Source organism: Parus major, chromosome 1A, assembly GCF_001522545.3.
Source record: "Parus major isolate Abel chromosome 1A, Parus_major1.1, whole genome shotgun sequence".
NCBI lineage: Eukaryota > Metazoa > Chordata > Aves > Passeriformes > Paridae > Parus > Parus major.
Window position 1 is genome coordinate 45,351,309 of NC_031773.1, and position 282,235 is coordinate 45,633,543.

The window sequence follows — 282,235 nt, forward strand, 5'->3', positions numbered from 1 at the left end:
ATGCAATATATTTATAAGCATCTTAGTTCATGTCAACCCTTTAATGCTATGTCATACTTTCTTGACAGGTGAGCTCCTGTCACACCTGGCTTATGCAGAACATGAGTTCCAACACAAGAAAAAGTCAGTGGAAATTCTTGTAATGGACAGTTCCTGTTTATACAGCAGCCATGGAATCAATATGCAGGATAAAGTATTGAATTTTCTCAAGTCGTGCACTTTTTATTTCATCTCAGCAAATCCCATACGGCTGTGGCATTTTTGTAAGAATGTGAGCAATTTTGAGCTCTGTGGAAAATGCTGAGTGCTGTTGGATGAAGGCAGAGAGGGGCAGAAGAGGAAAAATACATTCCTTTGAATGCACTAATATAGAAAGCAATTAAGAAATATGACAATAATGAGCAATCATTCTGTCTCGTAATGTGTGTTTTGCTTTAAAGAGCAGGTGATGACTTCCTGAAAACAATAATAAGTAACATAATGAAGTCCTGTCTACACAGGCATGTTACTTCAAATATTTCAGATGAGTTGGCTTGAGCATATTTGGAATGATTGTTTTAAAGTGGCTGGACTTTCTTTTTTGCATGAATGAAGCCCAGGCTCACCAGCCCTCAGCTATGAGCTGCATCCAGTTTATGAGAGGATTCTGCCCATTTTTGAATAATTTTCTGTCATTGTATAACGTGAAAAGATTTATTTGCTGTCTGGCCCCTGAGTGCCCTCTTCTGTTACAAGATCATCTGGATCAAGTATTTTAATCTCTCCTGCTGAATGCTGATGGCTTCCATTGCAATTCCAGTATGTGTGTGTTCCTCCAGATGCAAACTTTTTTTCTGAGCACTACCTCTTTCCCTCCCTGATGTTGTCTCATGGGTTATATGTATCAGCACATCCAGCCTCAACTTTCTGGCACTGCCTCAGATATTGCTATTTATGACTATTGGTCAAACTAAATGCAAGAGAGGGACATTCCTGAGAAATGGACCAGTGTTGCCAATAAAGCAAAATAACGCTGGTTTTTCTACAAGAACTGAAGGATTGTGAACATGACTTCTAGGACTCCTAACGAGCCAGAATAGGATAAGCTGTGAATAATGTATCCATGGCAAGTCAACTGCTGAACCCCTCTACTGTAATGGACCCAGGTGACTTACCACACCTGTCAAATGATTCCACTTCAAATATGGAGTTGTAGAGCTAATATTTTTTTCAAACCACTGAACTGAAATGCAAAGAGGTTACAAAAAAGCTGTTTGAAATTCAGAAAGGTGGTTAGCCTGAAAATGCTGCTGAGGAAAGTATTCCTACCACGTCCTATACTATGTCATAGCTGTGCAACTCTAAGCCAGGTGGTATCCGGATGCCATCACTGGCAGGGGAAAATGAGCTGTATGAACCATGAGCCTCTTTCCATCTGTTCAGTTCCACCTTTTCTACTGTGGTCATCGTGGTGCTCCACAAGCAAGAACCCAATCTTGTGTTCCCACCTTGCGCTGCTTGCTATGCATCTGGGTTTGCTGCTGCTGTCACTCAAATAACGTGGCAGCATCCCATGAGTTAAAAGGAATACAGATTGCAGAACAGGCATATTTATTGCAACAGCAAATGCAGAAAAAAAAAAAAAAAAAAAAGCAATAGCAAATATACTTTGGCTTATAATTTGATCAGCATTCTTTAGCTTCCTTTCACATTTTATGAGATGAATTACCAAAATTAAACATTTCAAAATGCTGAGATTATAAAACACTTGTAATCAAACCTTTAGCAATATAAAATACTTGAATTCAGGCCAATCACTCTACAGTCTGTTCCCTTCTAGTGCACATGATGCTGACCTGCATATGTTACAGAGATCTTAGGGCAAAGACTGTGCTCCATTTTTATGCACAGAGCAAAGCAGTGCAGCCCTCTTGGTTTCTTATCTGTATGGTCTCTCTCACTTCTGCAATTGAATATACTTCAGTACCCTTCTGTGCAATGCTAGACATCCTTCTGATTTACCCATTGCCTTTTGCTGTAAGACTTTTTCTCTCTTGGAAACATACTTCAAGGTAACATTGCTACAGAGGTGCACATAAAACTGTAAACTCAAGTCCTGTTACTATTCAGTAGAAGGATACTCTCTCACTAGCCCATCATCTTCTCCTCTCCTTCCCATTCCAAGACAGCACAGGATTTCTACAGAAAAGAGATGTAGAGAGAGAGGCTTCTTATTTTTTACACACTATGGGGTTCCCTGAGAACAACCACTTTCTAGGGAAGCCCAAACTGAAAAAAGAGATTGGAATGACAGTCCAAAGTTTATTTTAAAAAAAATTAAACCTATGATAATTGGTTATTTTTTCAATGAATTCACAAAATTAATTGCAAAAATAACAAATAATTGCAATTTATCTCTGACAACAAAGGCCCCATTATTATGAGGAACTTTAGCATAGCAGATTACTCCAGGAATAAAAAATAATTCAGAAAGGAAAAGGAAGATAAGAAAGAGAAGTTTAAGGATTCTGTGAATGGATTTCAGCAGAGGAGCCAGAAGGCAAAAAAAGAGCTGGAAGGATGCTTATGATAACTTGTGGTAACTTTGACACGAGTGTCTAGATTCAGAGGGATTTGGGATAAGGAAAAAAAAAAAACCACACAGGAAGATTTGCTGTAAATTGTGAAAAAAAAGCCCAGTCCTCTGAACAATATTAGGATGCTATGCCACTAGTTCAAGTGCACTCTGAGGTTAACAAATAGTAGGAGCTTCCTGGAGGTCCCCACTATACCCTTTCCAAAAATAGGAGTGATCTTTGCTTTCATTTGCAAGGATAGGTGTACTTAACAGCTAAGGTGTGCTGTGCCAGAGTTATGCTGAATAAATAAGGTTGTAATGAAAAAATTGTCTGAAGCATCCCATTGAGGCTCTCATTTCCCCCTAATAATTCAAAAATGTATCAAATATACATCTATCTCTCTCATATCTTTGACTATAATACATTCATTTTGTCACCACTCTAGTCTCTCATTTAAGAAAGAGCAGGACAGTTCCATCATCCTGTGTCCCTGAGCAGCATGGAGATCCTTCTCTCATGGATTTCCAACAAGACATAGTGAACATCTGCCGCTTGCAGCAAATATTGATCAGAGTGTTTGTAAGGCTCCTCCACCTGCCCTTAATTTCCCAACAAAGCCCTTCATTATTATTCTACAGTTAGTCAGAACAGTCATGCAGTTCCTTTCTCCAGTGCATTTGCCAAGAAAAAAGCATCATTAGTCAGAGAAGCAGAAAGATGTCCAACAGTGAGAAAAGGAGTGGACACATCAATAACATGCATTGCAGAGCAATTCTTATTTCTCTTTCAGTAAATAAGGCTGAATTTCTAAAAAACCTGTTATTAACCATTGTATGTCTTTCTGTAATAATATCTGTGAACTTCCTGTACCAATTCATGAGGCTTTGCAGAAGCTTGAGAGAAAGATTTTTTTTCTATTTATGAAACCCAACTTTCATATCTGAAATATAGGCACATACATTCAGCCACTGTTACCATCTTGGGGTGATGGACTTTATATAAACTGGAAGTATTTTTTCAGTACCAGCACAGTGAAATATACATGTGATAAATATTTCTAGTACATACTGGTAGACCATTATCAATCCCAGTGAGCAGAAAGTCCACATGTAGAGGTGCTGCTGTATTATTTCTTTGTTGCTGAATATTCAGACTGTCGTCTGAACAGATGCTTTGCAACCTCTACCATCCTAAAGTCCTAGGATAAATACTCTCAATCACACCCCGGCATGGAATTACTCCATCTCCACCTCCTCCTTTCCTTCCAGTATCAGTTCACCACCATCATGTCTTTCTCTAGTCCATTCTCTGGACCCTCCATTGTTTCCTCCAAACAGGTTGGCAGCCATTTGAAATGGTGGTGGCTGGAGGAATCCTGAAAATAGCTTGGCTTCACGCCAAACTGCAGAATCCTAGTAAGTTCCTATATTTGTTCCACAAGACAGTGACTGTCGATCATTGCCCAGGAGAGCCATTTCCCACAACATGGTGTGAATCAACGCACCACAATGCGTATGCAACAAATGTCAGGAATTGGGGGTTGAACCACAATATATAAATCATATGAATAGACATTTTAACTCTAGCTAGTACATATTGGTTATTTCCAATAAAATGTATTCCAAAAGCTTTTCTTTATAAACACGGAAATTATTTCTTACAAACAGTCCTGCTGAGTTGCAATGTAAGATGTAACCAAAAGCATGTATTCTATTACCATCTGTTAAAACCAGGTGAGGCAGTGTTCTTTATCTCTTCCACAACCCATCCCTCGTAACTCCAGGGGGTATATCTTCTGTTAATGGGCCATTGAGTCCCACTGCATGACTGATAAAAGCACATCATCCCATTGTGAGATGCTCACCCAGGGAAGGAGCCAAGCATTCCTACCTGAATCTGAAACTTAGAACACTGCAGTCAGCCTTTCTCCACTGGATTCCCAGAAGAAGACTGGACCCATCTACACCATCACTGGACCTTCAGAGGAAAACTACACCCTTCTGCAGGATCACTGCTTCAACAGATCCACATCTGTCACTCCAGGAGGACTGCAGTCACCATTGAATCAGACTGATATCAACACTCTGACCAACAGGGTGTCAGGTTGTATTCTGACTCTGTCAGAGGATTTTTGTACTTTTACATTTTTATTTTAATTTTCCTAGAAAAGAACTGTTATTCCTATTCCCAGATTTTTGCCTGAGAGCTCCTTAATTTCAAAATTATAATAATTTGGTGGGGGGGTTACATTTTTTCCATTTCAAGGGAGGCTCCTGCCTTCCTTAGCAAACACCTATTCTTTCAAACCAAGTCACTGAATTATCAGACCCATTCAAAACAAGTTAAAAACAAACATTTTCAAAACTAAATAAGGTGTCAACATGTGGTTAGGTAACCTTATGAAAACAATTACAATTAAGTAAAAGTAATAAAATAAATAATTTAAGGCTATCCTAAAACTTTAAAATGGCCACATGATGGTTTTAATCTTACCAGGCTAAAGAAGAGGTGGAAGCAGGGCTATGGATATCTTTTGGTAACATCAGCCAGAGTGGTCTTCAGCCATGTAGATTTTTTCCTACATTATTACTGCATGCTGCTGCTATCTGTTCATGCAGGTATCAGCAAAGTGATTTGAACAGATTTTTACTTTGGGAAAGACTCCTCAATTCTGAATTAAAAGAAATCATAGAATTAACTTAATATTAACAGCCTCAATTCTGACTCAAAATCGCAGCTTTTAGTTATATTATTTTTCACCTTTCTTTCCAAGTTTTTTTTCTTTCTTTCTTTTCAAGTGTTGTTTTATTCAACAGGAAATGTTGCTGGGCATTAGGTGTGTCAAGAATTACATTACTTATATAAGTTACTTACATAATGGGTACTTCTGGAATCCTAGTAGTTTGTATATCAGTTGATAGAAAAATGTGAAAATAATGAAGATTTTGAGAAATACACTGTTATATACATACATTCACCTGAATTTGAGTAACATATACTAAGTCGTTCATTTTACATTAATATATTTAGCATGTGTTAAAGTCTAAGATATATGCAGAGAAATACAGAATTTCTCACATATATTGGTGTTTACATTCTATTTTATGTGTTTTTTTCTGAATAACATTGCGTTTTAGTTCACATGTCAAGACTACTGCTGAGAACAGCATATCTTTTTTTGCAGACCTGGGTCTTGCCTACAGCAAGAAGCAGTAAAGTTAATTTATAGACCTTTCCTGTGGGGGAGACACATATATCAGTCTAAAATTTAATATGTACAAGGTAAAATTAACTTGTTTTAGGAAGGAAATAAGCTATGTCAACACAAGCTCCACTGTTAGAACAGGCATATTGTACAAAGCTGTACTAGTATAATAGCTCAAACTAAGAAAAAAAAGAAAAAAAAAAAATCCATGCCACTAAATGTAATAGTTGTGCCAGTGCATTCGGTGATGAACACCTCTTTGCCCTATCAATTGCTGAAATAAGTAAAATTCTCGGGTGAATATTGTCACGGCAAAAGTTGTAATAGTTCGTGCACTGGAGGAGATAACATATAATAAAACACCTAGGATGAGGCTGGCTGTCTGGAGAGCTAAGGATGCCAGGGCAGGAAAGCCACAAGAGAGCTATAAAGGCGATGAGTAAAAGCACTGTTAGCGGAGGTGATAAGGTCTTGTGCAGCACCGGGGATCACAGGAAAAAGAGAGGGATATGGGTGTAATGTGAACAAGTCCATGGCCCAGGGTGTCTGTGGTAGAAAAGAGGGGACAGAAGCAATATAATTTCTCTGAGTTTCTACGAAATAAAAAGTGAGATTAAAGCGAAGGAAGAGCAGGGTGAGGCGGCTGGCTGGCAGGCCGGGGCGGCGGCAGGGCGCAGTCCCGCTCTGCCGGCGGGCCAGGGCCGGGCGCGCCTGAGGCGGAGCTGCCCGCGGCGGCTTCCGCGGGAGCGGCGTCCGGCGCCGACCGAGCCGCTGACAGCCCCGTCAGCTGCTCTGGGAGAACAGCACAGCACATGCCCTGGCGTTGTAGCCAGCAACAAGTCCCACGGGGTACTTCCGTATCGCTTCGACCCGGCAGGGGAAAAAAAAAACCCCAAAGCAACACCAATGACAGGAAAAAAAATATTTTTAAATAAATCAACCCAGTGCTTGAAAACCGCGCGGTTTAATGCCCAGCAACAGGTGCCTGAAGCTGCAGGGAGTTTACAGACGGGGACTCCCCGAAGCAGGGCAGAAGGACGGCCCTGCCAGACAGAGAGCTTCGGATCCCCGGCCTGGCCGAAGAGGACCAGCACCGTGCTACGGCCGCCGCCGCCGGCGCCTCCTCCTTCTCCCGCGCTGCCCAGGCCACCGCCGCCGCCTACAAGTCCCGTCACGCCCCGCGCCGTCGCGGCCGCTGCCGTCGCGCCCCGTCCCCCCTCCCGCGCCGCTCCCCGCCCACTGCCGGCAGCGCACGCGCAGCGGGGGCGGCGTCCGGGGCAAGTCTCCCCAATGTAAGATGGTGGCCGGGCTGGCAGCGGAGCGCCCCGAGCTCGGAGATCGTCCGTCCCTCGCGTAAAGGTCGTCGGAGCAGCCGCCCGAGCGCCCGACCGGCCGCCGCCGCACGTCCCGCCCCAGGAGCGCCGCTGTGGGTTTCTCCCCTCCGCTTCTCTCTTTCCTCGCCGCCTCTCTCCTTCCCTCCCCACCCTTCTCCTTTTCCCCTCGCCTCCTTTCCCGCACGCTCACTCACTCACCCACCCGCCCGGCCGCCCCCGCCGCGCCGGGCAGCCTGAGAGGGAGAGCCGCGCACACGCACCGCGGGCCGGGCAGGCAGGAGGAAGGCGGGTGAGTGTGAGCTGAAGGCCGGGCCGGGGAGGGAAGGAGGGACGGAAGGAGAGACGAGGAGGAGGCGGGGGGGAGCCGGGCCGCTCTGACTACGAGAGCGCCGAGGCTTCGCTGGGACGGCGCAGGCCGCAGCCCACCCGCCGGTGCAGCCCCGGCGACGGGAGGACGCGCCGGGCCGCTGCCGGGCGCCGAGGGCACCGGGCCGTGAGGAGAGGGCGCGGGGGCGAGCGGGCGGTTCCTCCTCCCCAGGGGCGCCGGGGAAGGGGCTCCCTCCATGTAGCTGCCCGGAGGAGGCTGTATTTATTTCCTCCTCGCCCCCTGCCTCCGGTGCGGAGAAGCCCTTGGGCCAGGCCGGGCCACCGGCCGGGGTGGTGGAGGGACGGTGGCCCCGGAACCGCTCGCATTTGCCGGGGCAGGCCGGCGCGGCCAGGCGCGGGCATCGCGGCGTGATTCACTTAGAATTTGCGTGGAAATTTCCTCTCTCCCCTTCTTCCTCTTCCCTGGAGCCAGGCTCCATTTCTTCTTGTGATATGCACTTTTTTCCTGAGGGAGAGGCAAACAGATGGTGAATGGCAGCCTCTTAATTTTGGTGTTATTTTGGACAGTCCGTGCAACCCCTCCTGAGATTTGTCTGTCAGTAAAATAACCGGTATGTAACTTTCTGTCTCATGCTTGCAAAATCCTAGAAGCCCTTTCCATTTTGTGCATTAGCAGAAGCAAATGACAAGGTTGTGTGTATGAGTGCTTGTCCTGCTTCTATCGACAGTCCTACAGCTCTACCTGCCAGTTTAAAAGTGAGAAGCCAGTGCTTTTGTATGTACAGGAAAGGGGAGGGAAAATACACTAGATAATTATCTTAAAATGCTTTGCTACCATACCAGAAAGGATTTAATTGTCCATGGCTTGTATGCTTCTGTCAGTGTGGTAATACCAAGTATGCCGTTCACAGGAGAAAGCAATTCTCTCCAGAGCCTGTGTTAATGTAAGCAAAACCTATCAGCTGGTTAAAGCTGTGGAAATGCTAGACGTGCAGATGTTGGCTTACTCCTGTCCAAAAGTTTTAGAAGTTAATGTTGGCCAGTCACATGTTTACTGAGCCTGTACAGGTTTCTAACTCTCTGTGTTTTAACTGTCTGTATTTGGCTTTAGTTTTGAAATGTCTTGACTTGAACATCCCTGTACTTTGACTTCATATTCATGTAAACATGGTGTCTGGCACTAACAGAAGAGCACACATACTGAAAGATGAGTATGTAGAAGAATGAAATTTTTTCTAGCCCCTTTCACTGCTTAAAAAGGAAAGAGAAAAAATAAAATACAGGCTTATGAAGAGCAGGGAATAAAACAGCTGTTTGACTCAAGAGAGTGAATTAGTTTCAGATGGCCTACAAATAGTCAAATATACTGCTAGTTTCTTAGCACCTCTGTAATAACGTAGTGATCTAACTTGTGGTCTAGGATTCAGCTGTGCTGCACCTTAGGCTTTTGGAATTCTGAGATAGAGTTTCCATTTCATAAACAAGATGAACACATGCAAGTGTTTAGAAATGCTTGGCAGTTAAACTTGGCTGAATTGTAAACCGAGTTCATTTTAGGGGAAAATATTGTTTTGGAAAGGGGAATACAGTGAAAAAATTTTGTCTTCTTTTGATTTGCATGTTTCTTCAGGTGCCTTTTTGTTAGCTTTTAAAATTAGGAGTGTTGGAGGATCCTAACAGTTTTTTTCTTTACAGAGAAAAGGTGGTGAGTGTCTGTCAGGAATAGTGCTCTACAAGTTTCTTGGTAACTCAGAAAGTTTAACAACATCCTTAGAGTGGCCACTAAATAAAAATCTTGGATTAAAAAGGCTGGTGAGAGAGTGTACATAAGTATGTAGCTTTTTTATTTAATTAAAAGTAGTCTTTATGTAGAAATACATGTTTTCCTTCATGGCTATTGTTTATAGAAGTTAGGATATTATTTGTGATTTAAATGTTTTTAAAATAGCTCTGACTGAGATCCTAAGTATGGGCCCTGAAGGCTGAACTCTGGCAGCTATTTCTCAAAATCTCACCTGCCTCTTTGAAATAAATAAGATTTAGACTGCTCTGTAAGCACAGGTAACTGTTAAGTGGCTGATCACAGATTGCATCTTGGGCCTTGGTTGCTCTGGTAAGATGAGGCTGATCTATAGGCCTTAATACATGCTGAACAGAAATTACTTGCTCAGCAAGACTGCTAGGGTCAAGGGTTCCTAAACTTTCACACGGAGAATAGTGCCTTAGGTTGTACAAAGCACCTCTTGTCCCTCTTGCAGTTACGCTGTATTGCTGTGATAACTTGAGTAAGTGCATATGTGGAAGACTGCATAACTTACCTTACTTCAATGTCCTGTCCTGCTGAATGCTTTCTCTCTTCAAAGATGTTCATGCTTGCTTTTTTTTTTTTTTTTCCCCTGTGTTTATCTTTCTACCTGCTTAGTCCCCTTTTTATCAGATAGTAACTGTGTAAGGAGCTAGAGCTTTATGAATAAATAGTCCCCATCCCTCTGGGCTGCCCTCTTTGTTTCTTGGAGAATAGTCTATACATTTATTCCTTTCAGAATGTTGGTTAAGATTTTTTAAGATTTTAACAACTGTAAACACTTTCCAGACTTGGAAAATTAAGTATAGCAGCAAATGGTTTGGTATGGCTTGAGCTGCTGCTCAGACCTTCTGGTTCTTCGTGTAATTAAACTGGGAAGGCAGTGCAAGTGTCTAGTAGGAAATATGAATATAACATCTCTAAGTAAAAGCATGTGTGCATTTTTGCATTATACTATTTGGAGAAGTTAGGTGCATTATTTTACCAAACTGAGGTTTTTTTCTGTCACACCAGAAACTTTTCTGTGCTTGGTTATGTCAGATGGTGTTTTTCTTGCATGAGTTTGTAAAAGGAATCTTCATTGTTTCCTTATTTCAAAATTGTGTTCAAGATTATACAGATTTAGTGAGTATTCAGAATACATGGTTTTGGCTTCTGCTTAGCTGTTATTAGAATGGCTGCATCAGCTCAAAGGGAAGAATTGGTGTTTAAACTAGTGATTTCCACATAGTACTAAGATCAAGTAAGTTTTGTAGTGATATGTTTTTTATTCTTTCCTTCCACTTGGCTGTTCTGAGAACTTGACAACTCCCAGGTATTTCTAGTAGGAGTCTACCATCATTTAAATGCAGCTTGCAAGTGTTTTCTAAACGTGTAGGCACAAAATAAGGTTTTCGTAAATCCCATGCATGTGCTTTAATAACTTGAGGAAGCCTGCATCCAAAGCTATCGAGACAAATACAGGCCAGGGGAATGAGACTTTTCATCCTTCCCTGTGTATCCTGAAAGCTATGTACTGTGTTTTTATTCTGGAGCAGAATATGTTAGTGTTGATTTCATATTGATTAATCAGTCATTAGTATATTTTTATTAAAGTATTTCATCTGTTGCTGGTTTTCAAATTGGGGAAAAATAGGTTGGGATCAGTATAAGGGGAATTTTTTTATCCTTTAGTCACTGAGTTAAAAATAAAGGTGAATGTAGAGATCAAGCAGACATGTTACTGAACTTGGTGGAAAGGGAGCTTGGATCTTTGCTAAGGCTTGTTGTCTGATCAGTGCTGTCTGATTTTGAGCTGGTTCTGTTCTCTTGAAAGGGAAGAAGGGAGAATCTCATCTGTCTGTGAGTAGCTTTCTAACATGCTGTGATTCCAGCATCTGTTTCTTCTAGCTCACTGTTGTCTTGAGAGCAATAGATGCCTAATACAAGGTGGGTTTCAACTGACTACAAAATCTGATGTAAAATAATTGTACTTCTGCATATCTTGTTTGTGAGATGGAGGGTCCCTTGTTGTAGTGCAGGTTCTTGTCCTGTCCCTTTCTGGGCTTTGAGTGTTTTACTTTTCTCAGCTTAGCAGCCTTTCATTGCTGGAAGGTGATACTGCAATATTTTACATTTGATTGCAAGTATCAATTATTAGTACTAGAAATTTGGGGTGGTGTTTTTGTGTTGTTAGGGTTTGGTTTCCTTGTTTTCTTTTTTCAAAACAAATTGCAAAAGTGGCAGCACACTGTCTTCACTTCTAATGAGTTCTTCAAATTTGGAACAGGATCACATGAGCTTTGTAGGGATGGCCAGAAAATGTCATAGGCGTGTGTACTGTGATTTGCAAGTAGTGCTTCATCCCAGGTTTTACTTTGGCCCATTTTTAGGCCTTTTTTGCAGTTAAGTGCTTATGTTTCAGACTGCTGAGGCCTAATCTTTTCCTTGCTTAACAGAAGGGTCATTTATTTTTTTCCAGTGTGAATGTTCTTAAACATTTTCTTCCATATAAGATTTGATACACAAAAGTAGTAACTAAAAGGGTAGCAATCTTACTCCTTGTAGGATAAAATACACTGCATAGGAGGACTTGCTAACAGTTTTTCAGGTTAATTTGTTTCAGGAACACTGAATTCGACAGATGAGATTTATTTGCAAGCAGGCTTCATGTTGTATTTTGGTTTGAAGTTTCTTTCGCCAATATAGATTTAATGTGGATCCTGCTTGAATAGTGTATACTAATTTTAAATTGCAAGATATATGAGCTAAAACACCTTGAGTATGAAATACTGTACTTACAGAAGGAGTAGTTTTTTTATTTCTAAACCTGTCTCTTATTACATCTTACAGTAAGTTGCTGTCTTAAAAAAAACCCCAGAATTTGAGTGCAGGACTGGGAGGAAGTAATTATATTTGTATGTACTTTGGAACTGCCTACCTGAGGGAGTTTGTGATAGAAGTTTTGATGAAGGTTATGTCCCAGATAGGTAAGCATGTGGTGGCTGTTGTTCAGAGTTTGTTTTCTGCTGCAGCCTAGAATTATAGAAAAGCAGGATAGGGAAGAAGTATGCAGCAATAATCACTAGTTGTGGGGAGAAAGTATTCAGCTACTTTTTTGTCTTTCTTTGTCTTCTTTCCAGATATAATGAATGAAGATAGGTATGTGTAGCTATAGCTGTGCTTGTCAATTAAAGACTTAAAGCTTCTCTATGATCTGTAGATATTACCTTGGGCTGTTGGACATTGCAAAAATAGAAACTATTCCCTGTCTTTGAAGAGCTCCTGCTTTCATGACATGTGACTTTTTTTCATTGAATGAAATCTAGAATTAGTCTTCGGTATCTCATTCATAAAATGAGTCTGTCCCCTGAGAGCTCTTAAACTAGCATAAAATAAGAGGCCAAAACTTGCTAGGCCAAAATTATTGTTTATAGATCAGCATGCCCAATAGTTAATTTGAATGCGTTTCCTTCAATCAGTGTGAACTAAACTCCTGAAGTTATGTTAAACACACCAGTCTGAATGAGAGAGGCCCAGTAGCATTAATCCAATTTGTGTAGTGACTTAATCTTACTGCCATTTATCATGTAACTGTTGCTCCTCTCAACGGGCCTTCTTGCATGTGTTTCTGTTGATCATTTAGCATGTTGAGTCCCTTTTCCTAAGCAGGTAATCTTCCCTTTTATGAAACTTCATCCTAGGTTAAGGGTCAAGTAATTTGTAACTCAGGAACCATGTTAGAGAAGTTAGAGCTTCTTCCCATCTTTGAAAGCTCCTTTGCTAATCCTTTCATTTAGTAAAACATATATTTAACATATTAATGTGGTTTCACAGTTAGTTGAAAACTGGTTAGAACTGGCTAGAACATAGGTGGAAAATCTGAAACTAGAAGACTATCACTGGTTTTCCTTTACATAACTGTTAGTGTACATTGAAAATATGGAAGAACAGCTGGGAAGTTTAAGGAAATAGCAGCTCTTATATCAGGCTGTCTTCTGCACACAGGTAGTGTTATCATCTGACTGGATTACAGTCTCATTTGAGTCTTGAATAGTGGTTATAATGGTAAGCATGCTTCAAGGTATGTCAATTCTCATGTTTTCACCAGTGTAATGGCTTCCTCTTCTCATTGAGCCCTTTTAGAGATACTAATTTCTTAAATTTTTTTTCTCATGGTCTCATTCTGATTTAACTTGAGGCTTGTGATTCTCTGGGGGTGGGGCAGGGGCTTACCTTGTATGAGAACTATTCTTCTGGTTACTACAGTATAAATACACATCACGTGTATTTGTGAGCACAGCTCACAGTTGGTGAGAGCCAACTATGTTGTGTGACCACATGACTCTAACAGTCCGAAGAAAACACCATACCTTAGGCAGAAAATGCTTATAATTGGTTCTGTAGTATCTCTTCATGGGAAACCAGCTATTTGTTTTTGACTTCAGTGTCCAAAAAGAGAACACTACGCAGCTGTCTTTATAAGGCAACCTGCAGTGGCACATGGTTTTTATTCCTTGAGCATAGTATAGAGTATAAGTAAAGTGAAGAGGCAGAAAACAGGCAGTTTTGGAGTAAAATGGTTATTTTGCCTCTCCTCATAATTAATACCAGTTACTGTGAGGGTCGTTGATAAAAATTCTTTGCACATATCTATTGAACTATTGACCAGAGGTGAAGCGAACTTTGTTTTCAAACATATGTAATTTGGTGTAATGAGGTGAGAGGGAGGGTCGGGTTCCTTTTGGCATTTGCAATGCTGTAGTCATCCACTCTTAACAAATGAGCCACTTAGTACCAGCTGTTGTTTCTGCTGTATTCAGTGTGTGCCACTTCTGAAAGCATGGTGAAGGTAACTTCTGCAGAGGTGCAGTGCAGCATCTTTTGATTGTACTGTTTTTTCCTGAGACTTGTGATGGACTTAAAAAATACCATAGTATATGAAAGTATAAGGAAGGAGATGGACTCAGTGTCACTCTGTGCTTTTTTTTTGGTTTTTGTTTTACTTTTTTATTTAATAAATATGAAGTCAGATATCAAAGAGCATCTTCTCAAAGCTGACATCAGCATAAGTTTTTCTGAGGCATCCTTAATGTCTTCATTTTATATTTTGTTTCTTCTGGTTTTAAAAGAAAATCTATCAGCCAGTTCTGTTCTTTCAAGGCGGTTGTTTGATTTTCTTACGGGTTTTGGTTTGCATCTTATATGGGCTTAGGCTTCTCCAAAGGAACTGCATTCAGCTGGTCTTGGTTGGTAAAACCTCAGAGCTGTCTCTTAGTATTAAAAAATTCACTGCATTTAAAGGGTATGTTGGGCAAGTATATTTGCAGTCAACTTGAACTTTTGTGATTTTTATAACGTATATTTGTCACAATCTGACAAATTGGTTGGGATTTCATTCAGCAAATGTCTCCTTAACTTCACCTCCTTGAGTGAATGCAGCTCCAGGTAGTGAAGGTAGCAGTAGAAAGAATTTATATAAATCCAATACTATGCATCCTGCTTAAATTTGTGGAAGCTGATACTGTTACTTTTCATTGTCCTCCCTTTCTTCTTCTGAGAAATTGCTTTATATGTGTGTCTCTAAAACTTGTTTACTACAGTGTATGGATTATCTTCATGCAGTTCTCTATGTATCCTCACTGGGATAAAGGTGCTTCCCTCAATGCAGGTCTTGATCTTTCTCAACTTTGTTTTGTAGTAACAAATATGTATTTTCCTGAAAAGCAGAAGTAGGCAATTGTTGCTTGTGCATCAGATATGTGGGAATGGGTATTTATGATGTGGGTGAATATTGTACAAAGCAGCTACCTTTCTTTCTAGCAGGTATGTGGAGTATGAGTGATAGGAGGGTTCTTCCACTCTGAAGCTTTTCTGTGCTTCTTATTAAATTAACTGTTTGCTTTTTGAAATAAATCTCATTTTTTAAATTACAGAATGGAAAGTAAAGTAAAAATCTAAGTATTCTCTGTAGAAGCCAAACCACCTCCAAACCAGGATTGAGTGTGATTGTAACATGGTAGATGTTGTTACCATTTTCTGTTGACTCAGATGTCAGTACATGTTATTGAAACAGCATACTGCTCTTGTTGGAAGCAGATGATGTCTTAAGCATAGTATTCTTATTTTTCATACTGAACTACAAGACAATCTCTTTCTTCAGCTAATAGAATTGATAGTTCATTGGATTTATTTGCTCTTGTATTTTAATTAGCTGTACCTTTTATGTTATCCAGCTGTTTTATAAATTACTAGAAGAGATACCTTATTGCCTTGAATTATGTGCTAGAGAATTTCAGATTTTAGAGAAGCTTCACCTTTTGTCATTTTCAGCATGAAACAAGAAAAAAGCCACAGGCCTCATTTCCACCTACTTTCAGATAGTGCCATTAATTTGAGCAAAGAATGTGTGCTCTACTTGGAGTTGACTTTACGTGCCAGATACACATCAAGAAAAAACTGAAATGGTTCACTCATTTATTTTTTTCCATCAGTCTTTGCAGTTACTAGCTACAGGGGCTAATGCTTTACTTCATTCTTGAAAAATTCTAAGTGTAGGTACATTGGTATAACTGCAGTCTCTATAAAGTGGAAGGGGGTTTGTATGTGTTAAACTTCCATTGTATCTTTACAGTTCCACTGTGCCTTGTGTATTTACATATTTAGACTTACATTGTGTAACAGCAGTGCTCATGGTAGGGAATTGTCATAATAAAACTTTTATTTTTGAAGCTAATATTGCAAATGTGGGCAGTGTTTCTCTGTTTCAAACATGTTCTCTTACTTCATTAATCTATTCCATTTGGTAAAATTTACTGCTTAAGTGTTTGTAGGATCACAGCCTTAATTTGTAGTATTTTGGTTTCCTGCCTTGAGCACTGCCTAAATACAATTAAGTTCTAAGGCATTTCTGTGTTGACTTAGGTTTAAAGGGGAAAGTATAGAGAAGTTCATAGAATCACAGAATGGTTTGGTTTGGAAAGGACCTTAAAAGATCATCTTACTCCAACACCCTTGCTATGGGCATGGACACCTTTCACTCGTTTGGGTTGCTCAAAGCCCTATCCAGCCTGGCCTTGAACATTTCCAGGGATGGGACATCCACAGCATCTCTGGACAGCCTGTTCCAGTGCCTCCCCACCCGTGTAGCGAAGAATTTCTTCCTAACTTAGAATTTAAATCGACCCTCTTTCAGTTCAAAACTTTTACCCTTTGTTTGTCCTTTCGCTTCACTTCCTGAAAGTCTCTCCAAACTTCTTGTAGGCCCCCTGTTAGATATTGGAAGGCTGCTATCCAAATCTCCCTGGAGCCTTCTATTCTGCAGGCTGAACAACCTCAACTTCATAGGAGAGATACAGCGGTCCTCTGCTCATCTCTGGCCCTTTCTTGCACCTGCTGAAGCAGGTTCCTCTATTGTGCTGGGGGCCCAGTTTGTTATTCAACAAATAATTTTCTGATTCCCAGTTGTCCACTGTTCATTTAGCTGTGGCTTAAACTGACTTGCCTCTCCTGACTCTGTAGTGAGGAGCAAACATTGTCACATTTTGCAAAAGTCAAGTTTGCTTTTTTCCACTTGTGACTAAAGATACTGAGTGTAAATAAATGGCTGAGAGTGAACCTGGGGGTGGTGGTTGCTGTCTCACAAGTTTTAGGATGAGGTTGAAGAAGCTGACCAAATCCTCCTTGTTCCCTGTATTTCTAGATAGTTTCTCAAGGATTCTGAAGAATGATTTTAAGCCTGTGCAAGGGTTTTGGTTTTGGTTTGTTTTTTTTTATTTGTATGGATTTTTTTTAATAGGCTGGATGAGGAATACAGACCTTTTTCTGGTATATTTGCTCCCCTTGAGCTGTGAATGAAATAGAGCATGTGGGTTTTCCAGAGAAATATGGAGGCCTGTGGAGAAGATTGCTTTTTTTTCCGTTAAGGAAGCATCACTGTTTCTTCCAGTATATGTAGCCCCCCTCCAGCCTTTTCTTCTGAGAAGTGCTAGAGCACAACATACTGATAGGAGGTATGAGATAAAGCTTTGGATACATTTCTTCTTCTCTCCCTCCCCTATCTCTGGGATTTCTTGACTGACTAGTCATACTGTGAATTTTCCAGTGGTTAATAGCTCCTGATGTTATTTGCTTTGTCAGAGTGTGGGACTTTTTCTGAAGAGCTGTTACTGTCCTAAAATATCTTACTGTTGTCTGATAAGTAGCTTTGGAGGATTGGGAAGACTGATACAGGAACATCTGCGTGTAATTATTGATAGGGTACTATACCTTACCAGGAATTTGTTCCAGGTGCTGGAATACTTGTGGTGTCTTTGTTAATGTCTTCATTTTTTGTTGTTGGTTTTTGTCTAAACCAACAATGCCCTAATAATAAGTACTCTTATTCTCCTCCTTGATATATTTCTGGTCTTTGAGGCTTGGTTGTTGGTTGGTCTTTCCTTTCCCCTTCAGTTCAGGGCATCTTTTTTTCCATGTAAGTATCTCTGTGTGTGTATAAATATGAGCTTGTAAAACTACAACTCTTCATTCAACTGTATGATTTTTTTTTTAGAAATTCAGCCATAACTTTTAATTCTAGTTTAGAAAAAGATGTTGAACAGGATATGTTCTCTTTAGAGTTGCTGTACATTGTAGAGAAGGGTTATAGTGAGCAAGGAAGGCAATGTATAACTCATTTTAGCTTGTACTAGAGCATATTTTAGTATGAGGTCTTAGTTCCTACAGTTGTATCTGGGGAAGTGCAGGAATAAAGATAACAGCTGCTTTGAATCAAAACTTTGTATTGTGTTGGAAGACTTTAAATCTAGCAGATGTGTGTAAGAAGTAACAGTTTGCTAAAATTCTGTCTGCTGTTAGGGAAGTGCATCCTCTGGCTGCAGAAAAGACTTTGGGAAAGGAGGAACTAATGGTTGGAGTACCTATGGGCGTGCTGTTGAGAATACTGAGCCAAGCTTGCAGTGTGTCAAGTCAGGCAAGAGACAGCAGGCAAGAATGAAAATAACTTCATCTAAGATGAACATGTTTCCATATGGAGTGGGACAATTATTGGGACAGGTGAAAGAGGTTCTGCAGTGTCCAGCTTTGAATGTTTTGATGCCCAACTTGATACAGCACACTGTAATACAGACTTAAGTTGCCGATTTTGATTTGAGAAGGAGGTTGAATAGGGAGCCCTAGAGATCCTTTCCAACTGGAATTATTCTGTCAATCTGTACCAAAAACTGAAATCATCCTCAACTTCATGAATATAAAATTGTCCATGTTAGAGCTTGAAACTAAAAATCAATGATGAGCCTATAAACTTACACGAGGTTTAACAAGACCAGTGCAAGGTGCTGCACCTGGGTCAGGGCAATCCCTGATATCAACACAGACTGAGGATGCACAGATGGAGAGCAGCCCCACTGAGAAGGACTTGGGGGTTCTGGTGGATGAGGAGCTGGACATGACCCAGCAATGTGCACTCAGCCCAGAAAGCCAATTGTATCCTGGGCTGTATCCAAAGGAGTATGGGCAGCAGGGTGAGGGAGGGGATTCTACCCCTCTGCTCTGGTGGGACCCCACCTGCAGTGCTGCATCCAGCTCTGGGGTCCCCAGCACAGGAAGGACACAGACCTGTAAGAGCATGTCCAGAGGAGGCCACCAAGAGGTTAAGAGGGATGAAGCACCTCTTCTTTGAGTGAGTACAGGCTGAAAGAATTGGGATTATTCAGCCCAGTAAAGAGAAGGCTTTGGGGTGACCTGGTTGCAGCCTTACGGTACCTGAAGGGAGCCTAGAAAACAGATGGAGAGGGGCGTTTTACAGCATCATGTAGCGACAGACTAAGAGTGGGTTTAGCTTAGATACTAGAAAAAATTCTTTACTGTGAGGGTGGTAAGGCATTGGCACAGGTTGCCCAGGGAAGCTGTGGATGCCCCATCGCTAGAAGTACTTAAGGACAGGAGGGATGGAACTCTGAGCAACCTGGTCTGTTGTGAAAGGTGTCGCTGCTCTTGGCAGGGATGTTGGAATGAGATGATCTTTAAGGTCCCTTCCAATCCAGGCCATTCTCTGATTCTGTGTTAATAGGCTTAAAGCGAATATTGTGGCTTCAGTGGAAATGCTTATTTAGGTTTATTTAAAGTTAAAGTTACTCTTTGATGTAAATACTGAATCTCATGGATGTAATGCAGAATCTTTTAATCTCTTGCACTGACACAGGATGTCTATCTTCCTAAAGTTCCATGTGGTTGGTTAAAATCTCAATTGATAAAATGATCAAAAGGGAATGGGAAAATACCAGGATTGCCAGTGATGAGCAATGGGATGATGTGCTTAAAACTTGAGAAAATGAGTGCTAATGGGATCCCTCTAATTGCTTCAGGAGTTGTTTGGCTACAAAGTACCACACCTGAAATGTTTCTACACCAATGCAGGTATCATGAGGAACAAGCAAGACTAGCTCCACACTTTGGCCCAGTCCCAGAAATTTGATATTGGTGTAAGTGAAACCAGGTGGGAGGAGTCTTGTGATTGAAGTACCCTGTCGGATGGTTGCAGGCTCTTTAGGAGGGGTAGGCAGGGCAGAAGAGGTGTGGGGGGATGAGAAGGGGTTGGGTGAGTGAGGGTGGCATTTTTTTAAATGGAAGGGATAGAATTTTTGGAGTGTACAGTTGTAGGTGACACATTCAAGAAGCATTTGGACAATGTTCTCAGGAACATAGTGTGACTCTTGAGGTGTCCTGCAGTGGGTCAGGAGTTGGACTCCGTGATCCTGGTGGGTCCCTTCCAACTCGGCTTATTCTATGATTCTATCAACTTTTCTGTACACTGTCCATGGTACTGCAGTTTTGCAGACATTTCCCTTCCTCAGCTGTAGTCAGGCTAAGAGTCTGTTGGTATAAAAGTGATTTAATATTGAAGTTGGGCTGGATTGTGTGTGTGGGGTGGTTGTGGGTGTTTTTATTCCAGTCTCCCTTGTAAGGTTTTTCTTGTTTGTCCTTCAGGTTAGGTACTTCGTCCAAAGCCCCAGGAGTAGCAACAGTGCTGTATTTGGTTAAATGTTTGTTTCTGGAGTTGTGTCTGTGTAGAAAGCAGGAGAAACACACGTTACTTCTGTTGGCTAAAAAGCACAATTTTGATAATCCAGAGTAATTTCTCCAATTTGTAACTGCAAGTACACTATGATTTATCTTATGGCAGAATTCAGTCTAAGACCTTTAGGTAGCTTCAGTGTGATGATCTGGACTATGAATAGGGCCCCTAATGAAAGATAAAATTAGGTGTTGAACATCGTAATGGTGTTTCATATCTTCTGCAGAGTCTCTTGGGAGAATGAAGGAAAATCTGTTCTTAGCAATTATCATCTTTGCATTATACCAATAGGTAATGTCCTTTACACTAGTTATGCCAGATTTTTCAGGTATTCTTTTTCAGGTTTGGGAATTTTGTTTGAGTAATTAGAAAAGTGTTTTTAAACTAACCCATTATTATGTCAGTATTGCCCTTAGATGAAATCTGAAGGATATGTAATTTTTCAGTGCATTAGGACTTGTATTTTCTTTAAAAACAAAGCACTGGACCGTAATTATCACTCTTTGACTCTTAAGACTTGTAGGTGTTTAATGGCACTTGCAAAGTAAAACTAATTAGGGATCGATAATAAATACATGAGTTTGTATAGAATGCTGTAAAGGAAGTGTTTGAGTGAGCTTTTTGTGTTTCTAGTACTATTCTTCGTTTCTTTTTTTCTTGAAACTGTTGAACATAAAAAGGTGTTTTCTGTTGCAGGTTGTTTATTTCCCTACTATATAATTCATCTGTGGATTACATCTGTAATAATTGTCTTTGTCTAAAAATGGAAATGTAACATTTGTAACAAGTGTAAGCTTTTTTGAAAGGTAGTGAGGAAGGGTACTTATATATGTTCAATTCTGCATCATAGTCCTGTTATAGATAATTAGTATAAGAAAATGATTCTGAAGGAAGAAATGGCTTTTAAAGGTTGATGAAAGTTGAGAAGCAGATCTTGTGTTTTGTGGAGAGCAGTAAAGTGAACTTTTCAGTTTAAGCTGTTCCAAGTTAAGGTTTTTTTCTGTGCATGGTAATAAGGAATTCTAAGAGTATGCCACTGCAGTTCTGTGTAAAATACTTGGCATTATTTACATATGTATGTATGTAATGAATTTTGTCACCTATACCCCAAATTTGTGTTGATCTGTGAGAAAAGAGCAAATGCGAGATGTGTAAACACATTTGAATAGAAAGCAGATGTACTTGAGATGTTCACAATGATAATTCTGCCTATTAGAGACACTGTCTAATGACTGTCTAATGTATAATAGATATTACAGGGATTTTTTGGTCCCATTTAAACTGATGCAAGATGCTTATTTTACTGCTCAGTTAAAATATGCTGAAGGCTCTAGTTTTGTCCTTTTACCTCATCTGTAAAGATGTTGCTATAGTGGATAACTTACAATGTGTATTTTCCAAGAGCATCCTAAGGATTCCTTTTACCCCTCCCACCCCCTACGTGTGGCTATTTGTTTTCTCTGTCATGATGTCATGATGTAGTTGATTTTAATCCATTTACTTTCCAAATAACAGTGTTTCTCCTTTTGCTGTTCACTGACAGTAACAAGGTAAATTGCTATTAATTTTAATTCTTATGCAGACTCTTAAGATAAATTTATCTTTAATGGTGATAAAAATTTGGGACAGTAGCTTTGTATCAAGTGCTGAATATAAGTTATAAATAGGACCTTTAATATATCAGTCAGTAATTACTGAATTTTTAAAGCGTCCAACTTTGTCATCCTGTTCCCCTGTCCAAGATGAGGGCTGCAGAAGTAGTGTCTTGTTGGATGCAGAGATAGTACATTGTGTTAGATCAACATGCTAGTTCATTGTATGTGTTGGTTTAATAAAAGATGCAATCTCAACCTACAAACCCTGTGGCTTTTTTAGAGTGGGATGAATGTAGGAGTGTATGCAAGGCACAACGATGTGGCTTCTTCATCTTTGGCAGTCTCAGGACTCTGCAGAGGTGTGCTGTGCTAGGAGACAAGTTGTCTTTCCCTTCATGTTCACATTCATCTCTTGTGGCTGTGCTTGATCCCTGTCCTGCTGAAGGAAAAAGACATGTGCTGTGGGCACATGCTTTGTCTTTGGTACCTCTGTGTTCAGGTGTAGTAAAGTGACTTGTGACTTAATGTCGAAAACCTTTATTCTGCATAGTGATGTGCTATTTTATATGCCATCTGTGAATTTAATCTAGAGGGAATATTCTGTGTGTTCTAACATTCTTAGTCTTATGCATAGCCATGTTTTTCAAGGACTTAAAAACCCCTGTGACTATTAATGCCCTTTTAAAAGTGTTCATAACAATTTTTAGTCTTTCATAGAAATTATTTTCATATGAAAGTTCAAAAACTAAATTGGAGTTTTTATTGGAAGATAGTTACTGGGAACGTAGTTCTTTACCTTGAGATTCCTTGTGGAGGAGAAATAGTGTAAATAGTGTGTGGTTGGTTTGGAGCTCTTGCCTTACAGAGAAAGCAGCTAACCTGGCAGCTGTTGTAATCTGTTACCCTAAGGAATGGGGCAGTGGGAAGCATGTCCTTGCCATTGACTGATGTCAGCATGCTTTCCTCCGCCTGGGAGAGGATGTTATTTTTCTATTACTCTATAACTGGATTTCTTCTCTGCACTACCTACTCCACCCAACGAGCGTTTCCTTCCACAAGGTCAGGGAATTGAGTTGCTGACGTTCCAGCAGTAGCAAGAATACTTTATCCTTCTCCAAAGGTTTGCTGTTTATATAAGAGGTGGGAATTTATCTGACATTCTAGTATAAATTTGGGAATAGTGATGTAGTTGAAACCTGCATACATAACCAGATATTAATAAACAGAATGGAAATAAAATGGCAGGAGAACACCACAAAACCGAAGGTGCCTTTATTCAGCCTGACTTATTTATTGTCAGCTGTCTACAGCCACAGTAATGCTTTATAGACAGTCTGAGATACCAGCATCTTTCCACGTGCATTATCAATGTGAACTCTCAATATCATCTCATTTACCGATCTGTATGCACAATACTGGTCATGAGCCTTTTCTATTACAGTAGGTAAGGATAAAGCACTAACCTCTTCCAAAGACAAGTGGCCAGAAACTTAAAAATCAGATAAAAAATCAGATAAAAATCTGTAACTTTATGAAGTCAGAGGAGCAAAAGATACTGTATGTGGTCTTACGGTCTGTACAGATTACTTTATCCTCTCTTCATTATTGTATGGATCTGGCCCTTATGCAGATGGGTATTAAAAGAACCTGGAATGCGTAAACTATTCCTTGTCAGGAAGCAGATAACCTGGGTGCCATATCCCTGAATAATATGATACTCTGCTGCTGTCTCTCTCAAGTCCTCAGAAAAAAATGTTGAGAAATATATTTGTGTAACTCGGGGAGTAAATCTAGTGCTTTCATTTTGAAAGTGGACATTGCTGTTAGGGACAGCAGCAAACGCTCCACTCAGATGTATGAACAGTAATATAGGTTTTGGGTTGCTCTTTAAAGCACTTAGTTATTATTCAGCACCTTGCAGATGAAGACTAAGCCACACTGTGAAGTTTCTATTATATATTTGGAATCACAGACACTAACCCACACAAAAGTAGCAGTACAATATGACGCTTTGTTTTATTTTCTTACTTCTGCACATACTTTTCAGATAGAGTATCTGTGTCTTTAAGACTAATTTTGAAAGACTTTTAATTATCAAATTACACTCTGTGCTTAACTTTTCCTAAAGTATATTGCATGTCAGATACAGACGGTGGCGTCTGTCCTGTAGTAAGTACCCTTAGTAAGCATAAATGTAAAAAAGCACACATTTGTACTTCATTCTGGTTCATTATTATTTGGCCTCCTGATGCCAAGACCCTAGAAATTCTGAACAGTAAAACAGAGTGAGTGGGTTATTTTTATTACAGAATACAACTGGGCTGATTTAGGTTTATTGAATATTAATTTTTCAAATACCTTGATTAGCAGGGGTTTATGGCTGTTTATAACAGCTGTATAGGTTAGCCATTATCCCTTTTAAAAAGATTTGGAAATTATTTTCCTCCAAACTCAGAGCATCAGTTTTTTTTTTATAGAGAATCAATTTTTAGGCTATGTGTAATGCTGTAGTGATGTCCAAGACTCAAATATCACAAATCTTTGTAAATGGAATGTCTTAATGAAAAGAGACTGACATTGTCAGAAGAGTAGTCAGAAATTGTTGAGCACTGAAAACCAAAGCACAAGAGTCATTAACAGCACATCTCAAACATGTGGTCATAGCAGGGGAAGAGATCGCTGTTTTGCTGCTCACTGGATTCTGTTCCCAGGGGTCTTGTATGCTAGTCTGGACACACTGAACAAATCTGTCCTGAGTAGCTGGTGTACTTGGCCCAGTTTGCTGGAAGAGTAAGGAGACGTAAGGGTGCAGACACCTCTTGATTCTGATTCACTTCTGATTCGGAATTACCGATCCTAAATTGATGTGTGTGATAGATTGATTACATGGCTACTTGTAGTGTTAGGCTGGTTTGGAATCTGTTGCTCTTTTCAAATTGCTGTTTGGTACTAATTATGTTCTGAATAAAATACTAGGTGCTCTTTGTTTTTTGAAGAAGTCCTTGCAGCTTATAACTATTTCTTGGTGGCCTGCTTTGATACACTTTTGCATGGGTTTAACTTCTCTAAAGGAAACACTAAGAAAGCATTCCTGAGCCTGTAGAGGCCTCTTTCATGACCACTGTCTTGAAAGAAAAAGGATTGTTCTGCTGAAAGACTTATGATGGATTGCAGTACTGATCAAGAATCAAAAATATTCTCTCTGCATTTAATATTCTAGACCTACTGCCTTGAGACTTCCCTAGAATCTCTGTTCCTGACATTTTATCTAGAGAGACCTGTGTAGCCTTTGGCAGTGTTCAGCCGTGAGAACTTACGGTGATTATCACAGTGCTGGCCATGCAGAGTCTGGCATTGTAATAGACCACAATAAACAGAGCTTTTTAGTTGTCCCTGAGAATAATGTGTAGCCAATATAGGCATAGAGTCCAAAAAACTGTCTTCCTGACACTCACATCTCTGCCCCCAAACAAAAAATGTTTGCATGGTTACTGATGCAAGACAACTTTCTACTAGTATTTCTGGGGCATTAGTAATCAAGCTAAGGATTTTCAGGGAAGCTACAACTTTCTGGGAAGTCATGATGGCATACTAACTTTTTTTCCCCACTTGCTCTTTTTGATGCTTCCACAGTCTTTTAACCATACTAGGTTGGGGGGTGTGAAGCCGTAGTGTGGTAAACTACCTTTCATAAAGGCAGGGATCTCAGCTGCTGTGGAAGGCTACAAAGCAAACTCATTCAACTTGTTCTTGTAAAATGTAAGAAACATTTTACAAGTGCTTTCAGATTTTACTGAGGTCTAAACATTCAGCTGCCTAAGTCTATTTTCATTAGTCTCTAATACAATTAAGGAAGAAGTTCTAGATTTTCCAAGAGTGCAGCATACTTGCCGATATATTCTGAAAGCTGGTCCTGAATATAAGGGATGTGACACTTAACAATGGTATGAGTTTTCTGTTAGAGTTTCAAACATTGATTGTTTCAATAGCAACCTAATCCATAGATAATACTATGTTCTTATGAGTTCTCCTTAGCTCTTGAAATCTTGTGTAGTCCTATGTTGAGAAGAATCTGGGTGTTTTCTTGTGAAGGTGGTGTTACTACAATCATCTCAGCTTTGTTAGCACCAGCCCCCTGAATTCCCCTTCTGCAAGAGAGGTTCTGTACATGTAATGTATGATGTCTCCTTTATGTCTAGTGCAATGGTTGAGCACTTATATGGACCTTGTTTAGAAATGAGTGATTCTTCTGTAAAACAAATGGTGCTAAGAAGCTTGCAGCTTGGGTTAACATGCTAGACTTTCAAGGTTTAATGTTACTATTTCACAGTATAGGTGCTTTGTGGAGGGGCAAGGAAAAGACCTCACCTTGATTAACTACTCTTAAAAGGCTAACAATAGCCTCTTAAAACAAAATGCTCATATATTGACCTCCTTTGTTGCAATTCTTTGATACTTGTTGGTGTGATTATCATGTAAATCAAAAGTTTTCGAACACACTGAATTAATTCTTAGAACCATGACTCTGGGCTGTGATTGGTTTGGAGTTGTTTTTTTCCCCAAGAAGTGATTTAGGCTTTTCTCAAGTTCCTTTGATAGTGCCAGTTTTGTAAAGATGAGTAGATGCTTGCGTGCTGGTTGTATGAATGTCTACCTAGGGACTTTGTCTCTCATTCCTGTTTGTTGACATTGTATGTTTGATCACCAGAAAAAGTGAAGAGCAGCTTGGTTGTGGTACTGACCTCTCTGGGGTGCTTGCCCTTGTTGAGGGGACTTGGGGTTTCTCTGAACCTGCCCAGGCTACATGTGATAATTTGTTAATGCTCACTGACACTGGTTGCAGGATGTTCCCTGTACTCCTGCCATCCTCCTCATTACGGAAGAACTCTGGCTTTTTGATCCATTGTAGATCCTCATGCCTTCGATCCTAATGATAGGTTATTTTGATCCATGCTAGCCTTCTTTTCCTCTGTTTTATACCTATGAAGGCAGAATAAAATGACAACAAGCTTACTTTAGCAGCTAACTGGAAGGAACACTGGGATACAGGCTCATGTGACTTGACTCTGACTTACCTTATCATAAATACAGCATTAATGTAAAGTTTGGCCGCAAATGGTTGGCAGAAGTGGGCTCAAACTCTTAATCTGAACAAATAAATGATTAACTAATTTTCTTCCCAGAAATTTTATCCAAGGCAAAGTAAAAATGCATGGATTTGAACTCTTGATTATATTGTCCAGCTAAGAGCATTCAAGCAGAAAATGCTTGAAGATCGTCAAGATTCCCTCTAGGTGGAGAAAGATCATCAGAAGGTGTTGATCATAGGCTGCTGCCAGGTGATAAATATGGACCCTCATGGACACTGCTCAAACTGTGCATATAGCCTCTCTATTTTTTTTTTTTTGTCCCTGCACATTTTACATGTAGCTGTACCTGTAGTTCTTCATGACTGTGAGCTCTGTGTGTTTTGATGCTGCTCCTATCCAGAATTTACTTCTGTTGCTCTTTAGGTTAAAACTGCCTTCTTGGCTGTTGAAAGCCAAATGCTAAGAAGAATTAACAGTACCAGCATGAAAAACATGAGAGGAGAGTTCTTCTTAATTAGGCAGTATGAGGACATGTAATTTACTGACTGTACACAGGTTGGTCCTTTTTTCTTCAAATGTTTAAGATTTCAAATCTGTACAGATTATGTATGAAGTTGCAATATATTAGGAGGTGCTTGAATCTGGTTATTTGAGATCATGCTGTGCCAAGAAAAAAGTTTTATTTATAATAACAGGTAAAGAATACTATGGTCACAAGCAGCTTGTTCCAAGTGATGCTAGCAGTAGATCAGTTAGTCTCTTCTGTGAATGCCAAAGTTTTGGGGCTGGGTTATAAGTGTGTTGTTTTTTTTGTGTAATGATGTTCAAGTAATACTACAGAAACATCTGTCCTTCCACTTTACAAATAGATCAAAGGAATCTTGATTTAACTAATATCTTCCTCAAATTTTTCTTAGTTCCTAGTGACGAGAAAAGCATACTTATGGAGAGTATCTCAGTGCTATGGGTAAATGTTTATCCAGAATAGTATCTGGTATTGCTGGACACAGAAATGCTTTTTGCTGTAGATTTGGCTATGGTGTCTTTTAAAGTCTTGTAAATGAAAGCACTATGATACAACAGTGAATTCTGGTAATGTCAGGTAGTAGTAGTACCTGTAGTGTGAAAATAAGAGCAATGCAGCCGCAATTCTGCGCACGTAGTGCGAGTGTGGTTACGTCGCTGATTCAGCAGTTTGTAATATTAAATTAGCTTCTTGTAGGTTTTGTTGATCAGAAATGTAATTCATAAAATCCAACATAATCTCCTTATGTACTTCTACAAAGAGCTGTGAAATTTCATGGAGTATGTATCTGTCACCTGACTAACTCCTGGTAACCATCTTCAGGACTTTTAATGAAATTATGGTGGGAGAGCTTTTTCTATGTAAGTTAAATATGAAAATCTTTATGCTTTCCCTATGTTTTCTCTGTGAAGTACAGGCTCAGCAGTTAAGAACTAGGCTCCTCCCCAGTTGCCTGATCAACATATGTCACTGACAGGACTTCGTAAAAGTAAACCTGGAAATAAGTGACAAACTTGTAGAGACAAACACAGTGAAACTCTTAAGTAAAATGGCTCTTAAAATAAATATTAACTAGAATTTATAGCTCTTTTGCATAAAAAGTTTGTGAAGAGATGTATTCTTTACCTCATTGAAATTTGTTTCAAAATAGATCAAGCATTAATTGTTTGATTTTATAAATTTTTGCTCCTTATTTGTAGGAAGTAGAAACTGTATTGGAAAGTACTGGATAAAGAATGAATGTGCACGTATGGAGGGAGAAACTTCTGCCAACTTTTCAGGCCATGTGTACTAACACATTGGAGCTTCTATAATTATCAATGGAGGCATGAAATCACAGTTCTAGACTATGGGTTAGTAGATTCAAGATCTCTGTAATATTTAGTGATTGGGAATGTCAATTCACATGTCAGCATTCTGTAACTGATTGCTGATTGTCATTCTCTTTTTCCCAAACAGTGTATTTTTCTTGAAAATTCAAAGTGCAACTTCATTAACTTTGGTTTGATGCTCCTAAAGAGAAAATTCTGGCATTGTTCTTTGTGTGCTGAATCAGGAACACAGTCAGGAGATCTGTTTGATTTTTTTTTCTTTTCTTTTCTTTCTCCTTCTCTTTCTTTCTTTTCTAAGTGAGCTTATTCAAAACATATTCACAAACTATTCCACAGCATATTCAAAAACTGTGAGTTAAATGAAGAGAAATTACTGCTGAGTTACCTGTTTTAAAAAAAAACCCAAACTCTTCATCTTGGTCTGACCATATATAATCAGAGTCACTAAAAGGCAAAATACTTGGTTTGGACTTGGAAATACTTTAAATGGTATAGTGCAAAAAATCTGGTAGTCTGTCAGAAGCTGTTACTGCTCCAACAATTGTCCTCGCGTTCTGTCCTATGTAGAGGAGTGACAGCAACTGTCTATTGCTCCTACACCGTGTCTGCTAGGTCCAGAAGTATCAAGTGTTTAATAGTCTTTAAGTAAATAATTTTACTGTCTCTACTTCATCTTGACCTTTTCCAGCATGGCTTGTATGGTTATTACTGGGTGGGGGGGTTGATCATTCTCACTACTTAATCTCTTGTGGTCGTCTTCAGTTAAAGCTGATACTGTATCTGTGTTACTCAAACTATTCTGATTATCACAGTTCATACTTGAAAAGACTTGTGAAGGCTCCATTGCTTCATGGCATTCAGTAGGACACAGGATTTATTGTGAGGAATAAAGCTATAGTCTGGAGAATCAGTGTTGATTTGGATGGTTTGTAAGCATCCACATAATTTCAGAGTGAAATGATTCTTTTTTTCCCCGAGTTAATATCAGACATAAAATACAAACTGCTAGGGGAGGCATTGACATAGGTGCTTCACAGTTTGTGACCAGGGAAGTGATGCAGTAGTAGTTTGTGCTTCATACTAGTATAAGACAGCATCTCCAGTGTAGTACTCTGTGTGGCTGTTGACTTGTCAATCAATGTGTCACATAGCATACTTTATGCCAGTCTTCTAAATTCTGGCATTAGCTGCCAGTGAGTTTCCAGATGGAGTTTGTGCACTGAGAAGTGCATGGACTTTGACAAAGAGTTTTTATTCTTCTGAGCTCAATGCTTTGCATTATTACTTGATTAGCAGAAGCACTCAAGCTGGAATCACTGCTCATCCAGAACCTATACATGAGCTGTATAAGGCTTTCCTTCCCTGTCTTAAACTTGTTTTGGTGCTTTTCTCCCCTTCCAACCCAACTAAAAAGTCTTTTTGCTTTCATGGATTATGGAAAAGCACAAGAGATCTAATACTGTTGTTGCTCAGAAATCAGTAATTAGGCTGATGCTATGTTCATGTTTGCTGTGTAAAATGACTTGAAAGTTGCATAATAACTCTGTTGCTCTGTAAAGGTCAAGTTATTTGAAAATATTGGACAACGGCATGAGTTGAAGGCTAATAAAAACATTTTAATTGAGAAAGTGGAGAGGAAACAAATAAATATTAAGTCTTCTGTTACCTGTTTTTTGAAGGTTGTTCTAAATAAATTTTCAACACATACATAAAAAACTTTGGGAATTACTTAAAATTTCTTCTGTCTCGGATTTTGTGGTGTCTTATTTTGCTTTCCTAATTCCAAGGATGCTATGGAAGGGAATTGAGGAGTAGTTACTAACCCCAGCTGGATCTCCCATACCCTAGGTCTGATGTGTATTCAGCTGTGTTATTAAGCTTCAGAGTGAATAATTCTTAGTTTTATTCATGTCTCAGTAACAAGGAAAAAAGGTTATCTCATACATTGATTTAGACTCTATTCAAGAAAAGCATCTCAAACAGTCTGTGAAAACACAATGTTCAAGGGGGCTCTTGACTAGAGGCAAGGCATGTGGGGTGGTCAATCCTCCCATTTAGGCATAAACAGAAAATTTACTACTTGCCATGTGTCTTGTGTGAGGGATTTTTGATACTAGTATGTGGCTGCTATACTTCCCTGGTTTGTTATCACTTAATATTGCTGTGACAACTGGGCACTTCATAAGGCGAGTTGAAAGAATTTGGAAGGTTCCTGATACGCTTAGGTTGAGAGAAGAAGCCATAAGCTGTGATCATGCTGATTTGGGTTTTATCGCTAATATTCTATAAGCCATTTTGGTAATTCTTGGTGGCTAAAGGAATGTATGTGTGTCTTTATAATTCATGATGCTACAAATAAGAGTATGCATCTCTGCAGTGTGATAAGCTTCTATCCCCCTTTTTTGTGCTTCTTCCCCACCTGCCCCTAGCAGCTCTAACTTGCCAAGTATTATTCCCAAGATAATTTCAGAAGTGTGTGTGTTAGCTACTGGATACTACTCCCCCAAGAGTAAAAGTGCTGTCTGTTAACAAGTAAAGATCTTAGCATTTTTGTAAAAAATCCCGAGAAAAATTTCATGTATAGTGTGCTTTTGCTGTGGTGGCAAGTTAGTTTCTTTAGTTACATTTTGTGTGGTAATGTTTCTGTACCTGTGTCTTCAGGGGAAAATAAGAGATAATTCTTCTGGTATGGAGGAAGGCAGTTATCTAATAGGTACTTAAATTTCTGGAGATTTGTTTGCAGGAGGTTTTACTGCATATTCTTTTTCCTTCATTTGGATAACAAATACCCAGGAATTAATAAGAAAACTGCTTACAGGTTTTTTGTACTGGACAGTATAACTGCTGTAGTTTTAGAGAGTATAGCTGGATAGACAGGCTAGGACATCTGAAGATGTTACAGTGCTCTTCCTCATGCTGCACTGTGAAAATGCAAATCAGGAGTTTTTATAATATAAAAGCTGAGCTGTTCTTGAATACAAGTTAAAAAAAAAATCATATGCTTCATTCTGAGCATACTATATTGATGGTGTTCTGTGCCAGATTGTTCTTCAGTGATGGCATGACTTTCAGATCAGACCAGCTGGAATATTAAGTCTGTGTGAACTAATGCAGCTGGAGCAACAGGTCAAAAGTAAATCCTTCTGGAAAATTATCCAGAAGGTGATGGCTGCAGGCAGGGTTATGCAAATGGTTATATTCAAATAGTCTTACAGCCTCAAGTGGGCTGATTTTTCCTGTGTGTGTAAGAATTTCTGGGTCATTGCTCTGTAAAGGATGTGGAGTTCTTCAGACCTGAGCTGTTCTTTCTAATTGGATCTGAGAATATTTGCCATTATTATTAAGTATGCAATCTAATACAAACTAACACAAGAAACTTATTATAGAATGGCATGTTCTCACCTCTTCTGTGAAGAATGAGATGGACTGATAAAAACTCTGATACCTGGAAGCCTGGAACAAATGCTGGTTTTTTCATTTTTTTGGGTGAAGGCATCCTACAGAAATGTGAATAGCCTGAATGGTGCCAGGAGATCAGTTGAAAATGGGAGATGGTGAGAGGACTGCCTAGGAGACAAGCAGAGAGCTGAGCTGTGTCATGATATGGAAGAATATCCTGAATGGCAGTGCAGAGGGGAAGGGTATTGGTGGTGTGGTGACTTGGGGTGGCATGTTGAGTTTTTTGAATTTTGTGAATTTTGGAGTTTAAGTTGTAAATTGATCTGTAGATCATGTGTAAGAGAATGTAGCACCATAGTAGGGACCAGATAGAACACAGCATTGTGGAGAAATTGAACTGTGGTACACTGGTGTGTCAATACCCCGAGTGCAAGCGTTTCATGCTAGATGGAGTGCAGTGTGAGCACCATAAAGACACTCCATTCCCCAAGCAGCCTGTTTAATAGCCACCTGTGGTTGCTGCATGATTGGCAAGTCAGTCTATCTAGATCATGTTTCTGACAGTGACTGGTAGCAGATGCTCTGAAGAAAAGGTGCAAGGAATAGAGTAGTATCCTTTTTCCCAGTAATTAGCGGTTTAGGGAATTCAGAATAGCTTAGATGGAATATATTTCATATTTAACAGGAGCTGACAGATTATTTTTTAGTATTACATGTATGATCTCTGCAATATTGACAACAATTTGTGATATATGATTTGCTGTATACAAATGTGTACAGGTATAGCTATTTTGCTTCACATTTTGCTTGAGTATCTGCATTGTCAGGAGGAAATAATCATGCTGGAATATGTATGCCAATATTACATGGTCTCTGTGCATTATGGAGACTTAAAATATATAAACTAATAATTTTATGGCCCGTTTCTAATTCATTATCCGACTGCTTTAGACATATCGTATCTATATATAGTGGTGCTGTAAGTACAAAAAAGAAATGGGGGCATGCAGAAAGTGGAGAAAAGGGAATCCTAGAACTGAATGTGAATGAATGTGGGAAATTAATTTTTACAATTAGAGAGCAATATTATGCTTTTAATTTCACTGAGATGACCTACATGCTGAGATAGTGTTGTCCTGTATAATTATGTCCAGACCTTTATGAGCTTGTGGATGAATTTGTCACAGTATTATTTGGCCTTTTTCTTTCTCAATAAAATATGTCCTGATTCTGTTGATGACTTGTAAGAAAATCAGTTATCTGAGTAATACTGTCTTGGCATTCATGCGTCACTGATAGTATATAGCCCTTTATGCAGTTTTCTGGGTGCTGTAGCAACAAGACAGTAATGACTGATGCTTGGCTTAGTTTAAATGAGAGAAAAGTATCTTTTTGTGGTCTATTACTTCTTTTTCTTTGCCATATAACTGTCTTGAAATAATTCGTGTTCACATTGGGTTTATAAAGAATGATTAGTTCCCTTTTCATTTAGCAGGTGTCGTCTGACTATTTGTTATTAGCTGCCTTGAAGGCATTAAGTAGAAACTTCTCAGGTGATTTCTTTAGCTGAATATTGCACTTCTGCTGAATATGCTACTTGAGCAGTTGCTACCTCTAGATGCTTTTTTCTGTCTTTTCACAATACTCGAGCAAGCCTCTGTATGGCTGTGAGATGAAGGAGATTGAGGATTGATTTAGTTAAATATGACCATGCAAAGATAGCTATGTTTTGGTCTTTTTGTTTAGGTGATGGTACAACTGCTTATGCTGGCAGAATTTAAAGTCTGAGACCCTAAGAATGAGCTCCCTAGGCACCTGTAGGGAGACACAAAGCAGAGGAATGTCTAGAGGCTTCGGTTTTGACCTCTGAGCTAAATAACTTGGGGATAATCCTAACCAGCATAACAGTGTTTTTAGAAATACTGAGATGACTGCCTCGTTCCTGGTCATACTTTCCAAACATTAGGAGCTTGGTCAAGGTCTTAACTTTTCTTAGATGTTGTTTGTACTGTGATCAAAATGTAGCTTCAGATTACAAACAGAGTAATAAACATCCCAGAAAGACGACTGGGGGAGAATGGACTTTGTAATTACTGGGCATGATTTTACAATCAGTAGTACCTTTTGCTTTAAATATTCAGCACTGTCAAGGAATAGAAGTAGGAAGTGAACTTTTCATTGGTCTCAAATGAAAATTAACTTGGATAAATTCAGGAACCTGCTTGCTTGCTATTGAACTGTCTTTGTTCACAGTCAGTAACAGAGCCATAAAAGTCAGAAAAGCATAGCCCTTTTTCAGTACTTGTGAAAATTTTGTCTGTCTCATGTCATTGTTGCTAACCAGGTGCAATCACTGTATTTTGATGTGAATGAAAGGCTGGTGGGAGAAAGGACCCCCCTTCTTCAGTAGGGCTCAAAAAAATGACAGGCAAATACAGGGTAGCATGTCAAAGAGATAGAGAATTCTGTGGAAATTTCATAGATTTCTTCTGAATTGTGTGGACAATTTCATGAAAACATCTTTTGTTTTTGTGTCTGTTACAAGGATTTCGTATGTGCATACGTGAACTTTCTGCCATATAGGTTATCAGGTAACTCACTGAATCTCCCTCAGTTCTGTGTGCTTAAATCAGTAAAAATGGGCTTTTCTTTCTAGTGTGCCTATGAAAGGTTGTATTGTAAAGCTTCCAGTGGTCACTGCAATGCAATGAAGTGATAGCCTTTCTTACTTGCAGTCTGAAGAAGATGGGTGGTGTTTTCCTTCCAGCAATCACTAGCAGGAGCAGGTAGTCTTAAACGTGCTTCAGCCACTGTTGCCCCCATGCTGGCCAGAAAGAGAGTGCTGTGCTGACAGAGCTGCTGATTCTCCCCTGATTCACAAAGGAATAACCCATTATAGCTGCTGTATGTAGTCTGCTTCATTTTCTCCCTCCAGCTTGTGTGTGGATCACCACAGAGGTGAAGTGTAGAAAGGGAAATGATCCTTGAGCAGAGTGGGAGCAGGGGTCTTAGCAGGTGGAGCTGCCTTCCCAGTGGCATTATGTGGGCAAGTATCTGCATACACTGGGGTTTTGGGACTTCTCATGGCTGATGAATTTCAAGAGATACAAGGCCATGAAAAAAAGCATGGGTTTCTGTTTGCATAAGTTTAATGAGTCCTTACTAAAGGTTCAGTGCATAGACTCCGACCTGTTTCACTTCAAGTGTCAGGTATGTTTGAACTTTAAGTGAAACATTAGCTAATGCATGTCTGGATTTTTTCCTTCAAGAGGCCCTGAGTCTCCAAATACTTTCTGGGATGTGAGACTTTACTGAGGTTTTTCATGACTAGATTTTGAAAACTTTTGTCCGCGACACTCGTATTTTCTTAAAGCAAGTAGCAAGGCTGGATTCAGTCCATTATGTGAGAAGAAGAATGGGTCTGTATTCCCTGGAGCTACCTCCCCTTCTGGAGGAGAACTTTAAGGGATGTGTTTACTAAAGTGAACTGCTGGCAAATGGAGGTATTCTTGTGTCTGCTTTGGAGAGATGGGGAGTGTGTATCAAGTCTTAAGCTGCTGAGGAAAAAGAGGGCATAAAAAGCTGTTTTTTTTTCCCTGCCCCCCTCCTTTTTTATGACCCCTTTTAAAATTAAATAGGGAAGATAAACTGCTGGAAGTTATACTCGTTCTTCTCAGGTGCAAAAGGGAAAGGCAACAAGCATCTGCATCCTAAATGGACCGAAATCACTAGGTGTATTAGAAGTTAAGTTGTGTACAGGTGGGATCAATATAGTAAGATCACTTTTTCCTTGACTGCAAAATCCAGAGGATTTTATCAGGAGTAACAGTTATTTGGTGAAGCTGATTAGACATATCTGTCATCTGCTAAATAAGCACTTAAAGTTAATAAAAATTTCTTCTTTTTTTTCGATTCTGTACCTGTTTGAAAATGAACTTACTAGTTGGTACAGTAGAAGGGATAAAGCACACAACATCTTTAGTTTGGGTATTACCTTTAACAAAATCACTGCACCTAAAGCATGCTGCTGGACACTGTCCACTTCTGCTCCATCCCTGTGTGAATATTTTGGCAGTGTCCTGTAAACAGGATGTGGAACTGTCAGAGCCATGTTAGACTTCAGTTATTGGAGTTTTGGACGTGTTACGTACAAGATCTAGCTGGTCGTGAAGCGTGTGTACATGTGCACAATCTTCCTTCTTTTCTTCTCCTGAGACACAATTAGTTTAATCTCTTTGAACTTGATCCCAAAGACCAAATACTCTGGATTAAGCACAACATATAATACTGCCTTTTGTTTTTTGCTATTGCTGCATTACTTTTCCCATGCTGTTAATCTGGAATTGTTTGGAATAGCCTTAGAGCTAACTAGTTACTCTGTGCTGCTTGGTAGTGCATGTGTCTGCAAAACACATTTTTGATACATGTTATTTCAGTTTTGAAAAAAACAAGTACTGTTCCAATGCAGATTTCAGACTCAAATCCCAATATATAAACCCTTCTGTAATGGAGACACACTTCAGTGGAGAATCTCTAAATGGGATGCTTCAATGGTCTGTGGCCAAGTAAATAAATATTTCCTCAGTTTCAAGAAACATGGCACACAGCTGCTCCTCCCTCCTTGTTGCAAAGTAACGGGCCATTTGCTGACTGAAGCAAGCTATTGACATTATTGCTAGCAGCTGCTGAGCTCTTAGTGTTAACTTAAACAGCTCATAAATGTTAATTATGTTGCAGTTTTGTTAGAGCTCATCTGCATATCCCAGAGGCACTAGCTAATATGTCATGCTTTTTTCCCCCACGTGAACTGATGACATTTCTTAGTGGAGATTGCAAATAATAACTTCCTAAGTAAGTTCAGTAATTTTACTGTAGGGGTGAAAATTTCTTCAAATCTGCTCTTTTAACTACAGTTTCACTTGTACTGGTATAGCGTTACTTAAATGTGTGTCAGTAGGCTCAGAGCTGCTGTGCATGTGGTGGAATGAGAATGCAGTAGAAGGGAATATGCTGGGTGCTTACTGACCTGTTGTTGGGAGTTCTGTGACAAAGTTAAATCCAAAGCCAAACTGAAAAAAATCTGTTATCCCATGCATTGCCTTAAAGTCACTTTCATATTGTTATGGTTTCACTGCTATACAAGTGTGAAGAGTTTACAGGAAATGTTTACAGGCTACTGTAAAAATGTGTATTATCTGCATAGTAACCACTTAAATGATATTTTGGGACCTTTTAACAGTCCCTCCCACTCTTCAGCCAGTGGGGATATGTTCTTAATAACAAAGCTCCCAAGCAAAGTAATCCTTTTTTCCCTTCAGGTCAGATTCTGCTAGTGTTCTTTCTAGAAAACACTGGTAAACTTACAGAACCTGTTTTTGAGATGGTCAAAATGATTGTGACTATAGCATGAATGAAAATGTAGATAATGAAATGAAAGCTGCTTTATTATCATGGAAGTTTAACTTTAGTCATTGTGAGGGTTAGAAAGAGGATAGTGTTGTTGCTAGTGCGTAGTAAATAGAAAAGTTGTGCTTGAAGCATCTAAAAGTTGTTCTCTCATCCGTACTTTTTTGTGATCATCCAGTGGACCTTTTTCTCTCAAAAGCAGTGGTATATGTTTGCCAGAACTATACTTTATGCTTAGTGGATGTACTCCCTACCAAACAAGTTGGAATTGCAGGTAGTCTGGGCTTCTGGTATGAGCCTGTGATTACAGGTTAATCTGGGGACAATGCATCCATTTCCGTATAAAGCTATATGCTTTCTGCTGTGTATTTGGATGGTACTTTGTTGCATGCTTGTGTTTTTCCTCCTCAGGATTCTTTCCTGACTGCCTGTAGAGGAATTTGTGTCCTTAAAGTGGTGTGCAAACAGGGACAAGTATTGCAGACTGATGCTAAACAGATCTGGTCCTGTATGGTGGGGATGTGTCCCAACTTGAGCTGGAATCTCTTGGTCTTTTTAAGATAGACTTCATGCAAGGAAGTATGATATGGGGTGAGGAATATCAAAATACAACCAGTTGTTTGGCTTTTCTTTTGTGGGGGATAGTGAAAGTATCAGATCAATGCGATCATATCAGACCATACTGAAATCTATGAGCAAGGGTTTGATCTCACAACATACATTCATCTAATTTCCAGGGACACAATTAAATGTCACTCTTCTTCAAATAGATGGGTGTGAGAATTGGTTTCTGGATTTGCTTCTAAAAGCCTGGAGAAGTACTGGATAGTACACAATCTAGTAGCTTTTGGTTAGAAATGAAGCAGAAAACTTTTTGAGAAAGTAGAGGGAGACTCCAGATAATGTGTGTATGTGGTTCAAGTATAGTTCAATTACTGATGTTTTGGGAAAAACATGATAGAAAAAAGAATTCTGGATTTAAAAAAAAATTAGAGTTCACTTACTTCTGAAGAAGGTGGTGTAGTGCTAGTATGACCATCCAGCTGTCAATTCTGGTCACATCTTTTCAGTAGTTTTCAACGTGTTTTTAGGTTTTGTTAATTTTTTCCTTTTATTTTTTTTCCAAAGGTGCACCTAACAATTCTACGTTGCCCTTGACTTCTGCCCCGTCTACATACCTGTCTCATGCAGCAGATGGAGACAGCTTGTTGATATTAGATGCAATTTCCCATATTTAAAGTGATACTTAAAAGAAATAAGAAAGAAGAAAACACCCAATTTAATTATCTCAGTGGTGACTCCAAGTGTCTTGTTTTGAGTCTGAAAGTAAACTTCCTCTGCTGCATCCTTAAACTGAGAATAGAAGTATACTCAAATGACTGAATTCAGGAAATAAATTAAGAAAATGATGATTTGAACATTGGCCTTCTTCAAAATTCTGGTCAAGAAACAAATTGTCCTGAGCTTTCCTTGTTTTTGTTTGTTAATTCTGTAACATACTCTAAAGTCATGAATGGATGACTTAAATGTTACTGCAAATCTCATTGTTCCAAGTCTCTGAGCAAAGGAATAAATTGATCTTTACCATTAAGTCCTGGATTCAAGGATTTGACTTTGGATTTGTAAAGGACTTCAAGAAAGCAGTAATTATAACATGCATAGCATACAGCAATGTATGGTGTACACTGATTTCTTTGCAATCTTCATTCTGAAGCCCAAACTAGCTAGTGAATTGCCAAAGTGCTTGCCTGTCCAGATGGGGAGTGTGCATCACCAGCACCATCTTTTGTATTATTTGTGAGGCTCATAAGAAGGAAAAAACTATCAAGCTGATATGGCAGAAACTTGTGTTTTGGTATGTAACTTGTGTGGAGAGAGGAAAAGTGATGAAAAACTGAAATATTTAAAGGTACAAAAGAAAAGTTGTCAACAGTTTTAATAATGTTTTCTCCTTTTTTTCCTCTTGCAGACTTTCAAGTGCTGACCTGCTTGGTCTATTAAGTTATTATAAACTTTTGCTGCTCTGCGAACATATAAAGATGTCTCGCAGCCCTGACGCTAAGGAAGACCCTGTGGAATGCCCTCTTTGCATGGAGCCTCTGGAAATTGATGACATCAATTTCTTCCCTTGCACCTGTGGCTACCAAATCTGTCGTTTCTGTTGGCATCGTATTCGCACTGATGAGAATGGACTTTGTCCTGCTTGCAGAAAGGTAAATCCCTGGAACAGCGGCTTGTCTTGCATATTTCACAAGGCTCTTGCATTGTGTTGGTACCAAAGACATTCTTTTCCTTGAGGGAAACATCGTCTAGTCATGTCCTAGATCAGGGGCGAGGTGTTGGATCTTTGAGATTCTGTCTGCATATGTATTGAAGCTGTTATGAAGCAGCTGGTCTTGGTTTATTAAGTTCAGAACCAGATGGATAGGGGAAGCTGTGGATAAGGAACAAGGCATGCTGATGCTGAAAGAACGGCCAAATATAAATATCCTTTGAGCTAGGGTGCTCACGCATTAACGAAGTCTTTTCAGAAAGAACAGTGAGGATTTCAGCATCAGGGTTTGCTGAGAGCTAAGGTTCAGCTAAACTGATAGAGCTCACAAGAGAGGCAAGTTTATAAAGCACCTGCTTGTTTTGTTTGTGGCACTGGAGCTTTTAATCCATATTTTAGTGGATACTAAATGTGTAAAACCTCTGGGAAAATACCCAGTGGTGTTAATTTTTGAAGCAATTCAAAAACTAGAGTCTAGTATTCTGATCTAATTGTCAAATGCTTCAAGGTAGTACTTGATAACTCCCTGTGTCTTGATGTCTGGCGGATTTGATTGGCCACGACTGTAAGCCTCAGCTTCACTAAGTTGCCTGTTATTTTGTTTGTATTATTTTATTTCTCCTTCTAGTGTTTTTCTTACACTCATTATTTCCTTAACTGTTTAATAAAATTCTTTTTCAGTATCTTCTTGTCTTTAATGACTTCCCTTGACTGTAACTTTCTTGCGTGGTTCTTTTCTTCTTGTAGCTGCAGCTACTTTTGTCTTCTTGTTCTCCTACCATTTAATCATGATCCTGTCCCTAGTTTATGCCTCTCTTGTCTTCCTGTCTCATGTTACAGCTTCCTTTTCAGACCCCAAGTAATCTTACTTGGTCTCACTATCTTTATTCACTGCCACAGTATTTTATAAGCACTTCCAGTCATATTTTCTTGCTGCTCTTTTGGGCTTTGGCTACACTAGAGCTGTTACTGTTCACCTGTGTTAGAATGCCTCTGCAAGGCTCTCCCACAGCAACATGGTTGTTTAAAAATTCTGCAAATTTGCCGCGGTATTTGAGCTCCGTGTTCTAAAAGGAAGATCCACAAATCACTCTCCACATGGGATACCTGCTGTAGATGACACATGCTGTATAGTAATTTCCCATAGTACAAGAAAATTCTGCTCTTCTGATACAACATGAGATTTCTGGGATTTCCTTGTCGCTTCGTTTTCCTGGATTTGCTATACTACTTTTTACCTGTTTGTTATTGGATGTTTGTGAAACGTATTTGAAGAATCACAGAAGCAGTGTGCTATTCCTGTCTTTGGGTATCTGAATTCTTTGAAATATGCTGAACTCTTAAATGTGGAATACTCTGCCATATGATTGGATGTGCAAATGTTTTGCCTAATTGGATACAGTTTGCTTAGAAAAACTGTTTCATGAGGAAACCTTGAATAAGTACTACCATTGGAATGAAACATATGCCATTCCTGGAGAGAAAGGAGACAACATCATAATTTGTAATGGACCAGGATTATGTTGATACATTCTCCATCCATGGACTGCAAGATACTCTTGAGTGGATTTGGAGCTATATGGCTGGATTGTAAGAGGTTGGCATGAAGAAGGCTGGCTGAGGAGGACATTTCTTCTATGGCATAGACAAAGACATTTGTGTTCCAGAGACCATGCCAGAATCTTGGGAATAAATCATCTTGAGCTATAGAGCTGCAGCATTAAATAATTGAAGAAGCCATCTTTTGAAGGGTGGTGGACAGAAGGAACCAGGTATGTATATTTGTGTTCAGTGTGTCTCAGTAGTCCCTGTCTGTGCATAAGGCTTCTGGGAAAAGATCTGAGCATTTTTCTATTCATAACTACTATGGTCTACATTGATTGTGGCCACTTAAAGTGCTGAAGCACAGACAGAACATGGCAAAACAACAAAATTTTAGCAGGAACCTTCATAGTAGGTACAATGGTTTCAGAATCACAAGGTTGGAAGAGACCTTCAAGGTCATTGAATTCAACCCAGCCCTAACAACTCAATTAAACCATGGCACTGAGTGCCACATCCGGCCTTTTTAAACACAGGGATGTTGTGTCCAGGGTCCAGGGATGGTGACTCCACCAACTCCCCAGGCAGACTATTCCAGTACTTTATCACCCTCTCTGTAAAAAACTTTTTCCACAAAAAAGAAAACACCTGTTTCAATGTATAAAATATAAAGAGTATAAAAATATAAAGAGTATACCAGTGGAGGATACTTACTGTGAAATGGACTGCAGATAAACATATCTTAAAACAAGGACAAGTATGTTGTTTACAATTAGATAACAGAAATCTGCTATTTGTGCCAATATTATTGAATGCAGTGTGACTTAACCAGTAAATTGAGTACTAATCCATGGAGAGGAGCAGTGAACAAGTTCCCTCTCCAGAGGTTTTGGTTGAAGTGTTCGGGGGAGATATTGGAGAAGTCTGTAATAAAATAGGTTGGCTAAATGCTACAGTGCCTCCTATGCCATTAGATCTTAACTGTGCGTTGCATATCTTCCTAAGCTTCTTTAATTCACTTCTAACTGAAAAGATGTTAGCTTGTGGTTTCTTCTACCTTGGAGAGAGTACTTCTACATGTTTGAACTGTTGTATAGCTTGACATCTGCACATGCAGAATATGTTCATGTGTTTACAGTCAGTTGATTTAGTCTGCCTTGAGTTTCCTCCTATGAAGAATAGTACTACACAAATAGTTGCTTTAGTAAGGTGCTAGTGTGAATTAAAGGTTTGAAACTGGTGCTTCTTAGTATTAACATGTTAAAAACTTTAAAAACTTCATTCAAATCTTCTGAAATAGACTCAGAAAATCTATTTCTAGAGAAATAGAAATTGTTTCTATTTAATTCATTAACTGCAAAAATATCTAATCTTGAAAAAAATGGAACTGTCTTGCTTTGGGTTCCTGATGCCATTCAGAACCAGGTATAGCCAATTGGAAGATACTAATAAGCAAAGCTTCCTCCTTAACTGTGAGTGAAATAGCTGCCAACTAGTCAAATTAGAATGAATGTAAGCTGTCTTCAGAAGAGATCTCTGTAGCCAAAAGCTGGATTACAGGTCAGCAGACTTGCTGGCTGTGATTGTAACACCAGTGATTTTTATCTTTGCAATGATATTTCTATTTTCCTTTCTGTGAAATTCACCAGTCTAGGTCCTGTTTGCCATGTGAATAATACATACCATCTCAACTGCTTAATTAGAACATGCCACTCTCAGCCCTTAGTGTCAGTTCCTGCACTTTTTAATTCCAGCAACAAAAAAGTCTAACTTGTTCATGTTCATAATGACATTGCTCTTCCACCAAATAATATAACTTGATACACAGTTGTTCCTGTAGTGTGACTTTGGCTTTTTCTCCAGTTCCTTGACTTCGGTGACCTTTATTTCTCCTTGTGTTAGAGGTGGAGGGAAATGGTATACTGCTACGTGGATGATCAAGAAATTAGCATGCTTTAAGCATGTTTTTATCCATGTTTCTCCTATTACTTCTATGTAAAAGGAAGACTTAGACTTAATGCAGTCCAACAAATATCAGTGTTTCCTTCTATGCTTTTAATCCCACAACTGAGTAGTTTGGTGCAATAATTGATATTTTGAAATAGATAGGAAATCGCCTTTGTTAAAATATAGGTATAATGGTGTATACTGTGCATAAACCTTATTGACTTCCTTTGTATTTCTTGTTTCAGGACTATGGTGCTAGCAAGACAGCATGTGGGAAATGTTGGTGCATCCATTGTGTGGAAGGAATGTGACCCATCTGGGAATGACAAAAGCAAAGTGCTTGATAAATCAGCTCAGCTTTCAACTATTGGGAAATGGGGGGAAAAAGTCTGAAAGAAAACACACCTTAAATAACAAGACAAAATTAGGAAGACTGAGAATTCATCAAGGGCCATCTCTGATTAGAGAAACAAAGACTTCAAAAGAGACATTCAAACTTTTGCTGAAGTTCTTGTAGGGACTCCCTTGTGCTTAGTGTAAAGAAAATTTGGTCATATTCCATGATGGCACACTTGTTTGGGGAACCTCAATTTTTTTTCTGAAAAGTTTTGGTGTAACTTAAGTGAAAGATATCAGCTAAACTTAGTGAATCAATGTTGTTGACATCTCCTAATGTCTTGCATCTGAAAATACATCAATGCTGATAACACTTGTGGTAGCTACTTTGTTTGGATCTCAAATCCTTTGTCATCTGAGGCACTAGAGACAATGTGTTAAGCAGGTGTATTGTTTAAAAAACAATAAGATATGGGCATGTCAGTAGCATTTCCACCTTAGTTGTTGCAAGACCTGAGAGCTTCTGATGTGTATTGTCCTTTCTCCTGATTTGTGGAGTTAGACAGTGTAAACAATGTACCAGATAGTACTGAGGTACACCAGCTCTCGGTCCACCTTCCTTGGCTTTCAGAGACTTTTTCCAGCAGTCTTCAGTGGACACACCTGTTTGTAGTTGAAGCATCATCCAAGTTCATGAACTTCAGCACTGTGGGAAGCAATGACTCTGAAGATGAAATAATTTGTTTTCCTATCTGTAAACTAGTTTTGTCCTTTATTTGAAAGGAAAAGTATTTCTAATACTATTTTTTTAGAATTAGTTTCTAAAATGTTGATGCTGTGCTGATTTGCCTTCCACCCTCTTTAAATGTGCAATATCTCCTAATCTGTTATTATGCCACACAAGATAAATAGATAGGAAAATCATCTACCTGCCTAGTTGTGTTTGGATTATTCTTGGGATTCAAGAGATGTGTGCAGAGTCATGTACAGGTCCTGCAAATGAGGATATCAAACTAGTTCTATTCCTTGGGAGCATTATAAGCGTGTCATATGAGTGATATATATACAAAACATGTATTTATTAGAGATCTACAGTATCTAGTGAGAACTCTGGAAGATTTGATTGCTCAAAGAAGTGTGGCTGTCCACGGTGGCAAACCAATTACTGCTGCTACTTAATGGTTGAAATGCCTATTTGGCTAGCCTCAAGCTTTCTGCTGAGATGGAGAAATTTCTCTTCCGCTGATTCTAAAGCTGCTGCCTAGTTGTGTTCTTACTAGAAGTTTTTATGCTTTCCTGTAGAAATACAAACTACTGTTTGGACATATAAATGTTCTGTTCAGGGTTATACTTGAGATACCCAGGATGTTTCCTGATTCATGTACAGGACGTCCAGCAGCAAATAGCTGTACAGAGAGGAAATATCCCATCTGACTTGCTACTTAATTGAGAATATGCTCTGAATGTGGCTCTACTTGGCAAGAAAGAAGCTGATGAATTTTGGCAGTTTGCTGTAGTTTCCTTGGACCTTCAGGAGCCTTACTGAACCTACTGAAAACCATTAATGCATTTCTTGTACAGTACCAGAGAGCAGCACTCTTGCAAGTTTTTCCTTGTGTTGTATGGGATGTGGAGTAGGAATTAATGTTTGAAAGAATGGATTGTAGATATGATAGGACATCATTTGATGTAGGGCAAGCCATATATTTGGAACTATATCTGTTATACTGGTGCACTTTTCTTCCCATTCCTACCTCAACTCACTGAATTAACTCACTCTTTTCCCTTACTAGTCTTTCTTTCCTATAAAAACCAAACATTTTTATTGTTTAGTTTACATGATTGACTAATACAGATTTTGAGAAGCTCATTAAGTGTAAAATTATTCTGCATCTCAGAAGGCCTCGTATGTAGATGTGTTAAAATACGAGATAATAATTGGCTATAGCAAATCTCCAGTGACCTTAATAGTAGTTGGTCATTGGTGTTCTTCGAGTACATTGTAAAATCTGTATGTCATATTCAGTGTTAACTCTGAGTAATACATCTTTTTGAGAAATGTTATGGTTTTGACTGTTCTTCAAGGGTAACTTGAGTCCTTGTTGTGTTTTCATGCTAAGGACGTCTTTGGCTACTGCTAAAGTATCTTACACATTTAAATTCCCTTGTGATACTAAAACATGTTCCAGAGGACTTGATGTTTGACTGTGAGATGCCATCTGCTCAAGTAAACTGTAGCATATTTTCAGAAGATACCTCACTTGTAGCGTAACGATGCTGAACTTTAAACTGAAAAATGGATCTTGATTTGTTTGGGGATGTACTCAGGAGATTATCAAGTCTGAGCACGTGGTGGCTCTGATATGCTTTTAACCTAAGCATTTTCATCTGCTGTAGTTTTTTCTCAGGTTATTTAGTATGACAACTAGTTTTGTACTCTTGTAATTAACACAGGACAGACAGGAAAAAGTTAAATACTTTTTTGTTCGACTTTCACACTGAAACCTTTGGTTATGGTAGTACAAGCAAGGACCTTAGCTCAGCATACTGGTGAGCTTGAGCTTAGCTTCTGTCTTTGTCTTAATTCACATTTTCTGTGTTCTTCTCATTTTTTACTTCTTGATGTTTAGAAATTCTTCTTTTTGTTTGAGATATGTTTTGTTGGCTTATTTTTGTGCTTAGCATTGCTTTCTATGTGCAGTGTGAAATCTGACTTTTCAGTCTGAAAAAACTGGGACAGGTGAGGAATGTGGGACTGCTTTGCGGAGTAATCTAGGGCAGAGAACAGTGCACTGTAGTCTGCAAGACCCAGCTAAAAGAGTGCCTTTACAGCATGAATAGAGCAGTCCTTCTAGGTAACTCTGCAGATACTTCTGTTATATACTTTTGATATTAAATATACAGTGTTATATCTGTGTTACCTCAGAGACCAGAAGTTACCTGTAGGAGGGAGAGACCAAATTTCAAGCTGATACATAAGCATGGCAAGAATACTGTTAAGTCAGCTGCATTAATTGTGTTGAAATCTGTCTAGAAATTAACCATGTAAAGTTTGAGTAGTATCATGGCTTTACTGTCTTGAACATACTGGACCACTGAAACTACATTTGTATTTTGATTTCTTATCTCAGTCTTGAGTATATTTAAGTACCCAGATCTGTATCAGACAATACGTATGAAGTACATGCTTTCATCCTACTTACACAAAGCTCTTGTTAGTGAAATTTATAACACAATGTGTTGGCTGTCATGTTGCAGCTGCTGGTAATGTTACCAAATTGACTAAGCAGCTTGGTTAGAATGTGGTTGTTGCCCAAATCAATATTATGTCTATAAATAGAAGAATTCCATGAAAATAAGCAAGATGTTTACCTTTCCCAAAGGACTGAATCTGCCTCTATAATGTGGATTGCCATAATAATCAGATTAGTATAAAAAATAAATTTTTGCATTAAAACATAACGATTAATGGTTTTTCAAAGATGTTGTTTCTTACATGGGTTGGTTTTAATGCTGTTTTTTATGTTTAGCCATATCCAGAAGATCCAGCAGTGTACAAACCACTCTCCCAGGAAGAGCTGCAGAGGATAAAAAATGAAAAGAAACAGAAACAAAATGAGAGGAAACAGAAGATATCAGAGAATCGCAAACATTTGGCCAGTGTACGGGTTGTACAGAAGAACCTTGTCTTTGTGGTAGGGCTATCTCAACGCCTAGCAGATCCAGAGGTGAGTAGTCCATACTTGCAGATCTTGCTTTTAACTTACTCATGTGAAACATGGAAATACCCTTGTGTCTCCCTGAAGGGTACAAAATGAAGCAGTGTTGAAAAGGTTTGCTGCCATGAGGCCCCCTCCTCTTAAGGGACCTTAGCTTCCTCCTCCATAATAACCTCAATAAGTGTTTGTCTCTGTTGTAGGGAGTACAGATGCTCCGTGGTTTTTTTGGGGTGGGGAAAGTCATTCTTTGTTTAATAACGGGAGTTTGGTTTTAAACTAAAAATAAGCATAAGGACTTCTCAGGTACTCATTTTCCTAGACTGGATCTGCTGGCACTACACAGCTATGTCATGAATCACCAATTCTAAAATGGGAGCTTGGTTGGATTACAAAGGACTGATATATAGTATCAACAAACCTGTAGGGACAGAAGAAAAAAGCCAACACTTGGAAGTATATACTAGGATAAGGATTGTCCTTAAGAAGTTGTGGGAAAAAAATTAGTAAGAGGAAGACCCCAGAAAAAGTTGCCTTTCAACTCTACATCATCAAAAATAAGGTTTTCATTTGAGAAAACTGATTATGTTTAAAATGCTTTATTTACTTCTATCATCAGTTGTAGCTGCAGGTGGCCAATGGAGTAAGTGCTAATGCACAGAAGTATCTTTAATTAGAATATGGAGGAAACATACTACAGGATAAGGTAGATGTCTTCAAAATTACAGTGCCAGATTAATTTCACTTTCAGACTACATTGTCTAAAGAAGTCTCAAACAGAAATGGCTGTTTCTGAGGTCTCAGAGTATGGTCAGTATTTTGGTAGACTGGTAAAGAACAAATGTAAAAAGCTGCTTTTAGTGAAGGAGAAAAAACAGAAGGATAAGAAGGGAAGAGAAAAAAATCAAGTTAAAACTGAACTGGTGTATAACACTACAGTATGTACTAAAATATAGCAGCAAGTATTTGCAAGCAGCTGTCAGCACTGGCTTGGGGCTATTTATCATTGAAAAATGCAGTATGAATTTATTATTGAAATTTTGTTTCTTTGACCAGATGGAGGATTTGTAATTAAAAGAAATAGTAGTAAATATGATTTATTTATTTATTTTAAAACCTCATATAATTTTACACTGAATACTTGAAGTAACTAGGAATGGGTTTATTTGGTGGGTGGGGATGTGATGTACTAGATGTATTGGTAGCAGTATTCTCAATGACATATCAGAAAATGTGTACTTACTGAATGTTACATATAGCACAAGGTGACTTGATTAAGAAACCTAGCCTGGGAAAGATGAGTTAAAAAAGTGTACAGTGCATTCAAGCTTTCTACTTAAGCAGGCAAAAAACTTCTTCATAAATTGAGATTATTTGGAATGAGAGTTTGGCTGCTATGTGCTGTTTCTGGAAATAGGTCTGTGGATCATAATGTAGTACAGGTGGATCCTCTTCTGTTGACATGCTCTTGGAGTTGTGAAGGTTATGCTGTCATATTGTACCAGGAGTATAATCTGCAGTATGCTTGGGTAAAAGGGAAGTTTCTCTAGGATTGTCACTCTCTTCTGGAATGATGCCTGGAGGGTGGGTGTAGTATGTTTCAAGAGGGCATGTAGACCAAGTGAAGAGCAGTCAGAAGAGATGAGTGAATCACTGGTTCCCTATACAACACACCCTGTAGTTCTTTGGGATGTTCCGGGTGTGATGCTGTTAGTTCTTGAAGGCATTGAGGTTCACTTGGGAAGGGAGAAGGGGTACTTCACTTCTTGGATCAGTACAGTTTAGCTGCACTATCCAATGCTACTATGAAGACGGAGCAGGGGAAACAAATCTTCCTTTATAACCTCTCAGGTTATTATCTAGATCCAGAAATGCCCTTATTTTGTCTAGCTTTAGTAGTCAGTATTTTTGCACCTTCTTCCATCACAGAAATTGGAAGGAAAAAAGAAGTCTTTTGGTATAAATGTGTCAAATATATTGCCAATTTAATTGGTACACAGGTAATAGTTATTCAGCAGAGTTGTTTAATATGCTGGTGATCTGATGGACCCTGATTTGCACAGGGTCCCTAAATGATGTGTTAGTACTAACTGATTCCAGCAAGGGCAAGATGAGTATTTTTCCTCCTTTCCAGATGTGATAGTCACTCATTCATTTCAACATGATGTCGATTCCAAAATGTTTTTTTTTTGTCCTTGGAAATTTTCCTTTATTGTTTTCCTTTACTTAGTCTGTTCTTTGGAAAACTTGAGATTATCTTGAACTGATTGGTTTACTCCCTTTTTCTTTGGAGTGTGGGGCATGGCAGACAGGATTCAGCATTTTGTACCTAGTAATTAATATAGCTGAATTCAAGTTTAAAGTGTATGGTTATTTGTGAACGAGAATGAATGTGATTTTTATTTTTTAAATCAAATTATAAAACAGATATATACAGGAACGTTTTCTGCTGAATGGGGTATTTTTTGCCAGGGTGGGATTTGGGTAATCAGAGTACTGAGAATTTTTTAAAATACAACATGAAATGTGGGGTATTTGTCATTAAAGTTCTGCAGTGACAACATACTTTGTATTGCAAGTAGCAATGTTTTTATATGGGAAAACAAATCTAAATCTTTGTGCTCTTCTTTTAGAAGAGACCTGGTTTTTATTAGTCAAGGGCTTTAGCTGCATACTTTTACAGAAGAATAAGTACACCTCTGTATGAATTATAAGTACACCACTTGAACTTTCTTTTCTTGTAGGTTTTGAAACGACCAGAATATTTTGGGAAGTTTGGTAAAATACATAAAGTTGTCATTAATAACAGCACATCATATGCAGGCTCACAGGTAAGTCAGAGGTCTTTGTAATTTTTTTATTTCAATTCCTTTAGAGAATACATGTGTGCAGAGTGACTCTAGGGCTCCCTATTTCTGATTAAGCAACAGGTAAGAGTGTAAAAAGGAAAAAAGGCCTTGCAGGAATCAAATTACTGCTAAGTTACTGAGGCATTTTCCAACCAGACTCTCAAAGCTGGATGCAAAATGCAATGTAGAAAGATGGAAAATTGCGAGACAGGATGAGAAACTTTAAAGAAGCAACAATATGGCATTTAGTCGCTAATCGGTATTTTGGGGAATAAGATGCCTTTGAAGTATTTTTAGAACATTCATGCAACATACTGATGCATTTCCTCTTTTCTTCGTTCTTTATGCATCACTCACATGAGTTTTTATGGCTTCTGCCTTTTTTGGCAGTTGCTTGTTAAAAATGTCAAACCCTTGAATATACCAGTTTATGAAGTGAGCAGCTAAAAAGGTGACTTAATGATCAGATCTGTCTGGGGAAAGAAAAATAAGTAAATAGTGTATGTTTTTTTCCTAGGGTCCAAGTGCCAGCGCATACGTAACCTACATCCGGTCAGAAGATGCCCTCAGAGCCATACAGTGTGTCAATAATGTGGTGGTAGACGGCAGAACACTTAAGGTGGGGTAATAGTTTTATGTTCTTGCAGATATGTTCTAGAACACTAATATCAGGGATTAATATACAGTTTTGTTTGTATGGGTATGCTTGTATTGCTGAACAAGAATGTCCAGTTCATTGGCTTTTGACTTCTTTTCCCGCTATTAATCTCAAAATGGAAGTTCACTGAGCATCCAGCAGGCAGTGTTTTGGTGGGTTAGCAGATGACTTCTTAAGACAAAGTTCGAGTCAAAGATATCTACCTCCTCACTGTGCTCACAGTGGCTTTTTTGTTGTATAGCATAATAGTACAGTGTGAAAACCCACTGTTTGCTTTTACAGAACATTTCTGTAGTCCATATGCCACACCTCTCAAAAGCTCTCTGGGAAATCAGAAAATTTTCCTTTTGGTGCCCATTCAGGCTGATTTGACCAAATTTGTGGCTATAGAAGATCTAGTTAGTATTAATTTCCTGACCCTGCCACTTATCCTCCTTATGATTATGCAGATATTTACTGAGGCTCTTACTTAGGCATTTATTTAGATTGGGTGAAAATAAGAATGCATCCTAATTGTCTAATCCCCAAGAATATATAGATCTCTCACAAATGGACTTTTTATTCCATCTGCATCAAAAATGCGTTATGATGAAATTTTAAATCTTGAGGTAATTTTTTTAAAATATAACTTTTTTTTATCTTATATGGTTAAAGGCACTCTTAACCTCCAGTACTTTATTTTTTTTTTCCTTCAGGCATCATTAGGTACAACAAAATATTGCAGTTATTTTCTAAAAAATATGCAGTGTCCAAAACCAGACTGCATGTATCTACATGAACTAGGTGATGAAGCAGCCAGTTTCACAAAAGAAGAAATGCAGGTAAGTGTAGTGAATGGGAAACACATGAAATGTGGCATGTATGTCTTACTGTCTATGATTTAGTTTGGTATGTGTAATGTGTTTGCTGAATGTTATGGCAGCGATGAAACTTGAAAGGTGATTAAGCAGTTGGATATTGCAAAGAACATTTAGTTCAATTTTTTTCATTGTATGCTGTTTTTAAAGTCTGAGATGGAGATGAGATGGAGATAAAAATGATGGATCCAAAAAGATGGAGATAAACTCTTAGCTGAGAATTCAAACAACCTGAGCTAACTACTTTCCCTTTTTTCATACTAGTTAAAAAAAGTAAGGTAGTGTCATTTTAGATTTCTGTGAACAAAGTCAGTGCAGATCTGAGTTTTACTGTAAAATTGGTGTGTGTGGACAGTTATCAAGGATTGACTCTTGTGCTTATGACTGACCATGCTGTCTGAACCCCGATAACTCTTCCAGCCTGTGAAGCGTTTAGAAACCATTTGCAAATAAAATGTTGAGGGTAACTATAATAGCACATGAGAAACGATGCTGGGATTTATTTTTTTTTTACTATCTCAACATCAAAATGCTTATTGTCTAGGGTAGGGAACCAAGTAAATGGATAGCTTTACTGTCTCAAATAGGATGCATTCTGAGGTCTTTTGGTCTGCCTCCCTCCTTCTACGTGAGGTATGGTAAAGCTTTTAAACTCAAGTATGCCAGCCTTGCATCCATGCTGCAATTTTTGTATGTGGTCTGTCCATGAAGCAGAGGGTCCCCACCCTCAGTGCCAGCACAAATGTTGTTCTAGTAGAATTATTTTTATGTGTTAGGTTGATGTAAGTCAGAGAATAAAGAACAACACCCATATCTATTACTTTCTATTACTAAATGCTTTCCACAAATTATTTCTGAGGATTTCAGTAGTTAACTAATACAAGGAGAAATTCAAAGACAAGTTGCAAACCAGGCCACTTGCCCTGTTTGTTTCCCTGTATTTCTCCCACCATCTAGATCTATTACATATACATGTTTGACGATATGTTCCTGTCTAGTCTTTTTAGTTTTCTATAAGCCTGTCAGCCATGAATTTATTTAATCCATTTTGAACCTGTCGATACTGCCAACCCCTTGGTCTTTTGTGGCAGAATTCACTAGCTGTTTTGTCAAGTGCTTTCTTTTGCATGTGTTAAACTGCTAACCAGTTAGTTTTGTCAAGTGTGCCTTAATCTTAGCTTTGTAGTGCTTGTTTAAAGCAAAACCCCTTACTTTATTCATTGTCATTGTAAGGTGGCAAAGCTTGATCTAGTCTCTCCTGGCTTTCTCTCCAAATCATAGTTTCTGGTCTTTTAAACTTCTTTTTAAAGCAGTTGCTCCATTTCTGCGGTAATATGTTGCCCTTCTCTATATTTTCTAGCTGTGTCCTCCTTGAGATGCAGAGCTCAGATGCATGATATGAGGGAAGCCAAGTTTAATTTATTGGTTCTCAATGTGTTATATGTTGTGTGATGTGTGCTTTTTTTTCATTTTGTTTTAGTTTATTTGAAGTGGCCTTCTTAGTGATGGCCAGCACATCATTTGTAGCTAGTGCATAATCAGCTAACAGTTTCAGAGGTCTGCTGGCAGTAACCTCAGCATCTTTTTTCTGAGCCATAACAGCCAGTTCACAGATAAGGAGTGGATTACTATTGTCTAGGCTGCTTTTTCCTTCTTATGTTGTCTGACATGTCCATGTTGAAGCTTATTTTCCACCATTTGCTTGTTCGCCTATTTCTCTGGGATTCTTTTGGAGCTCCTTATTAACAACATGGCAGTTTATTACCTAAAAAACTTATTATTGTCAGCAAAGACCTTGGTCCTCAGTCTTTCCTTGTGCATGCTGACGGTGTTGCATAGAACTGATGCTAGTCATCAGTTCTCATTGCTTGCTTCTGCACCCTTAAAGTTATACTTTGAACTATCTTCAATTCAAACTCTCTTCCATGGCAGATTAATAAATAGCTTCTTTTAAAATTTTGTGGAGTCTCTTTATTTATGCTTATTGACTCTATAAAGAATTGATGTTAGTGAAGCAGAGTTTCCCTTTACAAAAGATACTCAAGATTCAATCCCAGTGCTTTGTGTTTATCCGTGAATTTCTATTGTTAAAAATTGTTACTGTTATTACTGCTACCCTGTAATCTTTGGAAGGATGGAGGTTTACTTAGCAGCTGTAGTTCACAGAATCTTTTCTGCAGCCCTTTTCAGAGAAGTCAGTGGCAAACTGTCAGTCCTCTGGTTTGACTGCTAGTTAAAATTGATAGGCTACATACCTTGGTTGGGATTTAATTTTCGTGTATGAGTTTCTTCAGAAGTCTTGAGTAGATTTTACATCATCTTGGTGACTTACATGAATCTTCCTTCCCTGTTCCTTGTTATATTGCTTAAACTTTTTTTGAATTTCTCATTGCTTTCTTAAGCATAATTGAAAATTATGCACCTGTTAGGTACATTGTTCTTTCAGTGTGCCAGCTTTCCTGCAATAGGGTTAGTGTCAGTGAATTTCCAGGTCCATTTAATGAGATTGAATGTTCATGGTTGCAGACTTTGACTCTGTATTTTAAAAAAAATTGTCAGTGGATGAATTTGCATTCTAAGTTAAATGATTAATAGATCTAAATGTTGTGGCAAACTAAAAAGAATTAATAGAACTCCAGGAAGTTTCAGAAAGCGAAACTGGGAATTCAAGGTGGGTTGGAGATGCCGAGTTTGGCCTCTGGTTTGTCTGTTATAAATAAAGCACAATTACTGCAAGCTCCCTTATAGATTTTAATCTTGTTTCTTTCTTGCATTTGTGTGACAAGTAAATGAACTTAAGACTGACCCCGATGTACCTGGCCATGATGTTCAGTCTTTAGTCACTGAAGCAAGTTGAAAGATCCAGAGAGGTTTCTTCTTACTTAGCTGCTTAATGTTTGAAAATCATTACTTGTGCAAATCTGTGCATCAACCTAGTTGCTACAGTCATAGTTGGATGGTGAAAGAAGCATTTCCAGGGTGCAGAATATCTCAAGATTTGCATTTAGGTGAGCCATACTGTAGAACCACACTTTTTCCTACTACAGGTAGCAGCTTGGGTGTAGACACTGACAATGTGAGTAAGATGATGCATACACCGGATGTTTCAGTCCTTCATGAGAGGTGGTATAAGTTGACTACATAAGGACATGTTCAGAATCAAACAGCAATGGAGAACTGGAGAATTTAATAGGAAAATAATGGAGGCATTAATAGGGTTTGACCTGAAGTATTCCAGTGAGATATGCAGTTGGCATTCTACAGGTACGCATAAGGGATTGTAGTTTATCAGCAGTACTATTTTTTTGTATTTTGTCTATTCATGTGTAATATTTTCTTGAAGAAACAAGTTACATTTTTCTTTCAGGTTGTAAAATTTTTCTAGGGGTGTGTCCACATTGCCTGTGCACTAATTCCATTCTTGTTCCAACAAAACATTAAGGAATTAATGTAAGAAAAAAGTTAAATTTTGTGTGTACAAGTAGTGTGAGAGCTTCTAAATCAATAATGAAGATGCGATAGATAATAAATTTGGTGTTTCAGATTTAAGATTTAGAAGACCGGACCATAAATCTTGGCACTTGTTTCCTTTGCTAGACATCTTCTAGTATTTGGAAACTGTAGAGAAAAGCTATTGACAACTTTAAATTCACTGTTTTATTTTGTATCTTGATTCAACTCATAATACTTAACTTGCAAGTAGTAATTCTTAGGTTGGAGTGTCATAACAGCCTACAAAAGCTGTGAATCCTCATCTTGAATTTCAGATGTTACCTTAAATGTTGGGGGTAGGAGTAGGTCTTGCTGGGCTTTTTTTATAAATTAAGCCACAATGTTATCTGCAAGCTAGACTGAAAAATACTCTTTTCCTTCATTTGCCAAATTCTAGTACTCTGGAGATGGATTGGACCTCCACAATTTTTGAAAGCAAGAAGTTGTTCTCTATCAATTTAATTAGCTGAAAGAATATATCAATTTTTTAGTTATTAAAAGGAATGAGTTACTGCTTAGAATATACTGCTTGTCATGTCATACACCTCAGCTGTTTTATTAAACCAATATAAAATTACTTTCATTTTGGAAGAACTTCTTGTTTAAAAGGAACTTTTTGTTCCTTCCCATTGCTGAAAAGCTTAGTATGGTTGAAATAGGAAATGCAGACTGCCTTCAGAGATATCGGAGATGTCTCTGTTTGTGGTTTCTAATGGTGTGTTTGTGAAGCTCTTAATTAGAACTGAGGACCAAGTTATAATAGGGTTATAGGTGCTTTTCTGCTTTAGAGGTCTCAAAAAATTATAAATAGGTAGGTACATCCAAATGATTTCTACACAAGTTTTAGAGCCATTGAGATTACATCTATACTGAGAGTGAGAAGCACTGTTTTGAGTTTGACAGGGTGATCTGATAAGTTGTAAATGCTAAATTACTAAGCTTTGGGACATACCATATATATATATGGGCATATTAAATATATATATAAAAATTCGTAACTATAAATATATATATTAAACCATTATTCATTCATTGTGGGTTTCTCTTTCCTTAGGCGGGTAAGCACCAGGAATACGAACAGAAACTACTGCAAGAATTATACAAACTAAACCCCAACTTTCTCCAATTATCTACGGGTACAGTTGACAAGAATAAGAACAAAGTGACAGCACTGCAGAGGTAGGATGCATAAGTACTGATGCTGGACTGCCTGGTTATTTTTTCTGGTTATTCCAAAGGAAACTTTTATTCCTATTTGATTCCCCAAATTGCCTACTGTTTTTAGTACCTATTATATGATAAAATCTGATAGGTTTTCTGTGTGGAGAGACATATTGTTCAGGAGCGATATTCTCCAATTTAATGTTCCCTCTGAAGCCACTCCACACTCCTCCCCCTTGCCCTCCCCTGTATCAGGCAGGAGAGGAGAACTGGAGGCACAGAAGGTAAAGATCAGAACAATTTACTGGAAACAGCAGTGAAATAAGAAAACAAACAGCAACAATACAAATGACACTGGGTTTAATAGTCAAATGATTCACAAGTGATTTCTCACCCCACAATGAAGGGTGATCCCCCAGCAGTCCTGACCACTTCTGCTAGGCTGTGCTGACCCATAAGAGAGTCCTTCCCCAGTCCCCAGAAAATTACTTAAGGTGGTATAGAATTGATATGTCTTTGTCCTTGCCATGCCCCTTCCTGTCCAGTGCAACAATTAACACTGTCCTGGCTGGAACCAAGACACATGCACCACTTTGTTCCAAAACAGTGTGTGTCTTAGGAATGAAACGTGTTTCTGCATTTGAATCGGTAGTTTGGAAGAAGGTCTTCTGAAATAAGACCTTGTATTTTATATTTGCAAAACCAAATGTATTTTTTAAAGACCAGATGTCTACTTCTTGGTATGGTGTCATTATAAATGCAGTCTGTATTTTTATTACTGAGAAAGCTCATGACCTTAATACGGTTTTTTACATCATAATTTATGGTGCTGTCCATATATTCTTTACCATATTGTAATTGCAGATATCACTTACTATGGCTTGCTAAAATAATGTTCTGTTGAGGTAGTTTGTTCAGTAAGTTGTGAAAATGTTTCTATCCATATGAGTATATAGTCACACAAAGATAAATGAAAGTCTGTGGTTACCAGTCCTTAATTATTCATTCAAATGTCATATTTAAGATAAAGAAATAAAAACTGTTTACAATTTCTTCCACTCCTTTTTGTAGGAGTTTGATAAAGGAGATGGGCAGAGCAAAACGTGCAAGTTAGATTACACTTCATATGTACCGTGGCCTTGTATTCAGGGTTTGTGTTGTGTGCCAGTTCATGCACTACAGAATTTTTCAGACAGTAGTTTGCCAGTGGAAGCATCACTGCACAGCCCTCTAAGCAAGAAAGTGGGTTCTGTATCTAAAGTACTGTCAATGTATCTTGAATGAGCAGAATACAACTCAGAACTGGTATTCCAGCTGGTATACTGGGACTATTTTCTTGAATTTCTGGAGGCAGTTTCATATGCACTTTGACTACAAGTGGCCAGGGCTTCCAGAGGGATCTTTTTTTCTTAAAGACAGAGTTGCTTCTTATGTCTCAGGCACTGGTTCAATATTGACTTCAAAGGTAAAGTACAGCAAGCAAAACAAATACACCACTTCTTGAATTTGGTATTGATTATTTTATGTTTAAAATTTGAACTAATTTTAATTTGAAATCTTATTAGATCCTAGCAAACGAATTATACCAGTGCGGGAAGAATGCGCTATCTGAAACTGCACCAAACTTTTAAGCCTTTTAGAGGCAATTATGAGTTGGAGCTTGGCCAGTCTGTGGTGCTAACATTTAACACTTATGGAAAAAAAGGCATGTTACTGTAACGGCAGCAAGTGGTAATTTTTGGAGGTAATTTCTCTTGTCAGTTGAACAGCTTAATCACAGCTCGGACTCTGTTCTTTGTTAATGCCTAGGTACCACCTTTAGGGTTGCAAAGTGCGTTTCTTGCAGCTGGGATTTTGACATGTTTCATCAAGACCCATCTCATCAGTACAAAATGTAGCTTTTACAGCAGTGAATGCACATTGTTCTTTCACAGTTTCTACCCAGCTGGGTTCTTGTAAGATTTTTTTTCATAGGATTCATTGATACAATATTCATATTTTTAGCAGTTTGTCACAACTTCTGGCAAGTCTGAAATGCTTCTTGTGTTTCTGGGGTGCAGAATATCTGTTTCATAATGGAATGGAACAGAAGTTGAGTTCTAAGTAGTAGGTGCTTAATTAGAAATATCCAGTAGTAGAAAACAGTGTGTTAAACTGGTGTTTTTTTACAATTGTTTCAATTTGAAAGGTCCTACTTGCAGACCTTTTATTCTTGCTGAAGGCAACTCTTAATAAAATCCCCTAGGGCCAGTTTGTATACTCATCTCTTAGTATGTTACTTGATAATCATGGTGACTATATTCTTTTAAAATTGGAGTTATATTCCACATTTAAAATGGATCAAGCTTTTTTTATTTTCTTGATGACATTTTTCTGAAGAACTGAAAGTTTCTTCAGAAATTGAAAGAAAACTAGGTTTTCTTATGCTACAAGAAGAGCCAATTATTAAGCATGTGGTGATCTTTTAGAGAACAGCCCTTCAGAGACATGCAGCCTGAACTTAACTGAAACAAAAAAAACCCACCCCACACACTCAAAACCCCCCACCTAAAAACATAAACTAATTTGTTTCTCTTTCCCATTCTCCTTGGATGCAAAACTGACTTTTAACTGGCATTTTAAAGTCGGTTTTGATATAGAGATGGCTTTGCTGTGTAATGAACATAAATTTAGATATTTATAACAAATCTGTTAATGGAATGACAGTTTTGATATATCTGGATTTCAGTTCATTTTTGTACAAGTGAGACTATTAAATGACAGATGTGCTGCTGCTGTCTCTTCATTTCCCTGATGTTCCGTATCTAATCAACTCACCAGCTCTAACTTAATCCAAATGTGTGCAAAGCCAAGATGAGCTCTGTAAATCGATCAAGTACCCATCTATGTACATATTGTATAGGTAGTTGAGAAAAGATGGATACAGAAGAACAAATCTTAAAATACTGAGATTTGAGTGGAGCTACTAATTTTATCTGAACAGAGCTAGGAAACATTTGTGTTGCTATAAGCAGTTACCAAAATTTCCAGGTTGTGACTGTGAAGTTAGAAAATTGACCTAAAGATGCAGAGTGTTGGACCATGTAATAGGAAAATACTAACGTTGGGGAGCAGCAGGAAGGGCATATGTTAAAAAGTTTTATTAGTGAAAGCTGCTTCCTTAGGAAGACAGGTCTTGGACACTAAAACTTCTCTTAATAGAAGCAAATAAAAAGCTACAGGTAACGTAGAAGAGCTTGAGAACACAAAAGCAGATCTTCTATAATAAGATTGCAGGGTTAGCAGACAACACTGTATTTGAATCTGTTTGGTTATAGACTATATTCCATTTTGCTTAAATTTGTACAGAATGTAACTATTTACAACAAAATGTTGGGCTTTGAGTCCTCTCGAACTTTTTTCAGTTCTGATGTGCACTCTAAAATTAAATTTAATATTACTTTATAAAAGGGAAGTAATTATGGCTTTAAACTAGAAATGAGGGGATAAGTAACTTGAACAGTGTGTTGGTCTGGCTGATCTCATGGTCTGTTAGTAAAGCTGTGGACTCCTGTGTAGATGTAAAACATAAAACTTCATCTGTTTTGGCCAGGCTTGATAGAACCTGGAGTATAAAACATGCATTAAAAAAAGAATGACTTAGCTCATGACTTAAAGAACTTAAAAATAGTTCTGGGCTATAGAAAGTAATTCTAAATGAGGTATGCAGAGGTCTGGACACTTGAACTATTGATGGCGTTTTTAATTTTTATTTACCTTTTTTTACTGTCCCTCAAATGGGCAAGTTTGGACTTTAGGACTGGCAAAGCGGCTATCTATTCAGGAAAGAAAACAGAATTACCTCTGGTTTTCTCTCTACCCTGCCTATCCCACTAATTATTTTTTTTAAGTCATCACCATTTAAATCTGAAAAATAATATCCAGATAAATCTATTCTTATGGATTGTCTGGCACAAGGATTTATTTCCCCAGTGTTTACAATTTTTAAAACACTTTCTTCATAACTTGAACTCTTCTATTTTTATTTTTTTTTTTTTATTTTACTCTTGCCTTTTTCCAGACCCAACAGTAATAACAAAGATGCCTGGCCATCATTACAGAGTTCAAGTAAATCAGCCAACGGTTTAACAATGGAACACAGGAAAACGCCTCCTATGTTAGAAAATGGCACAGACCCAGAACACATGACTCCAGATGGTGCAGACTCAGATTTCGGGTAATTGTGCTGCCTTTTATACTTCAGATAGCTTGCTTTCTCTCTCACTGATTGGTGTGGAGGGAATGATTCTTCAGTCTCTCTGGATAGAGAGCTGGATACAAACCTTGATCAGGTCACAAAAAGCTGGGCTTAGTGTAGCCCATGTTAAAAACACTGATTGGCAGACTCTGCAGGAGTCAAACATGAAGTTTGTAAGTGACAGTACAGCTAATGGCTGAGGGGAACAGAAAAATCAGGGGATCAACAGCTTGTACAGCTGCACAGTCCCAGTCAGAGCTGAGCCCTTTTTTTCTGTCAGAAGCTTCCACAAAACTTACATGCTATTTGCTGTACATCAGGAGGCTTGTCACTTGGAAAAGCTTCAGTAGAGAGAAGTTAAATGTTAGGGCTAAAATACCTGTCATTTCCTTCCAGTGCTGTGTTCCAGAAGCATGGCATAGAGGAAAGTGTTCCCCAATTACTACTCAGAGGGACAACAGGGCAGCAGATTCAACTGAGGCTTCTTTGTGTAGAGGAAGTAATTCATCTGCTTGCAATAATCGCTTATTGCCAGACAACATTTTTTTCTTTTTTGGTGCCCTTCTTTAATAGAACTGGTGTCCTCTTCCACCTTAGGCATCACTTACAGTCTTAGTCTGTAGTCTGGTTTGTTCTTTACAGACCACTTTAGGTAATAAACGTTAGGCTCATTCAGAGGTTGGATGGGAAAAAAGCTGCTGATTAGGCAGCCAGTCTTCATTTTAAATCAATATTGAACCAATGCATTAAAATGGAGAGTGTTGTTGAAAGTGGTACCTTCTTGTTAGGCTAAATAGCAGTCCAACTGGGGAGCAATCAGAGAGCCTGTGAATTGCAACTCAGTAGTGATGTGTAGTTCTTTTTTCTAAAAGGAACGTATTTAATCTAAATAAAAATATTGTAGTCAATAGATAATGAGCCTTAGTCATTCCTGAGGGCTGGAACTGTCTTTCAAATAAAGACTCCTTAGGCAGGTTCAAGTATAATAAATGTTTTCATCATTTAGATTGTCAGTAAAAGTTGTCTTGCTCATACCTTTTTAAACTGCAGTATTGTGACTTAGCCCTGTAGGAAAAGAATTTAACTGGAATATCAGCTCTTCAATCAGAATTGATTGTGTAATGAAGAGTCTACAGCAAACTTCTGTTCTATAGGTATTTAGAAATTACTAACCAAAAGCAGTATGTTTCAAATGGAAGAGATTTATTCATGCTGTTGGATCACTAAGTAGTTGTAAATCTTCACTGGAATAACACAGTGAATTTTCTTTTATAGTCATAAATATTTCAGCTTAATTTATCTGTTTGAGATACTGACTCAATCAGTGCTCTTTTTTCACAGAAAAAAATGTATTGATGATTACTCTTACAGAGTTTCTTTTAAAATGGAGAAGTAATTTTGCTGAGTTTCAGTTAGTCATTTTGGGGTGAGAGGAAAAATTGAAAGTGGAACAAATCTTATGAACGCATCTTATTGTATGGCTATATGCAGTAATTAAACTTTGCAGCAGCAGGGGCTGTTCAAAAACAAGGTGTATCTACGATCTGAAGTCTGCACCCAGTTAAAAGAAAATTGTTACATATATCTTTCAACATCATGATTATAATTTGACTTGTATCACATTGTGGCCTCTTTGTGGAACTGAAGTTCATGTTCTTACTTCTGATGCTTGTTTGTAAAATCTGTGTACTGGCCTGTGCAGCCTTATGCTTCTGCATCTTTTCTCATTGGTAGATGAAAATGAGAGTACCTTGAAGTTGCAAAGCAAAGATTTTAGTGTGAACTTCAATAATGCCATTTCATTAGTTCTGTGTTTAGCATAATTGAGGCAACTCACAAATGCCCATAAAGATGGGCCATTTCAGCCAAGTCACAATAATTTACAGAGAATGGCTTTCTGAGGTGTTTTTTTTGCAGTATTTTATTCTCATTTTTGGCAGATTTTTATGCTATGTTTTTCCCCCCTTCTGTCATCTCAAACCTCATTTTTTTTAACTTGGGACTAATATTTGCCAGTTAAAATCTTAAAGGCTGGTGGGAAGCTTAACTTGCCACCAGGACTAAAATGTTTAAATTAATGTTTTATCTCTCCCAGATTTATTTAGGATTTGTACAGAAACTGAAAAGTTGTGTTTGGAAAATAAATCTTTTGAAGTTTCTTTACAGTACTAAAGTAGATGGAACTGACTGTTACAGAATGCTGTCATAGTATAGAGTTCTGGGGTTTTGTATGGCATAGAGTTGTTATGAACATGTTCAAAACTTTGCTTTTGTTCCTTTAGGTGGTCAGCAAGCAGAACAGAGAATGGTGAAAAGTATTACAGAATATGACAAATGATTGGAATGCTTATGATTAAAATAGCAGTCTCATAAAAAATAAGTGTACTTTTTTCCTTCTTAATTCCTACTTCTTAATTTTTGTCTTTATTTTAAGGCTTTTCTTCCACTACAAAAGCAAATGTTGATTTTTCATGTTAAGTACTTGGGTCTCTTACTGTCTTTTTCCCTCCCACTTTTGCAGCCCTATCGATAAACCTTCAGATTCCCTCAGTATAGGAAATGGTGACAGCTCTCAGCAGGTAAGGCACAAAGATAAGTGCTCTGAAAGTAGCAAATGAGTTTGAGCATTTAGTGCAACTTTCAGCTGGAGAAGCACGCATTTTCTGAAGTGTATCGTAATTGGGCATTGGGATGGGCTGTCCAGGAGGTAGTGGAATCTCCATATCTGGAGGTGTTTAAGAAAAGACTGGATGTGGCACTTAGTGCCATGGTCTGGTTGACAAGGTTGTGTTTAGTCATAGGTTGGACATCATGATTTCAAAGGTTTTTTTCTACTCTAGTTGATTCTGTGATGATTTTAAGCAAAATTTAGAAATGCTATTGCTAAGTTGATTTTTTGTTTGACCTTGTGCTGAGCTATATATTAACAAACCCAATTGTGGCCAGAAGTTTTGAGGAAACTTTTCATCTGAGTTAGTGGAGAATATTTAATACATCAACTCATGTCCTAATTTTTCTCTTTCTCTCTTGCTTTTAGATAACAAACAGTGACACACCTTCACCACCACCTGGTTTAACAAAACCCAATCCAGTTATACCCATCAGTTCATCTAATCACAGTGCACGGTCTCCTTTTGAAGGGGCTGTAACAGAATCACAGTCACTCTTCTCTGACAACTTCCGACACCCCAACCCCATCCCTAGTGGGCTTCCTCCATTCCCCAGCTCTCCACAGACTTCAAGTGACTGGCCCACAGCACCAGAACCACAGAGCCTCTTCACATCAGGTACATCCACAGTTTACATGGCTGCTGGGTATTGCTTGCTTTTGTAGTTGCTAAAAACTTGTACAGAGTTGTACAGAGCTTAAAACTCTGTAGAAGCTAAAACTCTAGGATTTGTTCCATGCTGTGTTTTTCCCCCTTACAAGTACTTAAAATTTATCACTTAACTGCAGATGAATTGCACTGACCAAAGGGTTGTTTCTTAAAGAAACTTCGCAGAGCTTTCAAGCTGCGTGGCTAAATTATCAGAGTGCTTATTTTAGTTTTTCCTAGAAACATGCATAGGATGTGACATGTATACTTTAAATATTTAGTGTTAAAGGTTTTTATTGAGAGTGGGGAAAATACATGGTATTAGTATATATTGGTGTGATAATTTGTAATGCTAATATCAGAAGCTGTTCTGTAGAATTCAGAATTTTCTTAGTATCCTGCGTGGTTACCTGAAGGCATCTAATCTTTCTGAGATGAGATTCTATAAACTCAGACAAGTTATGTTTAATTTCATTAGCTGAAAGGTACCTGTATTTTTCAGTTACTCCCCTATGAAATACGTTGTCATATGCATGAATCATAGTTTTAGTTGTAATTATATAGTCTTGGGAATGGTTAACAGTATTTAAGAGCTCACAAATCTTAAGTCTGAGGAAATTGTTAGAAAACTAAATGAAAAAATACCAGTAAAAAAATGAACATGAATAATATGTTATGATATAGTTGGTTTACTTAGCAATTATTCATCTTCTGATGTTGATCTTTCTCCTGAATATCATAATTCTGTTTGTAAACAATATTTATTGCCAAGGAAATTCCTTTCTGCTAAGGCACTTGATGCACCAATTTTGTGAGGATTAAGTAGCACTGAGAGAATTTCCAGGCACTAGAGATCATAGTTAACATAAAGTATATTGTTGCTGTTTAAATAAGAATGCAAAGGACAAGTTCTTCTTGGCCTAGCAACTCTTTATCTATCATCATGGATTTTTAGAGTGAAAATAGAAGCATAGATTTCTTCTCTGAGAGGATACTGAACCTTCTTAAGAAGCAGACCAGGTCCCTACCAGCAGAGGGAGTTGATGTTGCAAGTGATGCTAGCCTGAACTTAGCAGTTTGCTTGATGGCAATTTTGAAGGAAAATAATGTGAAGATAGACCAGTATTCACTGAACTTAAATAACAAACTTAACAAAATAATGAAAAGAAGTAGTAACTGAAAATGAAGACAAATTCTGATAACTTTTTTTGCAACACTGCCTTAAAATATTTAACAGTATCTTGTAATGCAGTTCCCTTTTTTTATTACTGTATCTCCTCAAAAATTCAGCTTGTTTCTCTTCATAATGGTAGACAGTAGGGGATTTTTTTGTGGATTTTGTTTCTTTGTTGATTTTGGTTTTGTTCCTTGAACTACTGCTCTGAGGTTCTCTCTTTTGAGAGGGAACATCCTGCTATCTTTTTTGCACAGCATTAATAGTGAAAGCAAAATATTGAACTGAGTAACAACCTTACTTAAACTCTGCTTGTTCACACTTCCATGAAGTAATATGGGGTAAAGAAGGTTCTAGGCAAGTGGGACTACTCCTGAAAATACTTTCTGGATAAGGCTTTTCTATAGTTTAGGAACAGAGCAACTGTGCAGTAAAAATATTACTTGCTACCTCTAGCACTTTACCTTTAGTAGTAGTCTATGACAGTTTGATCTGAAAATGGCATTCTAAGCTGATGAATAAGGTGTCTTTGGGGAACGTATAAAGTAGTATTATATGAAAGATAAAAGACCACAGGGTGAAATTTTTCAATGGGAAAATGATTTCTAATTCTTGTTCTAAATCCTGTTCCTTTCTTCTTCCAACAGAAACTATACCAGTATCCTCCTCCACAGACTGGCAAGCAGCTTTTGGGTTTGGTTCCTCCAAACAGCAAGAGGACGACTTAGGGTTTGATCCCTTTGACATCACCCGAAAAGCCTTAGCAGACCTGATTGAGAAGGAACTGTCAGTCCAAGACCAACCTTCCCTTTCGCCCACATCTCTTCAGAACCCTACCCCACACACTACAACTGCCAAAGGGCCAGGTTCTGGATTCCTGCATCCTGCTGCACCCACAAATGCCAACTCTCTCAGTAGCACCTTTCCAGTCATGCCACAGAGGTTTCCACAGTTTCAACAGCATCGAGCAGTTTACAACTCCTTCAGTTTTCCAGGCCAAGCAGCTCGCTATCCTTGGATGGCCTTCCCACGCAATAGCATCATGCACTTGAACCACACAGCAAATCCCACCTCAAATAGTAATTTCTTGGACTTGAATCTCCCACCACAACACAGCACAGGTCTGGGAGGGATCCCTATATCAGGTAGGTGAATAGGGACGGAAATGAATATGACTTAATTCATGCTCTCAGCTTCTGAGTCAGAACAGGAAAAGGAAATAGCCAGCAACAAGCAATAGACTGTTATTTCTTGACTGTCATACTAGGTTATGAATAGAGGGAGGAATGTTGTTTTAAATAGGTCCTTTGTATTAAAAAAATAAAAACTATCTGGATATTTAGCCTTGTAAATATTGAGCTTTATAAGGAAGGTGGAGTATTATGTGCCCGCTTAATTTTGTGCCAAAGCAGATTGGTATTTTGGTTCTTAAGTCTTGCCAGACTGGCTTTACTTAAGAATAGGCCCTGGAAGTGCATTGTGACTTTCATCTTGGCATGCAGGTGTTGACTACAGTTCTTAAAGTCATGCAAAAAATTGTAATGATGGTAATTTGTGCCACGTGTCTTGGCTGGGTTGTTCCCTCTTGCGCATAACCGAATGGCTACACGATAAAACATTCAGTGCTGTTGATTTCTGTACTTCAGATGGCCTTAATATTATGCTAATCTTCACTGAATGGATGCTTGCAATGTGTGTAAAAGGATTCATCTTGATTCTGAGAATTGTGATGGTGGAGAAAAAGAAATGTGCACTCAGGCCAGTTTAGGCTGCCTTGAGAAGATTAACAGGCTCTTGCATCAAACATTATAACTAAGGAGCTAATTGTAATAATAATTGTCTTGATTAAAAATTCACTTCTGGGGTTTGAAGTCCTTCCATACTTCCAATTTAGCTCGTCCCAAACAAATTCTCTTCTTGTAACAGGGGAAAATATTGTATTACATGGATAATGAACTGCAGGTAGAAAGTCACTGTTAGCTCCTTGTAGCCTTGAGGTGGAAAAAACTGTTCCTTGGGATGTTGCCAGCATTATTTTCTTTTCATGGGTTTTAGATGGACTAGCTTTACTACAAGTGACCTAGGAAAAGTTAGTGGTTTTTTTGATGCTCTAGTACAAGAACTAACTTTGGCTTTACTTACTTTGCTCTACTTTGTCCTCTTTGAAGGCTTGTTGCAGCTGTCATACTGCTGTAAGGTCTTTAGGCTGATTCAAGTATAAACGTGGTCCATACTACAAATGTTAGTTCAAAACTCTTTATATTGGCAGTTGAAAAGTTTTAAGCCTAAAATGACTGATCCTGGTTGCACAAATTGTTTCTAGCATGAGGTAACAAAAGTACAGCATCCACAGTTGCATTGTTGCTCCCTTTCCCTTAAACTATCTAGAACTTTGAGAAAAACAACAGGACATCACTTTTCAACTCTACCACTCAATTGTAAAACTTTTACTTGGAGGGGTCAGTAATAAGGCTATCTTATGGCCTGGGGGACCAGGAAAATCCTTTAGTGTTGAAAAAGATCTGTTCATAATACAGGCTGATTCTAGGTTTGCAAAAGTACTGTGTTATTTTTAGTTAGCACGTTGGAAGTGGAACTTTTTGTGTTTGTAGAAGAGTTGTAGATCTTTCAACTTCTGACGAGCAGGTTGTGTGGTAGTGGTTGATGCAGAGCCCAGACCATATAGTTCCCCATATGTTTCAAGGTAACAGAATTGATATTTTCCTTTTTTTTGTATGCAACTGCTACAACCAATTACTCTAAAAATATTTTTGGCAAATACCATGTTAAAACCAAAATAAACATCTGCTGTAGTAACTGTGGAAAGTTCCTTTGCATTGGTTTTAATCTCTTGTAATAGAAAACATTGTTAGTTGACTGGCTGACAATTAGATAGCAGTTGCTGCAGTGCAAACACTTCTCAGCTGATGTACGTCAGCTTAGATATGTCTTGAAAAAAGAGTAATTTGTACAAGGACAGATTGCTCCTTTTTCTTTTTCTCCTGCCAGAAATCAGCTGAAGTCTCAGTTCTGGTTTAGTTTGCTGGGTTATGGGTTTGTATTATTTATATTTATTTTAGTATTCTAACTCCTTCTGAAGTACAAATAATTTGAATGTCAGGAGATGACCTCATAGCTCTTTTCTTGTGTGCTGACTTAATAGTTTCCAATTTATTGATTATTCTTTTTTTTTTTTTATTCTGCATCTACAGTACAGATCTTGCAGATAATTCCTTTTATATTCTGTTTGAAAAACTATTTCCTGTTCTTTATTTGCTTTTAATATATTGGAAGCAAGTATTTAATTACAGAATTTCCTAGTTTCATCATGTAATTTACAGATACATCTGTCTGGTGGGGTTGGGGAAAGAAAGGTGTCCAAGTATAGGGAACTCATGTGTTTAAGACTATTTACAATAGCTTATAAATAGCCTAGCTGACCTTCTAGAAAGGCAGTGCATAACATAACAGCTGTTTAGCAGTATGGAAGTTAGCTGTAGCACACCTGAAGCTCCTTTTTCTTGGCTCTTGTTAGTCTATATTCAGGTGTTTTAGTAGATGTTAGCAACTTGGCTGGTTCAGATATAACAGGAAAAGAAACCAGTGCAGGTGAAACTTAACTTTCTGTCTTGTAGCAGAGACCCTCTACTGTGGTAAAAGCTGCATATTTCTTAAGGTCTTTGATCACAGGTTTTTTACAGGATTATGAATTCCTTAAGTAGCTAATACTGGACCGGTTACTGTGTTCACCAGTTTGTTACTGGTTTGTTTCACCAGTTTGTTACTGGTGAAAAACAAAAGCAATATGAGAACAGGCACATTAGTCTGTGTCTGCCTGCTCTATTTAATCAGCCCTTTTGAAGCTTTTTAATTATGTCAAAACAAGCAGATCTGATAACTTGTATAAATTCATATGTTAGTATAGTATTTTCTAGGCTTTCTAAATTCACTGGGTGTATTTGTGGTATGGAAGCTCGTATTAAGAAAATTGTATCATTCAAACTGCTGCTGTTTCTGCTTTAGGCGTTATTATTCACATGAATTTGAAATGCTCATGTGTGACATGTTAAATGTGATTTGCTGGAACTGCCTTTTGTTTATTTGAGAATCAGAGCTGTGCTGTAAGCTCACAGCTTCAGGCAGGGCTGTTCTGTGATGTGTACTCAATTTAAATGGAGGAACACAGGCACTACCTACATTTATTTATTTTTAATTAAGTTCTCACTTAAAAATAATTTCTATGTGGAATTTGGTTGCTTATTTCTCAGAGGAAGTATTATTTATTAACTAATTGTACAGTTTCCAGTGAAATGACACAATGGCACATGATTGACGTCATAGATTTATTATGCATGTACTTGAAATGTGTCATATTCATCAGGCATACATTTGTCCCCAACCCATATTTAAATGAACTTTTTGATTGATGGATTACCAAAGTAACTTCTTTTTTTTCCTTCCCCCACTGTATCATTTTTCAAACTGTAGCAGATATTTCACGTTGTCATTTTCAGGGACAATTTAAGCTTATTGCTGCTCTCTGGAGTGGGCTTGATTAGATGGTTTACTGTGAAATTATAAATGTATAACAGTGCTTCAGGAATAAAGTTCAGTGACTTCTTCATGGATGGTGTAATTGTTGCTACAAGCAATCTTACCCTTGATTGTTAGCAAGCAGTCCTAAGAATATTGGCCAGCAGCTATGCTTTGTTCTGCAGAGAGAAAGGTTGATATACTGACAGCAGTGTGGGTGGGTGTGTGCCTTTATTTTTATTTTACTATAGGATAACAGGAAACTCTTTGTTATTTGATAGCTAGTACACTATCATCTTTACTACCCTACTGCCTGGTGGTGTATTCAAAAATAATAGGTATAGTATGAGATCTGTGAAGGTAGGATTCAGATTAAATGTTTGGAGACAGATGATTACAAAATGAGATGTATGCATATTAATTTGAAAATAGAAATACATAGTTTTATTTCTGGAATTTACTGAGCAGTTGGTAGCCGTTGATTTTGTTACACAGAAATACAGTAATGAACTCACATTTTTAAAACTATTAGGAAAATGTTGAAAATGGTTAGTCCACTTTCCCCATGAGTTTTGTGCAAGATGAAGTACTTGGCATTTTGAAACACTGGCTTTTACTTCATTTATTAATTTCATAATTATCCTGAATGTAAAACTTAATTGTAAGCTCTCTGTAGTCCATAATAATGAGGTAGTTCAAACTCTACCAAGACTATTCCTGCAAAATATGTTCTTCCCAAAGAAATAATTGAAACCCCTGATTTGGAGGGGACCCAGAAGGATCATCAAGTCCAATTTCTGTCTCTGCACAGGGCAGCCTAAAAATTAAATCATATGTCTCAAAGCATTGTCCAAATCCTTGTTGAACAGAGGCAATTTATGTATATCTCATATATATTAAAAATCTGAATAGAGGTAAGAGTCGAGTGGACACAGATATGAAATGTAAAGAATTAAACCCTATTTAGGTTGGGAAAAAAATGTTCTATTCATCGTCTTTGTAGATAACCATTGTGAAGTTTGAGATATTTTAACTATTCAGCTGACTGATACAGAGCTGCTGTAGGTTTCTGTGAGCTGTTCCTGATGTTTCAGAACATGGGGCTGAATGTAATAAGTCTGTGTAATAGAATATAATGAAGAATCAAAATTTGGTTCTTTCAAGAGCTTTTAGTTTTGATGTTGTAGGTTACATCTGTTGAATATGTGCATCCTTATTGATGATATTATATACATTTAAAGGTGAGACAATAAATGGGTAGACAGCTCTATTAATTTTGGGTATTCCCTAGCAGTGTCTGTGGTAGTGGTGTTGCATTCCTTATCCAGACAGACTAGCATGCATGTTTTCATGTCATGGCTGCATTTAGGTTTTTGTGAAGCAGTAGCTGGTAGCAGAGAGGACAAAGCAATGACAGTTTTATTAAGAAGGTCCAACATCTTCCCTCTTATTTTAAGGACTGAGCTCTTCCATTTCTGAACAATTTATGGTGTTGCATTTTCTGCTGCTTTAAGTTTTCTAGCCTCTATGCCCCCAGCCATTGAACTTGTCTTGAACACCAAATCCTTTCTTGTCTAATGCTACCTTTTGGACAAGATTTAGTAAAACAAGGGAAGATCCCTTTATGTTGGCTGTGGTCATATTATTTAAAGACTGTTTGCAGCACAGAAAAGGATGAGATATCAGAATAAGGGTTAACATGTTTTCCCTTTAATTCTAAGTTTCCTTGTCTGACTTGCTGTTTTGCCATAACATAATTGCATTTCCATTTGAGAAACTCCTTTGGTCTTTCTGGGTTGTTTCTATCTCCTGAAAACAAACAAACAAACACATACCCCATGCCTTGTTTTATACATTCTTGGAAGGAAACAGAATTTGTGGCGTAGCAGCTGACATTTTCCTGTGGTCTCAGGCTAATAATTTGATATGGAGTATTGTGTGTTTTCTGCTACTATGCCTTTTTAAAAGAGGCTTTGGGCCATGTGGTATGGGTGTTGAGGTCAGCATGCTGTAAAAATTCTCCAGGTGCTGTGTAAAAATGGCATTTAATCCCATACCCTAGCAACAAGAATGTGACTTAAACAGTGGTGCCTCACATCCCTTTATTTGGATGCCATGGTCAAACATTTTCCAATACTTTTCCTCTTGACCTGACAGTATATGAAAGTTTTAATGCCTATTTTAAGTATTGGTTTCCATGCTTAGCATTAAGAGAGGTGTTAGTTAATTTTCTGTCCTTGCTCCCTTGGTGGTCATCCTTGATACTTGGCTTTCCAACAGCAGCTGGGCAGAAAGCACAGCAGCTGAACATGATTTCTGTGCACCCTGGTTAGATCTATGCCTGCCTGAAGTCTTTCTCTGGTTAGGGATAAATATTGAAAATTGGAAATCTGGCGAACATCTTGGTTGATACAACTGATAGTTGTAGGTGCCACGTATGGCATTTCCAAAGGTTTGTATCTTTTCCAGAGCACAGAGCAGCTGCTCTCAGAACTGGATGTGTTGCTCTGATAATAGGGTCACTCCTCATTTGAAGCTGATTTGAAATTGAAAAATGAAAAATACCTTCTCTAAACAACCCTCAGGTGTTTCCATGATTGCTTCTACTGATTCTTGTATATCCTGGTTTCCTCAACAAAGATGACTGTTTGTACAGCCTTTGCCATTGAACATTTTGTTATTCTCATCAGTCCTTTTGCTCACAGCACCCCATTTTTTCCATGGAGGTTCTTAGTCCTCCATCCTTCCTCTTCAAGGAGATGCTTTGTGTCTGTGTGTATCCCCCACCTTGAAAGTAATTCTCCTTTTATTTTCTATCATAACTATTTTTTGTTTCACTGGTGAAGAAGTAGTGTTAAGCACAGTATGGAATTAATCCATTTTGAAAACTTTTGGCTTGTTCATTTCTGTTTCCCTGGAGGAGTTTAGTGGGGTTTTTTATGCATCCAGGTTTAAACTAAATTAAATGAAAGTGGGATTTCAGATTAATTTCCAAACTATTGAATCAGTGTCAAGATTTAAATCTGCTGTGGATAGTCCTTTTTTTAGCTCTGGTGTCTTGTCCCTTAACTCCCAAACATTGCCTACATTTACTACAAAGGCCTGGCTTCCTTGGTGTAATCTTGATCCTGTCATGATCTCTGGAAGAATGTCATCCACAGCACCTGTCCTTTAAGTCCTGCTACTTCTCTATCTGTTTCAAAATCTCATCCTGCACGCCCACCTTTCCTTCCAGTGCCTTTTCAGTGCTAGTACTGCAACTGTTTTCTAAATCCTGTTGAATTTTTTTCCTATGATTATGTAGGTGATACTGTTTCAAATAAGGCTTGATACATTAATATCTGTCTTCATCTCTCTAGCTTGGTTTTAAGCTCTTAGATTTTTTTTTAAATCTTTGATTGTAAGATTTTTAGGCATGACAGTGAAACACAGGCATCCTCCTTTTTTGGGTAGCAGGATGCCTATTTTTAAATGTGTAATTTTATTTTCAAGGATATGTATGTGACAAAGATAAAAATGGGGGGAAAAAATCCTCCAACTTGGCTGCAGTGTATCAGAGGAGTGACTAATCACATTAGCTCTACTACATTTAAAATAGCCATGGGGTTGGCTGAAATAGGTGTCCTGAGTAGCTGACCAAGTCTGTGTTCAGGACTGTTAGTCCTGACAGCTTTTTTTGATAACTTTCCAGAAACAGGGAGAAACAGGCAGACAAGAGTTTTTTCACATCAAATTTCATGACGGTTGGTGTCTGTAGTAGCATCACCAAAGGAGCTTCAGCTACACTAAATGTTGGCTTTTGCTAAGGTTTTAGGGATGGAAGACTTCATTTATTAATAGAACCTCTTTAGGACTGGTTCACCAAAACTTAGAAAGATTGTTTCCTTTCACAGGTAAGATCACAGGATGGCCCTGCAGTAGTGTAAGAGGCAGTTCTGTTGTCTTAGGTAGTGTGTCTCCTTCCTCCAGCAGGCAGATGCTTAGCCTTGGGATGCTGTGTTCTCTTAGATGCTTTTCTGAAGTCACTTCAAAATATGCAGTCGGTCACTGGCATGAGTTACAAGGTGCAACTGTCTTACTGATGTTAAAACATGGCATTTTACTTCTGAAGACTGGAAAGTGAGTGCACTTGGCACTGCCACCTCAGTGTCTAACAAAAGGCTGTGCCTTGGCATGGGCCTGAAACTTTGACTCTAAGTCCATTTAAGAAAATACCAATAATGTCTGGTGCATTTCAGCAAAAGGTACAAGTGATTCAAAGGCTTTCTGCATTACCTTCTTTTTAAGTGCTCCAGCTTGAAAAACAACTGAGAGTGCAAACATAATCTTTTTAAAAATTGTACTGGGGGAGGAGCATAAATTAATCCTGAAGGAATAGCAGCAACTGGAAGAGCAGCTTTGCAAATAGTGTTTCTCCTCCCATTACTGCCAAATTACATTTCAGGGAAAAAAAAAAAAATCCCATCCCTTGCTATCTCTTGGTTTCTTCTACACAGCCTCGTTTGAACTTAATCTTGTCCTCAGAGGAATTAATTTTAAAAATCTATTTATTTAAAAAATTGGTCACTTCTATTAGAAGACAGCATCTGGTAATCAGAATGAATTTCATGTCATGGAAGGTGAAAACCTGGCTTCCTTGAAGTTTTATCTAATTTTCCCACAGAATTATTGAAATAGTCTATAAATATATATCAGCCTTAATTGTTTGCAGATGTGGGAAGGTTAAAGATGAGTTTAACTTTTGCCAGAGTATGCTTTCATTGTGCTAATGCTGGTGTCGCAGTCTGAACTCAGAGGGTTGGTTGACTGGTTGGATATTTCTGGAATCGAGAATCTGTCTAATGAGAGACTCTTGCTAATTGTTACTATAGCTTTGAAGATCTATTTTTTTTTTCTTTGCTATTTCTAGTTATTGCATTGCCTTATAGGGCAAATTTCAAATGTTTTGTTTTTATTTATGCATGTATCTATCCAAGTACCCACAGTACATTTGTACACATGGGCTTTTTGTTTGAAGTCAAAGTTTTTTCTGTTGACAGACAGGGTAATCTGGTGAGATTGAACCCTGATGCATGATGCAAGAGAAAGCAGTTTAGGTTAAAATGAACTTTATGTCTCAGATGAATGGAATTGCATGCTTTCTGAGCTTTTTAATCAGACTGTTCTGTGTGTAGGATTCTGTAGGAAGTATCTCTTTCATTTGTTTCAGTAACTTAAGTCTATGTGCCCTTGGTTTAGATTTATGGTAATATTAAAGATTATCAGATTATTATCTATTAAGCACCAAAAATATATTTTCTTACAGAGTCAGTAATAAAAAACAGTGGGATTCTCTGGAAACGTTTTGTAGGAAGTCAAGCATGTTTTTCAAAGCAACTTGGAATCTCAATTTGAAATTTGCTTATAGATTAAAATTGGGTTGCTGGCTTCTATAATTATTGTTTGGTCTCTTGAGCTGTGGTAAGTGTAAGTCAATCACAAGAACTCTCCAGAATACTTGATGTAAAACTGCTTTTCTCAAGCCTAATAAAATTCTGTCACTGTACATGGAAGCAGATATGAGTGTTCTTACTGTCCCTATGCTAATGTTGTAGAAGGGATTTCCCCTGAAAATAAATGACATTTTCTTACTCATAACACTTACTTAGTCACAGAAAGCTTAAAAGTTGTACTGTCAGATCATCATCAAAAAGGAAGTTCATTTACAAAATCATGTTTTCCACCCTTTAAATGTATACTTTAGAATTAATATATTCTACTTGATAGTTTGACTAACTGGCAAAATAAATTGCAGTTGGATTTACTTGGCATTGAAGCATAGTGTGTTTCTGTTTACATGGCTGTCTTTTAAATTGAGTGGAATTACTATAACCATGGAAATTGATATGGAATAGAGATAAAATGTGCTCTATTTGCAGTACTTTAAAGCTGAGGGCAGACTGATGTCTCTTGTCTACCAAAGCCTATTTTGTAGGTGTGTGTATGTACATAAATAGTAGGTGTGCATCTTCTGCTTCCCCAGTTCTAATGACTGTAAGACTTTCATTTGAAATTCACACTGTGAAATGACACTTATAAAGCTGAGTTTTGTAAATTTTCAATTTGTTTCCCATGTATAAATAGTGTTTGTGAGGCTTTTAAAGATTCACTGCAAACAGCTTTACCTTCTAGTGCTCCTGTCACTTGATGTTTCCCTAATATGATGAAGCAGCTACTTGTATTCCTGATGGGCAGCACTTCTGTTCAAATGTGGACAGTTTCCATCTTCTCTAATTTTTCATCTTCTGCCAGTTACACTCTTAGGCCTCTGTGAATGGATGAAACTTCATTGTTTGGTTTAAACATTGTAGGATTACTAGGAATTGTAGATGTAGAGAGTCAATGAAACAGAGAAATCCTTCAGGTCATAGAAGTTTAAATGGGATTTTATTCATGCTAAAAAAAATTCATGAGCAAACAAACTTATTATTCATACTAAAGTGAAACAGGTATAGTTCTTATAACTGTTTTGTTGATGTTTAAGTATGCTCTGGATGAAAAGCTTTTGAGTTGATGTAATGTGATGGTCGTAATTTCTTTTTTGGATGCGACAAATTGTCCTTTCCTTTTCTTTCCCCCTCAAAGGGAAGTTCTGGACAACTGTTTTCAAAACAGAAATACCAATAGTGAAAAGTCAATTTGAGATCAAAATGGAGAAGCTTCAGTCACTTCTCAGAATAGGGCTGTTTCAGTGAAAGCACGTACAATTTGTGCTGTCTGTGAACATGGTAGCACAAAGCAGAGAGTGGGACCAGAGATGTAACTTGAAAGGGTGTGCTTCTCTGGCAGCCCCAATTGTTTATAATTGAGTTGAAAGACTCTTGGTGAACCCCTGATAGTCTTTCCTGTTCATTTTTTCTCTCATTTTTCTCTGGCTTCAAAATTTGTTGTACAGTGTCCCTGAAGATTTCACAAGGGCCTTTTTACAGGCAGGTTGTTGAAATAGCTATTCTATTACTGAATACACCTTGATAGTCTCTTGGCTTCTTTTGTTGCCTCTCTTTGCAGTCAGGTATGTGGTATTGGCTAGGAGTTTATCTCTCATGATGATTTTTCTCTGATTTTATTTTGCTTATTTGAAGCTTTTCTGTAGTTGACACACTGTTGTGTGTCTAGGTCACACATATTGATGGATTCTTTAAAAGTAAATAATTGCAACCTAGATTTGCAGGACTTTTTGCTTTTCAGTGGGACTAGAATATTTAAGACTTGGAGTAAAGGTATTTAATGTTTTTACTTAATTAGCATGAAAATAGGCTTCTGTAATGGCTTGGTAGAGCAAAGACCTAACACTTGTTTTGTACTTAATGTAACAGTCTCATGATCTTTCCTATTGATTGTATTTACTTAAGCCTATACTGGCTGAATTTTGCTTTGGATTTTACCATAGGCTTGTATCAGACTGGGGGCAATGATTTGAAGTGGTCTAGTCACTGTGGAATATTCATTTTAGTGGGCTTGTCTCACACCAAGAAAACTGGAAGTTCTGCTATCACACCAGTATAGAAGATCGAGTGCATCAATGTCACCAAAGTGATAGAGCCAAATTTGAAACATCATTTGGGTCTCTATTGCAGTGTCATTGTAAGAATTTTGGAAGTGACAGAACAGCCTGTATCAGTGCAGCAGACAATTGTGCAAACATCTTCAAAAGTACTGATTATGTGCAACAGAACAGTATTCTGGCTAGGCCATTAATCCTCTTCATGGCCTCTCCCCCAAATACACACTGCTTTGCCTGATTTAAAGAAGTAGTTTTAAGGCGTTGCAGGTAGAGGTAGAACTATTTGACTGTCTGGTAGGACGTGATAATGGAGAAGTTATTTTATTTAGAAATTCATTAAATGACTAGTTTTATACAAATTAATGTTCAGGCTTCTCAGATATATTCTTTTTCTTAAGTTAGCTTCAGATGTTTTTGGTTTTATTGTTTAGAGTGGATAGACAAGTTGCATTTGTGATAAAGCTTTTTTTTCTTTCCTTTTCTCATTCTAAGACAGTGGTTGACTTTGCAAATTTTACGTACAAGTGCTTTTATTTCACATTGACATACTGCCTCAGAACATGGGAAAATTTCAGTGCTAGAACTGTGGGATCTGTTGACCCCTGTAAACCCAAGTTTCCACTAGACCAGACAGGATTATGACATGTACATCAAGGGAAGACCAGAGTTCAGGGTGTGTATTTGAGAATGCTTTTCATGGCAATAGTGGTGCTTTCAGTGGTGCTTCACCAGGTTATTCTCTCTTCTGGGAGACAAAGCTAGGGCATGAGGGGAGGAATCTCATACTTATCTTGGTATATAAATACTTTCCTTGCAGTCACCTGGGTTTTACCAGGTGTTGTCTTCTGTGTTTTCCCATTATCAGTGGGCATGCTGCTTTAAGCCTTTTTAAGATTAGCCTATGGAAGGAGGCAACATTTTCACTTCTTGAGAGAGGGAAACGGTGTTGTATCGGTTCTCACACCCCTAGATTGTAATGTCCAACTGAGAAGTCTGCTAATAGTCAGAAAATTACTCCTTCCAACCAGTTAACTTCAGAAGTAGGGAAAGGTAATAGGCAAGTGCCCTTTTTAATAGGTCTGTATTAACTGACAGCTAGCTTTTTCCCATTTTTAACTATGGTCCTAGCTTCATCATGAATCATAGACTTATTTAACAGGAAGAACAAACTAGCTGAGGGATGAGTAATGATTTCTGAAGAAATTAATTTCCTTTCTACCTGGTAGAAGTAACTTTTGTCTCTGGGGTGGAGTTGCATTTTCACTTAGGCTGTTTGAACTTGCCAGATTCCAGCAGAGACGTGTGCTGCTTGGGTTTTTTTTTGTATCGGGGGACAATGTTTTTGTCCTAGCTTGCTTTGCAGCCTCACTAACATGCCTGTATGGGAAAGACAATAAAATTTTGTAATTCTCCATTTTGTCACTTTTATACCTAGAAGCACAAGATTTTATTAAGGTAACTTTCCTATAGCTAGCAAACAACACTGTTTTGGTAGATACTGAATCCTTTTAGGCCTTTCATCTCTTGACTTCTGTGAATCCAAGTAGATTTTGTTCAGACAGTTGAGGTAAAGAGCAGTGTCCCTCAGTTTCTTATTTCCTGTTGTTTTGTGTTCGAGCACACAAAACATAGTGCACACAGCAGTGGTGCACTATGCCTGCCTCAGACAGCAGTGTCTCCTCACCAGAAAGTGACAGCCTTTTCCGTTCCATGAGAGTCATGTATCTAATCATTGCTACCTTTCTTGACCCTTATGTGTGCTGTATTATGTCTTTTTTTAAATGGAGAATGACATGACAAAAACATACAAGGAAGCCTAATGCCCTGTGGTATTAATTTTCCTATCCTGTTCCTTATAACAGTCTGCAGGCTTTGTCTTACTCTTCCTCCATGACATGTTGCTTGTAGTGTACTACACTTTAATTTTTCTTACACAAGAGTTTTGAGGGTGTGTTGGGTGTTAGTAAAGTTGGTGACTGAGACCCTTGCAGATCCCTAGCTCACAGGTGTTGAGATGAGTATGTTCACTCATGTAGGGACCCAGTAATCATTTTTGTGTGCTTTTTGCGTTGCAGTAGGAATGAATAATTAAACAGAGCTGTGTTTCTTTGTACAAGCTTTTTGAAGCAGCAGTGAGGAAAAAAAAAGTGGAAACTAATGGTGAAAACACAGAACTTGTTGCAGTTATTTCTGTGATGGTGAGCTTGCTACTCTTGTTACAAAAAGTTAATTTAGAACTTGTCTTGAATGGGTTTATGGATGTTCAAGAGGGCTGTGATCAAATATCTCTTGAGGACATTTCCATTAATACTTTCTAAAATTTTAATTTTGATTTATTAATCTCAGGATTGTAGGTTTCAATGAAAAACGTATGGCTCCGAATTCTTTAAAAACATTTATTTTGTGCATTAGTATTGCAAAGGAAAAAGGAGGAGCTGTGAAAGGACAAGGTTTCAAGAAGTAGGGGTTTTTTTGTTTGTTTTGTGGGTTTTCTTCCCCTCTCTCTGGTTAGAAAAAGGTAATTGCTCAAGACGCCACTTTTTCCTAAACATTCAGCTTTACAAAAACTGCCAGAGCAGGTTTTGATAGCAATTGAGACTGTTTTCTTTACTCTCCAATATAAGGTTATGAGTAATTTTCCAGGAAGACTTAAATCTCTTATGTTGATAAAGTACAGTATTGTGAAAGTATCTCTTTATAACAGTTCTGATGGAGATCAAGGTCCTTTCTTCAATCAGGATGGGCAGAGATCTTTTAAAAAAAGAGATTTTATTCTAGATATTTGTCAAAAAGACAACCATGAGTCAGCACACTGCCTAAAACTTCTGTTCCAAATATAACTGACCACAAGCTAATAAAGGATGACTTCCTGTATTGGATGATAAATCCTGGAATGTTCATGTCTTGTTTGTCCTGCTTTAAGATACTTGAAGTGAGAGATGGATCACAGAACCAGATAGTCTGTTCTAGATAGCACGATGTAACTTTTGTGTTGAGGGATCGTTTGCTGTAGTGCTAATAGCCACATTATTCTGTTGTCCATTAGCAATATGTCTTGAAACGTTCAGGCAAGTAGTTGAGACTTGGCTGCTTTGGTGTCCAGCTGGTTTGCTTCTTACCAAAATTTTGAGGAAATTGCTGTGTCGGAAGTTATTCTGAAAGGTCTTTAAAGAATTTTCACTGCTGTTCTTCAACTGCAAGAGGAAATTTCACTCCGTCCAACTTCATTACCATTTCCTTCGGAAGAACATCTATAGGGCTGTGAATGAGCAAGCTATAACAAAACAAAAGACATCTGTGATTTTCCTCAGCCTCCCTGGTTTCTCACGTTCCATTTCTGTTGCAAAGCCCTACCTAGCCTTTCTTCATTTTGATATACATCAAACAACCCTTTTGAGCCTGCTGCCCATCAATAAAGCAGCCAAATTGCAGCAGAGGTATTCTCATCAAGTACCTGGTAGATTTTCCCGTTAGTAATAGAGGGAGAGCCACTGTGTCCTTGATTATTTGAGTCTCTCAATCAAAATGGGGAGATAGATATTGGGGGAGGAGTTATATCTTTCTCCCATTCCTTTACACTTTGTTTAAAACCTGCCAGCCCCTCTGAGCAATTCATCAATCTTGGAAGCACTGACCCTAGGTTTTGGATAGGGGAAATATTAAATGCTTAGCTTAAAAAGTAAAAGCAAAATCCCATACCCCACCAAAGAAGGACATCTGTTTCTAACTTCAGCTTTTTATTTTTTTATCTTTCATTTTTTTTGTTGGTAAATCTCCCAGACAACAGCAGTTCTGTAGAGAGTTTAAATATGAAGGAATGGCAGGACGGGCTAAGGGCACTTCTACCGAACATTAACATCAACTTTGGTGGACTGCCCAATGCTTCTTCCCCCTCCAACGCCAACCACAGTGTACCAACGTCCAACACTGCCACCACCGACAGCCTGAATTGGGACAGCCCTGGCAGCTGGATGGACCCCGCAATCATCACAGGTAACCGTTTCTCACTCCTTCAGCTCCACTGGCAAACCATCAAATGGGTATTTGGCACAAACTGATTTACATCTGGAAAAAAAGAAAAAAGAAAAAGTCAGTATGCGGTGGTCTCTTCCAGCTTCCATCCACAAAACCTCAAGGGTCCAGGAATTTTTGTGGAACCTCTAGGTATAACAGAGCGTCACTTAGGCTTTTGCAATGCATGCCCAGGACCTTTACAGGCAGTCAGGTGGATCAGTGCTTTCCTATAGGATCAATCTATAAGGTGTCCCTTCTGCTGGATGGCATGTCCGGTATGTGCGTCGCTGGTCCTGAGGCACTGAAGGCAATCACTGGACTATTGTTTTAAAAAGGGACGTACTCCACTTGTTTATAAAGCTCTCTTTTATAAGGCTGTCTGGTTGTGTTTCCCTGTTGGAGAGGCTGAAGCATGATTCAAGTAGGCAGAGTAAAAGGTGAAGTATGTACGTGCCAGCATACTGGCAGCTTGGTGTGGTAAGGTCACGTTGACAGGGATGCAGTTTTCGAGCAGAATGTTTGGTAGAAAAATGTGTGTTTTATGAAGAAGTGCTCTGAGAGTGAACTTTCTCCTATCTCGATTTAATGTTATGTGTTTCTGCGGCCAGGGTAATTATACGTAATAATGTAAAATGCATTTTCTGTACAAACTAATCATGTTTTTTCATTGTTGCTTTTTGCTAGGTTAAATTGACCTCCTTCATGGTTGATTTATTGTTTCTCCTCTGACTTGCCTGTATCCCTGTTTTTTTCTTCTTTTCTCAGGTATCCCAGCCTCCACAGGAAACAGTTTAGACACCCTTCAAGATGACAATCCTCCACATTGGCTAAAATCTCTTCAGGCCCTCACAGAGGTGGATGGCCCCAGCGCAGCACCATCACAGACGCACCACAGTAACCCCTTCGGCACACAGATCCCTCTGCACAGAGCCAGTTGGAATCCCTACTCTCCTCCTTCAAACCCCACCAGCTTCCATTCCCCACCTCCAGGCTTTCAGACAGCCTTCAGACCCCCCAGTAAAACCCCCACAGATCTACTACAGAGCTCAGCGCTGGATCGTCATTAGGAAAGGAGGAAAAAGAAAAATAAGACCCAAAACGTTAGAAATGCAGGAAGTGTCCCACCCTGACTCCTCCCCATGCCCACCTACTGTTCCCTGTCATATCTTTCTTTCTGAAGAATCCAGTTCCTGATCAAACTTCCCCCCCCAAATGCAATGCCATCACAGGGTCATGACCATTCTTTTTGTTAAGTTTCTGCAGAACCAGTGTTTGAAATACACTGTTTGAAATCCTTTCTAACCATTCTAAGAAAAAAAAAAAAGAGAGAGAGAAATCAAAATGCAAGTCTCAATGCTTAAGGAGAATATTAGTGTCTTACGTCTTTTGCACATGAGTATTTCTGCCTAGTGGAAAAGTGTCAATCTGCAGTAGGGGGAAAAGTGCAATGCAGAATCAAATGCAAGAACATAAAAAAGATATTTAATTTAAATGAAGTTACTGAACATGTGGGGCAAGCAGTGACCCAGCATTTATTTTGCATTCAGTGTGGCACTACACAGGGAAATTGCTATGTTGGGATTGGTTGGTTTTCGGTTGGTTTTTTGTTTTGGTTTTTTTTTTTTTTTTTTTTTTGAGCAGGGGATTTTATTGCATCAGTCAGAGTTTGACATAAAGTGTGTTGAAAGACAAAACACTTATAGGTATGAGTAACTGGCATGTTGCTAAAGAGTGGTTTAAAGAGGGGAGAATAAGATTTTTCTTTAATTTTGGCTTTAGATTTCAAGTAAACCTTAATGTTTTAAAAGTATTCACAGATTTAATACCTAGCGTATACATAATATAAGCAGCTGAAACACGAGTGATATTTACTTCAGTCTTTCTGTCTCCTCTGTCAGTCTCTCTTTTTTTTTTTTTAAGAAAAATAAAGATTCACCTGTTTAGGGCACTCTGGGATAGCACTGCATTGGGGCCACATGATCACCATCAGGAGCAACCTCTGACCTCCTCTGCCTGCAGCTTTTACTTAACCCTGTAGTTTCTGGACGTTTGTGCAGTATTGAAAAGACAGGAAAAAAGAAAACAGATAAATAAACATGGTTATAACCTGACGCTAAAACTAAAACCAAGGAAATGTACCTCTTTCTTCAAAATTAAAACTAAAATCTTAAATAAAACAGAAAACTTGATGATGACTTCATGTTTGCTTTTTGGTTTTTTTAACCTTGGATTTTTAATTACTACATCTGGTAAAAAGTGTATGCCATTGCATGTTTGGGGTTTTCTTCTTATTCATCTAAACCAGAATTACTTTATCATTGGAAATACTGCTTTGTATGGTAACTTCTGTATTGAAGGGTAGAAAAAGCATAACCCTTTAAATCTTTTAAAGGGGTTCTGTTGTCTTTGCTCATGGCAATAACTAGAGGCAGTCTCTAAATGTTTTTGGTGGTATCCTTTTAAATCTGAAGCATGAAAATCTTGTTTGTATTTTCTGAATTAAATTCCATGGCACTCAGGGTAGATAGATAGCATGCAATAATATGCCTGAAGATACAGCAGAGAATTTGTTACGACTCCCTGTGTTCATCAGCAGCCTTGCATAAAAAAGTGTCAAATACTGTCACTGCACAACAGGGGATGAAGAGCTCTTAATGGACAGAAGGCCTCCAATAAGCTTTTAAACTTGCAAGCAGACATATTGAAAACCTGCAGCCTTGTGGTGGTGCTGCTGATTGATGTAGCTTATGAGGGTGGCAGAGAGCCTGAAATTCTAAAGATGCCTATGCAGAAGGGTTTCTCACCTGGTGCGAGCTTCTTTGCTTCAGGCTGGTAGCCTTCTGAAAATGTTTGCTGCTGGCAGAGTCAAGGAAGGGAATTTCCACTGATGAACCGTGAACACCTAAATGGGGATGGGGTGGGGTGAGGAACTGTCCTTTCAGGAAGTGGGAACAAATCCTGAATCAGTCACTGGGCAGAGGAGCCAAGTCTTGAATCTGTACAAAGTGCTTCTAAATAACCTGTTATGCAGAATATCACTTGGTGACTACATGCTTTTGCTCTTCTCTCACTTGTGTTGCCATTTTAGTGCTGTATTTATTACTCTGTATTATGGGCCTGTATGTGTTGTTTCTGAACTGGCAGCATTGCTGCAGATGAGTCATGTGCCCTGGTTACTTGGAGGAATGTACACAACCTTTGATGCCAGTGCTCCCCGAAAAGCAAACTATGTTTTTGTCACCTGTAACTGCTGGTGGTGGAAAGAGAAGTGCTGTGGGCTGGAATGGCCTCATCTGTGGCAGTGTCTACTGCTGCCCCTGAACTGGGGCTGCAACCCAGCAGGAACTGTCTGCTGGAGGTGCTGGTGAAGATGTATTGGTTTGGGGTTTTTTTTGTGTCTCCTTCCACAGTTGCTAGATGTTTTTCCACCTTGAACATTTTGTTTTTGAAGGATGCCTTTCCTGACTGAAAATTAGCAAGGCTCCTAAAGCAGCTCCAACTGTCTGTGTACCACAGCAATTCCTGAAGCTGCCGCCTTTTTCAGTATGTTACTTGTCCCTTTGTTGCAGTTTAGGACGTGCTGTGGCAACCCTGTGCCCATGGTCTGCTGCCCCTGGAAACCAGGCTTTAGCTGCTTGGGAGATGCCTACTCCCTGCTGCCATGCAGCAGTTTGTGTGGTTGGCCTACCAACAAACCCTTAGCCTTCAGAAAAAGGTTTGCAGCTACAGTGACTTTTTCTCTTTGTGGTCCTGCTTTCCCAAGAAAGACTTTTTGGTGGGTAACATTGGCATTACAACAGTGAAGTGTATCAGCAATCAGACTGATGTGTGTAGGGTGCAGCTTTTGTCACATTTAGCCTAGTTTTGTATACTGTCTTGATCTGCATCCCCTCAGTTGGGAACCAACCTGGTGTTGCACTCTGTTCAACTGTGTGTAGTTTACCTGCTTTTTTTCTCCCAAAGTTTTGGGTTTATTGGTGGGGGAGGAAGATGGGGTTTTGTTTCTGTTTTGTTGGGGGTTTTAGGGGTTTGTTTTTGGTGTGGGTTTTTTTAAATTTTTTTAAAATTAATTGATGGGAGTTTTTCTATAACAAGAAATTCTGTACAGAAACATTTATTGAAAAGAGAACATCCATGTGATCATCTTAGTTCATGGTCTGTTCTTTCTTACAGTGTATGGATACTTGCAGCTCTTTCATGTATTAAGCAAAGAACAGTGCTTGACTGAAAGGCTGGTGACCCAGGACTAGCAACGCATTTGGTAGATAATGTCTGGTGAAGATAAAGGATGAGCCAGACTCCACTTCTAAAATGTGTATGAGTGTGTGCTGAGGGAAGGAAGGGAATTGTTGGCCATGAATGTGTTGGTAAAAAGCTGTGTGGAATTTTCAATAAATTTACAATTCAGGTGTAGTAATTTGAGGGTGAGGAGTGCTGGATTGATAGTAAAGGTTCCTGCCCTATGGTTTCCCCCTGCCCCCCCATCTTTTTAATATCTGTCAAGAGAATAATGCTGTTTTTCTAGATCACAGGGAGAAATAAAATGTCACCTTCTGGCTGAGGTGAAGAGCCATTGCATGAATTATTTTTTCTTTAATAACTTTCACTGCCTAGTTGGAAATCAAGTGGTAGCAGGTATGTGGCGTTGTAAATGCAGTGTCTTGACAGAGCTGATTTAATCACAATTAGAAAAAAAAAAGGGAGAAAGAAAACAGCTAAAAAAGGGGGAAAAACGGTAAAATGTTGAAAAAAGAAAAGTTAAAAAAGTATTAAGGAGGGCCACTTGCAACTGGCACATGTGTCAGCCAGTTCCAGGTTTTGACCCAGCCTGATGGCTTGAGCAGCAGTTACTGGGAATGAGGGAAGGTCTGGATATCTGCTGAGCTGATCTCAGGTGAATTCACCCCTTGGCACCCTCTGCCTTCTGCAGCTCCTGAAATGCTGTTGCAGGGCTGCTGCTGGAGCAGGCATTTCAGTGGTGCTGACCCACAACCGACTGGGTCGAACCGGACCTTCCTTGCCCGCTTTTGGGGATCTGCTGAGCTGAACTTTTGTTTTTCTTCTCATCCATCACAGGCTCTGTTGTCCAATAAGTTGTTTTTTTTCCCTGAGATGCTCATTTAATCCTAAACATTGAAGATGATGTGTTTTAGGGAAAATGGGGGATGGTTTTGGCTTTGTGTTTTTGTTTGTTCTATTTTAGTTCAGAGTTTTTTATAGTTTGGTAGAGCTGGTCATGCTGCTGTGGAGATTTCTGGCTTTTTTCCTTCTGGTGGGAGGGAAAGGATCACACATCAGCTTCCATCCTTATGTTTGCAAGGGAGTTGAGAAAAATACACTTGAAAAGCTTGGAATTCCTGGGTGCTGACTGTTCATCCCTCAGAACATGTGGAAGTTGCCTTAGTTGCAAAGGAGCTTGGCACTTTAGCAGACATAAATCCAGTGCATGGCAAGTGTTGCATTGCCTGGGACTAATTCCCTCTGGAGAAAGCTGTTGTGCTGGAATAAAAATTGACTGTTCAGAACCTGAGGTGTGTCAAGAAACAGAGGTGGCAGGCAGAGCGCTTGAAGGGTTGGGGGACTGGGGTTGTCACCAGCCCTACTTGAAGGGTTTGTAGGGACTTGTAACTTCTTGAGGGAGATTACCTCTCCTCCAGTCCAGCTGTTGGTGACGTGAGTTTTCAGTGTGGCCAGAGCATGTACTGTAAAGTGGTGTTCAGCATGAATCTGTGCTTTGAGTGCTTGTTGCTTTACATCTCCAGCAGTGTATGGCTGCACGGCCAGCTGTGGATGTGCTTTCCACTTCACTGGTGTATGGCCATCTGTTCAAGCTGAATGAAGATGCAGGAACTGTAAGAGCTTGTGCTCCTTCCTCTTTACCCAGCATTTTTTTCCTTCTTTGGTATGTTCAACTGATAGTCATGCCTAAAGATTCTTAGCTTTTTCATATATTTGTAGCTTTGTAGATTTTTAAGATACTGTTGTATTGTTTCTAGTACTTTTCCTGCCCTTTCTCACATTTTAGACTAACAAACTAAACCTTCCTAACACATTCTTGAAATTCTGTTTAGTCTTATTCTTAAAAAGAGAATTTCTGACAAGAACATCTTGTTTTCCACCAGAGCTGGAGACATAACAAGAAATAGGGCATAGAAGCCCCTGGACCAACTCCAAGGGGCTGACCTAAGGGTGGGTTACTGGGGCAGCTGATCTCCTATTGAACATACCTGCTAGATAGACTAAGTAATTAACCTTATAAAAATTGTAGAAATCCTTTATCACAGGTGCGTATATTGCCATATCTGTGCACCCGAAAGCTTTCATTAAAGGATTGCTTTTTATCTAACCACTTTTAATATTGTTTGGAAAGCTTTTGTCTTTTGATTCTAGGCAACAATAGGAAGGAGCTCTTGAGTTCTCTTACTAGTTGAGACCATAAACAAAGCTTGTAAAAAGTTGAAGTATCACCACAGCTTTGTGTTGCAGCGTAAGAAAAGGCATAGCCTCAGAATGCTGTGATCTACACACAAGAGTACTGTAAATGAGAGTGAGATGTTCATCTTCCCTACTTCCTGGGCTTTGCCTTTGCCCTAGACATACTGCTGTTAATGTTTCTGTGGCAAATTGAAGGCTCTGGAGATGTAAATGGCCATATGAAGTTGTTGCCCTACAAGTTTAGGGAGCTAGAGTGGCTTGTGGGACTCCAAATGGCTGCATTGTGAAGGTTTGAGGTGAGTTGGGTGACCTGGCAGCTGCAGATTTGTTATTGCTGATGCAAAGTACTGGTCTAAGGCGGTCTAATGCAGCAATTAGGTGTGGAAGGAATTTGAACAGACGTTGGTGTCACTGCAGAGGAAAACGGTACAGAAAAGTCCTTCTTAATCTAAAATCTATGGGAGAGTGATCTGCCTGACATCTGATGTCAGGAGGTTCCACCTCCTGCAACACAGATGAGTCTTTCAGTGGAATACAGGCATCATAAAGTTACTGTTGTCTCCTGTGAAATCTTGCTAGATTTCTATTTCTTTTTCCCAGTCCTCAGACTTAAAAAAAAAAAGACAAATAATGTGTGGTTTTGAGGTGCATGGAGAGAGAATCAGACTTGTTCAGCTCTTTCCTCTTCCTACCAGCACTTAAAATGTTACTCTGGAAAGCTTGTACTGCCAGAAGGTGGCTGTTCTTTTCAAGCTCATAATGAGTATCTTTTTAGAATTTCATGGCTTCAGCATTTGCATGTTACAGGTACCAGCATTAATCTTGGCCACATCTCCAGAGAGTATGAGACCTCTTCTGCTAGTGCTAAACAGTCACAGGAGGCTGGTATACCAACCTTCACTGGAGGATTTAAAGCTGTGACCAAAACTTGTTTAGCTCTTTTGAGATAAGCATGCAGGCTGAGGTTTTGCTTAAAATCCTGTTTAAAAAAAAGAAGGGTGCTTTGTTCAGACACTCAGCAGAAAGCTACTGCTTGTGAGGTTTGCCTGGGACAGAATGGGCAATGAGCTGGCCTTTGCAGCTCCACCCCTCTTCAGGTGATTTCCTTCAGTTCCAAGGTCCACCTCTCTGCAGAATAATGTATATAATTCAAATTAAAAAAATAAAGGTATATCTATGTGGTCCAGTGGATGCTGGCTCCAAAAGGAACCTCTGAGTAACATGGCAAGAATGCATGGGATCATAGTCTAAGAGGTTAGTTGACAAATTACTTAAAGCTTCTATACTTAAAGTGGCCTTCCTCCTCCCTCCTCATTTGGTAAGTAAATGCAAAGTGTGCTTCTTGTTGCCTCGCTGATGGTGCCTTCCTGAGTTGAAGCTGAGTGTGGCTTTTCACACTTGAACTCAGCTCTTTGCTGCACTGGTCCAAGGAACTGAGGAGGCAAAGACTAAAGGGTAGCTAGGGAAACTTGTAGTAGAGCTGACCTTCCTGCCCTTAACCCACATTTCTTCACTTGGTTCTCCTGCTACTTGAGATGACTTTTGAGGAAGACCTGGCTGTGTGCTCTTCCTCTTCCTTGCTGGAAGACAAGACAATGTTTTGGGTTCAAATAGTTTTGTTAAGCTGAGATTTGCATACATGCAGGGAAAAAAAATGTCAGGAAAATGTTACTCCAAGGAAACTTTACAATTTTATTAAGTAAATATTTTTTAATATCAACTATATAAAATTTCATAAAATGCTTGTTTCAAATTGACAGTACAAAAAAACTAGTGTCAGTTTTCTATTGAACATGCTAATTTTTTGTCATGACACTTCAAAATCAGCAACTTTCTGGACATGTGGCAAGAGATTTTTATATCTGAAATGTGCAGTTTCAGTTCATAGTGAAAGCAGGTATGAATCTCTAAGCTTATGTAGCAAAAAAAACCCACTTTTTGTTTTAAAGCCTCACTCAGTTCCAAGGAAGAACAAACTAAGTCCCAAATGTATTTTTTGAACAAAAATCTCTTTAGAGAGAGAGGAGATTGTAGTGAGGTTTTTTGGATTCATTAAAACATAACAAGGGAGAGGAACAAAGAAATGGATAGGAAAAGTTTCATTCCCATCTTATTCAATTTTTCTTTTTAACAGCTTACCTTGAAGCAGGATTATTCCCCTCCCTGTGCATTAGACTTGGCTGGAAAAAGAGGTAGGAGAAGATAAGGTTAGGACGTGAGCTGAAGGGAAGCTCAGAGCAGGTTTTGTGTTCCCTGTCCTTTCTAAGGCATCAGTTGCCTTAAGAAAATAAAAGATTTTTCTTCCTTCTGGTGCAGTTACTGGTACATCATAATTTTCCAGGGATCTGTAAAAGGTTTACCACCTGCTTCCAGACTTCCCGTAGCTTGGTCATGTGAAAAAAAAAAAAGACAATAGGATTTGAAATTGAGATTGATTCCTTTATTTTTATTAGAAATAGAAAAAACAGTGTCCCTAGCCCTCACTCCAGGGAAAAATGGCAGTGGTATCAACATCTACTATCAAACCTTGTCTTAGCACAAGGAAAGGCTACCTTGCATTTTTTTAAGGCTTCTTTCCTTCAAATGAGATGCAAATGTTGGCAGAAATGAAGGCAGCAGACTAAGATTCCCAGCCTTTGTAGCAGGATTGAGTATCGCAGCTTGGAGCAAGCAGGGCCTGCTGGGGATGCTCATTCTTATTCCCAGCCCCATGCATGCAACAGTTCTTGGGGCTGCTCGTCCCTCCTCTGCCTAATAGCGTAGCCTGAGAGAGCAGCAGCATCTCTGTGCAGACCTGGTGCCACTTTACTCAACAAGCCCCATGTGCCCACAGTGCCTTGGGCATGCTGTGCAGGCAGAGCTCTGTCCTGGGTGCAAACAGGGGCTGACGTGTCCTGAAGCTGCTTGGCAGGCTCTGCATATGCTGCCTGGAACATGCTCCTGGACTTCCACCCAGGAAATGTTCGACAGAAATATAGGGTCGTTGCTTTCTGAATGCACTTAGGTTAGCTCTTTGAGTCCTGCTGTGGGTCCTGATACAAGTGATTTGAATTTCTAATGCTGGAGAGAAGGGATGAAAAACCCTCAAGAGGTTGGTGTTTTTTTCCTTTTCGAGGGGGCTGGTTTTTGCTTGTTTGTTTTCAGATGTGCTCAGTTCTTTGTATTAAAGATAAACTCATGTTTTCCCCTTGATTGGATAGCTTTGCACTCTTGTCAATACATCTTCCAAGTCTAACATTGTCCATATAGGAGTGGGAGGATATGGTGAGTTCTAAATGCCAGCAAAAAAACTCTTGAAGTCTCCATCTATATTCAAGTGCAATTAATTGTAAATTCTTCCAGATACTTAATCTCGTTATTTGTTCCTGGTAACTATTTTCACTTTCAGCCTTTAGAAGAGCACTAAACAGAAAATCAGACTCGTTCAAAACCTAGAAGCCTACATAGACTTCAGGTTAAGCTGGGGCTGCACAGACTTGGCTTTATGCTTTATGCAGAAAGGATCAATTAAGTTTAAAACCCAGAAACTCCTGTTTGAAATGTGCACTGCTGGACAGGGGAGGGAAATAAAAGTTATATAAAAAAATGTCTGTCAGCATGAAGTATCAGATTTTCTCCATTTGAAAACCCAGGTGCAGTAATTGGCTCTTCTGAAATCCCTGAGCTCAAGGAGTCGATCAGAGTTAAAAGCAGAAAAGGAAGGAAAGTCGAACGGCAGTCTAAATTCTCAAACCGGCTTTCCGAACTTGCTGCAGACCTTGTGTTCCTCCAGGCCTCTGCAGCAGAGGGGCAGCAGGTCGCTGTGGAGGTGGGCCGGCAGCAGGGCGCTGCGGGGCAGGAGGCCGGGCAGGCCGCCGGCCGGGGCCGCGCCGGGCGGCAGCACCAGCCCGGGCAAGGCCGGGGCCCCGCAGCGCCATCTTTCCAAGGGCACCTTCGGCTGCTGGGCAGGGCTGCTGGGAAAGGCAAGCGGGACAGGGCATGGTAAGGGGGCTGCAGCCCACGCAGGCGATGCTGAGGCAGGGCTGAGCGGAGCCCTGGGCCTCTGGCTTCCCTCCCCCTCGAAACAGCGGGTTGCAAGGGTTTCACTGCTGCTAGGTGGGGAGCACGCCCGAGGGTGAAGCCGGGGGATTGACTGCCCGAGCAATTGGAGCTGTTTTACAGCTCCTGCCTCCGGGCGGTCTGGGAGCAGCTCTGGGCCGTGTGTGGGGAGCTTGGGAGGACAGCGGCAGAGGGGGTGCTGAGCGGTACCTTTGGAAAGCCACGTTACTGCAGCCTGCGAATGCCCCTGGGAACACAGAGCTGGAGACGGCCGAGAGGTGGTAATCGCGCCGGTGGTAGTGTTTGAGTCTTCCAAAAGCATGCCTGCCCCTCTCGGGGGTGGAGGGGTCACGCTTCCGTCCTCTGCCTTTCCTTCTGTGCTGCTGCCTGCAGGGTGGTGGGAGAGAGATGCCCATGCAGATGTTTGCTTTGTGATCTGGCTTTTATTTACTCACACCCCTGGAAAGATCTGGCATGTTTGTATCCTAAGGCAACGCTGTCACCCAGTGATTTTTTGCCCTCTTCCTCTGTTCCCAGAAGAAAGGACTGGCACTGTTTCAGCCCTGTAGAAAAGGGTTGCATCACCTAAGGAAGAGCAGGCCCGTGGGGAGGGGTATGGTTGGTGCCTGTTGAAAGACTGAGATGCTTTCTCTTGCTTGGGTTTTTTTTTCCCTTTTTTTTTTTTTTTCCCCTCCTTGTCCTTCTGCCCTTCTGATAATGAGTTAGGCTGTTGGTTAAAGGTGCATTCCTAGGATGCATGGTCCCTGTTACTGTAATCCTTTGCCCAGGGTACAAAAGAGGCCCTGCTGGACTGTAGTGTAGGTCAGGAAAACTGGGCAGTGCTGCTGCAGAAATGATGCTCTGTGACTCTGGTCCGGCTACCCTGCTTGTCCAGTCCTGCTTCCCACCATGACTTTTCTCCCAGTTCTTTCCAGAGAATAACGCTCTTCCTTTCCCTCCCCCGCCCTGGGCTGTGTGCAGACAGTTGCACTGAACTTAGCCTCAGAAAAGTGATATTCCTATCAACTATCTTCCATGTATTGTCTGTTCCTTCTTCCTCTGATAATGGGGAGCTTTGTATAAATCGCCAAGCTAACATAATCATAGAATAATTTGGGTTGGAAGTGACCCTTTAAAGTGACCCCACTGCAATGAGCAGGGACACCTTCAACTAGATCAGGTTGCTCTGAGCTTCATTCAGTCTGACCTTGTATATTTTCAGGGATGGGGCATCTATAGTCTCTCTGGGCAACTTATTCCGGTGTTTTACCCCTCGTCACAATACCCATCTTCCTTATATTCAACCTTAGCCAACCCTCTTTCACTTTAAAATAATTGCCCTTTGTCCTGTCATAACAGGCCCTGTTAAAAATCTTGTATCCCTCTTTCCCATCAAATACTGGAGCCTTCTCTGCAGCCTGAATGACAACTTTCTCATAGGAGAAGTGCACCAGCCCTCTGATGATCTTTGTGGGACCCCAGAGCTGGATGCAGCACTGCAGGTGGGGTCCCACCAGAGCAGAGGGGTAGAATCCCCTCCCTCACCCTGCTGCCCACACTCCTTTGGATACAGCCCAGGATACAATTGGCTTTCTGGGCTGAGTGCACATTGCTGGGTCATGTCCAGCTCCTCATCCACCAGAACCCCCAAGTCCTTCTCAGTGGGGCTGCTCTCCATCTGTGCATCCTCAGTCTGTGTTGATATCAGGGATTGCCCTGACCCAGGTGCAGCACCTTGCACTGGTCTTGTTAAACCTCATGAGGTTTCCATGGTCTCACTTCTTGAGCTTGTCCAGAACCCTCTGCAATCAGCAGCAGCATTCCCACTGATGGAAACCCTTTCCACAGTCAAACATACCTTAGCTTTGGAGCAGTGCTTTTTTTTATGCTCGGTAGTATGCTCCTGGGTGAGCAGGAGGGTTGTGAAAGGGCGCAGGTGCGTCGCAAGTGTCCCGAGTGGGCGCAACCCGCGTGTCTCAGCAGATGGCAGCAGCGACACTCCTTCAGCTCCCGCCGCCGCTCCTCACTCCTGCCGAACACACCCCCCCGCTCCCCTCACCACCTCCATACTCACCCGCCGCGGCTCTTCCTCGCCCTGTCCCGCCAGCAGCACACGGCGAAGGAGACGGACAGTGCCAGGATGACGGCTCCGCTCAGCAGCGAGGCGGCCACCGCGATGCGGGACCCGGTGCCCGAGGGCTGCGGGGCGGCTGCGGGCAAGGGGCGGTGAGCGGGGCCGGGGAAAGGGACCCCCCCTTGCTCCCGGCCGCCGTCCCCCTTGCAGGTAACCCCAAAGTTCCAGAGAATATTTATTAATAGTCATTATAAAAGCTAATGGTGAACGTGGCTGATGCCACGCCGGCTCTATACACCGGAAAGTTAATGAAAAAAACCCATATTAACATGTCATATTTTCTTCTGATAATATAAAATAATCACACGGGCTGGAAAATATAAAGCATTTGATGTGTCTTCAATAAAGCATAAAGGTAGTAGAAATTAGGTCCTAAAGAATAGAAAGGAAAAAGAATAAACAGGAAAAAGAGAAAAAAAATAAAATGTAATAAAGTTTAAAAGGGAAAAATGTTTAAAAGGGAGAAGAGTTGAAAAGGAAAAAACGTTGAAAAATGTAAAAAAGAAAAAATGTAAAAGGGCAAAAGAAAGCAGCTGAAAAGGGGAAAAAGTTAAAATGTTAAAAAAAAAAAAAGTTGAAAAGTATTAAGGAGGGCCACTTGCAACTGGCACACGGTGATCATGTACCGGGTTACTGTGAAGTTCAGTTTTCCTCCTGTTGGGAAAGCTTTTGTCAGTGCCCCGGATTCCCTGTGCCTGGCACCAGGAGTCAGGTGGCAGCCAGTTCCAGGTTTTGACCCAGCCTGATGGCTTGAGCAGCAGTTACTGGGAATGAGGGAAGGTCTGGATATCTGCTGAGCTGATCTCAGGTGAATTCACCCCCTGGCACCCTCTGCAGCTCCTGAAATGCTGTTGCAGGGCTGCTGCTGGAGCAGGCATTTCAGTGGTGCTGACCCACAACCAACTGGGTCGAGCAGGACCTTCCTTGTCCCCGTTCAGGGCAGCCGGGTGTCCCCACGTCCTGCTGCCCTCTGGCTTGGTCAGAGTGAGGAAGTGCCCGTGTGAGGGCCGGTGGCTGCTTCTCCCCAGCCGAGTTAGCGCTGCCCCCTAGGGCTCCTTACCCTGGCACTGGGGCGGTGGGTGGCTCCAGGATGAAGTGCTCTCCTGGCGGAGGCAGGTGAGCCTCTCGCTGCCCACCAGCTGGTATCCCTCCTGGCACCAGTACACGAGCACCGAGCCCACGGAGACACCTGAGCCTCTGTCCACGTAGTAGTATCCATAGCGTGGCGGGGGGAGAGCTGTACATGGCACTGGGGGGGAGAAGGGGACATGTTAAGCGTAGGTGATGACAAAGCCCCCCCAGTGATGCTGTTGAAGGGCTGCCAGGCCGCTGTGTCAGTCCTGCAGGACCTGCAAGTCTCTAGGATGTTTTTGTCGATTTTTGTTTGTTTTTTATTTGTGTGTGTTGTTTTGCATAGTCCAAAGGAAATACATTAGAAAGTCTAGCAGCTTTATCTGGAAAACAAGTTTTTTCAGTTGCAGACTCTCCAGTGTGGGCAGCTATGGAGCAGCAGAAGTGAGACTGGAAAGGTGCAGGCTGGGGAAGAGTATGCAGAGAGCAATTTTTAGGAGAGAAAGGAAAAGAGTTGTTTTGGTTTTTTTTTAATAACACAACATTCTGGGAGAATACTGTTGGTTGGAACTCAAAACAAAGAAGTATTACTCTCTGCTAGAGAGAGAGGCTTTTTTCATTCCAGACTTTAATTTTTTAACTGGTTTGTAACTCACAGCTATTCAGAGCTACTTAGTTATCCTGGTTACACCATCTCTTCTGCATTGCACTGATACCTAAGGAGAGCCAAAAGTGAGGTGGGCTCCAAAAAGAATGGCAGTCTGACCATGTGTTTGCAAACCCCTTGCATGGATATTCTACCACAAGACCAAGAATTGTGGTAACAGGCATTATGGATATCAATATCCTAAATAAAAGGAAAACACTTTAATCAACTCTAATTTAGCCAAGCTTAAAACCTGCAAGCAGAAATGTGCATTATCTAGCTCAGGGGGAACTTTTGTGGGGAATTCCAAGTGGAATAGTAAAGCTAATGTGAGAGAGAGGTCTGGTTTCCCTCTACTTTTACTGAGGTGATGTAGGCTTCTAGTCCAGTGGGGCTGCTAAGAAACAAATCAGGTTAAGTAAGATCAGACTTTCTCTAATTTCAGCAGGGCTGTTATCAGGTAGTGCAGATGTCTACATGACTTAATTCAGCAGTGCCAGGGAGGCTGCTGAATGCCTGGATTTGATCTCTTGTATGATTACATTGTCCAGCACTGGTTGTTATGACCTCTGCCAATAGTCACCATGATTTGGAGTATAACATGGGCTCTCTGAGCTGCTGCCAGCCCCAGGTCACCCCACAGCAACTCTGAGGCTGTGTCTCACTCACTGGGGAATGGCACGTGCTTTACCCTAGAAAGTGGATTAAAGAAAAATAATCACCCTGAGCAGCTGGAGATTATTTGTGGGGTTTTTTTAAGAAAAAAATCTCAATTTCTTCCTAAGGGTCCCAGCTCAGCCTCTGGGGATGGGGATATGTTCAATGCACCCACACCCTGAGCAGACAGCTGGTCCATCATGATGTGCATAGATGGTAACATGGAGAAGGACTTTACTCTCAAAGGAAAATATCCACTCTCGAGTTTCCTCCCTGCACCTCCTGACTGCTTCTGATGTGACACATCTCTCCCATGTCACAGAAGCTGCTGTGGCCACCATACAAAGCCCGCGCATGGCCTGGGAGTGCCGCTGTGCCCGACGAGAGAAGCACCATCGTGCCTCCATCACCACGTCCCTGCACCCTTCCCCAGTGTGCCTGCACCGAGGGGCCCGAGGCAGCCCGCCGAGGGAGAGCCGGGCGAGCACTCATTCCGTACCTGAGATGTTGCTCTGCACATCGGTCCCGTTGGCGGCGTCTCTGGGCAGCCCCTTTCTGACGTGTCCTGCACCGAGTGAGGCGGTCCCGGGACCAGCAGCATCGCTCCAGGCAAAGCTCAGGCAGCTCCAGGGCAGTAAGCAAAGGACGATGCATTTCCCCAGCTTTTGTCCCGTCATGGTTTGGGGAAACGCAGCACCATTGGGTGCCTGGCCGCCCCGAGTGCCTGCGGTTTCCCTTTGCGGCTGAGCAGGAATCAGCTGGGCTCTTAGTGCATTAAGCCCTGAGCAGCAAAGCTAGCAGCCGCTCTTCCCCCGGGGCTTGCCTCTCCTCCGCGTCCGCACAAGCCCTGTGTCCCTGCTCCCAGCCCTGCTCTGGCCACTCGGCTCCAGAGCCCCGCAGAGAAAGAAAACAGGTGTGGGAAAGGGAGTGAGAAAGAGCAAAACCTTAGGATCCATCCTTTATAGCCCCCATCTGCAGAGACTGGCTGTTAGCATCTGTCCAGGTGCTGGAGCTGCACATGAGGCACCCTACTCCTTCTCCTCCTCCTCTACCTGCCAAAATCCATGCTTGACTCTTGAGCTGCAGACCCTCCTGTGCCCGTCTCTTTCTTCCTGCAAGAAGCTGGGACTGATTTTCTGTCAACAGCAGTCGAGTAGGATATGAACCGTGGGAATCAAAAGGGTTTCATAGCAGCAATTCCACTGGCTTTGCCGCTATGGGAGCTGCAGAGAAATCTCTTTTTCCTTTTCCTTTTCTCTGCTTGGCATCTCTCTGCCTGTCATTTCAGGCTGTGATGTTTTATAGCTGGAGGGGCTGCAGTAGCAACCAGCTCTTGCCTCCTGTATGTTGCTCTTACCTACTTCTGCCTGGTCACTTGTGTACACCCACGAAGAGAAAAGATGCTCCATGTTGCCTGAGTGCTTGAGAGCCAGATGTTTTGGAGCAGACAGTCCCCAGCAGCCGGTACACCAGCAAGACTTTGAGGTGATTTTTGGAGCATCCCCTGCTGTGGCTCTCTTCTTCCCTCCTTGCATCCCCTGGAGCTCCCCTGGCCCTGTGGGTCCCCTTTGCCTCTTCTATACTGCATCCTTGCCTGTCCTGGGACTTATTGCAGATATGAGGGTTAGAGGCTGTTATTCATTAGTAGCATTGGAACAAATACAGCTCTGCATGGAGATGGGTCAGTTTTTGTTCATTTCTCTTCTTGTATCTGTGGCCTTTAGCTGTAGCCAGTGTGCTTGGCTGCCTATGGCTGCCCCAGTTGGTTCTGAGAGGGGGAATGTTGCCTTGGATATGTGAGCTGCTTCTATTTCTAAAACCCAACAGTGGTCTTACAGTCTTAGTGTGATTTACTGTAGTACATAAAGAAGAAATAAAACCGTCAGACAGAATCAAACTCTTGTCACATCCTGTCCGAACACAGGGGTGCAGATGAAGGTGTCTGCAGAATGGAAGGGAGTCGTGGGGTCAGGCAGTGGCTGGTCCTTGCTTGCCTTCCTCCCCAGCACTGGGGCTTGCTCTTGCTCCCACTTGGGGTAGTTCAGCAATACTCTGGCCCTCCTTGCACTTGCAGAGAGGTTTCTTGTCACCTCCATGGGACTTTAGATGTGGGAACGCCTTAATCCTGCTCTATTTGTCCATCCATCTCTCAGTCCTTTTTGTGTTTTGGCTGGGCTGATACTTCTGGGCTTCTCTCCAAGGGATTTACTTGATTTCTCAGAAAAACCTGTTTCAACCTCCCATGACTCATAATGATCTTGCTCAGGAACTACTTTCATTTCTTCACTTTTCTGGTTAATCCTTCTTAAAGAGTGACCTTTCCTTGGCTCCCCCTTGAGAACAGACCAAGGAGGTGTGTTCCTCCCCATCTCAGTGAATATTGCTGGTTTCTTGGGAGTTTTTGGCTTTTTTCTTTTTTCTTTTCTCGGTGTGACTGCAGGGATTTTGCTGTTTTTTGCTCGTGCAATGAAGGTGTAAGTTTTGAGGCAGGCTGGACTGTGTGACACTGCAACACTGATGGCAGAGGAGCCTGCCTTGGGGCATGCCCAGGGTACACATCTCCTCACAGCAGAAGCTGGAGTGCAGTCAGCCCCCTGGGAAATACATCTGTCAGGACAGGACTGACCCTGAAGTGGTCTCTCTATCGAGCCTGAGCCTGGAATCTTCTCCTGCTGGGGCTTATGAGCTGGTCCCTCTGCTGCTGATGGCTGGAGGACAGTGGGAAGAACCTAAGGCAGTGCCCCTCCCTGCAGCTGGAAGTGTCCCGATGTGAAATAGCTGTGGACCGAGCATATGCCAAAAGCATGGCCTTCAGCACAGGGTCGGCAGCAGTAAGTCTTGTCACGCATGCCAGGGAATGAACAGGCTCAGCAAAACCCCTGTGATACAATAACCACGCTTATGCTCAAAATGCTGAGTAGATGACATGGCTTAACCCTTTGCTAATGCTCTTAAAAGCTGGCCTGTGGCTTAGGGAGATAAAGGGGCTTATTATTACAAAATCAATATCCTGCTGGAGTGGGATTTTAATGCAGTTCCCAGTTCCTGCTTTCCAGAGGCAGACATCTGCATTAAGCAGGAGAGCTGGGCACCAGAGCAGGGCACCAGGCTGTTCCTGCAGGGAGTGACCCTGGGCTCAGGAGAGGACCATGTCCATGCCCTAGGTCAGCAAGTCCTTTCCTTGTGAGGAGTGCTAAGAGGAAGGAGAAGCTAGTGGGGAAGCTGGCCTGGCCATGAGGCTGCAGCTCTCCTAGCTCAACAGTCTTGGCTGGAGGTGTCCACCTTTGTGATATATTCCTTGTGGGTGATCTCCTTCAAGGGCTGCTTCTCCATCACAGCAGCCTGCAAGGCAACGCTCAGCTGATGGTTTTCAATGCTGGCTCAAGTGTCTCTTGTGTTTTCACTCAGATCTCCCTGCTGGCTGATGGGGATGCACTGAGGGGTAAAGCTTTCCTGAGCCACAGTGGCATTTCTCCCTACCTTCTCTTGTGCCTCTTTGAACCTTTTAAATCTTCCCTCTGCAAAAGTGTCCTTCTCCCACACTCCCACTACTGAATTCTGAACTACAGCAGAGAAGTTGTGGATGCCCAGAGAAATTGTGAATGCCCTGTCCCCGGAAGTGTTCAAGGCCAGGTTCCATGGGGGTTGAAGCAGCCTGGTCTAGTGAAAGGTGTCCCTGTCCATGGCAGGGGGGCTTGGAACTAGGTGGCACTTAAGATCCCTTCCAAATCAACAACTCTATGATACAGTGAACACACAGGTACTAACTTCAAGTCAGTGACCATGGGTAATCCTCTTTGCTTGCAGAAAGTGGGCAGTGGTGTGGGCAGTTTCCCATGCTAGTCTAGGTGACACAGGTGTTGTTGTGCACCCATGCCTTTTGGATGTTACACAAGTTTATACAAGTTGTTTAAGAAGCTTGGGTTACTGAATGCCTGGGTCTCATGTGAAAACAAGGTTATGGCAAGACTGAGGAGTCATTGAACAGATGCTGGGCTGAAATTAGGAGGTAGGAGACTTGTTTTATAAAAATAAAAATTTATTGGGAAGATAGACTAGCCCCAGAGGAATATTGTACCATTCTAGTCTAGAGCTAGATGATCTTAAAGGTCCCTTCCAACCCACCCCATTCTAAGTCTATGATTCTATGACCTTCCAGGTCTCTTCTAATGCAAACCAACCTATGATTCAGTGATTTTGATGTCTTAGAATTTATCTGTCAAGCAGATCGTAACTTCACTCAGTGTTTAGGGAGATGTTGTCCTATCCTGTAATGAAGTCTCAGTCTCAAGAGAAGATCTGAGAATACTGAAGGTCTACTGAAGGAATAGGGACTGGAGTTTATTTCAGTTCCACTGCATCCTTCATGGAAACCAGGAGATGTTGCCAATGGCTGATAACTAAGTGTAGGTGATAACATGCTCCTTGCTGAAGGAGTTCTTTGCAACTGGTCTGGGAAGATCACTGCCTTAGGAAGCCATTAAATTAAACAGAAATTAATCTAAGTAGGCTGGAATGGTTTGATGGGGCATTAACACCATTTGCTACTTGTTAAGAAAAGGTTATCTATTCTTTATATTTTATCTATCTATTATCTGATAGTCCTGAGCTAGGATCCTGAGCTGCATGAGGATAATCAGATGACTCAAAGTCATTGTCTTTCAGTCTTATGTTTTCTAGACCTCTTTAGTGTGGTGTTCTGATGACTTGTGTGAAAGGAGAAGCCGCTGCCTGAGTGTTCCAGGAGTCACAAACACACCCACACACACCCCCACCCCCAGAAGACTATAACAACAGAGACCAAAATCCCTTCACAGTGAGCAGTTCCATGAGCCAGGCTCAACCATAGGTTTCCTACAACAGTCTCAGGGATCAGAATTTATAAAAATAAAGAATTTAATAGAGAAGTTCAGCAGCACATCAGCTTGAGCTGGATGCCTTAGGAGAGGGACCACGAACAAAGAAATCCACAGGCATTTATATGCTTAAGATCACACACCTGACCCTCATGTGCTCTTAATGCAGTCTTTTAGTCCAATGGTGATTTTTGGTCTGGGTCTTCTAATATATTATTGGACTTTTTCTCTGTCTTCATGTAGACAGGCCATTGCCTTATTTTATTGTGTTGATGGTTGTAGCATCCTCATCTTCTGTTTTGCACTTCTTGTGCACCTGTTCACTGGCAGAACATGGGGAACTAAAAAAGCGTTAGACTCAGGAAAAATATTACAACTAAATCATCAGTGTATTATCAGTATTCTTTTCATACTAAAGATAAAACATAGCACTGTACCAGTTACTAGGAAAATTAACTTTATTTCAGCCAAAAGCATATCTCTGTGAAAGTCCACAGCTTGTGGCCCAAGGCTTCAGAAAATCCAGCTACTCATGCTAAGAAAGTAAAGCCAAGCAAACAATATTCTAAATCACACAATATTACAATTATGACTCATTCTATTTAAAATTTATTTAAGCTAAACAACTAATGTATCTCAACAATTAGTTATTGATTGCTGCCATAAATAAATTCACAGTAAAGGCTTCATTCTTTTCAGGCTGTAATAGGAGTATCTTACAAGAAGACAATGTTTGTACCTAAGCCAAAATACACAGTAGTTTACATATGAAACAAGTGAAACTATTTAGTAATTGAATGTCCCAAAGATGACGACAAAGATCTTCAAACAGGCCCAACCCACACAAAAAAAAATGCAAGTTGCTGTTGAAATAGTAATGAAGCAACAAGGCTGTGTGGGATGCCTCTCTGATATCCCCCAGCATCCTTACCTAGGGATGAAGATTTTTCTGTTATCAGTTACTGATTGTCTCATTCCAGGGAAGGGCTGTTTTCCAGTTTGATTTGAATGCCGATCCTCTAATCAGCTGAAGAAAAGGAGTCACTTATATAAGCCAAAGAAAAGGAAATGCTTCTGCAGTACAGCTCACATGAATAGCTAGGACTGAGTGCTGTTTGGCTCCTGAAATCCAGCTTCTGCATCTTCTCACCCCATTTCTTTAGGGCTGTTTTGACTGGAAGGAGTTGGGAATTTGGGAGGCTTTCCTCTTCTGATTGGCTCTTTTTCAAGGCAGTCGGTGAAGGCAAGTGGAAGGCATGATTCCATCTTCAGACAAAGATCTCAACGGGCTAGATAAACCCAGCTTTGTGGTGAGTCTGCTCTCTGAAGGGTAATTCTTGCATGAACAGGTGCAAACCCTGTGGCAGGAGGAGAATGGGAAAGCCAGGGACTCAGGTTGCTGCAAGATTTTGCTGTGTGGTAAACTTCTGTCTCGGCTCCTACCGACACAAATCCAAAGAATGATTTCCTCACTACAGCCCCTGCTGCTGCTGCAGACTCAGCATGCTTTCTGCTCTCTGGCACCCTTTTAACTTCTTTTCTCTCCACTGTTTCTAAAATGATAATGGAGATGAATGTCAGCACTAGTGTATCTGTACTGAAAAGCAGGTGAGCTTGTGGCTGTGTTCCTGGGTAAAGCATCTTATGTATTAATTAGAAATATTAAAATAGAGATTTAGCCTAGTAATGACTGTGTTTCTTTGTCTTTTGGACTTATTTCTAGTGAGATGAATTGTTAGAAAGGTGGGTGAGGAAGGGATCTGGGTGTTATCTGAGGAGGACACCCTGTAGAATTATAGAAATATAGTAAAAGTTGTAAATGATGTGCCAGTCCAGGGGTGTGTGACACACTGATAATGCTGCTAGCTATGCCAGCCATGGGCAAGGTCCTGGGACATAGCAACCCCCTTCCTATCCCAAAGCAGGGGTCACCTCCATTAGAAACTAAAAACTGCTTATTTTCTGTCAGCAGGTGTGAAGGAGTGGGGTCCTGCAAACATCTTGCTACCTTGGTACAGACCAGCTGTCTGTGCTATCGTGGAGGAAGCATTTAACCTCCTACTGTACAAGTCCCACATTTCTTGGGTAGCTCTGGGTGAGCTTGCTTTGTGCAGTGGGGGTGCTGTGCCAGCTGTGGGAAGAGCCTCAGGAAAGTGCTCAATCAGTGTTCTTTCATTATTTTTTAACAAGCTCTCCAATTTAACTTGTTCTGCTGTAACACATACCAGATTTGTGAATTCTTATGGTTTGAGTCACCCTACAGAAGGTAGAAGACAAAGGTCTTTTACCTGTGGCTCAAGCAGTTCAGCTCCCGACTGACTTCCTGATGCACTTCTTTAAGACACGATTGAGGGCCCTCGTGCTGTGACTGGAGCCTGAGGCACATGGAAGGTGTACTGGTTCTCTGGATTCATGGGAGCAGCTGGGCTGAGAACTCCCAACATTGGTTTCCATTCCCTGCACCAGACGGCTCCTGCTTTATCCTCCTGCCAGTATCTCAGCCTCACAGGCTGGCTGAGGTTGGAATGCAACTCTGGAGATCACCTTCTCCAAACTCTTGCTCAAGCAGGGTTGCCCAGAGCCAGCTGCCTAGAACTGTGTCTAGACAGTTTTTTAATATCTCTAAGGACAGAGACTCTACAACCTCTCTAGGCAGCCTATGCAGTGCTTGGTCACTTACAGCAAAAAATGTTTCCAGATTTTAAGATGGTACCTCCTGCATTTCAGTTTCAGTCCAGTGCCTCTGCTCCTGTCTCATCCTGTTATCTCCACTCCATCCTTTTCCTGATGATCCCTGCTCACTCCCCTCCAGCTCCTGGGGAGAACCAGGCACTCATGTGATGGTCATGCGGGGCTGTTACTGGCTCTGCCTGGCTGGAATATGCCTCCTGGTTAATATGGGGAAAATTGCAATGAAAAGAAAGGAGCTTACTGCTGTCTGCCTAGCTTAGCATTTGTCTACCCGTGGTGTTATTCAGGAGTAGTTGTCCCCAAATAACTCCATGCATGGGTAGTCTTAAGTACTTTGGTGTACATTTGTTAATCCATGGCTCAGGCTCTATTGTTCTGAAATGAAAATGTCTGCACAGGGAGTTACTAAGGAACACCTTTTACTATTAAAGTTTTTGCCTGAGTCCAGTTTGAATTAACTCTGCCTTCACCTATCTGTCTTGAAGTATCTGTAATGCTCCCAGTTTGCCTAGGCCAGATAAATAACACTGTGTTTGTTAAAGAGGCTTCTCCATCATAGGTATCCCGTAGCAAAGTCTTGGGCTTTGAGTTGTTAAGGTAGTTTATTTGAGTGGTACTGCAGTAGAAACAGCTCGACCTGGGTGATGCTGGGGAGGGATCTTGAACAAAGAAATTCATGGGCAGTTGTACTCTTACTACCTGAGTTCCCTACCCCTCACACAACCATTCAGATCAATAACAATATTAGGATCTGGGGTCTTAGGGATTACATGGCCTGTTATCAACAGTGTGACCTAAAATGGGACTTCAGAGACTCAGCCAAGAGAATGCAAACCTGGAAGTTTCAGGCAAATGAATTCAGTGATAATCTGCCACACCTGCAAAATTTACAACAGAATGCAACAATAATTTTATGTCTCTGTTCCTGACCACAGCACTACCTGTTTGCCTCCATCAGTAGGTAGGCTGGGGGAGTTACTGCAGACACTTTGCTGTTGTGTTGGGTATTTTGGTGTCTTCAAGTTCCCGCAAGACTTGGAGGATAAAAAAACAAAAAGAAGTTTGGTGCAGACAAACTGGTTAAGCTTCTCCAGACAGCAGGTTTCTGTTTCTGCCTGATAGAGCTGGGCATCTCAGCTCAGAAAAGCTCTCTGCTGCCAGGATGCTGAGAACTTGCTGGTTGGAGATGGGTCAATGAAACAAATACTTTGGGATCTTAGTTAGCTTTTGCATCTGGCTCTAAGTGTTGTGGTTTCCCAGACAGCCTTCCTCCACCTTGCATGTGTGCGTGTGTGTACACACAGAGGTGAGAGTGGGCTGGAAGGAAGCATAAACAACCAGGAGAATGTGCTCAACTTAAAAGCTGTGGCAAATGAAGCAAAGCACTTCTTTGCTTTCCTTGGCAAAATGCATCTTTATATAAATAAACTCTGAAAGGTGTACAGCTCCGTGGGAAGCTCTGGGGCTTCTGGCTGCCTGGGAAGAGACCTGAGCCTTCCTGGGTAGCAGTTTCAGCCAGCTCCTTCAGCATGGATGCTGGGATGTCCCAATCTACTGGTGTCCCTGTGTTTCATCCAGCTCCTCTGTAGGAGCAGGGTTTTCTAGTAAGACAAAAGGCAGGTGTCTTTATCAAGGCAGAACACTGGTAAAGGTGAGCATAAGGAGGTTGAAAGAGAAGACCAAGGAAATTAAATATAAAACATGCTTCTACTCAGTAATTAGTGGCAGCCAGGTATAAATTTATAAAATATGCTGTTTGGGTGGAATTGCCAGGAGGTACAGAGACCAGAGGACAATGCTTTCACTGACAAGCCCACTGCACACTCTTCCTTGCTTCTGGTTGCAGTATCTTCATCCTTAACTAGATTTTAATGATATTAATGCACTTTGTCTGGATGTCCCTTTGAGATTGAGACACCCTCTAATGTTTCTTCAGGCCTAGACACACCAGCACATACAAAAAAATTCCAGATGTGTTTTGCACCTCTGTTTTAATTTCCCCTCCTTGGTATTTATTTTTTCTTTTTTTCTTTCTTTTAATATTGTGGTGTTGTTGAAAGCTACACAGGAGGTATTCCTGCCAGACATGGAGTGTGGCTGCAAGAGAGGTGGCTGCTGGGTGGCTGCACGGCCAGGCTGTGGCTAACCAAGTGTCTCTCCTGTTGTCTAGGGTGAACATGGGAGCCACTGCCATTCCTCACCAGCTCATGCTGCCTGGGGCCCAGAGGAAGGTGGGGGCACTGGCCACAGTGGGACCAAGCTTGCCTACACTGTCACAGATGTGCCTCCCTGGTATCTGTGCATCCTGCTGGGCATTCAGGTGAGACAGGAAAGCAGGTAGAGGCTGGGAGTAGGTGAAAGTTACATGGCTGTTCAGCCAGTTAATTGGGGTGAAACCTGAATTTGGGAGTGCTTTACTTTCATAGGGCTTGAGTGGAGCTCTGAGGCTGGATCTTAGCTCAAGTCCTTTGGTCCACATCCTGAGCACTGACTATTATCATCATGCCCACAGCAACATTGCACCCTCTGAAGTGCAAATGGTCAGTCAGAATGCTGGGGCTGGGGTCAGATAGTTAATAAGAACATGTTGGGTACCTTGGCAGAAGGTAGCCAAACTAACTTCTGCCTTCCCATGACAACAAAAATTCAGCAGCAGGGCACACAGAGCTTTGGCTGGTCTATGCCCAGGTGTGTTAAATGACCCAGTGCCACCAATGCTGTGCTGGGTAGGAAACCTGAGGGAAAAGAGACCTCAGAGTCATTAAGATAATGACAGACTGTGCCTGGAGGTTGGTGGAAATCTGTACTTTGTTTCCTTAAATGGAAATTTAGAGTGTATCAACTCAACACATCTGCATCATACCTTTAATATAACATGCCTGAAATGAATAAAATGAATAAAGTGTGTTTCTGAGTGCCACCAGTTCCACCACTGCAGTTCTGTGCTACAAAGTGAGAGCAAAAAACAAAAATAAGTTTTAAAAATTATTTTCAGATTCAGTCATTAACTACACATCACTGTAGAAATATGTCTGTGACTCTTCTGACAAATACAATGCCCAATTCTTCCATTCTTTGGCACTCACTTTTTATGATTGATCTGTAATTGCACTGTAGGAGAAAAGCTACTGATGGCAAAAATCATGTAGCTCCAATGTGCCACCTTCTTCTGTCATCCTTTGTGGTGCAAATAAGATGGACTGAAATATTTGTATTCACTTTGCCTGACTGCTCTCTCCCTGTACCTGGGGAGGTCCCAGGCTTCCTGGAAAAGTATGTCCAACAGCTTTGTCTGCAGGTGCTGAGGATAAGCTGGTTGTATCTGACAGTGACCTGGGAAGTCCAGAGAAAGGAGGAGACATTTCAGTGGATGCACTGAAATTCTTGTAGGTGCTTTGGAGCAGCCCCTAACTGAGCATTAAAGCTCCCAAAAAAAAGGAGAGAGAATGGGAAATGCTAATGTCACCCAAGCACAAATCTGTGAGTTCTCTCAAAAACATGGAAATAACATAGAGCCAGTCCTGTGTCCTTCTTCACCCAGTCTTTCTCTGTGACTCCTAGCACTTCTTGACAGCCATGGGAGGTCTTGTAGCCATCCCGCTGATCCTCTCCAAAGGGCTGTGCCTCCAGCATGACCTACTGACCCAGAGCCATCTGATCAGCACCATCTTCTTTGTCTCAGGAATTTGCACCCTTCTGCAAGTCCTCTTTGGAGTCAGGTAGGCCAAATGCAAGAAGTGGGAATGTGAACTATTACTGTGTGCAAGACCACCACCCTGTTACAGAGTTTATCAGTGAGTCGTTTGTTACCCTTGGGCAATCAGGGTCCATGCCAAAGCACCCTGAAACTGCTGACAGCTTTGCAGGGCTACCTTACTGTCCTAAATTTTATATCTCTGAGACTTCATATACCTTTTGTTTGGCTTATAAGGAATCTTCCTCAAAATAATAAAGCATTGCAACATGCAGGAAATGTACCTGCTTGCTCCTTACTCCAGGGATCCTCCAGCTGAGGCAGGAGCCTTCTGGGGTTTGGACCCGGGGTCAAGAGAGCACAGATTCTACAGGAAACTCTAGGGGAGGGGATAATTAGATGAAATTGAAGTCCATCTGCTACCACTTAAGGACTCAGGGAAGAGTTCAGCAGCATGTCCTGTTAAGTGATGCCATTTCCCATGTTCAGGGATTTGTGACATAAAAGGTAAATTCTTTGCTGATGAGCAGCCAGCAGTGAGATGAGCATGGAGTTGCCATTCAGTACCCAGAAAAAGAAGTATTTAATGGGAGAGATGAATGCAAGTACTCCCCTTTTCCAGAAAGACCCTGTATCTTTGCTGACATTGAAAAATTTCTTCTTTTCCCCTTGTTGTAACTCTGGGCTGTCTCTCTCTCTTTCCACAGGCTGTTTTTTCTCCAACATGGTGGGAACCTGTGTTTCTTGCTTCAAAGACAAAAGTTACACATTCTTTGGCTTCTGAATCTGAGGGACTGCTTAAAACTTCTGCCATCAAATCACTCATCAATTGCCAGCTCTACAAAATGTTTTTCTTCCTCCTGCTTCATTCACTATTGAAATTTTTCTTTCTCTCTAAGTCTTAAGAGGTGTCTGTAGACAAACTTCCTACCTTGTTACAGGATTAGTGGAGGAAGGAGGAGTGGAGCACATTGACCACAAAAAACAGAGAAACTGGTTCTTCATCCCAATTCAGCCTGGAGTGCATGACCATTACTGCTGGTGCAATTCAGGCATTCTGAGTTCTCCCAGGCACTCTCCAAAACATGCCTCTGTGAATTCCTGAGAGCTGTAATGTTCCCTGCTCTCTGTTCGCTGGAGATGAAAGAGTAGCAGAGAGCCTCTCTCTCCCATGGCTGAATAGCCAATTGAGGTACCACAGATCAAATTAAGTGGTAAGGAGTTGTTCCCGTGGGATAACCTTGAGTGGCTTTTGCCATGTTGAGGGTGCAATTGCCTTGCTGCTGACCCCAGCTGTAAGACATGAGGACATTCATAAAGCAATAATCAAGGGAAAAGCTGACCCACTGCAACCTGCAGCTCAGTCATGTTATACAGCGTGAAAAAGCAGCAGTGGGTCCCAGTCAGTCACTGGAGACACTATCAGAGGCTCCTGAGGGGAGACACAGGTCATTTGCTGTTATGGTGAGCCCTTCTTAGTAAATGCTTGGACATCATATACTGATTATCAGAATATAATATTGCCTTCCCTATTTCTGTAGCTTTCCCTCTTGCAAACCCCACAGGAAAGAGTCCAGTGTGCCACATAAGCATTATCTTGGCACCCCATTCTCCTCTGAGCCCACCCATTCCAACACTGGCTGTGAAATGTCCTAAGGACCAACACAGCAGGAACTATAAATCTATTGTTAGATTCTAAGGCATGGCCCTGGGCCTTCTCTTTCTTTTTGTTTGTTTTTTGTGCCTTGCCCAGCAAAATAGTTTCAAAGCTTTGACAGTGCTTCAGTTGTGCATGACTAGTATAAATATTTGGTTTAGGTGACAGAGACATGGTCTGTTGCAGTTACAACATCTCTTATTTCAAGAATGGTAGAAATGCCTCTGTTTCAACAGAGGCACCTTGGAGATTTCCTTTGGCTGTTTCAGGGATGCTGTACCCACCCTCAGGCAGCTTAGGATTTTTAAAGCATACTAGAAGAGTGGTTAAAAAAACTTGCACTTCAATGGAGGCTTGTGTTGGGCTTTGAGGACCCAGTTAGGCCTTTTAGGTCTTTCTTTGCTTCTTTCATGCATGGCAAAAGAGGCTGGTGTAGCTCAAAAGAGCATTGCTCAGCTGTATAAATCTCTGCATGAAGCCAGTGCTGAACTCCTTGGGAGATGCAAGCTCCTTGCTAGCCTGAGGGATTCCCAGAGGGAGAGATACTCTAAGCCAGGAGACATGTGGTGTGGGAGAAGAGCCAAGGTCTCACCCAGTCAGTGCCCACAGACCCTTCCATGCAGGTTTCCTTCCTAGTTTCAGTGGAAATGCAGAAGAGGAATTTGCATTAAAACCTGGTGTACTGAAAGCCAAGTCACATTTTCTGTCACCCTCAGACTGAGGATTGTTGTGACATTGGAGAGTAGTTAGTGCATGTCCTTGTGTGCGTGAGCACGTAAGGAGTTGTGAAGAAAACCAAAGCAGCCAAAGAGGACAGAAGAAGCAACTGGATATTGGCAATACTGATGCTAAGCTTTTCTTCAGCATCTCACCATCTTTCTTCTTTGGTCTTCTCCCTTCCATCAGGTTTTTCCTACTCTGTGCAGGTCTGTGGTCTCATCAGCCATTAAAAGCACTATTTTTTCCTTAAGATGGGGTAACAGGGTTGGACTGCAGCACCAGTGTACCCCCACCATTGCTGGTATTTGAACCTCAGCTCTTACCCCATGTCATTGCTCTTGCATGCAATGGGCAGCAATTCCTACTCATGGTCAGTGACAGTGACCTGCCACAACAATTCAAAAGATACTGTCAGATGCCACAGGCAGACTGATTTTTAAATTCATTTTTGCTTTCCTTTCTCTCAGTCTTATGGAACAGAGTTTCTAGCATTTTCACTTGCCATTTTTTCCCTCTGCTTTTCTTCCAGGCTGCCTATTATTCAAGGAGGGACTTTCACATTCCTGACCCCCACCTTGGCAATGCTGTCTCTCCCCACTTGGAAGTGCCCTGTCTGGACACAGAACGCCACCCTGGTGAATGCCTCTTCACCAGAATTCATCCAAGTCTGGCAGACACGGATGCGAGAGGTATATTACGTTTTCAGTGGCACCTGCTCTGTATCAGGGCTGTTGCTTTCAGTAAAGTGCCTGACCATGTAGTGGCCATCACAGCCGAAGAAACTTCTATTCCAAAAGAACCTTGGCCCTCATGCTGTTGTAGTTTCTTAACCATCTATCCTCTATCTAAAAAGCAGGTGTTTAACTGCTGCTGAATGGGGGACATGCAGATCTCCTCATGTGATTTATGTCCTTGCAGTCTCCACTGGTCCAGTCAAATCCCTTCTCCATAGAGCATGGTTAGCCTAGAAGAAGAAAGGGAGGGAAAATATTTTCAAGGAAAGAGCCCTATCTAAGCACAGGAAACGTAGTAAAAAAAAAAATGCAATGCAAAACCTACTTTAAATATTAAGGAAAAGGGCATTCTTAGATAATCAAAAAGGAAGAGGAAATGTCAGGGGTCTCACTGCCTTATTCTATATCGATTGCCTTTATCAGAGCAAGTGACTGAATTTGCCTCTGTTGATCCATTTGTTGGTGTGCTTTCCGAATCACTTGGGAAGTGTTGAAAGCTCATTTGCTGAGCAGCACAGGCTGCTCTCTGCCGATGCACATAAATCTATCACAAGGGCACTGCTGAAATCTCCTTTCAGCCTGGATCATTCACCCTGTGTTTCTCTTCCCTTTGAAGCTGGGGAAAGGAAGGTGCTCAGCACCACAGAGGTCCCAACCTGGGGTTGTCACCAAATCTTGGAAGGCAGAGAGCAGCCACACCCCTGCCTGAAGCTGACACTGAAGCCAGCAGCATTTCAGAATGTAATTGCTGCCTCCTTGGCAGTGATTGTCAAACACAGGCAAGTTCAGGGTGAGGAATGTGTTCCCAGAGTGAAACTGATACTCAGGAAAAAAAAGAGGCTGTAATGAGTTGCCTCCCCCATCAGTGTCCTGAAGAGAGCCAAGCCCTTCCCAAAAGGGAGATCAGTAGATACCATGGCCCTGCTCCTGTTTTTGGGGCAAGAGCTTTTCCCCTGTCTTGTGGGAGCAGGCAGGAGAGTACAGGCAGGTGACGCATGCTTGGGTGGCTCAAGAGGACTGGGAGGAGGTGATCTCTGGAACAAAATCAGCCCTGGTGAGGACTTAATCCATCAGCCAAGGGGGGAGCTGCTGTGCTGCTGCTTTGACAGTCCTTCCCACATGTAATTCTCAGCCGGGTTTTACTGTTGTCAGCAGGAGACCTTTATGCCAGTCTGTCACTGGAGACTGAGCCTGGCTCTCACGCTGGATTTGCACTGACATAAAGAAAACGCTCAACAGCTGGAGCTTCTTCCAACCTCTGTTTTCATCTTCCATTTTTCCAGGTGCAAGGAACTATCATTGTAGCTTCTTGCTTTCAAATTTTCGTTGGATTTTCTGGCCTGATTGGATTTCTGATGAGGTTCATCGGCCCCCTGACAATTGCCCCCACCATCACCTTGGTTGCACTACCTCTGTTTGAGCCGGCTGGGGATATGGCTGGGCAGCACTGGGGCATAGCATTCATGTAAGTCTCACATCTCTGTGGGAAACTGAGTACACAAATCACCTGCCTCTAATATGAAACCAAGTGACACAGTCTGTAGCAGAGGTCCCCTGGGTTCAGGTTTATTTGTTGAGCACCAACATGTGACAGGCTTGTGCAAGACAACCATGTGACAGTCATTCTCCTCCAACCCCCAGGAGGCTAAAGCCCTCAGCAACAAAGCAAAACCCAAAAATGAGTTTAAAAACCCTGATTTTTGTAAAAATCCAAAGTTCAAAGGTCAGTAGAGATACAAGCCTTTTCCACGTGTGTGTAGTCTCTGTCATAGTTGTCTGCACACGCTGTCTTACACACCCATTATTTAAGTTTAAAAGACATTCCTAAAATGACAAAGCTGAGCACTCAGAGTTAGGTATTCTATGTTGAAATAGCTGGTGCTTAATGTATTGTCTTCACATGAGTAGGAGGAATTGTTCTCTCCAGAGAGGACCTAAGGGGGTCTGGAAAGGCCTATTTACATATGTAGCTTTGTAGCAGTGAGTGCTCTTTTAGGGATATTTGTGTGCTTGCCCCTGTGCATGAGTGCAGACTGTGGCAAAATTTCCTTGGTATTTCAGAAATGAATTAAAAAAGGAGAAATGCCACTGCATGGTTGCCTTGCAGATTTGGTACCTTCAGCTCCCTAATGTAGACTTCAGCATGGGATAGCATTCAACAGGAGTAGGTTGTTAACCTCTCTATGGGCTCCTGTTATTTGCCGCTGCTTTCAGAGCTGATTTTGGAGACTTGGGACACAGGCTTGACTGTAGCCCTTGGAAGACAGCACATTGTTGGGAGGACACGCTCCAGTACACTTCTCTCCTGGTCTCTTCTCCTCCCTGCACCTGCCCTCCCAGAACCCAAAAGCCACCTCTCTTCTCCTTCCCCAGCTCTCCACCTAGCTGGTCTCTTCCACCAGCACCCCATACAATTCCAAACCCTGCTCAAAACCCAGCTGTCTTTTCACCATTGCTCCATCATATTCCTGGCTTGTTGTCCTGTTCTCCAGCTCTGGTGATTTGTCCTAACCCCTTATTTTAGCAAATGAGAATTTTCCTCCTCAAACTGTATGTTCTTGCCTGGACTATCTCCTTTCTCTGCTGTTCTTCTCCAGCCACTTGCTCCCAACCTCAGACTCATACTTGACCTCTTTGCCCAACTGTGCTCCCCCATTAATGGGGTCCCAGTCCTTCAGCCTATTCTCAGCCTAAATCACCTTTCTGTCCTGTTCATTTCTGTCCCATCTTCTACCCATGATAATCCAATTCCTTTTTTTCCTGACTCAGACACCTTAGCCCCAGCCTGATCACTGTGCTCTGAGCCATCCCAGCTGTGGCCTCTTTTGCTGCCTTCTCCATACTCCATGGGTGTTGTTAGTGAAAGGGGGAAAGCAGGGATGGAGAAAGAGGAAGACATGAGCCATGTGCTCTCAGGGCTGCTGTTCAGCCCCACCACAACCCAGAGCTCTTGTGATGGAAGATCCCCACTGTTGCCTCAAGAAACTTCTCTAGTGTGTGGTGACTTACTCTCTGGTGATGATGCACATACAGTTAATCACTGGGCAAGGGCTGGACATACTCAGAAGACTCAGAATCTTTATGGTCTGCAAATGTGAAGACCTGAGATGTTTCTGCTTACCTGGAACCTGGAGTCATTGTTGCAGCCTGAGCATACCTGAGCAGATTTTTGTGAGAAACGACAATATCCCTTGCCCCAGAGAACAAGTTCTACTAAATCTCAAATTTCTTCTTCAGGTCATAAAGAGATCCTGTTACTGCCTAAGGCAAAATGACCTTTTCAATGCAGGCTACATGCTATGTCTATTTCCTGAATGTCACTCTTTGAAATAGGTTTGATGCATATTTTTCAAAAAATACTTGCTCTGAGGCAGGCATTTTTCCACAGAAATTTTCATCCTGGATGGGTAAAGTTATGTAGAACTATAAGCAACTGAAAACAGAGTTTGTTAATAGAATGTGTCAGGCAACCTGAATAATAAGCAATGAAACTTCCCTGAGACAGGTGAGGGTTTTGTGGTGAGTCATAAAGGTTGCTGAGCACCTTTGTTCATGCAAATGCACAAAATGTGCACTCGCACAGTCTGTCTGGACTCTGTAGCATTAGAAACCACAAATGGAAACCACCTCCTCCTCAGACCTTTTCCCTCCAGTCATCCAGTGCTTTGAATTGTGTATGTCATAGAGTGCCTTTGCAAAGGAGTGAGGATAGAGTTTTCTTTGCACTGTTGGAATTCTGCCTGTCCCTGACTATTGCATCTACAGTTCATCACCTTTTCACATGGGGAAAACTACCAGTTTTCCAGTGAAGTGAGTGCACTTCAGCTGGTACAACTGATTTCTCACCAAATCCTATCCAGATGAATTCATTCAATGTATAAAATTTACATTTGTTATAAAATAACGAGGGGGCCTTCAGAGGCCTGGCTAACACAGGAAATGTCTGTGCTCTTCCACCAGCTCAGCAGTTGAAGTGGGATGCCCAGTCCCTGCCCTCTCTCCATGTGTGGTAGCCTCCAGCTTTATCTGGTTGGCCTTTCTGGGCAAAAGGCACATGGGGGGCAGGCTGTGCTGCTGTTCACAGATGTGAAATACACAAGGGATGGGAGAAGAGTTGAGCCTGCAGTTGCTTCCACCAGCAGGAGCCCCGGGTGCTGCCAGGAACACACGGGAACACCCCTGCCGGGGAGGGTCCGTCCATTGTGCGGCCCTCGCAGACAGAGAGCTGTGCTCTGCCCTTCTTGGCTGGCTGGGAGGACTCTGTGGGCACCATGTGCAGCCCCACAGTCCCACCATGGGTTTTTCTTTCAAAACAGGGATTTGCACAGCCAAACCAAATCCTCTTCTTTTAGTCTGTTACAGGAGCTTTTTGCCCCTTGAAGAACAGCACAGGTAAACCTGAAATCAGGAAACAGTAAATCCTGTATTTCTAGTATATCTGAATTACACACACAGAACCTGAACCTTGCATGTCTGTCAGGTCTTTCTTCTACTTAGGAGGCATTTTTAACCTTTTTGCAATTGTCATATAGATGCACTACCTGGGCTGTCAGTCATGAAACAATAAGGATTAAAGAGTTATTTGCAAATATGTGGAGCTGTCAGTAGATTATGATGGAAAGCTTGTTCCACCTCTGGCTTGGTGGAGTGGGGAGCTACCCTCTAATGCTGAGAGCCTGTTTTTATAGGTCTTCTGGAGTCCTGGGTTCTTGGGTAACAAGTATTCACTTAATGTGGGGACAGGTGGGCAGCTGGGCACCCACTTTGTTTATGGTCTCATTTTCCCTCCTTCTAGGACTATTTTTTTCATAGTTCTGTTCTCTCAGTACTTGAAAGATGTTACTGTGCCGCTGCCATCTTACAAGAGAGGCAAGAAGTGCCACTTCTCTCCAATCTACCTCTTCCAGATCTTCCCGGTACGTTGGGGTTCCTGGATACCAGGGAACTGTGACAGAGGGACTGGCCTCACTCACCCTGGGCTGCCTGGGCTCTTTCCACTCGTGTTAGTGCTTCCCAGCTGAGCCTGTGTGGCAAGGGGCAGAGGGGGAAAAGCTCCCCACGGCCCTGATCATTGGGAGGGAGGGAGAGAAGAAGGGAGGGCCACCAGGAGGTCCTGCCGCCTCTTTGCCTTATTCCGAGTGCAGGGAAAAGGGTCGGGCAGGGGTACCCGAGCCGTGAAGACTGCTGAAGATGCAGCCATACCCTAACCAGACCCCACCGCTGCTTGTGCTGGCCAGGTGCTGCTGGGGCTCTCGCTGAGCTGGCTGCTCTGCTACGTGCTGACAGTGACCAGCGTCCTCCCTGCGGCCCCCACTGCCTACGGCCACCTGGCCCGGACAGACAGCCGTGGGGACGTCCTGTCTCAGGCTCCCTGGTTTCGGCTGCCCTACCCAGGTACCGCTGCCTCCTCTTCCCCATCCTGCCCGCTCCTGCTTGCACCTCCATTGATGACGAACAGGGGGAGACGAAATGTCAGAAATCAGGCGAACACTCACAGCATTCCTGCTGCCCTTCCTCCCCCGGGGCAGATTTCAGGGCAAAAGTGCCCCACTCACCTAAACCGAGCTTTTTGCTTCCAGGCCAATGGGGAACGCCAACGGTGAGCCCGGCCGGGATCTTTGGCATCCTAGCCGGGGTGATTTCCTCCATGCTGGAGTCCGTGGGGGATTACTACGCCTGTGCCCGCCTGTGCGGGGCCCCGCCGCCGCCGCAGCACGCCATCAGCCGCGGCATCGGCGTGGAGGGCATCGGCTGCCTGCTGGCCGGGGCCTGGGGCACGGGCAGCGGCACCACCTCCTACAGCGAGAACGTGGGGGCCCTGGGCATCACCAAGGTGAGCCTCGCTGCAGCGGGGTGGCCCTGGTGCCTCCCGGAGGGCTCCCCCGCGGGTGTGTGTGTACAGGAGAGCGTGTGCTGGAGCTGGGCAGTGATCTCAGCACGCCTCCCGAAAGGCGCTCTGGAAAATCGTGCCTTGGCACGCTGGTGACCAGCACAGCAGCGCTACAAATGGCTTAATGGAGGTGGGCAATGCTCCCCTTTCTCTGCTTCTGGTCTGCATAGGGAACTAGTGCGCTCGCTCGTGGCACCTGGCCTGGGTAAGGCTGAAGAGATGCTGCATCTGAGATAACCTGGACAGGTGTGGAGAGGGAGAGGAGAGGGTGAATATTTAATAGGGCTTCAAATTCCACAACTTCTATAACCCGAGGATGGCAATCATGTGAAAGGTAGACCGTTTCTTCTAGACATTATAAAATGTGAGAGCAAAGGTTTGTGTTTTTATGTCTCTATAAAGTTTTGTAAGCCCCTTGAGTATATTAATTGTACTTCTCAGGGAAAGAAATTTCCAGAGATAAGCTTGGTAATCAGATCATAGGTTTTCACTAAGCTTTGCAGCCAGAGGATAGGATGACAGACATCTAGCTGCTAACTGGACATTTTCAAATCATTACCAAATAAGCAATGTCATGCCAGAAGAGCTGTGAGTTCAATAAATAAATGCACTTTCCTTACAGCTTCCACTCTATAATGCTTATTTTACTGGATTTTATAAATGTCACTCACAATAACCATTTTTCACTCATTGCAGTGTTAGTGTTTGACTGAGGTGGCTGCCCTAGAGCACCAAGGGCTGTCTGGATGTCTGCATGGAGCCCAGTTTAGTTTGTTACCACATGTGCATTGTCACTAGGAAGTCTGTGCATAATAACCATCTGCCTGAGCCAGTTCTTTCCTGATGGGTAGTTTGCTGTATGCATTGTATGTATGGGATGCTGCCCAAATTCATAATTACCAGATTATAGGACATACATTCTCACGATGTATGCTCCAGGAGGACTTGCCATACTTGCTTATTCAGGAGAGATATTTCCCTTGGATCCCACCTCTGCTCACTCTGTCCACACTTGAAAGAGCTGAAAATAGAGTGTCATCTCAGTCAATTTAAATCAGTGCAAACACTCTGCCTGGGGACAGATGGGGATGCTGAGAGCACAAGGCAGATTTAATTTCTTTTTTGACATAGGAAACACATTTTTCCATAACAAGTGGAAACACAAGGGACTTGTTTCCTCTACTTAAACAGAGAAGTTCAGCACCACCTGAGAAATCTTTGGAGATCTCAGATACATACAGGGGCCGACAGAGAAGGCAAGGAGAAGCTGCTAGAAGCTGCCAAGATGCAACATCTTACGTGACACCAGGCACCAACATTTAAACTGCTTGATCAGGCCCAGTATGCCAGTACTGAGAACTTCTTTCCAAGAAAAGGAGGATTTTAAAGAGAGGTAAAGGCCTCAGAGTCACCACATATTGTCAGGAACCTTGTAGTTTCTTCAGCCTTAAGAAATAGAACTGATTTGATTGTTTTCCTGACATAATTGAAACAAAATCCAAACTAGTGGCTTTAGCAGAATATTGTCACAGTGCTATCACTGGATTAGGTCTTTTGCCTTTAAGGCCAACTCCATATACATGGTAATTCAACATTTTAGCAAATTGAGACTCTGAATCTTAGTTCTAATCCTGGAACAAATAGGTCAGTTGGTTTTTATTAATTAACATTTAGATCATAATAGTGTCCCAAGGTTTTAAGCTAAAGAGTATAAAAAAGCATTTAAGCCAAAGAGTATAAAAAGCACCTGAAGGCAATGCATGATTTTATTTGGAAACTCCACACCAAATCTTTTTCATTTCTCTTTCAAAAGCAAGAAAGACTTAAAATATTTTAAAGGGACATGTTTAAGAAATATTTAAAAAGAGACACTATTAGTTACTGAGAATGCTTTTGTTGAAAACATTCAAAAAAAGCCTGTCCTGTAATTAGACATTCTTCAGATATTTAAAGGGAGGGATTAAAATATTTAATTGAATTAGAAAATGTTTGCAGAGGATTATAGAGTTTCCCTGACACAAATATTGTAAGTTTAGCATGATTCTTTAGGCAGTCCAAGTTTTGGTGTGGGCAAGACACATCTTGACTAGGAAGTTTAATAAATATTACTGCTTTCCTTTTCACTTTCCATATAAATGTCTCTTTCAACCCTTTGTTTGGCAGATACTCTTTTTTTTTCCTATTCATATGCTCTAGCAGATCTGAATGAAGGGCATGGCTTGGTGCTTTGTCCCATCTTTGTTGTAGTGCTCAACCAAGGAAAGGCCACCCTGACTCTTCCTAGGGGAAGAAATGAGAGAAAAATGGTTTTACTGAAGACAGACGGGTGATGAGAGATAGGGACAGATCAAGAGACTTCCTCACTTCTTATTCTTATTGCTTGACCTTAGAAAGGATATATCAGATCCCAGAGCTCAGGATGGAGTAGCCAGCCAGCTCTGGTCTCTGAAATCTTGGTCTCCAGGGAATGGAGGGATCATTGTGGGACACCTCACTGAAAGTCATTTCTGGATGGCAATCCAAACCCTGGTGGAAGGATTGTCCAGTGAATTGACTGGGGGGTTGCAATGCCAGGCTTGTAGTTATGCCAAGATATTTCTAGGCTAAAGCAAGAACAAGCAAGAACAAGTGGGGATTACTGTGCTCTTAATTTAATTGTTTTTATTTCAGTTTAATAGCAAACTGTTGAAGTTCTGTCAATAGTAGGGAGAGGATAACACTGAGTAAATAGGTCTGGTGCCCTCAGAGTGCCTTTCATGATAAATATTTATGGTGCACAAATATTGATGCTTCCCATTCAGTGTCAGCTCACCAGCAGCTGTATCCAAACCTGTTCCTGAACATGCCATGGAGTGCTGGGGCCAGAGCTGCAACACCTATCTGACAGGCTGATGCTGGAGACTGCTACCCCTCGCCTTTCCCTGCTGGTCAGTGCGTGACTGCTTCCTCTTCGTCTTGCCCCAGGTAGGGAGTCGAATGGTGATCATTGCTGGTGCCTGTGCCATGCTCCTGAGCGGCATCTTTGGGAAGGTTGGGGCAATGCTTGCCAGCATTCCCATCCCTGTCATTGGAGGCATGTTCCTTGTGATGTTCGGAGTTATCGCGGCAGTGGGGATTTCCAATTTACAGGTAACAGCTGTGTGAGCACTGCTTCGTCCCTGCTCAAGGGGACTTCATTCCATTGAGACAGAGAATCACAGAACAAGCTGAGTTGGAAGGGACCCATCAGGACCATTGAGTCCAACTGCTGGCCATGTGCAGGACACCCCAAGAGTCACACCATGTGCCTCAGAACATCGTTCAACACTCCTTGAGCTCTGTCAGGCTGGTGCTGTGTGTGACCACTGCCCTGGGGAGCCTGTTCAGTGCCCAAACACTCTCTGGATGAAAAGCTTTATCCTGATATCCAGCCTAAACCTCCCCTGACTCAGCTTCATGCCATTTGCTGTCACAGGTTATGAGGGTTAAGAAATCAGTACCTGCCCTTCCTTTTCCCCTCTTGAGGAAGCTGCAGACTGCAGTGAGGTCTCCCCTCAGTCGTCTCCTCTCCAGGCTGAACAAGCCAAGTGACCTCATCTAGTCCTCATATGGCTTCCCCTCCAGACCCTTCACCATCCTCATGGCTCTCCTCTGGACACTCACTAACAGCTTTATATCTCATATTGTGGTGCCCAAAACTGCACACAGTTTCAAGTCAGCTATAACCACACTGCAGCAAATGCAAACATTAATGTTGGCAATTCCTCAGGTAAAGATAAGGGGCTGAACCCAGAGGGACTAAATCACAGAGGGCTCCCTGGTAAGGGCAGGGCTGGCTGACACTGGGGGCTGCAGGATCACAAATGCTCCAGCAGCACCAGGGCTGGGTCCATTCCCAGTTCCAGTGTTTGCATCCCACCATGTCTCATGAACACAACAATAACCCACAGTTTTATGCATGTAATGTATGAAATTTCTCTGTGCAGTATACAGATATGAATTCCTCAAGAAACATCTTTATCTTTGGATTTTCTCTCTTTGCTGGCCTCACAATTCCCAGCTGGGCAAGCAAAAATAGTACGCTGCTGGAAACAGGTAAGAAGTGACATCAGAAACATTTTCTGTAGCATAATACTGAAGGAAATGCTGATCAGATAAATCTCTTAAAATAGTTTTTCCTGATAAAATGCTGAAACCTGTGCTTTGGCTGTTGCCTGTTGTGTGAGGGCTGTTTTTTGCCTTTTGCTCTCATGCACAGCCCTGGTACAGAAATCTCTGCTTTTTGTCAATGACTGCACCTCATCAGATTCCTCTTGGGCTAAGGATTGCAGGGCACTTCCCTGGGACACATTCCTGGGTCAGGGCAAGAGAATACTCCAGGGCTGAATCTTGATAAAGGTTCTCAGTGAATGAGGCTTTCTAATGTGCTCACACACAATGAAATGCTGTGCTTTCAAAATGCAAGAGCATACTCCTCTACTAAATTCCATCAAGATCACTTTATTGAAATTTTCAGTTCTCCAACAGCTGGCCTTGTGTGACTAATGTGTACATCACGAAGGCCAGAGTGTCCTTTCTTAAAGCATATGTGGTCTGCTGGGTGGGCTGATTAAAGAGCTGGGCCCACAACCACGTGCTCTACAGATGCTCAATCAGATGCTCAGTGCCACTGGGCTTTGCCCATGGCCATCAGCCCTCCAGGGAAAACATCACACCTGATGAACTTGTGGTGAAATCCCATGCTAAATATACTCATATTTCTTTGGGAACTGAAGCTTGTGCTCCTGTAGGGAGCTGTTGGGTGTTACATTGTGGAGGTGCTGAATGTGTTTGGAGCAAAAGGTGGCTTTTTCTCGGACAGTGCTGGGGTCTGCAGTGTTAATAGGCTCTTAATGTATTTATGAGCCATCTCCTGCCCACTGTGGGTCTGTGTATAATCATGTAGAACAAAACTGTAGGTCTGAAACTGGCTGTGAGATCATTCTCCCTTCCACTGCCAAATCTTACACTCGGATTTGGATTTGCAAGTCTTGTCCAAGCAAGCCTAGTCCAAGCAAGCATGCAGCTTGCAGCCTCTTGGCACCAGAAATGTTGCTGGTAAAACAGGTAAAATGCATCTTCCTGCACCATGATCTAAGGCTTTTTTTTCTGCTAGGAATCATCCAGCTTGACCAAGTGATCCTGGTGCTTCTCACCACTGGCATGTTTGTGGGTGGACTTCTGGGCTTTATCCTGGATAATACCATTCCAGGTAGGATTTGCTGAAATGAGCTGCTAGTTTGTGCCTGTCCTAGGGTTTGTTTCTGGTACTTTTTGTCTTCATGACTCCTGTTCTATGGATAGGAGTTGTGCTAGCAGCCATGAAACACTGTGTGACTGCACTCCTCCCAGAGAGGGGTGAGGAACAGGATGAGAAACATCACTGTAATGGTCTTTGTCTGGAAAACAGCAGCAGCTTTTCAAAAAATAAATAATTTGTCAGGAACAATCCAGGCTGAAGAAAAGGTTTGTTTGGCAAATAGGTCTTTCAGGGAAAATGCCAGCCTAAAACCATGTTGCTGGTTAAAAGGAGAGAGGAAAGCAGCTATAAGAAGTGGAAGTAGCCAACGTGTGCCTGTATGGGAGCTGCTAAAACTGAGGCTGAACTAAAGCCACAGCAGTGGAAAGCAGTAGGAAAGACTGGTGACGAAAGACAGGCCACCTACAGCTGGCCCTCACAGGCAGCAAAGAGCCTTGGGTTTCCATCTAGCATGGGGAGGGAGGGCATAAGAATAGGAGAGGAAACCCTCTTTTCTGCTGCAGGAAAAGAGCAGGAAGGAAGAACACTGTTAACCAGATTCTGTTAGTGTCTGAGGATTCTTGGAAAGCCAATCTCCCTTTGGCTCATTAATTTTCCTCTAGCCTTTGACTGTCAGCTCCTCTGGGCAGAATTTACAGGTGTGCTCACTCACTTTCCCAAGAGATGCTTTACTGGCACAGCAGTTACAGGCACTTAGGAATTCCTTTGGATAGGGTAAATACCTGTGACTGACTGGTAACTGCTAGCTAAATCTGCTCTGAAGTGTTTGTGCAGTTAACACCCTGCACTAACCTCTTTGAACAGTTTTCGGATCTTCTATGGCGGGTGAAAACTTCTTGGTATAAATGATTCCCATGGAAAAAGTGGAGAAGGCTGCTTATCTGGAAGCTGCTGCAGGAGAAAGCATGTTGTCTGGAAGCTCCTTAGTAAATATTTGTAGAGCTCTTTGGAGCTGGAAGGGTTTAAGTAGAAGGGATTTGTATTTTGTACTGGGTCTGCTGGGATTTGAGCGGTGGGTGAGGCACAAAAAGCAGCCCTATGCTCTAACACCTGCTGTTTTAAACACAACAATCTCACTTTGCTGTTGCAGGAACACAGGAGGAGCGGGGGCTCCTGGCATGGAAACAAAGCCATGAGGGAAGGACGCAGAGCTCTCAGCTCGTTTCCAAGGTCTATGATCTTCCTTTTGGCATAGGCACCAAGTATTGCAATGTCTCTTGGTTTCGCTATCTCCCTGCTTGTCCCAAAAGACTGTCTTGTGACAGGAGAATGGATGAACTGAAGGCTGCTGAGCAGAAAAACAGTGTTAAAGCAAGCTTAAAAAGAAACTCTGAGATTGGTGCTGATACAAGGATATAAGCACCTGGCCTGCAAGTGAACTCATCTCAGAAGCAGAGGTCTGAAAGTGTGTCTGTAGCCCCCATCATCTGAGCATGAGCTGGCAGCTGTTAGAGGGGGGAGCAGGAGAAGGACAATGTCTTCTTCTTCCCTGCTCTGCTGACTTCACCAGTGATAGCCTTGAAGAAGTAATTTTTTCCTTCTCTCTTCCTGCCTGCTTACTTCTAGGAAGAACCTAATCCCTCCTTGGGGAACACCAAAGCCCAAGAAATGCCTAGGAAAGATGTTCTATTTCCTTCCTTTCAGTGACCCTTGGGCACCTGCTGAAGCAGAAAGGCTTCCCGTGCCCTGGTCTGGCAGCTGAAGGAGGCAATGGAGAAAGCATCCCTGATGTGAGCCCTGTACCACTCTCAGGCATCCCTTGGGTTGAAGTCAATCCCCAGCACCTTAAAGCAACACTCACCTCTCGTAATTCATACCTCATCATGGCCAAGGGGAAGGAGCAAGTGCTCCTAAGTCATGATTCATTCTCATTCCATATTCCCATCATTTAGCCAGCTAAGTGAGTGTTGTTGTAAGAGAGGCATCTAAAGTTAATGAGATGGATTGTCTTCTGAACCTGTCTCTTCTGCCTCAGACCACAGAGGGACTCTAGAGACCTTAGTTAGGTTCTTGACCTAACAGAAAAAAACAGCTTCACTGAAATGTATCCCACCTTTGGAGTGCTGGGAGGAGTCTCAGATGAACCAGTTTGCTGTAGGGCACCCTGCCCTACAAAGATGAAGGAATATAAATCATCAAATATAAATCATCAAATATAAAGAAGAAAACATTTCTGCTCCCAATCGTACTTATCCCTGTGTTACTGCTATGTCCTGTGTGCCCTTGCTGTACCTATTTGGTCTGGTGTGGTGACTGGGTGGTGACAAGCACTTCTCTGGAAAACAGGTGTGCATCACATGTGGTCCTGGTTGCTGTAATGTAAGAAGTGGTGTAATAATAATATAATAGCTGGTTGCTAAATGTAATAACATTGTTGCTGTAGGATAAGCTTGTGTTTCCTTCATTGAGATTAATACTTGCTTTTTGTATGTATAATAAATAATAAATAATAAAGTGAACGCTGTAATGGTATTTCTCAGGGTGGAAAGTGGCATTCAGAGTCACTTGCAGGCCTGCACTCTTGTGAACTATGGTCATGCAAGAGGAGGCACCACAGTAATGCATTCTTCATCTTCTCCTCAACGTCATTACAATGCTTCTAGCCTCAAAGCAATGCCTGCCTATATAAATGAAGCACACTGGAAAGGCCAGGGAATGGCAAGGCCACACCCTGGAGAGCTCTGAAGAGCTCTTAAACCCAAACAGGACCCCTGCACTCCCACTTTTAAACACAGCAGCATGGCAAACATTTATCTGGGGGTGTTACCACAGTCTCAAGTGCAAGGACAGAAAGGGCTCTCTAGTGTTTACTCTTCCCTTGTACTTCAGTACTCAGCTCCATGTGTTTTTGCCTGAATGTGTCATGCTTTTATGCACCAAGGCAATGCTGGGCCACAGTCCAGGCCTCTTGGACTCAATCTAAAAGCTGGCTGCTGAGCTGGATAGCTAGGCATGCCAGCTTTAGTTTAGGTTTTAAAATAAAACTTCCATCCTTTCTGTTTGTGATGGCTGGTAGCATGACCTCAACATAATCACTATCAGAACACAGTTTGTTCAAGTCTGCAGAGAGCCTTTAATGATAACTCAGAGATGTGAAGGACTTTATTCAATTTCACAGCACTTTTAATTCCAAGACACTATCTGAGCAGCACTGCTAATCCAAGAATTAGATGTGGAAGAAGAGCAGGGGGCCAGATCACTTGGCTTTACACACTTCCCAAAAGTAAATAATCCAAAGAGTACTACTGTGCCTGCACTTTCCTGGGTGACTGGGGAGTGGGTGCTCACTGCTGCTGTCCTCAAAAGGAGATAAGAGAGCCTCATCCCACTCTCTGTGAGAAAATCCCTCTTTCCTTGTCAGCCCAAGATGAAAAATTGCACTAGAAAAGTAATCACTGTCAGGAGGAGGCTTTTGCAGGTTGCAGTTTGAGACTGCATCCTGTGGGAGTGTGCAGACTGCCACTGATCTGGCCTCCCTGTTGCTCTTCCCACACCTTATGCTAGGCAAGGTCACTTAACTGTGTCACATGCCTCAGTTTCTTTGTGAAGCAAGGCTAAACATTAAATAGCAATGGGTAAAAACATTTATTAATAAATAGCTAAGACCTTTAAAAACTTTAAAAAGTATAAATTACTCAACTGATATATCAAGAAGTACTAAAGAGGGAAGGAGAAATCAATGGTAACAAACCACTTCAACACAGTGTCTCCACACTGCTTAGAGAGGCAGCTCACTGAAAGAGGTGAAGCCTCCTCACGTGCCTGGTGTACCTGGCAGTGCTTGGCAAAACATTAGTGGAGATACTGTTTAGAAATCTTCATCATCGAAGGTCTCAGTGCACCGTAGCATCACTGTCTCATGATCATAGGGAAGATCTTCTTCCTGAAAGCCCCCCCAAAGTCAAGCAGGATTAAAAACCAGAGGAGTTTTGAATTTCAAATATACAGCAACTTGGTCAAAAGCTGATGTACCAGCAAATGGAGCACGAGCCCTCCCTCCTCTCTGAATCAGCCACCAGCACTTGGTGAGTTTCTGAGGTGCCTGATGAAGAATGGCTCAAATTTTCTGCCAATTTCCTCCTAAAATCACAGGCCTCCACCCTGTGTCTATTTACACCATCTAGACAGCTGTTACTGACTGTGGTAGCAAGTATGTCATATAACAGACTCCTTGAGGCCTTAAGTTCTGCCACCTTCAGGCTTTTCTCCACTTTTAGCAACAGAATGAAATGGTCTTCTCTTTCACCAGTTTACAGAGAAAAAGTGGCTCTTGAAAATCAAAGTCTGGAAGATAAAAGTGTTCATGTCTGCAGTCCATCTAGTCCGTCTCTGCATTGATGCAAGAATCTTCAATAAAATACTGCTTTTAAAAATAGCTGCTGTTTAAAAATGTATAGCTTAAGGAGCACTAAATACCACTTGCTTGTCAAGTGATTCATCTAAAATCCATAATTTTAAAAGAAAGCGTGCCTTTGAAGACACAAAGGTGCTCAGTACTATTTAGGAAAAAAACCCACTGAGTTTCTTTCAGGTAAAACCTTTGGATCTCAGTCTAAATTAACTCTTTCCTGCCTTTGCTGCTAAGCTTCTCACATGATATGATCTTAAGACAGCAGCTCTTGAAAAATTACAGGATTGCGTAACTGATCTCATGCTCAGAAATATTTCTCTATCACATACTATAGAAGCATGCTCCTGTTCTCATTTTGGAGTCCCTGCCCTTTTAAGACCTCTTCCTTTCCTCGTCCAAATTATTTCCCCCCTCCTCTTGTGCGAGTTTTTCTGAAGCTTTTTATTCCATGGGTGCATGCCCTTGGCAGCCTTGAGAGCCAGGGCAGCGGCTCAAGAGGAGCTGTGCTCAGTAGCTCTGTGACTGTGGAACAGTGACCATCCACAATCCAACAGCAGTAGTTGTAGTTGTACCTGGACAGTTAACCAGAAATGACAGAAGATGGCAGTGGCACGAATGACCAGCAATAAAAACCATCACCTCGTCAGCTCTGCAGGTGAAAGGAAAGGAGACCATGGGCTGCCTTTTGTATTTCAGTGGGGTGCACGCCTTACCTCGGTACTTACTGTACTTGCTACCCACCTCTGTATCTTCTACAAGGTGTGTGCACAGTGTACTGGGACACTGCTTTATCCTTGAGATAATTTATGCCAGCACTGCCCAAACTGCTGTGCTAGCACGGCACCAGCACAGGTACCACATCAGGGGCAGGGGAATGGTCTGCAGAGGTTCAGTCATACCCATAAGGTAAGCAGGATGGGTTCCTTTCCCTGTCAAGTCCAGGAGTCTCTGATGCTCTGAGTAGCACAATTTCTGGGGTAAGGTGAGTAGCCTATACTGATCTCTCTGCTGCTGCCTGAGTTGGTGTTTTTCAAGCTAGCTGGAACATCTTCTATCCCTGCTCTGCAACCACTTTCATAACTGTCTCAATCTGTTTGCTTTGAGATGGATCCGAACTTCTGCTCTCAAAACAAAAAATATCTTGTCAGTCATATTTCCTTTCTTCTACTTTTTCACCTCTTGGTAGCACTGTCTAGATGTGCTGTTCTGCACTCTAAATCAAAACAGATTGTAACCTTCATATTATCTAGCCTGGGTGATTTCTGCTCAAACTCCCTTTGTATTGTCTTATCACAGATAACTAAAGGTTCCTGTGTAAAAGAAGCCTGTGCAGTTTTTTATTTCCTTTTAGATCCACACAGTACAGTCAACTGCCAATATGCAGTACTTTGGGCTCTTTTTCTGCTTGTCCTCCCATCACTCCCATTCTTCTAGTCTTACTTTAAATGTGCCTCTTTAAACCTTGAAAGAGACACTACCTCTTCCCATACCACGTATCATCTGTGAGATAGACTTGGGCTCACACATAATGAGGCAGCCCCAAGCAGAAGGACAAGATGAGACCACGCCAGGCATGACACTCACAAAAGAAATTTAAAACCAGAAATGCCATATCTTGCCTAAAGCTTTTCTTTCTTTTCTAGGCCTTTTCTAGTTCATAGGAATTCACTTAAACATAAGAAGAACCCTGCTCTTACACACAACATAGCTATTCACAGACCAAAGGGCTGTGTAGGTCAGTGCCTGGTCTCTGACAACAGTCAGCAGGGGAAGTTTAGAAAAAAGTGCAAGAATTTGACACACAGTGTGCTCTGTTTTACAATAAATGCTCGTACATTATAGCAAACTGGGCTGTGAGGCCCTCCTGCACTGGAAATTTAATCTCGACCTTCAGATTTAGTAATTGCCCATGGACTGATGACCCTGGAGTCTAAATGTGGCAATCTGTATATGCAAATATTTTTAATATGTTGTTCTTTAAATTTTATTTAGTGCTTTCTAGTTCTTCTGGTGTTAGACACGATGTCTAATCATTCTGTGTACCAAATCCCCACCATGTACAAATAAAATGCTCTTACAGTATCTCTCAGTCATTCTTTTTTTTTTTTTGTAGAAAAGTCCTACTATTAAGTTTCTGTTCAATGCCTTTTCCTGTGCTTGCTGCCATTTTCTGCACCTCTCTAGTGCTACTCTCTCCAGGATGGGGGAACCAAATGGCACTCAGCAGTCTCTCCATGATGGATTCCAATAGTGGTGCAACACTAGTTTCTGCTTTGTTTTCTGTCACAACCACCCCTCATCACAAACCTTCTATTTGCCTTCAAAGGAACACCTGCTCAAAGACCAGGAGGGAGCTAGGCAATAGAAACCAGCAAACCAGGGGCTACTGTGGAGGTACCACTGACTCTGAACCAATACAAGCACACTCTGCTTGAGGGGTATGTCCCTTTCGGTTCTTCACCCACGTGCAAGCTCTGAGCCACCTCCATGGCAGGGAGACAAGGAGAAGAAGAACAATGCAAACACAAAGACTTCTGGCTCAGCAAAACTGCAACAGCAGGCTGAAGTTAAGAGGAAGGTCAGGTACTTTTCACCAGCTCTTTCAAGAACACTAATATCCTGCTTCTAGGGCCTGCCAGTGGAGGGCTCAGGGCAGGGAACCTGGCACCCAGACAAGCAGAAGGTGGTTGAATGGTCAGAATGAAGCAGCTGGGGGTTGATGGAGAACTGGAAAGTGAGATTTACCTGCTCAGAGGAGATCACTAAAGCTTTTCCACAAAGAACTTTCATGCAAACAATAATAATACTTTTTTTTTTTTTTTTTTTTACAATTCCTCATGTCATTTGCCATTTTGAATAATATTCAAAGCAGTGTTTGCTCACACTTAACCTCTTACAAAGGCAATCCTATTGGCCTTTTGGAATGACACATCTAAAATGAAGAACCCCAAGTTCTTATTTGTAATCATTCTGGACAATATAATCAGAAGTTTGAATACAAAAATCCCTTTCTGACATTGCTCTGAAATACATTGCTCCTTCTATAAGAAATCCTTTGGCAAGACTTACCTGGGAAAACTGTGCATTAGTGAAGAAGAGGTGTTTTAGGAAGTCAGTGACCTGCAGATAGAGTCTCTGGTGATCCTCTGGATTTTCAGAAGTGCAGCTTGCAAATGCTGAACTGAAAATGGAATCAGATACTGTATTTAATTTTCTGTTCTGTTCTCCTTACTTTCTCTCCTCTACATTTTTATTGTAAATTAAAAAAAAAAAATTCAAATTGTTTTCAAGACGGCTCTGATATTAAAGACACTAGCCAAGCAAGACAGGGGGGAGTTGTGATGGATGTATTGATAACTCTCTGCCAAGAGCAAGGTAGATATGTAAGAACAGAGAACAGAAATACAAGAAACAGGTGTCACAAGGAGATCTGCTGATACATTACAGCATAGTGACACTGTTTTGGGGAAAAGTACATATCCATTAAAACAGACAGCAGCAATGGTTATTTGGGAGTGTATTTGGTAGGGTTGTTCAGAAGAACAGCTTTGAGTTCCTCTGTAAAGTTTTGGAGTGAATGCAGTAACCTGTGGTCATGAACTGATGTGTTAGCTATAACTGGCAGGTTTGTTCTCAGCTAACTGTGGCACAAAGCTAAGCTTTTCATTCTGGACCTCACCTCTTTCTTCTTGTTTTACAAAGTTCTGCCATCACACCTCATTACATTACAATGTGCAGAACAACAGGCAAGAAAGAGAAAACAATAAATGTTGACTATTGAAATAGCAAACTAATTTGGTACCTAAAACAGACTTTAAAGATTATAGTAATACTTTGCCGTATTAAGGAATACTTAATCTTATTTTAAAATAAAATGGAAATTGTGACCTAATAAATGCTATTTAATAAATAAATATTTGTTAAGCTTTTTCATCCATTCCAGTATATTCTGATCATCAGCCAAAACAACCTTATTTTAATTTATTCTCTTCTGGAAGTACAACCTGGAGTGGTGGTGAAAAGAAGAGATTCACATTAAAGATCACTGTAAGTGTTGAAAAATAAGTAGAAAATGTGATAAAATCCCCACAGATTAAAAACACTATTTGCAAAGAGAAACAATCCTAACAAAGAATAAGTAGAAAGAATACATAAAAGATTAATCATAATGTGATTTTCCTCTTGAGGAAAACAACGCTTTTCTTTCTTTGGTCTACTGGGAAAAATCAAAAGAAGTGCCAGCTTTGTATTTGACATGTTCTCTTCAAGATAACTCATCTGAACTGAAGAGGAAAGAGATATTATGATTTAAAAGTTCCTGTGTTTCTTTGGTGTTACTGTTCAGGTCAACCACACTTTAACCTGATCACCTCCATGTGACTGAATTAGGGTAAGACAAGGGAGAAAATGTTGAAAAATTATCATATTTGTCTCATTAAATAAGAGTACGGTTTATGATGAGCTGATTTATCAGGGAATGCCTCTTGGTCCTCACAGGCCTGGTAAGTGACAGAGAGAAAAGGAAAACATTACGAGTATTGTAAATTGAAAAGACAGAAAGCTGTGCAGAGTGGCAAAGAAAATCAGGACCCCAGTTATTCTGAAGTGATGGGCTGCTCTTAATAAGTGATTCTTACTGATTCTGCTGTAAATGACCATTAGTTGTTCACTTTTTCCTCTTAAAAGGAAGTATTATTGTGAGCACAGTTGCTGGAGGCTGCTATTCTGACCATTTATTACAAAAGAGAGCTGTTGCCTTACTCCACAGAGCACTTGCCATGGAGTTCTGATGGTTCTATTAACATACTGTGTCTACCAAGTGGGGAGTGTCTGTAATTTACCTCTGGCTGGACATTCCCTGAGCCTTGCTTCTGTCAAGGAAACCAGCAGCAACGTCAAATGCATCTTCAAACATCACCTAGCAGAGAAATAATTTCAGAAGTCAGCATATCCAGTTTTATCTAGGGCATAATTCTTAATAATGAAGTCTTTAAAAGTGTTATGTTCTCTCTTTACATTTAACAGGTATGTTTACAGCTAGAGTAAACCAAGAGGTTTTGTGGAGACAGAAATAATGTGGAATAACTGTATTCCATGGCTAGGAACACAAGGTCAGTCTACTCCCTTAAGCCTGTGCTTCAGCCTCTAGGAATTAGACTTCACATTACATCTCCCAAAAAATCAATAAAAACCATGAATTATATCAGTGCTTTAGAGATTTGACTGTGGACTGCTGCTTATGGCTGGAGATCTCAGCTGTACCAGCCAGTCTCTCCAAAACTGATGTTACAAAGGAGATTGGATGCTCCTTATGCCAGACCACTAAACTCATTAGTTCACCCTGCCATAATGCAGTTCACACACTTTCTGTGCCAGAAATACCGTCCAGGGAACATTCCCACCACATCTCCTAAGGCAACGAGCAATATGAGTTGTGTCCTGTGACTCAAAAAGAACTTGCCAATGCAGTTGACTTACATGCTAAAGGTAAACATCTGTCCCTTCCTTGCAGCTAATGAAATTACACATACCTCTTCCAGCAGCTAGTTACTTCAGTAATCAGTGCTCCAGGAACCATTTCTAGAACTGGCTGTTATTTAATCAATCTCTTATTAATAAATGTCCATGTCTACTCAGTCACTGACTTCTTGGCTCTGCAGAGGTGCATGGTACAGGCAGTCATTGGCCCCTGTACCACTGGGACTGGTCTAAAAATATTTTCTCTTTGCTAACCAGTGCTTTGATGAAAAAACCCCACCCAACCCAAAACACAGCAGGCTTTGGCAAACTAGGTATCCCTTCTGGATTTAGATCATCTGTGCTCTTTGGAGAGTCTGCAGAGCACAGTAACTGTATAATTCTTCTTCTTGCTCCCTGTCCCTAGAGCAAGGTAGGAGCAAATTTAACTGTTACTTAGCACAGGAGCTCCACAAGCCAGTGGAGACTAGCAGGATTACTACCACTGCACTACTGTAGCTTGACAAGCATCCTACCAAGAGAAAATTTGGTGCAGACATTTACTCAAAGACTGCTTATTGTCTCCACTTACGCATTCAAGGGATCTTGAGGAAGCTTAGTTACAACTACTGTATGTCTGCAATTAAAAGCTGCAGAGCCAATTATCACCTGAAGGCTTGGAGTTTCAGAGGCAGACTATGAGTGTTGCTGAGCACTTACTTCCTCTGGTGTGGAGACTGAGGAACCACTGGCTTCCTCACTGTTACCTCCGCTGTCCCTCACACTACCTTCAGTGCAAGCAGGCTCTGGGCAAGCAGCCTTGGGATCCATGAGGAAATCTCTCTGGCTACAGTACTGCAAGATGCTGTCCCTGCTCTCTTCAGAAAGCTCTTGCCAGAGATGGGAAATAGCTGTGGAGACCTCAGGAAGAGGCACCTCTCCAGTGCAAATAACTCCATGCTCTATCAGCAGGTCCACTGTGTGCTTATAAAAATACAGGTATCTGGAAGGAAAGGAAAGGAAGTATCTCTTAAGAGCAGGCTATAAGGCAGCCATCTACTGAAAATCAGCTACTGGGATCCATAGCTACTTCACTGACTCTGCTCCAAGACACCATACAATTACTGCATGATGCCCAACACAAAAGCAGGCTCCAGCTTCAGCCTCAGCAGGACTGCCTCACAGCAGAAGCTCCAGGCACTGCAGGCTGTATGGGTTGCATGGGCAAACATTACTCTGGAATTTAATAAATTTTCAGTTACTTGCCTTTGTATCCTGAACCTTTTGCACTGCAAGTCACTTTTTATACATTTACTGGCACACCCTTTAAAGCCCTGGCTGAGGTCACATCCTGATGCATTAGGTACTGTACACACAGACAGACAGACACCAGCCCAGGTCTGGATGCTCTGACATAATGGGAGCTCCATTTCCTCCATTTTATATCTAAGGAACCACATCCCTCAGACTGACATCTATGCAGTCTGTAGTGAAACTGGTGGTGGAACATAGGGGGTCATAATTTCAACCCAGTGACTAAATCTCAGAACAAGCCTGCTTCTTCTGTTAGCGCTGTGTGGCACAGTGAACCAAGGATAATAATGTCGACTTCAGAAAGCAGCACTGAAGGTTATTTAACGTTAATTATATGCTTAGAGAGTCTCAGATGAAAATAAAAAGATCAAAGGAGTACAAACCAAGAGTTCTATAAGCAGCAGTCATTGTTACTATGTTTGGGCTCAAAATGATTCCTTGGAAGATGTCCCAAATGAGCACATTTCCTGATTAACTGAACAGCATTGCATGAGAAAATAACTCAAAAGAGGTAATTCTTTTCTTTTTTATTTGTAAATGTTTGTTCCAGCAAACCATTATTGAAAATATAATTTTGTAGGCAAGCATAAACCTGTTTAAACCTCAGTTTCCACACTCTAGAGTAGTTTCCACCACTGCTGGAGACAAAATACTGGAAGGGAAATAAGTGTTCTCATGTAAGGTAATGCACTTACTAAGCTTTCTGGATGTCCATCTCCAAACAAACGACCTGGAATCTCTCAAGCAGTAGAACATGAACCACCATTAGACTGATCTGCTATAGAAATTAAGATTGAAGCATGACTCAGCTACTTCCTTCCCAGCTGGAAGGAGACAATCACATTTTGCACTAGACAGAGTACTGTGAAGTCCTACCAATGTATCTCCTGCTGCTGAACATGGGAAAAAATCCAGACAGTTTAAGCTCAAAGCATTTCTGATGCTTCCCAAATAATGTGATTAAATGATCACCAAAAGGCTGATTCTTTCTTTGCTGAAGAGTCCTTGTCGTTTTATGCCTGTTACGAAAGGTAATTTTTTGACAAGAATTAGCTATAAACCAAATGCAATCTAGGACTACAGGGTAAGTGCCAGAGTCTACACAGTACAGGCACTGGTCTACCTCGTCAGTAAAGGACATGTAATCCATAAACATGGCTCTGTCGTGCTGTCTTTGATGATGCAGATTTTTCTAATCCTGAAAATCTGGATTCAGTACATTTCAAGGTCTTCTACACGACAGCTTAACTACAGCCACCGTCAATTCTAACAGGAGCAAAAGCAGGAGCAGGAGTGGGAAGCTGGTGCCATCTGCTGGTCCAGCTGCAGTCTCCTTTTGAGGAAAAACCCGGTGTTCGAAGGGGGTTTTAGAAATGCACAGCAGCTCAGAGCAAAAGAAAAGAAAAGAAGGACCTGCAGAAGTTTTTGGTTACAGTGGTGATGCCATGGAAGAGGATGCCAGCTGCAGCTCTAGATTCTCCTGCACTGGTTGTTGTTAACTGTGGAACGGTTAGGGTGAAATTGACTGCTTGATGGTACATGATCAATTATACATGCATCGATTTCTCATAACTTGACAATCAAATAATCGTTTATCCTGTTGGAAATTCAGGGTAAAACCTCTAAGTACCTCCTAGTGTTGTCTGACAGGAAAGGGGAGAACATGGAGTATAATACTCAGTTTTAAGATATCAGTAACTTTGGAAAAAAACATTAATTTTACCATTATGATTTCCAAATAAAGTACATGGACAACTGACATGAGAACAGTGGTCCCACACCAGGTACTTAGGAGCTTAAAGGGTTTACAGACTCACATCCACTAGCTCCAAGTGTAACACACAAGTGTTCAGGTTCCCCCGCGCCCTCCCCAGTGTTGCAGTTTTGCATTGTTGCAGAATGCCTCCTGGTACCTTCCAGACAACCACTATTCTGCAGCCCAGAGGCTCAGGACTACAAGAACTTCCTTGGCTGGATCCAGCCTTATCCTACTCTGATCCCACTAAAAAAGTACTCTGAATTGTCAGGAGATAATAGTCTGCTTCTGGAAGAGGCAACAGTGTTCAAGCTCCTCATAACAATGGCATTAGAGGAAGGATGAGCAATGTGATGTGAGGAAAATAATGTGCCCACCTCTGGTTCCTGCACCTCCCTGGAACACATACACCTAGACTCTTGGCAAATTCATCTGGTGCAGCAATTCTTACCCTCCTAAAATCTAGCTCCATGGCAGGGATACAGTGGTAAAGTGTGGCAACACAGGGACAGACACACTTGAAAGAAATTTTCTTCTTTTCCTTAAAGGGTGAAAAATCCTCAGGGATTTACCGAGGCCTGAAAGGCTGGGGATGCCACAACTCTAAGAGTTCATTCATGTGCAAGTTGCAGGGACTCAGGAAGTCATCAGCTTCATCACCAGCAGGGCCAGAGTTGCTGGCACAAGGCTTCTGTGGGGCAGATGCAGGCTCCAGCAGGGCTGCATGAACGGCAATGCCTGGATGCACAGTGATAATGCAAACAAGTTAAAAACCTGAAGGCAACGTGGGGTGCACCTACCGTTCAAATTCCACTAGATCTGGGGATAAAGTGTCTGAAAACTGGGTCAGTTCTGGCTTCCCATATTCTTCCAGTGTTTGTTTTTCACATTCTTGAAGCAAATACCAGATGGCAGAGTCACTTTCACTTATATCTTCTGAGGCTGATGTAGTGCTGGAAAGAGCAAAAGGGGAAAAAGCCACATGAATAACTTCTCAACTGGATTGACAATGCCCTTGTCATGTCACTTCAGAGCCTAGGGCCATTCTTCCCAAGTCAGGTTTTCCTCCTTCTTTTGCTTTTCAGTCAATGAGAAATCCTTGCCAGAGATCAGCTACATAGAAGGGAAAAGAAATACAGCCACTGACTGGAAATGAGACCAACAACATGCTTAGAATGTTCATGCATTCCATGGGATTACAGCGGTCCAGGTGACAACTCTTTGTCCTTTCCACATGATGAAAAACCTCTGTTTGGAAATACAGTAGCAATGACAAAGAGTTTCAGAGATGCTGGGATGGAAGCAAGTGCAAAATATTATAATCTTTTCTTGACTGGTATAAGCCCTTACCTGGGACTGCCGAATTGCCTCCTGACATATTCCTCCCTGACTTCCTCCAAGCTGGATGGGCTCCCATCCTCCAGACTGCAGCTCGCTGTTGTCAGCAGAAAGATTACTGTCACATCAATGGCACTTTTGGTTTCTCTCTCACCCTCAGCCCCAACCAAGCAAAATGCTTCTTCACAATCCAGAGCTGTTCATTAGTCAAAAAATGACATGAAAGAAGAAGCATCTGTCTCTCCTACAACGTAACTAGTACTACAGGGAGTTTATGAACAATGAGGAGCTTAGAATCAATGCCTTCTTCCCAACATTGATTTTACAGAACTGATGGTGAAAACAACCTACAAATCAAACTCCTGGCACACACTAGTCAATACAACATTTTTTGATTACCTTATAATGAACAAATTGCATGTGAAAAACCCTGACATCCAACCTGTGATACACAACCACTATGGATTTTACATATATGTAAATACATAGAAGGGGAACCTTGCCTCAAACTCTGCTCAACCAGCCTCACTGCTTGTTATCCTTTCAATTTCGCTCATTCAAACTATTCTTTCTACCTGTGACTCATTTTTATGGGTTATCCAAGGATGTGGGTTCAGATGAGGTTGTTAATTTTAAGCACTGAGACTTCTAATTGATGCAAATTATTGGAGGTGCAAGTCACATGAATAGCAGTTTTTTTTCTAGCTGACAGGAATTTGGACACTTGAAGGGACAAAAAAATACGACCAGAGCCTCTATCCTATCAGCCCCTAGTCTTGCTTGCTGCCAGCAGAGGCTGTGGCCAGCAGCACTAAACAGAAGGCAAGTTTTTTGGGCATGATGCTCCACAGCACAGGAGCTGCCACAAGTGCAGACAGGACACAAGAGCAGGGTGCGAGGATGGCCCGCCAAGCTGAAAGACAACAAAACTGTCTCATCTCTCTTAACCATTTATATCAGAGTACATTCTTAACCAGAGGTTTCCATTTCCTACCCTAGGAAATCCTTTTACCTCACACTGCAGGATGCTGTTGTGCAGTCTAAGCTCTGGCAGGGCTGGTGGCAGCTGTGGCTCGCACCGTGCCACTCTGCTGTGGCCAGGAGGAGCACACAGCTCCTGCAGGCTCTGAGTGGGAGCCTAAGGATCCAGCCTGGGGACACATGCCAGCCCCACACCTGCTGGGGTGAAGTAGCCAAGGGTACTCAGCCTGAATGGCCTGCTGCCATGGGATAGCAGGGATTGCTTGTTTCCTTCCTTCACCTAGGCTGGGGAGGGGGTAGGAAAGACTGAGTCAGAGGGGGATTTCTGAGATACAGTGCCCAGTGGATTGACAGACTTCTCACTATCTCTTACTTATTGCTACAACTAAAGCCTAAAAACTAAAGCTGGCTGCAAGGCTTTAATGGGCTCAGCTGTGTACCTCTGTCTCTATTTAACAAATACATAAAAACCAAATCCAGGCTCTTTGTCAAGAAAATACTTGCATACAGTTACCTTTCATCTTCAGCAAAGAACACAAGGTTTGCTCCAGCTTCTGGATAGATGTCTTAGCCTTACGCAAAACCTGATACTAAACACAAGAAGAAAACAGAACTGATTGTTCTCTGCTCTAACTAGATTCATGTTTTAACATGCCTTCATGGCTTTGCTTTTCCTTCATGTTTACCTTCAATAATTTTCATGTCTCTGTGTTGCTTCAATAGCTACCCTTATACATATGAAAAGGGGGAAGAATTAACAAGAGAGTAAACTTATATATAGAATATAAATATTTTGGAGATATATTATGCAATACATACACATAACACCCAGTCACACAGACATTTGCTACTTTACTCTGACCTTTTCTCATCAGCAAATGATCTTGTTTGGATTGTTCTCTTCTTGGAGCATGTCCAAGAAATACCATGCTGTGAACTCTTGTTGGATGCCTACCAACTTAAGGCATAAGACTTCACTAATGATTTCCCATGAGATTTTTGCTAAGGGAAGCCTTTGCCATGTTCTACATTGCTGTAACCTGCATTACAGCAGCATAGAACATGGCAAAGGCCTCTCCTAGCTAAAGTCTGGGTTAACAGGATTAACATCAGTGCTGCACATCATTCCTTCATCATCTATATCAATCACAACTGAAAACATATGGCCAGTGCATTTAAACATACACATCTCCAGAATATTTCAAGATTTTTGTGCGTGGTGAGACCATCCATATTTACCTTGCAGAGCTTTCATGCTGGATATTTTAGCCAGGCACGAAGAACTGGGATTACAACCAACCTTCTGTATTAAGGTTTTTTAAGATATCAAACTTCCTTGGCTCCCAGAGTCACACAGGGGGCATAAGACACTATGAAAAAGCTATTTCAAGAACTGGCATGTGAACACAGTCCCCTTAGACCAGGCAAAGGAAGTGGATGTTTAGGCTTGGCTTCTGACGTCCTGCTGACTTCAGGTTAACTTGTATCTTGCTCAGAATATGGCAAACTGAACTCTTACCTTAGCCTACACAAGGGCTAAGGGACTCAGCAGGCACAGGCCACATTTAGTGGTATTTAGCATATTTGAGGAACAATTCCTGTCCTAAACAATCATTACTCCCTCTGCTTAACAAACTGGAAAACCCAAGGTAACCAGTGTAACTAAACGAATCGGTGGCAGAGTTGAGAAAATACTCAAATGATGTTTACTCTTCTCCCTGGAGCATGGTAATTTCAGTCTTTTCAGTAGTATTTTGAGTAAATTTCTTTATAAAAAATCTTTATAAACAATTTGGCTTTAATAGTTTCTTCCTTTAGTAGATGCCAAGAAACAGCAGCGGTGCTTGTTTTTATTCCTGAACTTATTTTTCCAGTGTCTTGAAGACAAAGTGAACCTCATAAAGCTGAATGAATTGCTCTTTCCCTCTAACTCCTTCTAAACTCACTGTTCTGATTTCAGAACAAAATTCTGTGCCATCAGCCTCATCATGGGATCTCTTGGTTTGTTTCCAAAATACTATAAAAGTAAATACAGAGCCATAAAAATGCTGCAAAAAGCCTGCAAGAAAAGTACAGATAAGGCACATGATAAACCCATGACCCAGCAACTACAAACTAGACAACTCGCTTAGGCTGAGTTGGCAGCTTTAAAGAGATACAGGAAAGGTGCATTCAGTGAAATTACACACCTGCTGGCACCCATAAAGACACATCCTCACAGACTGAACCTAAACCTAGTTAAATCTGAACATACTCATGTATCAGAATGATGCACAGAGAAATAGTCACTGTTCCGCACCTTTGAGGCACAGTTGTCTGACTGGGATAAAACTCTTCCCCGCAAGCTGCTGAAGAGTCTTGCCAGAGGAACCCAGTGATGTACCTGTGGCAAGTGCTGCTTTGCCATGCAGTGTTCTACCTCTTGCAGGTGTCTCAGGGGATTGACACTCACTTTGGCATGTGTCTTCCTACAGTCTCCAGCTGTGCCTGTTGAAAGCTGCAATGCAACATTTATTTATACTGAATAAATATGTAAGTAAAGAGAAAGAAATCTTACAGCCTGCATAGTGGATAGACAACAAGAAAAAATCTGGTTTATCTGGCTTAGAAAATCATGGGAATTTGAAATATTCTCTTTGCCTGAGAGATACCTGCCTATTCAGTACTTACTAAAACTTAATTTGCCACTAATAATTAACAGCAACCGAGCTGAAACCAGCCTCCCATCTCCTGCACCCTTCCCTACACTGGATCTATGTTTCATTTCCATGGAATATCCAGGGCTTGGCTTCACAAAGCATTGAAACTCCTCTGCTCCCACCGATGTTGCTAAATGACAGGCTTTTTTATAACACTGATTGTTTTTTTTCCCAATAAACTGTGACACATTGGTGTGGGCAACGATACCAGACATACTCTTGCACGAGAGGGCCAGATCCAGGCCCAGCCGGGCCTGCTGGAGCTGCCCCGCCGGCCTGACAAAGCCTGAGGCGCCCGCCTGGAAAGCCCTTCCCGGCCTTCCCCTGGACTAATGCCCCCTGCCTCGCTACCGACCGCAAGCACAGCCTAGAAGCAAGAGTGCCCGCCCCTGCTGCTCCTTCTGAGGTCGGGAGGGACAGGCCGGCCGGGGGAAATCCCGTGAGGGGCCGCGCCGGGAGCCTCTGGGACCGCTCGGTCTGTCTATCAATCTATCAGTCAATCAATTCGCGCCGCCCGGACCCCGCCCGCGCCGCCCCGCCGCGCCTCTGCCGCCCGCGCCAAGCAACACCGGCCGCACGTGGCGGCCGGCCAATCGGCACGCAGCCGGCGCCCGGCCGCGGCCAATCAGAAGGAGGGAAAAAGGCGGGCCGGACGCGCCAGCGGAGTGGGGAGTGAGGCGGGCGGGCAAGGCACGCAAGGCAAGCTGGGAGCTGTAGTCCCCCTGGCGCTGGGCCGGGCCGTCCCCTCCCCGCCCGTGGGCGGGCGGGGCCGGCGGCGCCGCGGGGCACCCATGGCGGCGGCGGCGGAACGCACGGACGAGCTGGTGCGGGAGTACCTGCTCTTCCGCGGCTTCACCGCCGCCCTGAAGCAGCTGGACGCCGAAATCAAGGCGGACCGGGAGAAGGGTTTCCGGGTGAGCGGCGACCGCGTCCCCGTTCCCGGCGGGGCGCTGGGCGCGGGTGCCCCCCGGGGAGGACGCGGTCCCCGGGCGGGCCACGGGCGGCTTTCCGCGCTCCAGGGGCTGGGCGAGGGGAGCGGGCCTGGCGGCGGGGGGAGCCCTTGGAGCCCCGGCCCAGTGCGCTGGGCTGGGCTGGGCGCCGGGGCCCGGCCGGCCGCACAGGCGGGACCCCCGCGTCCCGTAGGCGCCCGGCCCGCTCTGCCGCCGTTCTGGGACGCGCAGCCTCCGGGCGGGGGCCGTAGCCGGATGAAGGCTCCCCTCCCGCTGGGCTCCGGAGCGCCGGCAGCGCAGGACAGGGGGCTCCATCACCTCGCCTGCCTCCTGAGCCAGGGGCTGCAGCTCCCGGCAGGCGGCCCTCTGTGGACCCTGCGTCCGACCTGGGACCCGCCAGCGGATTCTCGGCTGCGAGACGAAAAGAACGGAGGAGAACCGTGGACCGAGAGGGCAGGAAGGCATTTCTTTGCCTGCATCTTATCTCGGTCATGAGATTTTTATCCGGCAGCTTTGCAGCTCCGCTCTTTAGTTTGTATGTCTTGAGTACCAGCTGCCTTGACTAACGTGTGGAAATAGGCACAAAATTTGCCAGTCTCAAAAACAGAGTTTCAGTCCTTTGTGTGAGCTTGTATTCCTGTAGCAACAGTTTTAGGCACCGAATGTAGTGCTTTGAGCAGTCAGATTTTTCTTTGACCAGCAATATAAGCACTACTTTTATCATTAATAAAGCATATTGCTTTTATTTTTTAAAAGCACTTTTGCTAATGTGTAGAGGTCGGCAAACAGCTGACTTAATGGGAGTTGTCCAAGAAGGGTCTGCTGGGGTCACAAACTTCAATTTTCTATATCTGTAGGAAGCCACAGAGATAAAAGTTGGGTATGTCCTAAGATACTGGCTCATGAGGGGAGAGTAAACCAGATATTAAACAACCTTAGTTTAATTTTATACAGGATGGAGATTTTTCTTTTTTTGATGACTATCTCGGCCATCAGAAACCACTGAACAATAATCTATTTCCACACCATCATTCCACCTTATTCATGTTGCAGAAAAAAAATCCAAAGAGACATAATGACAAAAAAAAAATAGTTTTGCAAAATTTTATTGCCTGCTCTCTTAGTAGATGATGTTACTAAAGATAAACACATTTCAAAGATTGCAGTGGAGTGGAACTGAGTTCTTTCTGTTGGCTAAATGCAGGTATTTTTCCTTTTAGTCTAAAAATAATACTTTTTTTTTTAGGTGCTGCACTTGAGTTTTCAACATTTATTCACTTTTTTATTATTATTATAAACTGACTTTTGAAAGAGGTAGAAAGTTTTGCTTACTTGCAAAAAAACCCATCAGTTGGGTTCAACAAAATGTGATATTTCCGTCAATAGCTGTTTGGCTATGCTCTGTCATATTTCTTTTTCATTCATTTGCAATGTGCTGCAGAGTGGAAGAATGCTAATACAAAATGCAGAGTGTTTCCAGGATTAGAAAACAGCTAATGGATAAGGATTGTACCGTACTCCTTCCGAAGTTAAAGCTTCTCAGCACTAAGTTACAGAAAGTCTTGTGCCTCAAGAGCCCTCACGTGGCTGAAGTGTTGTCTGTTTTGCCCTCTTTAGGTGGATAAGATAGTGGACCAGCTGCAGCAGTTTGTTCAGAGCTACGATCTGGCTGCCCTGCGGGATTACTGGAGTTATCTGGACCGACGCCTTTTCAGCCGTTTGGAAGACGTGTATCGGCCAACAGTGAACAAGCTCAAAACCAGCTTATTCCGCTACTACCTTGTCCATGCTATTCAGGTAGTGTTTGATTTTTAGGCTTCTACTTTATAAAGATCCTGGTTTCTGAAAGCAAAGCAATAAGCTGCTCTTGTGAGCCTCTTCCAGGCCTGCTGGATCAGGAACAAGCAATTCGTGTGTCGTGATCAGGAGTGTAGTGTGGAGTTTTGTGCAGACTCACATGACAAGCTTGTGTGTGGGATAGGGAGACTCAGGCAAGAGGGAAACATGGAAAAGTTGGGTGCAAGATACACTCATATAAAGACAGGTTTCCCTCAGAAAGGATAGGACTAGCTCAGTCCTGCTCAGTTAACTTAGATACTGGCAGAGAACACAAGGTTCAAACCAGAACAGACCAGAAATGCAGGAGAGAAAATGAATGCCTTTTTGCTTGCTTTGAATAGAACAGAAAATAATGAGCTTAAAATGGAACAGAGATTTTTCTGTTCAAAACCTGGAAAGTCAATGGATTATATTCTCCCCTTGATTCTTCTTGGTTCTCTTCCCTGACTGAAGATCTGGGTGTTGGTGGAGGAGTCAAAATCTAATGCATCTTTCCAGAAGTGTGTTTCTTCATGGTTTATTTTGCCATTGCTTACCCTGAGGTATGACAGTCCTGTCTGAATAATGTGTCAGATGGAAACCTTTTCAAGCTGCATGTGCTGTAGACTTGAGTAATTTGGATTGTACTTTGGTCCTGTGTATGAATGCTCATATCAGTGCACTCTGCACTGGTTTAACTGGAAATCAGTGTGTTTGGTTCAACTGGTCTCAGCCTTTAAACAAGATTGTGGTGACCAGAAAGAAGGTTGGATTAAGTGCATTTGTGAGCTTCTAGCGTATTTGGAATTCTTTTGTTTCCTGGTGAATCTGTAACTATCCACTTGTTTTGTCAAGGTGGTGAAAATAATTATTGTGTTCATAAGAAAAAGCAAATGTTCCTAGACCTAACGTGGTGGCGTTAACGGAAGTGTGGGCCCTGTTCTTTTTGCTATGTTTCAGAATGGCCGCAATGACAAGGCGCAGGAGTTTTTCCTCAAGCAGGCCTCTGAGCTCCAGAACCAGGCAGAGTGGAAGGATTGGTTTGTCCTGCCCTTCCTCCCTGCTCCAGACTCCAACCCCACCTTTGCTACCTATTTCTCGCGCCAGTGGGCAGATACGTTCATCGTGTCTCTGCACAACTTCCTGAGCGTCTTATTTCAGTGCATGCATATCCTTTTTTGCAACTAATAGTTAAATCTCCCTTGCCCTGTGTTACACTTTCAACAGTCATGCCAAGGATATAGTACTGTAGAACTTCCTGCTTTCAGGTGACTTTTTACAGCCAAGACTTAATAGAAAGTTAGTGTTTACCAGAGGATGTTGGAATAGTTACTGCTCAATTATCTGACAATATTTTGTATTCCCTGGCCAAAACAATTGCGGTCATTGATGATGCTGAATCACTGTTATGCTAGTGACCAAAAATCTTGTGCACATCTTGTTCTGAAATGGTTTTACTTTTGCTTGACATAGTACAAAACAGGCATACAACCTTGGGTCATAATCCATAACTGTACTGGCATCTTCTGTTAGAGCCTTCTTTGGGTACATTATGTTCAACATTGCCTAGTGACAGCTCATTCTAATTGAGCAGTTGATTGTTGGCAGAAATATGTTTTTTTTGCCTCACACTACAGAGTTCTGTCTTACTTGTTTGGTGATGGGCAGGCTTATGCTGTAGCTGGAATACAACTCATCTTGACCTGTTTCTTTGGAGTACAGTAAAGGGTACAGTAGAGCAGTACTGTCTTGCCCTCCACTTCTGACTCTGAAAAGAAATAATCTAAAAATCCTTGCAAAGTCCACGTAAAATAGTTTGTGCGACAGCAAAGTAAAAAGTTGACTTAAGTAATTAAGCTGTTGCTAATCTTCTGGTCATGCACATGCTTTTTGCTAATTGTATGGACTGGGCAGCTTTATTTTTGCAGATAAATGGCTGGTATGGAGTGCTGGCTTTTAGAATTAAGCCAGCTGCACACAAGTTATTGCTTTGATTTTCTTTAACATTGCTTACCAGTTCCAGTCATACTGAACTTTGAAGCTGAATGTCTCAGGAGCAGTCTCATACAAGAGGAAAATGAATCATTGCGGCATAAGGTCAGAACTGAGATCGCTCTTTAGCTGCTGACTGTGTGATGTGAGCTTTGTAAAATTGATTCCATCCATCTGAGAGCATTGTAACTGTTCTGCTTGGTGCAGTTACTCTAAGGCAGATTGTTTAAGTATTTAGTTTTATTTTGATTTCTCTTTCAATTGTCTCCAGCAACCTTTGGGTTGTGATCATATGGTGAAATGTGTGTTTAGGATATTCCTGTCCCTCTGCTGGAGGTGATTGTCTCCCCTCCCTGTGCTGTCTGACAGGTGACTGAATACTATACAAACTCTTTTTCTGTTACACTGCAAAGTCAAAACAAGGTGAAACTGGTGGCAGGTTAAGGGTGTATGCTGTAGTTATACAATGGGTTGGAAGTGATGTATGGATGATTTTGTGAATACTATTCGGTCACTTCCAGATTTTAGCTGATAGAGCAATACAAGCAATAGAAACAGGCAGTAAATTCTGGCAAAGAGACAGAAACTGCTACTTCTGACATGGCCCCTTCAACATTGTTTGATGTGCACTTAAAGCAATTTAGATCAGCTAATGGAAATGTTGTGAATGTCTGTTTCCCAGTTCTAGATCTTACCCTAAACCATAAGAAGGGTCTTTTGGTTCAAAATGTTGCCCAGCTCTATGTCTTGTTTGACAGTATCATCAGCAGATACTTAGGGAAAGGGTGTAACACATGTCAGTTATTTCCAAGTATAACTTTTAGTAGAGAAATTTGTAAAATCTGCAGTTTAAGAACTTTCTGAACTATAGATCACATGTGGTTGATCACATACAAGTAGGAAGGCTTATTCATGCAAGCAGAACTTTAATTTCACTTCCTCAAACATACCAAGAAAAGCTCTTTCTGTATAAATACTTCAGTAAAGTTTGTGCTTTATCTCCTGTGTTACAAAACATTGTTGTATGTTGTGTTTCCTGTTTGTACTGTTTTAATAGCTGTTCAACACTGTCCTAAAAATTCAAGTAAAATAAAATAATCTATTTCAAAAAGGAGGTAATTCTTGGGGAAAAAAACCCAAGATTTGTCACTGTTTATGGAGTTAGTGGGTCGGTCAACATTGACAGGAGGGTTCTGCAAAGATGGTCAGTGAATAGGGACAGAAGACAAGGTATGTTTTGAAATAGAGCTCTATTATTTACTCAAGTTTTGTATTCTCTACTTTGTCAGACTAAAGCTATGGTTTGTTTTGCACATTGGCTGATATAATTTGCAGACTGGGTAAGAGTTTTCTGGCAAATCAACAGAAGTAAAACTAGACTTTCCCTTTTAGTCAGCTTGTCAGGTCAGAGGGGGAACCATCTACCTCTAGAATACAGGTTTTAAAAAAGGATGCCAATAAATATTGAATTTTATGCTAGCTGAAATTCAGTAGTGATTCTGTTTTATGTTGCTGACACAATGCAAATACATAAATAGAAAGCTAGATTTCTAAAGCTCATATTTCTTCCTGTATTTTATTTCCTTAAATACTGTGTTAAAAAGAAAAATAAATATATCTGAAAAACAAATGTACAGAAACAGAAAAGCCTGAGGAACTCTTTGTGTGAGTAAGAGTCACAGCTATAAACCACATATGTTCCAGAAAGCTGCATCCTGAGGTTCCTCTCTGCTAAAGGGAAAAAAAGATGGGTGTTCTTTCTCCATAATGTGGGGATTAATCTCACTGTCATGCTTGGGAAGGAGTTGCACAGAGTATGGAGCTGGATTTCAGGGTGACCTGGTTTCACTGATCTTGGTGCACCCTGCCAGTTCAGCAAACCCTTGGCTGTGGGAAGAAGATTACCTTCTGGGCTCTGTGCCTGCACTGCCCTGGCCTCAAATTCCTGCATGGAGAGGGACTGGTAAGCTCTGCCCTGCCCAGCTCTTGTTTCCCAGCACCACTAATGTCCCCACAGTGACAGCCCAGGAGAGGAGTGAAGGGTTTTAAGTAGGCTCCAGTTTCATGTGTGTAAGGTACTGATTGTTTTGACTAATTGGGCCAATGTGGTGCTCGGCTGGTCAGAGCAACTTTTTTACTTCACCACCCTTCTAGAGCTGTTGAAATAAAAGGAGTAAACAGCTTCAGTGAGTGGGAAGGAGGTGAATCTCAGTGACCCTGTGTTTACTTGGCTCTTTTCTCCTGTTGTAGCTGTTTGCTCTGCAGGCTGAGTCCTCCCGCATGAAGAAAGAGGAACTGGAGGTGGAACAAACAGTTATTCATCACAAGTTGCCTGCATATGTGGCCAACATGGATCGACTAGGGGACTCTGAACTGTGAGTGCCTTCAGGAGGAGAGCTGGGGACAGGCTCTGCTGCTTTTGTTGGGTCAGAGAGGTTCCTGGAGGGTCATTTCCATGCCCCTTGCCCTGGGATTCAGTGCAGAAATTATGGTGACCTAAGCAGGTGTAATAGAATTCATGACGGGTGTCTCTCCCATCATTTGGGGGGTTCTTGCAAACCAGTGAGAGCCCAAGCACACGTGGAAGTGATTCTGCTCTGCTGTCAGCATTGCACCAAGGTGTTCTGGGCATCTAGGGCTCTGTAGCAATGCAGTACCTGCAGTATTGCTCAAATGAAGTGGATTGTCTCTTGATTCCAATTTACTTGAGTGCCTGCAGTGCCATAGGTGAATGCCCTGTGTTGTTTTGTAGATACTGTTACTGTATGACCCAAAGGGATTCTTGTTACACAGGGATGTTTTCCTGCTTTTGCAAAGTCAAGGGAAAAGGAGCTTCTCTTCTGTGGGGCTCAGTTACGCACAGAATTCCCCATGAACTTGCTGCAGTTAAATGTGCATTTTATGGCTACCTGTACTTCGTGCGTGTCTCTGGAAATTAGGCAACATACACAATTTAGACAGCTTCTTTAACTGTTTTTTTTTAATCCCAGGACAGGAATAGGATTGATTAAATTATCCAGTGACAGATAGAAGTTGTTGCAGGTACCACACAAAATGTTCTAATCTAAAATTTGACTGATTAAATAGACTTAAGTGTCTATTCAACTGCCTTGATAAGTGCTTTGCAGTCTTTGCACAGGACAGGCTACAGAGTTTAGTTTGTGATGTATTTTTTTTAACTGTGTGGAAAGTCCTGATGCTATGTGTGTGTATGGAGGAGTGTGATATGAGGGATGAGCTAATTTAGTTATTTTTGTCCATTTGACAAAATGTTTGACAAAATTGTTTGTATTTATTTTTGTCCATTTAAATTAGAAAAGCTTGCCTAAGAAGTGGCCTTTCTTGCATATGCAACTTGTCCCTTAGTCTGGGGGGCAGTTCTGGTTGCTTATTTTTGTGTCTCTGCTTAAGCCAAAGCCCATCTTTGGTAGAACAGTTCCATCGTTGAAGAGGATAGAGATAGTGAGGATTATTGTATTCCCCTTGCCCTTGCTGCCACTCTGCTCTCAGAGGAAGCTGTAGCAGAGTGAGGTCAGACAGTTATGTTCTGGGAAGCAGCTGCTGCTCTTGGCAATGTGGACTGAGAAGGGAGGTGTTTATAATCATAGAAATGGGCTGTAGCTCTCTTATTTTCTTTGGGTCTGAATTTTGAGATATTGAGGGCCTGTGCTGTGTAATTATTAAACATGATTTGCTGATTATCAAATGGTGTTCAGTGAAATATGGGATGCTGAATGTCTCTTGACGTAGTTCTGTTCTATGCTTTGAATTAGGAGTCCCATCTAAGTAAGTTCTACAGAAATCTGAATTCCCCTGCCTTTCCCTTAGGGTTTTTTCTAAACAAACCAGATGCAGTGGAAGAAGTTTAAGGCTACAAGGGGATTCAGCAACAGTTTGAGCTCACTATCTCAGTGGCATTTTTGAGAAGTGAGATTTTGGTTACAGTGGCTATAATGACCTGTTCTAGGCACTAACAGGATATTTTCCAATAGTTTTTTACTGCATAGTGGTGCACTGGCTTGGATATGAACATCTGTCTTCTAGTTGTTCAGACAACTGCCACTTGACTAACTGGGTGGTCTTTGATCAGGTTGCCTCACTACATTTGCATACTCTATTTGGTGGTGTTTTGTTTTTTTCATTAGTGATATGACCTGCAATCAGAGGAGTACAGCACATTCTCTTCAGTCCCGAGGAGGTTTTCTGTCCTCTTTTCTCTCCCAAAGTAAAAAGGGCCCTTCCAGACCAACCCATTCAAGTGGGGCTTCTTCAATGCAGACTGGCAGTATGCTGCTAGGGAAGAAAGAGCCCACAAATCACCAGGTAATTCTTGACTGAAAGTTGCTCAGTCTCCAAGGAGTTAACTTGCAGCATGGCACTGCTCCAAGCTTTTGCCTCCACCTGAAAAATTAAATGTCCTTTCCTGCCTTGCAAATGTATGCTGGGCTTGAATGCAGGACAAGAACAGCTATTATCTTCTAAGAGCTTGTGGAGCCCTTGCAGGTGCTTGGTTGCTTTTCTTCTTCTTTTGCTGTTTGTTCTGCACCCTACTGGAAACATAACTTTGCCCAATCACTTCTCTGCCTTCCAGAGTGCCAAAGGAAAAGAAGGAACAGTGAGCTGTAAGGACGGGAAGAGCCACTTCAGTGGTTTAGGGGCGGGCGAGTCCAGTTCCCTGCAGCAGCGGCAGAAGCGCTTGCAAGAGCATGGGAAAGAAAGGAAGGAACTGTTGTCAAAAGGGACCTTCCAGGTACTGCACTGCAAGGCTGGGAAGCAGAAGACTTGTATATCTGTAAAACTAAGTGGTAAAACAAATGCAAGTGTTTCCTTTAGGCTTTGGAATTGCTGGGCAGAAATAACTGTATCAAAGGTGAAGGTCTGTAGTTAATCAACTCCTTCTGCACTTAGTTTATTTCTGTGTCCCTGGAAGTTAATCAGTATTGGCATTTCAAATGGAAGAAGAGTTGTCTTTTGTCTCCATGTTTTTCAGCAGCCTGGTGCTGAGGCTTCATTAATGTTGCATTCACTTTTAATGGTTGTGTTCAACTACCTTGTTAAAATCCCCGTTCCTCAGTGGTAATGAACTTGGCTCACCCATCCAGCCAAAGTGAGTTCTCTTCCTGTAGGTTCTTACCTGTTAATTTTTGAAGGCTTTGTGTGGGGCAATGAAAACTAATAGAAAACTTTCCTTGATAGGAATGGAAGTTGCTTTCCTAGCAACATTTGTTTTTTGGAGTTTCTTGTACTTTATTGTCACAGTTTTGCCTGGGGGTATGCCCTGCTTTAAAATCTAATGGAAGAATAAAACTGTGTCCTGGATTTTAACTGCTGAAGGTCAGCACACTACTTCTGTTCACCTGTGTATTGTCTGGCTTTCAGCAGCCATGTTGTCAAAAAATACAGAGCACAGGCAGCATCTCAGCTGTTGTTGTTTTGTCTGTATGAGACATTGTTCTTTGTGGAGAGACAGTGCTGAGGAACTGTTGCCCATTGGTCAGTGTGTGACAGTTCTGTGTGTGGGAGTGTTGCTTAAAGAGATGTTCCTCTATCACTCATCATTCAAGGCCTTGAGAGGACTTTTTATTCATGGTTCATCTAAAACACTTTCAGCATTGGTTGGAAAATCGCAAAGCCTGATTTTCCAGTAAGTTTCCTTTGACTTTCATTTTTCTACATTGTCCCAGGTTAGGGCAGTGATTTTTGGGCTGTCTAAAGATTGGTCCTTGTGCTCTTGGGGAAGCTTGATACTCTTAACTTTCTTTTGTATTAAGCATATGAGAAAAAAGGAAACTGAAAGGTGGCACTGTTTCTTTCACACTGGTGTCACTCACTGGTTGTTACCTCCCCACATTAACCAGCAGAATAATTCTTGTGTTTATTTCCCAATCTTTTCCAGCTCTGATTTCAGATGATTTGATTATGCAGTGCTTGATCCATTGGTCCTGATGATAAGCTACTGGAAATTAGTCAAGCATGTGCTGGACAGAACAGGAATTCATAACCACCAGTACTGTTTTGGGGACACTTAATTTTCAGAGGCTGGTTTATCAAAAGAATGCTTGCAGACGATTTACCACCTTATGTGCTGTATCTGCTTCTTGTTCAACTTCTGGTGGCAAGGGAAGGCTAAGCTGCTTCCAAATATTTCTGCAGTGTAGATCTTGTCTCATCCAGATACTGTCACCTCCTAAAACTCCATTTGTTCTGTTTGCCCTGTCAAATAGGGTTTTAAGCTTTTGGACTCATGTGTCAGCTCTACTGTTGTCATCAGTCAGTTGGCTGCAGTGGTGGCTCCATTGTGTACAATCTAAATCTCTGGCAGATGAAAATAATCCATACACTGGGGCTTGAGAGCCAAGTTTTTGTGCAAGTTTGCTGAGCTGCATATTATACAGACTTAACTTATATTGCTGAATGCAGGAATTCCTTGAAATATGTTAATTGACTTGTGAATCTGTGCTCTAATGGCATGTAAATGGGTCTCTGATATTGGTTGAGGTATGCTAGAAATGTTGTGGTTATTTTAATTCTTACAGAAAAGTGTAGAGCTGGGCACATGGAGTGGGATGTAAGGGACTCAAGAACTAAGCAGGTCATATTAAATAGTGCAATTGTGCAACACATGGTCCTTGTACTCAGAAAGGTCCCTGGCAGAACATTGGGCTTGACAATGCTTCTATTTTGTTGCAGCTTTTTTTTTTTTTTTCTCCCAGCAGGCTGGGGTAGCTGAGGAGCTTGATGTGGAGCTGCTTCCTTGTATTTCACACAGGATTTCTTCCTTCAGGGCCAAAGTGCTGAGAAGAAAACAGATACTAACATAGCTGAGGCAGAACCGTGCTCAGAGCCGCATGCTGAGCAAACAGAGACTTCAACCAAAATGCCTGGCAGCAGTGCAGAGGCTGTGGGGGTTCGGCAGGAACAGCCTTTCATCGTCCTGAGCCAGGAGGAGTATGGGGAGCACCATTCATCCATCATGTACTGCAGGTAATGCACTGGCAGAAGAGAGCTGTCTTGTAGATGCCTCTGCAGAAGGATCAGCTGTGTCTGACCTCTTTCTCCCAGCCTCTATTCTGTCCAGCACATTGGACATATACTCTCAGTTGTAGGGCAGTCAAGTCAGTGCGACTGAAAATAGCATGTAGCTTGTGCAGTGAGAATGGACAGAGATTTTTGTGATTGGGCAATGCTAGCCAGGAAGAAACTCCCTTGGAAAGCAGGTATTGCTTAAGGGCATTATGCTTTGTGTCTGGAGCTTAGTGCACTTTGTTGTGCCAATTACTGTGTTAAGTGAGCAGGAAGTGGTGCAAAGAAGTTCTAATTTCTGCAGAAGGAACTGGTGTGTGGCCAGGAAAGGAAGGATTAGTGGGTTACATCTGAGAATTTGAGGGAGAAAAATATCCCATCAGTTTCATTCTACACACAGGGTTGATTGTTCTGGACGGAGGGTGGCCAGCTTGGATGTGGATGGGGTCATCAAAGTCTGGTCTTTTAACCCCATAATGCAAACAAAAGCTTCATCCATTTCCAAATCTCCATTGCTGTCCCTGGAATGGGCCACCAAGCGCGATCGGCTGGTGAGTAGTCCGCGTGTGGAAGCACAGCAGCTGATTTGGGGCTGTGTTGCTGCGTGTTGCACATTCACTTCTAGACAGCTGTGCTGTGGGTAAGACTGGGGCAGCAGTTAGTTTCCACTTTTAGTGGGAAACGGGGAACCAAAGCCTCTAGGGTCTAGGAAGAACTAGAGTGGGGAATGTACACTCTGTATTGAGCAAGGAGTTCACCATCACTTGCCCTGAAACGGGAATTCCCAAGCTGCAGTGTGGGTACAGCTGCAGGATAGAAGTAGTGCCTTTGAGAGAAATGCCTATCTCCACACAAATCACACAGCAACTTGTAAAGACAGGCAGAGGCAACTGAGTACAACAGCCTGTGGGAGGCCTGCAGCAGAGAGCTGTGGAGCTTTACTCATACCCTGAGCCAGCAGCAGAGGAGGGGAAACAGGGTTGCGGGGGTGGCATTTTACTTGTGCAGGTGTGAAAAAAGCTCCATGGCCAGTTTTAGACTGGTGTCGTAAGAGCTGAGGGTTTGTGTGTGCATAAGGAGCTTGGAGCTTGTTTAAATAACACGGCAGTTTAAATGTTTCTTATATCCCTTTTTCTCTAGTTCTGTTACCAGAGAGGAACCTTAAAATAAAGGCATTCCTTTGAGTCCTAAAACTGTTGCTAGTGTTCCATGCCCTCCCTTGGCAGATACAGGGCTGTATGAAAAGGCTGGCCTGCAAATGAGGCAGTATTTTTTGCATTTTGGCACTGACTGTGTGTGGCTTGCTAACCCCAAAATGCCACCTGTGAAGAGCTGGTGCTACAGCTTGTATCTTCTTTTGCTTTTAGAAAGCAAGTTGTTGATGCAGTTGTTGCGCTTTGTTTGTTGTGTTGATGTTTCTTCTGCTTTGTGGAATTTATTTCCTTCTTGCTAACAGAAAGATTCTTCATTCTGAAATACATGTAGGATTCACCAGCAAATTAGGCACTGAAGTGACAAAGATCTGGCTTGCTCAATTTTCTTTTATAATGCATCTCTCCATGACTTAAATTTTAACTGAAAGTGTAACACCACTGATAAAGCACATGTGAGCTCTTCGGGGTGAAAGGAGTTGGCTTGATTTTTCTCTTTAGCACACAGTTAACAATTGTAAGCTTCTCTTTCCTTGGACCCCTAGATATTGAGACTCCATACATGTTTTGCATCCTATAGGGTTGAGCCATGACCTGGAAAGCGGTGTTCATCCCACCTTGGGGCCTATTAGATCTTTCTCTTTCTGGGAAGCAGGGCTTTTACTCTGACTTCTGTGGCTTTGAGGTAGTCCTTCTCAGTGTGATTGCACAGGAAGACAGGATGTATCATAATGGAGCAATATTTAGTCTGAATGCATAAATAGAAAAAAAACCCAATTACTAAGTCTTGGTGGTTGTTGGCCAGCATCACTGTACTGCTCACTCACACTCTTTCCATCTATTTCCTTGCTGGTTTCAAGCTATTGCTTGGCAGTGGGGTTGGGACGGTTCGTCTTTACGACACAGAAGCAAAGAAGAATCTCTGTGAAATCAGCATTGATGAAGACATGCCCAGGTAACTCTGGAATACTGATTTTTATAAGTAATGTAAATAAATGTAAATCAATGGTGTTGATTTTAATAGTGAGTATCTCAGTGTTGCTGCTGCTTTTCTGCAACTGCAGGACTATCCAGTCTTCATCTAGAGGGCAGTCCTTGCCTGAGCATAAAACAAAACTGCTCAGTTAAATGGGAGGCACTCAAAAACTAAGCACATGAATCCTGCCCTCCTTCACAGAGCGCCCTGTCTTGTGGGGTCTTAATGGGAGAGCTCATAGGTGAGTGTTTTGCTTGAGGCAGCTGCAGGAGAGAGGTTCAGACCATGTGCCTGTGTTTCAGGATCCTCTCGCTTGCCTGCAGCCCAAGTGGCGCCTCGTTCGTCTGCTCTGCAGCAGCCCAGAGCCTTGTCTCCCACATTGACTTCTCAGCAATCAACTCTGGGGGCAAAAGCATGAACCAAGTTCCTGGGAAGCTGCTACTTTGGGACACTAAGACAATGAAGCAGCAGGTATTTGCTGGGTTTCTTTCCTTTCTCAGTGTGCTTGCTGACAATGTCTTCTGTTTCAATGTGTAGGAGCCCTCTTTTTAAATATTGCTGATTTTCTTTTCAACACCCTTCTTTTTCCTCCTTCCTCCTTTCCCCTCTGTCAGGATAAAAATAAATTATATAAGTAGCTGCTGGATTGGGTGAAGTTTTTTTGTTTTATTGGTGTGTTGGGGTTTTTCTGAGGAAATCTTCAGAATAGTCCATGGCCTTGTTTTTATCCTGGCTGCACAGTTTGTGACTGGAAATATCCCAAATGAATTGAATGATGCTTTGCTCAGGCTTTCTCCAGTTGAGCTGTACTGAAGGGTTTTTGTTGCTGCTCTTGCCCTTGCCTTCCATCTATTTAAGTAAAGTGCCGTCCCTGACATGTAGGAGAAAGCAACATACTCAAGCTAATGCCTGCCAGAAGCTGGTTTTGCAACCTTGAGGCCATGGCCAAGAAAGCTGTGGCTTGGCTGAGGTGAATTGCTGGTTTAGTGTGACAGTAAAATGCTGCTGCCAGACCTTGAAGTCTGTAGTCATTAGAGGTGTAGAGCTCCAAACCAGAGTTCTTGTTACTAAATACCATCTTTCTTTCTTTCTTTCTTCCCTCCCCTGGAGTTCAGCTTTTCAGCACCCCCAGGTCCATTTCTCAGCATTAATGCAGGTTTTCCTTTCCAGCTGCAGTTCTCCCTGGAGCCTGAGCCCATTGCTATTAACTGCACAGCCTTCAACCACAATGGCAACCTTCTGGTCACCGGGGCTGCAGATGGGATTGTTCGTCTCTTTGGTACAGTGGAAGGGGACCTGGGGTTGATAGCCAGCTGTGAGGCCAGGACTGGCATCTGGGCTTGTGTCACAAGTGGTGTGGCTGGCAGGACGAGGGAAGTGATTGTCCCCCTGCACCTGGCACAGCTGAGGTTGCACCTCAAACTTTGTTCACTTTTGGGCCCCCACTATGTGAAAGACATTGAGGAGCTGGAGTGTGTCCAAAGAACAGAACCAAAGCTGGTGAAGGGTGTGGAGCACGTGAGGAATGGCTGCAGGAGCTGGGGTTCTTTAACTTAGGGAACAGGAGACTGAGGGGACACCTTACTCTTTCCACAATTACCTGGAAGGAAGTTGTAGCCAGGTGGTGGTCAGTGTCTTCTCCCAGGTAACAAGGGATCAGACAGGAGGAAACAGTCTCAAGCTGAATCAGGGGAGATTTAGAATGGATATTGGGGAAACTTCTGTCCTCAAATGGATTGTCAAGCACTGGAGCAGGCTGCCTGGGAAAGTGCTGGAGTCATCATCCTTGGAAGTATTTAAAAGATGTTATGGATCTGGCACTTAGGAATATAGTTTAGTGGTACACTTGGCAGTGTTAAAGTAACAGTTGGGCTTGATTATTTTGGAGGTCTTTTCTAACTTAAATGTTCCTGTGAAACTGAGTAGTGAGGTGGTCCCTAGTCCTCATCTGGCTGCCCTTAGCAGGGAGGCAGCTGTAGGATAGGCTTGGAGACCAAGGTGGAAGCTATTGTCTCCACAGGAGCTCTCAGGAGTGAATTGACATAGACTTTTTCTGGAAGACATTGGCTGGGGACCCAGGTAATGCTGCTGGATTTGTTGTTTCTCTTCTGCTGAAGAGGAGAGTGAATTTCCCCTTAAGCCAAGTGGTCTTGTGCTGTGCCAGGTAGCAGCTGAGTCATGAGGAAAGCAATTAATGTGAGACCATCCATTTAAATGCAGGGGCTTCACATCTGTCCTCCTCCTTGGAACAATTTCTGTTTCTCATGTTTTTGTCCTCTTCAGCCTGTCCTTGCAATAAAGGCAGTTCAGGTCCTACCTTTGAATGGGGAATCTGCTTCTGGCACAGGTGGAGGCAGCAGTCCCAGGTCTTTGGGAGGACAGAGCTGTCAGCAGCTTGGAGGATGGGTAGGATAACAAGGGAGGGAGGAGGAGTGCCAGTGGTGCTTGGATGCAGAATGCCTGCAGTTGACAGTGAGCATGTGAGCAGCCCTGTGAAGTCGAGCAGTTATAGACAATGATTTTTGTGGCCAAAGTGAAAGCGGGAGTACAGGCACAGGGTGCTGGGACTGGATTGGGATCCCCCTGGCTGGTTTGGAGGGCTGTCATCGAGGCCTCAGGAACATAAAAGGCCTCCCTCTCTTCACCTGAGCTCTGTGTGAGTACGAGGAGTGTTCAGTAGTGGTTCTCCCCTCAGATATGCAGCAGCATGAGTGCGCCATGAGCTGGAAGGCACATGATGGGGAAGTCTACTCCGTCGAGTTCAGCTATGATGAGAACACAGTCTACAGCATAGGCGAGGATGGCAAGGTAGGCTATGGGTGACCTCCTGCTGGTCAAATGGCAGAGAGAGCACTTCTGGAGTCTTCTCCATATGGTGGAAACAATTGTAAAAATACTCTCAGATTCTGGATGAAATGTGGGCTGCTAGCTGCAATCTTAGGTGTGCAGTACCACTGTGCTCCATACAATCTGCAGAGAGAGTGGCTGAAAAATGTGTCAATAGTTGGAGCAGTCTTGGACCTTGTGGGCGAATCCTACTGTTTGTGACATCCCTTTCTTAGATAGTCCATGTAAGGATGACCTTTCTCTGCCCCTGAGATCACCACATTTGAGATCTGGAATTCACAGGGAAGCACATCCTTGACCACTTTGCATAAATCTTGTCAGAAGTTCCCTGTTGTTTATAATAAACACTTCAATTTCTGCAGTTCCTCAGTTTTCAGCAGTAGAAGTGTGGCTCAGGGAGAGACCTTGGCTGAGGAGTTAAGCAAGTTCTCACCAGCATGCTGCATGGCAGTATGGAAGGACACATAGGTAGTAGTGCTTGAGCAAGGCAGGGCATATCATCTTAGTCTGGATAGAAGGCACTCTTACAGCCTTTGCAGCCTGTGTTTTATCAATATAGCCACTTAGATATAGATGGTAAAATGCCATCTTCTGTTTGTGAGGAATACCCACTTTTTTGCTTAAAAGGAAGAAAAGGCATCTTGCATCCCAGTTAATTTCATTTTAGGCTTTTGTCATCTCTTTTTCTCATTCTAGTTTATTCAGTGGAATATCCATAAAAGCGGATTGAAGGTGTCTGAGTATGACCTTCCCAGGGAAGCTACAGGTCCTTTTATTCTGTCTGGGTACAGTGGCTACAAGCAAGTCCAGTTCCCACGAGGACGGCTTTTTGCTTTTGACTCTGAGGGCAATTACATGTTGACATGTTCTTCTACTGGGGGAGTAATTTTTAAGGTAAGTCTGAGAAGTGGAGGGGAGTACTCTTAAGTATCCATACGGCTCCTGTTGATTACAATGGTGCAACAGCAGCCTCTGGAAGTTCTTAAGCAGCAGTTACCCATCCTTGCTCTGTCAAAGTTACTGCTCAGTTTCACACTGTGCATTTTAGCAGTGTGTGGTGTACGGCCGTGTGTGGTGTACAGCAAGTGTTTGGGTCCTATAGCAGGAGTATTTGTGCTCCTTCTTAAAGCTTAGTTTTTAGTGTCCAAGTGCCTCAGATAAAGTTTTAATTAGTTTTCTAATATATGGATGCATGCCAGTTCACTGTAAAATGTATGGTTGTTGACTGGCACTCATGTTCAGTCTGCCTTCTGTACCTGCTGATTAGACCCAGCCTGATTCTCTTCCCTTACGCTGTACTAAAATCAAACAAAGGGTAAGGCTCAATGGTTCTGAGTGCCCAAATTTCTGTGCTTCAGTAACAAGTGTTACTGATCACATGCCCATGCTTTTGCAATGCAGGTTAGATGGAATTTTTACTTTGCATCTGGGGCACTGTAGAGCACGTGAACTAAGATGAGCTATGCCTTAGGCTCATGTGCTTCTCGTCAGTGTATGCTCTTAGCCTGCCTTGTTCAATTACTGCAGTTCAGCTGATGTCAGAAGTTGAGCTGCATGAGAACATGTGCTTCTGCAGTGAGACTGGAAGCTCCCTTTCTTGTCTGTGGTACACACATCTCAGTATCTCTCTGATTTTCTCCTTGCTTATACATGCTCTTAGAGATACAGAGTCTTTATCAGGCTTTGGCTTGTCTTGTTGGGTGCATTGCCCCTGCTGCAGAAACATACTTCCTTAAAGTCTTATGCTTTCCTTTTTAGTTAAATGGTGAGGAAAAGGTTCTGGAGAGCTGCCTTTCCCTGGGAGGACATCGAGCTCCTGTTGTCACAGTGGATTGGAGCACAGCCATGGACTGCGGGACCTGCCTCACTGCTTCTATGGATGGGAAAATTAAATTAACAACCTTACTGGCTCAAAAGTCTTAACCTGGACACTACTGAAGGGGGAAAGAGCAATAGACTTGACAAAACCAGTGTTAACTCACAGGAACAAACTGCATGGGAGAGAAGGCAAAGCAAAGTCCCTCTTCTCATTGTAGCTTTTGCCTCTTGATAAATATGTTTGCCAAACCACTGTGCAACAGAATGCCAGTATGGAACTGGATCAGTGGCAGCACTGAAAAATAAGTCTCCACTAATCCATTGTGGCAGCTGGACTTCCCTCTGTTAGGGAGTCTTGAGTAGCACATGGCTAAAAGGCTGTGGTCACGTCAGGGTTCTGCAGAAGAAGGTGAGGCTGGAGGAAGCAAGCATGAGGTAGCACAGTGCATGATGATGACTCAAACTGGAAAGGCTGATAAGAAACCAGAGTGCTCTTTGGGTATAATATTCGTTGTTATGATTTTGTTAGTTTGTTTTTATTTGTTTTTTCCATAAAAAGAAAATATTCCCTTGCATTTGAACTCTATGCTTTGTTCAGCAGTTGCTGCAAAACATGGAGGGTGGTGAGTGCAGTGATGTGCCAAATCTCCTGCATGCAAAAAAACTCTTATGTTAACATGAGGTGCTTCCAGCCCTAGACATACACACTAGGGTGAACCAGACATCCAGGAACAAAAACAACTTGGATGTATTGTGTTACCTTGCCATAGGTATCTGCTACCAGCCAGAGCAGAAATCCTGAATCAGTCTTTGAAATACTTCTGCTGGAGTTCAGAAGCTACATAATGTCTAGCAGCTACCTGATGGTGGATAGGGGGAGGGAGGCCAAGACCAGTCAGGCCCTGTATAGGGCTCTCTTGTCACTGGAGCTGTTTCTCCCCCTAAGGCCCCCAACATCAAGTGCTGTGCTCAGGTATTGCATTGTCTTTGAATGGACTCAGCAGATACATTTCATGTATAAATGCTTATACATTGCCATGGAGCTTTCTGCTGCTTATGTCCTTGGCCGGTATTGGGAGCTTGTGGTACTGTTGTTCCTTGGCAGAGCACACACTGCTGGAAAATGAACAGCCATTCATGAGCCATATGGATAGCTATCCTCATGGACAGCTGTTCAAGGGCAACACTGCTGGATGCTGAAATCCTCACTACAGGCTTATTCATGCTACAGGTATCTGTTCTCCATGGAGCAACTTGCTCCTGCTGACTACACTCATGTAACCCCACCTTCCGTGTCAAGGGCTTCCAAGATTAACAGGTCCTGTGCCAGACTGACATCTAAGTACAGGGTTTCCACCTCAGTGCTGTGTGATACTAATGGTGCAGCTCCTCTTCATGCCAGTGTGAGCTAATGTCTCCTCAAATTCAGTGCTGACTTCAAATTGGCTTCAGGAACTCCCAGGGTTAGTCCAAGAGTTGAGAGAGCTCTCAAATGAGAGCCCTTGTCGGCCTCTCAAAAGACCAAGAGAGATTGTTGTTTAACTCTAAGTCCTGCAGGGTTGACTACATTGCATGGTTGTTTAAGAATTTAGAATTACAAACTTATAGAATGGTCTGGGTTGAAAGGGACCTACAGCTCTTCCAGTTCCAGCTCTGCCATGGGCATGGCTACCTTCCACTAGACCAGGTTTTCCAAAGCCTCATTCAGCATGGCCTTGAACACTACCACCACGGATGTTCCTTTCTTCCAGATGATATCTTCCAGCCCTCGCAGAGGGTCAGCTGATGTAGTTTCTGGAGAGAAACTACTTTCAGGTTTACATCATAAGTAGGACTAAAAGCAAAACAGAAAACGCCGAAGAGGGAAACAAAGTTTAAAAACACATGCCAGCCCAAAGCTGCTTTCCAAAATGATGCAATAACACAACATTGATACTGTGCAAGAAGCCTGGAGAGAAGGAATGAAGACGTTGTTTTGCTAGAACAATGCTCAACATGCTCCATTCCCGGAGGAGCCTTTATTCCATTCCATCCCTGGTCTCGCTTCCCGGCACTATCCCCGCACTCCAGCGGAGCGGCACAGCCGGGGCCCCGGGGCGGCACCGCGGGCCCGTCCCGGAGCGCTCGGGAGCGGCGCCGGGCGGCCTCGCGTCGTTCCAAACGTGCCGTCTGCTCGGCAGCTGGCCCTGAGCCATGTTTACTTGACGGAATATCGAGGGACTCCCGGCCTCACTGACCGCCCGCCTGCCTGATCAAACACGGGGCTCTGTCGTGACTTGGGTTTTAGGGCGGCCCCGCCCCGCGCGGCCATGGCGGCGGGAGCGCGGCGGCGGCAGCTCCCGGCCTGGATGGGAGCGGCGGGGGATGAGCGGGCGGCGGCGGCCCCGGCCCCCAAGGCCGTGCGGCGGCGGGCGGCGGCGGGGCGCAGGTAGCGCCGCTGGGGCGGGGGAGCGGCTGAGGCGGCGGGCGGGAGGGCGGGCCCGGGCGCCGCCCGCGCTGAGCGTCCCCTGTGCACTGCCCAGGCCGGCGGCGCTGTACTGCATGAACGAGGCGGAGCTGGTGGAGGTGGCCCTGGCCGTCCTGGCCGAGGTGAGCCGGGATCTCCGCGGGTGGGGACGCGGCCCTGGCCGTACCCGAGCACGGCCGGGCGGCAGGGCTCCGGAGGACGGGCAGGGAGCGCTGCTGCCCGCGGCTCCCTGCAGGCCCCGCTCCAGGCGGGTCGGAGGGCGCTGCCGGGTGCCTCATGGCTCTCCCGGGCCTCTCCTCCTGTCCCAGCCGGCGGGCCTGGGGCCTGGCGAGGCGCGGCTCAGGGCATGGTGGGCTGCCCTCCTACTCCTTGGGGTGCTCGCGGCCTAAAGTCACGCATGGCCGGCCTGTTCTTTTCCCTCTGGTCGGAATCCACAGTGCGAGGAAAGTGAAGAGAAGGCCCGGTCCAGGAGCGAAGAAGAGCAGGAGTTCCCACCAACACCAAACGAGGCTCCTGGAAGCACGGCCAGCACAGATGGAGGCAGTGACCACGGTCCGGGACTTCCATCCCCTCCTGGTGCTGACGCAGAGAGGACAGGAGGGGAGGACTCTGAGGACGATGTCTTGAAATATGTCAGGGAGATCTTTTTCAGCTAACAGCTTCTCTCTGAATTCCCAGGAGAAGAGGGCACAATGGGGAGCGTGTCTCCTCCCGCGGCCCTGAGAACGGTGGGAAGAGGGACTGGAGGGGGCTGTGCATCCATCTGCTGTGTTGGTGCCCTGTGTAGCTGGTAGGATACCCATGAAGGCCACAGGGACAAAGGAAGAAGGTACACAGTGCTGGGCTCAGGGGGATTTTTGGGTCCAGATGTGTTAATTTCTGTTCCACATTTCAGAGCATGGACAGATTAAAGAGGACATTTGGATTTCTGTGAGTATCCTTTTGGTGGGTTGGTGTTGGGCATGGAGGGGAGCAGGGAGTTGCTGACCTGGAAGACCTTTGCTGGCAGAGTGACATAGTGCTGGTTCAGCCTTGGGGGCTCCCTTGTCCTTGTGGTTCCTGTCACAACTGCAGTGGGGCTTGCTGCTGAATTTGCCTCCAGTCTCCAGCAGTCCTCCCAATGCTGAGGAAGACGTGCGGGAGCAGCCTGGCAGGGGTCGGCAGTGCCCGGAGGAAGCTGACCCCATGGCAAAGTGCATGGGGGTCTAGGCCTGGATGAAGATGGCTCAGTATCCTCTTCCCAATCCAAAAAGGGGACAAACAGACCACCTGAGGCCAGGTGTGAGAGCATGTATTGAAATGAAGAATTGGTCAAATCAGCATCACCAGCCTCATCCTCACCAAGGCTGAAACAAGAAAGCAGACCCTCACGTCACTTGAAACAAATTCATTCAATAACAAAGGATATCACTGTTAAGCAGGTGTTCTTTATTTGCATAAGTTCTCCCAGCCACTGGATGAATTCATGCAGTTTATATTTACAAGGCTGTTACATACTTACTGCACAGACCAATCAGTAACATAAAATGCCTATTTTGAAAAAATATTATATGAAGTTAACTATTTCAGCCTTTTCTGCCATCTAGTGTCCTTTAGAGGTTATTACAACCCCTTTGGGGGTTTTGGTGGTCGTTCAATCGTCTTCCTCACTTGTCCTTTTATTGCACTTTCTTAATTGGTGCATGCTCAGTCTGTTATCTTTTCAAACTACAAAACTGGATCTTTCTGGTGTTATTTCTGTGTTGTCCTAGTAGCTTTCTTCACAGATTTGAAGTTTGGTTGGCTGCTTATTTACTTTAATTGATATATCCTGTCTGCTTACAAAGAAATTACCTATTTGGTTACATTTTCCTGAACATTTGTTAGTTCCTAGTTAAACATAATCTACAGATCCTGTTTTTAAACTCCCTTTATCTTTGTTACATGGTATGGCAAAAGGTGTTAAAAGCATTTTGTTAGTTACAGATATCACATCCTATGTGATCCTATGAGATACTAGCAACGTTTTTACCTTAGACTAGGCATGGTCTGAGGGCTGTGTCCATTGTGTGCTGGTTTTGCTACCTTCACTGCTCTTTGGGGCCAGAAGTGCTGTCACTTTGATGCTGTGCCCCAAACTGAGTTTTTTACGCACTGTTTTACCTCAGAAGTTTCTGTGCTCTGGCTGCTGGAGTCTGCTACCAGCTTGATGCAGGAGTGCTGCACACAGCAATGTGCCAGCACATGGCTTGACATGAGCCTTTGGAGTGGGAATCAGATTTTTTCTAGGAAGTAAATCTGTATTTGGATGACTATTTTAAATCATGCTACCAATAGCTCTTGCATTCACTGTCAAATCTTAGTGGGCAGGGCCTCCTCAGTTAGGTGTCTTAGGCAGTCTTTTGCTTGGCCCACCTGAGGTGCACAGCAGTGAGAATCTGGAGCAGTAGCAGAACCAGACTCGCAAGCAGTGCCCAGAAGCCTCCAGTGAAATCGGAGAGATGAATCCACCGTAAGGTTTGTAAAAGAAGTATAGCCAGGCCTAGAGACAAGATTATCATCTCGATGAAGGCTATGATGCCAATCCACTTCCATTCCCCTCTCTGCCATGGGCATTTCATAAATAAAAGATAAATGATGTGGAAGGGGATGGGGACCAGGGAGGCATACACACAAACTGCGGCTAGTGCCATTCCATGTGGACTGATGCCCATTGCCTGTAGATCATTGCTGTCTTTAAGGCACTGTCGCTCCCCAGCTGAATCATTCCACAGGCAGAAGTTGTAAAAGCCAATCCATTTGTGAGGGAGGTTCACCAGGTTTCCAGCTTCGAACAGCAGTGCGTAGGTCATCAAGGCCGTGGTCCCAACCATCTCCAGTAAAGTCAGCACACAGAGCAGGTTCTCGTTACACCTCTGTTGCAGCAGACCCATCCTGCTGCCTGCATTGTTTCTTGCTACCATAGTGTAGGGATGCCTGTTGCAAAACACGAAAGGAGGACCCCTCAGTTGTTGCCCTTTATGGCACCCTTCCCAAGATGGGTTCTGAGCCTTAGAGCTGGGGTCTAGGGACTCCTTGCAAATAGGAGTGTCTCAGTCCTGCCTAGGACTGCGCTGCATATATGTTAGTGGGTTAATGCAAAGGTGCATTTGGTGCACTTTTGGTCACAGCAAACATGGCTTAATGATGTCCTGTGCGTGGACCAGTACAGGGAGGAGTGTATGACTCAGGCCCACACATGCCCTTTGCACCATGGTCTCACTGGAAAAGGCATTTGCCAGCAAACTGCAGGGACAGGAGGAGAGAAAAACTGCTGTCTGGTAAGACGCAGGATAAGATAAGAGATAGGATAAGAGCTATTCTGGGATAATGCCTCTCAGTTTTCATCAGACAAGGACATCCCTTGTGATCTTTGGACTACTGAGTAAAGTGCAGACATGACAGCATCTGAGCTGCACGGCTCCCCTTGCCTCCCTGCTCTTGTCCTCTAGCTCTGGGACACCCTGTGCCATTGATACCAGCCATTTCCAGCATCTGAGCTCCACATGCAGGTCCTTGCACGCCTGTAGATTTCTGAGCACAGCAGAAGTGAATTCCTTCAGCTCTGCTACCCACTGAGGCTGGCAGACATGGTGCTGCTCCTGTCTTGGTTGCCTGGGGACCAGTCCCCTACACAGACAGACAGGTGCCCAGCTCAGAGAGGCACCCTGGATCCACCTGCAGCCACTCACCTTCCTCTGAGGCCCAGGGACATGGGTGCTACTGAGAAACACCTGTGATTGCCATCTACCTTGCTCCTCTCTCAGACTGCCTGGCAAACCTGACTCTGCTCCTTTCCCTGGAATGTGTACTGTCCTCAGTGCCCTCTTGAAGGCTTCTGCTTCACACTGAAAAACAGGGAAGGGCATTGGGAAAGGGTATCCTTGGCTTCAAGCTCAGCCTCAGGCTTGAGGCTTTGCAAATAGCTCTTCCTCCTTTTGACAAGCTTTATCTGCTGAGAATCATTTCCCACTTTCCTTCAAGAAGTTCACATGGCCTACCACTGCCTATTACCCAATGGTATATCATTCTTCAATCCTGTGTGGGCCATTTACTTAAGAATTTGACTCTGAGTCCCTTCCAGTTCCGACTAGTCTACGAATCTGTGATATCCTGGATGTTCTCCTAGACCATCACCCAAAGCTGATTGTGAATTTGGTACAGCCTGTGAGTTTTTAAAGTGCCAGGAAAGGCTCCGCTCAATCTGTATGCAGCACCTGGTGGTATTGCTGGTGACTGGAGACCTTTAATCATCCCCCTCCTGCTCCTTCTCTCCCTGGAAACTTGGAAGTGGGGCACCTCTGTTAAATGAGCACAGAGATGAAGCTTCTCAGTCCTAAACTCCCTGGAGCAGCACACACATGGAAGGGGGGCAGGTGTCACAGCATCAGACACCAACCTGTCCACTTCCTCTGGTCACTTTTCCCTTGCTTCTTGTAGGATCCCTTGAAAGGTTTCTTCACAATAGGCTTCTGGAGAGACTGGAAGATCACATGGAGGTCACATGCCCATTGTTCTGAATCTGCAAGGAAGACACAAGCAACCAGGAGAATATCTATGCTTGGGCACAGAGTGTGCTGCAGAATGAGACCTCCAGCAGATGTAATTTCACCATGGTTTGTCTTGCCTGTAGTATTGCCCTTTGGTTTGCCTGTCTTATGCACGGTCTCCTGCACCCAGGCTTTGCTGTTCCTCCTATCCCAGTTCTGCATGGGCTCACACCACTCTATGTTCTCCCTGCTGTCCTGCCTCGAAACCCTCAGAGGAAGAACAAGCTGCACTTGGAGGGAGCTCTTGGCTGGCTGACCAGGTCTCCAGGGATTTCTGTTAGACCTCAGGGCTGGGACCACTGCAGCCCAGCCAACTCTTGGCCCTTTCCACACGCCCACCCACCCACCCACCCTCGCTGTCGTATTTATTTAGACCAGTTATTAAGGAAGGCAGGCCTGTAGAAACATAGCTTTTTGTTCAATAATCTCACACTCACTCCCTTGGTGTCCATGAAATATAAAAGCTATTAAAAATTGTCCTAGTTGCACATGTTTGCTAGAGAGGGGACAGAGAATTAAATTCCTATCAGGTTTGTGGTAACATATGGCAGGGATGGAGGACAGCCACCTCCGAGACCCTGTGCTGCTGTGTGGTTTCTGCATGCAGGAGGATCTGGGGAAAGCGCATGGTATCTCTGCCCTCTCCTCTGCTTTGTGACCCATGTGTGTAAGGACATATTTTCCCAGTGATGTCCCTCTCTTCAGTGCCAAATTGCTGGCATCTTTGCCTCCTGCTGCCTCCCCTGCCCAGCCCAACCCAGTAGGTAAATCCCTGTCCCTTCGTGTGACAGGACCAGAAACATGCCTGAGATGGCCCTGTGCCAACTGGATAGAGAACTCGCGACTGGCCTGGAGGCAGTGAAGGCTGAGACCTGGCGCCCTGCCACAGTGCAGCCACAGATAGGACATTTGTGAGTTCTGCAGCTCATCCCTGAGGCAGGTTTGACAGCAGCCTGGATGAGAAGCAAGTGGCAAACAGGAAAGAGCTCTCACCCAGTGTACAGCTTGGGTTTTTCCCAGACAGCAGCAGCCTTTCTGCTTCTAAGGAGGTGTCTATGCCTTTGGGTGGGAGACTCTGTGGCTCTTCCTCAAAGGTGCAAGAAAGAGGAACCTGAACATGGCACAGCGAGCCCCAGCCTGGATTCAGCCTCCTTGTTCCTGGGTTGGCATTGATGGAAACACTGGTTTCACCATCAGAGAGCTCTGTGTCCCCAGCAGAGAGAGGCCCCATGTGAATGGCTCAGGAGCAAACAGGTCTTTGTATGGGAGATAAGGCTCCTAGGCACCCTCTGTGCTTTTGGGACTGCACAGCCCTTTCCTCTGCTGCTCACAGGCAGATGGGCAACCTTCCCAGGCTGAGGCTGTGCTTTCCTCCAGAAAGCAGCTGGCAGAGTGCCTGGGTAAGGGGACAGGAGTGTTGCCTTGAGAATCAGACCTTTCTATATTGTTTTCGTAATTTCTAGCCCTTTTCTCAGGCAAGTAACTATAAACATAGGTGTTTATACATTCCATTAAAGATACACCTTTTGATGAACGTCTCTCACGACCAGTGCGGTTAAGAAAGTGGTAACGTGACTATCCAATCCCTGGTCATTGTGAAAAACCTATAAATACTGAAAGAACAAATAAATGCGTTTTCTTCTTTCACCACACCTCGAGTTGCGCCCGTGTGAATCATTTTGTGTATGACAGTGGCACAGGAAGGCAGAGCTCTGTCACAGGGTCTGCCCTCTGTGCAGGGACAAGCGCCTCTGTGGGATGCCACTGCAGTGGAGCTGAGTGCAAAGGGGCAAGGGAAGGGGCATTTCCTTTGCACTGAAGAGCCCCGCAGATGACATTCCTGCGTCCCCTCTCCCTGCCTGCTGAGGGGAGAAATGCTGTACAAGAGTGATGGGAAAGTGTCAAGCTTTAGACATGATGCTTTTCCTTCAAGACATCGGTCCTGTCCCTTCAGCACCTTCCCACCCCAGCTATCCAGATCATCTTTCCTCCTCAGGCAGGATTAGCTGCAGAGAAACCATGGGTGAAGAAAGGCCACTGACAAGCTAAGGACTGCTGGTAAGCAGAAACCAACCAGTGGCAAATGGAACAGACTGCAGGGGAACTGCCCTTAAAGCGTCTTACAGCAGGTAAAGAAGCCTCCAAGACATCTGCACCTTGCAACACCACTTCTCCTGGCAGTTCTCCCCAGTGCCAGCGACATTAAAAAAGTGAGGATCTCAGTGGAGGATACTTACAGGCTGCCCATTTGGCTGGGTGTGGAGCTGAACCACGCTGGAGAGGGCTGTGCTGCTGTTCTAGGAGCCAAGCGGGTTTGCAGCTGCTGCCGGTCCTGTTCTGGCTGTTTGTTGTCACCACAGCCTGTTTTATCACGTGCAGATAGTTATCTGCTTTCACTTTCGGTTCTGAGGGCCGTGCTCTTTCCTCATACCGAGTCAGTTGCATATGACCTAGAAAAGAAGCCAAGCCCAGCTCCTCAATCTGAGCCAGGGTCAGGCTTGCGTTTTCTTTACCTCTCCCGGCTGTGCTGACCAGCATGAATAACTGACTGGGCTAAGCTCACCCAGACTGTTGTGCTATTAGAGTAGCATGGGTGTCCATGAAGCCTTAGATGAATTTGTTTAGTTTTTTTGACACTTCTTTAGAGGTGACTGACTATCCCAGCATGGACCTCAGTCCTTCAGCACTGCCAGAGTTCACTGCCAACATGGCCCTTCCTGCTCTTCGGACACTGATCCCCACCTCTGCTTCCCAGACACAGCGTGGCTCAAGTTCCTTCGCCTGCAGCCACCGAGCTTACACAGGCACAGTGCAAGGTGTCAAGGTGCCTGCTGCTGCAGGGAACCACTGAAACCTCGAGTTATGTTAGGGGCAAAACTTCCTTCAGTCCTCCTGGGCAGATCTGGAACTGTTTGTCCTACTAGCAGTCTTGTGGAGGGTCTGTAGGGAGGGCTGTGTGTTGGGGGTTGCTGCATGTAGGACACCTAGCCATGAAGCTGTTCACAGATTTTCACCCAGTGATTCCATGTTTAGGCACAGTCTAGAAATCTCCATGTGGTACAGATGTTTTGAGCCTGTAATATTGGCACTCACATCCAAGAGCACAAAGTGAAGAGAAATATGGAAGTCCTAAGAGAAGCTCAGTGAACAGAGACGTGCAAGTGGTGGTGGGGGGATGCCTTCCTGTGTGCCTTTGTGTGTGGAATAACTTGAGCGTGGAGAGGTACAAGGATTTGGATCAAGGGAGTTCAGATCACGGGTGGCTTAGGCAGGGGTTCTGGTGGGTGAGGACAGAAATCCTGCTGCAAATGAAGCTCAGCAGTCCAGAGCTGCTGAGCTGAAAGTGGAGAAGGAAGCTTTGGGGCCATCTTCTAGCATTGAAGCTGATGGCTGGGAGACTGAGGAATAAGAGACTTCTGAGGCAAGACCTCTGTTCCAGTGAAGTAACATGCTTTGGCAGGAGGCATGTTTGTGCTTCCAAGAAGCAGGGCCAAACAGTGTGGCAACGTGCTGTTCATTTTTTCTGTCATTCAGGGAGAAAAAGGGTTTATAATTTTGATCTGGTGATCAACCAACTCCTTAGCTGATCTTAGCACCACAAGTGAAGCTGCTGTTTCACTGCCATGGGCAGAAAGCACAAGCAGATCCTTCAAAAATATCCTCACTTTTACACTGGGGTCCTGTTTGCAGGGATAATCAGGATGACTGCCACAGTGTGTCTGCTTCATCATGCCAGAGTATTTCTCCGTGGAGCCACTGTCCCCCTAGAGGGATGGCTGTTCCAACACCATACACCATGTAACCTGACATTGCTTCCACTGGGCACACACCTTTCTTTTTTGGCCTTTTTCCCCAAGAGAAGATCCCTGTTCAGCCAAGCTGGTCTGCTGCTTCATCTGCTTGATTTCCAACATTTTGGAATTGCTGGCTACTGTGCCCTTAGGAGGTGATGTTTAAAAAGCTTAAATGTGTAAAACATACCATTTGGGAATGTTACTCTTGGAGTGTGGCATCTCACTGGCCAGAGCTGGTTGCCTGAGGAGCCCCATGTCTCCTCCCCAGCAGGGTCGCAGTCTCTGCTGCTTTTAATGCCTCCTGGGATGCCATAGCTGCCAAAAGGGAGAAGTCCAGTCAAAATTTGACTCAAGACTTGCTCTTGGTCCCAGCTGACCTTCTGATTCTGGAGGCTTCCTTCCACACCTTTGGCTGCCTCTCTAGCTGCTAGTTCCCTTGGCTTCTCCTTCCAGGTGTTTGTTCAAGGAACATTGTGCCCAAAGGCTGGGCAGGATGCAGTGTGCTTTTCCATTCTCTTTCCTAGGGACATTTCACAGGAATGCTCTGACTGCCTCATGGGCTTCCAGTGCCAAAGTCCATCTGATGATGGAGTGGTTGGGAAAGCTAAGTCTGATGGGGTTGGGGTGAGCAGGGGAATGATCATCTACATGTCTCATGGAGAAAGAATGGGAAGGGAGAGGAGGATGAGAGTAGGGCTTCTATTTGTGTGTGCCTGGAGGCAGGAGAGATTGGATGGAATATTTGGGCTGCTGGGCCTGTTTTCTGTGGGTGGGAAAGGACAGCATGTTTCAGGAGCCAGCTTCTACTAAATTCCTGTGTGAGCATTGCTTCCTGGAATTGTTTCTTGAAATAGATACCATTTTTTGGTGTGCATTAAGAAGGTTTATGTGGCTTTAAAGTGGAATTAACTTCTCTGCAGTTCTTGATTTCTCATTGTGCAGTTAAAGCAAACACTCAGCAGTTTAGTAATATTAGCAATCACAAGGAAAGCATGAGATGAAGTGGGACTTTCCAAAATTTTCTGCTTATTTTACCCTTCTGTTTTTAAAATAAACTACAACACCTTATCCCATATATGATTCTGTGGGATAATACTCCAGTCTGTCTATAAAACACAGAAACAAAATATTAAAAGCCAGGATATTGATTTATTTGTTGAATTTCCTCTAAGTGATGCCACCCTTGGGTACAGTACACAATATCTAGGAATGAAATTTGCAGCTGGGGAAGGAAGTGTCAAGCCTGCAAAAACATTTAAAGAGACATTCTTTATTAATCTCCTCTTTGGCAGGCAAGCTCTTACTGATCATAACACTGCAATATACTCAACTATACCATTCTTTAGCTGTACTTGAACTCAGCTGGGCTGCCTGTCCCACGGAAGACTATTACAGCTGTAATGACCTGTGCCCAGACTTAGAGGCTGGGAGAAGTGGTCTCCCTTTTAACTTCATCTCTCCCTCCATACTGTGGGTGGCTGATAAGTCTTTTTTCTCAAGATCTGGATCTCCAGAGCCTTGGCTGGTGTGACAGGCACAGCCCCTGCACGGATGGCAGGTGAGCACCATGTCCTCAAGTGCCCAAATCTGTGCTGCAGGCCGGGCCCCTGGGCTCTCTCTCTCAGCATGACCTGACCCCGCAGATGTGTCTCACCAGCTGGACATGGGCCAGGTTAGCTGCAGTTGGCTTTAGTGCTGCACTGCACGTACCTCACCTCACAGAACCGCTGGGTGAGGTCCAGGATCAACAGGTAGATGAAGCAGGTCTGACAGTGTACGGAGTGGTGTGTCCCTTGAGAAACAAAGAATATTTACATTTTTAAACACCTTTTATTCTAGGCAAAGAGGTGGCTTTTACAGCTGATATTGAATTTTAATATTTTACCCAATGAGCACATTATTACAAATGCATGTACCTTACTGCCAATAGGGGAAAATATTTTTTAACCTCTCTGGGACTTGCTTTGGGTTTATTTTTTCTCCAGTGAGACTGCTGTCAATCAGTCAAATCAAACCAACAATTGCAAATAATCATAATAATCACAATGCCAGACGGAGTGCACATAAGAAAGCTGCTCAAGGATGAATCCCTTTATCTGTTCTTTTAAAATATTTATGAACCTGGATACAAACACTTATTGACAAGGGAGTTCACTTCCTACTCAGAATGGTTTGTTTATTTTCAGTCTGGGAACCTGGACTGCTATTCTTTCTCAGTAGTATTAATTGCTACTGCTCTGTTTTTCATATGTTTGGGCTTCCAAAAAGAAGAATTGCCATGAAATGCAAAAAGTTCAAGAAATGCTGATCTACCTCTTGAACCATTATTAATTAATGAACCAGCATGAATAAATCAGTCAGCATTATAAAGTTTATGTACATAAAGAAAAATTTTACCCATTGAAATATCAATGTGACTTCTTTACAAAGAACAGTTTGCTTTCTCTAGCTAACAATAAGAGTCCTCCTATTTTACATCTTGGGGCCGTATAGTTGTCTAGGCTGAATATCAGCAAAATGTTGTAGAGGGCTACATATATCTCCAGCATGATGTCAAAAATTCTACTGCATCTGTGATATTCCTTGCTGTTCACCTTTTTACAAATGCTTTTAACAACTTTCATCAAGATCAATAGCAAAAATTTTGTTAAGTCTTTTGATCTAATAAACTTACTTAGTCACTGAGGTGGATCCACATGGGAAAATGAACATAATCATGAGAGGAAGAGAATGAAGAAGTTTCTTGAAAGGATTGTGATCCATTTGATAAACTGTTGTTATTTAATTTACATAGTAACAGCATCACCCTGACATGTTTTGCTTCTGGTGCATGTCCAGCAAAAGAACTTTATTCATTGCACGAAAGGTGTATGAATGCAATCAATACAATTTCATTGCATGAAAGATGTGTTCTCTTATATTTTAGCACCAAAATGACAGACCAGGACCTAGTAAAACTTGACCTGACAAGCAGTTTTGCAATGTATACTGGTGCTTATAGGTCTTGGCAAGCATAGCCTTACAGGGTCAGGCTTGTAGGTGGCCTAAATGGTATTCAGTCCTGAACATCTCCTCTGCTAAATTTTCTCTTTTTTTGTTGTTTATTTACAGAATTCATGTCACAAACAGGAACCAACAATTTCGAGGAACTATTTTTGTTGGCTAAATTTCATCCCCAAGCTTTCTAAAAGTCATTCACTCACAAGAGTTTGCTTTGCATATCTATGGGAAACCTCTTGAGTAATATAATGTCAATCACAGGCACCAAAGAAACGAACACCAAGTAAACAAGGAGAAAAACATGCTTCAACACTCTTTGCCTCAGCAAAACAAGTAAATATAGGTTACAGGAAAATAAAATGTCTCTTTTTCCTCCTTTGAAATCACTCTTTTAAATCTGAGGCAACATTTGTCTATGAGCTGAGATTAGATGTAGGCAATGGGCCTTTAGTGACACTGTGATGACTCTTCTGCATGTGTGAGAGGAGGACACAGCTCCTGAACACTCTGAACTGGTGTTGCAAAATATGACTGGCACCAAAGTACATGAACGTGATACTTCTTGTGCTTAATGCCAGTGCCCTCCCCATCCTGACCCTGTGACTGCTTACTCAGCTGTGCTGCAGAAGCTGACAGGTGAAGGCCACCTTCTTTGGAATAACAACTGCCTTCTGGATGGTCAGGGTTAAGCTACAGGGAAAATGAATACACCTGGTCTGCACTGCTCATTTGACCTAGTTCTTTGACGATGCATCAAGATCATAGAACTATCACAGAATCACAGAGCGTTTTGGGTTGGAAGTGACCTTAAAGATCACCTAGTTCCAACTCTCCTGCCATGGGCAGGGATACATTCTACTAGACCAGTTTGCTCCAAGTCCCATCCAACCTGTCTCGTGCACTTCCAGGGATAAAGCATCAACAGCTTCTCTGGCCAAACTGTTCCGTGAGTCTTCACCCTCATACTGAAGAATTTTTTCCTAATATCTAATCTAAATTTATGCACGTTTTTTTATTTATTTACATTTCAGCACCAGTTGTGTAGATCAGATCTTGATTTCTATACTATGGACATCTTAAATTTGATGAGGTAGATCCAACCTATTAATGTTTCCGTAAAAAAGAAACATACAAAAGTTTTATTCCCTAATAAATGACCATGTTAGGGCCATAGCTCTTCATAACACACGATGCTCACCTCTCTAAAATCACCTGCACCTCTGATCTCCCAGTACTCACAGTCTACATAGGAGGAGCTGATCGTGTTTAATAGGTGTGTCATTTGGTCAGAGTACAGATCCTTGCTCTGCTGTCAGTTACCCTGAACTTAACCACTTTGCCAAGCAATCAAAATAGTGTCTTCCATGGTTAATGAAATAAGGTTTACACAAAACCAAATAATGCACCTGTTGTGCCTAGACTGATCTGCAAAATGTAAGGCTGCAGAAAAAAAGAAGTGTATTGGTTTAGATGAAAGCTCTGTATCATCACAGTTTTTTCTCCTCAGAAAGGCCACCTGGCACAGATACAGTGCTTTGCCTCTTCCAGTGAACTGCCTATTAACATTTGACTATAAGGTTTATGTGCAATCTTTTAAAATGTGTTAAATAGTGTGACTCTCAAAAGTCTAGTTTACTAACATTTCTAACATTTACTCTGGCATTCTTTGTGAGATACAGAGAAGATATAATAGATGGTGGCATATCTAAATAGTTCTAAGTTACCTGGAATTCCAGTTTAACACATCAGAATTCAGGACCTTGGAATTCACCCTGGCTTGCAGTTTCACTACCTTCTCATGTTTCTTCAGGCATAGATAATAATAAGAAATACCACAAATTTAGTGTATTGCTTAGAGAAAGCCATTATCAAATTTATTATTGCAATAAACCTACAGGCTATTATGTTTTTCACAGCTGGACTAATGAGGCAGGAGAAAAGGCCTAGGGGAAGCTTCCTTTACCTGTTTGTTATTTACACAGTAGTCCAAGAATACATTGTGGAAATACTGTCCTATGGACTCTAAGTCTTTCATATTGAAAGGAGTGTTTTGTCTGCAGCTTGAAGCATCTGTCTCCTATAAGTTAGGGATTTACAGGCCAAAACATTAATTTGAAAGAACACAAACATTATTTAAGACAGGCTGTAACAAAATAAAAAACATTAAATATACTAATTCTGACACTGGCTTCCTGCACAAGAGTCATTTTGTGTTAATTTGTTATAGAAGTTAGACTAGAGAGATTTAATTTACTGGTTTAAAGTTTAGTTTAGTACCTGAAGGTTTGATTTTATATCCAGTGTATTAATGTCTTTGTGAGTGGAAGTCTGCACAAGAAACCAGAGCCATTTGTAGAAAAGCATACAGCAAACTTGGCAATCTTTGCTGTCAAAAGGACATCTGGGATCTATATTGAACCAAACTTCATTCTTGAAAGTGATCGTATGCCAGAAAAGAAAAAAAATGAAAGAAATAAGGAATTTGATAAATAATTTTTTTGCAGAGGACATGGGGAGAAATATGCTGAAACTGTCTTGAAGAAAACTCTTTTACTTTGAAGTTATTACCAGAAAGGAAAAAAATATATTAAGTGAAAACCTGCACAATACTGAAGAACAAAACAACCTGAAACAACTCAGAAAAGTAACTTAACCTAAAAAAAGCAGTCGGAAAGGCTTGGGTACAATGCAAAGATGTAAACAAACCAAAACAATAAGGGTCATAGAAACAATAAACTAACAAAGATATAGTGGAAAGGAGAATAGGGTATTCTAAAGGGAAAGAAAATGAGATTGCTTTTTGGCCATGCTTTGATTATACAAGACTGAAGGGAAACATTTCTTCATGATAGATCTGTATTTGAAGTACAGCTCCTGGCCTGTTAAAATGCAGTGGTGATTTCCCACAATCAAACCATGTGGATTCAGCATAGGTACTGCTTTCAAGACAAAATTGTCTGCAGGAGTTGAGCTTTGCTTGAGTTGCCAATAATGAAATCCATAAAGCCCTTTGTTATCCAGGAATTCTTAGTTTCTCCTGGATGCACCCTCAGTATCAGCATTGCAGTCTTCTGCTCAGTGCCCTTGCCACTTTTGGAGAGGGGTAGTGGTGGTGATAGTTAAATCATACACTGCGTTTCACAGTGAATGGCATAAGATGTGAATCTTGCAGAATTTAGACACCACTGGGCCTTAAGAGACGACCACTGGGTACTCCTGCAGGTTGTTGTAGGTGTAAGGATAGTAGTGAGCAATGTAGCAGGTGACTTGGTCAGGGAACTGGAAGATCCAATCAGTGAGAAATAATGATGTCTGTCTTGCCCTGTGGTATTTTTGTAATACTTGATTTATTTCCAGTCCTTTACCAGCCATTTCTTAGGCTGTTCCTTAGTGCTGGGTTTTGAGTACAACAGTGACCACAAGCCATGTTTGTACAGGCTGTTACTTGCTAAAGCTGTCAGTAGTGAAGCACTAAGGCATCCCTGCCTGTGTATTGCTTGCTTGGAAGCAGTACACTGTGTGTGCTTTGTGTGGAGGTCGGTGAGGGGTCAGCCAGCACACAAATACAGAATTAGTAGGCAAAGAGCAGACAAACAGTGTGATGCTGATTAGCACTGTAGCATGGGGTACTGTCAAATAATGTGCAAGGCCATGAAAAAGCACCCTGCAGTGAATCAGGTGCAAATCTGGTTCACAGTGTTATAAATCAAAGTCTAAGCAGCTGCCGGGAAAAGGTGCCTAATGTCACCAAGCATGTCAGTAACGCAACTGGAATCTTGATTAGAACTCTTAGTAATAACTAGAGCAACTTAAAACATTCTCCACACTATAAAAGGAGGTGCTTAAGAAATGTGTTGAGTTTGTGTATTAGATTATCACCTAGAGAACACATTCAGTGCCAAGCCAGCACTCATGTCCTACTGCAGCTAGATGCTTGCTGTCCCAGGAATTGCTTGTAACTGCCTGCATGCCATTCCTCAGGAGCAGCAGGGCCAACTGGCCACACTTAAAGGCAGCAGATTTCTCCTTGGTTGGCAAGTTTCATTAATGAAGGCTGAGAATCACGATACCACAACACCCACTTTGCTGGAGAGCTGTGCAGGCTGAAATAAGAATCACTTCCAGTTGCCTGTGCGTGAGCTTCAAGTCAGTAATAAAAAACATGGAAAATTGCATTTTTGAAGAACAGCAACTAAAAGACTGTAAGAGAAAGCCCTGCCCTTGTTTATAAAAAGACAGGGAGCTGAGATTCCGAGTGTTCCTCCACATCTTACCCCTTGCAATAAATTAGCACATCCAGTTGCAAAGGACACCTCTGTTCCTTCCTACACAGCAGTTTACCAGTTCTGGCCACCAAGCATAGCAACCTACTCGTGACAGGTAATATACCCATACTACAGAAGTAGCTGATTTCTAAATGAACTCATGTCAAAGAGTACCAGTGCCTTTCTGTGTATTGCAAGCCTTTACTAACTGTATTTGCCTCAAGAAAGGCACTAAATCCCTTTCAGTTTTCTGCTTCTGTGGCCACAGCTAGTTCTCCTAGGATTACAAAACTATTATAATCCTTTCTTATCCATGTAAAAGTATCCCAGGACCAAAATCAACAACTGCCACATGTTCCAAGTTCATCCAAGGCAACTGGATGAGTTTAGCAAACACAGGAAAGAATAAATATTCAAAACTCATATTCAACCAGTGACAATGGAATAAGGCAACTAACTTCCTTTAATTCTGTCCAATGAATCCTTGCCAAGATGAGAAGCCTGTATTCAAGAACTGATCCAATCCGACCAGGTTTTGTTTATACATTTTGGCAAAAACAAAATATCCTTCCAGCACAGACTTGAGTGTTGATGTTGTTACACAGCTCTCATCTTTTTCAATTTCTCTTTTGGCTTTTATATTTCTTTGCTCATATTTTCTCAACAAACTAATTTTAAGCTGGTTCATATTGTTTTTCACTGAGAACAATGGCTTGAGCTGAGCTGGACTTCTGAGGTAAGTAACAGAACAAGGAGAATTTAAAGAAGTTGAGGCAGATGTGTAACTATGGGACTAGTTTCCTCCCCCATCTATGGGAAAATAATTTATTCCCAAGTGCTTTAAAATTACAAGGAATATCACATTGCTTCATCAGGCTTTGAATTATATTTGTAAGTGCTTCATCTACCAACATCTGACAGCAAGATTTCTTAGGATGTCCCCATCTACTCCTAGATAAATCACTTCTAGATGACAACTCCTTTGTCAGGAGTTTGCTATGGCAGCATTGTGTCCAAACCTGTTGTAGTGTACAACTGGTGTACTGAGTATCCACTCTGAAAAAGGTAGCAGAATAAAGGGCATAGATGTCTCAGTCCCACCTCTATGCATTTCCTGTTTTTAAATTATTTCTGAATTGCAATTTGTTGTATATATAAAGTGCACAAACTGCCTTAGTCTTCACTATCTCAATATAGGCTTGCTCTAGGACATCTGTACAGACTGCATAAAATCTATTATTAGCTGACATTTGTATTTAACCCTATAGCCCTGAAATATAGTATTGACATTGCTAATAACCAGACATGAGATTTGTGCTGAATCTGTTAGACCTCAAAACTAAAGTCTGAACTTCATCTGTCCACAGCTTTGTTTCACTTAATTTAACTTTAACAGCAATTCTTTAATTGACATATATGGGTAATTTATTTTGTTTGCCTTTGTGTGGTACAAACATAGGCTTATACAGACAGCAGTAACAAGGAGTTCTGTGTAGAAATGCAGGCCTACAGCTGGACAAACTGTGTTTTAGGGGTAACAAAGAGACATCTGAAGTCAACGGGGGGTTACTTGCTTGACAGCAAGGAATTCTTCAAAGCTGGGAAAAGCCACTCAAATGAAAACATGATAGGCAGAGAAAAGACTTAGAAAAAATCTCTTAACTGGATGATCAGGACTGCTGGTACTGTGCACTGACTGCAACACTGCTCAGAGTTAATTACTTGTCATAGGATCATAGATATGAAAGGATCCCCTTTCAAAGCATTCCCTATCCTTCCTATTATCTTCTTACATCAGGCCAAAAGATAGAAATCTGGTTTCATGTGACTTTGTATTTGCTTTGGGTGTGAATCAGATACCAGCACCACTATTATTTCTTACTAGAAAAAACATTTCTCATTGCTTTAGGCCTGGTTTCTAGATTTAATTCTCTTCACAAGAGACAAAACCCCATAATAAACAAAAGATTTTCATCTGAAGGATATGGTTTCAAGTATAGACAACACCATATATGAGAAGTAAAGGAATTAAACACAGAACTGATGAACCCATTTTTAAATACAGTGGATACCTAACTCTAAGGGGTGCCTGGCTCAATAACTGGTGGTTAAGGGTGAGCTGCAAGGTGAGACCGAGATAAATACTCACCTAGGCCAAGGACTGTTAATTATGAGTAAAACAGTTTCCAATTTTGTTTAGAGCTTCACAGTAATATGATCACTAATATATTTTCCCTTGCCTAATCTTTCACCCTGAGGTTTTACAAGGAAAATGTAGGGGAATAATTTAAAGGGTCTTAGTATGTAAGAACAGTGCTGACTCTCTTCAGTCACAGATTAGCTGGGGTGGAGGGGTGTCAGGTCTTCATCCTAAACCAATTAAATTAAAATACTTAAATAGAATTGCAAGTCCATAGCAGGACAGTTTGGTTTTGTTTATTTTCAAAGAATAGCTGCCTCTTTTGTTTTACAGCCTGCAGAAGAATTAGACCTAGTATCTGTAAACCGTGTACTCCACCACCATTATCCCATGCCTGGACTATACTCCTGCCACTGTATAACTGAGACAGGCTGCTTTTCAGCTGTTTGAGGAGGCAGGAGTGTCTGGTGGGTTATGTGGTGAAGGCCCAACAGAAAGGTCAATTTGTACAGGCATTCAGGAATAACTGCAGTGTTGGAGGTCACAGCCACCTAAGCAAACTGGCTGGACTCTTCCAGCTTCCTCTGTTGTCAATGAAGGTATGTACTCATGAGGAACAATTCAGAGCACACAGTTTTGGATCTGCTTGGGTTTGCTCTCTGGAAGACCTGTTTTTCCTGGAAGACTGGTTATAGAGGCGCCAGTGATGAGTTCCTTGGCTAACACAGGAGTCCAAGTTGGTTATGTGGGAATACACATCCCCAGGATTTCTCTGAATTGCAGGTAGGCATGACTGTCAAGCCCCTGGACCTTGCCCAAAGCAAGTCACAAAGGCGGTACGTGGCCACAGAAGGGGCTGTGGGTGGTGTGTTCTTTACTGAGCAGAAGAGGGAGAATTCAAACCTTCTTCTTAGAGTGCTCAGCATGATAATGTGTGCTCTTGATCATGGATGTAACAGAAAACCTATGAGCTCCACAAAGAGTCTCCAGGGCTGAACAGTCATGGGAATTCTGCTGTTTGCTGCCACAAGATGAACACCTTGACCTCTGTATCAGCAATATTTGTTGTGGTTGTATCAGTTTGTACATGACACGAGGGACTGACCACTGGTTCCTCATACACATCAAAAAGTTTTTTCCTCCCTGTGGTCATAACCACACTCCAGGTATGGTTATACAACCCCCTCTAGAGTCCGACTCTGCACCTTCAGCTCTGGAAAGCAATGGATGTGTTTCTCTCTGTAGGGAAGGTGGTCCTGAGAGGCAAGCAGGTGTGGAACATCTGGGCCATGCTACTATTTGAAATAAATTGTATCTCTGAGAAAAGAAATTTAAACCATAAGATTTCCCTATTTATAGTAAGATAAAATTGTGTGTTTAATATAACTGTATGTACAGTACTAGTGTGTGCTGCAAGAAAATCCTTATAATATGAGCAAATAGTGGGAAAAAATCATGATACTGACCTTAAAATTATTCTATTTTACAGGATGAAAAATAATATTAAATGATAAATATCCTGTGATTTTCAGAATCACTTTTTTTCTTTTCCCAAAATGCCAATTGAATGATCAGATTTACTTCCCTTGTATAAAAAGTAATTTCTGTAACCTAATCACAAAACAAACTCAGTCATATGGTCCTATTTCAATTATCCTGTTTTGTTTCTATCATCATCATACTAAAAAAAAATCATCATGTCAATCGGAATCATGTGTAAGCAGTGTTTTGGTAAGAGTCCACCCTTCATTTAGAGAGGTGACCAGGAGGGGCAGAGAGGGCAGGGATAGGAGGCAGGAGCGACTGCCCAGAGTTTGGAGTGGAAGAACTGCTGATGAAAACTATGCCATAAATCTGTCTTGTCCACTGGGCAGCATTATCCCTTACATGAGCTCTAAAGTTTGCTGCTGACAGGGGCAACTTCACAGCCTAAACTTTAGTCTGGGATCCCCAGGAAGTTTGGGTACCTCTGGTGAGAGTTTTTGTATTATTTATTGGGAAAAAATTCTTATGTTGGTAGCAGCTTGATTTAAAATGTTTTCTTTAAGCTTTATAAAACTGTTTTTCTCTTTAAGTCTTAATTTATTTTTAAGTGACTCAAGGATGACAGGAATTCAGGATGAACGCACTAAAGCTTTGTTTGATATTTAAGAAATTGTCCTTCACAAAGTATTTATTTGTTTTGCCTTATATTTCCTTAAAGGAGTTTTATTTGCTCTTGCAAAATGAAGAGATAGGTCCTATTTTCAGATCCTTGTGTAAACTTTATGAAAAATGTTTTTGACACGTTTTTCTTTAATATTATTCCTTTTACAGTGTCACAGTGCACCTAAAGCCCTTTGGGTTTCCTACTTCTTTCCCAAGGAATCCTTTATTTCTAGTGGAACAGCTAAGAGGGCAGGGTTAAACGGAACTGGCTTTTAAAGAGGTCAGGTTCTGTTGCCAACAGAGAGAACAAGAACTGCCACGAGATGGTAGCAGTCTGTCAGAGAAGGCCAGGAGATGGAGCTGAGCTTCTCTTCTTGATCCAGAGAGGCAAATGTGCCCTGTGTGCCCTGTACCTTACAGTGGAACATTTGCAGTGTGCAAGCAGAGCTATTTTAGAGCTATTTTTTGGAATTATTTCACTTTGAGGTAAAGCAATTAAGAGTAGCACCGTAAGCTGGTGTGCCGTGACTCAAGCAAGGATGCCAAGTGCAAATCCATTTACAAATTGCCAGTGTAAGCTGACATATGGGATTGTGTCCTGCTGTGAGGCCTTGGCTGGCTCCTTCAGTCCCCCTTTTTGGGCTGTTGTGGCATCCAGGATGGCACAGCCCCAGGCTGCAGAGTGTTGACCTGCAATAAACCCCTTCTGCCCTCTCGGATCCACTCAGAGTAATACAAGGGGTTAATTTCTTACTGCTTGGCCTTGTGAGATATCAGGTGTCATCTGCTCTCCCCTGGCTGACATAAACTTCATGTTAACAGAAAGAGACAGTGAAAACTCCATCATGTGCCCTGTCTGGTTTGACAGAAATGCAGTCATATGCCCACATGTGATCAAGATTAAACTCGTGCTGCAGAGTGATCTGGCAATGTGCAAACCCCTATTAATGTGCCCAAACACACAGTTTTTTGGGGAAAAAATAGATTTTACTTCTGCTGCTTCTGCTGAAAGATAAAAGAAAAAGGGGAGCTTCTAACAGACTGCTGGGGCAGAGAACTGCAGGGATAATTTTGGTCTGGATTGCAATTACCAGAAAAGACACAGGAGATTGTTCTGTAAACTACTGTGAATTCTGGCAGCGTTTCATCCTTTTTTGATGCATGGAATTTATGGGAAGCTGTGTGAAGGCTGGCAACACTTATCTATCTTGTATCTATTCTACATCATCCTTGAGTGAGGTTATTGTATGGCAGCAGGACTTAATATAAAGGCAACATTCAATTTACAACATTACAAAGTTAATTTAACTCTGCAGGGAGGATGAACCCTGCTCTTCTTGTTGCACTTCTGTGTACAAATGCTGGTTGTGCTGCAAACAGCAGCAGTTTCATTTAGGCACAGTGCTCAGATGTGAATACTCAAACACCTTCCAGCATATGCAGTTTAAATGTTTCAAAGCCAGCAAAACGGTATGGGTATTTGTATGGAACCAAATGTCATGATCATTTGCTTACTGAGAGCCATAACCAACAGTCTGAACAGCCTTTTCCTCAGTGCTAATGATTTAAATACCCGTTCATTACTCAGTAAGACTCTGTCCCTGGAGGCAGAGGAGGAGTCTAAATGTCACTTTATGTCACAAAAATGAAGACTTGGTTTGTACGAGGTGCCTTTTGCCCAGTGCAAACATGCACACATGCTTTAGATTTCTCTTGGTTTCTATAGGACTATTCTTAGCAGCACAGTGAAACGTGGTTATGTTAAACATGCTACAGAGAAGGTTCAAAATAAATCGTGTCTGGAATTGACCTGATTCGCTTCTTTGCTGTTTTCCTTTGGCTATAATATAGCTCACAAGGGGATAAAATGCTGCACTGAGAGTAACAGTTTAGCTCTGATGAAACTGTTGACACATTTTCCTATTTCTGACTTAATTTCCATGTTTTCCTTTGATTGCACAATTCTCGAAGGTGCATCCCCCATTTTACAGAAAGCAAACTGTTTAAGAATATACATATATTCCAGATACTTCTAGCTAAATAAAAATAATATACTCTCTGGATACTTTTACAACTGGCTCACTTAGGGGATTTGGTAAATCTCTATGAATTTTTACAGGTATTTGAGAAGCTGCAAGTCAAGCAAGCTCCTTTAAATTCAGTTATTTCTTCATTGCTCTTTTCTGTTTTTTTGCAGATATTTTATTCTCTCAGGCCATCTCACAGCGTCACATCCCTAGCAGCCAATACTGATTCTTGTGTCCATGCTTAGGTTTTTTGGTTTTGTTTTTGGTTTTTTTTTCATGTTCCAACTTTAATAAGACTCCTGGGCTTTCTTTGAAGATTTCATTTGCAGCAGCAAAGAAACCCTTGTGTATTACAAGTCTTCCTGTGGATTAAAAATGTTTTAAAAGGCTTTATTTTAAAGACTGAACATAAGAGTTCTTAAAGATACATGGAGCTGGGTACTTGACACACACCTGAACTCAAACCTGGTACACAGAAAAAGTAAAAAATATATAAAATATTTTTTTGCTTTCTTTAACAAGTTGCTTTGAGCTCGTTGTAATGTTTAAATTCTTTCCTGTGTTCACTGAGATATAAAGGAGGTCTGTAAATATGTTTCATTCCTATTTTCCTCCAAATGTTCTGGTTCTTGTATGTACACAGAAGTTTATTCATGTACTTGGGGAATAATTCTAATACTTCTCTTTGTCACTTCAATCTGTTTTAAAGTCTTGACTGAAGTTCTTGCGGCATGTTGAAACAACCTGAGATCACCTAAAAGGAAATCTGAAATGTCATGGTACAAACCTGGCCTTGCAATGTCAGAAAGTTTGCATGCAACAATGTGTGCCTTTTTCTGAGGCAACGCTGTTTGAACACAAATGCTTGCCCAAATTGTGTTACTGTATTCCAGCACAATCCCTTGAGAGAAATGGGCAATGCTGAGAAACTTTTGGAAATGGTTGGGGAAAAACAGAGTCACAGAAAATGGATGGTGACCACACATGGGTCTTACTCCTCCTGCACATGATCTCGAGAGATGGGCAGTGCCTTTTTATTTATATGGTTGTGCAGTGCTTAGCACAGCAAAGCTTTGAACCCTGCTAAAGGTTTTTGGATGTTATGGGAATGCTAGTAAATATTGTGCCATTTAACCAATGGTTATTGTAATGCTTTCAGAATTTGTTTTGTTCCCACAGGTTTTATTTTTATCCACATTCCTCAGCTATGTGTTGGTGTGACTGTCACTGTCATTGTTTTGCCAGGATTGGTCCTCACTACATTCTAGTCTATTTTTGGATTCTGAATATGGCACTGACCTCTAACCAAATGCAAACATCCCTGTCTGAGCTAGGCACCTTAGCGTCTTTCCCTTGTCTGTGAAGAGTTAATCAGGGTAGCTGAGACTAGAGCACAACTCATCTCATGCTGAACAGATGCCTGTGTTTGGTTAGATGAATACATCCTTCAGCTCCAGCGGTTTTATTGACCAGATCCCCCTTGGCAGTCCTGCTGTAGATACCTAAAGCCAGGAGAGATGAAACCCATCCTTGGGGACAGGTACCATGCTGCCTGTGTAACTAAGCATAGGAAGATGATGTGTGGAGTGTTCTTAACACAATCCCCATCAGAGGGCTGGGGGCTGCAGGGGCTGTCCCCCTGCCCAGCAAAGGGGCTCCTCTCTATTTTTTCTCTTCTGTGAATCCATGTTCACAGATCTGGCCACATCTAGGGCAAAACATGTGCTCCAGATGACAATTTATCTCCCTTTTCCCCCTCTGCCACCTCTTCCCCCCCTGCCCTGTACTCCCCTTTGGCTAATCCCTGCTGCTGTTCCCAGTGCTATCCTTGTGCCAATAGCTATCTGGGTGGTTAGGGGCTGGTGGAAGACCACTGGTAGCAGGACTGATGAATTTCAGTGTTGGTACAAAGTCTGAGTTTGTGACTTGCAGTAAAGATTGCTTCTGATTTATTACTCAGCCGTCCAGGATGAGTGATCCACGTGGATGCCCTGGGATAACCAGGCTGTGAAGGGTCTTGTCTCTTAGAAAGACTTCTGTAAGATACAGTGCAGCCAGAAGTCTTTTTTAGTCTTTTTAATCTCAGAGATTATACCCCAAAATTGTAGAATGCAGGCAGACTGTGAGCAGCAATATGACACCAGTGCTGGGAGGAATAGTGACCAGCTTTCCAGAATGGCACAGAAATGAGAGGGAAGTGAGAAGAGCTGATGGGAAAGATGCTTTGGACATGAAAAATTTTGTTTTACAAAAGAGAAGGTGAGCAGACAGCATATGCCTACTGATGGCAAGCTCTGATGCTACAGCACTGCATAAATAAGCAGGAGCATTTAGAGATCAGCTATCCTAATTGTGTAGCCTGTTAAACATCATGAACTTGGATTAACATTTCCACAGCACAAGAGACGGAAAAATATTTTGTTATTTTCTCATTTACTTCTTTGTGGAATCATGTTGTCTAGAGGTGATGTGGTCTGTGTAAAATACTCCACATGCCTTCAGTGATTTCATGGGCGTCCTGTCTGTATTTCACAGCTCAGATACACTGAACTAGCTCCAGTTAGAGCTGCAATACCTGAGCAGTGTTGTGCTGAGATAGCAGTCTGAACGTAGAGAACAGCGCAGCAGTTTCACTGGTGACTCCTTTTCCCTGCAGGAAAATTAGCTGACCAGGCTGCTGTGCTGAGGTGTTCCCAAAGGCAGAACTATTTTGCTGGGCATTAACTCTGCAACCTTTGCACCAGGCTCTGTAGCCTGATTCTGCACCAAGCAGAGCTGTGATATAACAGACAACATGACAAATACTAACACAGCTGAGGTTATTTTAGTCTCTCTGTTGCAAGATAGCTGTACCCAGATTAGGACAACATGGAGTAGATCTGGTGATGCTTAATAAGTCAAGAAGATCTGGGACTGGCTGTGTAAATTGGCATAGCAGATCTATAAGCTAAAAAACAAAAAAATCAATAATGTTCTTACTTTTAAGATAAAAGCAAAGCCTCTTGGCTCACTGAAATGACAACAGCTCAAACAGAGTAGCACTGACAAAGTAATGAAACCAGTGCACTAGCTTTAAGCTATCTGCCATGGCTGCTGCTGAGAAAATTGGTGCAGCAGCAAGAATTGTGCATGGACTGCAAAATGCTGCTGAGAAGCTATATAAAATCACCATAGGTTCACATTTCAGACAGTTGAAACACTTTTAGTCAAGAAACTTGTATGTATGAAACAAGTTCCTGCTCTTCAGGTGGCTTCATGGACTCTTCTAGACTGCATCCAACCTTGGATGATTTCTTCTATCTTTTCCCTAAACATTTAAATTTTTTTTCCTAATGGACTGACCAGGAAATCAAAGAATAGTGACAAGCATCTTGCTTGCCTTGGTTGTTTTTCCTGAAGTCTTTAGAAATAGTTCATGAAGTCCCTGCAGACTGTAGACCACAGACTGAAAATCATTTAATAATTCTCTTTGCATGTGCCTTGCGGGTTCCTGGGACACAGCATTCCCTTCAGCAGAAAAATCAGGGTGATGCCTCACAAATGCTTTAATAGGTTATTTGAGAGAGAAGGTGTGTTTTTTAGGTCACAGAGGAGTATGTATGGCAAAAAGAACCTGATAGACAACGAAAGGTCTAAGTGACATTTAGAGTATGATAATGAATTACGTTATTATTTCCCTTTTACATTCAAAAATTTTCTTTATGAGGTGAGAGGTAAATGAGTTTTTATGAGTGGAAAACACTGGTTAGAGTTCTTCTGCTGTGGCTAGGTTGGGGCTTTTTAATGTTAAATTTGGGTTAGGAACAGTCTGTGGCTGTTACTTTATTCTTCAGTTATATTTTTAACTTTTGGCAAAGTCTCATAGTCTTGAAGATGTTTATTTTTATAGATTTCAGAAAACAAAATAAATAAAAACAAGTTATTTGTATCTCTGTATAATTCAATGTCATGACTATGACTTTCTCTGGTCAAAACCAGGACCCTGCAGCTGTTTTCTTCTGCAGTTGTGGAGAACTCGGATAATACTTGACAGTGTTAAAGGCACAAAGTATTTTCAAAAAACCCCATTGTCTTTGCTTCCAGTAAGAGAAAGTTCTTATTTATGCAACAGCCAAAAGCTGAAGCTCTTAACACTGTTAAGAGCAAGCCCATCCCAGCAGCTGGGGAGGGGCTTAGTACCCATGTAGGGAGAATTTATCCTGAGATACAAAGACATCACTGCAGATGAGCTTCCTGGACCCCTCTGTGCTGCTCCTGGCCCCAGGTCCTATGGTACTGCTCCTCTCCTGCATGACAGGGTGGGTTGGGGAGGCACCTGGACTTCCTTATGCTCTGCATTCAGATGTCAAGTACTACTGATCCTAAGATTCCTCTTCCATCAGCTTTGGAAAAGCTCCTAAATGTTTTTATGGCTGGAGAACTTCCATGTGTTTCAGAGTCAGAAATGGGAAGCTCAGAAGGGTCGTCACTTGGCACTGCCTCACTCAGAATGATTTTGCCTCAAGGCCAGAGAAGCATGAGCTAGTAGGGCAGAGGTTTCAGGGCTCAGTTTTTGCAGGGACTCTTAAAGAATGTCATTGTCATTAAAGGAGCTTTCTGATATTTCTGGCTCTAAAAAGTCCAATAAAAAATTAAGTGGGAAAACATACCAAAACCACCCTTTTTTTTTGTATTTATAGCTCCAGTTCTCACAATACACCACAGACATTACTGTCTAACCATACAAGGCTGCATCCTCAATAAGGACATCTGTGCTGAGATCTCCTGGAGTCTGGCATGGCCAGGAGCTGAGTGGCCAGCACTGTGAGCAGAGGGAAAGCCAGGCACAGTAACCCTTGAGGAGCAGCAGGCAGGACCAGTGCAAGCACACCAGCAGCCCCAGGAGAGCAGGACATGTTTGGCAGCCACTGTCACCATCCTCCAAAGGAAGCTTAAGGGAGGCTGCTGGGAACAGGGTCTGGGGAAGGAGCAGCACCTGCAGGCTCTAGCACTGGAACAAGAGCTCCTGTCACAGTCTGTGCATGCTGCTACTGACCGCAAATCCGAGACATGGCCTTGCTTCTGCAGCTGGACTTTGCTCTGAGGGAATAGGGGTGTCCTGGGTACCCTCTTGTTAATGAAACCTTATTTGCTATGAATAAATTAGTAGTGCATCTCTACTTTGAATCCCTTGGGAATCTGCAGTTCTCCCTCTGCTGTATCCAGTGTGGACCCTACCTGCTGGGCACAGCACCTGCTGGGTTTATCACCCAGTTTCTGTCCTAGGTGTGTCCTGCCAGCTTTTCTGAGGCAATAATTCCCCACCTTAACTTTGCTTTGAGTAACCCATAAAATGTAATATGCTCAGTTAAGATATTAATGAGCTTGAGGCAGTCTCCTCTGGTTTGCTACAGATGGCTAAAGTATTAAACCAACAGCTACCTCTTCTTTAAAGTGTTCTTTCTTGCTAATTATTTAATGAAAGCTAAGGATTTTATGTCTCTTTCCACAGTAAAATGTGGAAATAGACTACTTGCTGGAAGAAAACGCAGTTCCTTGAAACAGCACACACAAGACCACCAGAGCATCTCACAAGGACCCAGAAATCTGGTCTTGCAACAAGCTGCAGTAAATGTATGGTGACTTATGGGAACAAGGTCAGTTTTCAACAGTTGTGGTTCTGATCCTGTGTGCAGAGAATGGCTGCAAAGTGTATTTTTTTAATCTTGAAACTGCTGCTAGAACGCAGTAATTGTAAAGATTATTTTATCTGCCCATAGGAAATTTACTTTACCAACTTCCAGTAACTTCTACTTTATCTTCACCATGTCCTATCTGAATTCTTTAAATGCTGCTCGTAAGTAACACTGACTTAAAAGAAAAACCACCCTCCCCCTGCATTTTGTAATTGTATTTAAATACAGAAGGTGTCCCAACCTCTCTAGGTAAGAAATAATATGGGGTTTTAATAGTTTTCAAGTAACAATATTCTAAATTGGAACCCAGCATTTGCAGCTGATTACCACTGGCCAAAAAAATGAACGACCATGACATCTTCTTCCTGGGAGCACCAAAAGTGAAAGGAGTATGTTACTTTTCTACAGTAAAAGTGGGGAAGCACTGAGGAAACTTGAAGGTAGCATCAAGTAAAGTGAGGTGTGGGGGTTTTTATGCATTCTGAGAGAGAAAGGCCACAGATCTATTTCTTTTTTTTTATGTATGAGGATTTATTGTGTGAACTCCTTAAAGAGGGGTACCATAGACAGTAAAGGTCTCTATAAGTTCAGAAAGTGTCTCTGCTGCATCATGAAGGAAAAATTTACCAAGTGCTATTGTACACAAAGCCATCATCTCTGGCTCAGGATGTCCTTGAGTGCAAATCACTGGAAGCTACTAGATATGTTAGTGACATGCTGTAATATATGTAATTACTGGCTACAGATGGAGACAAAGTACTGGGTCTGAGGGACTTTTTTTCTGATTTGGTAGAGACTTTTATCTCTTGTGCTTTTCTGCACATTTCTCATTTAAGTTAGACACACTGCAGGCAGAAATGAAGACCTATTTTTCCTGTTCTATAGCAATAGGCTAAAAATTTTGCAGTGCCTGTGTCAGGCTCAGTGGCATTAGCTTAACATACATGCTAATCTCCATGCTTCCAAATGCTTTTGGATGAGTATACAGGTTATTGCATTCAAATACAGTTCTTGCTCATGGAATCCCACCTGTGCACCAGTGTGTGAGCATGGGTATTAGACTGTAAAACACAGCTGGTATCATCCTAATGACATCCTGTACAGTTCTGACTTGAAAGCTTCTCCAGTGGTCCTGCACAAGAGCTCTGAAATAAATGCTTGAGCCACAGATGTTACCCTCAGCATATCTATCCGCCTTCCTGTCACACACTCTTGGTTTGAAGACCTACAGGGCACAGATCATGTGGAAAGTTGTTTCTGAGTTTCATTATTGCCTCTCTGAGAAATTAGCAATGTGGCTCTTATCTGAATTTGACAAACCAGCCACCAGATATGATTTCACTTTCCTGCTACATATAAGAAAGACTCATCTCCTATCAGAAATACCCTCCTGTGAAGACATTTCTGGGTCTGATCAAATGGCTTTTTGGCCATCTCTTTAGCAAACTAAACAGGGGTTGAGGACCTCTGATGAAAAATAACAAAGCTGTTTTGGGTTACTAAGTACTGTTCAGCAGTTGAGCTGCAGCAATGAGTTGCCCTTTTGCTCCGAGCTTGCTGCAAGCAGAGACGGTATGTGCAAGCCTCAGTCACCGTGAAGTGCATTTTATTTGACAATTGGAGCAGCCAAAAAGGTCACCTTCTCTAACCCAGTCAGTGAGCAGCAACCCCCTTGACTTGGATTTGCGTCCGAGCTTTGGACTGATTTGTCCTCTCTGTGTACATTCAGTGCCTTGTCACAAAGCTCAAGGGACTGAAGGGGCTATGATACAGATTTCTCATTTTTAAGTAACGTCAAAGTGAAGATATGGGAAGGGCAGAGAATGGATTTTGCACTGCTGTGTAGCTCCCAGCCACAATTACAGTTTGAAAACAAACCAGAGGATTTGTACTGTTGGGAATACTTGGGAGATTTATTTGAGGTTCAGAGAGAAATTCCAGGTGGTTCCCACAGTATGACTTTTCTCAGACCTTTGAAAGAGGTGATTTAAAATTTCCTCTGTAACTAAATAACTATAACTAGCAACAACTTCCTCCTGTTTGCAATTTAGTTCATATTAAATTTGTCTCTATCATTTTTGTCTGAAGGAACTTGTGAGTCCAGTTAATAACTGGCTCATGTGGAGAGATCAAGAAATAATATTTTTCTGAGAGTAGGCACCCAAAGGCTTCAAGCTTCTCATGCTTGATCACAGTATCAGCTCTGGGCCGGGGTAGTAAGGAAATATTTCTTCCTGAAGAGTTTTTCAACAGCATCTTGGCATCAAGATAGCTAATTATTCTGGTTAAATGCTGCTTGAAGTTCTGGAATTCTTATGAGTGCAGGTTTTATATACATAGAAAAGCTATTGTAAGAGAAAATAAAATAATAAAGCCTTTTCAATCAGGTAGTTCAATGGTTTGCAGCAGGTTGGTTTTTTTTTTTTTTGGATGTTGACCTGATCCAAGGCTTATGGAAGTTAGAGCAAAAACTCCAAACAGAATCCTGGCTTTAATTCAAGGAATTAAGTACTATGCCTTAATTCCATAGCATATTATTGCACTAAAGAGCTTATTAAGATTAGAATGGGATTAGGGATTGCTATGAATGAATGCAGAAAGTTGACGTGGTGGGGATAATGCTTCAAAGCTTTATTCCACATTTCAGAGAAAAGGTTCAGAACTGAAGCAAATTAAAAAAAAAAAAAAAAAAAGAAAATTACATATGATAGCATTACACACAATGAGGAGCATGTTGTGCCTTCCAAAGTGAGAAATCTGGCACTAATGGTAGGATGTAGAACAAAAATCTTACTGTATTTTCCAAAGAAGCAGTTCTCACTGAAGAGTGAAATGAAGATGTCTCATCTGCCTCCATGCTCTTTGTTTTGAGCTTGAGATTTTTGCAGGTTTTTTCATATTTATTTTTCAGCAGCAGAGAACCTGTCATCTTACTTTGTGTCTTGTTATCAGAAGCTTACAGATGGCTGCTAAACAGAGCTTCCTATGTATTTAGCTTTGATATTGTAATGGCCAAGCACGAATTTCATATGAGAAGCAAACTTACTTTCTGTGCATAACTAGTGTATAACTTGAGAGACTGCAGCAATGGAGATGGCCCAGTGTGACTGCCCTGACTCCTGCAGGAACTACACCTGTTCTGTTCCAGATGTTTTCTGCAGGGGATTCTTGGATGCTTTCTACAACACAGTCACAAATGTACTGAGTATCAGAACCTTCCCAGTCCCCATGGGGCCCATGTTTTCCCAAGGTATTTGTCAGGACTTCTTGATAACAGCTACTTAATATTTTGATGTTACTTTCAGATAGTTTTTCCTTGTTTCATCCTCCCTAATATTTGTCCTCCTTTGTTATCTATACCCTACAGCTACCTCCAGATGGGAACCATAACTCCACTTGACTGTTTCAGGTGAATTGTAGAACAACTTCCCTGATGCCTGTGGACTCCTTGTTCCTCCTGTCCTCATTTTTGTTTACTCTTCATCCCCCTTCTACATGAGCTCAAAATATGGAACAGTTTATCAGCTTCTGTCCTCAAAACTCCTAGGACTGAATGGAGCCTTGTGGATGGGGATGCAATGGTGTCAAGATCCTCTCAGATTTATCACAATATATAGCTCCTTGTGGTACTCTTCCAGTACAGGCAGCTTTAGTTCAAAATTGCCTCCTTTGCTGACCATATTTCATTCCAATGTAATTGTTGTCTTGCTTTCCCTTTGCTCTTGTCTGAGGCTGTGCTTACCAGCTTATCTAGCTTAAGGTTTGTGTTTGAAAGGACTTTCCCCAATGCCTCCATCTGCATGTTCCTCATCCCAGCTGTCTAAAGGTGACCTGGCCATGAACTGACATTTTCAAGACTGACTGTGCCACATCTCTACAGTGGCCCCTTTTTGGTGAAGTTCAGTATCCACAGGCTGGAGTAATACACTTGCTTGGAGACCAGGGTGATAACTAATTCATTAGTTCACAGTGATTTACTTAGAAAGTGCCTAGCATGGAAAGACCTTGATCCCAGAGAATGTTTCTGGTAAAACTGCTGTTGCTAAAGCCAGATCTAATACAACTTGTTTTCTACGTGATTGACCTTCTGTTATTTTTCTTCCCTTACTTTCAGACCTGCAGCCAGTTCCCTGGTACAGACAGATGCAAGATTGCTATGCCCATGCCAGCAGCTGTCTGGATAATACAGATTTGAGCTGGCTTAAATCCAGATATCTCTTGTGAGATGAGCAAATGAGTTTGCCTTCTCCTTGAGCCTAGAGAAACCAATGTGGTGTTTTGATCAAGCAATGAGAGCTGTGCTTCAGGTCACTGGTAGGGCAGAAACCTGTGTATGGCTGAGGAACTGGCCTTGCCTTCCATCTGCCTGTTTCCCCCTCTACAGCCCCTGTAAACCTGCCTAGGCCGTACTTTCAAGAGATGCGTTCCAGCAGCCCTCAGTGGTGGGGGTTTTAATGATCCTGAGATTTCTATCTGTTGCTCCTTTTGGTGTCCTGTCCAGGGGTGAGGGGAAGTAAAACATGGGTTTATTGAGTTCTCCTAATAGCACAAGACATAGATTCTCCCACTGATGTTATTCCTGCTTACCTACTCTGTCACCCATGATTACAAGGTCAGTGCGGTGGTAGTCTGGAGTTCCCACACTTTGATGTGTTTTTCTCCAAGCTCTCTTCCTTCCTTGATGCTTGTTCAGCCACTGTCTCCCAGAGAGAGCAAGGTCTCTTGTAAGGGACCAAGTTCAGCTTGCTTAGTGCTTTATAAATTATTTGTGCCTTGTGAGGATGCTCTTCTTCAGTATCATAACAGGCTGAGAATTCCTGCAAGTGCTCCTTGGCCAGCTGCTATACCCTCCCTGTCTGGCACAGACCACAGGGCAAAGCCCAGTGTTAAAGCTTTGGCAAGCAGCTTTCTGGCTATTCACTGCATTCCTTCTCTGTGTTCTCCATTTTTGAAGGCATCTTTCCTTCCTGTGGACTTTTCCTGTGCTGACCACCATCCTGACCAAGGTCTCAGGGTACCAAAAGCTTTCTTCATGTCCAGCGCCTCCCTGTCTAAAGTCCTGCTCTTCACAGGGTAGTGTAGTTCATCTATTTCTGTCACATCTGGACAGTCTGTTGTATGTTGAGTATGTGCTGATGATTGCTATGCTCAGCCACTTCATTTACAGCCTAAGGAATGTGAGAGGCCTCAGAAAAATGCCAGAGGCAAGAAAGTGTTTGAAAATTCCAGAAGGCCTTGGTAGAGAAGGTATTATTTTCACCCAGCAGGAGCAGCAACGACTAAAATTCTCACCATAGCTGTTCTAAACTTCGAGAAGAGGAGCAACATAAAATGTGAGAGCAAATGTTAAACGTAAATTGGAAGTTGCAACTGACAGAATTCAATTGTTATGCACCCCCAGCACAGAGGCTTCAGCCATCCCATTCCCTCCAGGCAGATCACAGTTGGTGTGGAAAAAGCTCAAAGCCATAAATGCTCCTTGCCTTGGGCTGTCAGGGTAAACCTCTGAGGTGCAGGTGCCTAACATTAAGGTACTAAGCTGATGGCAGCTTCAACAGCCCTGACAGCACTAGGAATAAAGTTTCAATGTTAAGCAGTCTGGTATGAGGAAATTCCAGAGTTGAGCACATTTATAAGCATGTGATACTATCTTTTATTTTAATTGCATAATCTTATGTTCTTTTTTTATTTATTTTTTTTCCCAAATCTGTCTAGATTTGCATCACATGGTGTGGGGAAACAGACTGTTGGCTGGAATAACCTGCCTACCCTATGGAGCATTAAATAAATTCTCTCAAAAATACAGACTTCTTGTTCCTCAGATCTCCAAGCTGAGGCCCTGAATCTTACTGTCTGAGTGAGATTTGACTCAGAGAAAATGAGATTCTCTAATGAGTACTTACAGCTGCAACCACAGCTAATGACAGCTGCATTTTAAACTTCAAGAGAAAATGTTAAGTACTCTGAAAAATCAAGTATTGAAGACCTAAAGGTGGTGGGTACTCTTAATGTACCTAACTCTCAAAATCCCATTTATAAAATTGAAAAGTGCCCCACAAAACACAGAGTGATATTGTCAGGGTACATTTTTTAGCCTACACCTTACTGATCAATGCCATAGGAAAATGTGACGGTGGCTTGATACTGAGTGAGGTGCTGATTTGAAAACTGTTGGAGGATGGTAATTTTACACTGGTGCTCTCCAGGTCTCCTGAAGAATCCAACTTACACTGAGAGTATGGGAGTTTATTTTTTATTTTATTATTATTATTTTATTTTTATTTATTTTTGACAGAGATTCCTGAGGTGATTTAGGTATTGAGGGGGTGAGTGGAGAGGGAAGAAAGATGAGTGCTTCTCACTTTTCCCAAGGTTCGTTCTTCTTTTCTTGAAGAGATTTGGATTTAATTAATTTTCTCATTAGAGTCAGAACCGGGGTCAGTGAAGATGGGACTCAAAAGTTGGTTACAGCTTTAAGCAGACATAACTATGTGAGAAGATGCTTTCCTGGCCTTCAAAATGTGGTTGTGAAGGGCTTGATAAAAAGCCCTCACAAAGGGAGTCCTGGACAACTCATACTCTGTATCTCACAAGATAGAAAACATTCAAAGACAAAAGACTTTTAATTGGCCAGTCAGTGATGAGTTGCCAGAAAAAAACTTTGAAGATGGCATGAAGGAAAACACTTCTAAGGCTGAGATTTGACAGCATAACACAAGAAGGCAATTGCACCTGACCATCTTGAAACCCCTATGAACACCTAGAAAGTTCAGCAACAGAAAGAAGCAAGAGGAGATGAGTGTTTGCAGCTCTGTCCTGCAGTCATGGCAGTGAGAAGGATCTAAGTGGTATTCACATCTCAGCATTTTTTAATTTTTTTTTTTGCTATGGGGTAGAAAACACACTGCCATTCATTTTCACAGAGTCACAGAAAATGTAACTGGCCAAAAGATTTCAGCCTGAAGGAAACCATGTGCAACACTTTTGGGAGAATATGCCAGTCATCGCTCAGGAAAAAACTGCTTCTCAGATGATATTACAGTCAGTCTTTATTGCCTATTGTTTGTTGCATAGCTGTTTTTCTCTAATGAGAAGTGATAAGTGACTTTCAGGGCTTTCCCCAGGAAAGGAAAGGATTTCAGAAGGAAAGTTAAGTCTTTCCCTGGCTATATTTTGTAAGCAAGTCAGACTACATTCTTAAGATTTTTAAAACAATTTTTATTATTTTTTATTCCTTTTGACATGTTTTTATAGTAAAATAACAGAGAATAACATATTACAATGCATATAGACTGAAGCCCTTCAACAAGCTACTTTAACACATTTGCTTTCTTGCACCATGGCCATCTCTCACTGAAAAATGGAAGTTTCAGGAATTATGGCTCATTAGAAAAAAACTTAGAACCTCTGACAAAGCAACCGTGAGTGTGTTTTAAGACTCTTCTTCTAAGCCTCAAAATTCCTTACAAGGAATGAATGTAATCCCTATTAATGAATAGAAATTATTTTTAAAATAACTAACAAACTGTGTTGGCTCAAAACATCCATCTTCTGATACAGCTCATCAGCTGGGCATGAGAGCTGGGTTATGTGTGCATTCCTGGACTCCTCTAGGAAGGAGAATGGAGTAGTTCTCTGATGGGAACTGGGGCTATAGCAATCGGATGTGGAACTACATCAGGACCTTCTGATTTGCTAAAACTTCAGTTCCTGGACTAAGGAGAATTTTGCTTTTACCACAGTATTTCCTGGCAAAGTATCTCACTGTCTGTGGACTGTTTTCCCGAGGTCTGGGATGAAGAGGGTGCAAAAGGACTAATTAAAATTTCATTCTCTTGTTTTTGTCCTGCTTAAAAAAGCTTAGAAAAAGGGAAAACTCAATTATAATAGAGGCAGCCAGCTTGAAGGATTCAAAACTGGATCTAATGGGTCTTTTCCCAGAGAGAAGAGGACAGACTGAGAAGGTGGAATAAGGATCATATGTAACAGGATGGCATAATGGCAGGGAAAATATGAGAGTATTGCCATAGGAACATTCACATTTAACTGCAGAAGGAGAGGGCTAGTACATGAGCTCGAAAGAAAATCAAATCAGTTCCCTATAGTAAAAGCTAAATAAAACGTCATTTACATAAAGAACACTTAGGGAAAGAAGAAAAGCATTAAAAGGTGAGAAAGGCAGGAGAAATTGGAAGTAAGTGGAAAGGACAGACTGCCTCTGCCCAAGGAAATAGCTGTGGGCTGCAATTAGCTAAATGGTACAGGACTTCTGTGCTGCGATAGCGCTGCGGTTCTGAACCACTCCGTGGTTTACTGCTGCGTCTAATGGCAGCAGTGCTGAATAATAAAAGCTGTACTCTGGACTGCCAACAGGAATTAATTTCCTTTAGCTTTTGGTGCTCAAGCTATATTTTAACTGCAAACTGCTAGCTTTTATTTCTGGAATAACAGTAGCAGATAACTATGGCACCGCCATGGATTTATAGCAAAGCTTTATGCGTGGGGGTCGATCGTTTAGACAGGATTTGCTCTCCCCTCCACAATCCTTGCTCCCATGAACATGTTCAGCATAGGAAAGATAAGATAGGGGGAGGTAGTTCTTATGTGATGAAGCTTCTTAAGCTGCAGGCAATGATTAAAAATTCCACCTCCTCTTATGAATATTATGTAGCTACAATAAAACTTGCTCCTTGCCTGCAAACAAGCCAAAAGCCCTTCCTTAGTGCTGGGGCCATAGGGAATGTCGGTGCCTTCCCAGGACGTTTAAGTGGTTCGGGGTGCCTCACTGCTCTGCAGCACTCAGGCTGCCAGAGACCAGCAGACACAGGTCGATGGGGTTAAGTGGATTCGCTCTGTGCTTGCCTGCATGGACACATCTTACCCTTCCCCTGCCTGCCCGCCTGCTCTGCTGTTACTTCTCTCTGGGGACACCATTTGCCTGCTTGTCCAAACAAGCTCCAGAGCTTGAAATTGCCAGGGAGTGAAGAGAGAAAAGCCTTCCTGCTTATGAGGGGCAGGGTGAGGGGAGACTCACCCTATGCCAAACACAGAGAGGAGGGAGCAATTACTGCAGGATCATTTTCTGCTGGATGTGGCAGGACCGCTGGCACAGGCTGGTGACAGATCATAAGGATTCTCTGTCTTAATAAGCAGCAAGCATGTCCTGGGGAGCAAATGTCTCATGTAAATATGTATGGGCGTGGGGACAAGTGTCACACAGGGCCTCCCATCAAAGGAGAGGAAACGCAGCATCATTTGGAGTGCTGCTTCTTTGGAACTGCAACCACAAAGGAATGAATAATAGGATTAATTCACTTAGCTATTGATCTCAGACGCACACATTTTCATTTAACATTATGAGAACAGCCAGACTCTCATGGTTCATAGCCTGTGGGCAGTACAGCACAGACAGCATTTGCAAGCCCTTTTCCCCATTTGCTGATGAGGTAAATCTTAGCAGCACGTTCCTTATGGTGAGCCGTTGGGGAAGGATTTCCTATGGAAAACAGCCTAATGTCTGGACTGGTGACTATAATGCTGTTCTCTACAGATGTATTTGGAGCAAATAATTGGTGGCCCAAAAAACAAAGGGACCTACCCATGGAAATTCTATACAGAAAGCTGAAGAAAGGGAGGGAAGGAATAAAATAGAATAGGCTGATTTAATTAGGTCTGGACGTACATGCACACAATATCTCAGCTAATCAGGGAAAAAGTTCAAATGCAGCCTCCCCGTATCACCATAAACATTGAAGATCTATGACAGTGAGATAATAAAGAATATGGTGCAGGGAGACATTAAGACATTTTTCAGTAGTTTCATCACATGGAACATGAGGTCTGCTCAGGGTCCCAAATAACTTCTTTGCCAAATTAATCTGCAAAGTTAAGTTTCTCATAACTAGCTCTTACAAAACCACCCTGCCCATAAGCAAGCGGATGCAAGGGCCAAAAGTAAGTGTCAAAGGTGGTAAAGACCACGTTGAAATCTGTGGAGTCACCAGGTGACACCAGTAGAGATGCTGACACCTTAGATGATCCCAAACTGGGCCAGCTCGTGCAGTTCCAGATGGCTGAAAGCTTCCCATGGGCAAATCACGGTAATATCTGCAAAAGAGAGAAAATGACAAATGTGTTCTTGTCAATGCACTCCTCGGATTTTTCTTTTATTAATGGAAAGGCTGATTTACTCAGGAAGCATTAACAAGAATGGGATTCCGTTTGAAGGTTAAATGGGTAGGTGAGCATTTAAAATCTGGTACTACCTGTCAGACCAAACCAGATCAGTGTACTTTCTCTCTCTGTGAGCAAAAGCAAGCCAGCAGTTACAAGTCTCTTTAGTGGCTATGTAAACTGATGTAAAAATTCATTCCCGTTATGTGGTTTCTCCTGTTCTTATAAATTAACCCTAGCCAAACTGTGATCTCCTCAAAGACATGTGCAGTTTTAGATCAGTTGCTGAATAATTTGGCCTACAATATTCAGGATGTGTAACTCTATCAGCTTTATCAGTATTTATAATACTTCAAAGTTCTGACTGGCTACAGCTCATCCAATGCAAGTTTCTCAATCCCAGATGGGTACATAAAATTCTTAAAATTAGGATTCTGATGACAACACAAATACTTAACCATCTGGGATTTAATTTCTGTGATTTTTTGGTATTAATAGCTTAGCATTTAGCATTTCTTTGAGAATGTCATGCTGCTGAAATTCTTAGCCAGAGTATTAGCAGAAAACAAACAAGCACTTCTGCAGCCCAATGTAAATAGTCTGAAGATGAAGCATACATAAATGGCCTTTCCTTCACATAGTGTATGTAAGCATAAGCATGAATGTGGCAGCTTGGGGAGGCAGAACAAGTCTTTTCTGGTGACCCTGAGAGCTTCAGACAGGCCAGGAAAACAGACAGGCCACCCCTTTCCTATGACCAAGTTTGTCTGTTCTAGTGCTAAAGCAGAGCATGACAAGAACATCCTGCAGAGCTTACCTGTGCCCAGCCCCTCCATGCCTGGGATGTCATCTCCAAACCTAGGAGAGAAAAGAGAAGGTAAGGAGTGAGTTTGGGGCAGCAGCAAAGAAAGGGGAGATGTCCTAAACCACCAGCCAAGGAAGAAGAATTGTGAGTAGGGAGCAGAAGAGAAGCAGCTCCAGGTTGGAGAGCTGATGGCACCTGGAGGCTCCTTGCCCAAGGGAAGATGCACAGAAGCACAATGCAGCAGTGGGAATTTACCCAACTAGCACAGTTTCTTTTCTTTCCAAAATTCCCTTACCCTCTTACTCCTTTTTTGGGGGGCTTGCTCTTGAACTGCCTTGTCTGTCTCTGCTTGAACTTGGGAGGCCCCTTGCGCGGTGTGGTGGGACCAGTTGGAGCATCTCCAGTGTTGAGGTTGGCAGCTGGGGTCTCACTCATCGCTGGGCTGTGTGTGGCAGGCACGTGCCTCTCTCAGATCCCTCTGTCTGCAAGATAACAGCAAGGACTGACACAACACTCTGCTTGTCTTTTCTAGGTACCAGTAGTCAGATGACAGAATTATGGAAAATAAAATTGTGGCAGGATTAAAGATAATGGTATTAAAGAAAGATTGTAATATGTACAAATTAAGCAGGGTAGTGCTGCCTTTCACCTGGCATGCTAGAATTAAGATCCCAAACAAAGGACACCTGAGCTAAGGCCAAAAAGACATTTACCCCAAGATGCAATGTCTTGCAGAGTCATGGAGACTAACATCTTCTTTTGTCTCAAACACAGTCACACTCTTGGAGACAGGTTGCTGCAGAAGCTTGCCCAACAATTTAGGTAAAATAGGAAGTTAAATGCCAATGCTGGGGTTTTTTTCCTAGCTAGCCTTGGAATAGTATTGCTGAGGTTTTTGTTTACTGGTTCAGGACCTGACTACTACAGGAGCCATGAAGACACATGTATGGCTTTGAGAAATATCCTCTCCTTGGGAATCACCATGATATACTTACTCCACCTGTTCTCATACTCGTGCCTAAGCATTACCTTTAGAACACTGATGGACATGGGATGCTGGGCTGGATGGGTCCTTTGTCTGGGTGGAGCTGCGATTAGGGCCCAACATTTGTCAATACCAAATTTACAGCAAATAGCACGAGATTGTTGCAAGATTATCCAGAAGGCTGAGGCAACGCACTGGAGACTATCTTTTAGGCAGAAGTTAATTTTGCAAATTGCTCAGGATTTAGAGGAGTAAAGCCTGTAACTTTCCCCAGGATGTGCCCATTTTGGTATTTTTGAGCATTATATTACATGTGCTGACCCCTCTTCACCACACTGTTCATGAGCCAAACTCCACAGGGGATAAAGAGTTATCTGGGAGCAATTTCTGTTCGGGAGACATGTCTCCTCTCTTAGATGACAGAACTGCCGCACTCTGGGCCTTTTGCTTCCTTCCCAGAGAGGACAGCAATAACTCTCACCAGTGGCCAAATGGAAGCTCCCAGCCCTTCATCAAATTTTGTGCTAGTTTGTATGCCAGAATGGTCTGAACAAGTGCATTTATGGATAAAAATAAATGCAGCTTTTTCCTTTCTTCCTTGAAGTCACGTTCTTCCCCATGACTGTTATATATCTCTTATCTCCAGGTGTTTGTCCCCGTGCATCCAGGCTGATGTAATCGCTGATGGAATTAACTTCAGGATTTGGTTCTAAAGACTAATCTCATTAGGTCACCATAGTACTCTGGCTTAATCCCCAACATCACCTGCCGTGACACTCTGGACTTTTAATCTCAGAACTATAAATGTCATCAAAGATTTTTTCCTTAGTCTAAAGAAAGTTCATTCCTTTTTTCCTGAAATAGCCAGTGTTGGAAAGCAAATCCTTATATACAAGGAGAAAGATAATCTGAGCAATCCTCCTGTGTCACTTCCACATCTATGCAAGGTGAAGAGCCATATTTCTGTATCTGTGGCAGTCTGGAAATACTTCACCCAGGACATCTTTCCATCTGTGGTGGCAGTAGGATGGTTCCAAATGATAGCACCTAGAGGCAGGCTTGTTCTTCTGTTGCTTGTGGTCAGGCTTCTGTCTCAGCTGTAATATCCCAAGCAGGAGACTGGACAGGTTCCAGCAGCCCCAAATGGAGCAGCAGATGGTTGTGTCTGAAGCTGAAGCATGCACAGATGCTATTCCCCCGCGTGTAACACAACGCTTCCTAAGCACACACTGTGCCCACAAACACAGAGATCAGCTCAAACTGTGGAAGTTACTTATTTGGCTGCCATCTCTGCAGCGCCTGAACAGTTGCCCAGTATTTACAGCTTTTTCTTTTTCCTCACAGAATGGTGGCAGGACAGGCAAACACTGTCACCTTCTTCTTTTACAGAATGAGAATGAAAGTGCAGTGATAGCTATGACCTGGACTGCACTGCTAGGAGGAGAGATGAAATCTTTTGACTCACAGATTTTTAGAGCCAAACTGAGAGATCAAGGCATTTTGCCTCCAAAACAAGGACCTAATTTGGTCGCTCTGTTACTCAGGATGGGAGGAATTCAGATGATACTGCCCTACAAAAAAATGCTTTGCATCAGAAAGCTGCTCCATAGCATGTCTGCTAATGCACCAAAATCTATTATTATGTATCTGTCTCAGGTGCAATTCTCATCACATGTTGTCTGTCCCAGTGCTAGACCCCACTCTTGAACTAAAAGGAGCACTCATCCACTTTCAAGCACCATGTTAATCTGACATCCAAGTTACTTCACCCCCTTACCAAAGGCTACTCCCAAAAGTACAACAGAAAAAGCAAACCAGCTAACAGATTTCCATCCCTTAGGACTGACATCCAAAACTTGGAAGATGCATTTGAGTTCTATCTGCAATTCCTACCCTGCTTCAATAATCTCTGTTGTGCACTGGCATGTTACCTTAACCACAAGTATGTCTTTGAGGGTCAGAACTTCTGAAATCCTTGAGTCCACAATTTGTTCCTGATGTCACTCAATAGAGGAATAGCTGATGAAAAGATTCAGCCTTTGAAATTTATTTTTGCCCCAATCTGGAGTAGTTGTATCCATCTACCAGATATTCATTAACCCAGGATTTGGTAGGAAAAAGGATCAGCCCAAATCACACTTCATCCTCTCTCATCTGCATGAATTCAATAAAGAGCACTCAATGAAATTTTTCATTAGCGACATTTCTAACGTTAGGGACTATTCTAACTTCTTCCATACTAATCTCCCTCTACTTCTATTCTTTCCATACATCACTAAAAAAATGACAGAGGATGGAAAGCAACCTTAATGCCACATAGCAGCTTTCCTCTTGCCGCTGAAATCAAGCTGCCTTCCCCCCACGGAGCTGGTGGGACTTGCCTGCCATCATTAGAGTCCAAGAATTCTCTGTTCATGTTGGAGTGGGCCCTGCCCCACAGCATGGAACCTGCCCCAGTTCCCACACCTTGGGAACAAACTGCCCCTACACACAGCCCGACAAGCACCCCAGGATCACAGATATGAGAGAAATGCCAACAGCAGCTTCTTCCCTTGGGAATTTGACAGCCTTTTGTCTTACTGTACCTGGTTACTTGGATAGTCCTTGATACCAGATCAGTCAGGTGGCTTGACAAACGTTTTGAGTCTCCTCTAGATCTCTGCAAGTGCTATGCTGCCTTCTCCCGGTGTTTCCTGGTCTGCCAGAGCTGTTTTGCTTCTGCCAGCACCAACACACAGCTCCTGGGCAAGAGCTGATGGCTGTGGGTGCAAAGACTGTTGAGGCATAAGATCCTCTGCCATGCACTTCCTCTTCTCCCTCTTTCTGATGAGGTGTTACCTAATTGCCCCTGACAGCATTTCTGCTCAGTCAAGGGCTTAATCCTCTAGGTAAGAGCTTTGCTTGCATCTGAGTGCTAATTATACCTAATACGCATTAATGGGCTTATCTCAGTTGCGTCAGAAATCCCACCTCGGGGTTGTTGGCCAGGTTAAGCATCCTTCTTTTAGTTTCATTTAAATTTAAAGGGGCTTGAATATTACTGACAAATTCTGACTCTTTAATCTGCCCCATCCTTAATCTCTGACTCTCTGTGGAAAATGTCCCTGGAAGATAATGTAGATGCCTCACTTGATCTTCTTCAGACTGTTTCAGTGTAGGAACTCATCTTCCCCTGTCCAAAGCCTTCAAAAATACAGATTCCTTCATGTGTACTTGTCTTACGCTGCCTCAGGGTATCAGACACAGAACCTCCATGAGCCATGGCCCTCCGTGCAGATACTCTTCCGTGAGTAGAGAGAAACCAGAGGAGATATCCTTGTGCTCGTGTTCTTTTTATGAGTTTCTTGCACGCTCAGATCGTGGTCTCGGGAGAGCCACCAGCATCATCCTTTCAGGTTTTTGTCAGAGCATATTGAATCCAGTGCCTTTGAGGAGTCTCACAGCTCCAGTCTCAATTGCTCGAGGTGGCTAATCATAGTGATGGGACAAAGTCCCTGCAGGTTCAGCCCTTTCTGCTCAGTGTCTTACACAGGATTTCAAACCCTTCATTCTAGCAGCAGTCTTAAGACCAAGAACAGGTGAAAGAGGATGCACTCTAAGAGACAGAAACTCATTTACAGTAGAACTGTATTCCCAAATGGGGATCACTGGAAAGACTATCCCAGTTGAAAAAGGGATTCAGTAACAGCAGAGGTACAGCATCATGTTATAAACTCCTCATTGATGTGCCCTGCCTGTGTGGCTGGGTGCTGGGGCAGGAAACAGCAGCCCCCCAGTGCTGCTCACATGCAGGCTCAGCCAGCTGAGGACACAAGCCAAGGGGGTTCCTGGGAGCCCCAGCCCAGCACGAGGAACTGAGCAGCCCCTGCTCTTACAGCCAGGGAGCTTTGAGACAAACCACCGCAGCAGCACCTGCCCTAGTGACAGAGGAAACAGAAAACAGCCACGCAAGAATCACAGCTTCTCCTAGCTACTGGATCTGTTCACGCTCCCCAAGCACAAACATCCAAATTTTTCCCTTGTGGAGTTTTATCTGGACTTTTCTCTCCCCTGGGTTTTGCAGCCAGTTCCTTTTCATCCCCTGCCCCCCTTGCTATTGCTTTGAGCCCCTAGGGAACACTTACAGTGCCAAGGGCTCCTCTTGCAAATCATTCAACTCCTCCAGCCTGCGTAGAAAGAGTCTCGAGGTGTCCTTTGTCCTCCAGATATACCCTGCCACCAGGTGACATCAGGGCATCAGTCGTGGGCGGGCACCTACACGGCAGGGGTGAAATGGGGGCAGCACTGTGAGACCAGAGATGTGCAGGCACAGCTCCAGCAAAGTCTGGAGGAGCAGCAGAGCCTCGGCACACTCCTGAGGGGTGATGTGCCCCTTTCTGCAAGAAGGTTGTGGCTTCTCTGAAGCTTCTGGGGGGACATCTCTGGAGAGGTGAAGAGAAATAAAAAAATAACCTGCCCTTTGGGTGGTGCTGCTTCTTGGGAACACACGCGTCTGCACATGTCAGGGAAGGGAGGATTCCCTATCCCTCTCCTGGGCTGGTGAATGCCTGGAGGGGTTTCCAGTAAACTTAGAGATGCTGGAGGGGTGAAGACACACCTTACAGAGGGATGCATGCAGCTAGCCCAGTGTTAACAGGGCTGAGCCCCCTCGGGGGAGTCACAGGGAATGCTGCTGAGATACTGCCAGGGCTCAGGTGAAGCAGATGGGAAGGCAGGGGGAGAATGGGGAACCTTTGTGTTGCAGCCAGGCACTCCTGGGACCCAAGGTTTTGGGCTGAGGTAACACAGCAAGCTCACAGCTGGGTACCAGTACCATTGTTACTGTGAGGAGCCCTCAGAGGTAGAGCTCAGCCTGTGCTCCATTCCAACAAAATCTCATGCATGGTAATGCACACTAATTTATACCGAGTCCCTGGTATCTCCCATGTGTTTTAATAGCCTGCTGTAATTGCCTGGAAGATCAGTGTCAGAGATGTGGAAGAAGTTGGTGGAGTCTCAGGATGAAAAGAGAAGGTCCAGAGTCCTGCAAAAAGGTGCTGGAAGATCATCCTCAGCTGCAGCAGTGCCTCGGTCTTGGTCTGTAACAGTCTGGCTGGAGCTATAACCACAAGGTTAACAAGCCTCAGGGGCTCTTGGCTCTGGTGAAGCACCTTGCACTTACCCACCTCCCTTTGCTGAGTATCCACCTCACTACACAAGGTCAGGGCTGGCAGGACTGAATACAATCCCAGTGAATGGAGTGGCTACCACTGGGAACATCAGAGCAACACAAGGGCAGAAGAAAACCAAAGTGTGGGGCTGTTTATGATGGATGGGATTTGTCTTTGGGTGAGGTTGCAGGAGGGGATTTTGGAGCAGCCATGCCAGCCAGGGGTGTGACTGCATGTGACCAAGAAGGGACAGTCTCTCACTGATGGGACAGACCCTGGCAGTGAACACCTGGCCAGCACTGTGCTGGTGCTGAGCAAGAGTCCCATAGCTGGGGCCTCTGACCTTTCAGATTGCTGAAGTTAGACAAGAAAAATCCTTCAATCCTTAGCTTACATCAAAAAACAAACAAACAAACAATAAGGTCCTAGCCCTTGAGTGGGCACTGAGAAGCTGGGAAGTAAATCCTAGATGTAGATGAGAGGCTTTCAATCTAGCAGAGAAGGAGCAAACACACCTACATCCCCACACATTTAAGACAATCACACAGCTTTCAGAGGCTTGTGCAGTAATTTCTGGGCACAGGAAAGAGAACGGGGGCAGCATCGTGTTGGCATCCTCTCTTCCCTGTGATGACTAGAGCTTGTATACAAATGTGTGGAGATTGATTGCACTCATCCTCTTCTGACAGCAGAAGTGATTACTGTGGGCAGGGACCTGCTTGTGTGGATATAAAGAGGTGCAGCCTGCTGGCAGCAGACTCACTCCCATCCCCGCTGCTCATTCCCATGCCTCCATCTGCTGCAGACAGGTTTCCAGAGGCTCCCCCTCCCCTTCTGCCTTTTTCTATGTAGGTAAAGTTGCTGGAGAAATCAGCTGTACAGCCCTCTACTCCTCTTTCCTGAAGCTTAAAAATTTACATATGTTCAGGCTGTTTGTTTTCAAAATGCTCCCTTTGTTTTCCTGTTTTCCCAGTGAAATCTCTCGTTTCCCTTTAACAAAAGTGGACTGTGGGAAAAAAATTTCCATGGTGTCACATGAAGATTTTTTTTTCCACTGACAAAACATGACAGAAACTCCCCAAAGGGCCCCACTTCTCATGTTCTTTCTTATCTCCCAGGATTATCAGTTCTCTCTCTCTCCATCCATCCTCTCTCTCTCTCTTCCCCTCACAAAGTGGGTGGTGTTTACTTTGCAGAGTTGTGGGTGCACAGCTCTTCTCAGAGCAAGAGGCACCTGTTCCATGTTCATGCCTGACTGCCCCACCACATGGATGACAAGTCCTGCCCAGGGAATGAGTACCCAATCCCTGTCCCTCCCTGCCCAGGCTTTTCTTCCCCAGGAAAGCCAGTGACAACTTTTTTGGCCACAACAGTAGCCTTTTGATCCAGTCCAGAGCTGACCAGAAAACATGGTGTCCAGGAGTGGAGTGTACAGGAGTGCAGTCCTCGTGGCCTCAAAGGAAAGCTCAGGAGCTTCATCACCTCTGGCCAGATTACATTCTGTTCCAAGGAATCACTTAAAAAACATCTCCAAGGTTTCTGACCCTATTTATGAGCTGGTGTAGCCATGGAAACAGTAGTTATGCCAGAAATAGCAGCTCACTTGAATGACAAAGAAAACACAAGTTTACAAGACAGTGATTTTTCCAGAGGCTGACTGAGCTCATGGGACTGTGGGAGGAAATCCCAGCTGAGGCACAGACTCAGAGATGCAGCTGATAAGGGCTGTGGTTGGTGTGGGCCACAACAACTGTTGAAATGTGTCTCTGCAAGCTTGTGCCACAAGCTTGAGAGACTTTGTGTCTTATTGATAGAGATTTGTCACTTGCCACAAAGATACACCTACCTGGAAGTGAGCAGAGAATTGACCAGGCAGTAAAATGTTGGTTTCCCTCCTGAAGACAGGCAGCCTACCAAGTGCCTCTGGATCCCTGGTGAGGGAACCATGAAGGATCTGGGTTTAGAATGGGATTGTCTATTGGTCTTGCAGAAGATCAGTGAGGTTGTCATCTCAACAGTGTTTTGGTGAGAAACTCAGTGTAGAAAGGTGCCTTCAAATGAGGACACATGTGCTATAATCCTCCTCCTGAAAGGCTGACCATGTTCCTAAGCCTCACATCGTTTGTGCTAGTGTAGAAAAGAGAAACAGATACAGGGGATTGAGCTTTCCCTGGCACAGATATTTGGTTGTTTGAATACATGCAAATCAGTCCATCAAAAATGCAGAGAAGAAGGCATGCTCGTGGAGAGTTTTATCATTTTTCCTTCAGGAAATCTTGCTTAGTTATTTTGGTGTCAGGATTGTCATCTGTAACAGCCTGCAATAAATGGGGTGTGCTGACTTTGGGAATCTGTGCCTGCTGCTGGAAACAAAAGTTATGTTCAGTGTCACTGAGCTCAGCTTGCAGAAGAGCCTGATCTTGATACTCATTTCCACTCATACCCTGGAGGCTTCTCTGGCAATAGGGCAGAAATGAAAGAGGCTGAGGTCTGTTTTTCCACACCCAGGGCTCGAGAGGAACATTTCCATGACCAACCTGGAGAGAAGGGTCCTTTGAGGAAATATAAATCAAGTGATAAGCTTTAGCTGAGCTATCAGCAATGGGCCTGTCTGTGCTACAAACTAGGTGTTGGGGACATAACTAAGTCCTTCAGCCAATGGTCATTGCCAAGCCTTCCTCAGGAAAAATGAAGTCCCTGCTTTTCTTGTTCAGTCAAGGGCGCTCTACTCGTGCATGTCAGAACATCATTACAGGCTCCAGGCTTCCAGGCACAAATGCTTTAGGACATTCTGGGGCTTTTTATAGCAGATGATATAAAACCATGTAGTCTGTCCTACACTTCATTAATCACCAGAGTTATATTTTCTTCTCAGCAGTGACTCCAGCCTTTCTTGGAACAGATAACCATGTCTTAGCATCTCACACTCACGAGACTGTTATGTTAGCCCAAACCTTACAGAAACCTTTCCCTGATCATGGGCATAAATAAAAGGAAAACCAAAAGAATCCTCTCCTCTCCCTCTTTTTTTTTTTTTTTTTTTTTTTTTGATAGCTCTTTTCACCATCAGGTTTCAAGAGAGAAAACCACATCTTTATTGTTTATATTGGTAAATATAGAGGAGATGGTGGAGAGAAAGTTCACAGACCTGCAGATGAGACTCAGCCGTGCAGGCATCTTCTGAGGAGACTGATTCTCGGCCATGCAGCACAAAAAGCTCAGTTGTTCCTAACTGCTTTGTGATTCATTGTTTCAGAGCATCCCCATGCTCATTGCAAAGTTGTCCCAAGGGAAAGCAATATCATTAGCGAGCATCCTCTCTGTGCACTAACTTTGTTTAATGTCTGCATCCAGGCTGTTGGTAATGACACAATTGCACTGACTTCGAGAGATCGTTTTAAAAGGCATCCTTTCTGTCTTGTTTTCACTCTGCCCACAATTAAGATATCTGCTTTTACATTAATAAGATTATTTTTCTCCTGGATAAGATTTGCAGAACAGGCTCAACATTTATATAGTGAACCAAGACTTAGCATTTTTCCCTTTTTTATCAAACCCAGGTAGGTAATCTGGTTATCTATGTGACTGCTTTAAATCAGAGCTTGTGGTTGCCCTTAAAAACGTACCTGAATCACAGAGTTTCCACAGTATCATCTCAAGGATCTTATTCAGATTTTTCTTTTCTCATAATTGATTCCTTCTGTATGAATTGCATGCCATGTACCTGTGAACAGAGATTAAACAGTACACTAGCACTCTCTAAAATGATCATGCATTGAACTAAACAGAGAAGTAATACTGCCTTTAAAATAAAAAAGTGTGTTTTTATTTAAATAGAAATCAGATATTTCCAGAGTTTTATTCAATTTTAAACAACTGAAGCAAATGATTCAGTGTCACTGGGCTCAAAAGAAACTACACACAAGTCAGCTCCAGATGTCTTCTTTCCTGAAAGCTCCTTTTCTCATCTTCTTTCTTCTTTTTCTTTTTGAATGATTGATTCTTTCTCCTTGGCAACCAGCAACCCAATAAAGGAAGGCTTTCCTAAACATTTTGGTAAAATGTTTCTTTCTTCTTCTTCTTGAGGGGGCACATATCTTCCCATGGCTTTCACACCATGCAACAGGCATTCTTCTTTCCTCCTCCTACCACATAAAAGCACTGCTGAGCAATCTCATTCAGTTCAGCCCTTTACCACCATTATTATGATTTTTTTCATGTAACAGTTGAGGCTTTTAGAAAGAAATGATTGCTTCTGGGGAGCATCTCGCACTCTCCTTGGGAACATTTGACTAATGGGCAGAGGAGGCAGCTCTTCCTGCTCCATTATCGTGTCTCTTGGGTTGCTGCTCACCTCCCAGATACATGGATGCTAAATGCTCTAGCTGCCATGTGATAGCAGATCCCTGGTGGAAATAACTGTGGAAAGGGATGAAAGCCAGGGGATGAAAATCTGAATCAATTAAAAAAAAAAATAAATAAATCTTCTCCTTTTGTTGCTTAAGTGTACTGCTAGTACTAAGCCTTCTGTTTTTCCCCTCAGGATCTTGCACAAGTGTACAGCTTAACGTCTTAATGTTTGTTTGTTTGTTTTTTATTTTTAATGACCTTTCCCTGTAAGACTCCAACAATTTTTTATTTAAATTTAGATCCTCTACACTCTTGTTTCCCACTGGAAGTACACACCTCTACAAAGTGCATCAAAGCTTCTTACTGGGAGGCTGCTAAAGATATTTCTGTGCCAAGGACCTGGAATTGCAGCTTGCTTTCTGGTCTGGTCAAACATCATAAACACACCGTAGGAAAAGTGAATTGTTTAGGAGTAATCAGTGCATGTGGAGCATGCACATATTGCACAAAGGATGTTCTGACAGTTTTGTGTACACTAAGATTTATTTGTGGAACACTGACAGCTGATGGTGTACTTCGACTGTAATGCTGGAAGTTATTTCTAGGAAGAAAAAAGAAAATAAAGGCAAAGAAGAGAAAGAAAAAGGGGAATTTTGCCCCACTGTGAAGGGCAATGATGGGGTCCCATAGGAACATCCTCCTCTAGGACTCTCCAATGCTGCAGGTGATGGCAGTGAAAATGACCAGTATGATGATTTCTTGCCATGTTTCCCGTTAGCATGATACACTTTTCATCAAGACCCACTTAAACTCCTGTGGGTTATTTATGGGTGTGTTTCTATTAGATCTGGGAGGAGACTGCTCGTCATGTGCAAGTGTTGCACATCCATTGCTTGTTAATGTTCTGTGAATATATAAAACTGGATAATATTTACCGAGAATCTAAATAGCCATTGGCTCTTTTGTTGAACACCACGTTTGTTTTTCTCCTTTATACACTGAAATCTGCAATACAAGAGAAAAAGAAGGAGTGGGAGGAACAGCAATTCTCACACCAGTTCTTCCACAAGAATCCACCATAATAACACTGTGGGGGTTTACGGAGGCAGGGCTGCGAGAGCAATAATATGTGAACAGCACAAGTGCAATAAAAGAAAAACATTGCCACAGAGAGGCTGGTAATTATTGTCTCATGGCTTCCAGAGATGTTATATAGCTGCAAGCAGCATGTCCTGAGCTACAGGAAAAGCACAAAGGTACATGAGAGTTAGCCAGAGGCTGGACACAACCTGACTAGAAGCCATAAATTCCGGTATGAAACCAAGTTCCTTGTTGAGAGTAGTGTTTAGCACAGGGTGCAGCTGGCAAGGGAGATTTCCCAAGGTCAGCAGAGGAGGAGAGGATGCCACAGCTCTCCTAATTTAGTCTCAGCTTCAGCTCTGGCTGTTTCAGAGGAAAGTCACAACACAGAGAGGAATGCTTGAATAAATACCTCCTAACACCCTGCTTGGTGATCAGCTTAGAACTGAGATTTGATTACACTTGCTGAGATTTGACCTTACATAACCACCTGTTTTCTGAGAGGTCCTAAAATAATCCAGTCTCCTTTTAAATCCAGCTCTGGTGGGTGACTTCTTTAGGACACCTTCACCTGCAGAACACTGACTTCTGCCATGGTACCTTGTGAGGGACGGAGAGCAAAAACTGATCTCCTGCATGCTAGGCTCTGGAGCGCAGGGGATGCAAAGAAGACACCCCTTCTCCCCAATGACAGGGATTGTCTTCCCTTCACAGGCCCTGTCCTCTCACTTACCCTCTCCCACCAACTGAGCTCTCCTTCACTGAGCTGCTCTGTCCATCCTCAGCCTTTCTCAGGCTAGCCTCTGGAGGAAACTGGCTCTGTTTTGCCCCTACACTCACACTCCCAACCAAATCCTTTTCCTTCCTCAGACTAGACTCTGAATGAAGCTGGCTCTGTTTTGCCCCTACCCTCTCATCCCCAACAAAATCCTTTTCCTTCCTCCATCTTCCTGTTTCCCTTGCTCTCTCAGGGGATTGCGAAGTGACATGTGAAGTCTTTGCACACCTTCAGGCTTGTGACAGGGGTTATGGGATTAGCACTTTAACAAGCCTGAAAGCTTCTTAGACAAGCATTAAATCTCCAATCTCTCCATCTTTCAAAGAAATCACTTCTGGAGGAGCTGGAGAGATGCAGCACACAGGCATGTTTTCAGGGGTCAGCTCTTCACCCAGCTGAGAGCCCCCAAGCCCAGTGGGGTTGTGTGGTTTGAAGGGATTCCCATGGGATTTGGGAAACCCAGTTAAAGCTTTACCAGGTGCTTTGCTTTGGCACCTCAAAGTGCCTTCTCCTTGCTCTCCATGCTAAATACTGGCTCCCTTGCCTGGCATTTTATCTAGCCTCCATGCCTTTCTTCCCTTCCCACCCCAAGGCCTGCACACCCCTTTGCAGCACTTTAAAAGGGGTGAGTAGCACCAAGTAAGAAGAAAAGAGGCACCACCCCTCCTAGGCACAACAGGTTCAAACTTGCTGACTTTTAAAGCCAATCCTGGGGCAATTTGTGCCTGTATTTTATTCAGAGGGGATGAATTCATGCTTCATTGGCCATATCACATTGTTTATCCCACTTAACTGAGAGTCAGAGAAGGCAGTGCTGGGATTACCAGAGTTGGGTGGCACCTCGTGGTGCAGTGAATGCTCCCCCAGATGGCAGGGAAAGGTCTCATGTCTGAGCTCCCTGACCTGTCACCTTGCCCATTCCCATCCCCTCGTGACTGCCTCAGGAGCAGATTACCTCCTCCCATCTCTGCAGGGAAGAGGATCTCTGCATGTAGTGAGGGACAGCACCTGGGGACACCATCCAGGGGACACCCATGGCCAAAACTGACACTTATCTTGCAGCACTTGCTGACGTGAATTTGCTGAACTGTGAGGTTGTCTTCCCAGAGTGTCACCTGTAGCTTTCCTGGAGACTGTAAAAAGCTTGAGGAGGAGGCAAAACTCATGACAGTGACAAGATTCAGCAACATTATTCATTAGAGAGAAATCAAAGTTGGTAACACTATGTACCAAGTTCAGTGAAAATACAAATGAGTAGTTCCAAAACAAATCACTTTACAAGAGAAGCATTAAAAAGTAATACTCTGTTGAGCCTCCTAAAATTACAAAACTGGATCCCTACCTGGACTGAAATCTCTTTTTATTTTTCCCCTCAGAGCTTCCAGCCTGGAAAATTTCAGCTCCAAATTAGACAGTTTTGGAGATTACAAGTAGGTGAAAATAAGAAATTCTAACAGGTGAAATTTTTCTGGATTAGTCACTTCTAAAGGTCATAAAGTAGTTTGGTTCCTCAAATGCAGTGACCTGTTCCACAGAAAATGGAGATGACATTTAGCAGCACAAAGCTGCAATGTACCACCACTGCAAAAAAATTCAGAAGTACTGGACTGGCAGCAATCCAAATTCAAATAGGAAAAAATGCCTAATTTTTTTAATCTTACAGTTTTAAAAAAAGTCAAGGTTTGTTATTTCCAATAGGGTGCTACAGACATATATGACTGTTGGGAGTATAGGCTCTGTAGTTGAAGGATAAGCATTTAAAATTTTGCATAAACTTTTTGAAATAAACTTAGACACTAGCAGCTGATCACAGCTATTAATGTGGTCTACTAATTGTACAATCAACTGTTATCAGTGGGGTAAAATTAAATAAGACTTAATCATAGTATTTTAAGCAAAAAATATTATTTTCTGACTAAGAACATATTTGAAATTTTACCATATGTTTTGCAGTAAAGTAGGTACACTTTAGCTCTTGTCCCTGCCTCCTTCTGTCACAGACAAAAGAGCTGTCTGGGGTTGGACAACGCCTGCCAAGAGATGATCTTCATGGCATGGCATCAGTTTGTCAAAGATGAAATAGTCGGTGGTAGAGATTTGCTTTCAGTGATGTTCTGCTCCATTGTGGTTCAAACCTTTCCTTTCTTCCAGCAGAGCAGTGACGTGGTTCCCCAGCAGGATGCTGGATATTCTGACCCAAAGGATCATGCCTGGCTTCTGAGTTCCCATCTGCTTGGCACGGTGCGATTCCAACGTCTGCAGCTCCTTCTCACACTGCTTACCAATAGGAAGAAGAGGCACAGAGCAGTTACATGATGTCCCCACAATCACATACTGACTAACTTCTAATTTAGGAGTAAAATCTGTTTCCCCTGCATGCTAGGCAGATGAACCCATACATATGGGTACATCATATGTATATGGTGTACATACATATGGTGGCACACAATTACACATCCTTATACCTTTATGCATATTTGTGGATAAATTGATCTTAATTAATGCTCACATGCATTTAGAAATAGTGTGTAAATAGTTAGACAAAGGAACATGCAGTCTGGTGTTTCACTAAAAAGAAACCCACAAAAGAGAACAAGCTAATCTCGACTATGCCTCAGCAAGAGTGATTGCAATAACACTATTTTAAATTGCACTGTACACAGTCACTAAGACCAAGGAAACTTCAAACCAAGCCATGAGTGAACAGTAACCTCAACCCACGCCTCCTCCCAGCTAAACTGTGTTCAGTTTCTAAGCTGAAATCAGAGAATTAGTCCAGACAGCAAAGAAACCAAGACAAGCTGATGTACAAGACACAGAGGCTTCCTCAAAGATTTCCATATTTAACATATCCAACTCTTCACAGTTTTCCCAGGCCAAGACTGCTTATATGAATAATATGAGCTGCCATAACGTGGCACTGTAGTTGAAAGAATTTGTTCTGTCCTTTCCTCATCCCCATCTCACTCAGCCACTGGTGCTGGCATAAAGGTTTAGCCACATTTGTCTGATAAGAACAAGTACGGGTTTTGTCCATTATGAACAACTATCTGGGTTGAAAACTCACCAATATATACTTACACATTTGCTTACATGTTTTTTTTTCCCCTGGTACCATTTGAATTCAACTCAGTACTGTATTCAAGTCAGGTTCCTTGTGCTGGCTCAAGGGAAGGGTTAGTGTAGCAGTGAGAAAGAGTGGCAGAGAATAAAATAATTTTTCTTGATGTGAAACTAATTAATGGAAGCTTGAAATGTTTCTCAGGCTTTAGCCCCTGATAAATGGGAATCCATTGTCAGACAGACATATGCTCTTGTTTTCCCTTGAAATTTATGAGGTAAGAATCGTTGTACCACCCATAACCTAAATGAATGCAATATCTGGCTGGAAAAATCAGTCTCCATCTTCTGAGATCTGTTCGTCCCTGAAGAGGAGCCCCTTTCCTCAGTTGTTTACAGCCTTTAAAAATTTGTGTCCAATAAACACTTTTAATGGATATGTGATCCTGGGCAGTGAATATAAGCCTATTGGCAATAGATATGCTTTGCTTATTTTGCTGCTGCAAATGCATTAAGAGCAGTCTATCAGTCATTGCAGGCCCAGATTTGTTGTTTGCAAACCAATGATCTAATTTGTTGTGCACTGAGGACTATGTACACGAAGGATGTATGTGACTGATGAACTAAGTGGGCACTCCATGAGGGGCAAAGAAAGAGGAAATCTGATCTTTCAGAAAGTAAGCGGTGTAAAATCTTCTCGATCATTTAAACAACCCTGGGAAACGAGAGCTTTTTCTTCCTGAGGTAGCTGATCTTGGAACCTGCTCGTATGACAACGGCTGGGAGTTGGGAACAATAAGCTGATTAAGTGCAGCAGGTAGCAGGAAAAATGAGGTTCGTAACAACCTCCATTTGCAATATTCCTTATCTTCCCACGTACGCGCCAATACACAACCCGATTCTCCGCATATTTTAATCGGTATAAATCAGCGCCGGTTTTTGAAACCGACCTTAATTACACCAGGAAAATAAACAAAATAAAAGCCCTGGGAGAAAAAACAAAGCTATCACCCCCTCGCTGCCAGGCACAGCAGCCCTCACCGAGAGCCCGCAGCCCGGCGAGCGCTCCGCGGCCGGGCTGGGCTCGGCAGACAAAGCCCGGTGCACCTCTGCGCAGCGGGAGCGCGGCAGACAAAGCGGGGCAGGCGGCGGAGCGCCGCAGCATGCGGGGCCGTGCAGGGCTTCCTCTGCCGGTGGGCTGCTGCTGCCGCCGCGCTTTGCTCTCTTTTCCTTTTTTTTTTTTTTTTTTTTTTTTTTTTCGCTGCGTGTGAGTGTTATTTTTTTTTTTTTCCTCTCCTCACCAACTTCCTTCCTGCTCCAACTGCCAGAGCCCGAGGCTGAGCGCTGACAGCAGAGGAGGACCCCGGCCGCAGGCGCCGCTCCGCCGGTGAGTGCGAGGGGCGGGCGGGGGGCGCCGCGCAGGGACAGCGGAGCGGGAGCAGCCCCGGCTCCATCCCCGCCGGCGCCGCGCAACTTTGCGCCTTTGCCCGTGCCCGCTCTTGCCCGGGGAGACGGGCAGAGCCCTGCCTGCACCCGAGGGGGAAGTCAGGCTCGGCGCTGCGGTGGGGCGGAGGGGCAGGGGAAGAAGGGAAGAGGCTCCGCGGTCCCGCGCTGGAGGCGGCTGTATCCCTGCATCCGAGTGGTACCCGGCGCTCCCCGGGCGATGGGCTGTCCCCGCACCCCGGGGCTTGGGGTGGGGAGGCCGGGGCTGGGGGCGCTGCTGAGTCCGGTGTGTTTCTCCCCCATCGCGGAAAATTACTTCCTCCCTGCTAAGCCCTCTTCCTGGAGATAAGCCCTTGGCCAGGGGTTGGTTTGGAGAAGTGATGAGCAGATGGAGGGCAAGTAAAGTGCTGTCCCTCTGACACCCCTTTTTGTGCCCCGTGGAGGCATGGGGGCCCTGCCCTCCACCTTGTCACTGCCCCCTCCTGCTGCAGGTGCGAGGGCACAGCTGTCCACCCACGGCACCGGCAGAGCCCAGCTGTGAGGTGCTCGCTCCTCTCGCCAAGGCGTGATTCCTTCCTTGCCCCCTGCAGCCATCCCTCTCTAACAGGGATCCCTAACCCTGCCCTTGCCCTCTCCCTCTGTTTCACGTGTGCTGCCAGGCCTCAGGGGTGCAGGTGACTCAGGAGTGTGGGCTAGGGCTGCAGAAATGCAAGAAAAATGTGGCAGGGCAAGACGCCAGCCACACAGATTTCTCCTTGCATATAACAATGGTATAATGAGTTAATTTTCTCATTTTAGTGAGGCTTTTGGTCTGGATGGGGGGGTCCGCAATAGCCCTTGGCCTGGCCTGTGGCACAGAAACTCAGGAACCCTGACAGCAGCATGGTGTCTCTGGAGAGGCAGCGGTGCCTGAGCTCAGGAATATGTCTCAGCTTGCAGAGGGGACCAGCTCTGGAGCTGGAGCAAGTAGGGGCAGGAGCTGCTGAGATGGGAGCTTTCCTCTCGGTCACCGCCTGCCTTGGAGTTTGGCAGGAAGGCAGTGTCAAGTCCACGGCTTGGGGAAAAATGCCAGAACTTGGTCTGATCGGTGCCATCCTGAGATGCCTGTGAGTCAGAGGTTGCTCATCCCAGACAGCCTGGCTGGTTCTGTTCCCTGCAGGATCTTGCTGTTGGCATGGCAGGTTGTCTGTCCATCTTTCTGGGAGGCTTTCAGAATCTAGAAGCGTTCCCCTTCAAGCGAGCCACCCCCGTGGGCTGGCAGGGACGGTCTCTGCAGCATGTGTGATGCAAAAGGAAGGTCTGAGGGATTCTGAGGGATGAGGAGAAAGTAGCTAGTCCAGTCCTGACTCTGCCTTTTCTCTGTGTGTGGACAGAGATGCCTCTTTCCATCTCCTGTGTCTGACCCTCTCCTATGATAAACGACAAGAGGTGGACATGGGAGGGTGGGGGTGGGCAGGCACCTCTGGTCTGTGCTTGTATTGGTGGCAGATGCAGCCTGGTATTGTGGGAGAGCTCAGGTCAGTGCTCAGACCTGCAGCTGGAGAAAGTGGAAGGCAAGACTCGGCAATGACTGTCATGGCTAATCACAGCTTCCTCCTGTACTGAATGTGGAATGGCACTGAGTGGATTGTGAAGCTTTCTAAGGTGACTGTGCTGGGGCCACAGAGTGGTGGAGCATGTGTAATTGCTGCTTTCAGGAGGGAGCTTTTGGTTTCCTTTCTCCTGAGGACAAGCTCAAGGGATTTTCCTATGGGCCTTTCCTATGGTACTTGGGTACTTCACACTCCTAGATCTGGGCATGAAATGAGCCAGGGTTATTCAGCTGCTGGGACCTGTTTTTTCCTATTTGTTTGGCCTGAGATTCCCTTTGATTTTCCATCTGCCCATTCTGCACTAGCTCCTCACTCACCACAAAATTGCAAAGTCGTCTTGCAATGACCATTTCCAATTAGAATACCTGACTGAATCTTCTTGTTTGTGTGCTGCTCAGTCCTTCTCTGCCCCATTGCAATGCGCCAATATACCACTCCTTGATTATTTTTCTTCCCTGCACTGGAATTGCTCTGAGAGGTCTGCATACTGCTCAGAGTTGCCTGCCACCACTTGCTGATTCACCTTGAACAGTTTTTTTGTGTTTTTTTTTTATTTTAATTCTTTCTTTGTGGTTTTTTTGGTGTTTCTTTTCTGTTTTAAAGAATGAAAAAACTATCCCATTAGCTTCCAGTTTAACTTTTGGGAGCAGGGGAAAATGTTAAGGCCACAGCTGCAGAGGACAAATGACTTGTTTGGAAAATTGCAAATAAGCAAGCAAAAGGGGACGTTTTAGTAGGGACAGTCTCAAAGAAGGATAAGTGGAAGTGACCTGAATGATCTGAGTAGCTTGACCGAATCCTCTTGCTGCCAAAGAACAAGGAATGGCTTGGCCATTTGTGACAGCTGCCACTGTACCAGGGCACTGCTCTGGTTTTCAGCCTTTCTCTGAAGAGTGGGAAGGTGGCTAGGACCATGTGGCTGGCTCCTCGAGGCAGGCAGCTGACTAAGGGGCACCTGGCACAGCATTGCTTACCTCTCCTGCCTGTCTCCTGTTCTCCCATCCCATGCTCTGGCTGCCCATTGGTTGCTATTTCCCTGCCCTGGCTCCCATTTGGGATGGCACCCGTGCAGTTTGGCTGCCCTTGTGCCATTCAGCGGTGTGTGACCCAGCCCTGCTGTCCTGCCTGTCCTGGGGTCACCATCACTCTTCCTTCCTCGCTGGGAAGGAGTCCTGATCGCTGCCTGAAGGGAGCTGATGGTGGGAGCACAGGGAAAGCCAGCCACCCTGATAGACCACCCTGCCCGCTTCCTTGGGAGCTTCAGCTGACTTGCTGATCTAAGGAAGTGGCTGTCAGGTATTCGATCTTTCTGTGAAATGTGGCTTTTAACCCATTATGAGAGGGTGAACGAAACATCTGTCCTTGGTTTTATTCGTGTTTCTCTGTGCTCCAGCGTGTGGCGGTGGCTCTTTGTGCGAGATAGCCGGAGAGCACCGAAGCCTCGTAGGATAGCTTGTAATTGCAGGGTTGCCGGCCACAACTGTGCTGCAGAGTGGCTGTAAATCACTCTGGTTTCAGCCTCTGCTCCTGCACCTCCTCCCTGGGAGGGAAGAATGGTGTAGGTCTGCGTGTGCGCGTGGTGCCTGCAGGGAGAGAGGAGCGGGGGTAGAGGGGGATTGTGTTTGAGCCAGAATACCAGCACAGCAGTGTCTGGATTGCAGCCGGTCACCGTCGCCATTTGCCTGTAGGAATCCCTCTGCCTTCGGCACTGGGTAGGCGCCTGCCTCTCGGGGGGACTGAGGCACGCCGTGCCCAGAGCGAGTGCCCCCGGGGACACTACTCCCACCCACAGCAATCTCATTGACTGCCCCCTCCTCTGTCACCCAGACCGAGTGACCATGACTGAGAAGACACAAGAACCTCATGTAGAGGATGATGATGATGAGCTGGATGGGAAACTCAACTACAAACCTCCTCCCCAGAAAACACTGCAGGAGCTGCAAGAGTTGGACAAGGATGATGAAAGCCTCGCTAAGTACAAGAAGTCCCTGCTGGGAGATGGACCTGTGGTAGTAGGTAGGCTGAGGGATGCTGATAGGGAGGGGATGGGGAGATGTGCTGCAACAGTGTGCTGTGGGGATGAGGCAAGGTTGCTTCAAAGATGAGGGATCTTGTTTGGCCAGGGACATGTGCTGCTTGTGCAGGACTGGGGATGGACAGATGGAAAAGTGCATGTAAAAGGAGCACAGAAGATGCTATGGGTGTCAAGAGTTAGGAAGATTACTGAGGAGTGCTGGCATTGGAAAAGGATTTGTGGTGGGAGGTGTATGGGTCTCAGAGGACTTTTGAGGGGTTAGGAACATGAAAGGGTCAGTCTATGCTGTAAGGTGGTCTTGTTGCTCAGAATGATCTTAAGGAGGTTTTCTGTGGCAGAAAGAGCACCTCTAGGTATTGTGATGGAAGCCAGAGGGATCCACATGGAATGACTGGGTAGACATGGGATCCTATTGTACTAAGGAAGCCTGGCATTACTGGGTGTTTCATGAAATGCAGTTTCTGCCTGGCAAGGCATCCCTGTTTCTTCAGTGTAATTCCCCTTCGATTGCATTTAATTTTGCAAGCTGACAGCTTCTCCCTGACTTTTCCTACTTGCAGACCCAACAGCTCCCAATGTGGTGGTCACCCGACTCACTCTGGTATGTGACTCTGCTCCAGGACCAATCACTATGGACCTTACAGGTAGGCACAGGCTCTGTCCTTGGTCACAAAGGGGAACAAGCCAAGGCCCTGGCATGCTCCAAGTTAAAAGAGAGTTTGTCCATGGGATGCTACAGTGGGTTTTAGAGGAATTCTGAAGTCATCTTAGCCTTGTTTCTTATTTTAATATGCATATATGAATAAAAAAGAAGAAGATGTAACAGAGGAAAATATCGAGGGTCTTTTTCTTCATCTAGACTGCTCTAGGAGGTCCTGGGTTTCTCTTGCCATCTCTGCTTGTTTCCTTTCAATGAGACTTCATGAGCACAAGGGATGTGCGTACATTTGGGTAACAGGCTGTACTGAAACTTCAGAACCGAGCAATACTGCAGTTCCGGCTCCTGGGGACGTGGGGAGAGAACCTTATATGGGCTTTTCTGCAGAGAGAGGAAGCTGGGTCTGGAGGGGCAGAGAGGCTTCCTGTTTGCCCAAAACCACGCAGCTTTCCAAGCTGGGCAGGCACTGTGAAACACACTCCTCTCACCCAAGCCAGGGCTGGGTGTGGATGGAGCGTACACACATTCCTGCATACACTCAGCAACCAGTCTGTGCACAAACACCTTTATGTATATCTGCTCATACCTGTGTTTGTTTAGGCATTACCTTCTGTGGGCACAGACACCTACGAACACACAGGAATTTCTGTGTATTCGGTCTCACGACACAATTCTGCACAGGATGCATACTCATTTTACAGGTGTCATCCTTTGAAGGGATGCTCACCTCTGACAGCAACCCCACCTCTATCTTCCCCCCTGTGCCTGGTCTCTCCTCGCTGTGACACCTCTAGCTGACGGCTTGATCCTCTCCTTGCAGGTGACCTCGAAGCGCTCAAGAAAGAGACCTTCGTATTAAAGGAAGGGGTGGAATACAGAGTTAAGATCCACTTCAGAGTGAGTTGTTTTCCTGCCAGTTCCTTCTTATCAGTGGCTAAGGCCAGTCAGTGGCAGTCTATCAGATAACTAGATAACCAGACAGCACACATGCCCAAAAGCTGAACGCTTGCAAAGCTCCCCTAACTTCAGGTGTTGTTTTACCCAAGGGATGAGGCATTTCTAGGAAATCACTTCTGCTGGCTCACCCCTTGGAGGAAGCTGGTTTCTGTTTGTTCACACTGATAAACATCAAGTGGTTTAAAAGCCAGATGGGTAGTTTTGGCTGAGTTTGGTTTTGCTTTTCAGCCACTGGAAAAATCTTTACTTCACACTAAGTAGAAATGAACAGGGAGGAGAAGAGAAGCAAGAATGGCTATTCATGAAATACTGATTCAGTCAGTATTACTGGGCTTCATGTACACATTACATTAAAAAGATGTAGTATTGTAGCATTTGGCTGAAGATACCTGAATTCTTCAGGTCATGATGTACCAAAATGGGCTCACTTCTCCCTCACTCCCATTAATCAGTGTGTCAGCCATTTCTTCTGTTTACAGCTGAAAATGAAACTTGGCCACTCTGCAATGTGGCATCTAGCACTGAACTGGTCATCTCTGCCAGTGTTTGCTTCACAGCTAGGCTTGGAAGAGAAGCCAAAAAGGGAAGAAAGATAATTCTCCTGAGACAGAGGAGGGAAAGTGTTAATATTGTGGGTTCTGTAGGGCAGATTTCCCTTTTTCTTTGAGGCTTGCTGTGTCAGAGATGAATGTCCCCCAATGCTCTCCCCCAAGACACCTCCAGCTCTCTTGTGCTCTGAAATATTTCCATCTGTATGTGTGCCTTGTTGACCAGAGATACCTGAAGCCAGACAGGTTATTCAAACTCCCTCAGTTCTATTGCTGGTAAGGGCTCGTACTGTGTGAACTCTACCCTGGGATGTAAAAGGATCTGTCCATCCTGTTTTCAGATTGAGTAGTGTTCACTGTGGGAGGGCGGTGTGTGCTGGAGGGGAGCAGCAGTGGATACATCCAAGCTATCCATGGGAGATTTGAGAAAATATTATGAAAACTGTCTCTCTGTCTTTTGAGAAGAAACTTGCCAGCTCCCTATGAAGCTTAGAGGGCACCTAAAGCTGCCCACCCATGGGGGCTAAAGGGATGACTAGTTACCCATGTATGGTTTCCAATATTAAAATTATTAAATGGGAACTCCCTGCTTCACTTTTCATTGTCCTCATCAGCATGTCTTGAGAACCTTAGTGATGTGCTCCTGTCAGCTTCAAAGTTGGGCACAGGATGGGGAACTGCAGGAGATGCACAGAGGATGCTAAAGGTCTCCAGGTACCTATGGAGAAGTGTTAGGGACCTGTACAATGTGCCCTGTGCTGAGGCTCGCTTCTGTAGGGAGCCAAGATGGGTTATGTCCCTGAGGAGGGGGAAAATCATCATGTACAGAACCAAAACTCGTCTCTTGACACTTCTGGTTACTTCCTGCAGGTAAACAGGGACATTGTGTCGGGACTGAAATACGTGCAGCACACCTACCGGACAGGGGTGAAGGGTGAGTAAGATCCCTGCACAGCACTGCTCCTACTGTGTGTTCCATCTTCTCTTAAGAAGTGTTCCTGCAGCTCTGGATGGGACAGAGGCTCCCTTGGTCCCGAGTCCCACCCTATGCTAACACTCAGGAAGTGACTTCTCAGCAGAGTGCTTTATCCAGGACAGCGGTTTCATGTTTTGTGCCAGCTCAGTATGAGCCAGCTCTGGTACCTGTATGCTTCACCTCTGTCTGCAGCAGCCAGATCTGCAGAGACTCCACTTAGTGCTTGCCACAGACTGCCTCTCCACGCAGAGCACTTCTCCTCTCCACCCCCTGTGCGGTGGCTCAGCCTGTGTGGAGCTTCCCACCCTCTGAAAGTTCCTCAGAAGCACTTGGTAAAATTCAGACCTGCTCTATGAAACTCCCCATTGTGTGCAGGGCCCTGTATTTACCCAAGGGTTCTCCTCAGTGCTGCTCTGCTTGGACAAGGCAGAAGAAAGCCCCATTTTGCAAACACACACACCCCCCACATGCAACCATCTCTAAGGCTTCAGCATCCTGTTCAGCACACATAACTGGTGTCTTCTCACCAGTAAAGAGAAGTAGTGGGAAATCAAAGTAGCTCTTGAGCCATACGCTGGTGTACTCACACTCTTTTAGCAGCCAGAATGTTCAGGTTCCTCCCAAATTTGTCTCAAACTGGGACAATCACATACATGTGAGGGTATACAAACTGAGTTGCCTGTTCACCTGCCCATCCATCTGTGTTATCCTTCCAGCTGTCCTTATGCTTCACTAACCCCTCTTTTCACACTGATTTCTGCTCTCCTTTGCTGACATGGACTGCTCTTTTCTCCCCCATCTCCTTTCTGCTCCTTTCCTCATTGCTTCCTCTCTCCCTTATCATTCCCATCTGAGAGGCTTATTCCCTGTGGATTGTTTTCTCCTAGTGGACAAAGCCACGTTCATGGTTGGCAGCTATGGGCCACGGCCAGAGGAGTACGAGTTCCTGACACCTATTGAAGAGGCTCCTAAGGGTATGCTGGCTCGAGGCACCTATCACAACAAATCCTTCTTCACGGATGATGACAAGCACGACCATCTCACCTGGGAGTGGAACCTGTCCATCAAGAAGGAATGGACAGAATGAGTTTACCCAGTTTGCCTTCCCCCTTCCCATCCCCTTGCCTCCTGCACCAGTCTCCAGGTGGGCCATGCCCACCACTGCTCCTGCCTGCCAGCATGGCTGGCCACAGCCCTGGCAGCCCTTCCCTGGCTGCTGGGGCTGTGTGCCAGCCTCGGTCGATGCACAGCCCTGCAGGTGGCCTTTGCTGCTTCTTCTGATACACTGAAAACAGCCCAGTCGTTCTCACCGCCACCCCATCATGACACCACTTTGGGTTAAATTGGGAAGCATCTCCCTCCCTCTCCCCCAGTTCTTCCTCCTATTGTCCCCATCTGTCCTGTACCAACTCCAGTCCTGGAAGTGCCTTTTCGAGGAAACACGATCACCTGGCAGGGGCTGACTGGTCCCTGGAAAATCCCTATCTTGAGTTACACTTGCCATGTGCTCTGACTCATTGTAAAGGGTTACTTACCTCCCGCGATGGTCTCCTGGTCTGTATCTGGTGCCCTACCCTGTTAAAATCCATCCTTGTGCAGGCAAAGCCAGTCAGGGGGAATGCAGCTAGATGCCGTAACAAGACTTCAGTGTCTGAGAATAAAACCAGTTTCTTTCTTCTTTTCTGCATGAGTGTCACATTCTTTTCTAGAGCATGTTTCTCAGTGATGTGTATGTGAAGAATGCATTATAGGAAAAGGCTAAAGAGCATGTTTCAGCAGGGAAATAGCCCTCCTCCTTCAAAACATCAACCTTATTCTATAAGCAAATTACTTCAGAACTATTTCCTTCAGGGATTTCATGAATCCTTTGAAGCCCAAGGCCTGGGCTGTGGTGGGGGTAGACTCCAGGGGTAGACAGCCCCCACCTCTCGTTCCAGATGGCAACTGAAGGAGCCAGGGAGCTATAACATACCCTTCTCATGTTTAACACTTACTGTAGCAGCTGTTCCCCAGAGCTAATGCAAGAGTTGCATGTCCCCGTGGCTAGCCTGCTGGCCAAGCACAAGGGAACATCAGCCTCTGGGATCCAGCAGCTGGAGATGGATGTTCTTAACCTGTTTGGGGTGTCTGGTCACAAGGGTGCAGGGCAGCTGCGATGTCAAGTGCTGTGGGTGAGGGCACACCACCGGCAGTGTTGCTGCAGCTCTCCAAGGCTGATTCCTGCACAGCAGGGAGGGGCTTTCTACAGCCAGGCAGTTATCTCAGGAGCTGAAGGCTTTGACCTGGACCAGCTGCTCCCTTCCCACCGCCCCAGGAGAGGTTGTGGGTCCCCACAGCAGCTGACGTGTCTCTTACTGGAGGACTGGAGCAGGGTGGCAGGGCGAGGAGAAGGCAAGCTGGTACCATGGGCACATCCATCTTCCCGTGCCTCTTTGCTATCCTGCTTACCAGATGCTCCCCAGCAGGGTGTGCTGGAGGGAGTGACTTGGCATCCCACAGTAAGTGAGCTTTCTTCCTGCCTTGGGGAAAGTCTGGGTCTGCTGCAGGGAGTCCTCCTTACCCAAGGTATGCTGCCCAAACATTGCGTTGAACTTGCAGGAGAGGTGTGTGGGTGAGCTTGTAAGGTTGGGATGCTTGTGTGTGTGTTGGGGGGCTCCTCTTTGAGCTGCTCCTTGGGTACACTGCCCAACCCTGACCTTTGCTCTGCAGGCACAGCCAGCACCACAGAGAAACCTGTCCTGATAAACAACGTTGCAGATGCTGAAGCCTTTGTCAGCGGTGCAGAAGTGGCAGTCATTGGGTTCTTCCAGGTGTGTTCACAGCACCTCCCCTCTGCCAGCTGTGAGCTCTGTCATCCCACCCTGATGAGAGCATGAGGCTGGATGTGGTGTAAACACCTGCCAAAGGCAGCTCTTGTCCCAAAAGATGCTGGGCCTGTGACAGGAATGTGGAGGGATTCGGTGATGGGTCACAGAGAGAACACAGGGAATTTGGTCTGTGCATGGAAAAGGAGATGAAGCAAGGGAGGAAGATGAAGGAGGTTGTAGAAGCCCTGGAGCAGGAGAGAAGGAAATGCTGCAGGGGAAGTAACAAAGAAATGTGCATGGTAGAGGAACAGTGTTGGTGAGGGGTGAGTAGGAACATCAGTTATTTGCTGTAGTCAGCAGACAGAGTAAGGCACTGCCTGTGTGGTAGGGGTGAGGAAGCCAAGTCTCGGGGAGAAGTGATAGTGCAGGTCCGCTGAAGTCCAACAGGGTTTGGGCTCAGGCTGCAGCCTCTTCGTAGGGAGAATGTAGACATGGTCTCTGTCTCACTTCTTTGTTCCCCAGAGCAGACATCCTCGAGATCTGTCTCTTTTTACTAAATTCCACTGAATTCAAAGGTGAGTGACAGATCTGAGTCCTTTGCCTCCCCAAATGGCAAGAGTATTTTTCCTTAGAAAATAGAAGGAAAATATTTATTGAGCTACAGCGCTGTAAAATGGAGGCTTCTTTAACAGGATCCTTATTACTTTTAAGGTCCCCAAATTGCACCTTTTTCCATGTTTTCTTTGAGCTCCGTTCTGCTCTGCTGCTGCCCACACACTGCCTCATGTCAGAGAAGGCTTCAGAGCTTTCAAAAACAGGTCCTTCTGCAAGCACCCTGTGCCTGGGGCTGGAGGGCAGCCTAGGGAGGGCATCATGTTCTTGGTATAGAGAGGCACCCCCCAGCCCAGCAGAGTGAGGAGCGATGGTGCTGCCTGTGCAGTGCGGGCAGCAACAAGTCTGTGAGCGCAGGAGGCTTATGCCCCAGGGGCCTTGTAAGCACTGATCACAGAGCACCAGCCGCCTCCAGCTCGGCGCCTGCAGGCAGCTGGAGCTCCTCGGGGCTTGCTCTCGCAGCGCTGAAGCTGTGCAAAGCAGCCAGGCAATCTGCACAGGCAGAATGGAAGTGCCGAGACGCCTCCTTCCCCGAGGGGAGCTGGCTGGGCTTGAGGCAGAGCTGTACCCAGAGCCTCCTCCTGAGCTGCGGCAGGGACACGGCTCCTTTTGTCTTGTGCCACGGTGACCTCCCTCCGCAGGATCGCATTCTTCAGAGCCAGACAGGACTCTGAAATCCCAGCTGCCGGCAGCACGAGGCAGCAGCCAGCGACATCACGGGCATTCAGTGCCTGAGGCACGACAGGGCTGCATTTGAACGGTAGATAAAGACGTATATGTGCCACGAAGGCTTGGCTCTCGGCCTGAAAGTATATTCATCCAAATAAAGTCCACGTTCTCCGCTCGCCATCAATTATTTCTCTGCCGCAGCCTCTCAGTTCACTGCAGTACGTGGCTCCTCGGCAAGCCTCCCGTGTAATGAGCACGGCCTCCCTGACCGGGAGCAGCACGCCGTGATGGAAACCTCGCACTGCTCCACAAACCCCGCGTGTCGCTGGGAAAGGGCTCGGCCTGATTAAACCCCAGGTTTCCCAGGAATGCTCCAAAACTGAGCGAGATTATTCCCACCCTAGGCTTTAGAGTTCTCAACGGAGCAATGTTGATGCATTGGCATTTCCAAAACAGGTCATGAGAGACGTTTTTCTTTGGAAGGAACAAAGAATTTTGTTTTCCATTCTCTGGAAATCTGGGCTCACAAACAGCTGAGCTGACAGTTCAAACTAAAAAGAAAACAAACCGATTTCCAAACAGAGACCGTGTCTTGAGAATTTATATCCAATAAATAGAAGCATCAAAAATACATCACTGAAAAGTTGGGAATGAGAGTAGCAAGGAAGGCTTTAACACAGGCAAAGGCTAGTAGTAGTTAATACTCTGCAGGAAAGAGAATGGGCCTCAAAATATTGAGCAATTGCACATCTTTATCCTTTAATACACCTAAATGAGCTCCTTTTTTACAGGATGTACATATCCTTTTAAAAGGAGCCATGGTACTGATAATGCAAGGTGTTCAAAACTGTAAGCCCCTGACTCTAGAATCAAGGTGGGCTTAAAAATTGTGAAGTTTATATATAGAATTTAAAAACACACTTATACATACACGAACACATTATATTTATTTATTTATTTATTTATTTGTTTATTTATAAACATATTTGTAAATATAAATATAAACACACACACATATATATATATACATATATACATATACATACACACACATACACACACACACACACACACACACATATATATACACACATATGTATAAACGTGCTACGCCAGTGTTCTGGGTTTGTTCCCTCCATTTTGAGTGCCCAGGGGCTCAGCACCATCCTGGCGGGTTCCTGGATCCCGGAGCATCCCTCCCGCACAGGGGGTGCCGCGGGGACCGAGCAGCCGGCAGGTGGCGCGCTCGCACCGGCCGGTGCCGGTGCCGGTGCCGGTGCCGGTGCCGGTGCGGCCCCAGGGGCCCCGTTCGGTCTCGACCCCTCATCCGCTCGGCCCCTGACCCTCCCTCCTGTGCCTCCGCAGGACCCGCAGAGCCCCGAAGCGGACGTGTTTCGCCGGGCGGCCGGAGAGATGCCGGAGGTGTCCTTCGGGCTCAGCAGCAGCGCCGCCGTCCTGTCGCACTACGGCGCCTCGGAGAAGACCGTGGCGCTGTTCCGCAGGGTGCGTGGGCCCGCGGCTCCCTCCCGGGAACGCTGCCAGGCAAAAACCCGTGTGTCCCGCATAGGGGTCTGGTTCCGGCTCCCCCAGCTGGCTGGTCTGGGTGGGACACACTGGGAGGAGTGCGTACAGCGGTAAAAAGCATAAAAGTTATCTCTCCTTAGGGCAAGCCAAAAAATAGGGTTGTCATTGGCAGTCAGGCTGCTTGCTCACCTCAAAGTACATCGCTCTTCCCGCCCCAAAGAGGGGTTTTGCTTTTCAATTGCAGAGTGCCTGTCGCTGAGACAAGGAGCATTAATTATATCTGGTAAGATTCTCCTATTCAGGTGTTTGTCCTACGGATCTGGTTCAGCATTTTGCTCTGCAAAGAGCAATGCCTGTGTTTCTACATGACCTGCCAGAGCTTGGCATGAACTTGGATGGGGTTTCTGTGGTTTTGGAAAGGGTCCTGAGACACATGAACAGCGTCTAGAGCCCATGTTACAATGGATCAACACAGCAGGCTTGATATCAACACTTGGCAAGTGTCACTTCAGGCAGGCAAAGCTGTCTCCTAGGGTACAAAACTTTTCCATCATGACAGGAAACAGATCCAGACTAGGTCTCTGCAGTTAAGAGATGCTGTGCCACCTTACACTGTGGTTTGAAGACTCATTTCCTAAATATACTTTAGGCATTAGAAATCTTGCTTTGGATCTTCTTAGGGATGGATGCTGTGCTAGGTCACATCTCTGTTGACTCTAAGTGCAGGCAGCTCAATGTAGCCTCAGTGTAGCTATATCTGCTGAATTTAGGGAGATGATACTGGGGAGAGCCATGTACTTGTTGCAAAAGTACCAAGAAAAGCTCAGAGCAAGTATTCTACTAGTTACATCAGTTTTCCCATGTTGCCCCTCCTCACACAAGTATGGCAGCTGAAAACTGCAGAGGTAGGTGTGCCTGAAGAGGATCAGGGCCCCAGGCAGCACAAGATGTCCTAAAAGCCAGTGAAGTGTTGTGACACCAGACGTCTAAGTGCTTGAGGTGGGGAGAAATGGATAACATGGTCTAGGGAAACTAAATATGGCAGCTTGGCCAAGTTCTAGATCCAGCTTGTACAAAGATTGGACAGTTTGTTCTCTTTTTTTCCCCTCATCATTTCCTGCACCATGTTTACCACTGATATTATCCAAATAATTAAAAAAGAATGATCTAAGAGTGAGCAATAGGTAGGCAGGTCCTTTTATTTAACCTTTTATTTGCTAGATGTTGCAATTTTAAGCGACACCCATTTCAATTTTTGTTCTTAGTCACTGTGGTTTTCTTCCAAAAATATTGAAAAGTTCCTTTGTTTTTGCACTGCGGCAGATAGTGAGGATGACTGCAGTGGGAGACAGTTTGATAAAAGAAAGTGTTTGGATTGTTGGAATTTGTATTATATTGAATATTCTTTGTTCGGAGCCAAGTTTTTGCAACTGAACTCTTGTTTAATATGGGGAAAAAAACAGCCAGGAAAATAATACACTAGTCAGGTTCAAATATGGTTGACAATTCCCTCGTCTGATTGTCAGTTTTTCTTAAATTATCAGACACATTATTTTTCCTTTTATCCGGTGCTGAATAATATGTAGGAGTGAGAGGTCAGAGATAAAAAGGAATTTTAAAAGAACGGATACAGGAACTTGGAATCAAATACTCATTTGAAGGATACAAAGATGCGTCACCAGGATAGAAGTGAATCAGAGGCATAAATTAATTTTCTCTTTGCCTTTGCATTGCATGAAACACAATGCTTAGAAGTTTAAGCCGTAATTACAGTAGTAGGAGGGACTGTGTCAACTGATGAGACTTCTTTGTATATATGGGAAATAAGCTGATTTTTTCTAGTAACAAATCCTGATAGACCTAAAAACAACATAATTAACAGATGCTAACAACCTAATTATATGGAGTGATAAAGACATTTTGACTAGAGCTTCAACTATTAAATGCAGACTATTTTTCAGCCTTATTTTCTTAAAAACATAAATGTTGAGTGCAGATTCAAGTTGTTATTATCCCCAAATGGAAATCAGATGCTTCCAGAAGCCCAGGAAAGTCAAGAGAAGACTTTCTGTAGAGTCCAGGCTGCTTTAGATTGGTTCTCAAGGCCTGTCTGATCTCACCCACCCAGGTGTTGAACTGTCCTGATCTTATTTACTTGAGCAGAGCTGCCCTTTCATGTTATGCAGGAGGAAAACCTGTGAGAGGAATTGGGCCACACAGTCTGAAAATCACCAGCTTGTGTTGTCAGACAGGGCGGGTGACTGGTATCAAAGACCTTGCCAATGACCACAGAACAGCAAAAATGACTTTAGATGTCTGCACACCACTGGAAAAACTAACACAAGAACTTTCAGAGGTTGCCCAGCTGCAGAGAATAAAATCTGGGGTGTGCAGGTGGACTGCTCCTCAGCCCCAAGAACGTCATTCAACATGTGTATCAATAGCTTTCAAATCCCAAACTTTGATCCTACTTCATGTCAGAGACCACTGTCCCCATGTCCCTCAGTCACATCCTGTGGTGGTACTGCACAGGAACTCTGCCCTTAAACTCTGGTGTACTGCTATCATTCAGTGGTTGCCTGCTTTTTTACTGTTTATCAGGTCATGAAAATCTCAAAAAAATCACATCATTTTGAGGGGATGAAGTGTGGGGAGATGTGTGGCAGGATGGATTTTCCTCTAAAGCTGAAATATGCTGGACTTAATTTTTTTTTTCTTTTTTCTTTCTTTTTTTTTTTTTTTTTCTTTCCTGCTGTACTGGAAGAAAAATCCTCTTTTTATTAGAGAGATTTCCTGCTTGCACAATGTTTCCAGGAATTCCATACTGGGTGATGCCAATGTTTATTACTTGTAGAAGAAACAGAATAAACAGATGAAGATTTTAAAAAGGGATGTAAAGCCAGTATTGATGTGAGGAGTTAGACTATTTAATGACTTCTCTCCACAATGCTTAAAACAGTTTGTCAGCTAATTCTCCCTGTCTCCAGTGCATTGAGAGCTGGTAGCGTGGGGATGTCTGGAGTCCTGAGAGATTTCTGCTATATCATGAGATTTTCTTGTCCTTGGGAGGCTGGAGAAGGATGGGAGATGCTTATCTCAAAGTGCAGGCTGGTCCCTGCAGGTTCTAGACGTCCAGAAGTGGTGATGGGAAGAGGTGGGGGTTGTGTAGTGCAGGACAGAGGATGGTGGTGTCCCAGGGGGTGGGTGTCTCTGTGAGTGAGTGCAATCAGCACCTCTGGAGGAGCTCCTGGAGAGGACAGCTGTGACTGTAGGTGTCCTTGCCTGTCTTCAGGTGGACAATGACCGGCGGGATCTGGACATGAACAACGGAGATGTTGATGTCAAGAAGCTGACTCGCTTTGTTCGGATGAACGAGCTCCGCCTGGTGACAGAGTACAACCCCGTGGTAATTACCAGCTCCCTGCAGTCCTCACCCTCGTGCTTGGCCTTCCTCTCATGGTATCCTCTGGCCCCAGTTTGCATGCCCAGATGTGTGTGAGGGTTGCAGCGAAGGTGTAGATAGGGTTGAGGAAGCCACATAGCTCTTCACTGCTGCTTCCACATGTGGACTAGAAGCAGATTTGCTGGGGCATGAGTGTGGTGAGATACAAAGAAACTCATCGCAGTTTGGCTTTCAGGTAAATTTGGGATGTTGAGGGGCAGAAAACTCCACTTCTTACTACTCTGCATGCAGTGCTGCTTCATCCCATGGACATTGGCCATGCTGTGCCATGTCTGCAGAGCCAGCTCAGCCAGAATGCCCTCTCTTTGACAAGCCTTGAGAAACATGGAAGCTCAAATGACCTGCTCTCAGAAGGCAGGCTTTTCTGCATCACTCAGCACACAGGGCTTGATGTAAGCCCTGATATTAGAATGCATATTCAAGAGCGAGTTGGGAACTTCCCAAGCAAAATCTTTCCCATCCCTTCCATCCTTTCTCCAGAATTCATCAGTTCAACGACAACCACCACCACCAAAACAAACAAACAAACAAACAAACAAACAAACAAACAAACCACTCACAAAATCAGGCTTAGAATGCTTCCATGTGGGCCATCTTCACTGGCTCACCCATCTAACTGGCAGGGTCCCACTGCTCCTCCCTGCTACAGAGGTTGACCAAGGATTTAGGTTCCTCTGAAATCCCAGCACTTCCCTGGTCTCATTGCTATGGAGTCAGTAGGTCTTAGAAGCCCCAGTTGCTGCATGGCTGAGACTTTATCATTGCTGATGGGTATTTTGTGGCCTTCTGGACAGCTATAACAGTGCTGACCAGGCTCAGTTTATAACAGAGAAGAATGGCCCAACCTGTTGCAGAGCTATACCTTTTCAATATAAACTCAAGGATCACCTAAAAGAACAGACGCATTCAGTCAGTTCAGTCACAAACCACCAGTATGAAAGTATTTTGTTTAGAAATTTAACATTTTTCCCCCCACAATGAAATATGGTAGGAGGTTGTTCTTTTTTCTGTAACCAAAAAGAGGAAAAAAGAAGTTTTTGTTTTTTCGTCTTCAAAAGGGAAAAATACATTTTGAATTCACAAAATATTTCTGGAGATTGCTATATCCTTCCCCACTGGTCTAACAGCCCTTTAAGAACATCCAAGTCACATCAACAGGGATGATGTTCTCATCTTTGCAATTTCCCAGACCTTCTGAAACCTTGGAGCCACTATTAGATCCTTTTGCATTTCATGGGACAATATCTCTTTCTTTAGGCATTTCTGCTGATGTTTTGGGTTCTCACTGCATGGTGTCCTGTTTGGCACCCAGGCTGTCTCTCTCACTGAGAAATCCTCAGCTGTTCAGCTGGTCCCCTCCACCCTGACTGTCAGTACAGACGTTGTTACAGGATTTTTTCCCAGGCGCTCTGAAGCTCTATCAAGGTGCTGAAATTAACAGTGCCTCCTGCAGTCCCTGGCCCCAAACCCTCCCAGCTTCCCTAAGGTAGCTTGGTTTTTCATAAATATTTATTCCCAGCGCATATGCTGTTTGCATCCAAAAATGCTGCAGGTCAGGAGATAATGGGGGTCACATGGCTCGCACCAAGTGCTGCCAAGAGTTTCTCTCCCCATCCTGGGGCCCTTACTGTTTCTCCCACATACTTTAGGAATTTTTAGGCAATGTTTACCCTGTGGGCTTTTCAGGAGAGTCAGATGTGATCCAGCCCTGCTGATGAGCTCTGCTGATTGCTCTTACACAAGGCTGTGTGGACAAGCACACCTTTGTGTGGAGCTGCTGGAGGCACTGCTGCTCCTGCCGTGTCCGCTCTCACCCCAGCCTTGTCAAGGGGCTCAGTGCTGGCTGGCTTCACCCTCTCCTTCAGCCTCATTCTCTCCCATGAGATCCTCTAATGTTTTCCAGCTTAGCTTGCAACCCCTCTGCTGTCCCCTGCCTCAGCTGCACACTGTCAGAAAAGAGATGCAAAATATCTGATAAACATGAAGCAAACAGCAGAGTCCTGTCTGCCAAGAACTAGATGCTCTGTTATTCACAGCTCTTGCCAGCATGCACTCCCTGACCCCTTCCTTGTTACTGCTGGAGCATGTGGAAACTTTCTGCTCCCACTGGCGGGGAGTGGCACAGTGTGTGCCTCTGTGGTTTGGGTGGCACTAGGGAGGCAGCAGGTCTGGCCCCACTGCTGTTTAATTTGAGGGAGAGGCTGCAGGCCTGCAGGAAGCAGGCGGAAGAAGCAGTGAGATGGCGAGTGAGCGAGTTCATGGAGATGGTGCCGTGGCTCCCTGGGCAGTGCCAGCCCTGGTTCCTCACAGAGGGCCAGTGTGTAGTGCCCCCTTGGCCCTTGCCCATGGTCTTCTCTCACTGTGGGACAGCAGAGCCAATTTTAACCCTCAGCACTCAGGAGTGTCCGGGCCATCAGGTTGCTGAAACTGTGGACTCATCCCCATCCTACATACAGTGTAACACTAAAGAAAGAAAATAAGGACAAGCACCAACCTTGACAGCACAAATCCTTCCCACTTTCATGCTCATATTTCAGACAGATGCTGGACCTCAGTGATTTAGGACACCCTTATATTCAGTGTTTGCTGGCCTTGTTCTTCACATCCTTGCTCTAGTCTTCATCTTCCTGTACTCTGTCCTAATCCTACTCCCCTTGCCTAGTCACTAACTATCTTAAGGCCAGTGATGGACCTTTGTGGTCTTCAGACTCTTGTCTGGGGAATAAGAAAAGCCAGGAGGCTAAGAGTTTCTGCAAAGAACCCAGATTGGATCCCCCCTGCTTTAAAGAAATCTGTCTCGCTTGTGACGCTGATTTGCAAAGAAACCACAGCTGAGCCATGTGGATTTACATCCCTCTGACACTGCATCCAGTGCCAATTGAGTGTTCTCAACCTCCTTTACCGTGTTTCTCTCTCTGTGCTGGGCAGACAGCAATAGGTGTGATGCAGAGTTCCTTCCAGTTTAACCTCCTCCTGATCACGGACAAGATGTCTCCAAAGCACCCTGAGCGAATGCGCAAGTTTCGGGCAGCGGCAGAGCTCTACAAGGGGAAGGTAAGTCCAAACAGAGAGAAAGAGGGGCTGTTAGGGAGGAAAAAACCCCAGTCATTTCTGCCATGAATGGGGAGGGCATAATCTCCTCTGTGAATTATGAGATCAAAGGTCCAGTAGCAGGAAAAGAGGGCTTATCTGGATAATTAAATGAAAGGGTTGGTTCTGTTCACCTTTTACCAGTTTGCCACCTGACAGGAGAAATACCCTCTGAATCCTGCCCGTCTGCTCTCTTGGTGAAACATGGTGTCCTTTGTTGCTTTTAGTCCAGTCTTGTTCCTTTGTACTGAGAGATGACACACGGCTCCTGCTCTTCAGTCTGGCAACAGCTGTGCTCCACTGATGTGAGAGGTGAATTTGTATCTACAGCCTGCAGGACGACAAGGAATCTTATATAAGTGACCAGGCAGCAAATAATGTTAGTGCTTCTTAGCCCTTCGACTTCTGGAAATGGCTATTTTAAAGGAGCTGCAAATTTACTGCTTAGATTTCCCACATTAAGATGATGAGATAGATGAGGTGCTTCAGAGAAATTTTGCCTGAATCCCATCCCTCTGGGAACAGAGCTCCCCAAATAGTAAATCATGCTATGTCTGCTTCTCTGCCAGCAGCTGGATTACAGTGGAATTTTTGTCCGAGGAACAGAGGAATGAACTTGCAAGCAAAGGAGGATTGGGAGCACAACAGGAAGGCATTTGTAGCAAATGGGAGGGGGCAGAATATCACAGAAGTGGGAAGGATGAGCTGAGAGGCATAAGGAGGTCTTCCTCTGAGAAGCGTGGAGCTGGAAAGATTTGGGAACTGATAACTAAAATATCTGTATGCATCTTTTGCTTATTGAAGGTTTTGGTATTGAAGGAATAGATTAGAAATCAAGTATACCCTCACCTTCCAATTCATGGACCACCCCAGAACCATGCAATCTCAAAAATCTCAAAACTTGCTTATGGCAGGACTACTTTGGAACCTTTACGTCTTTCCTAACCAGTGGCAAGAGAATAGGCAGGAACTATGCATCAAAATCAAAAGGTCTCTTCAAAAATGTTTTGCTTTGATGAATATGTAGTTATAAAACAAGATGCATTTATCCGTAAAATTCCATTTGTCTGTTGTGAAATGTGTGTTAAAGTGACACCATTACCACTGTTCTCCACGAGAAGCTGAGTCTGACACAGGTCTCCACCTAGCAGCTATTTCTCCTAACACAATGCTGTTTGGCATCACTAGCCTTTGCTGATGCAGCTGCATCCAGTTTTCATGTGACTTGCCTAGATCTGAGAAAATGGCTATAATTTTCCTAGAAATACTTCACAAAACATTGGATAAAATGTTTTACTGAAGTTCAGACAATTTATGAATTCTCAGCAAGCCAAATCTAGTTGTTTTTTTTTTATTTGTGCAGGCATGTTTCCAACCGAATCAGTCTACAAGTTTGCCAGAGTAAAATATAAACATTAAAGATGTGGGGATTTGACTAATTATTTCCACTTTACTGCTGTGGTACTTGAGGACACAGAGACGAAGTGACTTAGAGTCGAACAAGTTGTTTTTCCCAAAGGAGTGGCACTCTGAGGAGTAAATAGTGTTTTGGACTGCCCTCCTAGAAAGCAGAGAGACAGTGCTAGGGTCCCTCTGTTTGAATTTTAGAAGTATCTGGATAGTAAGGAGTAAAGAGAGTGATATGCCCACATAGGTTTGTCTTCATTCCTGTGTCATGTAGAAAGACCTGAATTAGTTTGGGTAACAGTAGCAGCCACTGCACAATATCATGAAAATCCTTACTGGCTAATTTTCCTGTGTGAAGTTATGTGTTGTTTGAACTACCAAGTTAATTGAGGTTTGCTTCAAAATAAGTATAAATTAATTTTTTTTTTGTCTTTTAGTGGCTTGCAGATTGTCTGAGAATAAATGCAAGATTCTTGACTTGAATTTTGTTCAGGATTACCAGTGAATAATTCCTGTCCTGTGGGATAGTGGTGAAGGGCTTGTTTGTGCTAAAGGGGTTGGTGCTACCAGTGGTTTGAGCAAGGAAGCATTGCTGTGCGGTGCAGAGATGTTCAGGTTCCCTGTGAGCACGTACCACTGCATCCAGCACTGCTTCACAGTGCATGCAGAGCCTCAGAAAAGAGTGGGGATACTTGGTGTGTGTTGCAGCATTTCTACAAGCCAGTGCAGAGCACAGACAGAGCCTCAAAGGGGGTCCCAAGCAGGAGAAGGGGTACTGATCCTGCCACACATCTCTGCTGCATGCTGATGGAAGAGTCGTCCTTGCCATTGTCATCACATTGTCCATCATGGGAGGGAAAAGAGAAACTTATTATGTGGATGGAGAGATGAAGAGGAACTGCAGCTGCTGCTGAAAGACTAACCCCAAAGAGTGAAGAAAAACCATAGAATTGTGAAATAACTTAGGTTGGAAAACACGCCTAAGATGATTGAGTCCAACTGTTAATGGATCATGAGGAAGTGATTCACCTGCCCGTTTCTGGATTGTGGTCCTTTCACCTCCGGTTTATGGTAATTTCACTTCTGCCTGAGGGGCAGTTGAGATTTTCAGCTGGAGGATCCATGAGGTAGGATGGTGAGAATTTTAATTTGAAAACAGTCTGAACTGCACTCAGAGCAACAGTGAGTGCCTGGAGGCATCTAGATTTTTCTAGATTTTATTGTGGAGCCTGAGTGCTATAAAATATTGGAGAGGAAAATGCAAATGGTAGATGATGCTAAGCCAGCAGAAGCTGACAACAATAAGAAATATAGTCATTTTCTAGCACACTTTGAGAAACAATTGTGGGTGGATAACAGTGAACCGGGTTCAGAGCACTGCAGCTGCAGGAGTAAATCCACCCGCCTTCTTGGATCTTCAATCAAATATGTGCTTATTTGAGAAAGTACTGCCAAGAGTCCAGGCAAGGAAAGAAATGCACTGGAAGGATGTCAGGGTTTTCATTGCTGAGCCAAACTAGAATAGTCATATTCAGTTTTCTTTCTGCAGTATCAGAGTATAACATGATAATTACAGCTGGTGTAACTCATGGGTGTTTGCAGAAGTCTCAATAAGATGATGTTTGGAATAACAAAAGCAGATTTTGTTGCAGCTGACATAATTTGTTTCCAATGTCAAAGTGATTTGGGTAGGGATGCTTGTAAACTCCCTTTTAATTTAGATGTAGGTCCATTTGGAAATGGATTCTGAGAAACTCCTGGTGTCCTTCAGGAGTTCTTCCATGGAAATGAAAAGATGATGCCCTTTCTCTTGCAGTAATTCCCACAATTTTTATTCTTCTTGTCAGATACTGATGGCTTCAGAACTAAAAGAGATGATATTTAGAGATGCCTCTTTTAGCCATAAACAAAGGAGCCTGTAAATATGGTATTTTTATGTCACTTAATAGATATCTGCAGAGAAGTTGTTTTTATAGCTGTCTTTTTTTTAATTTGTGACTGATGCTTTTGTTTTACTTTAATGTACTATGATGTAAGACATTACTCAAACATCAGAATCTGATTTTTTTGCTTATGCAAAACAGTGAACTGCAGCTCTCTGAAGTTCTAAGTCAAAACTGGATATAAGGCTTGACCATCCTTTCTGTTTTTCTTTGTTTGAAGAAAAACTAAGCAATGACAAATTGGTTTCTATCATTGCTATTTTAAATTAACTTTAATTTCTTGGGCAATAACATCATTCCATGTCTTAGTATCTACCAGGAACTCGATGTTCTAAAAGCACTGAGCTAGGAATCAATTTGTCAAGACACCAAGACAGTACCAGTGTGCAAAATTTATGGAAGGTGGTTTATTGCAAGTGACAGTGCACAGATAATATCATGTGTGAAGGGGACATTTTGTGTCAGGGGTTACTCATTCATGCAGGATATCCTTCACTGCCTGAAGAAGCAGATCTCTGAACACAGGCTAGAAGATTGCTACAAAATGAAAAAAAACTGGAAAAAAAATGGAAATAATCTCAGAATTTAAAACACCCAACCAGCTGTTGTACAGGCTAGTATGAAACGGAAAGTGAACTTTCTGTTTGGGATGGAACTAACTCATCCCTAGTGGTGACATAAGAGCTGCCATTATAAGTGTGATTTGTTTTTGATGAACTGTAGCTTTGGTAGGTCATCTGAGGAAAGGTTTTATGCTCTTTTCAATGATGAAAAAGAAGGACAGGCATATGTTTCCTTCCCTTCTAAAATAGGTGGAATAAAGTGCCTGTCACTGTTTATTGTAGAGGTTACATAGATGACTGGCTGAGACAAGGCTAGGATCTGGATGGCAGAGGTTAGGCAATGTGAATCCTGCCTCATGGTCAATATAATTTTCCATGGTTACTGCATTCATCCTTTATGATTGGAGCTGACTGAGAATCTCAGAACAAAATAAATTCCTCATGAAAAAACACCAGTTCTATGAGATGGCATCTGTCATGGAAACGAGCCAACTGAGAAACGGTCTTGGTTTTCAGCTGCTATGGAGATCAGCCTTCCAGTGCTTGTGATCTCTGGGCCAACACATCCTACCTTCTGCCCTACAGGTGTGACCTCGAGACCACACCGGCCCTGGCAGGACTCCTGGAGCACAACCAGCATAGGGTTGTTCTTCTGAAGGAGTACCCATCACATGTCACAGACCTCCCAGGAATGCATCATTCTCATTGGCATTAAGGTGTCTTTTTCTGAGTTATGGTGGCCAAATGCAATTGTTCTCTTTCCTGTATGTTTTGAATACAGACAGAGAAGGAAACTTTGCTGTACTTCGGCACACTGTAACTCTGTGAGCCAAATGGGAGTCATTAGAGAGATCCAAGTCAGTAACTCTGAACCATGATGATATCTCAGCCTTCCTAGCTGAGGAGCCAGTTTGTGTGTTTCTGTTTGCTCCTGTGAGAAAGAAGGCATTTGGTGTTCTGAACCTCAGCCTTTTTCCTCTTTTATTCTTACTCTGTTCTTCGTATTTGTGGATAAAATATGTACAGCTTTTTAGTTTTGTGTGTTTTAGGAAAGTTGGAAGCTTGATGAAGTGAAGAATATTGACTAACATTTATTCATTTTACTATTTTTAAATGCTTTTCATCTGTTCTAAAGGTGGTGGAGATTTTGTACAGGAAGTAATGAAACACTTTTTAAAAAAAATTTATTTTAATGACTTCTTTAATATTTGCTTAAAAAATATTTTTGTCTAGTCAATCTCTTACAGAGAAACCCAAAAGCTGTTGAACTCACTTTGAGAATGCAGTACCATTTACTGTACTGACACTCTGAAAGTGTTTCCCTCCAACACTGGCCTCTGTTCCCAGCTTTCTAGTTGAAAAGAGAGCCCTAAAACATTACATACTGCTGTTCCATCTGAAAGCCTCTTAGATCATGTCCCTAGACCTGTGAACCTTAAATATGTGTTTTCTAGCTTGGTGTTTTATCCTGCAAAAAGATGAATTAAACACTCTAGGAGAAGTACCCCACAACCTCTCTGCTCACTAGCTTTTTGCTCTTGGGGCACAGTTAACTTTTGAAAGAAAAATTACAACTGGTGAATATTACATATGCATTGAAAGTGCTGTTCCTGTTTCTGTATTTCACTATAAAACTGAAGTTAAACCTTACAGCTGCCTAACTATCCCTCCTTCCCATAGGCTGTTGCCTAGGAAAGTTTTCAGATTTGTTTTTTATAGAATGTAAATTTAATAAGTAAAGAATTTAGGATTTATGGAGTTTATTTTTAGAGAAGAAAACAAGTTTGGAACTAACTGGAGTGTTCTTCATTGAAAAGAAAGCAAAACATGAGTCACAGCCTGGGAACTGGGCACATAATCTTCACATTACATTTCTTCTTTTTTCAAAAAAACCCTTTTCTTGTTTAAGTGAAGCCATAGCCTTGTCTGTAGGTACATTGGATATGCTAGGCCCAGCAGATTGCATAGGGTAAAAAGAATATAAAATGACAAATGCTAGCTGGGTGTTTATTTCATTGACTTGGATCTCATCTGCTGAGGGATTCTATTTAATCAACTCACTGATTAAATTTTTTAACTGCTATATATTTATTTTCTTTTATAAATTTTATAATAATGTCTGTAGGTCATTCTCATCCTGGGATATGCATGTGGAGCTTCTCTCCCCAGGCCTGAATGCTTCACTGAACTGGGCTGTATGGACATTGGTGTCTTGCCAACAACTTCTGTTTCCCAAATCATTGCATCCTCATTTGTGCTCACTGCAGCTCACTTCGCTAAGTCCTTTGGTTTTAGTACTCCCGTGTTCTTGTCCCTGCAGGCTCCTGATGCCCTGTACTTCCTTCCCACATTCTTGAAATTGAATTTGATTCTTCCCACACCAAAACCCCTTTTTACCCTGGGTTTTGCATGGATGTGAGCATCTTATCTAAATAACATACAAGTAAAGGATTCAGCTTCTTTGACATTTGCTGTTAAGACAAAAGACATATTGTGTCCTAATTTATAAGGAGAATAGAAGTGCAGACTGCCTTCCTATCATTCTGTAGGTATGTTTTTAAAGAAGGTGAGAGAAGACATTTTGTTTGGTAGTGTAAGACTGGACTTGATAAAATACAGTCAAATGCACTGCATGGAGCTGCTAGATAGTGGCCAAGGAAATTGTTGTCCTAACAGAGTATGGATGGTTTTCTCAAACTCTTTATAAAAATATCACTGTTAATCTTCATATGACCACTCTTTGAGGATCTGTTCTCTGTCTCAGCTTCTGTTTTTCTCACATTTTATTTCCTATTTCTATCACAGATTCTCTTTATCCTATTAGACAGCAATTTGAAGAGCAATGAGCGAGTATTGTCATACTTCCAGCTGAAGAAGTCCCAGCTGCCAGCTCTGGCTATATTCCACACACCAGATGATGAGCACGATCTGTTGACTGTGGATGAAATCTCCATTGAGCGTGTACAGGACTTCTGTAATCGTTTCCAACAAAGAATACAAAAGGTAAAGGGGGTCCTGATGCAGTTGTTTACCAGGCTCTTGAAGAAGATTACTTCAGTTCCTTGAACTCCTCCCCATCCCCATCACTTTCTCTTTCATGTACATTTCCACCTGAATAACAGAGAATTAGATTTAGGGCAGAGCAGAGATGGATGTCTTTGCAGAGCCTCTTTCTTCATTGACCTCTGCCTTCTAGTCTACAGCAAGAAGAATTCACTGATCTCTGCAGCTGTATGAAGATCTCTGTGAAGTATTTATTTTTTGGGAACAGCATCTAGGGGGACAAAGTGAAGGGTGCTTTTGGATGCTGAGAAGGGACGTGGTGGATGGCAGCATATGAGAGCAGGTCAGAGAGATAGTGGCATGGATAAGAATTAAATCTATCAGGAAGACTACAGAATAGAGTGTACAGATAGGGTCTTAGGACTCTGTCAGAGGTCTCTTCTGGGAAAGGCACAATTAAATCTCCATGTTCATTCAGTGTGGAAAGTTCTCTCTCTGTCAAAATTCATCCTCCTGTTGCACAGGGAGGCATTTATTTTTTTTCTTTATCCCTATGCTGAGAAACCAAATAATGTCAAAACTTATTTCATGCCTCTAATGTGTTTTAGAAAGAAGACAAATCCGAGGAGAAGCCCCTCAATGAAGAACTCTGATTCTCAGCCAAGAGGATGACTGTAGCCAGTGTCTGTTTCTGGTGTATGAAGAGTTCACTCTGCCCTGCAGCTCAGCACTTCCTGAGCTGAGTCAGTCATGGATTCCAATCATCATTCTATGTACACACATGCTGTCTATCCTCTCCAGGAATCTCTTTTCTCATTTGTTTGCTCCAGATCTCTTTTTTGCAGTACTGCAGGACCTCTGGTATTGCCCTACAATATGTCTTTCTGTGCCACTCTGTTGACGCAAAGGGTGGCTTCAACACCTCTGATATTAGTGAAATGTCAATAGTGAAATGGCAATATCAGAGGCAGAGCTAGTAGTTCCCAAGGATCTGTTTCCTTCATTCTTTTGGGTCTTGGTGCCGTGCTGAGATCCACTGTCAGCCCCTCCTGATACTACAAATAGATGTGTTGCTTGATATCACATGAAATTTTCCATTTATTTTACTAAATAAAGCAGTAAGTGAATGGCTTGAATTTTTATGCAAATGTTATTTTCCACTCCCCTTGTCTTTCACTTAAGGACAAAGTCTCTGTATTTATGAGTGAGTAAGCTCAAAAAAACTTCCTTTCTTTGAGTTTAACCAATGCAGTGCCTAACCAGTCAGGTTGGTTGCTAGGAATCATTCCCTATGGAAATGACGCATTGTCAGTAGATATTTCCACCAGGATAGGAGGTATCTGTGAAGCTTTGGGATCAGAACAGCACTAGGTAATCAGGTCTGAGATGGTGCAGCAAAAATGAATGAGCCTAAGATATTGCAGTCAGAAATCTTACCCAGAAGAGGTTGTTGTTGATCAGAGCAAGGCATGCACTCACCATTTGTACAGCCAGGGAAGAGAACTGTCTGCACCAGATGACCTCTTGAATGAGTGTGTGTACAGGGATAAAATATAAAATTATATGCCTGAATTCTGCTGGGTGCCTTTGTGGCTTTTATGCATTGAAAAAGACTAGAGAAGTACAGGATAGATGCTAAGAGCTGGAGGCTGAGCCCCAGAGAGAGGGGAAGGATCTAAGGTGTCAGAATACCTTGCTGCTTTTGCCCTGGGTATGGCCAGAGGTTGTACTGGCCTGGAATGACTTGTGAATGAAGCAACTTTGTTGCTGATCTGTGTGAAGCTGTGAGCACAGGGATCAGCACCTCTGAAGTACTGGGGAGCCAGTCCCATCCTAGACCTTGTCACATTACAGCTTTGAGGATAAGAGATGTCTCACCTCCCAGTGGCCCAGAACCCAGGCAGAGCAGACTCACACCTGCCTTCCAGAATCCTTATGTCAGTGATGTGTGATGGTTTTGAACTCCTGGTTTTATGCCTGTCCTAGAATGTGCAGGGCTGTATCTCCTGCCTGACCCTGCTCACTTTCCCTCAGTTGGAAAACTGCTCCTTTTTACAGTGATAGCTTGCTCCTCCCTAGGAAGGGTTTATTCCTTTCTCTGCAGTATAGAGGTAGAGAGGAATGGTCTTCTGAGGAGACATCTGTGAGGAGCCTTTGCACTGTAGGTGTTTCCAGTGTCATGCACATCTATCTTTGGTCTAGACTGAAGAGTGTGAGGGCCCTGACCTGCTGCACGAATGCCTCAAGTCTGTGTCTCGGCCAGATGCAGAAATTGGGCACAGCTACGTGACTCTTTCTCAGTGCTGCAGGGAAAGAAAATAGGACACAAATGAAGCTCTGGTTCTGCAAACAAGCCTGGGAGTAAAAGCAGTGCCCCCAGTGACTGTGCTTGTTCTGTACACAGCTAATTATAGGGATAACTTTTCAGGAGCTTCATTATGTACACTGGGGAGTTTAATTCCCTCTGCACCTTACAGAGCTCTGCATCTAACCAACAAACTTGGGAGCCACAAGCAAGTCACAGGAAAAGCCTCTTCTTCCTCCTCCAGCTGTTCTGCAGTACTTTGCAGGACTTAGCACAGACAGCCCTGGGGTGCTGCACACAGATGTGGTGGCAGTGGAGTAAGGGGGTCTACCTTAATCTCTGTGCTCAAAGGCTTCTGCAATGCAGCTTTGGTGGGCTTAGCCACTGCAACAGGGCATTTGAGGTAGAGACCAGAGGCAGAATCATGTGCATGGGTCAATCTCTTGTTTGTTTCAGTTTTGGGTTTTGTGCCTCTTTTTGTTATCTCTGAACTTGTGATGTATGTGGCCCAGATGTTTTGAGCTGTCTGGGGAGGCTGGTTTGGTTTGCAAATGGAGGAAATGCTGGATGCAAATTGACAGAGGGCAGGATGGAGAGGTTCCCTTTCACCTCAGCACTGCGGACATACTCTGCAGCAGCATCTGAACTCAAAGGACGTTCAGAATATCTAAGATAAAAGCTCAGTTTGCCTAGCAGGAAAGTGAGGCTGCAGAGGCCTGTCAGAGCTGCTGTCTTTACCCAGGGAACGGGGAATTAGGTTGTGTTGTTGGAAGATGCAATTTCATATCCATTTTTGGTGAGAAAGGTTTGAAATATCTCCAGAAGCAGAAGTTACAGATCCCTGGAAGTTCAGTAAGGGGACTAACTTTTTTTTATTTTATTCTTCTGAACTGTTGTGTATGACATTAAGTAGCAAGATGTTGCTTAGAGGTGAACTAGCCCTCATCTGCTGCAGGCTGAACCAAGACTTTTTACATGAAAATCAGTGCCTCAGCTTTGTCAGTTCACTGCACACAGAGTTATAGATGTGGCTGTGAGAGCTGCTGAGCTGCAGAGAATCTGACTGCGGAAGGACTGAACAACCTTTGCACCTACCCTGAAGAAGAGGAGCAGGCACTGCATGTGAGTCTGCCTTCTCAGCATTGCTCCTGCTCTTGGCAGTGGCTGGGAGATGCTGAGAGGTCTCTGACTGCCAGCACAAAGGGAAGAGACATCTCCCAGTCCAGGCAGCCCTGGTGTCTTACGCATGCAGAGGTCAACCACCAACACAGCAAGGCAGGACTGAACTTCTTTCTTTCTTCTGGGGATCCTGCCAACTTTGAATAAAGAATTTTTTTAATCTCTCAGATATTTCCCAGAATAGCTGTCACAGGATAAACTTTATGGTGCCTAAGTCAGATCCCATCTCATGCACAGAAGTCCAGCACTGAGCTGGGCCTGAGTTCCCAGGATGAGGAGGAGGAGATAGTGACAATTCAGAACAACATTTGGTAGGAACCATTGTCCTTCTTATCATAAATGGATGAAGGGCATGGCTGCCTGACACTTCTGTTCACAGAATCACAGTGGGTCTGGTGGAAGGGACCATAAGGGGTCATCTGGTCCAAACTCCCTGCTCAAGCAGGGTCATCCCAGAGCACACAGCACAGGATTGTGTCCAGACGGTTCTTGAATATCTCCAGTGAAGGAGACTCCACAACCTCTCTGGGCAATCTGTTCCAGTGCTTGGTCACCCACACCATAAAGAAATTCTTCCTTATATTCAGATAAAACTTCCAGTGCATCACTTTCTGTCTGTTCCCTCTTGTCCTGTTGCTTGCTCCACTGAGAAGAGCCTGGATCCATCCTCTTGACACACTCCCTTCAGATTACAGACATTGATGAGGCCCTCTTTCAGTCATCTCTTCTGGAGACTGAACAGGCCCTGCTCCCTCAGTCTTTCCTCATAAGAGAGATGCTCCAGTCCCCTAATCATCTTTGTTATCCTCTGCAGGACTCACTCCAGGAACTCCATGTCTCTCTTGTGCTGAGGGGCCAAGGGGAGTTCATCTGGAAGGAAATTAAGCCAATAAATCTGGGCAGAAGTATTAGAAACAAACTCTCTCTTGCTGGTGGACAGATCACAGGACTTAATCACTCCTAGTCACCTCCACACAGGATGCCTTCCTCTCAGTACCACAGGTGGCAGCCCACAGGCTGGCAAAGAGGTGGGGACAGCTGACACAGGAGGAGGAAATATTGTCTGAAGGATACAACTGGGACAGTGGTTTGCAGGACTGTGAAAGAGTAGGGCAAGGATGAGCCAAAGGCTGTTTTGGGAGAAGGAGAGGACTGGCCCAAGGAGTGATGTGGCCAGTCAACAGGTAAGGGTCAGTGAGGGAAGGTGCAGGGCGGATACCACAGAGAACTGATAATGATGGAGAAGAGAACACAGAAGTGTTTTTTTCTAAGGCTGTGAATCAAATACCTCTTTGACCCATTTTGGCTTAGTCACTAAGGAAACTTCAGAGGAACATTTTCTGTGGAAAAACCTGCAAAACCACAAGATGCACATTGAATAAAAGTGTACTTGTTCTCTCATTTGAATTTCTCCCTTCTCTGCTAAAGTACCTGCAAATCCAGACAGGCAGGCAGGCTAGTGCTGAATGATCTGCTCAAAGCAGCAATTTTGTCTGGGTTAGAAGAAAGGCCCACGGATACCTGCATCCCTGCCTGCACCAGGCCTCCCCATATGACAGCTATGCAGAGTTGCCCTCTACCAGAGCACTGCATCCTCCTCCCCACACGCTCACCAGGGCTCAAGCTGTTGGATCCTCCATAGATCATAACAGCCCTGGAGAACCCCACATCCTGTCCACATCCTGGCTGAAATGCCAGCCCCATCCAGTCTCCAGCCTAAACACATGGGCTATGTGAGCACTCCAGGTTTTTTCCCTATCCCCGTGTTATGAGTATTATATATTCTTCATGTCTCCCACCTTCCTCTGTTCCTAGGCCAGAGTCCACATTTCATCTTCTTAGAGATGTAATTCTATGCCACCCATGTCATGTGTTTTGTATGTCTACATCACCAGCATTATTTCTTGCCTTTCACCTAATAGATGAGGCTTTGGTGGTATTGCTATCTGTAACTTTCTCAGTCCAGCTTAATACAGCACATCATTACTTTTTACATTATCTAGTTTCTTTTATTTGTGTGGGCAGCTGCAGACAAATGTCAAATCCTTGAGTGTTCTAATCAGCTATCAGAAGAGCAGGATGGGAACTTACAGTTTTCCTGGTTTTTTGCTCTGTTGCTGTTAATTGCTGGAAGGAATAATATAATCACCTCAAGAAAAAACTATTCATCTGTTTTCTTCTTCACTAAATTATAGAAGGTTGTATGCCTGAAAGATTGTGTTTTAAAATACAGAGGTGATACTTCAAATATAAATCTGTTGTGCTCAGAGTATTCTTTGGCATCTTGGAATTCAATGTGGGTGTTGATCCTGGATATAACATGACTTCCCATTCCAATCAAGACTTTATTTCCCTTGGCCAATTTTTTCTGTTCTTTGGCTGAGAAACAGAAGAGACAGACAGTAACTTACCCCAGGCTGTTGACAAAGCCTGTAGGCGGAGCTGGAGACAGAGCCCAGATCCTCTTCATGCAGGTCTCCTGAATGTAAGCCATATGGCCACACTTTCCCTTCACCTTCCCTGTCCCTGTGACTCTCAATGGCTGTTTTCTTAAGTTGAAATGGCAGTATTTCACCATGAGTAAAAGGCTGTCTTACTTGGTTGCTTGTTTGACACAGCTGAAGCTGAACAGATCTGGATCATTGTTTTCCCTTCATCTCTCACTCCTTGCCAGTGAGACCTTTTCTCCTGGATGAACTGCTTTATTCTTTTGAGGTCTGATGGTGAATGTGGTTCCTTTCCACAATGCTTTCTCCAAGCAGTAGCTATGCTTTTTTGGATCCCCAGTCATCTGGGGTCTCAGACCCCATCTCATAGGAATATTTTCACATTTTTTGCTCTGTTGAGATAATAGCAGTAGAGAAAATATTATGTTAAGCAGATATGAAGAATGTACATTTGTGTCATCAATACTTTAATATTATTTTGAATAATTAGCAAATATTTAAATATTATCGTATTTAAAATATTTTATTACAAAGATATTAAGAAGGTATATTTACATAATCAAGAAGTATAAGTAGCAGGTGAGAAGAAAATGTGAATGAACCCTTGCTTGGTACATTTAGTCATGGCAAGACAGTAGCAGAAAGGGAGGTATTGTTAAAGTGAAAGGCAGTTTCTTATGCTATAACTGAGGTAGTAATGCTTATATCAAATGACCAACAGTCTTTAAATGTTCATCAATCTTCTTTTCACAGACCTGTTCTGTCATCTGGTAGTCTGGATGCTGCCATGGTTATTGGGTCTTTCAGGTGCTTCCATCTTGCAGGTCTCTAGCATGGGAACAGCACATCTGTGGTGTCCCTGCTGTGACCGGATTGTTCACTGCCGCAGGGAGATAAAGCACTCTGAAAAGATGCAGTGCTCCCACAGAGCAGCAGGCAGAAGCAGGGTGACCTGAGAATCACCCCGTTAAGGTTGATCCCAAACCAAAGTCTCTCTGCCTTGCAATCTGCAAGCACCTTGGAGGTTTGAAAGTACAAGGCGCTCCACAGGCTCCCTCTCAGTCTGGCTCTCACTGCGCCCTCCTCCTCCCTGCTGGCTCCCTGCCTCTGTGTGAGTGATGGGTCCTCTGACCCTGGTGTGATTTTATTTCTTTTTTTCCATACCCATGCCCTGGAGGCAGCTCTGCCTCAAGCAGAACTCCGCTGCTCCCAGGTAAAAGTTCCTGCCTTAGCACTTATGCCCCAGGCACTACCTTTTAAAAAGAACAAATACCCTATGCAAAGGGGGAGCAGAGAGAACCCACCAGGCACCCTCTGTCAGAGGGTGATGAAGAGAGACTTAAGCAACACAAGCAAATGGATTATCACTTGGGCTGGGGGCCCTGTTTGAAGGTTTCTGTTTGGTCTCTGAGTCCTGAGACTGGTATTTCAGTGGACTCCTTCCTGGCAAGTCTGGCTCTGCAATTTAGGGCAATAAAACCCTTTTTCTTTTAATAATATAGCTAACTGCATCCAGAACATTTCAAACTTGAGAAACTGCTTTACCAGCATTTTACAAATAGGGTGGGACTCTTTCTTTGGCTGTTCCTATGGAAATCAGGTGGTCTGTGTGTCTGCTTGTCCTGTCCCATTTTCAAATGATCAGACACACCTGAATGTAGGGCAGTGGTCTCTAAGGTATTATGGTACTACTGGTTTGGTGAGATTATGTGTTGGGCAGAAGTGGAAAGTCCCCAAACTGCATGATTAGCTTTTTCATGTCAGGGGTACTGTAGTCTTGCTTGTAACATGCCCTCACATCCTTGCTGGGATCCTCAAGTCACCCAGGATGAGCTGCTTGAGAGCTGCTCTTTGCTCCTTGCCTTCAATGGTACCAACGTGCTCTGACTCACTTCAGTGCCACCTTCTTGAAAATTCATGCAGTACTGTTTACTTCAGCTTAGGCTGGGTTTATCTGAGTGTCTGTCCTTAGGCTGGGAATCCGTGCAAACCCAAAGTTCCTGAAGTAATTGGCTTCTATTTCTAGCCGTGACAATCAGCCAAAGACTTGGTGCTGTTTTATTTATGTTTAATATATTAAATCTGCCTCTCTGAATTTCTCTGTCACAGACAGAGATGTCACAGATGGGCAACATGAGTGGGAGGGGACTCTTTTTCTGGACAAGCACCATCCTCTCTGCTTCTCCCCAAGCTCCACCACCCACTTAGAGAAATCCCAGGGAACCCATTCCCCAGATCACGGACAAAAGCAGCAAAAGCTCCCACTAAGAACAGGGACAAGGGACATTCCTGGGGCCCAGTAGCTTTTCAGGGAGCTCACACAATTCGGCAGAATGAAGGACAACCACAAGGGAGGCAGGGATAGGCAGAAGAAAGCTTCTGCAATAAGACATCAGGAATCTTTTTCTCAGGAGCAACTTAAGGTAAACTTTGTGCCTCAGTGCTAAGTTTTGCATGGAGGAGTCAGAAACCCGATCTGAGATTTCAGGTGTTTGGTCTCAGGCAGAAGAGAAGGAGCTAAAGGTGAGGTCTCTGCTGTCATACCAACCTTGCAGATCTCTCTCCAGTGGCAGCATCTCATAGCACTCCTGCTGCCATTTTACTGATGGTGTCCCTTTCTGGAAGTTCAAACCCAGTGTGATAAATTATTACGTTCTTACTTACTCAAGATCTTCCCAGCTAGGGTAATGACAGAGATTCCTGTTTAGCAATAGAGGATGGAGACAGTAACAGATCATTGTTGGAGTGATGGCACAGAGAGTCTAGGCAGGTCCAACAATGCAGAAGAGCTCCAGGGGCTGAAAAAGAAACTGAACTTGGGACATCTGTGTATCATTTGTCATCAGCAAGCCCCAGGCAGGGATAAAAGGGCCCTTGGCTGAGGCACGTGTTCTTGCCAGACAGACCTCTTCTCCTGTGGAGGGCTGAGGACAGGCACATAATCACACATCACTCCCTTCTGCAGCTTGTTTAGCACTTGGCACAAACAGGACCTTAATTGTAATGAAATCCCTGAGCAACTCTAATGAAATGACTGTCCTGACTGCAGTCGTTACTGTTCATTTCAGTTTTACACTCTGGTCTCAAAATAGACAAGGGTCTTTTTAGGAGATACTGAGTATGTCCTATTTATTGTGTAGTATTGCTATTTTATTTAATGGATCCTCCAGTAGGTTTGTTGGTTCCTCCTTCAGTTCACTAGTGAAATGGCCATCAAGAAAGACAATCACCTGCCTCAAAGAGCTGAAGTGACAGACAGATGCTTGGCCAAGTAACACAGGGGAAGGTGCGTTCTTCAGACATGTACAGATATTTGGTATATATTATATGCCCAGCAGAGATTCTCATTCAATGTCTGCTGTATGAAAATGTAAACAACATTGTCACTAATCTTACCAACCAGCCAGCAGGGCTCTAACTGCTTCTGTACCCAGTATGTGACTCATGCAGTGTATTTTCCTGATAAATCTACAGTAACATTTTCCAGTGAAGCCATGGCTGTAGGTGGGAGACAGTGAAAAACAATCCCAAATAATCCCAAATAATCCAATTCAGTTGGTGCCAGGAAGTATTGTAAGCAGATCCTATTACTGGAACAGAGGAAAAAAAAAACCACGTTAGTTAAAGCCCAGGAAGGACAAAAGTGTCTTTGTTGGCAAAAGTCTTTAAAGGAAGATTCTACTGTGGAAAATAGTAGAATGCAACTTCTATGATACATATTGTAAGTAAAATGTGTGTTCTTATGTGATTTTTTGACATCTGTATTGTATCTTAAAATTACAACCTCAGTCATGTAAGTAGACAAAAAAATGACAGGCAATTTTAGCAGAGGACACCCCAGTCTAAGCAAATGAGGGGGAATGTTGAATCCAAAACTTTCACCTCATGCCTGCAGCACTGGAGCCTTGCTCTTCTTGTACACCTATCCTGGTTTTCCTACCAGTGCCTGGCTAAAAAGATCACAAGACAAAATGGAAAGAGCTCAGAAAGAAACTTATTACCAAGCAGATGACTTCCAAAGCTGCAGGACTACTTGAGTTGGGTTTGGATAAAGAGTTTTCCATATTGAGGACATCATAAAAGGTCTTTTTACTGCCCTGTGATACTTCATTTTGTAGTGATTATTGTTGCAATATTGAAGTAAGAGGGAGCAATGCAAGACACTATAGAAAGGAAAGGTTATTTTATTTCAAACCACACTGATTTCACTCACTCAGACGAACACCTTCATAACCACATATTCATAGGCACCAGAAGGCATTTGTTCATACCATTCCATTTTCTTGCAGTCACATAGAAGATTCAATTCATAGGCTCTGGAGTTCTTGTTATATCTCTGGTGTTTCTCTTAGTTTGGCCACCCTTTCCTCATTTTAGGTGCATCTTTTAGATGCATCATTAGAACTCATCCTCCTTTGTCTCCTCATCTAGGTGTCTTAGAGCTCAATCCTGTTCTTGATCTCTCCAGAGATTTAGTTTGTTTTTTTCTTTTATTAAGTCTTAGGTGGACTCTGCCTCTGGTTTCAGGATTCATCTGGTTTTAAACTGTGATTTGTTGTTTTTTTTTTTTCCCCAGTTTGGATATTCACGAGGATCTGTGTCAATATGCTGGGATCTTAATGACCTGCTAATCCATCTGCCATCAATATGAGCTGTTCTTGTAGCCCTTCTTATGCCTTTCTTCCCAGTGCTTCCACACTCAGACATCTTCTTTGTTCTCCATTTATACTATTTTATTGTTTCTTTTATAATGTAAAGAAAATTGGGACCACTAATGTCAAAGATACCTCTGGCAGAGTGGTGGCTTTTGGAGTCCAGTGCCATCTTAGGAAGAAGGAAAAATTAATCTAAAAGGACTGATTTATCACAGAATCATAGAATGTACTAAGTCAGAAGGCACCCACCAGGATCACTGAGTCCAACTCATGGCCCTGAGAAGAAAACCCCAGGAATCACACCATAAGCCTGAAAACATTGTCCAAATGTTTATTGAATTCCTTTTCTCTTTCCTTCTCCTTTTAAAATTCTTTCCTGCTATGTGAACACAACATTTCTTAATAAAAATAATCAGTTGCCAAGTTTAATACTAATAAATAAAAAATGTGTATTCAAAAAGCATGTAAACAGTGTGAAATGAATACTAAAGCAGGTCATCAAGTTGAATTATTTGACTATCATGTGATGTTAGGAACATTAATATAATTTGTAATTACCCACAAGAAGATAATAATCAGATTTCATACTTCAATAAATAAGAATGCCTTTCTTCTTGCCACAAACAGCATTTCACAATTAGCTGTGTATTGTGTATTTCCCTCCACTCCCTAGCATTCCTTTGTACTCTATCTGATATTAACAACAGAGGCTAAGACCAGAGGCTTGATGTGCCACAGAAAAATTTACTTGCTTATTAAGACAACATTTATGATCCTTTAGATACTGAACTGAGATAGAACAAAGAAATGGATATAATACTAGAGGGATGCTTGTAAATACTTCAGTGGCCTCCTGCATTCAAGACAAACAGAACATAAATGTTTCTATCTAATCTTGGCTTCACAAGGATTGGCAGATTTGGGATCTAAGATGTTATCCTAAATATGTTGGCTAAAAAAAAAATAAAAGCAGCATTATTGTTATTTTTTTTTATTTACCAGATGAATGAGAAGAATGAAACCACAGCTGCTTTCTTATCTCTTCCTATGTCTGTACAGGAAACAAGGCGGGTAAATCTCATCTGATCCCAAAAAAACTAATCAGGTCAGGACATTTTTGTGTTCATGTGGTGAAGCAAGTGGGATGGGTGTGGAAAGAGAGATTTCTGTTCCCTTTTCCCATAAAAGTGCAACCCAGAAGCATGCTCTGTTTATATAGTCAAAGTTTGAACATTTTGCTTGCCCTGTTTTTAATTGGATTCTTGAAGTACAGGAAATGCAAGTTTCTTATATGGGTTATTTAATCTCTACAGAAGAGCCTCTGCCAATTTTATCAGCATCCAAATAACATTAATATTATCCTGCCTCTTCTTTCCTTCCCAGACTGAAAGAGAAATATGCTGATCAGTGTATGTGGACATGTGTGGGTGGGTGGGGGTGAAGCCAAAGGAAGCAATAGAGTTAGCTCTTAGCCCTGAAATGTTTTGGTTGCTTTATTCAGTGAACTGAATAACCTTGGTCTGACTTCTGTGAAATTTTAGTCTTCTCTGCTCATGAACTTCCTATTACCAGCCAAACACAGCTGTTCTGGGAAGGCCTGGCCAAAAAGAGATAGTCAGTCTTTGAGGTAGCTCAGTGATATCCCACGGAGTGTGCTGAGCATTGGAGTTGAAGGCTTGAGCCAGGCTCACTTTTTTTCCAGCAAGCAGAACTGGAGAGCAATGAGCTCCCATTAGACTGCACTGCTGACTCCAAATGCTCCTGTATTCCTAGCCACACTGAGATTTTTCTAGGACACTGGGCTTTGTTTTGAAGCTTGATGGATTACAGGAAGTAACTTTGAGGATCACAGCTGCATAGAGGTTGTGTCTGGACACTAATCTCTGAATTTCAGTAGATTAAATGAAATTTAATTTTGCCACCACAAACATAATACAGTGGCTAAAAACCTCCCCAGTTCACCAACCAACCAACCTACCAACCAACCAACCAACCAACTAACCAGCTAACCCCCACAGCTCACCAACTACAAACTTCTCTTTATGGTCATGATTAATGCGAAGACAGGCCTGAATTCTGTAAGTCAGAGCAAGTGGCAGAAGAATTATCGTCTCACCCTCTCAATTTGTTCAGGGAAGAAGGATCTGAGCCTTTTAATGGTGCTTATTTTCAGTCCTGCTCCTTAGCCCTGGGATACTGGGCAACCATTTGTCCCAGAGCCCAGTGACATCCTTCAGGTTGGACATGCAGGTGTACTCCACATCCATAAGCAGGATAAAGTTACTGAAAGTTATTACATAAGATGGAAAGAGAATCTTCTAAACTGTCCAAAATGTTGGAGGAAGCATGAAAGAAAACAGCTGTAAGATGGTGTGGGAACCTTCCTCACCCACAGAAGACTTGACACTACCTGTGACCTTCAGACAGTGGTTTTTACACCAGTCCTAAGACTATGCATAGATCCACATTGTTACAAACAATATGTATTTTCACACTGGAAACTTATTTTTTCAGAAAGTTGTAATGCTCGGGGCAAAACTTTCCTGAGGGAAAGGTCAAAACAGGATTCAAGAAAGGTGTTTAAATATTTTTGAAGAAGAAACCCCACCACTTACTTGTTGTGAAATTACTCTTTTTCCCCCATTCCATCATGGAAGTGGAAATTAGTCATTGCAGTTATTTTGAAAAAAAAAGTTTGATTGATATGAAACTAGATTTTCCTGTTTATGTGCTCCCTCTTTCTTTTAATCTTTGGAAAATTTTAAATCTAGTTCTGAAACTTTTTTTCCCCCATGTTCAACTAGCATTTGAACTAGTTTTAGTTTTAATTTTGAGTAGCAGAGTGAGTTTGCTGCCAGAGCTAACACACATCCAGATATGTATATCAAGTTCTTTAAATGTCTGAAATGTGTTCTGTTTATTTTTATTTCATAGTCTTTTGACTAGCTTCTGTGTTTAAAAAACATCTCCCTTTCTAAAGCTTAGTGTCAGTATGCTAGTTTTCAGCACGATTTATTCCATGAGGTTGTTGACTTTAATTATATTGTGGATACTCAAACACTCTTACTTAGTGGCTCAATTATTCTTGCTTCTTGGATCAGTTCCTAGGTATTACTTAGGACTAGATGGAAAAGTAAAAATAAAGTCTTGTTTTCTCATGTGCTGTAGAACTAGTTGTTCTAAGAAGCACTTGTTTATTATGTTGAGAAATCTCTTTGTAAGCCATAGACCATGTGGTGGTTGACTAACTTACATCCTGAAACACAGAAGCAAATTTGAAAAGGACTGTCCACATTGGTAAATCCAGTTACTTGATACTCTGGGCAACCTGGGTTTGGAAACCCTGCTCTGTTGCAGAGCTGCTAGGGTTTATTCCCTGACCGGAGTGCTCAGCAACTCTGCTGAAGCCTTCTTAGCATGAGCTGGGCACTCAGTGAGGGACACATAGATGTGGATCATGGCTTTAAATACAGAGGCTGGAAATGGGACTTCTGCTAATCACGATAGCTGTGGACTGTGAAACAGCCTCTGGGGGGGTACTGGAAACAAAACCTGACTGTTAGTCCATTGTCCTGCTAGAAAGGCCTTGAGGTCAATGCAGGGATGGAGAAGCAATTCCCACAGGCTATGGTGGAAAGGTCTGTCATTTTGGGTGTGAGTGCAAATCCTATTGTCTTTTAGTCTTCATCTATAGCACTTCCCAGCAGAATTATTCCATGAAGGGAGTGACCTGGGTATGCAGAGGAATCCTGCTGAGGTCTCCCTGGTAACTCCTCCAGTGGCACTGACAGAAGCTCCATGTCACTGGCACACCTTCAGTAGACATCTCAGAATCAGTATTCTGTCCTTGCCTTTGTGATTGTTGGTTCATAGTTTTTTGTTTTGTTCCCCACTTCCAGCTTATGAGATTTTAATTTACAGCAGGATTCTTACTGCTAATCCTGAGGGCAGACCTTGCCTTTGCCCTATTGCATATTATTCTGTTCCTGTTAATGAAGATTCAAACATCATCGTTTTCATTCTGTATGAGCTCTCAGACTTCTTTTTCACTGCTGTTGCCATCTTGCTTTGTGTATTGACAAAATTCCTCAAAACCCATTCATTTTTAAAGCCAGTCATTAAGAGAAGTAAAGTAAAGTAAAGTAAAGTAAAAACTAGTCCCAAGAGAAATTCAATCAGCAGTTTCTCACGATTTCTCCTTTCCACTGCTCAAGTTTTTGCCCCATTTGTGTGTTTCCTTACAACCTTTCCATTTTTGTTTTAACGCCCATTTTCTCCTACTTACCTAAGAGTTTGCCAGATGGCACTGGGGCCAATGGTTTACCAGTATCCAGGTAGATGAGGGCAACCAGATCTTCTGAGTCCTGATTTCTTTCAGGGTTCAGCATGTCATAGGACTGAAAACTTAGATGACTCTGAAGGGTGGTAGACAAGGGCAAGAAATGGCCTCCTGTTTGCACTACTTTTCAAAGGTGGTTCCTGATCACATGCCCTTTGTCTTGAGGAAAACTCAAGACTGCTGTTCTCAAGCTCTGAGGACCAACAACTGCTTGTACAAGGACACAAGTAACATGGTATCTCATCGCCACAGTGAAGTCTGAACCTTCCCCAAACTCACAGAGCGCAATAGGAGCTAAAGACAAAGCCCTTGGACAGGAGCTTCTCCCTGTTCTCTGTCCAAACAGTGATGGTTCTCTATCTCCATGGATATGCTATCATTTTCATTTTGGGCCAGAAGCCCAAAGTCCAGTCCAGCAGTCACATGTCCTGGGCTGCCCACCACTGCTGTGAGTCTGATGTGAGCAGAGCGTCTCAGGGGCTTGGGTTTGTGTAAGCCAACTCTTTGCCTTGTACAGTGTGGCACTTTTGGGGTTTCCCAGCTGACACCTTCTTAATGTGAGTTTTCAGTCTGATACTAGCCTGCTGTTGAGAGGGGGGTCAGTTGTAAAAGCAGCATGACATGAGATGGAAAAAGGCTTCTGGCCTACTGTTCCCTGTGGAAGAACAAGTGCCCTGGCTAGCACTGTAACTTGAGATAGACCACAGCCAGAAAAGGAGGGGGTGAAAGGTGAGGGGGTTCTTGCAACAAAGAAGGAGACTGGAGCTTGTTCTCGTATCTCTGTCCGCTCACTGCTCTCAGGCACAGAAAGGCAGCCTGGATGTGGCTGTGTCCCCACTAGCCGCTGGTGTGTGCTCTGGCTCTCTCCCTTTTGGATCAGTTCTTTGATGTTGCTGGCTTCCTGGCTGTGGGCAGAAGGTGGTTCTGATGGTAGCCTGGGGGTGGATCAAGACTTGGAGAGGGGAGGAGTCACTGATCGATGCTAATAAATAAAAGGTCCCTCTTCTTCAGTCCAGGGTCCAAGACGCCAAGAGAGCTGCCCCCTGAGACAAGAGCTGCAGACTGGCAGGGAAGCAACAGCTTAGTGAGTATGCAGGGACTGCCTTGCTTTTCCTGGACAGCTGCTTATTATTATTATTGCCTTGCTGGTGCTTCACCGCTGTAAAATGTTAGGAGTGTTTGCTACAGCATGTATAGTGTTGTGATTTTCCACTCCAGCAGCAGACACATCAGGGCTGCTTCTCTGACCCCTCCTTTATTTGTGAGCCTACAGAGAATTCCCAGGCATATGCCAGTTTTTCTAAGCTCCTTTCTGTATTTCTAACCAGTGGATGCTGCAAGAAAGCAGAGGGATTGGGTTCACTGTGCTGCATGGTGTGTTACCCTCAGGGCAGCCCCGGTTGTTGAGTAGGGGAGATGTGTGCTGGGAAAGTATGGAGTGTAGGGGGAGTAGAAAGGAGTGCTTTTGCAAGAAGAAGCATTCCCCGAAAGAGATTTGTTGGTATAAGGCTGTGTAGCTGGCATGTTCATTCATCCCTTGAAAAATGTATTGCCTCTGTGGTGAGGAATGAAACATTTGGGTTAAAGTGGTGTTTGTGGCTGTTCTCCTGTGGTTGATGGCAGGGTATGCTCCAGGCATTCTGGGATCAGAGTCCTCTGAAATGGGAGCAGAGTCTTCTAGGGAGCAGAAAGCTCTGCCCTGAGTGAAGACAAATAAAAAGGGTTAGGCTCAAAAGTGTGTTGGAGTTTCCCACTGGGCAGCCTCACTTTCATTCCAAAGTATACCCAACATCTTTCTCTCTGTGCCCCACTGCTATCCCACAGGGGTCAATCCTCAAACCTCTCCCTCATGTTTTCCTTTCTTAGCAGCTACTGTACAAGATACTTGGGAAACATATAAAATCCAAATTCAAAAATAAGTCCAAAACTTCTAAGTTTTAAAAAATTGAAAGGATCCCAGAGCAGAGAATTTCCTTAAAGAGACTGGAGTAGCAAGGCACAGGGTGGGAGCAGCAAAGTCTCAGTTCCCTTTTGACCTTGTGTCTATAGCAAACTTATGGCTTTTCCCCAAGTTTTCCTCCTCATTTTAGGCTAAGCACTGAACAGGCAAGAAATTGATGTGTGTGGAGGGACCTTGATGGTGCAGGACTGACCTGCTCTCCACATGGGGTGGGATAACAGGGATGAAGAGCAATTCTTTCTCTTTGGTCTGAAGTTGAAGTCCCTGGTCAGTTTTTTTTTTTCTCTCTCCTGAGACAGGAGGCTTCAGAAAAGGGTCATGAGTTTGGCATTGAAAGGGTAAATTGCAAAGCTGAGTGATGTTCTTCCAATGAATTTCACTCCTCACTGATGAAGTGTTAGGCTCTGGCTATATGTTCCTGTAGTTGTTGGCTGTGTTACCTTCAGTGCGGCTTCACGGAGTGGCCTCTGAAGGTGACAGCAGTGACAACGGCACAGTGCTTTGGGGAGAATGATCTGCACCAAAGTGCATTCACTTTGCACTCTGCCAGTGAGAAATCCTGCATATACACATAGACAAAACAGGCAGTAGTCATAGTTTGTATGAGGCAAAAGAATGGTTCCTGTGCCCTAGGTTCATCCCCAGGCAGTGTGTGGGGGCCCAGCCCCATCACCGCCACTGCAGGACACCCACCCTCCCTCTCTCCCTCCCTTCGTCCCCTGCCTCTAGCAAACTCTTTCCTTTTCACTCAGCAGGGATAGCCATCTCTGTAACTCCTTTTCTCTTTCACTGCTTTCTACTGTTCCAAGAGTTGGAGAGTGGATCAACTGATGTTTTGTCCATCTCTGCTGCCCATGATATTGGATCCAGTCAAACTCTCAGGTGTTAAAAGGCAAGGTAATTCTCTCTGAGACTGCTGGCCTTGAAGATTCATCCCAAAGGAAAAGCCTTATATTGACGTGTGACTTCAGTGTCCAGTGAGGCAAGGACTGCTAGGGCTAGACCAAAGAGGGAAATGTTTGCCTCTGATTTCACCAAGATGCTGTCCTTTGGGATACAAGAGCAGCCTAGGGTCAGCACCACAGTGAGAGCCTTCAAAGATGAAGTTCTGGGTTACTTGTCACTCCTGAAGCAATGAAGTAGGAGATGAAAGAGAGCAGCAGGGTTGTATTCCTCCTCTGATAGCTGGCAGGTTGGCATTGCAGCAGAAGCCAGCTGGAGAGGGGGGGACTGAGTGGGACAGGAATGTTTGAAGCTTCATGCTCAGAGTCTACATCGGCAAAGCTGACAGAAGAGTTTGGGCTGGTTGTATCCAGACAGAGTATGATGAGAGGAAAGAGAGCAGATCAGAGGAAAAATCAGAAAAACAAATATTTATATTTGGGATCAACACACACCTCTGCCTTTGGGCCCCTGGCAGCCTGTGAAATTCCTTCCACTTGCCTAGGCCAGCTTTTCTGAGTGTGGAGTGCTAGTGACATGTTTGCCTCTGGATTATGTCCCCCAGCCCTGAACTAAGACAGGAAGGGGGGATGCCCCTTCCTTCCCAAAACCTAATCTGCTAATAGAGGATGTTCTGTAATAGATACAAGAAGAATGTGTACCAGCTAGCTGTCACCTTGCCCAGGCTCTTTCATGGGCTCCCTCCTTTGCTCTGTTTTCATAATAAACATTCTACTGCTAATTTTGCAGTCAGCCCAGGATCTCCAGCTACCCTCAGTGAGAAGAGAGCAAAACACAGTGAGAAAGACAGAGTGAGAGATTCCTCCCCGCACTGGCACAATGCGCACTCTCGTCATCCTCACGCTCCTGGCTGTCTTGGTGATGGCTGCCACTTGCTACGGTAGGTGACCTTTATTACTGGATAGAATGAAAACTCCAAACCTACAGACATTTATGGGTCTGTTCAAATGTTTGTTATTTTACTTTGTGTCTTCTTTTCCCTTAACTTGATCTCTTGCCTGCTTTCCTGCCCCTGAGTCAGATCTTCCTAGTCCTGATCCAGAGCTGTTATCTCATCATCAGAATTCACGGTTCAGGATGTTTCAACCCCTTCCTCTCTGTTCCAGCTCACCTCACAGACTGCTCCTCTTTTTGTCCCTTTTTTAGTCTGGACTATGATAAGAGTGCTGATTCTTAATTATTCCTTACTAATTGGAAGATTTGCCTTTTTCCTTTTGTAATATCATCCCCTTTTTCCTGTGAGGCACACAGTTCCATATTGGTGAGATTAAGATGCTGCTTCATGCAAGAGTCAAGTGCACTTCACTGTGCTAATCCATTCTGTAAGAACACATGCAAGCTTTGAAGGCAAATTGGTATCCTATCCACTGTAGTGTCAGGAGTTAGAAGGTGAGGAACTATGCTGGAGAATCAGGCTGGATGACCAAGCATGAGTTTGGAAGCAATGAGTAAATCACCAGGTAGCTCTGTATTAAACTCCTGAGTCCTTTAAACTCCTCATTTTAATTCTAGGTCACACCATTGACCCCTTTCTCTTCCTTTCAAACATGTACCTTAAAACCTGGCTTCTCCGATTTCTATGTGTGTTCTATTGATCTGAATATGAAATACTGAATCCCATCAATACAGTGTCATAATACATGTTTCATTCTTTCTTTCCACAGAGTCCCATGAGAGCATGGAGTCCCATGAGTATCTCAGTAAGAGATTGCTTTACTATTTTATTGAATTTGAAAAGTGCTACAGACATGTCTAAGATCATTTACTTGTACTTCTACTAGGGATAAAATAGATAGAACCACTGAGCCCAGGGAAAATTAATTTACTGAGTGTTGGAGCTTCAGAATGAAAAGGGAAGAGTTAAAAGAAGACTTCACGTGTTTTGGCACAAGCTCATACTTCCATTTTGCATAGAATATAATAAGAATTGGAAAAGAAAATTTGAGAACAGAGCTCAGGTCTCTATTATGTGTACCAAAACCAGGTTAGCTGACACTAAAAAAATAAGATTGCTCAAAAATCTCTGGGATGAGCATGGAAAGATATACTGTAGAAGCCACATACAGAATTTATTCTCCCCCGAGAACAAGGAGAGCCTTTCTCTAAGCACCTTGGAAGCAGGCAGGGTATGTGAATAGGAGGGGTCCTCTGTCTGGAAGAGGGAGAGTGTCATAGGGAAGGCATGAAAAGGGTGGAGAGTCTCTCTTTGGAACAAGCAATATCGTGGAGAGGTTAGAAAACAGGTGATTTGGTACTAAAAAGAAATTAGGACATCTGGAAGAAGAACAAAGCAAATAATCAGCAGCACAAAGGCACATGTAGAAGCCAATATCAATGACATCCACAGACTCCTGAACTCTGCAATAGGACTGTAATGATTCTCAAAAAAGTCAGAAGGGACTTTCAGGTCCCTCAGTCCAAAACTGCCACACAGACTTCTCAATGACTGTCTAACCCTGGATGCAGAGAGACTTACTCAGGCCCTTCCTGTGAGCAATTGCACAATTTTGTAGCTCTTCTGAGAGTGCTCAGATGTCCCATGGTCTGTGTAGCCTGGTGCCAGCCTCTTTTGGGCCTCTCCACTCACTCAGAGTGCTGGGGCAGCAAAATCACAGTAGCATTCCCTTGGGTGATTTGAGTAAGAGCAGAGCAAGAGAAAGCCTGCACATGAACCAGCCGGGGGACAGGAGGGAATATTAAAAGGTCCTGGATTTCATTGTACATGGGAGGGCAGACAAGGAGGCTGTTATAAAGGAGGAAACTAGCTTTTGTTGAAATCTGACATTGAAAAAATGCCATTCTGAATAACCCCTTGCCTTCTCAGATCCCTTCCTCAACAGGCGAAGGGCCAGTGACTTCATACAGGCTGACACAAGACTAAGAGCCATCACTCAGGAGAGGTATGTCATGGCCTCAGGACGCTGAGCTTGAGAGTGGGAAGGGATTCTTCCTTGCCAAGCACAGGCTGGTACCAGGGGTGGCAGCCACGGTGACCTGTAAGAAGTCTCAGTCCCACTTTTAATGTGATGTACCATTTAAATCCCCAATCCCAGGAAAAGCAAGAATTCAGATAACAGAGAGTGGGTCCTTTGATTAGGAGACATGTCACATGCTGAGAAGACTGATTAATTTTTCTGAAGGAAGAACCAACAGAAGGAGATAGAATGGGTGTGCGATGGTCAAAAAGAAAGCTCAGTTTGAGATCTCATTCTAGTCCTTAGATCTCATGCAGAACTTGCATGACCTTTTCTAAATCAAAGGGCCATCTGAAGGCCTTCTTGCCTCATTTATAAAATATAGACATAACCAATTTCATGCCTTATTCAAGGCTTGTAAAAATAAAGACTGAAGCACAGAAATAATCTCATAGCAAGGCATAAGGCAAACCTTCTCCTCAGGACCTTTGCAGAATAATTCAGGTCTTTTTTTCTATGCATATTTTTGGGAAAGAACAGAAGAGCTGAACAGAGCAGGCCAGGGAAGGCTGAAAAGGGAAGACTCTTCCTCAAGATAAGGCAGGAGCTGTTCTTCTCTCCCCACCACCTTACTTAGCTCCTCAATAAAAGGTTGCCTGAGGAGGCAAAACATTCCTGCTGTAGTCAGGTCACTCCCCAGGTGTGGTAAACACAGAAGCTGGTGTGCAAAGAACTCTGTAGCTGGATGACAGACTCTGCTGGTGGATCCTTAATCCCAGTGGGGAGTTTCTGGACAGGAAAGGGCTGTAGCCAGATATTTTAGATGACAGCACTTACCCCTCTTCTCTCCTTTACAGGATCAGGGAGCGTAGTAAGGCGCCCCAGGAGCATCAGAGGGAGCTCTGCGAGGACTACTACCCTTGTGAAATGTACGCTTTTCGCCACGGCTACGCTGCTGCTTACAAACACTATTTTGGGAGGAGGAGGACTAAGTAAAGGATGACCTGTCCCCACCCTGGGGCCTGGAGTCCAGGGTATCCTCCCCAAAATCGCAATGGCTCTGAAACATACTCAGTTGCTTGTATCCCTGTATGTTATCCTGCCTGCTGCTTCTCTCCCATGTAGCCATGGATTCCTATGCTGTGTTAATTAGCGCTGAGCTGATGTAGCAGAAATCACAGAGAGTTCAGGATGTGGGTGTTTACTACGAAATAAATCGCTGGTTTGATACTATCTTCTCATGACTCACAGTATTTTGGAAGGGGGGTATGCAATTTTCCATGAAGGAACTGAATTTATCATACATTCTGTTGCAGATTATGGGGAAAACCACCATTACCTTTCAAGCATATGGCTTTGGAAGAATCTATAATGTTCTTGCTCCAGGTTCTACAAGTGGCTTCTTTCAGAGGTCACTGGACAGTGTCAGCTCCCAGTCCTAAGACATCTAAAAACAGTGGGGCATTCAGAACGCAGATGCACTTTTTGAGGATCAAATATTTCCTCAGTCAGAGAATCAAAATCCAGAAGGCACCTATTTAATCTTGAAACAAAGTTAGGGTGAGAGTAGGTGACAGAAAAAGCCTGTCAATTGCTTTTTGTTTATCCAGCTACCATCAGGTCCTGATGTTAGGTGCTCCTTTAGAAAGGAGCGTGTGGACCAAACTTAACCTGTATTTTCTTTTGCAATCCCCTTTCAAAACCCTTCCACGTGAAACTAGGCTGGTAGCACTTGAAAGCTGCAGAAATAAAAGCTGGAGAGGGGCTCCTGGTGGTAAATAAACAGAAAAAAAGAAATCCAATGTTTGGGGTCAGGCCCAACTTTTTTCAGGTAGAACAATTTAATTTTACTGTTCACTAATGGTTTGAAATCGAGATGTGGCTTGCCCCTGTGCAGAAGTTACTGAGCACCTTCTTCTACCTCTGAGGAGTGAGCATGGCTGCATTCTGCTCACCGTCACCAGGGCCTGTCCCCAGGCCAAAAAACACAAGTGCTGACATGTCCTGGAATTCAATGCTGCTCTGGGCCTGGCAGCAGCCACAGCAGCTGGGACAACCCTTGGTACGATTTGTGTAGGAGACATAACATCTATCTCAGCTCAGCACAGATGGTTTCAACATTCACATCTCCAAGCTTACACAGGCACCTGCAAATTATAGAAGTTGGAAAGATTCATGGCATGCAATCAAAGTCTGTGATGTATAAAGTATCAAATCGTTGACTAAGCTGTGAAATTAAGCCTGGAGCCAAATCTACCTGGCCCATTAGAAACATGCATTTTCTTCCAAAACATGCTTCAAGGTTTTGCCAGCTTTGAAACTGAATTTTGGAAAGAAATGTGATTTATTTATTGAAAACACTTCTGATAGGAAACTCCACCCTGACAGTTTTGTCTAGAGGAAAAAGTGAGACAGAAATAATTTAAGGAAAAAACCTGTACAGACCAGGTATATCCACACACACTGGTTCTCTGTGTTCTCAAGTAGGTGAATCTTGTGATCACCAACCGGAGCAAACTCACATATGCTAAAATCAACAGCTCTGCAGTGTCTGGGTTTGACTTGACACTGTGGCACCACCACAACAGAAGGCACAAGGTCTAGTGCTGTCTGGGTCTGTGTCCAGAAATATCCAGTGATTCCAATCCCCAGTTAACCAGTATAAATAATGAATAATACCAGAGATTTCTGTGGGATTTTGTTAGCGTAAACAACAACCAAACAGATTTAAGAGACTACATGCTGGTTAGAAAGCTTGGGAAAAGATGGGAGGATAAATAAAGCTATTTGGGTTACTAGAATTGTACATTTATATTATTTCAAATATTCATCTGGAAGCATAAATTTCCTAGAATACCTATTATTTTTAGATGTTTATTTACTTTTTAACTGTTGTTCTTTTGCTGGATTAATATATATACAAGACCTTTTCCTGGACATCATTACTATATATATTCAGCTTTCCTGGACAGCAGAAAAGTTACCAGGGACAAAAGTTGGGGTTTATTTTAATCCTGAAAATTCTCTAAGATAAAAGACAGTGTTTCTAAAATTGAGAAAATCCCTAATGGCTCTGATTTTCCTTGGGAGCATCCTAAACTTTACTTCTGTAACCCTGCACATGGGTCTGAGGAGGCTGGATATGAGGTGGAGGAAGATTATGTCTCCACTACCAGAAAGAATGAGCACACTTTATTTTAAAAAAACCCACAAAACAGCTACCCAGACTTGGTCCCTTGGTCTGTTCAGCCAGGAGGAGACCTCATTGCAGTGTACCACATCCTCCTAAGGAGCAGTGGAGGGGCAGCACCATTGGATATCAGGAAAAGGTTCTTCACCCACAGAGGGTATTTGGGCACTGAACAGGCTCCCCAAGGCAGTGGTCACAGCACCAGCCTGACAGAGCTCCGTGAGCATCTGGACAATGCTCTCAGGCACAGGGTAAGACTCTTGATGTGTCCTGTGCCAGGCCAGGAGCTGGACTTGATGATACTCGTGGGTCCCTTCCAACTCAGCTTATTCTGTGATTCTGTGGTTCCTATGCTGATTGTGGGATGTGGCTTTGGTAACTTGGGTAGTGGGTTTGGGGAGTGTGGGGGTTATTGACATGTAGCAGCCCATACAAGGCTCTTGTCGTACCAACTAACTTCAGCCACCCAGGTGCTGAAGCATAAAACACTTTTGGAGTCTAAATGTTTATTTGACTTTTAGACAAGAGAAGCCAAAATAAAACTTCTGAATTACGAAGATTTCCAGGAGGAAAATATAAAGATCTTCCCTCAAACTGACTTCCAAAGTTCCTAAAAGTAAAAAAATCTCATCTCTCCAAAGTGATTTGGTGACACTCTGAAACTGTCTGAAGAGCAACTGTGTTTGCCCTGATGCAAACTAATTTACAGGTTCCTTTACTCTCAGGGTAATGAGTCAAGGTGGGGTGGAGGAAATAGTCACCATTGTGTTCAGTCTCATTTGAGAAACTCCACATGAGAGAGCCCCATCACGTGAAAAGAATTGTTGTACTTCAGTGTGTGCTGGTCTCTCCCCTGGCTTTCCAGCATGACTGAATGGCTTTGAAGTTTGTAAGAAAAATGATTTTTAAAATCCAGTTGTTTTTCTTCAACAGCCCCATTTAAAACCTCAGATAAAATCTTCTGGAATTGCCCTGAGTCATGAGATGGATGCCAAAATGACTGCCAGGACCAAGTATCTCCTGGCCCAAAGGATGGGCTTTGTTTTGGAGCGCAGACACAGGAACACAAGCCAGATCCCTGATCACTCCAAGAAATCACAGGATATAAACTGCTGCCCAAAAGCAAGCTCCGGAGAACTTCAATAACCTCCAGGAAAGCTCTGAGGTTAGGGAGAGTAGCGCAGCCAAAGAAGACATGAGGAGTCTGCTGGCACTGCTGATCGTGACTCTGGCCCTGGCAGCACTCTGCTGTTGTGAGAAAGGTAAGGGGACATCTTCCCAGGAAGGCTCTCAGAGTGCTGCTGAACCCTGCAGCTTGCTGTCAGCCTCCCTGCAAACTGGGAGGGACACAGAGCTTTGGGGGGGGAGGAGATGCACCACCAGTCATTTCACGACTTCAGATCTCTGTTGGAGAGAGAGTCACGGATGAGAGAGGGCTTGGGAACTGAGACCCCTGTCTTTTGCTGGGCATTTTTCTCCACTGGTCAATATCCACTCACCCCCACCTCAGTTGCATATTGACTTGCAGCAGAGAATTTGAACATTTTAATATGTTTAGTATTTCAACTGTTTATCATTTAGTCTCTCTCTAAATGGTGGGTGTTAATAAAACCATTTTGGGAGAAACAGACCTTCTATGAAAGTGGGGGGAGCTGGATTTGGCCAGTCAGTGGTGGGATTCAGTTACAGAGGAGGACGACCCACAAGCATAGAAGGACTCACAAGCAGACTCCTTTCTGTCTGTCTGTCTGTCTTGCAGATCCCAAAGAACCCTCCGCATCTCTCAGCGCTGACAGTGAGTATATGGTACTGACTGATGCTCAGCTCCATTCTCCTTCATCTGCCCTCTTTCTTCCCTTTGACAGGTTCGAGGGCTGAACAAGAACCACGCTGAGTCCCTCTCTAACTCTTCACTTTTCTGTCCCTAAGTCTGCAGTCCCTGAGGTGCTGGAGCATGTGCAGCAATGCAGAGCAGCATGCAAGCAGGTGACATGTGGGCAGCCAGTGTCCCTGTGCCAGCAAGGCCAGCATCCCTCGGGGCGGGCTGGTGCCAGAGGCTGCATCTCCACAACCCCTGAGCAGTGCCCTGGCAAGGCATGAGTGAGGCAGGATGTTAGCAGCTGGATGCACCTGCCTTCTGTGAAACAGAGTTGTGTTGGTGGAGTCTCCCTGCTCTGACCTGGCTTCAGAGACCTGCCCAGAGTGACTGCTGCATCCCCAGGCTGTTCTGAGAGCAGAAGCTCCCACATCTATGGATTGTGATGTTCCTGACAAATCCTGCAACAAGGAAACCTCTGAAAGAGGGGGCTTCCTTGGCTGCTCCTGAGGGCTGCAGTCCCTCCTGTCAGGTCACCTGGGATGCTGGGATTTGCACCTTGGGTTGTTCACAGCTTTTGCAGCAAGCTGATCCTGGCAGAAATCTGTATGGAAAATCCTTTTTGTTCTCTCGTGTCTCTCCTTTCTCACACTTTAAAGGATAACATTGCTGCTGAGAAGCATGAAAGTTGGTGTTTTTCCAGTGAGCCAATACAAACATAAATCGGGAAAGAGAAAAAAAAAAGAAAAGACTGTTCAGGGAAAGGTGGTAGTTTCTGACAACTCATTAACTGGAAGTTTCTGTGTAGTTAGTATTTTGATCCAGACTAAACCTCAGTTTGCCAGAGATGGGATACCTCCCACCTCCAAAGAGAAACACTGCCAGACACTCCATGATGATGAAGGAAGGGACAAACCCCACCATCTCCCCACAGGCAGAGGTTTTAGAATATTTTTTCCCCCAGAGACAGCAACAATTTTCCAGTTTCCACACTGAAATGTGTGTTGGTGTGCAGCTAGCTGTGTTGCTGCTGTGCTGGCACCTGGGCACCTCTGTTGCTGTGAGACCATCCTATGGAACGAGGTTGTGCTGTGCTGAGCCCTGGCTCGGGCTGGGAAGGGGCTGTACCTGGTGTTTGTGGGGTCCTTCACAGCACCAGGGTGTTGGCACAGCAATATATCAAAGGAGCAAAGGTGCACACATGACGTGTTAGTGGAGAGCAGGGGCAAATGCTCTCATGGCTGAAACACTTCTTATGTTCTCCAGGTCCTTAATGCTGGGATCTTTGCACATCTTGGGTGTATTTCTCACTGGGTGATGCTTACTGTCACTACTTTATAGTCTTCACCCTTCATGGAACTCTGTACATGTGAGCATTGGTATTTCTGCTTGCTGCCTGTTGCTCATGGCTCACTGGAGGTGCTTTAAGGTCTTCTGGTTGGTATCCCACATCATTCTTAGTCTGAGTCAAGACACAGAAAGGAAGCCAAGATTCTAAAATTAAGTAGGCCAGGGAGAGAGGGCGTCATTCTTCTAATTCTTTTCTTATTCATATTTTATGCCTTCTGCACATTTGCTGTAGACTCAGATAATGTTGCGTGATAAGGAAATTGAGTTTATGACAGAAAAAACCTTGCTTCATGAAGATGTGAAGGATGCAGTGAGGAGGGAATTTTGAGTGGGCAGTGGGATGGGGAGAGTTGAACAGACCATTAGGAGAATTTGTGGCATCATTTGCTTGTGAGGAAGGTAGATTCTAATTTTCAGAGGTTAGACTGGTCTGTGGGCTTCAGTGCTTCATCTCCAACCTGCTGTGTTCTCTCTTGACAGGCATCAAGATTAAAAAAGAAGTTGCCAATGCCTTTGTGAAGAGGAAGAAGAGATCCAGCCCTTACGAATGGTAACAACTCAGGAGCTGGGCTGAGAGCTGGACTCTGGGTCTGTTCTGAAGAAGGGATGGGAAGGCCATAGGGCATGACAAGGCATTATTTTGTTGTACAGCTATGTTATTTCCTTCATGTATTGAAGGAAAAGGGTGGTAGGAGACATTCAGTTCAAAATGGTTCTTTTTTTCATTAAAACCCATTTGAAGGCTCATAGCTGGACTCTAGTACTCCTCCCAGAGAGAAAGACAGCACTAACTGTGCTAGCCATGGAGACAGTGGCATACAAGTTAGAAGCTGCCCCAGCCTACAGGGTCATCAGAACCAATTTTTAGAATAATGAGAATCATAAAGCCTTGGTCATTGCCTCTGGTTTTCCACAAAGGAAGCACAGCTTTGTTGCAGGAATGAGGATAGGTCAGATTGGCTGTTCCTTCTGAAGCTGTAGAACACACATTTACTTGTGCAGAAAGTAGACACAAAGGTTTGGAGAAATCCTAGCTATTTGAGAAATTTCAGGCAATGCAAGGATGTTCTCCATATATTTCCTGGAATATAATCTACTCTTTCCTATACAGAAATAAAATAAAAATTCATGAGATACTGTTGGGATTTCTGTGGTGGTGTGTACAGTCTTCAGGAAAGATTAACCAAACATAGAAGAGGAACTGAGAATGACATCCAAAGTGTGCAGCTGAGACTAAAATATTTGGGCTTTCTTAGCCTGCCAAAAAGAAACAGAAGAAAAAAACCTACATGGGGATAGTCCTCCTGTGTACAACAGAAGTGAGGATAATTAGAGAAAAGTGTTTAAGCTAAAGGAAAATGATGGCTAGTGGGCAAAAATAAAGGTAAGAAGGAAGCAATAAAATCAATCAATCAATCAATCCTGGGTAGTTGTGGAATGAGATTGAAGACAAAAAAAAAAACAAACAACAAAACCCAAATCCTTACAGATTCTGTGGTATCCTTTGCTGATAAAACCTCAAGAGCAAATTGATTTAAGCTGGCTTCAATCCTGTATTTCCCAACATTGATCAAGTAGCCTATCCCTGTGTAAGCAGATGTTTAAGTCAGCATGATCAGCCCTCTTTTGGGTCACCCTGGAGGTCATTTCTCTCATGTCAGTGTCAGATATGTTAGCGGTCACCAGCTGCATTGGCTGAAACTGGAGAATGGCATTTCTGTCTTTGTCTGCTCCAGGTACTTCGAGTATTATAAAAGTCCAATGGAGCAGATGCATGAGCGCTGTGAAAATTACCCGCCCTGTGACTATCTCTCTGACCAAGTGGGATTTGCCTTGGCCTACAACCGCTTCTTTGGGAGATACTGAGGATGGGAAGGTCTCTCCATTCGTTTGGCTTGGAACACTCCGAACCCCACAGGAGAAGGAAGGTTGTGGTTGGGAAGGAAGGAAGGAAAGCACCTGGACCAGCATCTTCTTCTGTAGTCTCCCTAACCAGCTGGAACACCAAGGCAGGGATTATCCCACTTGTTGAGCTTCCATTAACTTTCTTCCTTTCATCAATAAAGTCTCTATTCAGACATCTTTTGTGGTATTTTGAGCTTCACCAGGAGACTCTGTCTTACTTCCTTCCACCTGAATCCCCCACACACAATAGGTGAAAAATGGTGATTACTTTCAAGATAACCACTGCATGCCTTAGAAACATCACTAGACCTCCTACCCTCTTCTGCAAAATACAGGAAGATTATGGAAGAAGAATGTCACAATGTGACGGATCTGATCCTGGAATGCTCACTATGAAGAAAGAAGAACACCTGTTCCAATTAGTGGGAAAGTTCAGTATTTTTATGTAGTATAATCACATTAAATATGCATTGCAGTAGGATAATTTTATAAAGATAGAAGTGTGCAAATACTCTTGCATAGATAGCAATCAGCTTCTGGTACACTCTTCTGATTACTCTGTCATAAACTTTGCCTGTATAGTAACAATAAATAAATCCCAAATGGTGTGTTTAAGGAGTCCTTTTAGATGAGCCCTTGCATTTGTGTGTTGCTTTTCATGTCTGTAAAAAATGGCCTTGAATTCTTTTGGTTTTTGGTTTTGCTTTTTTTTTTTCCAACCAGTTTCTAGTGAAACTAAAAATACCCAGCAGAACAGAAAAAAAAAACAAACCCAAACCTCTTTTCCTCTGTTGTTTTTGCATTTATGCTGAAAACGAAAAGTATCTAAACAGCTAAAAAATATAAAAAAAAGAAGAAAAGAAAGCTATAAGCATTATGAAGTTAAAAAAAAAATTAGTTCAAGGATGGATTGAAATTGGGGCAGTTTTTTGTTTATTCAAGACAACTGGTAGCTGAAAATATATATTATATATATAATATACTACTAATATACTCTGTCAGCTTTCCTTCCCTGACAGGTGGATGGCAGATCACACCTCCAAGGACAGGGACTGCTGATGCTCAGGAAACTTGCAGAGACCAAATCTCTCTGGTTACATGTAAGCTGGTGCAACCATGCCCAACTGCTAATTGCAATAAATACTGCTTATGTAATGTGAGTTGGTGTGCTGCTTCTTTCTGTTCCTCTGTACAACCTCTACCTGTGGTAAAAGGGATGCCTGGAAGACACAGCCTGCTTTTGTGAGCCCTGAGGAGAAGGAACTCAGTGCATGAGGACTCCTTTTCCCCTGCCATGGCCCAGTGTGAATCAGAAATGATGACATTAAAAATTCAGGGCATAGGTTCAGCTCTCTGTGACACTGGGGGAGAGGAGGGCCAGGCTTTACCTGACTCACCATCTACTCAGATCAGGGTTTCTCTGAAAAGCCTTGTGCTGAAGTAAGGACACAGGATAAGTGTGCAGAGATGGCTGCCAGTGTGAGCTTTGCATGGCAAGCTGCTGTCACTTGCACTGGCGATGCTGATCTTAGCCAAGGAGAAGACACTTAATTAATATCTCTGCTTGTCTTGGTCAAACACCTGTGACTGGCTCCTCTAGTGACATAAACTAATGGGGCTTCACTGCTTACAGTAAAACTCTCCTCTGAAGGCCATCTAGTAAAAATTAAGAATGCTTTATTGAAAACAAGGAAATTTTTGCTTGGAAAGATACTAGAGACATTAGCAGAATCCTAACATCCAGTGTACTAATAAAATAGGGTGTTTTGTTGTTGTTGTGTGGTTTTGCTAGCACAAAAAGTTTCCTGTCCATATTTGCATTTTTCTGTTTTATATTTTTTTCTCTCCCCCTTTCAGTAAATACTTTTTTCAGGCAAAAAAAGTTACACCCGGAAGCCTCCATTATGTCATCTACTCTGTGTCATCAGATCTCTTCGTGGGTTTGAGTCATTATGACCTTTGGAGATCTGAGCACTCAGATCACGTTACAAATTTACCGCTGAAATGGAGGAATTCGATTTTCCCTTAGTTGGTGCAGCGCTAAGCACCGTCAAAGATCCTCTGCTGCCATCTCACGGCCGCTGCATTTGTTGTATTTAGCAATAACTTTCCTTACAACTCGCAGAGTTGCTTCTGAAGCGTTTGAAAATGCAAATTCTTTTCCTGCTGGTTCCCTTCATACTAAGCATTCACTTACTGGTCAGAGGAGAAAAACAGGGATATCATTTACAAATGGAATATATGCAGCTGAACTGACACTTTAGTGGGGGTGTTTATCATTACTGCCAAGCTCCCGTGAGACCCTGTCTCAGTTTAGGTCTCTTTTATCTCTACACAAAGAGAGGTAGAGTTGTCTCTCAATAAATTCGTGAGCCCTCCTGTGGACTCAATTTTAGCAGTCAAACAAAATAGAGCCCAAGATAACAGAGAAATCCCAGGCTGGAGAAGTAGGTAGTCTGCATCCATCACTTAGTATGGCACTTCATGGCATCATCTCATGTCACCAGGGACTGCAGATATTGTCAGCAGCAGCAACTGCTTTGAAAGGAGCCCAACATGAGACCTTTATGCCACCTTCCACCCCATCTCAGCAATATTTTGCAGATGCTGTGTCCACAGGATCCAAGCAGCTTGACAAACATCCCCTATCTCAGGGAATCACTCCACATCTGGAGGTGTCCCCCTCGCCCAGCTTATCATTATCAGGCCATGGAAAATGGGCTTCACTTTTCTGTAGTCAGAACCAGAGCCTTGATAGTTCTTGGCTCTTTTTCCATACAGAAGAGTTATCAGAGGCCGTGAGGCTCTGTGGATGAATAACTCACTGCCAGGGTTTGGAAGAGTGTCAAGAAAGCAGCTGCTGGAGAAAGGTTTGTCTCAGCACAGAATCTGAATCTACACCCTCATTTTGCCTGAGCCCAATGTAAACAGTCCAACAAGGTGCCACTCTGCAGTGGTGAAAGAGTAGGATTGGCAGCACATGAGTAGAAACCAGGGGGTGATAAGGAGAAGGAGAGTTAGGTTATTGCTGCTTCCAGACGGGATCCCAACTTACCCTGCATTTCTGTGTTGGCTTTATCAGAGTCAACTTCTTTAAAAGGGGTTTTTAAACTCTTAACCAGAGAGTGGTCACCCTGATACATCTCTCCTCAGGAGAAGTGCCTTTGATGTCTCCAATCCACGGTTTTCTTCCTTTTTGCAAGAGCAACACCAAGTACCTTGGAATTAAAAGAACTATCAAAGTGATGGACACTCATGACAGCTGAAGTTGGTGCAACCAGACACTTCCTTATGGATTTTGGGCACATTTCTACCAGTAAATTGTCTGCTTGGATTGATTAATGACTTCTGAATTGCAGTGAGAATTTGGCAAATTTAAGTTGGTTGAAGAAGAGCCACCAAAACCTGAGTGCAAATTACAAACTGCAGAATTTTCCAGTTCAAAGAAAAACAGAAAGAAACAGGTGCAAAATACCTTTCCTTAAAAAAAAATAATGTTCTATTCAGTCTCTTGGGTGGACTCTGGGAAGCTGGTGACACTGGGTAGCCTCTTGTTGCTGATCTTCTCACAAATACTGGTAAAAGAGGCAAATATTGTTCTTTATTTGAAATAATGGAATTGCTTATATCACAGAATTTTTATTTTTTTTTTAATTTGAAACAAGTTCTTTAAGGAGCTTTGGGTTCAATATTAACTTTTCTGCTTTCAGTTCCTCTGTTACATTTCTTACCTGTCTTAATTTGTTTTAGCTACTTGGTTGGAATTTCACTCTTGTTTGCAGCCAGATTTTTCAAGGAGCGTTTGTGAGTAGATCTCATGGAATCTTTCCTTTCCTTTTCCAGCCTGTCTAAATTGACCAATGCTCCTGGAGATTTTAATGCAGCACATCCATATCAAATAAGAGCTCTGACATCCTGACTAGTATTTGCCTGTGATTTATGTACAGACAATAACCTGAGGTTGCTCAGGAAGGTCTTGCTAAAGATTTGCTACCTGCCTTGCTTGCTCTGCCAAGAATAACAAAGAGGCAAGGAAAGGTAAAAATTTGTCTTGCATCCCCAAAGATACACAAGACATTCACACTTCTGATGATAATCTTCATTTGCTTTCATGTTGCAGGCTATGTCTCCCACCCTGATAGATATGGCTCTGCATTCCTTTGATGACCAGTACCTGGGGTGCAGAGAGGAGATGATGGAAGAACTGGAGAAAGGAGACTATTTTCAAAAGGAAATAGCTGATAACAAGGACTACTTTCGTCTCTGGAAGAAGGCTCAGGAGGCTTTGCTAAAGAACCCTGCAGGTCTCTTAAGGGAAATGTGTGCCAGCCATGCCATAGTCCTCATGGCTTACACCATGAACTCCCTGCACTCGCAGCTGAACTGGGCTACATCTACAGCAGGAATCTCTCCAGAGCACTACAGACACAAGTTCAGTTTAAAATATTTTCACTTCTACCTAACAACTGCTATCCAGATATTGAAGGAATGGCAGAGCAGCAGAGGGGAACATAAGTGCTACCAGGTGCACAGGAGTGTAAAGGACTTACATATCAAGGCCAAGGTAGGCAGCAGGGTGCGATTTGGCCATTTCACTTCTACCTCTCGCCTCAGGAGTGAAGCCCAGAAGTTTGGGAATGAAACTTTGTTCACTGTGACCACTTGCCTGGGAGCAGCTATGCAAGGCTTTTCTTATCACATATCTGAGAAGGAAGTCCTCATTCCCCCTTATGAGATATTTCTTGTCAAAAGCTTCTTTCAGACCCAGCAGGGCAACCGTCTGCATCTGCATTCTGTGGGGAACTCCAGCAAGTACCAGTGCCAGCTGGTGGAAGGTATTGTATACAGGTTCTCATGCAAAAGGGGCACAGTCTGGTCTCCAGTGTCCCAGGCAGCCCCCAGCTGCACCTGCATGGGGCCACACTCAAGGCCAAAGCTGTACCTTGCCTGCTGGGTTTGCCTACAAGAACTGCAAAACCCAGATTTTACCTGTTTGCTGTGGAACCTGGGACAGCCCCCCAGCACACTAAAGATGAATAAACAGCAGGGCTCAGGGTTCTTTGCAGCTCCCATTTATCCCATGTGTTGTTGCAAGGATGTTTCAGGACTCATGCCTTTGGGTCCCCAGCATTCTTGTTGGAAGAGTGGGTGAGATTTGCTTGAACCAAGTAATCTATGCTGGTGTCTTGCAATGCTGCTTCAAGCCTCAGGACTATTCTAGGATTTGGTCCACTACTACTCTGGCAAGCTACTACTTCTACACTTATGTCTGACAAGCTGAGAGAAGTGTAAACAAAGCTACTGTCACTTTAGCAGTGACCTCTCTCCTGAGGCAGAAGGGAGAAAATGTATTCTTTGACAAAGAACACACTGAGTTTCCTGGTTATAGAGATAACTCTATGTTGGAATACCTCATGGGGCCTGTTTCACATCCCTGCCTTGCTGTGAGTCTACCACCAGCCCAGGACTCTTGCTTTTGTCGCTTTATACAACAGTAGTGTATGAGGGTTTGTGCCTCCAAAGCCAAAATAATAGAGTTGAGAAAATTACCTTCATGGGCAAAGGTTGTGTTAGCAAAAGCAAAAAGCTTTAGGCAGTGAACAGAGGTCTAAATGACTGCTCTCTTTACTTTCTTTCAGCTTCAAGAAGCGAGAACAGTGGTTATACTTCACTCACCTCTGCCATTCTCCCTGGTGTGCTTGGAGTTTCCTTGTGCTTGGCCCACAGTCTCTGATTCTCTGGCTGCATCCAGACATGTGCCCTTGAATAGCAAGAAGCCTCTGGAGTTCCTGCTGCTACAGAAAGTTCAATCTTCCCTTTGCTTTCAGATGTAACTCTCCAGTCAAGACTGGAATATTCAGTCTGGTTCATCAAAACAGACATTCTCTGGACCCATTCAATTAGGAAGAAAGTTATCTATGGCCTTTCTGAAGACTAGATCAGGGATAACCTCCTGACAATAAAACTGTAGACAGCTTTATTCTGAGGTATTCAGGAAAAGACACACAGGGACTTTGGACTCCTTACAGATTTCTTAATATCTTTATTTTTAGTGAGAAAGAGTCTGTCTGTGGGATATGGAAGGCACCAAGGCAGTAAAGTCAAGTGGGTAACTGGGTAGCTGTGCATATCTCCTTTGAGTGCAGGGAAAGTTGGTGCCGAGATGTGCATCGAGGAGTTGCATTACTGTGCTGGTTGAAGAGACAGAGAAGTACATTAAGTTGTTCAGATTCTGGCAGACCCTGAACAGCCTTTCTTTGCCACTCTTAAAACCAAGGTGGGCTAACACTTCTGGAGTGGTGTCTGACTCTGAAAAGCAAACAGAGGAAATCCAGAAGGCATTATTACAGGAGAATTACAGAGGAATAAAGGTGGATATATTTTTGACTAGATTGTTACATTTCTGAAATCAATTATCCAAACTGCTAACTCACCTGACCCATTCTTCCCCAAGACATTAGTTGGAATAAAACATAGAAAAGTTTCTTGACAGTGTTTTCTGGGATTTTGGCAAGCAGCCAGCAAAATATGGTATTAACAGCTATAAGTATGGATACTCTGATGGCTGCAGGAAGTATGACTTTGACCTACAGTCTTCAAAGTAAGGCAAGTGCTGTAAATTAGTGATTCTTACATTTTGGTGGTTTTTGGTAAATTTGTGTAAGTTCTAATTGGTAAATTTGTATAAATCCCAGTCAGAAAATTACTTTCCATCATCCTCAGAACTATAATCCTTCAATTTGTATATACTGGTGGGTCTACACAGAATTAACCTTGTGGTTTTGGGAGGGGGAAATAGACACAGCAAAGTCAAACGCATGGCATCTACATCCAAGGGACAAAGCAGTTGAAGACTGAGTAATGCCACTTTTTCAGGCTACAGTTCCCTTAAAAGTGATTTATATTAGTCAGTTAATACACAGACTAGGTGGTGCAAGCAACTCTTGATAGGTGGAAGCACAAAACATTCTCCTTGCTTGGGTGCCCATCATGATAGCATTTTGACTGCTAAGAAAGTTATGTCCTTCAGCTTGCACGTACGAGTTCTCACAAGGCCAACTAGAGATAAAGTCCAGGGGCAGTGTGTGGCTCAGAGACTGCTCCTGGTGTTGCCTTTGCTTGTGCCAGAGCCCTGTAATGCTAGACTAGTTGCAGCAGACATGTTTCATCAGCTATTGCTGTGGAGAGATGTGTAGTCAGAAGTGTTCAAGGAATTCTAACTTCCTGTCCCACTGTGTACTTCTAAAGTTCAACCATCCGCCTTTCCCTCCATTTCTTTCCCACGGAAAAAGAGGTGTGAAATTGTGTGAAATGGCAAAACTGATTTTAGCTTTCACTGCTGTTCAGAGCTGAGTCTGGGCTTCCACACCACTTCTTCTACTCTCATGGCATCAAAGACCTGGCAAATTGCAGCAAGGAAGGGTGACATGCTCCAGATCAAGTCTTTTCCTCCAATTCAATAGGCCTGTAATAACAGCTATTAACCTTCCTAAAAGACCCAGAGTAAAGCAGGAACAAAACTGCCTTCATATTGATCAAATATCTTTTCTGCCATGTTTCAAATGATGAGGGTTCTAGAAGAAAAGAATTTGCACCCACTGCAAACACTGAAGACCTGCAATCAGTTTCCAGAATGTGACACAGGCAGTTGCCAGCCTGATCAATTCAATTCAGTTCAATATCACACAAAGTATTTCAGGACTACAGGGCATTCTCAGTGGAAAACACTCAGCAGTCACAACTAATTGTTATTTCCAGAAATATAGCAGTTAAATCATTTAGTGTTCTCTTTCAGCTTATGTTCTCGTGCCCACAGCTCCGACAACAAGAGAGTTTGGCACTCTGTATTCATTTGGGTTGAATACAGCAGCTCAGCTTTCAGGTGAAAACATGTTAACAATGCAGAGCACTCATTTTATGCTTCATCTTATATTTTCATCTGAAAGCTCAGCCATCCTCTAGAGTGGAAGCAGTATTCCTGATGAAACCCTTGTGGGCTGCAGGTCCACCTTTCTAAGGATAAAAATATGAAAGATATCTAGCTTGGTTGAAGGCATATGTACAGGCTTATCTTACTGGAACAGACAAAGCCTGTTTTCACTGTCTGTAGTATCTATTTTTCTGTTTATGTGGGACCATTCAATTTTTCTTCTGTAACTTGCAGGCATACAAAAGCAGTCATTGCAAAAACTTGTTATTTCAAGGCATAGGTAAGCATTGATATTTATATTTATAAACAATAGAAATTTATAAATCCCAGTAAGAAAACATAATCTTGTATCTATTGGAATTAGAAGTGCTACACCTTTTATGTTCTGAGGACAGCAAGTAACACCATCCCCTTTCAGCCATGGCTGTAGGTGTCTGTGATGGCACCTCTGCTGCAGGCAGGAGGGATTTGTGCTGTACCCATTCTCTCCACGAACAGAAGGCCTTTGGAGGATCTAGCAATTGGGAACCAGCATAAGTAAATTGAAATCTCTTAAAATTGGAAGGAAGGGAGAGGAGGAATAAAACGAGATGAATCTGGGTAAACAGCACACAATAGAATTAATGACAGGCAGGCAGGCACAGGACGCAGCTGAAGCCCAGCCTCTGTATCCCTAACTCATCACATGCTGCTGGAAAACACCAGGCGAGCAGAGGGGAAAGAAGCTGAAGTTATTATCCCATACACATTTCAACAGGAGCATTCAGACCAAACCAAGGTAGGCAGTGTAAATGTTTAATTAGAAAAGTTTCTGTGGTAAATCTTCCTGGAGCTGGAGAAATTGAAATACAGAAATATATGTGGCCTGCCTAATCCTAGAAGGAAAATATAAAAATATATAAAAAATAAATAAATAAAAGTGTCAATGTGAGGAGTAAGAAGTAATTTTATCATTAGGAGATAGAAAATCTAGAGCAGCTATAAGAAGCTAGAAAGCTATAAGAAGTCTTCTCAAGACCTGTCTAGTATGTAAAATGTTTGTTGAAGAAAGTGCTATTCCTTCTAAAACAATTTGTCTTCTCAGTTGCTACTAATAAGGGAAAACAAATGACGTTACAACAAAACACCACTGGAGTGGAAAGGTTTTAGTATCACATTGAGTCAGAGAGCAACATCCCTGAGGCAGGACTGAGATGAAATCATAGTCTGCTATATCATGGCTTAATGTTTCCTGAAAATCACAAACCTTTACTGTATATGTATTTTGCTTCCTACAGCTTATATAAGAAGATGTGTTAAAGAGCTTATTCTCTTGGCAGAGATACAAGGCAAGTGGCTGAAAGAAATACACAGTGCAGTGCAAAATATTGGGGAAAAAAAACTTTTCAGACTGGCTTGTATTTCAACACTGAGATTAAAACTTGGCAGGGGATTGTGGAAATCATTCTGGTTTTCTACTGTGACCTTGTGGGGGAGGGTGTGTTTAGTAAAATACAGCTGGGTCAGTGTCAGATGATTTGCAGCTAGCAGATAGTGCAAGAACTACAAAGGACCAAAATGGCACAAAGTCATCTTTTTAAGAAGAAAAATCTGGGTAGTCCCCTACACATAGCTATTTGTAGCTCTAACTGTGATGTGGAGGCACCAACAGCAAGAAGAGGTTTATCTTAGAAAAATGCAAAGCACTGCACAAAAGTGGCCCAGATTTGCAATAAGAGGGCTGAGAATACAAAAAAGTACCAACAAAGAAATGAGTCATCCTGCTCATTCATAGTTTTCCCCCATAGCAAAGATGTTTGCATTTAAGCTGAAATCATGCTAAAACATTTTTACTTTGCAGCTGGTGATAGGCCAAAGGGAAGTGACAGTGTTGATTACAGAATCTTAGTGATGAGGAATAACTCCATGATCACTGTTAACTCGGTCTCTTTGGACTCTCTATGTTGGCATGCAGTTTATGAAGAAATAAATATCGGGGAAGGAAATACAGTGAGAGATATGTGCAAGGGGATATACATTAGATGGGGTTATTATGGACAATTTTACTATTCACTATGAGTTCCCAAGGGTGAGCTTCCTAGTATAAGTACAGAATGCTTATATAGTAACATTTTCTCATGAATGTTAGAAGGAAAAAGCTATACTGTCATAAAATACCCTTATTGTGACACAAACCATATCCACCAATCATCATGGCTGCTGAAAAATTGGATGCCACTAGATGGAAAAAAATAAGCTAATACAAAAGAGTGCTTGGAACAACCCTTTAATCTTTAAGCCACATCTTTAATTTTGCTAATTAGAAGAGATTGTTTCATTTTTTAGTAAACTAGATCAGCTTCTACCATCTTCAGTTTCCAAGGTTCAGTTTCAATTTCAATCTTCAGTTGCCAATGACACACATCTATTTTACCAATCTGCTCGTTACATATTTGTTAGCTATTTTTGTTAACATATTTTTGTTGCTCTGAGCATACCCAACGTCTTACAAGGTCCTTTTCCAGTCATTTGGCAAAGATCCAAAGCAAGAATTAAGATTTCTACATTTACAAGCTGTGCCTTGGGATTTGACCTGTTCAGTATGAAAAGAACCAGTGGGGCAGAGACAAAGCACATTTCACTGTTCTTTAGGGGCTACGGTTATGAGTGTTAAACAGAGTAAGAATTTTTTTTTTCTCTCTTGAAGTGGCCTATTTATGAAGAATGGCATTGAGTGACCTCCTTTACCCAGATAATCCCAAGAGAAAGCAAGAACTGATCCATCTGCATCAGGAATTGCTTGACTGTATGTCCACGAATTTCCATGCAACAAACGAGCTGGTTGGAGTGCTGAATGAACACCTGGGCTGTGCTATTACCCCCATCGAGATGCGAGAGAGCGGTACAGTCAAGGAAAACTGTGAGATTATCATTCAAGTGATAAGTGAGGTTCAGCATCAGGTGCAGAAGATTGATAGTGACATGAAGGAAAAGCTTGAGCCAGTGCTGTACCAGAAGCTATATGACATCAAAGAGCCCGAGCTGGAGAAAATTGCAATAGCCCAGAGAGTTTTTTCCATTATTTTTGGAGAAGCGACTTCAACAGCTGCAATGGTAGCAATCAAACTTCTTGGTTCCAATCATTTAACTCTCACTGTGAGCAAGCTCATCGGTCTCCTTGCTCAGATTGGGGCATCTGTTCTTGGGGGAGTTAGTATTACCATCATTGGGCTTGGTCTTGAAATGATTCTCCATGCCATCCTGGGAGCTGTGGAGAGGAGTCAGCTTCTGACAGCTGT

The 282,235-nt window shown here is 42.9% G+C and overlaps 13 protein-coding genes and 1 long non-coding RNA gene across 30 annotated transcripts in view; 10 read left to right on the forward strand and 4 right to left on the reverse strand.

The window, feature by feature from the left end:
* The first annotated feature begins 7,030 nt into the window (after nt 1–7,030).
* Nucleotides 7,031–83,471, forward strand: CNOT4 (CCR4-NOT transcription complex subunit 4). Of its 6 annotated transcripts, none has more exons than XM_015627711.3 (13): nt 7,031–7,386; nt 39,598–39,841; nt 47,256–47,453; nt 50,186–50,272; nt 50,808–50,909; nt 51,644–51,769; nt 56,352–56,476; nt 60,519–60,674; nt 63,217–63,274; nt 63,733–63,982; nt 65,834–66,331; nt 81,043–81,255; nt 82,042–83,471. In XM_015627711.3, the coding sequence occupies exons 2-13, from the start codon at nt 39,668–39,670 to the stop codon at nt 82,341–82,343; spliced, it is 2,289 nt and encodes a 762-aa protein (XP_015483197.1). In that variant the 5' UTR covers nt 7,031–7,386; nt 39,598–39,667; the 3' UTR covers nt 82,344–83,471. The 6 variants fall into 6 exon arrangements, with proteins under 6 accessions (XP_015483197.1, XP_015483198.1, XP_033370720.1 ...); XM_015627712.3 differs by having other exon boundaries at nt 7,031–7,189; nt 82,042–82,343; XM_033514827.1 differs by lacking the exon at nt 7,031–7,386 and adding an exon at nt 39,277–39,483 and having other exon boundaries at nt 82,042–82,343.
* Nucleotides 81,235–94,130, reverse strand: LOC107204497. 2 transcript variants are annotated; one of them, XR_001521622.2, is made up of 4 exons: nt 91,960–94,130; nt 89,851–91,664; nt 84,081–84,178; nt 81,235–81,327 (listed from the first exon to the last, which is right to left on the reverse strand). It is a non-coding gene; the product is annotated as an uncharacterized LOC107204497 (long non-coding RNA). The 2 variants fall into 2 exon arrangements; XR_001521623.3 differs by lacking the exon at nt 84,081–84,178 and having other exon boundaries at nt 81,244–81,327; nt 91,960–92,404.
* Nucleotides 91,596–124,249, forward strand: LOC107204496 (solute carrier family 23 member 1-like). Of its 2 annotated transcripts, none has more exons than XM_015627721.3 (12): nt 91,596–91,692; nt 105,975–106,124; nt 107,366–107,523; nt 110,405–110,564; nt 111,893–112,074; nt 115,405–115,525; nt 115,847–116,003; nt 116,189–116,442; nt 119,464–119,628; nt 120,465–120,573; nt 121,634–121,729; nt 122,868–124,249. In XM_015627721.3, exons 1-12 carry the CDS (start codon nt 91,690–91,692, stop codon nt 123,134–123,136), a joined length of 1,824 nt encoding a protein of 607 aa, XP_015483207.1. In that variant the 5' UTR covers nt 91,596–91,689; the 3' UTR covers nt 123,137–124,249. The 2 variants fall into 2 exon arrangements, with proteins under 2 accessions (XP_015483207.1, XP_033370722.1); XM_033514831.1 differs by lacking the exon at nt 91,596–91,692 and adding an exon at nt 102,288–102,423.
* A 581-nt stretch (nt 124,250–124,830) lies between these two features.
* Nucleotides 124,831–140,147, reverse strand: STRA8 (stimulated by retinoic acid 8). Of its 4 annotated transcripts, XM_015626895.1 has the most exons (9): nt 140,029–140,147; nt 139,274–139,471; nt 137,489–137,564; nt 136,006–136,090; nt 135,456–135,608; nt 132,306–132,588; nt 130,970–131,046; nt 129,198–129,309; nt 124,831–125,660 (listed from the first exon to the last, which is right to left on the reverse strand). In XM_015626895.1, exons 2-9 carry the CDS (start codon nt 139,379–139,381, stop codon nt 125,586–125,588), a joined length of 969 nt encoding a protein of 322 aa, XP_015482381.1. In that variant the 5' UTR covers nt 139,382–139,471; nt 140,029–140,147; the 3' UTR covers nt 124,831–125,585. The 4 variants fall into 4 exon arrangements, with proteins under 4 accessions (XP_015482381.1, XP_018862110.1, XP_015482384.1 ...); XM_019006565.1 differs by having other exon boundaries at nt 139,358–140,147; XM_015626898.3 differs by lacking the exons at nt 139,274–139,471; nt 140,029–140,147 and adding an exon at nt 138,214–139,223.
* A 253-nt stretch (nt 140,148–140,400) lies between these two features.
* Nucleotides 140,401–158,823, forward strand: WDR91 (WD repeat domain 91). Its single transcript, XM_015628952.2, has 15 exons — nt 140,401–140,587; nt 142,241–142,420; nt 143,402–143,609; nt 144,456–144,538; nt 146,684–146,808; nt 148,579–148,756; nt 149,025–149,183; nt 151,218–151,417; nt 151,857–152,007; nt 153,468–153,562; nt 153,886–154,054; nt 154,754–154,862; nt 156,279–156,391; nt 157,127–157,324; nt 158,189–158,823. The coding sequence occupies exons 1-15, from the start codon at nt 140,465–140,467 to the stop codon at nt 158,351–158,353; spliced, it is 2,256 nt and encodes a 751-aa protein (XP_015484438.1). The 5' UTR covers nt 140,401–140,464; the 3' UTR covers nt 158,354–158,823.
* Nucleotides 158,824–160,542: 1,719 nt separating this feature from the next.
* Nucleotides 160,543–161,640, forward strand: CYREN (cell cycle regulator of NHEJ). Its single transcript, XM_015626994.3, has 3 exons — nt 160,543–160,676; nt 160,771–160,837; nt 161,153–161,640. Exons 1-3 carry the CDS (start codon nt 160,558–160,560, stop codon nt 161,369–161,371), a joined length of 405 nt encoding a protein of 134 aa, XP_015482480.1. The 5' UTR covers nt 160,543–160,557; the 3' UTR covers nt 161,372–161,640.
* A 482-nt stretch (nt 161,641–162,122) lies between these two features.
* Nucleotides 162,123–167,833, reverse strand: TMEM140 (transmembrane protein 140). 3 transcript variants are annotated; one of them, XM_015629387.3, is made up of 3 exons: nt 167,521–167,653; nt 165,133–165,255; nt 162,123–163,670 (listed from the first exon to the last, which is right to left on the reverse strand). In XM_015629387.3, the coding sequence occupies exon 3, from the start codon at nt 163,655–163,657 to the stop codon at nt 163,085–163,087; it is 573 nt and encodes a 190-aa protein (XP_015484873.1). In that variant the 5' UTR covers nt 163,658–163,670; nt 165,133–165,255; nt 167,521–167,653; the 3' UTR covers nt 162,123–163,084. The 3 variants fall into 3 exon arrangements, with proteins under 3 accessions (XP_015484873.1, XP_015484872.1, XP_018862249.1); XM_019006704.2 differs by lacking the exon at nt 162,123–163,670 and adding an exon at nt 163,677–164,581 and having other exon boundaries at nt 167,521–167,833; XM_015629386.3 differs by lacking the exon at nt 165,133–165,255.
* A 27,699-nt stretch (nt 167,834–195,532) lies between these two features.
* PDE6H (phosphodiesterase 6H) lies at nt 195,533–199,792 on the reverse strand. The gene is made up of 3 exons (XM_033514802.1): nt 199,606–199,792; nt 199,323–199,363; nt 195,533–198,439 (listed from the first exon to the last, which is right to left on the reverse strand). The coding sequence occupies exons 1-3, from the start codon at nt 199,743–199,745 to the stop codon at nt 198,363–198,365; spliced, it is 258 nt and encodes an 85-aa protein (XP_033370693.1). The 5' UTR covers nt 199,746–199,792; the 3' UTR covers nt 195,533–198,362.
* Nucleotides 199,793–215,991: 16,199 nt separating this feature from the next.
* Nucleotides 215,992–224,607, forward strand: ARHGDIB (Rho GDP dissociation inhibitor beta). Of its 5 annotated transcripts, none has more exons than XM_015629427.1 (6): nt 215,992–216,100; nt 219,576–219,764; nt 220,344–220,427; nt 221,262–221,338; nt 222,817–222,880; nt 223,810–224,607. In XM_015629427.1, exons 2-6 carry the CDS (start codon nt 219,587–219,589, stop codon nt 224,007–224,009), a joined length of 603 nt encoding a protein of 200 aa, XP_015484913.1. In that variant the 5' UTR covers nt 215,992–216,100; nt 219,576–219,586; the 3' UTR covers nt 224,010–224,607. The 5 variants fall into 5 exon arrangements, with proteins under 5 accessions (XP_015484913.1, XP_018862363.1, XP_018862364.1 ...); XM_019006818.2 differs by lacking the exon at nt 215,992–216,100 and adding an exon at nt 216,337–216,355; XM_019006819.1 differs by lacking the exon at nt 215,992–216,100 and adding an exon at nt 219,026–219,044.
* Nucleotides 224,608–225,225: 618 nt separating this feature from the next.
* On the forward strand, nt 225,226–243,139 carry ERP27 (endoplasmic reticulum protein 27). The gene is made up of 7 exons (XM_015629465.2): nt 225,226–225,420; nt 225,632–225,732; nt 228,376–228,513; nt 231,827–231,940; nt 234,926–235,051; nt 241,806–242,003; nt 242,612–243,139. Exons 1-7 carry the CDS (start codon nt 225,327–225,329, stop codon nt 242,654–242,656), a joined length of 816 nt encoding a protein of 271 aa, XP_015484951.1. The 5' UTR covers nt 225,226–225,326; the 3' UTR covers nt 242,657–243,139.
* Nucleotides 243,140–257,908: 14,769 nt separating this feature from the next.
* On the forward strand, nt 257,909–263,999 carry MGP (matrix Gla protein). The gene is made up of 5 exons (XM_015626905.1): nt 257,909–258,012; nt 260,581–260,731; nt 261,516–261,551; nt 262,676–262,751; nt 263,624–263,999. The coding sequence occupies exons 2-5, from the start codon at nt 260,671–260,673 to the stop codon at nt 263,760–263,762; spliced, it is 312 nt and encodes a 103-aa protein (XP_015482391.1). The 5' UTR covers nt 257,909–258,012; nt 260,581–260,670; the 3' UTR covers nt 263,763–263,999.
* A 3,065-nt stretch (nt 264,000–267,064) lies between these two features.
* Nucleotides 267,065–271,793, forward strand: LOC107204127 (osteocalcin-like). The gene is made up of 4 exons (XM_015626943.2): nt 267,065–267,218; nt 267,716–267,751; nt 269,603–269,672; nt 270,859–271,793. The coding sequence occupies exons 1-4, from the start codon at nt 267,152–267,154 to the stop codon at nt 270,986–270,988; spliced, it is 303 nt and encodes a 100-aa protein (XP_015482429.1). The 5' UTR covers nt 267,065–267,151; the 3' UTR covers nt 270,989–271,793.
* A 2,298-nt stretch (nt 271,794–274,091) lies between these two features.
* Nucleotides 274,092–277,228, forward strand: ART4 (ADP-ribosyltransferase 4 (Dombrock blood group)). The gene is made up of 3 exons (XM_015627170.3): nt 274,092–274,614; nt 275,148–275,862; nt 276,667–277,228. The coding sequence occupies exons 1-3, from the start codon at nt 274,522–274,524 to the stop codon at nt 276,759–276,761; spliced, it is 903 nt and encodes a 300-aa protein (XP_015482656.1). The 5' UTR covers nt 274,092–274,521; the 3' UTR covers nt 276,762–277,228.
* A 2,634-nt stretch (nt 277,229–279,862) lies between these two features.
* SMCO3 (single-pass membrane protein with coiled-coil domains 3) overlaps nt 279,863–282,235 on the forward strand; it is a 3,548-nt gene continuing 1,175 nt past the window's right edge. Inside the window, exon 1 of the mRNA XM_033514784.1 lies at nt 279,863–282,235. This exon is cut by the window's right edge and continues 1,175 nt beyond it. Coding sequence (XP_033370675.1) covers nt 281,661–282,235 — 575 coding nt within the window. The 5' untranslated portion in view covers nt 279,863–281,660.

Excerpts from the sequence above, each read along its gene's own strand:
- PDE6H (XM_033514802.1), bottom strand. The coding sequence starts at position 199,745 with ATGAGTGAGACCCCAGCTGCCAACCTCAACACTGGAGATGCTCCAACT. Across the intron at positions 199,364-199,605 it reads CCCAAAAAAGGAGTAAGAGG|GTTTGGAGATGACATCCCAG; the intron begins GTAAGGGAATTT and ends TTTCTCTCCTAG. Across the intron at positions 198,440-199,322 it reads CATGGAGGGGCTGGGCACAG|ATATTACCGTGATTTGCCCA; the intron begins GTAAGCTCTGCA and ends TCTCTTTTGCAG.
- WDR91 (XM_015628952.2), top strand. The coding sequence starts at position 140,465 with ATGGCGGCGGCGGCGGAACGCACGGACGAGCTGGTGCGGGAGTACCTG. Across the intron at positions 144,539-146,683 it reads ATGAATCATTGCGGCATAAG|CTGTTTGCTCTGCAGGCTGA; the intron begins GTCAGAACTGAG and ends CTCCTGTTGTAG. Across the intron at positions 149,184-151,217 it reads TGTCAAAAGGGACCTTCCAG|GGCCAAAGTGCTGAGAAGAA; the intron begins GTACTGCACTGC and ends TTCTTCCTTCAG.
- LOC107204496 (XM_033514831.1), top strand. The coding sequence starts at position 102,370 with ATGATTCCATCTTCAGACAAAGATCTCAACGGGCTAGATAAACCCAGC. Across the intron at positions 106,125-107,365 it reads GCATCCTGCTGGGCATTCAG|CACTTCTTGACAGCCATGGG; the intron begins GTGAGACAGGAA and ends TGTGACTCCTAG. Across the intron at positions 120,574-121,633 it reads TAGTACGCTGCTGGAAACAG|GAATCATCCAGCTTGACCAA; the intron begins GTAAGAAGTGAC and ends TTTTTCTGCTAG.
- CNOT4 (XM_015627711.3), top strand. The coding sequence starts at position 39,668 with ATGTCTCGCAGCCCTGACGCTAAGGAAGACCCTGTGGAATGCCCTCTT. Across the intron at positions 39,842-47,255 it reads TTTGTCCTGCTTGCAGAAAG|CCATATCCAGAAGATCCAGC; the intron begins GTAAATCCCTGG and ends TTTTATGTTTAG. Across the intron at positions 47,454-50,185 it reads AACGCCTAGCAGATCCAGAG|GTTTTGAAACGACCAGAATA; the intron begins GTGAGTAGTCCA and ends CTTTTCTTGTAG.
- ERP27 (XM_015629465.2), top strand. The coding sequence starts at position 225,327 with ATGGGCACATCCATCTTCCCGTGCCTCTTTGCTATCCTGCTTACCAGA. Across the intron at positions 225,733-228,375 it reads CAGTCATTGGGTTCTTCCAG|GACCCGCAGAGCCCCGAAGC; the intron begins GTGTGTTCACAG and ends GTGCCTCCGCAG. Across the intron at positions 228,514-231,826 it reads CCGTGGCGCTGTTCCGCAGG|GTGGACAATGACCGGCGGGA; the intron begins GTGCGTGGGCCC and ends GCCTGTCTTCAG.
- MGP (XM_015626905.1), top strand. The coding sequence starts at position 260,671 with ATGCGCACTCTCGTCATCCTCACGCTCCTGGCTGTCTTGGTGATGGCT. Across the intron at positions 260,732-261,515 it reads GATGGCTGCCACTTGCTACG|AGTCCCATGAGAGCATGGAG; the intron begins GTAGGTGACCTT and ends TTCTTTCCACAG. Across the intron at positions 261,552-262,675 it reads GGAGTCCCATGAGTATCTCA|ATCCCTTCCTCAACAGGCGA; the intron begins GTAAGAGATTGC and ends TTGCCTTCTCAG.
- ARHGDIB (XM_015629427.1), top strand. The coding sequence starts at position 219,587 with ATGACTGAGAAGACACAAGAACCTCATGTAGAGGATGATGATGATGAG. Across the intron at positions 219,765-220,343 it reads AGATGGACCTGTGGTAGTAG|ACCCAACAGCTCCCAATGTG; the intron begins GTAGGCTGAGGG and ends TCCTACTTGCAG. Across the intron at positions 221,339-222,816 it reads GAGTTAAGATCCACTTCAGA|GTAAACAGGGACATTGTGTC; the intron begins GTGAGTTGTTTT and ends TACTTCCTGCAG.
- LOC107204127 (XM_015626943.2), top strand. The coding sequence starts at position 267,152 with ATGAGGAGTCTGCTGGCACTGCTGATCGTGACTCTGGCCCTGGCAGCA. Across the intron at positions 267,219-267,715 it reads ACTCTGCTGTTGTGAGAAAG|ATCCCAAAGAACCCTCCGCA; the intron begins GTAAGGGGACAT and ends TCTGTCTTGCAG. Across the intron at positions 267,752-269,602 it reads CGCATCTCTCAGCGCTGACA|GCATCAAGATTAAAAAAGAA; the intron begins GTGAGTATATGG and ends CTCTCTTGACAG.
- CYREN (XM_015626994.3), top strand. The coding sequence starts at position 160,558 with ATGGCGGCGGGAGCGCGGCGGCGGCAGCTCCCGGCCTGGATGGGAGCG. Across the intron at positions 160,677-160,770 it reads CGGGCGGCGGCGGGGCGCAG|GCCGGCGGCGCTGTACTGCA; the intron begins GTAGCGCCGCTG and ends TGCACTGCCCAG. Across the intron at positions 160,838-161,152 it reads CCCTGGCCGTCCTGGCCGAG|TGCGAGGAAAGTGAAGAGAA; the intron begins GTGAGCCGGGAT and ends CGGAATCCACAG.
- STRA8 (XM_015626895.1), bottom strand. The coding sequence starts at position 139,381 with ATGGCAAAGCAGCACTTGCCACAGGTACATCACTGGGTTCCTCTGGCA. Across the intron at positions 137,565-139,273 it reads CAGACAACTGTGCCTCAAAG|TATCAGGTTTTGCGTAAGGC; the intron begins GTGCGGAACAGT and ends TCTTGTGTTTAG. Across the intron at positions 125,661-129,197 it reads CTAATGCACAGTTTTCCCAG|GAAGAAGATCTTCCCTATGA; the intron begins GTAAGTCTTGCC and ends GGGGGCTTTCAG.
- ART4 (XM_015627170.3), top strand. The coding sequence starts at position 274,522 with ATGTTCTATTCAGTCTCTTGGGTGGACTCTGGGAAGCTGGTGACACTG. Across the intron at positions 274,615-275,147 it reads CACAAATACTGGTAAAAGAG|GCTATGTCTCCCACCCTGAT; the intron begins GCAAATATTGTT and ends TTCATGTTGCAG. Across the intron at positions 275,863-276,666 it reads CCAGTGCCAGCTGGTGGAAG|CTTCAAGAAGCGAGAACAGT; the intron begins GTATTGTATACA and ends ACTTTCTTTCAG.